This window comes from Paroedura picta, chromosome 6, assembly GCF_049243985.1.
Source record: "Paroedura picta isolate Pp20150507F chromosome 6, Ppicta_v3.0, whole genome shotgun sequence".
Lineage (NCBI taxonomy): Eukaryota > Metazoa > Chordata > Lepidosauria > Squamata > Gekkonidae > Paroedura > Paroedura picta.
Window position 1 is genome coordinate 123,142,364 of NC_135374.1, and position 259,743 is coordinate 123,402,106.

Sequence of the window (259,743 nt, forward strand, 5' to 3'; positions counted from 1 at the left end):
ACTCCCTGGCCCTGGGCGCTTGGCTCTGCTTGGTGAGTCAGCCTGCCTTCAGCTGAAACCCCAGAGGAGCCCCTGGGCTCAGGAAGGCCGGGGACCCCCCCCATCACGCTTTCCTTGCGTGCCGACATGGTCAGGGAGATGAACATACACTCTGGGACAGCGAGAAACCCCAGAAGAGACAGGATCCTGCAGAAAATGGTTGGGATGGGAAGCAGAGCTGTGGACACACCCACCCCAGGCTCCGCCTCTTCCCACCCCCTCCAGGCCCATCATTGGCCATTGGGGGGGAGGCAGGTTGACATGACCATATCTTTAACCGCTCCGCGGTAAAAAATAAAAGAGTAAGGGCTCCCTGGGAGGAGTCCGTCCGTGATGAGGAAGGGAGACGATTCACCTCCTGCCTCCGATTGTGCCCTCTGCTGGTTAGCCCACCTCCCGACGTTGCCTGCCTTCGCCTGCCGCACGCCATTTCAAGCCCGCCAGCCGCTGAGCCAGGTCGCCAGATGCCTGACCTACCCTCCCATATGGCCTGGGGACTGCCGCAGCTGCCGCGCACCTACTACACCACCCTTCACCTCCCCCACACTCCTTACCACCCCTCCCACACACACTCCCCCCACTGCCCTACCCAATCTGACCCTGCTTCCCCACCCCGCCTTCTCCCCTGTGTACTCTCTCCAGACCCTACCCCATCCCCGCTGCCCTCCACCACCCCTGCCCCAGCATGCCTTATCCATCCCCCCTCTTCTAACCCACCACCCATCCCCGCTTTCCTCTGCCGCCGCTTGCCCGCGTTCTACGCCACCCGCCGGTTTCCCACGTCCTCCCCATCCAGCCTCACCTTTGCCACCGCTTGCCCCCCTGGCCCACCCCCTGCTCGCTCTTCCGACCCCCACCCATCCCCGCTCACCTCTGCCACCCCGCACCGGCATCTCCACCCCCGCCCCCTATTCTAGGCCCCCAACATCCCCCTCTCACCTCGCCTGCTTCCCTCGGTCCGCTTTGCTCACTTTCCAGCCCGTCCCCTGCGGCCGCAGCCAACGCCGTGGGGAGAACGCATGGCAGTTTTCATGGCAGACTCAATACGGGGTGGATTGCCAGTGCCTTCCCCAAATGAGTTTTAATGAGTTCATTTAAGCAAACAAGTGCTTGTGCTAATTATTATTTACCAGCAAGGAATCCTATTGCAAGCAGGAATGCAATGAGCACTAGGACCCAGGGGATACCAGGAGGTGCAGATCACTTTCTGTGTTTGTGTGTGTGTTTCTCTCTCTCCTTCTCCCTCTTGCTGCATGTCTCTGTGTGCCTCACAGCAGGACGCAGAGCAGGTAATCAGGGCTGGTTTGTAGGAGGGAAGCAGGGCTGGCATGCAGTTTGGGGCAGCTCTCTGTCTCTCTGTCTCTCTCTCCCTCTGTCGCAGCAGAGGCAGCTCTCTCTGTGTCTCTGTCAGCAGCTTGGGGCAGCTCTCTCTGTGTCTCTCTCTGCCTCCCTTCTGCTGCAAGGCACACCTAGAGACACAGGGAGAGGGAGAGCGAGAGACACTGAGAGATCTGCACCTCCCGGTGTCCCCTGGGTCCTAGCGCCCATTTCGTTCCTGTTTGGGCTTTAGTTCTCTGACCCACATAGTGCTCCCCCATCTCAGAAACATTAGCTCATAGCTAGGGGAAAACCCAGAGTCGGGAGGGAGCTTGGCGGGGGTGCCATGTTCTTTTGTTCTGCCCCATTTATGGTGCTATTAGATGTAATTTTATACAGCCAATTTTGAACAACTGCCCAGAACTTCCTCAAAGGAGAAAATCAAGATAGTGCTTCAAGATGAAAACAGGCAAACAACTCTGCACAACTAAATTCTGCACTGCCGCCATGAAATTGCAGACTATGTATGAGGATCAGAAAGTGTCAGTTGGATTTAAGATGAGTTAAATACTATAAATAATTGTGATTGGTATTTTAAAGTATATTTTAAAGTTCTTGTGATATCAGACTTTTAAATTTCTTATATCACTACCATTGTTGTCTTTCTTTTTTGAATTGCTTCAGTCCCCAATTACAAGTGTATCTCAATTTTGATCAGAATAACAGTAAAATAAAGATTGATTGATACTCCAGGGGTGTTCCCTGCAGTAAATTGTCCTCACAGTGCTCACGCTGTGGGAATCACACAGGTGTGGCCTCAGAATTGGAAGGGGTAGCTGGGAGTCTTGGTCCTTCCAGCAGCTAGCCTTGTACAATGACCATGTGGGGGTGGCTGTTACCCTTTTGCAGCCTCCTGAAGTTGGCAACCAGCCAGAAAAGGAGATGAACAAGACTAAGGGCAGCTTGCGGAGTAAAGGTGGGCCTGTCCTGATATGCCGTTTTCTGCCGTGGAGAAGTGGAAATGCAGCAAATGTTACACCAGTTTTTAAAAATGACATCAAGGCAATTACTGGCCTGTGTCAGGCAAGTTAATACAAACTATTCTTAAAGAAAGTCATGCTGAGGAATAAGGCCTGCGTCAAGGAAATCAGCATGGCTCCTGCAAAGAGAAATTCTGCCCTTTGGAGTTTCTTGAGCCCCATAACAAGCATGTAAGATGAAGATAATCCAGCAGGTATCACGAACACAGGCGTCCAGAAGGTTTTCAATGAAAACTCCGGGGTAAATGTAGCCATTATGAAACAAGAGGTTACGCATTGGAGTTGCTGACGCCTGCCCCTGGTTGCCCTGGGTCTGGACCATCAACCCTCGGATAACATCTTGTCCAGTTGCCAGAGGGCTGAAGCACAGGGGGAGTTTTATCTTGTATTGTTTACTGCCATTTTAATGCTGGAGTTTTTTGCAGGTGTTCATATTGGGGTGTTTTTATGGGAGACCTGTTTTATGTTTGATATTATTTGTGAACTACCATGAACCAGCTTGCAGGGAGCAGTGGTCTATAAATCAAATAAATAAATAAGTTCTCCTGTGGATTAACAATGCATTAAATAGAAAAAACAGGAGTACAGAAGAAGAGAAAAGGCAGTTCTCCAGTGAAGGGAAGTGAATGAACAGGTCCCACAAGGATCAGTATTGGGACCAGTGCTATTAATTTGGGAATGGGGGGTGAGAAATATAGTGGCCAGGTGTGCGGATGGTATATAACTCTTTGGCCTGAAGAATAGTGAAGACCCCACAGCAGACGGTGAAGTGCCCCACAGGGATCTGCCCTGGGCTCTGTGTTGTTCAACATATATTCATAAATGATTTGGATGAAGGAATAGAGGAGGGGCTTATTAAATTTGCAGAGGACACTAAACTGGGAGGCGTAGCTATCAGAAACCCCCATGTATTTTTGCCATGAATCACTGCTGTGATTTAATGTGTCCATCTCACCTGATGTTGTCAGGATCAGTCCCCTGCTCTCTGCCACGTTTGATTCCACCGAACCCGAGAGACTCCATCTTTGTGTGCTGTGCTCTTGCTGCCTTTCCCATGTAACCAAAATGCTGATGGCTCTGTAGTATCTCTTTGATCCCTCTGCTTTCACACTGCAAGTTCTCCCGGCTGTGATACATTGTTGCCAGTGTCCCTGTAAACATCTTATCTGCAGCCTGGGGCACCGGGCTGACCAAGGCCGTGCTAACTTAGACACCTGGGTGGGTGGCACCTGGGTGGGTGATGACACCCTCCCCTTGGGAATGGGTCTGGTTTCGGTGGGAGAATTGTATTGATAACTTCTTGCCTCCCCGATATCGAACAGTCTTGACTTCAGATGTTTAAGTGTTCAGATCTACTTCCAATTAAAGCTTGCTTTCTATAGAAGCCTGATTGTGAGTTTTGTCTGCCTTTGAGAGATGTATGCCCTGATGTAACTCAGATGCTTTCGTTTGACATCCCAAGCTTGATTTCCTGTGGTTGTATTTTATGCATACCAACCTCCCCAAACATTCCTCACCTCCTCCCTTTTAGTGCCCTCTAGTTTTCCTACCCCATCCCTTGTTTCCCGGACTGTTATCTCCATCTTATGACTTCCTTTTAACTGTGCCTGGTTCAAGTTCCCAGGAAAGGGGGAACCCCCCCAATCCTCTATATTCCCTACCCTATGTTTTGTGAGTCAGTTCTGACTATGCCTTCAAAGTAGATGCTTGCATTTCTAATAAAGAAATTTTAATTCAAAGAGTTTACTTAATTAGAATCAAAGTCTCTCACAGTTAGTCAGAACTCACTTGGAGCGCTACTCATACCCATATGCAACATGCAGGTCAAGGAAAACGCTGTAGAAATCCAAATGGCCAAGGACACTATGGAGTGTGAGATGGTCGTCTCCACCAAGGAACCCGAGAAGGGTAAGAAGAGGAAAAAGGAGAAACATGCTGTGCCATGGTTGTCAGAGACAGTGAAGTTAATGGGTACACTATCCTGTGCCAATTCTGCACACAATGGTTACTGCACTTCGAATGCGCTTTAGAAAAGGAATTTCCTGTTCTACACTGGAAAATCCAGCTGCAAAACCACATTGAAAGTGCATTATCCTTAGGTGCAGAATGAGCCCTGGTGTGGCTCTAGGACGCCCCAGTATGTGATGGAGCATTGAGGAACGCGGTTACTGACCCAGTATGACAAGGACCGCGATCTCTGGTCATCTGCAGGAGTAAGGAGCCACCCGGACATGGAGGTGATGGTTGGTTGCTACATGCACATTCTGCGAGAGAAGCTGGATGCTGCCATGGACCTACTTGCTGCGATGTATTCAGGAAAAGGCAAGGGAATGAGAGGAGCTGCTCAGTGTTTCCTGACCGAATTGGGTAAAGCAGTGGTCCCCAACCTGCGGGCCGCGGCCCGGAAGGCCATGGCGCCGGGCCGCGGCTCCCTCTCCCCGCCCCCCCCCCCGCAGTAAAAAACTTCCCAGGCTGCAAGCTTGCGGCCCAGGAAGCTTCTTACTGCGGGAGGGCGGGGAGAGGGAATCAGGGCTGGCCTCGCCCGTGCGGGCGCGGCCCGATGTGCGGGCGCGGCCCGATGCGTGGGCGTGGCCCGCGGGCGTGGCCCGATGCAGAACTCTCAGCAGAAGTCTGCAAATGGAACGAGGCGACCAAAGGGCAATTTATCCAAGAGGTCTTCGCAAGGAATTGCTGTGACAGTGCCTGGAATCAAGAAGAGAGGAAAACCTGTCCCAAGGCTACTGCCAATATTTTCAAAATTTATACAGAATAAAGAAAAGTAAAGTAAAAAGTCTCTTCTTTTTATGTTGTTTTATTGTAGGATCCAACCAGAACGGTTTCTAGATGTGTCCCGTTTTCAAAGGATGATTTTCCTCAGTGGTTGTCCTCTCACTGGCAAGTAAAATGGTACTTCCACACCTCAATTAAATCTATTCAGTTGTTTGAAGTATACCCCTGCCATGGGCTCTGCACTGTAGGGTCATCCAACTGCTCTCCTGTTGGACTCGTTCCATCTAGCAGGGGAAGTCGAGGCTCGTCTGCGCATCCTAGAAATGGTGGAGGCCAGGGATGCTTGTGAGAAGGTGGCCCAACAGCCCAGCTTCCCACGGAAGAGCACCCCTGAGCTTACAACGCTGCCGAGAGAGCCCATCCCCAAGAAAAAGGTCTGTGCCTGGGATATGGAGGCGCCGGTCATTTCCCAGCCAAGTGTCCATCCCAAAAGGAGAAGCAACCAACAGTGCAGTTGCCCGCAACACCAAAAGCCCTGTCCTCGGGCAGCAAAGCCCCAAAGGAGACCCCCTTGCTTGAACACCTTGCCCAGATCCCCTCTGAAAAATCTGAGGAGGAAGTGGCGCCCCGCAAACCGATAGGAAATGAGGCCTACCTGCTGTAAGACAGCCACACCAGCAGGTCTGCTCTAGGGGCAGACAATTGGTAAATCCCATCCCCCTCCTGTTAATCCCAGTGACCTTATCTGACCCAAAGACTGGAGTGGGGGGAGGGTCCAGGGAGGGTCTGGAATCCTTACTGGTGACAATGGGCTCTGAATCGTTGGAGAAGAAGTTATGATTTACATGTTACCGACATCGTGATTGTATTATTGTGGGGATTACTGGGTATTATATTGTGATGATGTTGCTAGGAATTGGACTGTGTCATTTTACTACATTTTATTGTGAACCATCGCAAGCCAGCTTCCTGGAAGTGGTGGTATATAAATCCAATAAAAAAATACAAACAAATAAATAAAGTGAGTGGCTAAGGAATTGCATGCTTACTCTTTTAAAAATCTCTGTTTCGTCTATTGCCATGCTAAGAGTATGTATGTGGATATTTGAAGAAGAAGAAGAAGAAGAAGAAGAAGAAGAAGAAGAAGAAGAAGAAGAAGAAGAAAATATCCAAGCGTTCTTATATGCCACTTTTCTCTACCTGAAGGTGTCTCCAAGCAGCTTCCAATCACCTTCCCTTTTCTCTCCCCACCACAGACACCCTGTGAGGCTGAGAGAGCGCTGATATTACTGAAGAAGAGTTGTTTGTTATATGCCGCTTTTTTCTACCCGAAGGAGTCTCAAAGCGGATTACAGTCACAACAGTTTTATCAGTGCCGTGGCGAGCCCAAGGTCACCCAGCTGGCTGCATGTGGGGGAGTGCAGAATCGAATCCGGCTCGCCAGATTTGAAGTCCGCACTCCTACCCACTACACCAAATTTGCTTTCTAATAAATACTTTATAATGTTTAATGCTTCTGGTGGTTGTCTCTACCACATAGATCTTCACTCTTCAAACACACTACTTAATGCGGGCACTAGGAGAGTGGGCTCAGGCAATCAAGTGCTATAAGCTGTCCTAATGGTTACCAACCACTGTGTGGAGAGAGACAATGGTGTGAGGTGGAGCCTTAGCACAGCAATACAGGAAAGGGAAGCTGGGAGCCTTCCCGTGAATGCTCTTTCACAGGCCAGGTGATGGTGCATTAAAAGAGGGAGAGGAGAGGCCCTCTAACTGAGGGTTGGGCAAGCCAGGAGAGTGGTTCATGGGCTGCCTTCACCCACTGAGGGATGACACAGGAGTGAAGACATCTCTTCATCTCTGCAGGGCCCTCAGCCTTGAGTACCTGCCTAAATAAGAGGTAAGATTCAGGTATGATAACATTTCAAGTTTTTGGGAAATCTGAGTTTCTAGGGCTTCATGTCATCTGCATTCACTTCACTGGTGTGGGAATATAAAATATACACACACACACTGTTCTTTGTCACACATTAAGAAATTAACGCCTGTGCACTCTATTTAAATTCACAGAGACAAACTGCAGTTCCACTCACGCTGTTGACAGCTTTTCAGAGAAGGTCAGGTTCCTGAAGATAATTTCTCAAAGAATGGCAGAAATTCTAAAGAACTAGATGCACAGTCTGTTATAATGTTTTATTTGTCCACATTGTCCTAAGACCAGGAAGCAAAAAGAATTAACGTTAAGAACTTAATTCTTCACAGTCTTTTTCTGATTATGACTATCATGAGCACCTAAAACCATCCTGGGGATGGCCCTGATGCAATCTCTCTAATCATGGACACACACAGCATTTTACACATTTAATGCCAACGTTTTGATTCCCTGAGAAGTTCACTTTCTGATTCCCACTTCTCTGGAGCTTAATTTCAGCCACTGGCTCTCTCACTATCTCTGGGGCAAGCCTTCGTCTGTGAGCCTCGGTGTCAATCTGAAAAATGGAGATAACGGTGAAACCGGATGAGGGAGGTTAGAAATGTGAACATTTCCACATAAATTAATCATACTTCAAATGGGATGCACATCCTTGTTCAACAACAACTGTAGGAAAGTGCAATTATCAGCGATGTCTAAATGGAAGAGGTTTGACCCTAAGTATAGAAAACTTGATTTGCCTGCCAAGCAATTAGATTGGTTTTTTTTAACAATAAATCCTTCTGTCATCTGCTGGGAAAAGGTGAATTGCGGGAGGGGGCCACATCACTGGGTTTATTAGCAACTAGGCTTCAAAGCCTGTCCATAAGGATGGGCTTTGAAGTGGCCGGAGCAGCCCCCCCATCCCCCGTCCACGCTGAAGCCTCCCCCGCCCACCCCCCGCCCCCACGAGTCATGGGGCTCGGAGCAGGCCCTTGGCAGCCGCCTACCTGGTGCGTCCTGCAGGGAATGGCTGTGAAGCGCCTTCCGACTGACCCCTCCGCTTGTCAGGGGCCAATCGTTGGCCCCTGTAAGCTATCCCTGACTGAGCCCACCCCACCCCCCTTAGGCTTTTATTTATAAAGCGGAGCGGTATAAATATTATTAAAGGTAATGGACTATGATCTGTTACATAAATAATTTTTATGCTCGTGGTACTCAACCAGCATCTAAAAGTATCTTAGCAGTTTTAATGATTGAGTTTAGAAAAGCCTTTAGTTCGAATTCTGAAAGAAGTTTGCGGTAACTGGTCCCTGTTAAGAACATTTGGACCAGCCAGGCGAATGTATCTTCAGCATAATATCTTCTAGGTTCCCTTGGGATGAGGTGCATGCCATACATGATCCTCATGCCAGTTTTTACTATCAGAGGACAGGCACTCTGCCATGGGATCTTGTTGAGGAATCCACCCACAGGGCTGTTGTGTAGAGAGGATGTAGCAGGAGAGGAGAATGGTGTTAGCTGCCTTAGGTCACCACTCGTAAGAAAGATGAGGTGTTTGTGGAGAGAAAGGGGCATGCCTAACACGTTTACTTTTTGAAGTGGAAAACATCTTCTGGTGCGACCCCCTAGGATGGAAATGAGTATGGACATGACGTCCGTAGTCCTGCCCCTGGGAGAACACGAGATGTGGGGAGGCTGCGAGCAAAGACAGTTGAGGCTGTAGCCGAGGTGCCAGCAAAGCTGGCAGAGGCAGAGGTGGGACCCCTGAAGCCACTGGGGGCCATCCCACATTCCTGTGTGTGTCTGTGTGTGTGTGTCTATGAGGAAGGGGGAGGGACCAGGGAGGAGGTCGAGAAACCTAGAGGGAAGGAGGGAATGAGGAGGTGGAGATATTTTAATTGGAGGGCTCCAAGAGATATATTTGGATATTTTTCATTAGTGTGGGGGCCTCTCCATTCATGTGAGTAATCATCACCATAAGCATTTATACACAGACCTATATAAAAAAACAGTTAATAGATTGTTGTTGTATAACAATGCTTTTCACACTACATTTTTATCTATGACAGTCCCCAGATCACCAAGTTGTCCTTTCAAATATATGCAGATCACCCCCTTTAATCTCTGCTCTGTTATTTCCCCTGCAATAGAGGCCGGACTCATGGGCCTGTAACTTCCTGGGTCTTCTCTCCTCCCTTTTTTGAAGATTGCGTAACATTTGCTCTCCTCCAGCTTCTGGAAGCTTTCCAGTCCTCCAAGATGTTCCAAAGATGATGGACAAGGGTTCCGCAAGCTCTCCAGAAATTTCTTTTAATACTTTCAGTATTATTATACTGCTTATTATACTATACTATTATTATACTATCTGCTCTATTCTTCCAGGAAAAAGAGAGGCAAAATAGGTACTGAGGCTTTCTGCTTAATTGATTGACCAGGGGCAAGGCTATTACTGGCTGAGGGCCAATCAGGTAGCACGTTTTCGAAAATATATGGTTTACTGATGTAGATTTTTTTGAACCCAAGATGGGACAGACCAGAACCAATAGGATGAAATTAATTCAAAAGAAATTCCATCTAAACATCCGGAAGAAGTTCCTCAGTGGAACAGGTTTCCTTGGGAGGTGGTGGGTAATTACTATTATTTCCTATTCATATTATTATTATTATTGTCATTATTATTATTATTACTATTATTATTAATTAGATTTATTTCCCGCCACTCCCCGTAGGTTCATGGGGGGTCACAATAGTCTTATCCCCATTAAAATACCCATTAAAAGACTTTAAAAACAATCCCAACATGGCAGAAGCTCTCATTATTCCCACCCCTGCTATCAGAGCGGCAGGGAGGGTGGGGAGGAGGTCTAACTTACTAGGTCCGGGGGGGGGGGTGAATGCTGGCACTCATTCGCTGACCCCGGCCTCAACCAAAAACCTGGCGGAAGAGCTCTGTCTTGCAGGCCCTGCGGAAGGCTGGTAAATCCCGCAGGGCCCGCAGCTCACCAGGGAGCTCGTTCCACCAGGTAGGGGCCAGGACCGAAAAGGCCCTGGCCTTGGTCGAGGCCAGGCACGCTTCTCTAGGGCCAGGAATGACCAGGAGATTCTCCCCCGCCGAGCGTAGAGCCCTGTGGGGGATATAGGGCGACAGGCGGTCCCTCAGATATGTGGGTCCCAACCCGTGTATAGCCTTAAAGGTCAAAAACAGAACCTTGAACCTGATCCGGGCACCAATTGGCAACCAATGCAGCTGCCTCGGCACAGGCTGGATATGGGCCCTCCAAGGTGTACCAGTGAGGACCCAAGCAGCTGCATTTTGCACTAGCTGGAGTTTCCAGATCAAAGACAAGGGTAGGCCGGCGTAGAGCGAGTTACAGAAATCTATTCTGGAGGTGACTGTCACATGGATCACTGTAGTCAAGTGGTCAGGAGACAGGTAGGGCGCTAGTAGTCGGGCCTGGCGAAGATAGAAAAATGCCTCACCCGCTATTCTCTTGACCTGAGCCTCCATAGTCAGGGAGGCATCGATGGTCACCCCCAGATTCCTGGCCTGGGGCGCGATGGTGAGTTGCGCTCCTGCCAGGGAGGGTAAGCGCACTGCCTGGTCCTGCCCTCTGCCTCCCAGCCACAGGACCTTCGTCTTGGAGGGGTTGAGTTTCAGGCGACTCTGCTCGAACCATTCAGTCACTGCTTCCAAACATCTGGCGAATGGTACCAGGGGGGAGTCCGGGCAGCCGTCCATGAGGAGATAGAGCTGGGTGTCATCAGCGTACTGGTGGCAGACCAGCCCAAAACTCCGTACCAGTTGGGCCAGAGGGTGCATAAAGATGTTAAATAACATGGGGGAGAGGACTGCGCCCTGCAGTACCCCACAAGGGAGTCCGTAGGGATGCGAGAACTCTTCCCCCACCGCAACCCTCTGGGTCTGGTTCTGGAGAAAGGTGAATCAGAAGGTCATGATCCATGATGTCAAAGGCCGCCGATCAGTCCAAAAGGACCAGCACGGCCAACCCACCTCTGTCCAGCTGGCGACAGAGATCATCCAAAAGGGCGACCAACACCATCTCCACCCTGTGGCCAGGACGGAAGCCCAACTGATATGGATTGAGTGCCGAAGTTTCCTCCAAGAATGCCAAGAGCTGGTCAGCCGCAGCCCTCTCCACCACCTTGCCCAGAAACACCAGATGCGATACTGGGCGGTAGTTGACAGGGTCCTGTGGGTCTAGTGTTGATTTTTTTCGGAGAGGGTGGACCACTGCCTCCTTTAGCCACTCAGGAAACTCCCCCTTACTTTGGGAGGTGTTGATGATGGCTCTGAACTGGCCTCCTATCCCCTGGCCACCTCCCTTGAGGAGCCAGGAAGGGCAAGTGGTCAAGGGGGCAAGTGGTCACCCTGACCAATCCCAGCAACTTGTCCACTTCGGGAAGAGAGAGCCACCTGAAGCCATCAAACTTTACTACCAAAGGCGGCCAACAGGTCTCCAGTTGATTTACTGTATTAATTGTGACGGGAAGGTCGCGATGGAGTGACAAGACTTTATCTGCAAAATGGCTCGCAAATGCCTCGCAGCCGAGTGCCAATTGTCTAGTATTTTGGCACCCCTCAAGGGCGGTGAGTGATCTAACTACCCTAAATAATTGGGCCGGGCGAGAGCTTGCGGACGCGATTTCCGTGGCAAAAAACTCTCGTTTAGCCACTTTCACCACCACCTCATATGCCCTCATAAGCGTGCGATAAGATGTTCTTATAACCTCATCACTAGTCTTCTGCCACACTCACTCCAGTTGTCTCACTTCTCTTTTCTTCTCCCGCAGTCCCCCGGTGTACCAGGGGGCCCGTTTAAATTGAGGGCAGAGAGGACGTTTAGGGGCGATCTCATCTATAGTGGCTGTCAGGCAGGACTCTAGGCTAGTCCTCCACCAAGGCTGCTAGTGTGTCGCCTGGAGGCATCGGGTCCCGCAGAGCATTCCAGAATCCAATAGGATCCATAAGTCTCCGCGGGCAGGCAAAAATCCGTCCACTGCCCAACTGAGGAGGGGATGGTATCCTGAGCCGAGCCCGCAGGGCATAGTGGTATGACCACGGCACAGCCAAGGCTGCATCCAGAACCACCTCTATCCCAGCACCAAAAATCAGGTCAAGTGTGTGGCCAGCGTGACATACCCCACTCCCCCGATTTCCGGCCCCAGGAGAGCCCTGTAGGTGAAAGTCTCCCGGACCAGGATTGCCACCCACCCTCCCCTCTTGTGGGTCTGAGATTGGTGAAGGACCGAGTAGCCTGGGGGGGGGGGGCAGATCTCTCAAGGCCACCGACTCTCCCTCCCTCACCCAGGTCTCAGTCACGCACGCAAGGTCCGCCTTCGACTCCGCGAAGAAGTGCTGCAGAGTTGCAGCCTTGTTCTTAATCGACCTTCCGTTGCACAAGACCAATGTTGGACCCTTTTCTCCCCTGTAATCTGTTAACCAGCAGGTTCACCTCCCTTATCTTCATCTCCCCATTTGTTCCTCTTCCCCTGTTAGGCCTGATCGAAAAAAATATCACATTTCAGCTGCCTCCCAAGATGTTCACGGTCAGCTTTAATCTGTTCAGTTGTGTTCATAGAAATGTCATTTATTCCCCAGTGGACAATGGGGCAACCAGTGGGCAATGATCTGTGAGATGATCAGTTTTGACATAATATCTTTAATCTTTACTGCTGGCACTCAACACACCTCTCAGTCTAGGGGGTCAGGCCTCGCCCATGATGTCCCCTGCCCCTCTGCCGAGAGTCACTGATGACCAGCACTTTCCTTTTCCTTCTGTTGCCATTTCCTCCTATCCCCATTGCCCTCTACACCTTTTTTGGTAACACCGTCTGCACAAAAGCTGCCTCTGAGAGGTGCCTTCAGGGTTGTGAAGAGATCTTGGCCCACAGGACCACGCCTGCCATTCAGAAGAAGTCATTGTTTAGAAAAGCCATGCTTAAGCCATAGAGATGGATTTATATTGGTAGCCAGGTTGGTCTTGAAGTAGCCGAACAAAGTGCCATGGGGGGGGGCAGAGCACCATGGCTTGAGGCATTGCCTCCCACCATGAGAACAGGCAGCCTGTGGGTGAGATCTAGGAGGGAGGGGGAGCAAGCTCTGGCCTTAGCGCTGGGGGGGGCATGGCTGCTACAGGGAGGCAGAGGGAGGGGATGCCGTGCTGCAAGGCCTTGCTGTGGCCTGCCCATCTGCCTGCCCGTGACCCACACCCACCTGCAAGCCATGTGCTTGGGCGGCCGCGCAGGCTGACTGGGACCTTGTCTGCTGCCAGGAGGGTGGCCAGCTGGCAGTCAGGAGTTGGGAAGGAGCGGAACAAGCCCTGGCCTTGGCACCATTATTACTATTACTATTACTATTACTATTACTATTACTATTACTATTACTATTACTATTACTATTACTATTACTATTACTATTACTATTACTATTACTATTACTATTACTATTACTATTACTATTATTAACCGCCACTCCTGAGAGGCTTGTGGCGGTTTACAAAGTCTGACTAAAAACCCATTAAAACCCCAATTAAAATGGACACTCACAACATAAAAAAAACCCCCAGCAACAATGAACATGGCGGAACCCTCAACCCCCCCCCCCTTCTACGCGAGGGAGGAGAAAGAGAGACAACTCAGAGGTGGCATTAATTGTTGACATCAGGGGGATCCCAGTTGCTCTCAATGAGCTTTTCTGCTAGTCTAACCTGAAACGTTTTTGCATTTTCTACCACTTGACTTATTTAGATGTATAAATGCGACCGATCTGTGCAGATGCATAATGGGCCCACGATGCTGAACGGCCTCCTCACGGGAAAAACTGCCCCCTAACAAAAACTTTCCGGCTTCGGGGCTGCGCTGCTGCCCGTCTGAGTAGGCTATCCCAGCCTTGGTGGACTGTTGGTCTGGCTCAGCCGAAAGCAGCTTCCTGGACGTTCTTGGCCATGCGCTAAATGTAAAGGGCTGTCCAAGTTCAAGAGAGGTGTGGTGGTGGCTCAGTGGAGTTCACGTTCTTCTCCAAGAGGTCCTCCAGGGAAAAACTAGTCCCCAGTCAGGAGTGAGGCACAGGTGGCTCTGGAAAAGCGCACCATTATTGGAAGACCTCAGCTGTGGTGCAGCCAACTCACTTTGCAGGTGCTCAGGTATGCTCTCTGCCAGATGGGGTGTCAGTCAAGGCTTTGTGCCTCGTAATAAATACTCTACCTTGAGAAAGATGCAGCACTGCGGCAGTGGGAGAAAGCACTGGTCAGCGGCCATCCTTGCAGGATGCTTCTGCTAGTCCGCTCTGCGCATGGATGCACGCGCCAGGGGCTTCTTCACACCGTGTTGCTTCTTCAGAACATGATGGCACATCTCATTTCCCATTCATCCACTTTCATTGTCCCCTAAAAATCACCTGCAGCTTAGCCAGCAGAGAAGACTATTTCTCTCGCTTTGTAGAATAACAAGATAATCAGAGTCCAGCGGCATCTTTAAGACCAACAAAGATTCATTCAAGGCGTGAGCTTTCGAGTGCTTGCTGATTTTATGCTACTTCAGACCAACACAGCTACCCATCTGAATCTAGAATAGCAAGGAATGGCATAACATCAATGTTATTATGCACCTTCACATTATCTACTCTGTGGCCGCTTAGCTCACTTGGAGGCCGCCTGCCACAGGAGCCATTTGCCCCCCTCCCCCATTACTCTCCCAAAGAGAGTGGTCCCAGAGTGGGCAATGCCAAACACTTCCCCTCTAATGACTTCGCCTGCACTTAAAGGTGTTCTCGTGCACCAGCCAGTGTTCGGCCAGCAACATCACGTTCCAAAAGAGACAAACGTCTCCCGAGCATCCCGCTTTATGCTTCCACTAGGGGCAAAGCCCATTGTATCCAAGAATACAACGGGCGCTAGAGCTTGGCAGTGGGAAGAGGAAGGGGAGGAGCTGCCCAGTCTGTAAGGACATGGGGTTGAATGTGTGTCTTGTGTGGGAGGTTGTGGTGCGTGATGGCAAATGGGTGTGGAGATATGGGTGTCAAGAACCTGTGGTGTGGAATGTTTGTTGAGTGTGGGAGAGGACTGACCTTTGGGAATTGTGGCATAGTGGCTACAGATGAGCTTTCCAGAGCCATGTCCTCAGATATGTGAAGAGAAAATCAGACTGGAGACTCTTCTTGGGGGAAGATTACATGGCAACTAATTCCCCTAGTTCTGCGTCATTTCCCTTCTTGTGTGAATTAGGCCACATTCACTGAAATGCCCTTCTGCCCTAATACACATGGGGTAGTCACAGTACACAGGTGTCCACCCTGTTCCTTCTTCTCCATTTTTTCACTGTTGATAAAATGTTATGTGCCCACATGCTTCTTTCATGGTTGCTCCTTAGAAGAACGGATTTTTGTACCCTATTGCTTACTACCCAAAGGAGACTCAAAGCGGTTTACAAACACCTTTTCCATTTGTCTCTCCACAATAGTCAACCTGTGAGGTATGTGGGGTTGTGAGAGGTCTGAGAGAACTGGGAATGGGCCGCAGTGACCCAACAGGCCTCAGGTGTCTCAAAGCATTTTCTAAGCATCTTCCCTTCCTCTCCCTATTTACAGTTTCAGGCTGTAAGTATTTATTTAGATCTTCCTGCACTTTCCAGACTCACAGGACTGATGCTGGTCTGGCTGTCTGTGCCCCAGAATACAAACGGTTGCTGGTAAGGGCTGGCCATAACCCTTAGGCCAGGAGGGACACTCCTGCACCACTCCCTACCAACTGCAGGCAAAAATGGCTCCTTTGAAGGCTGGACTCTGAGGCACTGTACGATTTTGAAGTCCCACCTCCCAACCTCTAGGAATATTTCCAACCCAGGGGTAGCCAACCTCCAGGTGAGGCCTGGAGAGCTCCTGGAATGACAGCTCACCTGCAGAGTATAAAGATCAGCTCCCCAGGCAGAAAGGGCTACTTTGCAGAGGGTTGTGGTAGAGAAGAAACATTTAAGGCCTCCCACACATGTTGTTGTTGAATTGAGACCTACTGCACAGGGTTGTTGTGCAGATGAAACAGGAGACAAAAGAGCCAGTTTCATCTGCAGAATAACGCTGTGCAGTGGCCTCAAACCTGCAGAGAGTTGCAAAGAAGAAAGACACATGGCTTGGCTGTGTCTAACCCCCGGCCAGAGCAGTATTTTAAGTGAGAAGGGGCTTTTCTGTGGCCTCCCTGTCAGCCAACAGTTTGGCAGAAGGGGAAGTCCCCCCTCCTCAAAAGGAAGGCCCACCCCCATGCCCTGAAGCTCCCCTGTGTTGCTCTTAGAAACGCCTCCCTCCCCTCAGTCAGGGCCTGTCAGAGGCTCCTTCGCAGCAGGCCTGAAGGGAGGGAGGGGGAGGGGGAGCACTCTCCAGCCTCCTGCCAGCCCTGTCAGGGTTCTGAGGCAATTTGCAGTTGGACTTGACAGTTAGGACAGCCTTGGGGCGAAAAGGGCTGGTGCAGCCTCTGTTCTCATCCCCCTCAGCAGCCCTACTGACCTCCTCTCCCTTTGGTGGTCAGGAGCAGACTGGCAGCCATTTGTCCAGATTGCCTCTGGCTGGATGGAATTTTGGTCTGTCCTGGTGAGGGGCCAATCGGAACGTGCTTTGCGTCTTCCAATTGGCCCCAGGGCCATGGGACCAATTGTTGCCCTTCCTTATCATGGACTGAGCCTCCCCCAACACCCCTTACTGTTTTATTAAGAGGGAAAAGATGTATGTTTCTTCCGCTGCACGGCTCTACACAGAAATTTGGCATTAATATCAATAATAATCATTTAATATCAATAACAGATTGCTCCAACAGGATCACTGGAAGCTGCTAATGCCAGGAATAATTCTATGAGGGGGCCAATATGGACGTAAACCATTTGAGGGTGGCCGCTAGTCACACGATCCAGCCAAGAGAGCTGCCGCTGCATTCTGGTGGGCATCTGTCCAGGTCGCTTCTTCCCAGCTGGCAGCCACACCCCGGCAGAGAGGTGTACAGCTCCGTCCAGGCAGCACACCCTGAGCGGCATAGCCCAGACTAGCCAATCTCATCGGAGCTGGAAAACTGAAGAGGGTCAGCCCTGGTTAACTCATAGGTGTGAGAGGCCATGAAGGAAATCCACAGGTGCAAAGGCCAAACCACCTCTGCTCATCTTTACTCTTGAAGACTGCCATAAGTTGGTTGTAACTTGATAAAACTTAGTAATTGGACTGACCTAGATGGGATGGGCCCAGTTTCCTCACATCTTGGAAGCTAAGCAGGGCTGGCTCCAGGGCACAAGAAGTCCGGCTGTTATGTTTTATTTCTCCTCTTTTGACTGCTGGTGGAGAAGCCTAGTGCAGCACGAGGCTCTTTCTCTAATGAGGGGGGGGGGGGGACTGATCAGCCAGCCAGCAGCAGCAGCAGCCTCTCAGACAATGAGGCAAATCTCTGCTGATTTCACAAAGAGAAAAAATAAATCTTGGGATGAAAGTTTAACCACCAGGAAGCCTTTGAAGTGGCCAATCAGGGTGTTGGAGGCTCGGCAGCAAGATAGTTTGGGGAAAAGCAGAGAACTGCACACTTTCTCATGCCGATTTTTCAAATATCGAGGGTTATATCCACTCCAGGATATCATGGGCAAAAGGTAGGGTCACTCTGGATCAATCATGCCTGTTGCAGAGGGAAAATTTAAATTGCCCAAAATCCAAACGGAAATCGCATTATGTGTTGACGGCAGGGACTGAATCCACCTGGGATTGCAATAAAAGCTCTGTTCAGATTCAACCCAGGTTGCCTAAGGGGGGGTAAGAAGACAAACAGCCCCTCAGACAGGCAGGGCCCAAGCTGCAAATGGCCTTAAAGGTCAGTACCAAAAGTTTGAACCTGATCCAGGCCAGAACTGGCAGCCAATGCAGCCGCCTCAGCACCTGCTGGATGTGGGCCCTCCAAGATGTACCAGGGAGGACCCTAGCACTGTATTCTGCACCAGCTGGAGTTTCCAGGTCAAGGACGAGGGCAGGCCTGTATAGAGTGAGTTGCAGAAATCCATTCTGAAGGTGACTGTTGCATGGATCACTAGGGCCAAACAGTCTGGGGGCAGGTAGAATGTGATCCTCGACACTTCCCTTTCAGTGGGGGCACAGGTCACAAGAGTAACCTGCCTAGCATTTTTCCACCTTCGCCAGGCAAGGCTACAAGCACCCAACCCGTCCTTGGAATACCTAGATACTATGATCCATGCAATGGTCACCTCCAGAACGGACTTCTGTAACTTGTTCTATGTGGACCTTCTCTTGTCCTGGAAACTGCAGCTAGGCTTGTGTACTTCGGCCACCAAAGCGGGCATTCAAGCCAAAAGTGGCCAGTCCTCCTCCCCCCCCCCATGCCACGGGGCTGGCCGCTTTGAGCTTGAATGTCTGCTTCGGTGGCCAAAGCACACAACCCTAATTGCAGCTGGCACAAAATGCAGCTGCTAGGGTCCTCACTGGAACACCACCTCCAGCCAGTGCTGATGCAGCTGCACTGGCTGCCAGTTGCGGCCTGGATCAAGTTCAAGGTTTTGGTTTAAACCTTCAAGGCCCTTTGTGCCCTGGGAACCATATATCTGAAGGACTGCCCATCACCTTATGTCCCCCGCACGGCCTTGGGCTCTGTGGGTACTAATTCCCGGCCCAAGGGAGGTCCCTGGCCCATGGGAGCATCACCTGGCTTCGACCAGGGCCAGGGCCTTTTGTGTCCCAGCCCCAACCTGGGGGAGTGAGCTCCTAGCAGAGGTGAGCGCCTTGCAGGAACTTTTTAGCTTCTGCAGGGCCTGCAAGATGGAGCATTTCCACCAGGTCTTGAGCAGTTCAGAGCAAGGAAGATCTAGGGGCCTCTCCCTATTTAGCTACATCCACACAGCAGGTCCCTGGCCCCCTTAGGTGCTGGGTGGGAGGGTGGGGTGGGAGGTTCTTAGCTTGCGGCTGGTTATTGTGGGTTTTTATATTGTTTTACTTTTTGTGGGTTTCTTATGGCCGAAACCTGCCACAAGACAGCTTCTGATAGCAGCGGGAAACAAATCCAAATAATAGACAGACAGACAGATGTATTCCAATCAATATTCAATCTGTATTCACCTCTTTAACATATCCGGTTGAATGCTGTTCCACGTAATTTTTCAAATCTTATAATGCCTTTTAAACTTTATAATGGGGGATAAATGTGGCACAGCCTACCCCCATTAAATCTGGATTCTCTGGTTTGATTCCATGCTTTGTCAGTTTCTTCCTCGCTTCGATAAGCATTAATGGGGGGACAGTCGGTTGGACGGGATCATGAGGACTGATGCAGCCCACAGACATTGACTTACAGCTCAGAAACCAAGCAGGGCAGAAATGCCAGGGCCCTCAGAGGTGAGACAGGGCCCCTCCAGGTCAGAAAGAAACCCAGGCTGTTCTCAGTACAGACAACCCCCAAGGGTGAAAGCCAGACTTAAAGGAGAGTCACAGTAGGGTTGGCAGGAAGCAGGAGGAAAATGTCCTGTCCTGTCAACAGGGGTCCTTTGTTGAGATGGGCAGCTGAAGCGGTTTGTGGCACGGAGGGAAATGACCTCACATCAGCCCTCTGTTATAAGGGGATGGGACAGTTCTCTCCTGGCCGGCTCACAAGTTCATGGATCGCCCTTGGACAGGCAGGTGGCATTTCGTGGGCAAATGGGACAGGCTGTGACTTCAGGATAAGGAAGGCAAGCGTCTGGTGAGGAAGGTGTCAGTGCTCCTCCGTACTGAAAGCAACACCCCTGCAGGCTGACCGCCTGCTCTGCTGTGGCTGGCCCCGAAGAGGCTTCATGGGATGTTATCCCTCCGTGCTCTGGAAAGCAGCCCGACCTCCTGGGGGCTGGTCCAGGTGACCCTTCTCTTTGGAGCCACTGTTAGAGTATTGTGGAGATCTGTCAGGTGTGAGGCTGTTTGGCTGTTCCATGTAGGACCCCTGCAATGTTTTCGGGAGGGCGGGATAAAAATCGAATGAATGGATGGATGACTGTTGGGAAAGCCCGCTAGCCTGGAGGCCCAGAGAGCTTTGCGGACTCGCTCTTCCCAGCCGCGCGCACGTGGCTCTTGCAGCTCGGCCGCTGGATGCCTGGACGGCGGGGTCCTGCCCTGGGAAGCGTCGCTGGTCCCGGACCGCCTCTGGCTCTGCTCGCGCCTGGGCTTCAGCAGCCTGCGGGGCACCCAAACGGCGGCCCTCCAGAGGTGCATGCACTACAATTCCCATGAGCGTTTTCTGGCTTGGGCTCATGGGAATTGTAGTCCACGGACCGCTGGAGGGCTGCCGCTTGACTCCCGCTGAGCCGGCAAGGCCTCCAGGGCAAAGTCAGCCTGGGACGCAGACGGGGGGGGGGGCGAGGGGTCGTGCGGCGCCGTCCTTGCAAGCCCTCTTCAGCGGGGGGGGGGGGGGAGGGCGTGGCCTGCGGTGTGGGGGGAGGGCCCCGGGGCTGCCCCGCCCTCCCGCCCCCCGGTCCTTCCCGTCCGGTCGGTGCCTGCCCTGCTTGTGCCGTGCGCGGGCGCGTTTCCGGGGCGGCGTCTTGCTGCGCTGCGCTCCTGCCGGGGGGGCGATGCAGTGGCGGCTGGCGTGGCGGGGGGGCGTGGGCGGGGGGTCGGCGCCGGGGGGGCTGCGGCGGGTGCGGCTGCTGCTGGGCCAGGTGGCGGCGCGGGGGGCCGGCGCGGCGCCCGGGGGGGCAGGTAAGGTGGGGCGCGCAGAAGGGGGGCGGGAAGGGGCACCCGGGGGAGGGGAGGGAGGGGCGGGGGGCTCAGGGCTGGGTCGGGCACTGGGCGATGCCCCCCTGCGGCCAGCCCCGCCGCCTGCCCGAGCCCTGCCCTTCCGCCTCTCTGCTCTGCTCAGCTCTGCCCCCCTCGTCTTCCTGGATCCCGCGGGCTTTGCCCCCCTCTTGTCCCAAGGCCGCCTTCCCTGGGCACTGGCCTCTCCTGCCAGGAAGGGGGGAGCCGGGGCCTCCGAGAGCTCCCTGGGCCTCCTGGGCTGCCCCCCAGTCTTTCGGGCAGGCGGAATATCACCCCGCTGGACCCGACTTCCAGCCCCTGGACCGCCAGAAAGACCTCCCTGCAAGGCTCACCTCCCCTGCACAGACAGCCTGCTCTCCCTGGGCTTGTGGATATTTGGCATGCTGGGTTCTGGAGCTAGTGGGGACCTTAGGCCAGGGGTAGTCAACCTGTGGTCCTCCAGATGTTCATGGACTACAATTTCCATGAGCCCCTGCCAGCGATTGCTGGCAGGGGCTCATGGGAATTGTAGTCCAGGCATATCTGGACTACCCCTGCCTCAGGCCACTTCCTCTGGCAGAACCAGGTTGATCCAGAGATCTCCGCTGGATCGATTGGGTAGACAGCCCCCTGTGATCCGGGGACTTCTTCTCTATGAGCTCCGTAGGCAGCACCCCAGTTGGCCAAGGGTTCATGGGATCTAGCAGCGTGCTCTCTTTAAAGACTGGGCACAGACTTGCTGGATGGAAAACTCCCAAGCACGATGGCCGTGGTGTTTTAGTGACGGGCAATAGGCTTTGTGCCCTAACCTGAGCAGGGTCAGCTGCTTAGTATTTGGATGGGAGACCACTAGGGAAGTCCAGGGTGGCTACACAGGGGCAGGAGAGCACAGACCACCTCAGAGGGTCTCTTGCCTGGGAAACCCCACAAGGGGTGGCCATAAGTTGGCTGCAACTTGACAGCACTTTTCACCACCAATGGATTACGCATCGTTATTCAGTAAACGTCCCTCTGAATTCAGTGTGGCTCGTTCCCATAGTCCTGAGCCTAGCATTGTGCATGTGAAGTTTTTGCTTTATGGAGTTGGAACATTGCAAAGTATGTGGCGGTCAAAGACTGCAGTGGTTCTCAGGGATTTCCGTGGCCAGAGAGACTTTGACCAGGGACTGCTTGCCTCTTTTGTCACAAACATTTACTGTGACCTCGTGGCCTCTTAACACTGGTTCTAAAGTGGAAGATGGAGCTGTAGTTTATAGTTTGGAAGCCTGCCAAGGGGTGTTTGTGTGACCTGGTGGAGGTGCCACTGTGCATGCCCGCTTCCCCCCCCCCCCCCACTGAAACAGAGAGAGAGAGAGAGAGAGAGAGAGAGAGAGATTTCTTACAGAGCAGACCAAGTCTGTTCATAGATTCACGTGGGTAGCTGTGTTGGTCTGAAGCAGCACAACAAAACAAAATCAGAGTCCAGGGGCACCTTTAAGACCAACAAAGATTTATTCAAGGCGTGCTTGCACTCTTCCTCTGACTACCATCATGACAGTGGGAATATATAAGCAAAAATTAATCCTTTTAAATTGGTTAACTGTGTCACAGCATCCAAATACAGCCAAAGGATAATTCTACGCTAAAACAGCCAATCAGCCCCCTCAAATTCAGTAGTAGTTCACAAACACATAGGAGACATAAAACTCTATGTTAGTGGCTAATGGATAGTTTACTAATTTAACAGGATTAATTTTTGCTTATGTATTCCCACTGTCATGATGGTCAGTCTGAGGAAGGGTGCTTGCAGTCGAAAGCTCCCGCCCTGAATAAATCTTTGTTGGTCTTAAAGGTGCCCCTGCTGGACTCTGATTCTGTTTTGCAAGACTGTTCACATTAACTATGGGATTTTCTGCCATCAGATAAGATATAGTCTTATGGCCACTGAATGTAGGCAGCATATTCTAGCCCCTCCACACGACACCACCTGCACACAGAGTCTGGCCAGCAGCTGGCTCGCAATTTCCGCCATTTTAACCGGTGATGCCCTGAACCAACTGAGAAGGGTGGGCTATAAAGATAAAGTTGTTGTTGTTGTTATTATATAATATATATATATATATGCTGAAGATTTCAGAATGGTAGAAAAAATCATTCTTTTTCATCCTATACCTTCTGCCCATTGCATTTTTCAGTAAACTGATAAAGGGCCTGTTTTGTCCCAGGTTTGATCTTTATTTATTTATTTTTTAATTTTTGAATGTATATGCCACTCTTCTCCAAGGACTCAAGACAGTTTACAATATTTCAGTACAATAAAACAAGAGTTAAAGTAATTTAGACATTAAAATCAGATTTACATTAAAAACCAAAGGAAACTCATCTTTGTTGAAATCCCCAATTGCGGCCCATGTTGATAAAGCCCAACAGAAAAGAATGGGCTCCCTAAAATATAAAGACTTGCTGACTGTGAGGGGAAAATGAAACCCTCATGAGTCACTCAACAAGGAGGGGATAGATAGTCAGTAACCTTTGGGTTACAACGAGGTTTAAGGCGGAATTCCAAGAGCAGGTAGATACTGTTCCTGTTTTAACCGAGTTTGAAAATATTGTTTTTCATGCCAACCCTCATTTACAAGGGCAAATGTACAAGCTGTTGTTAAAATATGAAACTGATAAAGACAAGTCAAAAATTGGAAATGTCAGTTATTAAGGGAAGAAGATAGGTATGAGACGTTTTGCAGATAGAATCATAGAATCATAGAGTTGGAAGGGGCCATACAGGCCATCTAGTCCAACCCCCTGCTCAACGCAGGATCATCTCTACGCAGATGGTGTGTTACACCTGAACTAATTAGCAAAATGTCTAGAGAATGTGATAACAAATGTTGAGGATATAAGGACAAAGTCGGCTCCCTTTATCATATATGGTGGTCATATAAAATAATTACAAAGTTTTGGATAAAAATCATTATCTTAGAAACAATATTAACAAATATATTTCTCATGTTTCCTGATGATATGCTGTTAAGTGTAATGCCAGTCAATATTTCTTGAAAGGCTGAGGATGTTTTTTCTATGCAACTACAGCAGTATGAATAATCATAGCTAAGAACTGGAAATGGCAGAGCCTACCAGAAATAAACTAGGAAAACTCTCAAAAATGGCGAAGCTAACCAGTTTGGTCAATGGCAGACCAGAAGAAGAATTTAAAGACCTATGCCATTACTATACAGATTAGATACATAGATAGTTAACAAATGTATTAGCTGAATTAGGGCTAACCCTAATCCTATGGGAGGTTCAATATTTACGCATCTTATTTTCCTTTCTTTTTATTCAATGCTTTAAAACTAATACATGTTGGTATAAAAAAAGAGAGAACAGAATTCTGGACTTTCTGCTGTGGGGCTGGCTGGCCCTGTTGGCCAGAGCCAGTCAGGTGTGTCACTCCAGTATCTAGTGCAGGGGTAGTCAAACTGCGGCCCTCCAGATGTCCATGGACTACAATTCCCAGGAGCCCCCTGCCAGCGAATGCTGGCAGGGGCTCCTGGGAATTGTAGTCCATGGACATCTGGAGGACCGCAGTTTGACTACCCCTGCACTAGTGTCTGTGCAATCCCTTTTGGAGCTGTTAAATGAGTCTCATGTGGTTTTCTCTCAAAAGCCCCTTCTCCTTTTGGCAACCACATAAGCAGTTTTTATTTTGTCCTTTTTCTTAAATCTACTACTCTAGAATGGACTGCTCTGTGAAGCTCCTCAGGAAACCCCCCTTGTTTGTCTGCAGGGCTCACTCACATGTTTTATCATTCAAGCTTCAGTGAGATTAATAACCTGGCTGCAATTTTGCAGAAGTCGAATACATACATTTAGGCTTCACCGCTAAGCACATTTCCCTAGGGACATGGGTAGTCAAACTGCAGCCCTCCAGATGCCCATGGACTACAATTCCCATGAGACCCTGCCAGCATTCACTGGCAGGGGCTCTTGGGAATTGTAGTCCGTGGGCATCTGGAGAGCCACAGTTTGAGTACCCCTGTCCTAGGAAGTCAGGCCCACGGAACTCACTCGAATTACCATCTGAGTTTACGTGTTTAGGATTGCACTGCTAATGACCCCAGTCGTTGAGATTAATTATTATTAATTATTATTTATTAAATTTATATGACCGCCACTCTTGGAGAACTGGGTCGTGGCGTTTACAATATATTTCAAATATTTCAGTTACTCTGATGTATCAGATAATGCAAATCACAGCCGGAGTGGTGGGAGCCGAGTGCCGAAGGCTAATGGCGAATTTGAAATTGGATTTTCCTTTGTGGTAAAAATATAATAGGGGGGAAAGCTAATTCCTAAAAAGGGCAGTCCTTGGAAACAGTCCTGCTCTGATTGGTTCACTAGGGCATGCAGAATCAATTGACACATTCGGGGAAAGCTGCTGTAAAATGTATTTCCTAGCAAAGTCTCCCCTCTTATTGGCCTTTGGCGAAATGAAAGCTTTACTGGTTTGTGTGTGTATGGGGAATGGGTCATGATTTTGATGAATGAAATGTGTTTCAGGAAACGGTAGATAGAATTAGGCTGACTGAGACATCCGTCTCGTGTGTTTCATTTTCAGAAATAATAATGTCAATTTATTCTGCAAAGCAAACAAACCATGAACATTCTAGTTCATCCATCCGTTCTAAGATGTAGTGTCACAGCTCCGAAACAAAGATCAAGGGATATAAGGAAGTTATATGCTCAAACATTTTCTTGGATTATTTTTAAAAACAGGCAATAATAACTGAAAATTGTACATTTCAGGTGATAAAGTTACCATTGGAGATGTGTCATTCCAACTCAAAGCACCGAAGAATACAGAACTTGTCCCGAGAAACTACAGTAAGAAATAACATTTTTCTAAGTTGTGGCTTAAAAGAAGATTCCTGTTGAACCAATCAGTAAATGTCAGTGTCCTTCCTAGTGGAGAGAGGGTGGGATTGGACTGTCATTATATCTAACTAACCTTACTGGCTTGTTGTTGTGAGGATAAGATGTGGGGTGTGGGTGATGGGGGGAAAGGAGGAGGAGGAGGGGAGAGAGAGAGAGAGAGAGCCTGCTGGGTACTTGGCCCTGAATTCCTTAACAGCCAGATAAAAGTATAATAAACAGACCATGCTGACTGAGCTGTGTGAGAACATAGCTTCGCTCCTTTGGGGACATAAAGCTCTTGGACCTCATTTAGAGAGGTGTGTGGCCTGCTGCATGTCCTCCAGCAGGGCCTGTGGATGGCCTTCCATGGTCTGGACCTCCGTTTTCAGCAAAGCCTCAGATCTTCCTTATCTGATGGCAAATAGACACATGCAGATGGGGAGGGGGGGCATGTTCGCCAGCTCTATGAGATTTGGGGAATGGGAAGATTCTTGGTTCCAGGTAATTGTTAATCAGAATAAGCATCCTGCATGCACACCTGTTTGTAAGACAGGCCCAGTGTGTGTGTACTTTCTAAATAAAAAACTAAACGGGAACAAAAACCCACCCTGAGAAAACAAGTTAGAATCCTGAAGGCTGAGCAGCAAATAAAGTGCACATAAAGCAGATTAAAAACAACATTAAAATATATGAATCACAGTCTTTGCAGTAAGGCATGTACAGTCTCAGCGGTGGCTCATGGTAAGACCATAGACCAAATAGGTTCCCATCCAGAGGGTCTTCCTCAGTGGTCAAATAAACTATAAATAATACTGTCTAGTAAGAAGACCTGGTTGGTGGCATAAGAATTACATATAAAACACAGGAAACCTCATTGCAGCATTGTCTGCAAGGAAAACGTGCTGTCATTGTTAAGGGAGGCTCTTAATACTCTTGTATTTTTACACTCAGTTTTCTCCGGTGTTACTTTATGCCGTTGACATGGTACTAATTTCTATGTCCCGTATCATTCTGCTACGCTATCCTACGGGGCTTTCTTGACTATTGTAATAATAACTGTCTAGAAATTAATTCCAAGAAATCAAAAATAATGGTCTTTGCCAAAAGCCGTGTTGTGTATCCCTGGATTGTTGGTGGTAAATTTACTGAACAAGCAAATCAATTCAAATATCTTGGATTAAATCTTTATTATAACAACAAATGGGTTACTCATAGAAAGAAAATAATAAAATCCATCAAAGGGCCCCTGACTCTTCTGTCCAAGTTCTTCCACCAAAAAGGAAATAAAAATGTTCCAGCTGCCCTAAAACTATTTAGCCAGAAATTAATTTCTAAATTGCTTTATGGAGCCCCCGTCTGGATTGAGGCCTTTAATAACGAATTGGAGTCGGTGCATTCTTTCCTTTTAAGATCTCTACTGGAGGTTCGCAGAAGTGTCTCTAACGTCATCCCAATTGTTGAACTGGGTCAGCAGAAATTGGAGACTGAGGCTTGGTTGCAGTCCATTAAGTATTGGCTAAAAATCATTTTTTTAGCTTCTACAGGAAATTTACTGATACGCTCAGTGACTACAAGAAAGCTCTTGATAATGTGGATCAAAACAAATTGTGGGAAGGCCTGCAAAATTTGTAGGTGCCAGTGCATTTGGTCAAAACGATGCAGTCGATCTACACAAAACAAGAAGCTGTTGTATATACGCCATTTGGTGACACTGACTGGTTCAAAATAGAGAAAGGAGTGTGCCAAGGTCGTATTCTTTCCATCTTCCTGGTTAACTTGTATGATGGGATCATTACATGAGAGATTGAACTCAAAGGATCAGACACTTGAATTAAGATTGGAGGAAGGAATATAAATTATCTTCAGTAAGCTGTCGATGCTACCCTCCTGGGAGAAACTAAGGAAGGCCTAGAACAGTTGATCACAAAGGTCAATGAAGTAAGTAAGAAGTTTGGCCTTTTCTTAAATACTAAAAAGCCCCAAATAATGATCAGAGACGTCACAATAACTGTTGATGGTGAAGAGATTGAATGCGCTCAAGAATTCGTTCTTCTGGGATCACGAAGTGTTGTGAGTGCAATTGCAGTATGGAAATGAAATGTCAAATGGCTCTGGGTCACGCAGCAAGGAGGAGTGAACTGAACATGGAAAAGCAAGGGCTTAAGGCTGACTACCCAATGGAGGTCTGTCACAGCCAAGGGATGTATTATGGTGATGGGGCCAAGCAGGCTGCAAATGCAGGCTGGCCACAGACTTGTGGCAAGCAGACCAGAGATGCTAGCTGGGTGCTGGCAAGAACCCAAAAGCTGGGTTGTGTCCAGTGGCACCTTTTAAGCTTTATTCAAAATATATATGCTTTCACGTGCCCACACACTTCCTAAGACACAATGACTTGACAACTGTACCCACAAGTGAGGTCAGAACTGTACATTCAAAAATATTTGCCAAGTCATGTCTCTGCGTCCTTCCATGACCTCTTTGTTCCAAATCAAGACAATAGCAACGTGTTCTGCAAATTGAATTAAGCCTGAAAATCCCCAGAGCTAAAAATGCTGGGTGCTGCTAGAAGAGAAGTAGGAGGACTTCAGGGTAGTGGAGCGCACATGGATCCAGATGGGCAATATCCTCTCCCAAGGCTCTAGAGAATTCTTGTATGTTAGATAACATTTGTGATCTATTCTGCATGACAGATTGTTGTGCGTCCCTGAATTTTCTTTCTATTTTAGGCATCTCTAAAGCCTGACCCAGCTTCTTTTCTTCAAACCATAACTAAAAATAGAGTGGCAACTATTTATGTGAAATGTACCAGCAGTATTTAGTTATGTAATAAGACATCTTGCCTTGGGCTCCTAAGTCACAGCTTGCACCCTCCAATAAGGTCCGACGTTGCCTTGGGGCTTGAATCCGGCCAAGCTGGTCCATGCCATATGCTGGGGAAGCTGAAGGGACAAGACAAGGAGAGCAGCTACCACTGGATTGGGAGCCATTGCACCGCAGAGCCATTGGCCCTCCTCATTCTGATTCCGGGGTTCGAGACATTTCCCCATCATTCCCTTCTGTATGGTGTCCTTATCATTGAGTTCCAGAATTCTGGCAACAGAACCTGTGGCTTATGTTGGGATTCCATCTCAGCTGCACAGGGTCCAGGCTCTACTTGTCCATGTTGTGTTTCACAACAGCATTATAAGTTGACACAGCATCCAGTGGGGCCACGTGCAGCTGCCACCAGGTGGGTGGGTGAGTGGACTTGAGCGATTGGCATCTTTGGGAAAGGACCTGAGGGGGAAAGGTCACCGCTGTTTGAAATGCACGTTGTCATGGCTTTCAACTGTAAGCCACTGAGACACGAGGTAGAGATGTAATGCTTTTCTTTATTTCATGATCCAGTGACCCAGTGGTCTTGGACAGAACCACCAAACACTACCTTGTTTCCATCCTCAGATAGAAGACACTGCTGCCAAAAATATAGTCACAGCCAATGAAATACCAGGATCAGGGTCAGAGCAGGAAAGGCAGAGAAACACGGAAACCCTTGGAAACTACCCCCATCAGGATCCACGAATCTCTCGGAATGGCAATCCACACACAGTCACAGTAGAGACAGGATCGAGTTTCCATCGCCCCAGATGCATGTAGTCTATCCAAGTGCAGTGTCCCTTGGAAACTAGCTTCCACAACAGCAGTCGGGAAAGCATTTAGGGTGGCCAAAGAAGAGCCCCCTGTTACTTGGGGACAGTCAGTGGGTGCAGATGGGATGGAAGGAGGAGAGGGGCCGGAATACCAAAAATCAGCACAGACCATACTCTACAAGCCTTGCCGAGAGCCGACGGCCTCCTGCCTTCAGTGCTCTTATGTCAAGGCGGTCTAGCAGTCTGTGGAGGGATGAAGGAAACAGTCCTAAGGTAGTAATATATTCTGAAAAAACAGAAAGTGACATTAAGTTTTGGTTAAAGACTGTTAGTTTCTGATAAATGTTGAGAGGTGTCACTGAGAGCAGATGTCATTCCACGGTGGCGTTTGTTTGGTTCTTAGTGAGCTTTCTGTGATGTTGCTGGAAAGGTGCAGTAGCTGAAGCTCAGGCTCCAGCCATTGAGTGTAGGGCTCCCTGGCCCTCTGGCCCTCTCCTCCACCAGGCCTGCGGTCCCCACACTGCTCCCCCTCCCACTGCCTGTGGCTTCCCAGGGCCTATCTGGTCTCTACTATTGCTCCTTTCTGCATTGGCCATGGCCTGATGAGTTTGGGATGGGAGAGGTGATGGAATGCTCCCCTTTGGCTTGGAACGGGGCTGATCCGAGTCTGTGCTGAGTTTCTGCTTGCCTTGCAGAAGAGTTGGTTTGGCAGTTCTCCCCTTCCTCACCTGATAGTGCTTGCAGTACCTTTACTGTGTGAGCAGTGCGTTATCTTTATTTATTTAAGGTGTTTATTTACAGTCCATGTGCCTAGCTCAGACTCAAGGCAGATCACATGGTAAAGGTAAAGGTATCCCCTGTGCAAGCACCAAGTCATGTCTTGGGGTGATGCTCTCCAGCGTTTTCATGGCAGACTCAATACGGGGTGGTTTGCCAGGGCCTTCCCCAGTCATTACCGTTTACCCCCCTGCAAGCTGGGTACTCATTTTACCGACCTCAGAAGGAGGGAAGGCTGAGTCAACCTTGAGCTGGCTGCTGGGATTGAACTCCCAGCTTCATGGGCAGACAGCTTCAGACAGCATGTCTGCTGCCTTACCACTCTGCGCCACAAGAGGCTCTTGATCACATGGTAAAGCAGTGCAATTGGATGACGTAAAAAGAACAATTGTGAGAGGGTTTTGAGGGCAGAATGTTTGGAGTCACATATCTTTGGGCTATGCGCTTCTGTTCCTGTGGGCTATTTTGAGAGGCCCAGCGGCTTCTTGAACACACATGAAATTGCCTTGTACTGAGTCAGCCCATGCAATGTAAAGTAGGTTTTAAATTTTATTTATATTCTATGGAATTTTAAATACGTTATCACCCACTCTGAGTCACATCAGACAGGGCAGGATAAAAATGTAATAAGTGAACAAATTGTTGTTGTTGTTGTTGTTGTTATAGATTTATTTCCCACCACTCCTGAGCTGGCTCATGGCGGGTTACAAGTCATAAAAACCCAGTTAAAAAACCCCAATTAAAACATAATCCCCAACATGGGGCAAACCCCTCCCCACCCCCCACTATTACAGGGGAGGAATGAATGAATGAATGAATGAATAAATGAATGACAGTATGGGCTACTCATCCTGGCAGATGCTCTGCAGGGTCCCAAGGAATGGGCTTTCACATCACCTGCAACACAAGCCTTTAACTGGAGTCTGCTGCATGCCAAGCAGGGGCTCTGCCATCAAGACCAGGATGGTGGTGGTGCTGGTGGTGGTCTTCTTCATCATCATCATCATCATCATCATTAATTGCATTTAAAGTGCCCAAAGAACTCCCTGGAGAGCTTGTGGAACGTTTGTTCATCATCTTCAGGACCTCTTGGAGGACTGGAAAGATTCCAGAAGGCTGGAGGAGAGCAAATGTTATCCCAATCTTCAAAAAAGGGAGGAGAGATGACCTGGGAAACTACAGACCAGTTACTCTGGCCTCAATTGCAGGGAAGATAATGGAGCAGATTTTAAAGGGGGCAATCTATAATAATCTGGAGAACAATTTGGTGATCCAGGGAAGTCAGCACGGAATTGACTCCAGCTGGTCCTGCCAGACCAACCAGGTTTCCTTCTTTGACCGAGTGGGGAACTATAATGACCAGGCCTCGCCAGCTCCAGCAGGGCTAGCAGGGTATCTGGTGGTGTGTTGGGCATGAAGTATGCCACCCAGATGGCCAAGCTCTCAGTTGTGCTCCACCTGAGGCCAAGACATTCAATTCCTGGTATTGATGGCACAGGGAGTGCTTTTCTTTATTTTGTGATTCAGCGACCCAGTGATCTTGGACAGAAAGTCTTCCAAACACCACCTTCTGTTTCCATCCTCATCCTCCATCCTCAGATAGAAGACGCTGCTACCAAAAATTTAATCAAAGCCAATGTAATACCAGGATTACCACTCGGATAAGAATTGCCACCCCTTGTCCCTGTCCGTGACTGATGGAGGACGGAGAACCTGGCAGGGGCTAGTTCTGTAAAGGCAACTATTTTGCTTTCCCTGACCCAGGTTTTAGCTCCCATAACTCTGCAGTAATTCTAAGAGTGCAGCTCTCTGGGTCCTAATGGGAGTGCTGCCTTGTTGTCTTGATCCACGGGGGGGGGGGGGGGTGCCACTTGACATTGTTGTACTCTGTCTGGCACATGCAGCCCTGCCCGTCGGGTCTCATGCCTGCTTGTCCGTAGGCAGTGACTTAATTTTATCAAAAGGGTTTCAAACCACAAAAGGTGTAAAAATGCCTATATGGGGAGGGGCAGTATTGTAGGAAAGAATACCGCTGACACAATTTTGCAATAGCTTGCCTGTCGCATTTTGAACTAAATGTACTGTTCTGCATGGGGGGGAGGGGGATGTCCCAGTTCTTTCCAAGAAACATGCTCTTCCAAAGTCATAAAATGTGTTTGAGTGTTTTTTTTTTCTTATGCAAAATTAATCTTTCAGGTCTTGAATTATATTTGAGTTTAAAAGCAATTTTTGTGTTGTTGAAAAATGTTCCAGTATTACTATTTCTTTGCTCATCTAACAAGTGTGAGATACGGGAAAGTGTGAGCAGTTATTTTTGGATAGTTGCTAAGGGAAGAACAGGGTGGGGGAGTCCCCTGCTTCCACCAGCCAGAGGTACGGGTGGGTTATGCTGACTGGGATAGCCGTCTTTGCTTCAAGATGCCTTTTCCATTTAGTTTCAGATACTCCGGCTCAGTCTGTCACTCAGCACCTGCGATGGATTATGCAGAAGGACCTTTTGGGCCAAGATGTCTTCCTTATAGGACCCCCCGGGCCCCTGCGGCGGTCTGTAGCTATGCAATACCTGGTAAGGTTTTTGAAGAGATTGTGGGTTTCATGGGGCAATTCAAGGCAGTACTAACCATGTATGTGCTCAGCACAGCCAGCCCATGTCCTAAGGGAAAGTCTGTCTTGTGGGCAGAGTGCGTCTGGGGAACAAGCTCCGTTGGAGTCTAGGAACACTTGAGAGACCAACCAGATGTGGGGAGTACAAGGTTCCAGGAGCCAATAGATTTTTTAGAAGTTCTAGAGATTTTACAAATATTAGATGATCCACCAACTAAAAGGGCCTACCTTAGGGCAAGATTTAACATTTTTCTCTTGAATGTCATGAAAGGTCGATTTTTACAAAGATGGTGCTTTCGTGGAAGTAGAGTACCAGATACTCTGGCCCACATTCTATTTAACTGTGTAAAATTCTCAAAATATTGCCAGCCCCTCTCAGACTGTTTCAAGAAATGTAAATTGGGTGTAAATGAGAAACTTGCTGTAAGTGAGGTGTTGAATGAGGAGCTTCTCTTAGAAGTTTCTTGAGGAAGTTTTTTGTATATGAACCAAGTAGTGACCAAATAATTTAGAGATATAGTTGATGTAAAAGCTAGTACTCTGCATATTGTTATCTCTGTATGCACATTCCACTGTTTTACTATTGAATCTAGTAATTATGCCATTAAAGGTATTCTGAAGTGATCTGGCCTGATGGTCTTGGGCTAGTCACAGTTCTCTCAGAGCTCTCTCAGCCTCACCTACCTCACAGGGTGCCTGTGTGGGGAGAGCAAGGGAAGATGGAATCACAGAATCATAGAGTTGGAAGGGGCCATACAAGCCATCTAGTCCCATCCCCTGCTCAATGCAGGATCAGCCCTAACCATCCTAAAGCAGATGATTGTATGCCGCTTTGAGACTCCATCAGGTAGTGAAAAGCGGGGTACAAACCCCCCGCTCAAGCTGTGTTGTGAACTCCTTCAAGCAATGTTGGTTCTTGGGTGGGATTTCCTTCAGCCGTCTTGTGCTGCGTCCTGCAGGAGCTGACCAAGCGAGAGGTGGAGTACCTGGCCCTCTCCAGGGACACGACAGAAACTGACCTCAAGCAACGGAGAGAGATCCGAGCCGGCACGGCCTACTACGTGGACCAGGTGAGTCGCTGCAGGAGCACGTGCCTTCCTCGCCTGCCTTGATGGCAGCTGGATACTGAAGGATCTCAGGGAGTTCCTGTTCTCTGTCAGCATCGCAAGTCACAAGTATTTTGGGCTCTCTACAGATAACGTTGGTGTGCTTGCTGTGGCCGAGGGGGAGGGGCTTTTATAGTTGTGTTTCGTTCTTCTCCTTGTCAAAGTTTAGGTCTCTCATCGCCTTTCCTCATCTCTCCCCGTTGACTTTTCAGCTCCTTCTAGAGCTTCCCCTCTTGTTCCTCTCATGCTTCACTCACGGTTTACTGCACGTTAAATGGCCCCGGATGCACGTTACGACTGGGGCTGCCTTGATTCGATCCCGGATTCGCTTATCCTTCCCTCCTCTCTTCCTTGGCGGAGCTGGAAGATGTTGAGAGGCCTGTACATTTGGGTGCAGTGGGGATTTGGTGCAGGGGGGGGGGCATTTTTCTTGGACTTTGGGTGTTGGTTCTTTATTGCCTTTAGATAGGAATGTATGCATTTTTCTATGTTTGTTAACATTTTAAATAAATGATGATGATGATGATGATGATGATGAGAAGCTATGTGGACACGTTGGGACTAGACTTAGCACTTCACTTTGTAGTTGGCACAGATGTTGCCACAACTAATTCTGAGTTCTGGTTCGCAGTGCGCGGTCCGTGCAGCTACAGAAGGCAGAATCCTGGTTCTGGAAGGACTGGAGAAAGCGGAGCGGAATGTCCTGCCGGTGCTGAACAATTTGCTGGAGAACAGGGAAATGCAGCTCGAAGACGGCCGTTTCCTCGTGTCAGCAGAACGTTACGACAAACTGCTGAAGGTATTAGGGAAAAACTGATGTTCACGATTGTCTCACTCATGCCTCTCCTGCACTGGGCTGCCGCTGGGGGGGGGGGCGAAGGGACAGTTTGCTCCGCCTCTTCCCACGCCCTGGCGGAGGAGCAATTTCTCCATCGGACCTGGTCCGCTCCGGTTTAGTGTCTGGGGCGGAGAGGCTCTGCCATACTTTGCAGCTGCGTGGGGCATTTAAAATTTTTCAAGAAGGTGAGATGGTGTCACAACGCATTCCCACCTTCTTGAAAACGGACAGAATTCCCCAGTTGGCTTCATGGTTCTGTGCAACACCATGGAGCCAGTTGGGGCAGTTTGTGTCCTTTCCAGGATATCATAGTCAGAGGAGGAGCTCAGCCTGGATGGCCCAACTCTTTCCTGCCAGATGGGCCTGGCCCAATGCCTGCGGCAAGGAACGGATCGTGTTAGGATCTGGCCATCATCTGGAAGTGGGGATTAGCCCGGCAACCAGAGGAAGCGCTGGCCCAGGCCTTAGTCGTCGTGCAGAAAAGGTCTGACAGATAATTTGCTACTGGCACGATTGGAAACAAGATGCCAAAGCAGCCTTTGGTCTGCTCAAGGCTATGGTTCTTTTGTACAGCCCTTATTCTTCACAGTTTGATTACTACTTCGGTTCAGAGCAGTCCCCCTCCCCAATTTTGTCTCTCTCCAATTGCTAAGTACATTTGCCCAAATGCATATCCATCCATCATATCCATCCATCCATACAACATACATGACATTCTATGTTTATGTATGATGATAGGCTTCAGCAGAAGGTCTGTGATGCCCTTTCCAAAGCAGATAATGGCTTCGGGTCTGTCACAGTCAGCTGTGACTTCCTCCTCATAACTCTAAATCAAGAGTCCCCAATAGGGTTGTGCGCTTCATCACAATTCAGCCACTTTGGTGATCACTGGAGATAGAGGCAGCCAGCAGTGAGGGGAGGAGGGGCGGTGCTGGCACCAGCGCCTGTGTGCAGGCACCAGCTAGCACTCCAGCACCACCCCTCCTCTCCGTACCACAGCGCTGGCCGTGTCCGGCTGCAGGGATCATCGAAGTGGCCAAACCACGTCAGAGCACGCAACCCTAGTCCCCAACGTGGTGCCTGTGGACGCCAATTGTTTGGCGTCCCAGGTTTTCTGCCATGATTTTATTCTGTTTCATTTATTTGATTCTGTTGCCGGCTAAGGTGTTGCTTGGACCTGTCTTGCCCAGATGTAACACAGATGCTTTGGTTGACACCCCAAGGTTGTTTCCTGCTGCTATGTTTTGACTCCCTATCCTCCCTCCACATTTCTCCCACTCCCTTTTGTTAGTACCCCATAGTTCCCAAACCTGTTGTCCAGATGGCCAAATGGTTATCTATCTGTTTTGACTCCTTTGAACTGTGCCTGGCTCAGATTCCCAGGGGAGGGGGAGCGAACCCCTATATTGCTCCCTCTATGCTTTGTATCTCAGTCCTGACTGTGCCTTCTTTGTAGATGCTTTCATTTTCTTAAGTAAACTTTCATTTCTAAAAGGTATCTCCTGTGCAAGCACCGAGTCATGTCTGACCCTTGGGGTCAGACCCTCCATGTCTGACCCTCCAGCGTTTTCATGGCAGACTCAATACGGGGTGGTTTGCCAGTGCCTTCCCCAGTCATTACCGTTTACCCCCCAGCAAGCTGGGCAATCATTTTACCGACGTGGGAAAGATGGAAGGCTGAGTCAACCTTGAGCCGGCTGCTGGGATCGAATCATAGAATCATAGAATCATAGAATCATAGAGTTGGAAGGGGCCATACAGGCCATCTAGTCCAACCCCCTGCTCAACGCAGGATTAGCCCTAAGCATCCTAAAGCATCCAAGAAAAGTGTGTATCCAACCTTTGCTTGAAGACTTCCAGTGAAGAGGCGCTCACCACCTCCTTAGGCAGCCTAATCCACTGCTGAACTACTCTGACTGTGAAAAACTTTTTCCTAATATCTAGCCTATATCGTTGTACTTGAAGTTTAAACCCATTACTGCGTGTCCTCTCCTCTGCAGCCAGCTGAAACAGCATCCTGCCCTCCTCCAAGTGACAACCTTTCAAATACTTAAAGAGGGCTATCATGTCCCCTCTCAACCTCCTGTTCTCCAGGCTGAACATTCCCAAGTCCCTCAACCTATCTTCATAGGGCTTGGTCCCTTGGCCCCAGATCATCTTCGTCGCTCTCCTCTGTACCCTTTCAATTTTATCGACGTCCTTCTTGAAGTGAGGCCTCCAGAACTGCACACAGTACTCCAGGTGTGGTCTGACCAGTGCCGTATACAATGGGACTATGACATCTTGTGATTTTGATGTGATGCCTCTGTTGATACAGCCCAAAATGGCATTTGCCTTTTTTACCGCTGCATCACACTGCCTGCTCATGTTTAGTTTACAATCCACAAGTACCCCAAGGTCTCGTTCACACACAGTGCTACCTAGAAGCGTATCCCCCATCCAGTAGGCATGCTTTTCATTTTTCTGACCCAGATGCATAACTTTACACTTATCTTTATTAAATTGCATCTTGTTCTCATTTGCCCATTTTTCCATTATGTTCAGATCTCGTTGAACTCTGTCTCTATCTTCCGGAGTATTTGCCAGTCCTCCCAATTTGGTGTCATCTGCAAACTTGATGAGTAGTCCCTCCACCCCCTCATCTAGATCATTAATAAATATGTTAAAAAGTACCGGCCCGAGCACCGAACCCTGAGGTACCCCGCTACTCACCTCTCTCCAGTCTGATGAAACACCATTGACAACAACTCTTTGAGTGCGGTTCTCTAACCAATTCCCTATTCACCTAACGATCTGAAAATCCAGATTGCAGTCCTTCAACTTATCCATCAGAACATCATGGGGAACCTTGTCAAAAGCTTTACTAAAATCCAAGTAAATGACATCAACCAAATTTCCCCGATCCAGCAAACCTGTTACTTGGTCAAAAAAGGAAACTAGGTTGGTCTGGCAGGACCTGTTGGAGACAAATCCATGCTGACTTCCTTGGATCACCAAATTGTCCTCCAGATGTTTGCAGATCGCTCCCTTTAATATCTGCTCCATTATCTTCCCCACAACAGAGGTCAGACTCACTGGTCTGTAGTTTCCCGGGTCATCCTTCCTCCCTTTTTTGAAGATCGGAATAACGTTTGCTCTCTTCCAGTCCTCCGGGACATCTCCAGTCCTTAAAGAGGTTCCGAAGATGATGGACAAGGGCTGTGCAAGTTCTCTGGAAAGTTCTTTGAGTACTCTCGGGTGCATTTCATCCGGACCAGGGGATTTGAACTCATCCAGTGCAGCTAAATGCCTCTCGACAACCTCTCTATCCATGTTAACCTGCCACCCAGACACTATCCTTTGGCTACAGCCATCTCTAGATGTGCCTAAACACTTTGACCTGTGGGAAAAAACTGATGTAAAATAGGCACTAAGCCTTTCTGCTTTCTCTGCATCTTTCGTTAGAGTTTGTCCATCCGCACCCAACAGTGGGCCTATTGCCTCCTTTACTTTACGTTTGCTCCTCACATAACTGAAAAATATTTTCTTGTTACAATGGGCTTCCCTGGCCAATCTTAGCTCAGTCTCAGCTTTGGCCTTTCTGATGATTGATCTACAGTGCCTAGTAACCTGTAGGTACTCTTCTTTAGAGCTCTGTCCTTCCCTCCATTTCCTGAACATTTTCCTTTTCTTTCTTAGTTCCTCTTGAAGTTCTCTGTTCATCCAAATAGGCTTCTTAGAGCTCCTGCAGTGTTTTCGTATTTCTGGAATAGTCATTGATTGAGCATGCAATAGCTCTTGTTTGAGTAGCGCCCACCCTTCACATGCTCCCTTCCCTTCCAGCATTCTCGTCCATGGTATGACACTCATCATGTCTCTGAGTTTATTAAAGTTTGCCCTACGAAAATCCAACATCCACGTCTGGCTACAAGCTTCCTTGGCTCCCCATCTCAAAAGGAATTCTATGAGGACATGGTCACTTCCCCCTAGGGTCCCCACCTCCTTCACCTCATCCACCAACTCTTGCCTGTTGGTCAGTATTAAGTCCAGTATGGCTGAACCTCTTGTGGGTTCATCTACCATTTGATAAATGAAATTGTCAGCCAGGCAGGTCAGAAACTTGCATGACTGAGGACGCTTCGCAGAGTTAGTTTCCCAGCACACATCTGGGAAATTGAAGTCACCCATGATGACAAGGTCCTGCCGTTTGGATATTTTCTCAAGCTGCTCACAAAGTGCAGCATCCACATCCTCTCGGTGGTCAGGCGGTCGGTAGCAGACACCAACCACCACACTGTTTGTTTTCCCCTCGCTTATTTTCACCCAGATGCTTTCCACTGTAGATATGCTCTCCTTCACTAGCATTTCCTGACAGGTAAGCCCTTTCCTCACATACAGTGCCACTCCTCCACCTCTTCGATCTATTCTGTTTTTTCTGAACAGTTCATATCCATCCACCATTACATTCCAGTCATGAGAATCATTCCACCAAGTTTCTGTGATGCCTACTAGATCATACCTTTAGATCATACCATATCAGCATGAGAAGTTCCAGCTCTTCCTTTTTATTGCCCATGCTTCGGGCGTTAGTATAAAGACATCTGAATCCTTTTTCTTTTGGTTCCCTATGAGCTGGCCTTGCCGGTTGGGCTGCCTCCTATAGTTTTCCTTCCATACACTCCCTATGTTGATCGTCTCCTTCCCCTAGTGGCTTTAGTTTAAAGCTCTCCTGATGAATCTCCCCAGGTTCCTGCCAAACACATTCTTCCCCAGTTTCGATAAGTGCAGTCCATCAGGTGCTAGTAGGCCTTCCTCAAGAAAGCCTATCCCATGGTCCCAGAAACCAAATCTCTCCTACCGGCACCAACTACGCAACCAGTGATTCACCTCCATTATCTTCCTCTCCCGACGCATTCCTCTTCCCTTGACAGGCAAGATTGAAGAGAATACCACTTGTGCCCCCATTTGCTTGAGCTTCCTCCCCAGATCTTGATAGTCTTTTTTAATAGGAGCGATGGTATTCAGGGACATGTCATTCGTTCCCACATGGACCATCACAAATGGGTAGCGATCCGTAGATTTGAGGAGTTTGGGCAGCCTTTCTGAAACATCTTTAATTTTCGCCCCTGGCAAGCAACACACCTCTCGGGTTAGGGGGTCGGGCCCAGCCACCTGGCGATCCATTCCTCTTAGCAGGGAGTCTCCAATTACCAGTACTCTCCTCTTTTTTTTCTTCTCAACTCCATTTCCTTCTGTCCCCGTGGCCTCTTCACTTTGTCTTAGAGTTTGTTTTGGGACCTCTTCCCTTGTTGACCCTTGCACCTCCTCTGCAAGGGCCTGAAATCTATTCTGGAGCTCCAAAGGCCCCGAGAACTGTCTCGCCCTTCGCCGTTCAGTCTTTTTCCGAACTGCCTGCAGAGGCTCCCTATTGTGGTCAATCTCCTTGTCCTCTTCAGGACTGGGTGTATTCTCTTTATTCCATAAAGAGAACTCTCAGCCTCATGGGCAGAGCTTTCAGACAGCATTTCTGCCGCTTACCACTCTGTGCCACAAGAGGCTCTTCATTTCTATGAGGTTACTTATTTAGAAATCAAAGTTTCTCACAGTAGGTGGGGCCAGATAGGGCTTTTGTTCAGCAAGGTTTCTGAGTGGCCGTTGGAGATCGTATTGGCTTTGCAGATTCCTTCAGGTGTTGCATTGAAAGCAGCTGTCCCCATGGCACAAGGCTCTTCCCTGTGTGATTAAAGGCAAGCTACAGCATCTGTTTTGCACCTGGCTTTGCCTCCTGTGGCAGCCATTTTGTGTCAGACTTGAAAATGTCCCTGCAGGTCCAAAATGCTTGGGGGGAGGGGAGTGCTCAGAAAAGTCTGTGGGCTTGAATTGTCAGCCAGCTCACCTGCTTTCCAGCCAGAAGGCAGCCTGTGGGGCAGAAGTGGGGCTGGAGGTTCCTGGAGTGGACCTTCTTGTTGCCTCCGGAGAAACGCTTCTGTATGGCTAGCCCTGAGGCAGCACGATTTAAAACAACACATTTGTAACGATGCTCTTTTTTCATCTCTTACGTGTAATTGCAGTTTAAGCTCATCATCAGTCCTGTGGGATCTTGCACCAGCAAACTGTACATCAAAACAGTGAATTTAAAAGATATATATAATAGAGCATATCCAGAACCCATTCAGGGTGTGCAAATTAGAATGGCTTCTGATTGTTGACTTGTCCACACTTTTAACAGCATTTTCATTGTGGATCTTATAAAAATGCAATATAAAAAGAAGAAGAAATTCTTTCATCTGACGGCACCTGCAGGAAGGGTGACGAGGACTCTGTGTGGGGGAGACACGGGCTTGGTTAATGGGGGTGGGGCTGAAGGTTCCTCTCGTGTTCCTGGGTTTCACACTGAGAAAACACGGCAAACAAGAACTGACTACTCATCAAGTTTGCAGATGACACCAAATTGGGAGGACTGGCAAATACTCCAGAAGATAGAGACAGAGTTCAACGAGATCTGAACACAATGGAAAAATGGGCAAATGAGAACAAGATGCAATTTAATAAAGATAAGTGTAAAGTTCTGCATCTGGGTCAGAAAAATGAAAAGCATGCCTACTGGATGGGGCATACGCTTCTAGGTAACACTGTGTGTGAACGAGACCTTGGGGTACTTGTGGATTGTAAACTAAACATGAGCAGGCAGTGTGATGCAGCGGTAAAAAAGGCAAATGCCCTTTTGGGCTGTATCAACAGGGGCATCACATCAAAATCACAAGATGTCATAGTCCCATTGTATACAGCACTGGTCAGACCACAGCTGGAGTACTGTGTGCAGTTCTGGAGGCCTCACTTCAAGAAGGACATAGATAAAATTGAAAGGGTACAGAGGAGAGCGACAAAGATGATCTGGGGACAAGGGACCAAGCCCTATGAAGATAGGTTGAGGGACTTGGGAATGTTCAGCCTGGAGAAAAGGAGGTTGAGAGGGGACATGATGGCCCTCTTTAAGTATTTGAAAGGTTGTCACTTGGAGGAGGGCAGGATGCTGTTTCTGTTGGCTGCAGAGGAGAGGACACGCAGTAATGGGTTTAAACTTCAAGTAGATATCAGGAAAATAATTTTCACAATCAGAGTAGTTCAGCAGTGGAATAGGCTGCCTAAGGAGGTGGTGAGCTCCCCCTCACTGGCAGTCTTCAAGCAAAGGTTGGATACACACTTTTCTTGGATGCTTTAGGATGGTTAAGTCTGATCCTGCGTTGAACAGGGGGTTGGACTAGATGGCCTGTATGGCCCCTTCTAACTCTATGATTCTAGGATTCTATGATTCCATGTTTACCACTTCAAAAGTTGTGGTTTTTTTGTCCAGTCGAGGAACCTGATGTTTTTTTCCTGAAGATGCTGCTGGATTCTCCTTTTATTTAGGAACATAAAAAAGAAGAGCTGGACGCATGGAAACTTGTCAGAGTGAGTGAAGACTTCAGAGTGATCGCCCTGGGCCTTCCTGTACCCCGATATTTGGGTAACCCATTAGACCCACCTCTTCGGTCTCGATTTCAAGCTAGAGATATTTACTGCCTTCCCTTTAAGGTAAGTCATGTCACAAACCTTTTACATTTACATGTTATGTTTATACTTAATGTATTGGCTCAGGATTGGTTTCCACGTTGGACTTCTAAGGTGGTGGGCATTGCCACTAAATGGCTGTATCCCACCCACACCCAATCTCACAACAGGTGGGGAGTGTGGCCAATCACAGTGTGGCTTACAATGAGAGTTAAACCCAGATTCAGATTTATCAATTTACAGCTCCAAGCCAGCTACAAAACTCACACAACTTACAAAACCATAATCCAGCAAATCATGGCAGTGTACAAATGTCCAACAATAAAAATCAACATAAATCAAACGTTTAAGACATAAAACTATAAAAATAAGTTAAGATTACCTAAAGCAAATTTCCAATAGCACAGTGTTGTCATACTTTGCATCTTATGGCACAGTATTTGGCTATTTGTTCGGTGACCTCAGTATTTCCCCCGGAGAGGAAGCTCCTAATTTTTCCCTTCCTCAAAGTCACTGGGAATCGGATTTTATTTCTAATTCCCACATAAAGTGAGCATCTGCAGAGGACGTGCCCCATGGTCTCCGATTCCCCTCCGCCACACGGACAGATTTGCTCTGCGTTAGGAGTCTTTTATAGTAGTTAAAACCCAGAATAAAATAACTCTCCTCCTCTTCCCTGTTCAACTCCCCTATGTAGCCCTGGCCAACAGGCAGACCCTGTAGGCTCTCCTGAGGACCCCCCTTTGCTGCTTCAGGGAGCCCCATCCACAGAGTTGGAGCCATGATGGAAAGGCTGTGGTCTCTAACTGACACCAAAGAGCCCACCCGGAGCGATGGTGGGGTGGCCAACACATGGCTGCCTGATAACCGCAGTTGGTGCACAGGGACATGTGAAGGGAGACCGTCCTTCAGTGGGTGGCTTCCAGGTCATGAAGGGCTTTAAGGATCATAACCCGCGCCTTGAATTACATTTGGGAGAAGACTGGCAGCCAGTGTGGCATTTTCAAAATACGCTTGGGCACACCTGCCCAGGAGGAACTCACCATTTTGTGAGTGTGCTTGTTGCAAGGGAATGACCTTAAGCTCTTTGGATTTTATGCAAGGCTGTTGGATTTTTTGGGTGCCATGAAATGAACTGCTATGCGCAGTAGCACTCTGAAGACGCCACGCTGGGTCTACAGAATGATTTTAGGACAGTGTGGCTCTTAAATAGTAAAGCCGGGCCTGACATGTGTTGTTGTGTTCTGTTTTAGGATCATCTTGCGCTATTGTATTGTATCGGATCTAACGTTGCAACAGAAAGGTAACCCATTGAAATGATGCGTAGACGTTCTTAATTTTAATTTGCTGTTGGCCTACCTGCAGAGCCACCATGAGTGTCGTGGAGTATTGGACAAATATTGGGGAAATAAATAGAACGTGGTGTGGCAAGGGCAGAGATTCAAAAGGCTGATTCGGCAGTTAACTGAGTTTTGCTGCTCCTCTGCCTTGCAGGATGGTGGTAATACAAAGGCTATGCAAGAGGGTCTATGTTGGACCAAACCAAAAGTCTCCCTAGTCCAGCATCCCATTCCATAAAGTGGCTCGCCCCAAAGGTCTACAAGACGGGGCAGGGCAGAAAGGCAAGCTAAAAGTGAAGTACAGTAACATAATGGGCCATTCCGCACTCGTCCAAAATAGCACAATGGTTACAAATTGAAATCGCTACAGTTTTGCTGTTATGCACAACGTCGTTGACAATCTGCAACACTTCTGAAACCGATCTGCAAAAAGTGCTTCGTTGTAGCGCTTTCAGGGAAATCCCAAAAATGGATTCACCCTCCGGAAAGCGCTACACTCTTGCAACCAATCTGCAACACTAGCGGGAAAGTTCTGTGCGTTACCATTGTTGCGGTTTCTGCAAAGTCCCTCCCCCTGGCTCTCTCCTCTGATCTTCCGGCGAAGTGATCGCCGTTTTTTTTTCACGGAGCGAGCGGAGATCAACGCACCGGTGAGTCTTCGTTTACCCAGCTTCGTTTACCCCGAGGCTTCCCTGGCTGCAGTCCCTCCCCAGAGCTGTTTTAAGTCACCAAGCACCAAGCACCACACAGCCCCGTTTGCGGGTTTATTTTCCCTTTATTTTTCACTGTATTTTCGGCCGAAAATCGTGCCCGTGCCAGGGGGGGGGTGTTAATTTTTTTTTCACTTGGGGGGAGCGTGGCAACGATGAAATGGCAGCTCAAACACCACCTGCTACCTAGATGGGTCTCTCCGTTGCAACGAATCTATGCAGATTCGTTGCCATTTGTGTGTGTGTGTTTTTTTAAACTTCCTTAAAGGAAAGGGGCTTTTTGGCCGCCCATTGGCTGGTTGATGGCCAGGGGCAGGACGAGCTCGGCAATATCGCTTCCTGGCTAGCGATTTTTGCCGAGACCAGAAACCTTGGGAAACGATAGAAACGCAACTGGATTCCACTACAAAGCCAGGTATGCATAACGACGAATTCCGCTATTTAAAATGGTGTTTTTTCGTCCCGCAACCAATTTGCCACATAGATCCTGATGCGGAATGGCCCAATGATTGAGAGGAGGGTTGTGCGCTTCGGCCTGGAATGGCCATTTTAGCGGGCTAAGCACCCAACTCTAATTGAGAGTTGTAAGGGTGAATACCTGTAACAGCTGTAAAACATTTGTGTGTTTGGCAGAATAGTGCCTTCTGCACTGGAGAAGCCCAAATCATGGAAACATGAGTCGTTTGTCAGTGTGTCTGGTTTTGGTTGTGTCAACAAGTTGTGGCTAGTTCTGGACTAGGAAGCTGTCATTCTGGGCGTGTGGGTGGGGTGGAGGATTTCCGAAATCTTTGTGGCCATAAATCTGAATACAGCCTTAGTGCTTTAAATTTAAGGATAAAAATGGTTGGTTGTTTCCTTTGTAGAATGTCCCAGCTTTTGTCCTTTGCTACAACTCTTTGCACCCAAGAATCTTCTGCTCTGGGGCTTCCAGATTTCCCTTTAGACAGCTTATCATCCATCATAAAGATTCTGGTAGGTCTGCGCAAATATGCAGAAATATTTTCTTTATATATTTTAAGCGGTCTGTATAGTAAAGTGGTAACGTCAGACGAGGGTGAATAGTGGTAGGTTGGTGGTTGGGTGAAATCCCTGGCAAGATTGGGATGGGGAGGAATACCTGCAGCCACAGGACTGAAGCTAGAGGGACCCTGTTGAAATCAGGGGAAGTATTCCGCCTTTTCGATGGCACGTAAGTACCTCTTGAGACCCCTGCACAAGTTATATACGTGCACGTGTGTCTCTGCATGTACGATATATGAGCGGGGGGAAACGGGCTCGGGGAAGGTGAAGGAGTCCAGGCGCCACGTCGAACACGCAGCACCCGGCCTCCTTCACCTTCCTCGAAGCCTCCAAGGGGACTGGGAGGGGGGCGGCGGAAAGGCAACGAACAAGCTGAGTTCTCCCCCCTCTTCCCAAACTCCAGCCACCTCCTAGCGCCCATTCCATTTCTAAGTGCAATGGGCTATATTTCTAGTAGAATACTAGAGTTGGAAGGGACCTCATGGGTCATCTAGTCCAACCCCCTGCACTGTGCAGGACACTCACAACCCTCTCGCTCATCCACTGTCACCTGCCACCCCCTTAAATCTTCACAGAATCAGCCTCTCCGTCAGATGGCTGTCCAGCCTCTGTTTAAAAAGGTCCAAGATGGAGAACCCACCACCTCCTGAGGAAGCCTGTTCCACTGAGAAACCGCTCTAACTGTCGGGAACTTCTTCTGGATATTTAGATGGAATTTCTTTTTAATTAAATTCATCCCATTGGTTCTGGTCTCGCCTAAGAGCGAACAATTCTGCTCCCTCCTCTATATGACATCCTTTTAAATACTTGAAGATGGTTATCAGATCCCCTCTCAGTCGTCTCCTCCCTAGGCTAAACAGACCAAGCTCCCCCAACCTTTCCTCATATATCTTGGTCTCCAAACCCCTCACCATCTTTGTTGCCCTCCTTTGGACACGCTCCAGTTTGTCAACATCCCTCTTCAACTGGGGTGACCAAATCTCACACAGTACTCCAAATGAGGCCGAACCAGAGCAGAGTAAAGTAAAGATCCTCGCCCTGATTGGGACCAGTTTCACCTTTTGGGGGCCAGGGAGCCTGCACAAATTCTTCGCAGTAGATCTTAGTGGTCTTTTGGGGGGCATAGTGGAAGAGACAGGGTTTCAGACCACTTAGAACTTTAAAGGTTAACACCAGAATATTGAACCCGGTCTGGTTGAATATGTGTTCTCCTTCAGTGGGGATGAAGTCATCCATAGTGGTTAGGTCATGCCCCTGCTTGCTAAGGTAGGGCTATTGTAATGCAAATCTTTGCTTCCAGTCTGGATTGCCTTACTGCTTTTGAAGGAGATCCCGAGCCCTGCTCTTGATAGAACATTCACTCCAGGCAGAAATTCAACTAAAATACTCAGCTCACCTTCTTCTCACTGAGCTCACAGATTGATCAACGCAGCTACTCCATGGCTGCAGTCAATGCTAAGACCATTGCAATCGAGGCTGGTCACCTGGCTCTGGAACAACCAGGGAGGACTGGGCTCGAGGAGGCTGCCAAGGGCTCTGAGGAGAAGCCCAGAGCTCCCCTTTTGGTTTTTGGATCTACAGTCATACTTCACAAAATGAGCTACCAAAAATGGCCTAGTCCCAACTCACACATTGTATAAAGGAGTGATCGCCTTCCTGTATGAAGGCAGGTCACAGGGCCTTGGGGCAAACACGTTGAAGAGAAAAGTGGCAGCCCTGAACACCATTTGGCGACTGGACCAATCCAACTCCCTGATAGTAAACACCTATGTTTGGTGTTTTCTTAAAGTGCTTAAACAGCTGGACCTGCCAGTTCAACATAGGTTTTCAGCCTGGAGCCTACCCATAGTTCTTTGAGCTTTAACCAAACCTCCCTTTGAGCCCATCCATAGAGCAGAACTCAAGTTCCTGCCATGGAAGTTGTCATGCCTGGTGAAGATGTAGAATACCCAGCAGGCAACGTTTACGATCTGGGCCTCCATAGATAGGGCGGCAACCAGAATCACACCCAGGTTCTTGACAGTGGTCAGTTGGAACCAAGAATTGCACTACCACACCCTTGGCATGTTGACCCAGCCAGAGGGCCTCTGTCTTAGCTGGATTCATCTCCAGCCAACTTCGCTTGACCCAGTCCATCATGGTCTCCAGAGATGTGGCCAAAGAATCTGAGGGTGCAGAGGGCTGGCCATCCATCAACAGAAATAGCTGGATGTCATTGCATACTGATGACAACCCAGTAAGAAACTCGGATCATCAACTGGGTGAGGTGGTGTATGTAGATGTTAAATAACACTGGGGAGAGACATGCCAGGGTCTGCCACTGGGACGTTCTCTCCCCTGGTGTGACCCTCTGTCCCTGACCTTGGAGAAAACCTTGGCGCCATTTGAGGGCTTCACCTTCTATCCTCATGTCAGGTAGGCATTGGGTGAACAGCCCATGAATGACAATGTTGAACGTCGCTGGCAGATCTAGCAGAAACAGCAGCCCTGACCCGCCTAGATCCAGCTTGTCCATGAGAGCAATCAGAGCCATCAAGAGCCAATGCATCAGCCAGGAAATTCTGAAGTTCTGCAACTGCACACTCAACTCTACGCGAGCCTTCCCTTGTCTTTGACTCGGAAGGTACAGCTGGTCCAAAATGCGGCTGCCAGGGTCCTCACTAGAACACCTTTGAGGGCCCACATTCAGCTGGTGCTTCGTCATCTGCACTGGTTACCAGTCTGTTTCTGAATCAGATTCAAGGTATTGGTATTGACCTTTAAGGCTATACGCGGCCTGCGGGACCGCTTGGTTGCTTATGCCCCTCGCAGGGCACTCCGCTCTGTGGGTATGAATTTACTGGTTGTCCCGGGCCCACGGGATGTTCGCCTGGCCTCGACCCGGGCCAGGGCCTTTTCATTCCTGGCCTCAACCTGGTGGAATGAGCTCCCGGAAGAGCTAAGGGCCCTGCAGGATCTACCAGCTTTCCGCAGGGCCTGTAAGACAGAGCTCTTCCACCAGGCATATGGTTGAGGTCAGGGCAGCTCTCCCACTAATCCATCAGAGGATCCCCTCCAATATTGAGATCTCTAACATCGAGATCATGGTTAGATCTATCGTATTGGTGCCACCCTCTTCTGAACATTATTCTCTCCACCAGGCTGAACTAAGATCAGAATTGTGAACACCGCCGCTATATGTTATATGTAACTTTTAATTGGGGTTTTTATTGGGATTTTATTGTGTTTTAACTATTTATGTTGTAAACCGCCCTGAGACCTATTGGGAGAAGGGCGGTCTAAAAATTAAATAATAATAATAATAACTAGCTTACCTGGAAATGGCGAATGTAAAACCAGGCAGTTGTTGGCTGAGTCGGATGCATCCAGCTCTGATTTTTTCAAAAGTGCCCTAATCACAGCCTGCCTTAATCTCTCCAGGAAAGTCCCTGAAGATCAATAATCTCCCAGAGAGGGAACTAAATCTCCTCACTGGTACCTTTCACCAGCCATGAGGTACACATGTCGAGGATGCACGTGGTTGGACCATACAAACAGCTGTGAGAGTCCTGTCCACAGCAGCCAAGCACTGTAGAGTGAAACCATCTGAAATAGGACCTTGAGTCAGCCAAGGAGCCTCCAGTTCCCTAATTGTAGCAAAGTTGGCAGATAGCTTTTGGCAGAGTGTCAAAATTTCCTCTGCAAAAAAGCTTGCAAAAAGCCTCACAGCTAAATTTCAGATGATCCTTTGGTTAAGGATGTCAGAGATGGAATTGTTTTAATAATTGTGCCAGGCGTGAGCTAGCGGAGGCAAAGTGAGGCCGTGAAATAATCCCTTTTTGTGGCCTTTACTGCCATCTCTAAAGCATTTGTAAGTGTCTTATAAGATCCTCTTTTCTGCCAAACTGGCTCCAGCCGTCCCAGTTCTTGTTTCCTTTGTACCGTGCAGCTGGCTTAGGACGGGAGCAGGGAGGGCGTCAGGGAGCGATCTCATCAATGGCTTCGGAGAGATGACTGTGCCAGGCTTCCTTTAAACATCTCCAGAGCTGCTTTTCAGGTCTTGGCCTCCTTCACATGAACTGCAAAAAGGAGCTCTGGAGAGCAGGATGAGCCGTATCACTATTGAAATAGTGCTATAAGCCTACCTTGTTCTAGGAATACTGGCATTTATCGTGTTCCTGTTTAATACGTTAGTGATTGTGTGCTCACCTTTTCTGTATTCTCCCCCACCCCAAGAACTCCTTCCCTAGGATGTCCATCCAACGCCTCATCCACTGGCTCTATCCGTATGAGGTTCTGCTGGGCAAGGAAGGGAAGACAGCGGTGGAAGACGCGTTAAAAGTAAGTAGAAGTGCTTGTTGGTTGTGTCCATATGCAGCTTCTAGGGGGGCATGGGTTGAATTATGTGATTCTCTCCCTGACCAAACTCCCAAAATTCCATAGGGCCTGCAAAAGGGAGCTCCTCTACCAGGCATTCGACTGAGGTTAATCTAACTTAGAAACATCTGGCAGTCCCCCTCCATAACCTGAACGTTCTGACCTCCCTAGGGGTTCTGTTAAAGTTGTTCTATTGAAATGGTTCAACAAGTTAATTATGGTAACCTGTTAAAATTATATTCACCGTTAGAATTGTTATTGATATATTGTTGTGACTGTTATCAATGTATGACGTCCTATGTATTCCACAGTGTTCCCTGGGCCATATGGGAGGGGGTGGTATAGGAATTTAGATTGGATTCCGTGCAGGAAAGTCCACTTTAGATCATTGCATTATCCTGACCCATCTAGTTAATAAATACCGGGGGGGGGGATTTTCATATAATATCAGCTCTTTTGAGTGTGTACCTCTTAGCTTTGTTTGGCTTTATTTGGTGCTGAAGTTCCCTTTCCCCCTGGTTTTGTTTCTCGTTTTACGTGTAGCCAGTATTTGAGGCCAAGAGAGGATCACAGATAGCTGTCAGAATCCCCAGGTTTTCTGCCATTATTTTATTCTGTTTCATTTATTTGATTCTGTTGCCGGCTAAGGTGTTGCTTGGACCTGTCTTGCCCTGATGTAACACAGATGCTTTGGTTGACACCCCAAGCTTGTTTCCTGCTGCTATGTTTTGACTCCCTATCCTCCCTCCACATTCCTCCCCCTCCCTTTTGTTAGTACCCCATAGTTCCCAAACCTGTTGTACAAATGGTTCTCTCTTTATTTTGACTCCTTTGAACTGTGCCTGGTTCGAATCCCTAGGGGAGGGGGGAACAAACTCCTATATTGCTTGTTTTATGCTTTGTACCTCAGTCCTGACTATGCCTTCATTGTAGATGCTTGCATTTGTCTTAAACTTTCATTCTATGAGGTTGCTTATTTAGAAATCAAAGTTCCTCACAATAGTCTCTCAGTCCTGGTCAGTATTGAGGGGGGCTGACGTGCACCACCAGTTTCATGACCTCTTGGATGATGTCCCTGCAGAGCCTGCACTTCTGTGCCCCCTTCTTCACATCCTGGTTTGGGATACCCCGGCTATGTTTAATTCATGTGTAAAGACACACGAAATATCCTCCTTTCTTTCTTAGAGGTTTGACCTCCGGGATTCAACAAATCCTTCAGTTCCTACAAGAGTTACAAATGTCAGGAAGCGAGGAAATGACCAGGGCTTCCAGGCTGATGTGACAGTCCACATAGCTGGGAAGGAAGTGACCTTCCAGGTAATTAACTTAAACACAACTTTGCAAGAGGAAGAAGCCTTTCTTGTCCGCGTTGTTGTTCAAAGAGGCTTCAGGGGAATGAAGTGGTGGTTGAGAAGTTCTGCATCTAAACCATTTTGGGCTTTAAAGATCAGAAATAGCACCTTGAACTGGAAGGTAGCAAAAGAGGTTTTGGCTGGGCCCCAAGAGCAAGCTTCCGTGAGGTTTATTTGGTTTTTCAGGGATGCTTTTGTTGTTTGAGCAAGGAGGACTCTGTTTGCTGGCTTAGTGAGACAATTGAACTCTGAACTTCCGCAGGTTCCTGCTGGGACTCAGCCAGCCAGCCTGCATTCTGGGCCCAGGGGCTTCGTCAGGACTCCCAGCCATGATCAGCTGTTGGCTGAAATGATGCTGTCTCATATGGTCAAGGACATCTGTTTGGTTGGAGCAAAAGTGAGTATGACACAATAAAACAGTCCTTTGCTAAGTTAAAAGCAGTTTGATAATAATTCATTCCAGCAACTCCTCTTTGTCACACGGTGGCTTTCTCCAAAATGTTTATAGAACATAGAAGCATAGAGATAAAGGGGCCAGACAGGCCCTGCTCAATGCAGGACCAGCCTAAAGCATCCATTGTGGATTGCTCAGTTTGGATAGCTGTTTGCAAGGCTGCTGGTGGATACAGCGTCGGATTAATATCTCAGCTTTTCAACCTCTGGGAGATCTCCTGTAATTGCAGCTGATCTTCATACCACAGAGATCCATTCCTGCTTCGGAAAGTGGACCCTGTGCTGTCACGGCCCTGCTGAACTCTCCCAAAGATCCGGGAATTTCCCAACTCTGTAATGATCTAATCTAAACCTCTGGATCAAGGAGCAATCCTGGGTCTGAACTAGGGATATGCTCTTTGGGGCGGTGCAGCCGCCTTGGTGCTGGCCTCCTACACGCCGTCTTGGGCTTCGGTGATCACCAAGGCGGCCATGCCGAAGCGCACATCCCTAGTCTGAACTTTACTTGTCGCAGCTGTCAGCAGCACCGACCCACCTAGATCCAGCTGTCTTAGCAGATCATCCATGAGGGTGCCCAGAGCCAATTCCACCCCACGGCCAGGTCAGAAGCCAGACTGCAACAGATCCAGAGCTGATGCTTCATCCAGAAAGCTCTGCAGCTGTTCAGAAACTGCCCAGTCAACCATTTTACCCAGAATTCAGTTGGAAGCTCCACATACACACCTCCACACACAAGCTAGGTGGGCAGTCTGGGGACTTCCATACTGGTCTTCTTGGCTGCTGGAAGGATTTCCACAAGATGTTGTGTGTGAATCCCCTTGAATAAGTTGACCTGCTGTGTTCATTATTATTACTCATTTCCCCCTTCAGGGCTGTGGGAAAACGGTTGTTGCCAAGGAGTTTTCAGCTGCCTTAGGATACAACATAGAATCTTTCATGCTCTATCAGGTAAGCTTATTTGTATCCCTCAAATAGGTGGCGGGTGTGCTTCCCGGGCCGTGGGGAAGGCCTGGAGCCAGGGTGGGGGCAACCGAAGCTGAGGGTAGGGCCCACCTGGACATTGCATCTTCCTTCCTTCCTTCCTTCCTTCCTTCCTTCCTTCCTTCCTTCCTTCCTTCCTTCCTTCCTTCCTTCCTTCCATCCATCCATCCATCCATCCATCCATCCATCCATCCATCCATCCATCCATCCATTTGTAAGACAATATCGGAGACGTTTGTAGAGGGGTTTAAAAGAGCTGGTGGAAACTATTCTTCTCCAACACTCCCCTCTGGACTGTGGGGCTAGAAAATCAGGCTCATGAAACCAAATTGCAACTCTGTGTGTGCTGCTTGGTAGAGAAGCAGAGGGTAATTCTCATGGGGTCTTTAAGTTTGGCAGGGGGTACTCATTGCCCTTTCTGTAGGCAAAACTATCATACCTAAATAGGGGAAAGAGAGTGGCTCAGTTGTGGAGGATGTTTTTGGGACGTCGAAGGTCCCAGGTTCAATCCCTCTCAGAAGAGCCGCTGCCATTCTGAGCAGATGGCACTGACCTTGGGGGACCTGTAGAAGTGCCCAAGGCAGCCTTTTCTTGCCCCTGACTTCATGCATCAGCTGTGAGCAAAATGACCGCGCTGTAACCTTGAAGCTCCCATTCATTGCAGTTTTGCTGTTATTGCTCCTTGCAGGATATGACTGCCCGGGACTTGTTGCAGCAAAGGTACACCCTCCCAAACGGGGACACCTCTTGGAGACCTTCTCCTCTCATAACAGCCGCTCTGGAAGGGAAACTTGTCATTCTTGACGGCCTTCACAGGGTCAACCCGGGCACTCTGGCCGTCCTCCAGAGGTCAGTAGGAGAAGGGTAGCAACGTGAACAGAACATGCTGGTGTTGAGGCCGTGTCCTTTGCAGCGATGGGTTCGTGCTAGCTAGTTCCTCTGGGGCGTGAGTGCAGCCAGGCTTGGCTCACAGAGGGCCTCTGCCTCTGCCTCTGGGGGTGAGGGGGCATGGGTGGGACAACTGTCATGTCTCTTCCAAAAGCCGCCAGGATCGTACACACTGCAGCAGTTCTGGATGTTGTTCTTGCACGAAGGTGACAGCTCATAGAAATGGTGCTTCTGCAGGGTCCAGCTGTGCAGAGCCTCGTGTAGTGTCTCCTGGCCATAGGAAGGTGGCTCACTTGTGTATTTCATTTGCTTCATGCATTTCAAGCCTGCCTTTCCCACAGAGACTCAGGGTGCATTCAGTCAGTAAAGTCAGCAAAGAGGAACATTGGGGGGGAAATGCCACGAGGGTTAGGAGGGTAGAAGTCTGGGACCAGCCAGGAATCTAAAGGTTTGAAATTGAAGCACGGCAAAAGTATTTATATAAGCAATGCAAAAATTACCCAGCAGGACCTTCCTAGCAGTATGCTGTAGGGTTGCTGCTGCCACCACCGGCCCTCCTCTCCACGCCACTGGCTGCCTCTGGCTTCGGTGGTCACTGAGACGGCTGAACTGCACTGGAGAGCACAAACTGTCCAGGAGTGTAGGCCACAGGCCCTGATCATTGGTGCAAAAACTGTTTTAGACTGCAACCTATTTCGGATGCAGAAAAGGCCTCTTGAATAATTCTGTCCTACAAATTTTCAGAAAGTCAGGAGAGTGGGAGCCTTCCAGACATCCCCAGGGGGCTGTTTCGTGAGGTGGGGGCCACGAGGGAAACCGGTGTGTTTATGGGCCGTTAAGGATTTGGGCACTTGCAGAAGGCCCTGGGGGACCAAGGCCATGAAGGGCGTTGCATGAAACCGCAAGCACTTTAAACTGAACCCGGTCACAAATGGGCAGCCAGCAGAGTGTCTGCAGAACAGGGAGTCATATGGATGGTCTGTCTGCCACCCAGTAATAGCCAAGCTGCAATTTTCTGCACCAATTGGGAGTTTCAAGATTGATTTTGAGGGGAGACCCATGTGGAATTATAGAATCATGGAGTTGGTTCTAGTCCAACCCCCTGCTCAATGCAGGATCAGCCTAATGCTAATGTACTAAAACATACAGTGCACTGCAGTTGTCTAGTCTCAGTGGTACCATTGCATGGATCCAGGTGGCCAGATCAGCTGTATCAATGCACGGGGCCATCTTAATGGGCGGACCCCGGGATACAAGGGACAGCCCTTCAGTGGTTGATCCTTTTTTCCAGGGTAGCCGTTGTGGAGAACCAATCACCTTGCTGGCAACTCCCATGTGGGCTACCCCAAGGAGCAGTTAACATTTGTTTAACATTTGTATGCGCCCTCTCGCCCAGCTGATAAGGAGGTTCAGACTGGGATGCCATCAACACGCGGATGACACCCGGCTTTTCCTCATGATGGACAGCCCTCCTGACTCACCCCCAGACTCATTAGCCAGATGCCTGGAGGCAGTGATGGGATGGCAGAGTCCACTGAAGCTTGATTCCTTCCTGTGGTTTGGTAGGAAGGGGCCAACCGAGGAAGTGCGACTGCCCAGCCTGGATGGGGTGCGACTGTCAATTGCACACTCAGCCAGGAATCTGGGCATGATCTTTGACGGCTCCTTCTCCATGGAGGAACAGGCCACAAGAGTAGCTCGGCTGGCGCTGTTTCCACCTGCACCAAGCAAAGCTACTTGGCGCCAGAACACCTGGCCACAGTGATCCAGGCTACAGTCACCTCTAGGCTGGATTTCTGCAACTCACTCTATGTAGACCTACCCTTATTCCTGATCCAGAAACTATAACTGATGCAGAATGCAGCAGCCAGGGACACCTTGGTGGGCTCACATCTGGCCCTTACTCGAACAGCTGCACTGGCTACCAGCTGATTACCGAATTAGGCTTAAGGTTCTGGTAATTACCTTCAAGGCCATAAGCAGTCTGAGGCCAAGAGCACCTGAGAAACCCCTTCTCTACCTATGCTCCCTAGAGAGCACTACACTCTAACAACAAGCTAGTGTTTCCTGGCCCCAGGAAAGCTTGTCTGACCTTGACCAGGGCCCGGGCTTACTCTGTCCTGGTCTCCACCTAGTGGAACGAGCTCCCAGAGGAGATCAGGGCCCTTCCAGAGTTAAACCAATTCTGCAGGGCCTGCAGAAGGGAGTTCTTCCACCAGGCCTTTGGTCCAGCCAAAAGAACCAACCCCCAACCAGAGTAGAAGAAGAACTGAACCACAGTGCAGTTAAAACTATAATGTTCCATTGATGAATGTTCAGTTGTATACTCTTCTGTTTGGTACAGGTTCCTGTTGTTCAAAATGTTATATCAGGGGTAGTCAAACTGCGTCCCTCCAGATGTCCATGGACTACAATTCCCAGGAGCCCCTGCCAGCATTTGCTGGGAATTGTAGACCATGGACATCTGGAGGGACGCAGTTTGACTACCCCTGTGTTATATACTCAAATCATGATGCTTATTATTATTAAACTGCCCTGAGTTGCAAGGGAGGGCAGTATATGAACATAATAAAATAAAACAAAACAAAATAAAGTAAGTTGTGTTGGTTTATGGTTGAGGCCAAGGCTAACATCTATGCCCCCTCCCCCCCCCCCGGGACCGGGACCTGGAATTAGGATTGGGGATGGGACCATCAGTATCCCCTCTCCACCTGCTAGTAGGGGGAGGAAGAAGTGAGCCAATCTTGCCATGTTAGCTTGCTAATTATTAATTGGGGGATTGTAGTTATCGTTAATGGATTTTAATGGATTTTATGGGGTTTTAGCATGTTGTAACCCGCCACGAGCCTCAAGGGAGTGGCGGGTAATAAATCGCATAATAATAATAATAATAATAATAATAATAATAATAATAATAATAATAATAATAATAATAATAATAATAATAATAATAATAATAGAAAGCCTGTGGGGCTGAGCATGTGAGGGATTGTTCCAAGGTCACATTGCAAGATTCCATGGCCTGGAGGGGACTTGATCCCAGATCCCGCAGAACCTTGTTTCAGCACTTTAGCTTCTATACCTCACTAACATTTTAAAAGCTGACCAAGTTGAGCCCCCCCCCCCCCCATGATAAGTGACTTGTGATGGAATCCTAAGAGGAGTTATACCTTTCTTTGTCTGGCAGGGTCAGTGGGTTTATGAGGGAGTAGCTCTGCTTGAGATGGTTAGATTTTACGTGCATTGCTCACATGATATAATGTAAGGAGCAATTGGTCTTTCATGTGGCATGCACCCAGTTGCTCTTTCTGGCTCTCCTGGCCCCAGTTTTGATTATTCACAAGCATCTTTCCTATGAGAGCAGGGGTGGCCAGACTGTGGTTCTCGAGATGTCCATGGACTACAATTCCCATGAGCCCCTGCCAGCACATGGATTGTTTCTAAATTGTTTCTGTAGGGCTTCAAACAGATTTAGCACTGTGTGAAGATTTGCCACCAGATAACGTTTTCTGTACTTATTTTGCAGGTTAATTCACGATAGAGAGATCACCCTTTATGATGGTACCATCCTACTCAGGGAAGACAGATATGAAAAGTTGAAAGAAGAACTGCAGCTTTCAGATGAAGACATCGGGCAAAGGTAATGCTTTGGATCAAAACACTGATGCCTCAAAGGTCTTAAGGACCATCCAGTGTGCCATTATTTCTTTAGAATTCTGGATGTGTATTTATTTCTTATATTTATTTATACACTGCCCTCCCCTTGCTGCCCAGGGCAGTTTACAGAGAACGTGGAAATCATAACGTGGTTCAGGAATAGGGTCGGATAATGACAGCCAGAGCAAAAGTGAAAACAGCAGCATCGAGTGGTAACGATCTCTTTGCTAATTGGAACATGACACAAGAGCTGAAAGCCCATAGTTGGTCAGTCCAGGTGGCCCTTTGGTGTGCTTATTGGGCCTGTCTTTGTGGGAAGGGGGGTTCTGGGGGCCCAGTAGCTGGCGTTGATTCAGAGGTCCATCCTCACCTGGAGGAAGAGCCCCCTTTTGCAGGCCCGGCATAAATGGGATTGCTCCGACATCTTCTGGGAGCTCATTCCACCAGGAGGGGACCAGGACAGAGAAAGAGCTGGCCTCGGTTGAGGTCAAATGTGCTTCCTTGGGGGCAGGGATCTGCAGCCAGCTGGAATTTGTACAGCTAGTGTTCGGGGGTGGGGGGGGCAGAGGAGGCAGAGAGGCGGTCTGTGAGGTGCACAGGGCCCAGACTACGCATGGCTTTGAAGGTGATTAAGCGTGATCTGGGATTCTTCAGCCTGATCCTTAAGTCTGATCTCGGGTTCAGCTGGAAACCAGTGCAGCTGCTGAAGCACGAGCTGGCTGTGGGCCTTCCACGGTGTCCCTGTGAGGATCCTGGCCGCTGTATTCTGGACCAGCTGTAGTTTCCAGAGCAGGGATAAGGGTAGGCCTGCATAGAGTGAGTAGCAGAAGTCCGGTCTAGAGGTGACCGTTGCTTGGTGCCCAGGTGTGCCGGGGCCGAGTAGGGCACTAGTAGTTTGGCTGGGCACAGGTGATGGAACGCCAGCTGTGCTACTCTGGTGACCTGCACCTCCAGAGAGAGGGAGGCCTCGAGGATGCCACTGAGATTTCTGGTGGAGTGGGTCCCTGATAGTTGCATTCCACCTAGGTTGGGTAGGCGCACTTCCTCGCTTGGAGCCTTCCTGCCCAGCCACAGGACCTCCGTCTTTGAAGGGTTGAGCTTCAGGCGACTCTGCTTGAGCCACCTTGGCACTGCTTCCAGACAGTGGGCTAAAGATTCTGGGGGTGAATCAGGGCAACCAACCATCAGGAGCAAGAGCTGGGTGTCAGCTGCATATTGGTGCCATCCTAGCCCAGACCTCTGCACCAGCTGGGTGAGAGGGTATGAAAGATGTTAAATAAGACTGGAGAGAGTAATAGAACACCATTTGTGAGTCGGCAGCTGTTCGATGGTCTCTCTCCAATGGCTACCCTCTGTCTGGGACCCCAGAGGAAGGAGATCAGCCATTGGAGGGCTGTCCCCCATATCTTAGTGAGGTGGTGAGTTAGAAGCTAATGACTGACTGTGTTGAACACTGCTGAGAGGTCCAGTAACACAAGCAGTTCTGATCCACCTTGGTCCGGCTGGCGAGAAAGGTCGTCTCTCTGGGTGGTTGGCACTGTTTCAGCCCCATGGCTGGGCCAGAAGCCTGACTCGGATGGGTCTAGGACTGAAGCGTCATCTGGAATGCTGATATTTGGTTTGCTGCAGCATTTTCCACCGTTCTACTAGATGCGAAGTGGGTCAGTAGCTGGCATGCGATCTGGATCTAGTGTGACTGTAGGGGAAGGAATAGTATCGCAGACAAAACCAAGCACAATTGTGCAGCGTGATTGGTGATCTGTGATTTTGATGCATGGGCAGTTTTATTCTACTTCACCTGGTTATTTCAGGCACTTTTTTGTTTTATCCATCAAAGATTATCTTCAATACTTTCTGCTCCCAGGAAAGGAGGCCCCCCCCTAGGAGCTTTGATCTGGATGATCTCTCCCATGGGGTGGACCCCCTGGGCATGGTGCGTCAGGCCACCTGCTTGTTCAAGATGTTGTCCATTGTGCTGGTTTCCCCAGCTGGAGAACGGAGCAGTCTGGCTCTCCCTTTGTGGATTACGCCGTGGACAGAAATGCATAAGGATAAGCGTTCAGGCGGCATTCCTGTGTTTTTCCGGCATGCACAAGACAAGGCCTCTAAAGCTAATTATTCTCCTTCCAGGTCCGTTTTCCCCATCCACCCTTCCTTTAGAATAATGGCTTTAGCAGAGCCCCCGGTTGTCGGAAGCGCTACGCAGCAATGGCTGGTCCCAGAGCTCTTGACGCTTTTCCTTTTCCATTACATGAAGCCTCTGAGCAAGAGCGAAGAAAGGAGAGTTATTAATGAGAAGGTCAGTGTGTGTGTGTGTGTGTGTGTGTGCTCGCACAAAAATCTGGCTACCTGCTGGGCTCCTTCTAGATTCCCTTGTGGTTTGGTGGGAGCTGTGCTGGAAGGGCTTGAGCTCCCTTCTCCTCTTAGATTTTTGTGCAGGATGTAGAATTGGGCACTCAGGAAACATGTGAGCCTGTATGTATGCTAGTAAGATGTATCATTCTCTCTTTGGTGTGTCTGTCTGTTTTCTCCCCTTGTTAGGTCTCAACTGTGCCCAGTGCTGTGGTGGAGCAGCTGTTGAGGTTGACACACAAACTTCGCGAGACTCAGGACCCCCGAGTGAGAACGCTTCCCATGCTTGAGCCATCTGTGCCCCCTGGCTTGCTCTTTGTCCCCAATTCCTTCTGTTCCCGGAGTGGTCGGTGAAGTCTGCCTCTGTGGGGTTTCCTGCTAGCCACCCCTCGAGGCCACTGAAGCGTGTCCTCAGCTGGCCGTCCCCGTGGCTTCGGATGTGGCTGGCCACTCCGGGGTGGCTGCAGGCTCAGCTTGATTCTGAGCTGGCTGGACGAGGCACATGACACAGCCCTCGGTTTCCTAGCAAGACGATCATTAGAACAGCTGTAGCGGAACAGAGAGGATAACAGCGAGAGTTAAGAGGATCAAAGAATATTTTGCTTGATTATCTTCATTATAGGAATGCTTTATTTTAAGCAGAAATGATTACCCAGTATGCATCTTGACTGATGTTAATTTTGGAGAACAAAGACCTTTTACTCCTTTAATGCCTCAGCTCCGTCGGCTCATCTGGATCAACGTATGGGCAGCTTTGCGTAGGTGCAGTTTTCTGCCCCAATGGTCTGGTGATCCTTAATTGCTGGTAACGAGTGAGGGAAAACAGGCCCTCTGAGCAGGGCTGCCTTTTCAAAAACTGGAAAATGTCCAGCGGCCGGCAGCGTCTCTGTGAGTCACCGCGCAGGCCGAGGGGAAATTCCTCCAGATGAGCAGTGACAGGACATCTGCAGAAAGGCTATAAATAGGCTGTTTGTGCTCTGAGTTGAAATGTGTCCTGTTAGATATACAGTGAGAGGCAAGGGAGTGGGAGGAGGAGAAGCCCGTGAGTGGGGGGGGGGGCAGATGCCCATGGGGGCCTGACCCCCAGTCCTAATCTATTTTTATAGCCCTTAATTAATCTTGCTCCTACGGGTTATGCTTTGATGTTTTTGCCAGCTTTCTCCATTTTGCTTAAATGTTTTCTGGATTTGGAAGGTGACTGGTGCGGAGTCCCCCAGGGTGCTGCCTGTAGGTGGCATGGTGCCCACCCCCCCTTCCAGGCACCCACTGTTGGTTTCTAGAAAATGGAGGGGGCGGGGGGGGCTTGGGCCCAGCAAGACATCTGGTAGACCTTTGGAAACCTGTTTGGCTGTGCAGATTTTTACCAATGCTGCCTTGACAGCAGCTACCACCACAGCATAAGGATGTTCACTTTGTGACTGAAGGGAAGTTGAGGCAGCCTTTTCATGGCTGCACCCACCACTCCACATCAGAATGCCCAAAGTGCCTGCAGGCTCAAGAATGGATGTGCATGTAATGGGAGCGTGCACTGAGCAGTCCCAGAGATCCTGGCACCTCTGGAGAGAACGAACCCCCCTTGAGCTGCGGGCCCTTGGAGAGCTTCCTGTTTTCCATGGGGGCCTGCAAAAGGGAGCTCTTCCGCCAGGGTTATGGCCGGGGCCAGTGCGAGAGCAGGTGGTCTGGGTCCCCCTTGCGATTGGGGCCTGAACATCTTGGATTTCATTGTATGGATTTTCCTTTTGTGTGACCCACCGCAAGCTGTTATTTCAAGAGCGGCGGGCTATATATCCAATAAATAAATAAATACGTACGTACGTAGGTAGGTAGGTAGGTAGGTAGGTACATACCCGTGAAAGGTCTGAAGGCTGCAATTTCTTCACACGGAGCTTTGAAGAAGAGACCCCCTCTCCACAGTGGCAGAGGACAAGTTGAAGGAAAAGCCCCCCCCCCCCCTGGCCTTCATGCCGGAAGAGACAGGGAAGGCATTGCGTCTCCCGTACATTTCCTCCCTTCCTGAGCTGTCGACGGAGGACTCCTGAGTGAAACTGTTTCTCTCCTGCCTAGGCTCAGTCGTTAGCATCGTCCTTGTCCACACGGCAGCTCCTGAGAGTTTGTCGACGGCTCTCCCACTACCCAGACGAGAGCCTCGGCCATGCAATAAACAAAGCTTGTCTTTCTAGGTATGTGCTTGTAGTGTTGTCGCATTTAAAAGTTGACGAGGCCAGGAGACGGTTCTCTTGTGTGCCCAGAGGCTGCCTTGGGTAGGCCAGCAGGTGCCCTCCTTCTGGCCTCTTGCAAACAGAAGTTCCAGGCAGAGACTGGTCAGTCTCTGTAAAGTGCAAGCATCCAGCACGTGGGGAAGCCTTGGAGTTTCTCCCAGAAGACTGAATTTATGTATTTGGAAAACTGTGTGTGCCATTTCTTCAGAGAACCTGCTTGAGGTAGGTGACAACCCAAAACGTGATAGACCAGGGGTAGTCAAACTGCGGCCCTCCAGATGTCCATGGACTACAATTCCCAGGAGCCCCCTGCCAGTGTTCGCTGGCAGGGGGCTTCTGGGAATTGTAGTCCATGGACATCTGGAGGGCCGCAGTTTGACTACCCCTGTGATAGACTTCTAAAGCACGTTGAGTATCATTTTTTTTTAAATTAGCAGCCATTTGAAACCCAGTCTTAAGAAACAGGCTAAAACATTTAGCAGCCTGAAGTAAACACTCCTCAGTCTAGAAGTAGACTGGAAACACAATTTCAGAAGCTCAGGCCCTTAATTGCAAGTGGGACGGAGCATCACGTGACTGGGCAGTGGCTTTAAACTGCACAGGGTCACCCTGTAGACTTGCCTGGGAGAGGCTAGTCTCTCTTCTCTGGTGCTGTGCCCAGCTTGTTCAGGGGCTTGAGTCCTGCTCCCTGGGCCGTCACTCTCTGAAGTGTTTAGACCTGAATGAATACACCTGCGATCACATTTGACCAGAGAAGCCTTTCTGTGTGAGACTTACATCTGAGTAAACGTGCCCAGGACTGGCTCGTAAATTATTTGTGTTTTTTATTCTGGACATGTGCGGCTGGGAGTATTCGTAGCAGAAGTGCGGAGGCTGGTCGTATCAAGACGTTAAGAGCACAGTAGCCTGTAAGTCTGTGAAACAGTCTCTCTCTCTCTCTCTTTCTCACCCCCCACCCCCATCTCCATAGGTTTCTGCCCAACCTGGCAGCATCCGCTTTACATAAAAATCTGCTGGACTGCGGGATTCACACAAGCCCTGCGGAGGCCGAAACAGCAGACGAGGACAAAGCTTTGAGTTGTAAGTTGATAACCTTTCCCCCCTTCCCCTGTAGAAGTGAGCCCAATAAAAGTGAGGCCATTCCAGCAGCCAGAGTCCTGCAAGGTGAGTATTTATGACTGTTACGAGCACAGGGGGAAATGGGACTGAATTGTCCACAGTTCGTGGGTGGCCCAGAGGAAGGGCTGCCAAGGCCCAGCAGGAAGCAGGCTCAGATTTTTTATTCTCCTCTTGCTGTTAGATTCGAGTCCAGGAACACCTTGGAGACCAGCACGGAGTTTGGGGGATGCACCTTCAAGGGTCCTTCTGAAGGGAGCCTGGAACTCTTGTTGGCCTCTATTTTTATTTTTATTTTCACATTTCTATACCACCGCTTTCAAAAAGTCTCGTGGCGGTTTACAACAATCCAGTAAAACACAATGAAACCCCCTAAAAACACCCCTTAATACATTAGTCAGATGGCAGTCGATAAGAGTTCCAGTCTGAGAGGGTGCTTACAATTTGCTGATCTACTGCAGCCCAACATGGCTGAAACTGTGGTCTCTCTCAGGGACATGTCTCAAGCTCCTCTTTGCCTGTCGGCCATGTTGAAAAGGGTGAGGGGAGTGGGCCAGAGCAGCTCCCCACTCAACGCAGCCTGCTCTAAAATGGCCTCTTTCCTTTTGCCATTACCCAACACGTTTCTTATGACAACTGAGGCAGAAATGTTCCTGCTCGTGTCTTTTGGGGTTCCTGGTCATTCCACTTTTCCTGTTGAGAAACATTTCAAGCAGAGGAAGAGAAATGGGTGTGCCCGTGAAGTGGCTTCTAGTTTAGTCCCCTCCCCACAGTATCAACGTTTAACAAGGGTGGCATGGAATGTGAGGCCGGCTGCTTAGACCTTGTGGCCTCCGTCGGGCGCCATTTTGACCCTTCAGCTTCTAGTTCAAGTTATATTGAAGAAGAAGAGTTGGCTCTTAGATGCCGCTTTTCTCTACCCAAAAGAGTTTCAAAGTGGCTTACAATCCTCTTCCCACAACAGACACCCTGTGAGGTGGGTGAGGCTGAGAGAGCCCTGAGATTACTGAAGAAGAAGAAGAGTTGGTTCTTAGATGCCGCTTTTCTCTACCCGAAGGAGTCTCAAAGCGGCTTCTAGTCGCCTTCCCTTCCTCTCCCCACAGCAGACACCCTGTGAGGTGGGTGAGGCTGAGAGAGCCCTGAAATTACTGAAGAAGAAGTGTTGGTTCTTATATGCCGCTTTTCTCTACCAGAAGGAATCTTAAAACGGCTTACAGTTGCCTTCCCTTTCCTCTCCCCACAACAGACAGCCTGTGGGGTGGGTGAGGCTGAGAGAGCCCTGATATCACTGCCCAGTCAGAACAGCTTTATCAGAGCTGTGGCAAGCCCAAGGCCACCCAGCTGGCTGCATATGGGCGAGGAGTGGGAAATCAATCCCGGCTCACCAGATTAGAGGACACACCCCTACTCATTAAACCAAGCTTGCACTTGCACTTCACACTCTTACCTGTAACATGTGAAAAATGTTTTACTAGCATCATGTTGTGACCTGGATTTCAGCACTTACTCTCCAGCAATTTCCCTCTGCCTAGCAATGTCCAGGCTTAGCTGGCAGCTGCCCCCCAGACAAGGCCTTTCTCCCCCCCCCCCCTTTAGAAGAGATGCCAGCGACTGAGCTTGGGGCCTGCTGCAGATTTGGGATGTATTTTGACATGAAACATGTACGTGTTGTTTGTCTTGCCCTTTATTATGTTCCTTGCAGCTACAACTTTGACCTTTCCCATTACATATTTAACTACAATGTGCCTAACTGTCGGGAAATGAATAGTGCTTAATGTATCTGAAACATCCAGGTGACATCAGCTCGGGAGTCCTGAGGATCGGGGCTGCTACCATCCCAGTTCACAGCCCCAATGAAAGGATGAAGGTGCCTGACGTTCTCTTCTATGAAAACAAGCAAGTAGGTGTTTCTTCCTAAACAGTGCAGTCGGGTTTTCATAATAAAGGGCTGGCCACAAATAAAGCCAATTTTTTGGGTGAAAAATGCTAATTTTACCTGCTAATTTGTTCAGTCATTTCAGAGATCAAGTTTATGTTCCTGGTACAAGTCCAGATTCTAAAACTTTTACAATTCACTTTCTAGGAGGGGAACAAACTGCAGTTTGTTGTCAGTATCCCAATTCAGATATCACAGCAAACTGCGGTTTATTTCTAAAAATACAACCCTGCCATTGCCATGAATTCTTTTTTAAAAGTAAAGTATTCTCTAGTCTCAAAACGGCAGTAGTTACTCACAGTTAACCTGTGCCTGATGTCTGTGGATAAACTGGAAGGCATCTTACCACAGTTTGGTGTTATGGCCTCTAATCTGGAGAACTGGGTTTGATTCTCCACTCTTCTTCCACATTCAGCCAGCTGGGTGACCTTGAACCAGTCACAGTTCCCTCAGCCGAAACAATCTCTTCCTTGGGTCAGTCAGTCAGAGCAGGGGTTATTCCACTTGAGCCAATTCACACCTAGTACAGGCGGAAATTGGTACATCCAGACTACATTGAATACCAAGCTGTGTGCTGTTGGACTCGGATTGCCAGGGTCCAGGTCTTCCAATTTGACGGACCCAGATTCCAAGAGACATCCATCAATGGCCACAACCTGGGTATGTTGCACCTTTCCCCTGATGAGGATCTGGTTCTATTGCTGGAAAGAGCAGTCAGTATATGACTGGGTAGCTCCTGAGTCGACCAGAGCATGGGCCAGGAGCCAGTGCCCATCTGGGAGCTGGATCGGTCCCGGCAAGAGCAGATGGTGTAAATGTGAGATGGGACCCCCAGTTCCTCCCAGGCGACCGGACTCACAGTCAGCTGGGAGCGGGCTTTCCCCCCTGCATTTGGTTAGTCTTTTTCTCAGGGCACTGGCCTACATAGTAACCGGCCCCTCCGCAATAGAGGTACACGTTTTGCGGCCGATGGTGTTCTTTCTCGGTTGTGGTGAACCATGGTTAAGCTCTGCCCAATTGCATGGGCTCTCCAGGGCCTGGGGCTTCCCCAGGTGAGGATGCAGGTACCAGAGGCCGGGGATTTGGGGTTTGTGACTTGACTGGAGTGCAGGAGAGGTCCAGCCATTGTTCTTCCGTCCTGAAGCACATCTGCACCAGTTCAGTTAATACACAGGGCCGCCAGTCTGCCTGAGCCCGCTCGTCCAGGACCTTGTCCACCGCTCCCACCACATACTGATCTACCAACATGTTCTAATCGAGGTCCTGGGCCAATATCTGGAACTCAGCCGTGTAGTCATGGCCTGACCGAGCCCCCTGCTGCAGCTACTTGATACTCTGTGCTACCTGAGTAACTTTCTGGGCATCTCTAAAAACGGCATCCGTTGTGCTTCAAAGTTCCATCTATTTCCTGATGTTTCTAACATTTTCTATTATAACTTTAATCGAGTCTCTCAATATTCTTAGGCATGATACATTATCTAAAGATACTTTATAGCAGTTTTCTCTTAACATCTGACTTATTGTGAACTTAATGTTTCTCCCGTAGTTGTTCCCTTTGTGACAGATATTTGTTCTCTAAAATTTTGCATCCATTTAATTGTGTAATCATGTAAATGTATGCAATGTTCCATGTAAACCACCCAGAGCTGTAAAGAATGGGTGGTATAAAAAAACCCAAATAAATTTGGGATAATGCTCTCTTAATGTTTTAGTGGGATTTTATGGGTTATTCTGTTTTGTGGTTTTTTATTCAGTAGGCCACCTCGAGGCGACATTTGTCAAGAGAGGTGGGATACAAATTTAAAAATAAATAAAAATACATTTTTCACTTTTTCGTGTTTCAAATTTAAGTAGTAACTTATATATCCATCAGAGCGGATGGTCTTTTTGCTTAGTTATCATCGGTTCAAACTTTGTCTTTTCTCCTAAGGCTCTGAAATCCATATTTATTGCTTCCTTTAATTTAAATATGATTGCTAATTATTAGCCACTTAACTGACCCAGAGAGCTGTGATTAGAACAATTCCCTGTATTTCTAACCAGTTTTAATTTATATCTTAGCAGATCTATGGTCTAAGCAGTTTTATATATTGTTATTTTATGAGTAAATCCATGTTTTGGGCTATTTTTTTTTAACTGCAAAATTGCTAATTATGACTTTGCTGGTCTATGACGGTAATAAAGATACGCCTGTCTGTCTGTTAGCCACTGAACATTAGATCTTTCATTGTTAATATTTTGCCAGGTCTTGAGTTTCCCTTGGGTGTTTAACATATTGCCATTTTTGGCCCTGGTGGAACAAGCTGCCGCCTGACCCTGGGGTCCTGATGGGGCTGTTAGGCATCACTCTTCCACCAGGGCTGTGGCTGAGGCCAGAGCGACCTACTGAAAGGGACTCCCACTGATCCTTGCAGCTCTTCCCTGCTCCCCTCGTGTCCATGCTACTGAAGTATCTACACATTCAACAGCTGGGGAAAGAAAGAGATGGCAGTAGGAGGGGGGAAAGCTCGTTCGATAGTTAAAATTAGTTCAGATTATTGGAATTATATACCGCCACTCATGGCAATTGCCATCCTGTGGCAGTAAAACAGTAAAAAATCACAATAAAAGGTAAAGGTATCCCCTGTGAAAGCACCTGGTCATGTCTGACCCTTTGGGTGACGCCCTCCAGCGTTTTCATGGCAGACTCAATACGGGATGGTTTGCCAGTGCCTTCCCCAGTCATTACCGTTTATCCCCCCAGCAAGCTGGGTACTCATTTTACCGACCTCGGAAGGACGGAAGGCTGAGTCAACCTTGAGCTGGCTGCTGTGATCGAACTCCCAGCCTCATGGGCAGAGCTTTCAGACTGCATGTCTGCTGCCTTACCACTCTGTGCCACAAGAGGCTAAACCTCCATAATTCCCCAATAAAAATGACCAAACAATAAAGAGAACAATAAATGGTGGCATAAACTACACAAATAGGGTCTCTCAGTCCCAGCTCTGCTGTTCCAGCCTGGGGGACCAGGCATGCCCTAGATAATATAAGCCTGGGGGTTGATCTCAACGTATAACCAGGGGGGACTCACAGCTGACCACCCCAGTCATCCGCCCGGCCTCAACCAAACGCCTGGCGGAAGAGCTCCATCTGGCAGGCCCTGAGGAACCATCAGGGCCCTCAGCTCTTCCGGGAGCTCATTCACCAGGTTGGGGCCAGGGCTGAAAAAGCCCTGGCCCTGTTTGAGGCCAGGCGGATATCCCGGGGGCTGGGGACAGCCAGCAGAGAGCAGAGAGCGGGGAGCTTAAGCAGATAAGCAGTCCCTCAGATATGTAGGACCCAGGCCGCCTATAGCCTTAAAGGTCAAAACCAAAGACTTGAACTTGATCCAGAATTAGTTGCCAGGTAGATGATAAGGCCTGCCTCAAGCCCTAAGAGAGGGAGGGGATTTAGGAGTAGCATTATAATGATAATAATAATAAAAGCAAATGTTGCGCTTCACTGAAACGAGTGTGTGTATATTAGTAGCAATTGTACCTCAACTTCACTTTTCATGAATGACCTTTCCTTCTAGCATCTGATGGTGATGGAAGATATGCTGAAAGACTTCTTGCTCGGAGAGCACCTTCTCTTAGTCGGCAACCAGGTGAGAGCCATCAGCAGTTCAGTTGCTACTTATATGTATGTTTTTGATGTGATGCAGCATTTTTGTACCCAGGGGCACCTTTATGACCGGCACAATTTAATCCTGGGTCTAGAAGAAGAAGAAGAAGAGTTGGTTCTTATATGCCGCTTTCCCCTACTCGAAGGAGGCTCAAAGCGGCTTACAGTCGCCTTCCCTTTACTCTCCCCACAACAGACACCCTGTGAGGTGGGTGAGGCTGAGAGAGCCCTGATATTCCTGCTCAGTCAGAACAGTTTTATCAGTGCTGTGGCGAGCCCAAGGTCACCCAGCTGGCTGCATGTGGGGAAGTGCAGAATCAAACCCGGCATGCCAGATTAGAAGTCCGCACTCCTAACCACTACACCAAACTGGCTCTCATTGAGGTTTTTGTGTGCCGGCAGCTGATGCATCTGATGCGACTTGCATAGGTGGATGCAGGCTTTTGCAATGTGCTTCCTCTGGGAGCTGGTTCTGCCCTCGCTGGTTCACATAATGCTGCTTTGCCTCGGTTTTGTTTGAGGCAGATCTTATTTTGTCGGGAGTTTCCTTCACACTCATTTCCCAGTGGATTAGGAATAGAATCCAGAACAGATTGGCAAATGATGTTCAGTGCAGCCATCTATGAAACAGAAATGCACGTTTTTATTTCTGTTGGGCTGTCACCCTAAGCGATTTCTCCAACCTCAGAAAACTGGATAAACAACTGGATTTGAGTCTGGTACCCAGGCCACGTATAGCCTTAAAAGTTAAAACCAAACCTGGAACCTGATTTGGGCTGCAACTGGCAACCAACGCAGATGCCTCAGCACTGGCTGGATAAAGGTCCTCCAGGATGTACCAGAGAGGACCCTAGCTGTTGCATTTTGCATCAGCTGAAATTTCTGGGTCAAGAACAAGGGTAAGCCCACGTAGAGCAAGTGACAGAAGTCCGGCCTAGAGGTGACCATTGCACTAGGCAGTCCTGTGGCAGGTAGGGCGCTAGCAGCCTGGCTTGGCGCAGATGAAAAAACGCCATACAGGTTGCTTCCAGGACCTGGCCCTCCAATGGCAGAGGTATCCAAGGCCACACCTAGGTTCCTGGCCAAGGTTGAGATGTTAAGCTGCACTCTGGCCGGGGTTGGCAGGTATGCTTCCGGTCCCACCGTTTTCCTCCCCAACCACAGGACCTCTTTCTTAAAGAGGATGAATCTCAGGTGATTCTGCTCTAAGCATTCAGATATGGCTTCAAAACGACAGGTAAATGTATCGGGGTGGGGGGAGTCTGGCCAGCCGGCCATGAGGAGATAGAGCTGGGTGTCATCTGCTCATTGATGACAACCCAACCCATAGCTCTGGACCAGCTGGGCCAGAGGGCACATAAAGATGTAAAATAATGTAGGGGAGAGCACTGCCCCCTGTGGGACTCCACTGGGGAGTTGGCGGAGACGTTACAGCTCCTCCCCTTCAGCGACCCTCTGTGACCGGTTCCAGAGAAACTGACAGGCTGTCCCTCAAATCCCATCCTTGATGAAACAGCAGGCCAACCACACGTGGTCAAATGCACTGACAGATCATGAGGATGGCCAATCTGCCCCGATCCAGCTGACTCCCGAGATCTTGTGGGTCTTGGAGATACTCCTGGCCTTGAGTCTCTCTCTTCTCCTGCAGACCACCATGGCTGCGCTCTGGAATGATCTCCTGAATAACCACAGATTAAAGCTTCTTGGGTCAGCTCTGGTGGCTGAACAGTGCCTACCTCCACTCTGTTAATGACCCTTATAGAGGGTGTGTCCTTTGAGGCCAGAGCTCTCCCTTATGTATGGTCTGAGGGCCCTGTTTGGCAGTGGGCATATTTTAGCCTGCCCGTGGGGACTGATGGATCCTGCGGGTTTCCTAAATGCTCTGTGGGATTGCTCCCCGACGCCCTTTCCTCCCTCCCTCAGCCTAGCTCCCGGATATTCTGAGGACCTAAGGAGGAGGAAGGGGGAAGTGGGACGCCCAGAGTGAGTGTGGAGAAAGACTCGCCATGAGGGTGTATGAGGTGGCAGAGAAGGTGGCTAAGTGTGAGTTTTATCCATGGGCTCTTGCCCCACTCAGTCGTCTAGGGTAGCTCAGTCTCCTACCGCCCTCGGGACAGGGGGCACCAAAACGGTAGTCGATCGGATTAGAGCTGCAAGGCTTTAGCAGCCTATTTGGCAGATAAGATCTCGTTGCTCTGCTGCGACCTTCCTTCCCTGCTTGGTACACAAAGGAAGCCGGAGACCCCTTGGCTGTCTTGGGGGGGGGGGAGGGGATACGTTTGATGGCTTCACTTGGCTTTCTTTAACCAAAGTAAACAACCTTCTGAGATCAGTGCAGGTGGCCACCGGCCACTTTGATCCCCGCTCTTCCACTACAGCTTGGTGTCGTGGTTAGGAGTGCAGACTTCTAATCTGATGGGCCGGGTGTGATTCCCCGCTCCTCCTCCACAGGCCGCCAGCTGGGTGACCTTGGGCCAGTCACAGCCACAGGGGAGTGGAGATCACTGTGCCTCCTGTAGAGAGATGTGAGGTGCATGAAATTGGGGGGGGAGGGGGGAGGCGGAAGCCAGCAAACAAGAATGACCTTTGCCCTCATCAAAACCTGAAAAAAAGATCCAAAGCGTTCCATATGCTTACTGTGCCTTTTGCCCATGTGACTCATTAGTCTGGAAACAGCCTGGTTGCTCCTGATATACCAAGACTGAGCCAAAGAGCTGGCAAAATTGTAGTCTACCTCTTGGGCCCTCCTTGGTGTTGGTGAGCAGTGAGCAGAGTTCAGGGGGGTTGACGCGTGTCTTGTCATGGTGGCCATCCAGCTGCCAACTTGCCAACAAGGTGTGTAGAACTTGCTGGGATGGCTGAAGTGAAATCGTTTTGCACTTGAGGTGGGACAGGCAGGAAGTGTCCCAGGATCTTTGCTGGCCTGTCGTTGGAGCTGTACCAGCTTAAGCTCTTGGGTGCCTGGGCTGCTTAATATAAACCAGTTTGAAACTTTCTGTTAATGCAAAGGTGTAAGTGTAATCTTTTTCTTCACAGGGTGTGGGGAAAAACAAAATTGTTGACCGATTCCTTTACCTGTTGAACAGGCCGAGAGAATATTTGCAGCTGCATCGGTAAGAGATAGTTAATTCTTGGGCATTTATTTATTTGTTTGTTTTCTCCTCACATGCTTTGCTTTCTTCATGTCTGGCATCTTCTGTGGGGATCAAAAGTAGCCTGCCATGTTCTCTTTCTCCTGGGCTTTATCCTCACAAGAACCCCGGGAGGCGGCTTAGGCTGAGACACCATCCAGCCCACTTTCCAGGCCCAAAGAGAGGAGAGGTGGGTGGAGCCAGGTCCAGCCTCGTCCTCATCGGACAGCTCTAATCGCCACACCGTGCTAGTTCAAAATCTGCATCCATTATCAGTGGCTGATGCCAGTTTTCTTTGTTTTTACAAAACTCCATCTTGCCTTCCTCAGGCCTTCCACCTCAAAAACTTGTTTCACTAAGTGCAAGAAAAGATGAGTCAGCCTCCCTTTTCAGCTTACTCACCCAGGGAGTGGCAGTAAAAAAGAAAATGCAGTCTTGGGCTGTATCACCAGAGGCATCACATCAAAATCACAAGATGTCATAGTCCCACTACTTACTGTATTGGTCAGATCCCACCTGGAGTCCTGAGTGCAGTTCTGGAGGCCTCACTTCAAAAAGGATGTGGACAAAACTGAGAGGGTGCAGAGGAGAGCGACGAGGATGATCTGGGGCCAAGGGACCAAGCCCTATGAGGAGAGGTTGAGGGACTTGGGAATGTTCGGCCTGGAGAAGAGGAGGCTGAGGGGGGACAGGAGGACTCTCTTTAAGTATTTGAAAGGTGGTCACTTGGAGAAGAGCAGGGAGCGGTTTCTGTTGGCAGCAGAGGACAGGATCCGCAGTAATACCTTTGAACTATGTGTAGAACAGTACTGGCTGGATATCAGGAAAAAAATTCAAGGCCAGAGTAGTTCAGCAGTGGAATTGGCTGCCTAAAGAGGTGGGGAGCTCCCCCTCACTGGCAGTCTTCAGTCAGCAGCTGGACAGATCCTTCTCCTGGATGCTTGAAGCTGATCCTGCACTGAGCAGGGGGAGGGATTAGATGGCCTTCCTGGCCCCTTCCCACTCTAGGATTCCATGAGTCTAGTTCAGCAGTGGAAGGGGCTGCCTAAGGAGGTGGGGAGCTCCCCCTCACTGGCGGTCTTCAAGGAGCGGCTGGACAGATCCTTCTCCTGGATGCTTGAGGCTGATCCGGCCTTGAGCAGGGGCTTGGACAGGTTGGCCTGTCTCTATGATTCTACAGGAACCCAGTATATTGGCCCCCATCCCTGATGGAAAGCCTGATTATTGCTCGGGCTGGAGGCTGTAGCTTTATGTCGGCTGGAGGCAGAGCTCAGACCCCAGTCTGGCACCCCTGGATGCTGTGGCCTTGCTGAAACCATGAGCCAAACTAGACATGACATGTGGCCACCATGGAGAGTTTCAGCTATTGGTTCCTCATGGAAATTCAGTCTGAGTATTTTTCGGCAGCCCATCTTGGAACAAGAGAGCCATGTGGGGCTGGAGGAGGTGCTTTACGAACCCCTGTTACTGCCTTATACTGACCCTGTCCCTTAGTCTGTCCAGGTCACTCTGACAGTGCCTCTCCAGGTCTCTGTTTGAGGTCTTTGTCCTCTTAAACCGGAGAGGCTGTGGATTGAACTTGGGACCTTCCGTGTGCTCCTGTCCTATATCACAGCTGTTTCCCAGGGGTGGGGCATCACTTGGCTCCTCAGGAGGCTGCTCATGCCCTTGGCACTTGTAGCTGTGTGACCACAAGCCCCATGGCAGCCACTCAAGGGACCTAATGTGCAGCGTGGCTCCAAGTGGGCATGGGAACTGACCCGTGGTATGGCAGACCACTTGGAGTTTCTTGACAGAGTGTACCCGTAATAAATATTTCCCTGGGGTTAAACTAGTTAGTTAGTTAGTTAGTTAGTTAGTTAGTTAGTTAGTTAGTTAGTTAGTTAGTTAGTTAGTTTTTGTGTGTGTGTTTTTTGTTTTTTGTTTTTTTGCTTTTGTTTGTTTATAACATTAGCTGCATTTCTCCCTTGTGGAACTGAAGCTGGCTTACAATATAAATGAAGCATAAAAAACACAATAAAAACAACAGTTATAAAAACCCATGGAAAGTCATCATTTAAAAGCTCCAATTACGTCTGCTAGGAAATAAAAGCTCCATTAGTCAGATAAAGTCCTAAATAAAATTGTCTCCAGCTGCCTCCTGAAGGTCGGCTGTGAGTGTGTGTGTGGGGGGGGGGGGCAGGTGCTCCTTCATGGGGATATAAATTATCCGCCTTGATTAAGGAGAAAGGGAACTGTCTGTCATCCATCCACTCCATTTTTGAACAAATTGTGTCAGTCCTTTCATGTGCACTAGTAAAATTTTACAAGCTTGATGCAACACAATTCTTAAAAATTGACATGGAAGGAAATGGTTGCTCATGCGTTCCAACGTGTACTTTAGTCAAAGTGGATGAGATTTGTTTTTAAAAGAGCCTGTGGGGTCAAGCGGAAAACCTACTTTAGAGATGGAAAGAGCGTGGATGGAACAGTGCTTGTTAAAAATACACTGAGCCCCTCTGGGTAGAGACGGAGAGATTGTTGCCGTCTGGCTGATGAAGGTGAATGGTGAAAGCGGGACCTCAGAATCTCACATCATTAATGGTTCTCTGCTATTTACTTTGAAAGATTTTGGCTTCATTTAGACATTTAGGCATTAGGACAAACCTCTCTGGGTTGACATTGGGTGAAAACAAACCTGGTGCTGTGTTTGTACTTTCCGTTCTGCATGGAGTACAGAATACACCCACACAGATAATATAAATATAAATCTAGCTCACTGCCTCACCGACACCAAGATGTGGGGAACAGCCTTCCATGATCTCCTTCCTCTGGGGCTCACGGTTGGAGAGAACAATCGCTACCACTTGTGGAGTTCTGCAGGGAGCGGTCCCCTCTCCAGTCTTATTCAGCATCTTTATGTGCCCTCTTCCCCAGCTGCTGCGGAGGATCAGGCTAGGGTGCAATCAGTATGCAGATGACACCCAGCTCTTCCTCCTGATGGATGGCTGTCTGGCTTCACCCCCAGAATCTTTAGCCAAATGTCTGGAAAGGATGGCTCCAGCAGAGTCCTCTGAAGCTCAGTCCTTCCAAGAGGGTGGTCCTGTGGCTGGGAAGGGAGGGCCCATGTGAGGAAGTTCGATAGCCCAACCTGGACAGGGCGCAGCTATGCCAGGAAGCTGGATGTGATCCCTCTCTGGAGGCACCGGTCATGAGAGTAGCGCAGCTGGCGTTCCACCACCCACGCCAAGCCAAACTCCTAGCGCCCTACTTGTCCCTGGAGCACCATGCGACAGTCACCTCTAGACTGTAGTAGTTTGTTATTATGGTCACAGACTATCAAATGTCAAATTCAGATAAAAACAGTAAAAAAACCATCAGAATAATATAAAGTCACATGCCACAGTGGCTCATGTGCTGATCACCTCTAGAATGGATTTCTGCAACTCACTCTACACGGACCCTCCCTGATCCCTGATCTGGAAACTACAAGTGGTCTAGAATGCAGAGAACAGAGTTTTTACAGGGGCACCTTGAAGGGCCCACAGCCAGCCTGTGCTCCAAGAGCTGCACTGGTTACTAGTTGAATTCCGGATCATGTTTAGGTCTTGGTAATCACCTTTAAGGCCGTATGTGGTGGGGGCCCCGTGTACCTCTCTGCCCATGCCTCTCAAAGAACACTGTGCTCAGCCAACTCCAAGCGGCTGGTGATCCCTGGCCCCAAGGAAGCACATTTGGCCTCAGCCGGGGCCAGATCCGTCCTTTTTGACTGACCATCGTAGTTTGGAATACTGAGCTTTGCTCTCCCATTAAAACCAGTGGTGGACAGGATTTTGGGGTACTTAATGCTCTTCCTCCCAAGTTTGCTTTTGAATAAAGCCTGTATGTTCTTGTTTGGTCTTAGGGACACCACCGTCCAAAGCCTTACCCTGCAGCCTTCTGTTAAAGACGGTCTTGTGGTGTACGAGGATTCTCCACTTGTAAGTTGCCACTAAGGCTTTCGTTTTAATATAAGAGATTTTCCGTATAGTAAGTTGAAAGACACAGACCTTGATGTTTATGTATTGTGGCTGTCCATATGATACTCCAAGGATAAAAATCCTTAAGTGGTTTTCAGAGTAGGAATTGTAGCCATCTCTGGTACAGAGGAACTCAGGTTGAAAACGGAGGATGCATCGGATTTTTCCCCCAGCTCTCAGTCCATTTCAAATGCTGATGAAGCCACATATTATTGTGAAATACTCATATTTCTCATTTCTCTGCACATGATGTAACCCCTGAATGCAGACACTTTATTTATTATTTATTTATTGAATCCTAACCATGAATAATCCTTGAATCCTAACCATGACAAACCCAGCCCAGAGAATCTTGGTAGATTTTGGTGTAGTAGTTAAGAGTGCGGACTTCTAATCTGGCGAGCCGGGTTCGATTCTGCACTCCCCCACATGCAGCCAGCTGGGTGACCTTGGGCTCGCCACGGCACTGATAAAACTGTTCTGACCGAGCTCTCTCAGGGCTCTCTCAGCCTCACCCACCTCACAGGGTGTCTGTTGAGGGGAGAGGAAAGGGAAGGTGACTGTAAGCCGCTTTGAGCCTCCTTTGGGTAGAGAAATGTGGCATCTAAGAACCAACTCTTCTTCTTTTAATTCTAAAGCAGCTGTTCTCCTTCATAGCTGAGTGTCTCTTAGGATATCTTCTGCTGCTGAGCCTTGAGCATCCTATGTAGACACAAGTGTTTGGTAATTCAGTAGAGAGAGGTTTCTATACCTTGCTTTTCACTATTCAAAGTGGCTTATAATCTCTTACCCCACAGGGTGTCTGTTGTGGGGAGAGGAATGGGAAGGCGACTGTAAGCCGCTTTGAGCCTCCTTCGGGTAGGGAAAAGCGGCATATAAGAACCAACTCTTCTTCTTCTTCTTCTTCCCCTTCCTCTCCCCCTCTCAGATGCCATGTGAGTTAGGTGAGGCTGAGAGAGCTCTAAAGGCACTCTCTTCTCCAAGGGACCTGGGACTGCCCTAAGGTCACCCAGCTGGCTGCATGTGGAGGAGGAGTGGGGAATCAAACTCGGCACGACAGATTACAGGCTGCTGCCTTTGACCACGACACCACGCTGGTGTAGGCACATGAGGGTGATCTCCTAAGAGTCAGTGGTATCAATGTGTGTAATCCACTCTTCCTTTCCTGCTGCCCCCATATACGGATCCTGTTTTTACTTCCCTAAAGAAAAATTGGGTTATTCATCAGTATTCAGTGAAGCATTTGACATTATGTTCCCCCAAGAACCGAAAATGGGAGCTTTCTGAGGTATCTCTCCATCTCATCTTGCGGGGGGGGGGTGTCAGGTGTTGGGAAAGCATCAAGAACCATTTTTGTTTCTTCTCTTGTTTCTGCCCTTGTGCCGTTTTAGTTTGGTCCAGGAATGCCTGGGAAGGAAACGGCTATCATTGTGGAAGGGCTTGGGGGGGGAGGGATGATGCCGTTTCCGGTCTGTGTGATGCACCTGAATGCTTTTTCCAGGTGAAAGCAGTCAAGTCGGGTCACGTTTTAGTTATTGACGAGGCAGATAAGGCGCCAACGAATGTCACCTGCATTTTGAAAACTTTAGTGGAAAGTGGAGAAATGATCCTTTCCGATGGACGGCGTCTCGTGGCCAGTAAGTCGCTCCTAGCAGTTGTATTTATTGCAAGTAGTTTGTCAGATTAATAGACTGAAATAACTATGGGGCTTCTTTGTAAATGTACTTCTTTGTAAATGTATTTGTCTGTATAAGGAGTGCACAGAATTTCCCCAAGGTTGCCAAGGGCTTCTTAGAAATAAAATGCAGAATCAGATTCTTGTTAAAAGTGTGTTATTAAAAAGTGTTTTGTATACGACTCTTCTTTTGGGTCTGGCTTCTGTTACACAAACGGTAGCTTGCAAAATCATTCAGCCAAAATGGCAGCGAATTCAGAATGATCATGTAATAAGAATGGGCCGGATCCAGAGAACAGAGCTTTACTTCCTCACCTCTCCCCTGCTGGCCACCAAAGCACCCAGTGCATAAAGTTCAGGAGATCCTCGGGAACAGAGTGGGAGGCCTGGGGAAGGGGGGGGGGGCATCACTCTCGGTTGCATGGGCAGAAGAGGTCCGGATCCAACACACAACGTTAATGTTGTCGGTGGGCTGGATCAAAGGAGCAGGGGGAGCCCTGTTCGTGAACCTGCGTGAAACAGCCCTTGGCCCCTCAGGGTCAGTCTTGTGTACTCAGACAGGCAGCTGCTCTTCAGGTCTTCCACGTCACCTCTTACCTGACCCTTTCAACGGGAAAAGCCAGGGATTGGCCTTCTGCAAGCCAAGTGGATGCTCTAACAGTGGGCTATGAAATTGAACATCCCACCTCCCACTGTGAGCCCCTCCCCCAATGCCCTCTGAAACACTGTTCCTAGGCTGCAGCACCCCCCCCCCCCCGAAGTAACACCAGGAAAAATCTTGGGGGGAAATGGGGTCTGTGGTAAGAAATGGGGGTCAGCAAAGATCTCCCCTGCCTTCCTGTAGGTGCACCGCTGGGATGAGGGACCAGAATTCAGATTCATAGGGGACGGGCCAGTTTTTAATGCTTTTCCTCCAGGGGTGGTGAAAAGTGCTATCATGTGAGAGGCAGCTTATGGTGACCCCCCCCGGGGGGGGGTTCAGGGCAGACGACAAGCAGACACTAACCAGGTTGACAAAAACGGGCTTGTATGGGCTGTCCAGGTCTCTTCCATTATAAAGCTATTTGTTAAGCAGCTATTTCTCTCTTCCATCCCAACTCAAGTTGCCCCTTCTGAGCTTTGAAGGATGTAACTGTGCTTGGCGGAGCACTGCTCCATCCCCACGGGCCAACTCTACAAACTCCCCGTAGGCCGTCTGCCCTCGCAGTCACTGCTGCCGTGTCCTGGAGTGTCCTGGAGCTGCCCTCAGAAGCCAGGACTCCCTGCGAGCATCCGGCCCTCCTGAGCCCTGGGCTGCAGAGGAGTGCTGGCCAAGGGCACGATGGGGCAGTCCCCTGGTGGGCCTGGGTTCTACTCAGATGGTGCCTTGAAAAGCAGAATAGATGAACTGCAAATCTGTATCCTTCGCAGATCCTGCCAGTGTCAGTGGAAGGAAGAACGTGGTAGTCATTCATCCCGACTTCAGGATGATCGTGCTAGCCAACAGGCCTGGATTCCCTTTCTTGGGTAACGACTTTTTTGGAACCCTGGGTAAGTGGAACCCTTCCTAAAAAGTGGCCATTTCTTGGTGGAGCTCAGCACGGAGAATGTCAGCTTTGTTGCAGAAAGCTGTCTTGGCAGAAAGGACAAGAAGGAATCCATCTTGATTTTGTGGGTGTCTGATTCAGAATCGCAACACAGAGGCTCCCTTGGTTATAAGCCTCACTTGAAAATTACATATATCTTTTGTTTCAGCCAACGTGGAGTTCTGGGGAAACAGTTGCAAACAAAGAGTGTAGAAGTTAAGATAAAGGATTAAATATGCAAAATTATTTTGCTGATCAAGCATCAGAACTGGTGTTTTCAAGATATAGACAGGAGAAAATACATTTCAGGCCTTCCTGTAAAATGAGCTCAGAGTGAGAAGGCAAGATCTGAAAAACGCATGATGCTGATCTAGTCCATTCAGCTGACTGTCAGGAGCTACCTACGGCCTTGTCTGTATCTGTGGCCTGACAGGTTTATGAGTGGAGATGTTGGTCTGCCTGGGGCCGACTATATGCAAAGCATGGTCTTTGTTCAGCTGGCAGGTCTTTCCTGTGCTTAGTAGCATGGCTCTCCTGCATGCTGGGATCTCTGCCTTCTTTTCAGTGAAGGGGTCCTGGGGCTGGGAAGGAGGCACCTGTGGAAGATTTTTCTTGCTTACCTTGCTTATTCGGAGGGAAGGGAGGGCAAGTGCTATCCTTTCACACCTCCCGTGGAAAAATGGAGACGTGTTCCTTCAGTGCAGGAATGGGGGATGGATGACCTCAGGATTCCCAATTAGCCTGCAGGCTGAGAAACAGGCACATTTTTAAAAGCCTGCAAACAGGCAAGAGGCAGCTGTCTAAAGGTGGTTGATCCTAACTGATAAGGTTGATGTTTGATTTACTAATCTTTAGCTTGCTGCTGCTTTCATCTAACTCTCTTCATTCCCTTGTTATTTTAGGAGATATCTTCAGCTGCCATGCAGTGGATAACCCTAAACGAGATTCAGAGCTTGCGATGCTGCGTCAGTATGGACCGGGGGTTCCGGAGCCCGTCCTGCAGAAGCTGGTGGCTGCTTTTGGGGAGCTCCGAAGCTTGGCTGATCAAGGAGTAATAAACTATCCCTACTCAACTAGAGAAGTAGTGAACATAGTCAAGCACCTACAGGTACAGTGCATCGACTCCAGAGAGAGAGACTTCCTTTTCACATACGTCATTCCAAAGTGTTTTCCGTGCTCCTTCCGAGCGGTTGTGGACAGAGGAGAGCTGACACCAGAGCTGATGTCCTTCCACTCCACGGAGCAAAATGTGAGGCTTTCCTCCAGCCTGGGGAACTTCCCCAGAGAGCCATTGAAACTGGGGAAGTCTTCCCACGAGGGAGGAAAGGCTTCTGGAGCTGGGGGAACATCATCCAGCCGAATAAAGTAGGCGATTGCCCAGTGTACATGCTGAAGGCTCCCGCTGCCCCTCCCTGTGGTGTCTTCAACAGTGTCAGCAGAGGAAAGGTCTCTGCAGCCCCAGCTGAGTCTGTCAAAGCAGCAGAAGAGGGCCTGGCTGCAGCCCCCATTTCACTTTTAAAATTTACAGACATATGTCTTCAGTGCTCTGCGCAGTCTACGTTTTGTCTCTATCCCATATGCAGTTTTTCCCTGAACAGAGACAATATTTATGGACAAAAGCGTCCCAGTGGGAGGGGCTGGGGATCCACGGAAGAGCCTCTCGTTTATATGCAGAAGGTCCCTGGTTCAATCCCCAGCAGCATTGATTTTGATGGTCTGACTTAGTCATGAGGAAGCTTTGAGTATGTTTGTGTAAGAGAGTCTTATTCCCCCTGGGGGCAAAAGGGATGAGCAGAGGGGTCTGCTCTCTGGAGTGGCCTGATGGGGTACACTTGCACCCCTTGTCCCATGCTAGTGGGGAGAGGGGGATCTCTTAAATGCTGGAAAGGGGGAGGGGGTGGACCATACATGGGTGCCACGTGGGGAGCTATTAATTTATTTTTATTTATTTTATTTATATTTAGACTTCTATAAAGTCAAGGGATTCTACAGACTTAGAAATGGAAATATACCAAGCAATAATTAGCACCAAAGTATAAGTCGAAATTAGAAAAATGTCATGAATGTCATGAACAAAAGACATTTAATCAAAGTAATTCTAGAAAATTACTTTCGTAACAGAAAAGCTTAGGCAAAAAAGGTCTCCCTGACATGTAGAGGAGGTGTGCCTGCACACAAGAGCTCCCACCCTAAATGAATCTTTGTTGGTCTTAAAGATGCCCCTGCTGGACTCAATTTTTGTTGTACCTAATATGTATTATTCTTTAGCGGGGGTAGTCAAACTGCGGCCCTCCAGATGTCCACGGACTACAATTCCCATGAGCCCCTGCCAGCAAACGCTGGCAGGGGCTCATGGGAATTGTAGTCCATGGCCATTTGGAGGGCCGCAGTTTGACTACTACCCCTGATCTATAGTGTAATTATTTCAAGAGCCAATATCTGTAAAAACATAACTGCAAACAAAGTGACAACAAAATATCACATCCAACCTGGTTCTAATAGAGACTTAGAGTGGCTTAAGAGAACAGTTTATTTATTATTTATATTTATATTTTTATATAAAAAGTTTCACAGGCCGCTTCCCAAAGCTTGTAGGTGTTCCAGATGCCCTGGGCTATGCTGATAGGGTTGGGTGCTTCAGCATCTGAAGCAGCCGTTTGCGCCCAAAACATGACCTCCTAAATATTGGTAACAGCTCTATCCGAATAACCAATTGGACTTTCAGTGTTTCTTATAATTTTCCTTATCTCTGTTTTTGCTATGAGGGGTTGGGATTGTTGTTGTTAGGTGCGAAGTCGTGTCCGACCCATCGCGACCCCACAGACAATGATCCTCCAGGCCTTCCTGTCCTCTACCATTCCCCAGAGCCCATTTAAGTTTGCACCGACTGCTTCAGTGACTCCACCCAGCCACCTCATTCTCTGTCGTCCCCTTCTTCTTTTGCCCTCAGTCACCCCCAGCATTAGGCTCTTCTCCAGGGAGTCCTTCCTTCTCATGAGGTGGCCAAAGTATTTGAGTTTCATCTTCAGGATCTGGCCTTCTAAGGAGCAGGCAGGGCTGATCTCCTCTAGGACTGACCGGTTTGTTCGCCTTGCAGTCCAAGGGACTCACAAGAGTCTTCTCCAGCACCAGAGTTCAAAAGCCTCAATTCTTTGATGCTCGGCCTTCCTTATGGTCCAACTTTCGCAGCCATACATTGCAACTGGGAATACCATAGCCTTGACTAAACGCACTTTTGTTGGCAGGGTGATGTCTCTGCTTTTTAGGATGCTGTCTAGATTTGCCATAGCTTTCCTCCCCAGGAGCAAGTGTCTTTTAATTTCTTTGCTGCAGTCCCCATCTGCAGTGATCTTGGAGCCCAGGAAAATAAAATCTGTCACTATCTCCATTTCTTCCCCATCTATTTGCCAGGAATTGAGAGGGCCAGATGCCATGATCTTCATTTTCTTGATGTTGAGTTTCAAGCCAACTTTTGCACTCTCCTCCTTCACCCGCATCAACAGGCTCTTTAGTTCCTCTTCACTTTCTGCCATTAGAGTGGTATCATCTGCATATCTGAGGTTGTTGATATTTCTCTCTGCAATCTTGATCCCAATCTGTGACTCCTCTAATCCCGCCTTTCTCATGATGTGCTCCGCATACAAGTTAAATAGGCAAGGCGACAGTATACAGCCTTTAGAATCATAGAATCATAGAGTTGGAAGGGGCCATACAGGCCATCTAGTCCAACCCCCTGCTCAACGCAGGATTAGCCCTAAGCATCCTAAAGCATCCAAGAAAAATGTGTATCTAACCTTTGCTTGAAGACTGCCAGTGAGGGGGAGCTCACCATCTCCTTAGGCAGCCTATTCCACTGCTGAACTACTCTGACTGTGAAATTTTTTTTCCTGATATCTAGCCTATATCGTTGTACTTGAAGTTTAAACCCATTACTGCGTGTCCTCTCCTCTGCAGCCAACAGAAACAGCATCCTGCCCTCCTCCAAGTGACAACCTTTCAGATACTTAAAGAGGGCTATCATGTCCCCTCTCAACCTCCTTTTCTCCAGGCTGAACATTCCCAAGTCCCTCAGGTTGAAATGCATGTCTCCATCATAGTGTTAGGATAGTATTATGATGGAGAAGAGCTTCTAGTGAGCCTGGGGTCTCCATCGTAGTAGAATTACATGGACACCAGGCTCCCTAGATGCTCTTCTAGTTTGTCAGAATTTGCCCTCTCAGTTCATATAGAACTTGATAGCGGTTTCTGTTTGTGGCAGCTTATGTCTCTCCCTCCCCTTTTTTCTGTTTCTCTGCAGAAATTTCCAAGGGAAGGACTTTCGAGTGTTGTCAGAAACGTCTTTGACTTTGACTCCTACAATAATGAAATGTGTGAGATTTTAATGAGGATCTTGCACAAACATGGGATCCCCATTGGAGCAAAACCTTCCTCCGTACACCTGGCCAAGGAGTAAGGCTAACACAAGCTGCTTAGTTCTGCGAATTAAGATCACCCTGGAATGCGGGAGGGAAATTCTGTTGCCAAAGTTACTGATATTTTGTTATTTATTTATGCAGCCTCATGAATGTGCATTTACAGCATAGGACATTATTTTTAGATTGTGAATATTTTAATGATTACATTTAATAAAAGGAAATATTTGTTTTTTCTGGGTTCTCTTAATTATCTATCTTGTCTTACTGCAGTTAGCAGCTAACCCAAATAATTCTGTCTGTCAGGTGGGAACAGAAGCTGGCCCTTAATCCTGCACAAAATTGCCAGACTACATCTTGTGCAGACATTGTTCACTCCATACCGCCAGCACCAATACGTGGCTGGAGTCAGCATTTCCAGATGGACAAACATCCACACCTTTAAAGCTTTGACATATCCTGGCTAATTTCCTGAAAGAAGCTGCTTCATGCCTCTTCTTGTTGTTTTTAAAATATGAAATTCAAGCCAAGATATTTTGTTCACTCATGTTAAGGTGCAGCCTGTATGAGAGAAACAACAAATATTTCCCTTTTTCCTGGAAAAACACAACAGGATGCTGTTAGGCAGGCTGGTTTCTACAGAGTCACAATATTTTGACATCTGCAGAGGAGGGGAGGGCAGAGTTGTTTCCTGTGGCCTTGGTCCTTGGGCAGGGTCCTCTCTGGCAACTTCAAGGGACATTTTCAGAGGGGCAGTCCCATGGCTGTGCCTCAGGTTATCCTTCTCTCCACAGGCTTAGTTTATGCTTTAGTTACTTATTTTTGTATTAGTCATAGAATCATAGAGATAACCTCCACAGTAATCTAATCCAACACCCTGCAGAATGCAGGAAATTCACAACTACCTGCCCATCCCAGGGACCCCAATTCCAGGCCCAGATGATGCCTCTCCTAAAAAAACAGAACCAATGGCCAGTCTGGCCTGGAGGAAATTTGCCTCTTGACCCCCAAGCAGTGATTGGCACTTTCCTGGGCATGGAAGGAAGGGCCACAAGAGCCAAGCATGGACACAATCCCTTCTTCCTGGCCACTTACAGTCTGCCTAAATTGACAGAATCAGCATATCTATCAGATGATTATCTAACCCTTACTTTAAAACTTCCAAGGAAAGAGAATCCACCACCTCCCGAGGAAGCCGGTTCCACTGAGGAATCGCTCTGACTGTCAGGAACTTCTTCCGAATGTTTAACCGAAAATTCTTTTGAATTGATTTCATCCCATTGTTTTTTTGTCTGACCCTCTGGGGCAACAGAAAACAATTCTGCTCCATCATTTATCTGACAGTCCCTCAAGTACTTAGAATCATAGAATTGGAAGGGACCTCCTGGGTCATCTAGTCCAACCCCCTGCACTGTGCAGGACACTCACAACCCTCTCGCTCATCCACTGTCACCTGCCACCCCCTTAAGCCTTCACAGAATCAGCCTCTCCGGAGGAGACGACTGAAGATGGCGCCATAAAAAAGCTGGACTTCTGTTCAGCTCTTAAGCCATGCCGAGGGTCAGGAGCTTCTGCACCTGGCTGACCTGAGCAGATACGCAAATCTGCTCACCGGTCGCCCCAGGAACCGGGAACGGCATCCTGAGGGTCCTACAGATCCGTGGGGAGGTAGGGGGACCGAACTCCCCGGATTAATAGCGGCCTGTGCTCAAGGTCACGATGGCATCTTTGTCGCAAACAACTTTACAAGCTTGAAACGACCAGCTGACCTTACATTCTTCCCAGACCATCATTTACCAGATCGACAGGAGCAGAAGCTGACAGAAGCTGGAATCTGCAACAGTAAGAATTGAAAGCTTTCTGGCTTTTCTCTCTCTTCTCCCACAAGCTCTTCCCTCCCCCCCCCTCAACCAATTCACAAGCAAATTCCTTCTTTCGCCGAGTGAGAGACTCCCAGCTAATTATACCCATTAACCAAACAAAGAGAGTGCTTTGAAGATTTATTGGTGAAAGTTCAGTGGGGGAATTTGACTTGATACGGAGATCGACAAACTGATAATTTGGGATCGCTTGTGCTCCCGCGAGACCTCACGAGACTTTCTGTTTATAGTTTGTGACTGCCTAGAACTATGGAAGAATTAACTAAGGCACAGCTTTTCCATTTGTTATGCAAAGGAAACTCAAAGATACTGAAAGCAGTCAATAAGCTGGAAAAGGAAATTCGTGGGACTAAGGGGGAGCTTTTGGATGGAGCCCATGGTCCGGAGAGACCAGCTGATGACATAGCTCAGCTAACAATAAATCAAGTGAAACTTCAATGTCTGGAAGTTAATCAACTGGAGGGAGAGAGTGCCAGAGATGTAAAAACCCAAAGTACCTTTGAAGAACCTGGGAAAACAGATTCAAGGAAGGAAAGTACCGAAAACCTGGAAGTCTATTCAGAGCAGGAAATGATTTGGATCAGCAAAATAAAAAGAGTCTATTCAAAAGCGACAGCAACTAGGAAGCTATCAGGAGATATTCCTGTGCGACCAGAGGAAGAGATCCAGATTGACAAAGGATTCAGAGCCTCCTCAAAGGCGACTACAAGCAAGAATCAAGTAAGAGATCTCTTTGGCCCTGACAGAAGGACAATCAGAAACACTCTACTATGGAAAAAAACACAATTTCATTTTCTGCGACCACCTGAAAGATGAGCTGAACAATGGAGTATTCTCCTGGCTTCCTGTGGGAAAAATAGCAGCAGTAACTTTTAGGACAGGTCCAATATATGAATGGAACTGACTTTATATCATCTAAGACAATAATAGAATATATCCTTATAATAGATTATACCCTCCTATGTATCAACAACTACTTTGTTAAGAAAGATGGTAATAACTCCTAGATCAGGATTAATATGCGATGGGAATTGAATATGTATGTCAATATGTATGCTAAAAGAGGATGACAAACCATATTTCATAGGCATTAACAAGACGGCAGTAGTAATTTTTGGGTCAGGGCCAATTTATGAAGGAGACTGACCTAATATAATTTAAGATAATAACAGAATGTATTCTTATAACAGATCATACTCTCATATGTATTAAAAATCACTTGGCTAAGAAAAATGGTAAAAACTTCTAGATTAGGAATAATATGTGATGGGAACTAAATATCTATGTTAAAAGAGATGGCAAACCATATCAGCTGGTCGCTTTTTCTTCACAATTTCTCTGTAAATGCTTTATATAATAATAAACAATAAAATTATTTTTAAAAAAAAGAAAAAAAAAGAATCAGCCTCTCCATCAGATGGCTCTCCAGCCTCTGTTTTAAAATTTCCGAAGATGGAAAACCTACCACCTCCAAGGAGGTGAGAAACTGCTCCCAAGCATGTTGCTTAAACCATATGCATCATGTCAGTAATGGTGCCATTAATGTTTTCTTTTGTGAGGGAAATAATGCTCAGTGTGTCAAAAACATATCACAGCAGGATTACTGTGGGGACAGTCTATAAACATCTAGTTTCTTTAAATGAAACAAAGTCTTCTGGGCCAGATGAATTGCATCCAAGGGTACTAAAAGAACTTGCAGATGTAATCTTTCAACCTCTGTCCATTATTTTTGACACTTCTTGGAGAACAGGTGAGGTGCCAGAGGATTGGAGGCGGACAATTGTTGTCCCCATCTTCAAGAAAGGAAAAAAGGAGGATCCGGGTAACCACTGACCTGTCAGCTTGTCATCTGTAGCTGGCAAAATTTTGGAACAAATCATCAAACATTCGGTCCTTGAGCAGCTGGATTAGAGAGCTGTGATTTCTAAGACTCAGCACGGGTTTCATAAGATCAAGTCATGTCAGACTAAACATATCTCTTTTTTCGAGAAAGTGACTACCTTGCTGGATCATGGGAATTCTGTGGACATAGTGTATCTGGATTTCAGTAAAGCTTTTGATAAGGTTCCACGTTATATTCTTCTTGATAAGTTGGTAAAATGTGGTATGGATCCTAATTCTGCCAGGTGGATCAATAACTGGTTGAGAGATCGTACCCAGAGGCTACTTATTAATAGTTCAGCATCTCCTTGGAAAAGAGTGACAAGTGGAGTACCCCAAGGATCTGTCCAGGGGCCTGTGTTGTTCAACATATTTATAAATGATTTGGATGAGGGATTAGAGGAGATACTTATTAAATTTGCAGACGATACTAAACTGGGAGGGATAGCAAACACAACGGAAGACTGAATCAGAATACAGGATGATCTTGATAGGCTCGAGAACTGGGCTAAACTGAATAAAATGAAATTCAATAGGGACAAGTGTAAAGTTCTGCATTTAGGTAGGAACAACCAAATACACCAATATAGGATGGGGGAGATTTGTCTTGGCAGTAGTATGTGTGAAAATGATCTAGGAGTCTTAGTAGACCATACATTGAACACCAGTCAGCAGTGTGACTGGGTGGCTAAAGAGGCAAAATGGACTTTGGTCTGTATCAAATGGAGAGGAGGCAACTGAGAGGGGATCTGATAACCAAAGGCTACCATGTAGAGGATGGAGCAGAGTTGTTCTCTCTTGCCCCGGAGGGACGGACAAGAACCAATGGGATAAAATTAAATAAAAAGAAATTCCTAACAGAGCAGTTTCTCAGTGGAACAGGCTTCCTCTGGAGGTGGTGGGTTCTCCATCTTTGGAAAGTTTTAAACAGAGGCTGGAGAGCCATCTGACGGAGAGGCTGATTCTGTGAAAGTTCAAAGGGGTGGCAGGTTACAGTGGAGGAGCGACAGGGTTGTGAGTGTCCTGCATAGTACAGGGGGTTGGACTAGATGACCCATGAGGTACCTTCCAACTCTATTATTCTATGATTTTGCATTCTATAGAGCCAGTTTGGTGTCGTGGTTAAGAGCAGTGGCCTCTAATATGGAGAACCAGGTTTGATTCCCCACCCCACTCCAGGTTTGATTCTCCACTCCCAGATTTGATTCCCCACTCCATGCAGCCAGCTGGTTGACTTTGGGCTAGACACCATTCTTTTAGAACCATTCTCACAGAGCAGTCCTGTCAGAGCTCTCTTCACCCCATCTACCTCACAGAGTATTGTGGAGAGAGCATGGGAAAGGTGTAAGCCTCTTTCAGACTCCTTTGGGTTGTGAAAATCTGGATATAAAATACAACTTATCCAAATTGTTCACTGCACTTTTAGAAAACATGCAGTTACTTTGACAAGCTTCTGTTTACGATGGCAAAGTTTCATCTCTATATTGATTTAAATCTTTTTACATGTCATCTTTCAACAAAATTTTCAAAGTAGTTTTAGAAAACTGAACATTTTAAGTATGGAAAAAGCACTAACAACAATTTTTGAGGCATAAAATGTTCTGCTCACCTGCAAAAAATACACTCACCCTCCAAATGGAAGCACAAGATTTAGGACCAACCTGCCTATGGGCAGCATTTCAGAATTCCAGGTCTACCACAGAAAAGTTACAACCGAGTTTTCGTCTCTAGAAGTCAGGGGCGCCTTGATTGCTTGCCCAAGCCAAGGATCTGGTTCTATATGAGAAAGTCTCCCAATTCATGCTTATACCCCAAATTGAACTTTGTTGATCATGGAGATGCAATTGGATCCAAACTTTGTTCTCATATCTGTTGGTTAACTTTTGAATTTGTGTTCTAATTTGCTAATTTGCTGCGATTCACCAGTCTGAACAACTGCTTTATTCTACTCTCAGCTATATATTATAAACTCAAACTAGCCCTTCCTGGCAACTAAATCTCCCCCCCCCCACACACACACACCTAAGGCTTGATGAAAACTTTCAGTGAATCTGAAGACGTGTACTTGCACACTCAGAATTAAACTTTGTTGATGTGGAACACATCTTCTGAGGCACTCAGTGAAAGAAAGTAATTTCATAAGTCCCACCCACTTGAGTGGCAGTCGCCATGGAGGTCGCCAGAGCTGGTGGTGGAGGCTGGGGGTCAAGGCCACCGTGATGACAGAGAAGCCTGGCCCAGCTGGAGGCCGAGGAAGTGGTTGTGCTGCCCTCAGAGGCCGAGGCAGTATCTATGCCACTCCTGGAGGCGGAGGCAGTGGCTTTGCCACCCCAGGGGGCCCAGCCAGGGGCAACACTGCCCCCGGAGGCTGAGGCAGCAGCTGGGCCACCCCTGGGGGTCCAGCCAGATGCTGCGCCACCACCGGGGGCCCAGCCAACACCTGCCCCACCAGCAGGGCCCAATGCAGTGATGGAGCTGCTGTTCTTTTCTGCTGTTCTCTCTCTCTCTCTCTCTCTCTCTCTCTCTGTCTCTGTCTCTGTCTCTCTCTCTGTCTCTCTCTCTCTCTGTCTCTCTCTCTGTCTCTCTGTCTCTGTATGTGTGTTTGCAATGTGCCCTGGAGCAGCCATGTGTTCCACATACCCTCTTGAGAGTCAAATTGTCAGTAAAAACATTCTGTTCTTAACAGTGCCACTAGATTCAAACTTTGTACTGATCTTCAAACAGTTTGTGTTTGCTCGTATTTGCTGAAGTACTTTAAAAGCCATTTTGAGTCATCCTTTCCTAAATAAAGTGCTTGGAATATTTGTACCCAAAGTTGCCTTGAACAAAGAGAACAGTTATGTTTTAATAATAAATAAATAGTCAAAATCCATAGAATCCTGCTGTTTATCATTCAGTCTTATGGCTGGGCAAGCTTAGGAATTGAATGCCAGCCCTGCTTTAGTTGTATGCCTGGCTGTAGCTGTGTCTCTGGGGGAGTTGAACACTTTCATTGGGGTAGGTCAATTCCTCAAGGAAGAACACTTCGTCAGTGGAAATGCTCAGCACATAATTCCAAATGACTGAGTGGAACAAGGAGTCCGTGTGCATTTTGCGCCTAGTCCGTTCCTCTTAAGGGCTGGGAAAATGTATTTCAGAAGAGACAGAAAATGCATTTGCAAGGGATGCATTTCCTAGTTCCCCACGTCTTGAAGGGTTGCTGGATATGTTAGACCATGTCTTTGTTGTCATTTGGGTCCTCCTGAAATGGAATTTCCTCTTGTGCTAATAGCAGTTTTATGATTGTGGCAACAGAGAATACAGTGGTCCCTTTCAGGTCAGATAATTCTATTTAACGGTGATACCCTATACCAAAAAAAGCAAGTTGATAATAATTATGTTTTCTGGACAGGTTCCCATTGTCGGATCCAAAATTTATGGGCTACTGGAAAGTCAACCAGTTGGGCAACGCACAACAAAAACTTTTGTGCTCAACACGTCGCATAGAAGTAAAGGTTTGTGAAGTTTTTAAACATCATAATTTGGGTTACAAATCTGTACTTTTCTAGCGATGTAAGGCACTTTGGGTCTCCGCTGGGAAGAAAGGTGGGATGTAAATGAAGAAAATAAGATAACATAAGCATTGGGTAGCTGGCTGACCTCGTGACCCTGATGCCCCCCCAGTATTTGAGAGGAGAGTCCGCTTTGGAAATCTCTTCCTTGTCTGATTCATGGTGATCTTTACAAGGGAATAATATTCTGGAAGCTGGAGACGGAAGTTTCTTTGCGACAATCAGTTTCTTTACAGATGGGTGCTGGGAGTAGGCCTTACAGGGGCACGGAAACAAGCCCCCCTCCCCCTGCCCAAACCAGAAATCCAAATCCAGCCTCCATAAAGCTTTTGGCTGTCACTGAAACCTAAAGGAAGATCACCTTTGTAGGACATATTTATTTACTTATTTGTTTATATATTTCGTTTATAGGCTCTCCTCATGTTTTCGGGTCAGCTTACACAATGAATTAAAACCAATACAATATATTTAGGTTTTAAAATACTCACGTAGGCTCTACTGTGTGAAACTATCCACTCCCTTCAAAAGAGTGGCCTCTGGCATTTGCTTGTGTTTAATCTTCTGTGTGCTCCTTAGCCCTTCACAGTGGAATTGACGCAGTCTACCACGATAATCAGCTCACTAAGCTTGACAATGTTGTCAAAACAGAGAAGCTTGTTTCGGCTCAATTCTTCAGTGTAAATTGCTGCAATAAAAGTGGATACGTACAATGAAAAAACATATAAAAAGTGATACAAGCTCATTGGTGTTACGCATCTGTGAGGCCATATCACAGTAACAGCCTTTATAAATACACATCAGCAACGTCAGAGACTAATATCAGAACGAGATCATAATACTAACTCGGCTATGGACTTGCAGGAGTCAAAGGCACATTTCAAACTGCTTCCCATCTTAGTGGACCATCTAAAAGCCATAAGCTCAGTTCACTACACTAATGACATATTCGTGGTCTTGACGTAGCACTTTCATGTAGACCCTATTTACTCCAAAAAACCAGATAAATGCCACTCTGAATGTAACTATTTAGGTGACGTAGTCAGTAATCTATGCTTAAAGAAAGCTTCATGTTGTAGTAAACATTTTTGACACCCACGTTATTAAATCTATATGTGGATGGAACATTGGCAAAACAGAACTGAAAGGCATCGCCCGAGTGCCCCTCTTCCAAACTGAAATAAATGGTCCTGCCACCAACATCAATACCTCACTCCTTCAAGTAGAAAGCCAGAGTACAAATCTATACCCTAGAATAAGAGAAAATAAAGGAATAACAGCCTATGCAAATCCCAGAAGAGAGTCAGCCCCAAAAGACTTAAATATGGATGTCCTGGGATCAGGGATCCCGATAATAAGAGAAAGAGAAATGGATGATGGTGGGAGGAGGTACTATGAGAGAAGGGACAGGAGATATAGTCACGCTTGAACCCATTCTAATCTCTGTCCCATCCCTCAGGTAATTGGGGTGGAAACTAGGGTTAAAATGCTGCCTCCGACATTGATACCAGGTCTATCAAACCACAACTTTGCTTTACAGAGCACAGAGTAGACCTGGTGTGCATGATGGAAACCTGGGTCAGGGAGGGTAAAACAATCGCCCTTAAAGAACTAGCCCTGCCAAATTCTCCATCCTACATCAGTAATGGACTGCAGGGCGGGGAGGAGGGGTGGAACTCTTAATCTGGGAAGATTATTCCTTCAGGCCACTCCCTGTGCCATCAGTATCAGGAATACCCGCTTTACTCTGCTCTGGTTCAGCCTCACTTGGAGTCCTGTGTTCAGTTTTGGGCACCACAATTGAAGAAGGATGAAGACAAATTGGAACATGTCCAGAGGAGGGCAACAAAGATGGTGAGGGGTTTGGAGACCAAGACATATGAGAAAAGGTTGAGGGAGCTTGGTCTGTTCAGCCAGGAGAAAAGATGATTCAGAGGTGATATGGTAGCAATCTTCAAGTATTTGAAGGGCTGTCACATAGAGGATGGAGTGTGAGAAACTTCGAAGTTTCTTTATTTTTAGACATATGCAAGCATGTTCAACAAAGGCATAGTCAGAACTGAGGTACAAAGCATAAAACAAGCGATATAGAGGTTCGTCCCACTCCCCTGGAAACTCAAACCAGGCACAGTTCAAAGGAGTAAAAATATAAAGATAACCATTTGGCCATCAGGGAACACAAGGTCTGGGAGCTACAGAACACTAAAAAGAAGGGAGGGGAAGGAATGTGGAAGGAGGGTGAGGAAGCATAAAACATGATGGCAGAAAATCAACCTTGGGGTGCCAAACTACAGCATCTGTGTTACATCAGGAAAAGGAAGGCCATTCTAATTAGCAACAGAATCAAATAAGACCATGGCACAAAACCTGGGGACTCTGACATGGAGCAGAGTTGTTTTCTCTCGCCCCAGAGGTTAGGACCAGAACCAATGGGATGAAATTAATTCAAAAGAATTTTCGGCTAAACATCCGGAAGAAGTTCCTGACAGTTAGAGAGGCTCCTCAGTGGAACAGGCTTCCTTGGGAGTTGGTGGGTTCTCCATCCTTGGAAGTTTTTAAGCCGAGGCTAGATAGCCATCTGACAGAAATGCTGATTCTGTGAATTTAGGCAGATTGTAAGTGGGTGGGCAGAAGGGATTGTGTTGGTGCTTGGCTCTTGTGGCCATTTCTTGCATGCTGATTGTCATGTTTGGGTCAGGAGGTGAATTTTCTCCAGTCTGGACTGTCCATGGATTTCTTGTGTAGAGCCAGCTCAGTGTAGTGGTTAGGAGTGCGGACTTCTAATCTGGCATGCCAGGTTCGATTCTGCACTCCCCCACATGCAGCCAGCTGGGTGACCTTGGGCTTGCCATGGCACTGATAAAGCTGTTCTGACCGAGCAACCTCCCCTCCCTCACAGGGTGTCTGTTGTGGAGAGAGGAAAGGGAAGGGGATTGTAAACTGCTTTGAGCCTCCTTTGGGTGGAGAAAAGTGGCATATAAGAACCAACTCTTCTTCTTCTGGTTGTTTGGGGTGGGGCATCATCTGGACATGGAATTGGGGTCACTGTGGGTGGGCAGGTAGTTGTGAATTTCCTGCATTCTGCAGGGGGTTGGACTAGATGACCCTGGATGTCTCTTCCGACTCTATGATTCTATATAACGTCAAAACTCATAAACATGTAGAAACAGATCAAAAAGCATTATATGGCAAGATCATACAAACAAGGATTTTGACAACAACTCCACAATGTTTGACTTCTCTCATAGAGATTTCCTGCACCCTATGGGGGGGGGAATTGTATGCAGGTGTGCCCTTAACGATGCCAGTAGCAAAGATTGCTGAAGAACTTGAGCCTCAGGGTACTTCTCTTCACTTCCTTTTAGGGTCCCTTGTACTTCAGTGTGCATGCCTTTCCCGTGGAGAGGCATGAAGCCCGGTCCCTGAGTTTCACAGAAGAACGTGCTTTTTGGTCTCTGCCTTTGCATGAAGTCAATTTCGTGTGTGACGTTGCTGTGGCTCAAGGTAGAATGGAATCTTGCTTTTCCTGAGCTGATGATAAGACCATGTTGCATGGAGAGAGTTTCAGGAGGGCTGCCATGTTGGTCTGCAGTGGAAGGCCAAGACTGAGCCCAGGAGCACCTCAGAGAGCAAGATGATATTCAGGAAATAAGCTTTCCAGAGTCAGCACTCCTTTCCTCAGATGACCCCTGCATCAGAGGGTATTTTTTTAAAGGGACTTTGTCTCTTGAAAATCTTCTGGGTCTCTGAGGTGTTCCTTTAACTATCAAACTGCATGTGCACAACACATGACAATATAAAATTGTTTTGCTTGTTACATAAAAGCCATCTCCTTGCAAGAAGTCCACGTACGTGGTCTCATCTGCTGTTGTCCACTGCACACCATTGCAGAATAATTCTTCTACAGGCTTAGAGGCTCCACGTAGTGGCCTGCAGCGGCATCAGACCTTTGCAGGGGTGGCTGCTGATGGTGCCACCAGTTGGGCCCTTTTAAATTACTCCAGCGGAGCCCAGGCAGATCTAAAAGTTTGATTCTGTGTCCTTCAAATGATTCGTACTAATGACAGGGGTCAGATATTCTTTGAGTTGTGCTGGAATGTTTACCTTCTAATGCAGTCTATTCTGCTTCTACGTTTTGGTGGGTGGCCATCTTTGTAACAGTAGGAAAAACTGAGTCCGGTCTCGTGTTAAAGATATCAGGTTTTGTGAGTCAAGGCTCCTGTCTTTAAATAACAAGCAGGTAGCCAGCTGCATTCATGTTGAGTTTGCCCCTTTCATGCTCAAGGCAATAGTTGCAGAGGGTCGGCTCAGGGGCCTGCAGGCAAACAGCTGCACTCCAGCCCAGGCTGAGCTCCCTTTGCTGTTAAGAGGCTGAGCTCCCTCGGTCAGAATCACTCTGGAGAGCTGGGCTTGATTCCCCCCTCTTCCTCCACATGCGGCCAGCTGGACAACCTTGGGCTGGTCCCAGTTCTCTCTGAGCTCTCTCAGCCCCACCTCCCTCACAGGGTGTCTGTTGTGGGGAGAGGAAAGGGAAAGCGATTAGAAGCTGCTTTGAGACTCCTTTGGGTAGAGAAAAGTGGCATCTAAGAACCACCTCTTCTTCTTCTTCAGTGATCTCAGGGCTCTCTCAGCCTCAACCACCTCACAGGGTGTCTATTGTAGGGAGAGGAAAGGGAAGGCGACTGTAAGCCGCTTTGAGACTCCTTTGGGTAGAGAAAAGTGGCATCTAAGAACCAACTCTTCTTTTTCTACAATTTTCAAACTTAGTGATATCATGGCAAAATGTGTGTGCATTTCCACCTTGGTTTCAAAAGCACTGGATGTGTAATGGGTATGTCAGATTAAGTATATTTAAATGTAGAACAAAATTGGAGTCCAGGGGCCCCTTTAAGACCAGCAAAGCTTCATTCAAGGTGCAAGCTTTTGTGTGCATGCCCTCTTCCTTAGGTATCTGAAGAAGCAGGCTGGCACACGGCAGCTTATCCCTTGAATGAAACTTTGCTGTTCTTTAAAGGGGCCCCCGGAGGCAAACTTTGTTCTGCTGCTTCAGACCAGCATGGCTACCCACTGGAATCCATACTGAAATGTGTTCTTCTTGTAAAGTCGAAGTAACTGCCTTAGTCCCCAAGCAACCTTTTCAACACAGAGAAATCTTGAATTTCCATTGAATCTGTTTGTTGCTTGCCCCTCTTTAAAGCGAATGACACCGAAAACTCCCTTTATGTGGCGACATGCAACCCGGTGTCTTTATACTTTATGGAGATGTCCAGTGCAACCGGCTACTACGTGGACTTGTACGATATCTTCCCACGGACGGCGGGAGACATCTGGCAACCTCTTGTGACTGTGGCACCGCTGGGAGGTCCGCTCCGAGGACAAGTCGTTCTGCACGAAGAGCAGGTAGGAAAGACACTTCCTGTTCCCGGGCAGTCGATTCTCACCCGGAAATGAGCTCCCTCCGACGCTGCCCTTCTTCCTGCCCGCATTCGGCTGCATTAGGTGCTGTCTGTGGGGTGGACAGAGCACCCAGAGGTGTGAGCTCACCTTCCGGGCTTTGCAGGAGAGAGGAGTTGGGTGACTCCTGCTTTTGGTGGTGGGGGGGGAAGGCCTCACCCTATGTTTTGCGCCAGATGTTTGGATCCCATCTGGCTGCATTCCAAACATCTAGCACAAGGGTAGTCAAACTGTGGCCCTCCAGATGGCCATGGACTACAATTCCCAGGAGCCCCTGCCAGCGAATGCTGGCAGGGGCTCCTGGGAATTGTAGTCCATGGCCATCTGGAGGGCCGCAGTTTGACTACCCGTGATCTAGCACCTGAGCCAGCCCTTGGGCAATATGACTGGCTGTCTTTTGGTGTAGCCTCTTTCCTCGGCCCTGATTCCTTTGTGTTCCACTCGCGTTCCATCAAAGCCAGGATCACAGAAAAGACCAGTCGTAAAAATAAATCTGTCTGAGAAATGCAGCATAGCACAATAACCCTGTGAGTCGGCTATGCTGGGAGAGTGGCCACGAAAAGGAAAACTACGCGTGGGAAGCTTTATTGTAGGCAAAGAGAATGGTAAGCAGCAAAGAACTATGTCGAATGTCAATATTTAGCTTGTCCTTCTCGTTTGCAGAGGCACAGGTATTGGCTTCCCTTCCCCTGAATCACAGTTAAATACTTGCTTGAACACAGTTTATTTGAAGGCAGGAAAACCCTGGCAAAGGCACAGACTGTGGCAAGGAACGGGAAGTTTTGCAGGAGCTAAAAATAACAGCGCACCACTTCCAAATAATGTCTGTGACATCTGTTGAGTATTCAGAATCCAGGCACTGGAGAGGTCGGGTCACGCAGAGGTCTCTTGTCTCCCAGTAAAAAATAAACCTCACAGAAGCAAGAGACCCGCGCAGCCTCTCTCCCCAGCCCACTTGAAGGGCTGCCAGGGGGAGGATTCGCTGGTGACGCAGAATCCTGTGTTAACTCACCCAATGAATGCCTCTCCCCCCTCCCCTGGCCGCTTGGCGCATGTGGGAACCATTAGCGACTAGGATTGGGGAGAAAAGTGCCTTGCTGTTCGGCCGCTGACTCTGTGAACTTCACACTGGGGGAGAGGGCAGGATTGCTTTTATGCCTCGGGGAAACCTGGAGAATCTTAGCCTTTCCTTTGCTGTTCTTCTTGAAGTGCTTTTGCAGAATTAGGGTCTCTGGTGGGGTGATGGATTAGAAAAGATTTGGGAACAGCAGAAGATTCCATGCTAATGCGGGATAACAGAGTACCAGAACCCCACCCCCCAGCAGTTTTTACAGCAAAATGTATGGCAAGTCTGGCCTGGACTGGAGCTGCGGGGGCTGCCTGATTGGGGCCCTTTGAGATGAAGTCTGTTCATCCTTTCCTGACGTCTCAGGGGCTGGAATTAGAGCATCCATGGAAGAGTTTTAACAAAGGTTGCCCTTTCTGGGTTGGAGAATTCCAGGGGGGGGAGGGGGGTGGCCAGAGGAACAAATTTCTGTTGCTTGAAGATCAGACGTAATCCCATGGGATCTCCAGCTGCCACCCTCATTTTTAACCCAGTAACTTTTAAAGTTGGCATCTGCAGGAGGCATCTGCTTATTTCTTTGCTGTCGCCTTCAAGTTCATAGACTGTTTCCCCTGCTTTCTTACAATGGGGGCCTAACTTCATGCCAGGCGCTGGAGCATCTGAGAAAAGTGAACCGAGAAATGTGTTTGAGAGCCGCCTCCTTGTAGAGGTGTGGGAACCCCACTGGCCCTTCCCAAGAAAGTGGAATCCACTTAAGCTCTGCAAAGGACTCGGCTGCTGCCCGTTGCTGCACACCTTGGCATGTGCCACGAGGGAGCATAAAATAAGTTCCTTCTTTTTGCAGACTAACGCCGTTCTGCTGCTGGACACCAACACCCACACTATACGGCAACTTCTGCTGTCGCCAGAGACGCACCAGGCTCCTCGACGGTCTTCCTGGTGGGGCAGCAAAGAGGAGGTGGGAGGAGGATCCCAGCAGGACCAGGCTGGGTCAAAACGGGGGGTGGCAGGCGAAGGAGCCGAGGGGCTTCCTGGGGAGCAGTGATGTGTCACAGCGCCCTGTTTGCACCCACAAGCAGGGACACACAGGCCTCCTTATCCACACCCTCATGCATGTCCACACCTCTGGCATCGGAAGCAAGCTGCACTTGCTTTTTTGTTTGTTTGTTTTTTGAGCTCCTACCAAAACGGAAAATAGTGAGGGGCTTGGGGACCAAGTCATATGAGGAAAGATTAAGAGAGCTTGGTCTGTTTAGCCCAAAGAGAAGACGACTAAGAGGTGATCTGATAACCATCTTCAAATACTTGAGTGGCTGTCCTAGAGAAGATGGAGCAGAGTTGTTCTCTCTTGCCCCAGAGGGTCGGACCAGAACCAATGGGTTGAAATTAATTCAGAAGAATTTTTGCTAAACATCTGGAAGTTCCTGACAGTTAGAGCGCTTCCTCAGTGGAACAGGATTCCTCGGGAGGTGGTGGGTTCTCCTCCTTTGGAAGTTTTTAAGCAGAGGGTAGACAGCCATCTGACAGAAATGCTGATTGTAAACCTTAGGCAGATGGTGAGTGGGTGGGCAGGAAGGGATGTGCCAGGGTTTGTCTCTTGTGGCCCTTCCTTGCACACCCAGGGAATTGCTGATCACCACTGTGGGATGGGAGGTGAATTCCCTCCAGGCCAGGCTGGATTATGGAGATTTTTTTTTCTTGGGGGGGGGGTCATTTGGGCATCAAATTGTGGTCACTGTGGGTACGCAGGTAGCTGTGAGTGTCCTGCATAGTGCAGGGAGTTGGGCTAGATGACCCTGGGGGTTCCTTCCAACTCTATGATTCTAGGATTCTAGGTCCTGCCAGACCAACCTGGTTTCCTTCTTGGATGGGCTTACTAGAGAATGGAAACTCAGTGGATGTTGTTTACCAGGATTTCAGGAAGGCTTTTGACAAGGGTCCCTAGGATGTTCTGATGGGTAAACTGAAGGACTGTAGACTGGATTTTTGTATGGTTAGATGGATAAGGAGCTGCCTAGAAACCACACCCCAAGAGTGGTTGTCAATGTTATTTCATCAGAGTGGAGAGAGGTGAGCAGCCGGGGGCCACAGGGCTTGGTACTAGGCCTGGTATTTTTCAACATTTTTTCAATGATCTGGATCAGGGGGTGGAGGGAATCCTCATAAAATTTGCAGACCACACCAAATTGGGAGGAGTAGCAAACACCCTAGAAGATAGAGATAGAATTCAACGAGATCTGAACATGCTGGGAAAGGGGGCCAATGAAAGCAAGATGCCATTCAATAAGGAGAAGTGCAGAGATCTACATCTGGGTCACAAAAATGAGAAGCAGCATACTGGAGGGGAGAGACACTTCTGGGGAGCAATGTGTGTGAACGTGATTTTGGGGTACTTGTGGACTGGAAGCTAAATATGAGCACAACAAAAATTGAGTCCAATCGCACCTTTAAGGCCAACACAGATTTATTCAAGGTGTGAGGTTTTTTGGGCAGTCACTCAGAGAAAATGGAACAAGAATCGTGAGAGTATAGATATATAGAAAATGTAAATCAGTGGCCATAGTATAAGGTAAAGGTAAAGGTATCCCGTGTGCAAGCACCGAGTCATGTCTGACCCTTGGGGTGACGCCCTCCAGCGTTTTCATGGCAGACTCAGTACGGGGTGGTTTGCCAGTGCCTTCCCCAGTCATTACCGTTTACCCCCCAGCAAGCAAGCTGGGTACTCATTTTACCGACCTCGGAAGGATGGAAGGCTGAGTCAACCTTGAGCCGGCTGCTGGGATTGAACTCCCAGCCTCATGGGCAAAGCTTTCAGACTGCTGCCTTACCACTCTGCGCCACAAGAGGCTCTTGGCCATAGTATATGTTAATGTAAATGTAAACAGTGTCATAGTATATGTTAATTCTTTGCCAAAACAGCTAATCAGTCCTTTGAGTTCAGTTGTAGTTCACAAAAACATTGGAGAAATAAAACTGTCCCTGTTAGTAATTATTGGCAGATACTTCCCAGTTGTGCAAAGAAATAATTCAAAGAGACTGGTTGCTGGCCCCACCAGTACAGAGCATCCTACTGAGGACTGGTGTCATGTTCAGTGGCAGAGCCAACCCAGGGTGGTCATCCCGTGTCTGGTGGGGCTACCAGTTCCACCTGGCAGGGGGCTCAGTGCCATGATGGGTTCCTTCAGGCCAAGAGAATGGCAGCCAGAGGAGATGATTCGCTGTGAAGGCAGCTGCCTGACTTGCAGCGCCTTTTTTATACCGTGGCTAAGTGTTTGAGTATTTTTCCTTTCTGAGTATTTTTGTGGTTGCAGCCCACTTACGGTGTCCCTGTAGGGTGTTCAGGGCAAGAAACAAACACTCAGAGGTGTTTCTTCCCCATTGCCTGCCCTTGTGTGTGACTTCCTGGCCCGTCTCCCATCCAGTACTGAGCCTTTGCTTCTAGGCTGGGCTACCCAGGCCAGGACTTGGTATTTCTACCAAGGGACAAAACGATTACAATCTTGCAGTATTTTGAGATGGTTAACTTTGCCATTTGCTTTCTGCAGAAGAGACATAAGATGTGCAAAGAGCTTTCCCACAAAGATGTGCTTGTGTTCTACCAAGAAGAAGGGTGAGTCCAGGGGCTGCCCTCTCCCACGTCCTCCCCTCAGGGCTGAGAAATGCCCTTCTCTTGGTACCAGCCCGTGTCCAATCCTGGTTTTTTGACCTTTCTATTTTCTAGCTGCCACCTTGTTGTTCTCAATGTCCTGGAGGGCTGTGCTCACCGCATCTCGCTCCCAGTCAGCCTCAAGTCTGTCTTTTTGGTGGCCGAAGACCAGTGGCTCCTGGTGGAAAGCAAGACCAACCAGTAGGTCAAACAGAGTCCCCCCGTGCATCGTTTTGTGGTTGACCTATAAACATAAATGTTCTGGGATTGACAAGATGTTCTGTCATAACTGCTGTCTGGGGACAAGTTCATTTAGTCATTTTACCTTCATCTCTCTTGGCACAGTTGTTCCCACAATGGCTGATGTTTTAAGGTACTTTCCCATTCCCACGGCTTCTATGTACACTGCCCTGGGATGTCACAGTGAGGGTATAAAGGAAGGAAGGAAGGAAGGAAGGAAGGAAGGAAGGAAGGAAGGAAGGAAGGAAGGAAGGAAGGAAGGAAGGAAGGAAAAACAGATTCAGGGAGAAGGAAGGAAGGGAGGAAGGGAGGAAGGGAGGAAAGGGAGGAAGGAAGGAGGAAAGGGAGGAAGGGAGGAAGGAAGGGAGGAGGGGAGGGAGGAAGGGAGGAAGGAAGGAAGGAAGGAAGGAAGGAAAGAAGGAAGGAAGGAAGGAAGGAAGGAAGGAGGGGAGGGAGGAAGGAAGGAAGGAAGGAAGGAAGGAAGGAGGGGAGGGAGGGAGGGAGGGAGGAAGGAAGGAAGGAAGGAAGGAAGGAAGGAAGGAGGGGAGGGAGGAAAGGGAGGAAGGAAAGAAGGAAGGAAGGAGGGAAGGGAGGAAGGAAGGAAAGGAAGGGAGGGAGGGAGGGAGGGAGGGAGGGAGATTGCTCGTGGGGAGTTCATAGATGGGCCTTTGCCAAGATTAAAATAGCAAAGACACTCTTTGTTGAAAAGTGAAGGGGAGAGCCCACTACTTAGCCATTTTTAACCACACTTCATTCTGTACAAAAATAAAGGTTAATTGTGTTCATGGGAACTGAATCCTTTGTTAAGCTGCTGAATGTCTGCAGACGTTAACCTTGAGACTGCTGCTCTGTGAGTGTTCTGGCAAACAAGCTCCTCCATTCTTCTGGGCACAAATATATAGAAATATTTGTCAACCTTTTGTCAACCCCCCCCACGCTAAAAAAAAAGTTTGAGGCAGGATTCAGTGATGGATGAGCGATTCTAAAGCCGTAACAAATTCAGTGGGATATTTGCTTCCTTGCTTCTCCCTGGATCCAAGGGGATATCATGTTTGGGCTGGACTGTGTCCTTAATTTAGATTCAAAACTGGCTAAGTAACATAATAACGTAGTTCCTCTGCCTGTCACTTCCGTAACAAGTAAAACATGTTGAGATGAAACAGGCTCACCGCATCTGCGACTAGAGAGACGGAAGGTTGGAAGGCCCTGTAGGGTAGACCTGGGCCTCATTCTGACTCTGCTAGGGAGGGCAACACGGCTGAGTCTTCACTTCACCCCCACATTGTTTCTAGGGAAAAGGACAGCTGCAGTGTGTGGAAAAGCCATGTCCCCTCCAACACTGCTTGTGCACAGATGTTACTTGCTGTGGTGGTTCCAGTGAAGCTCTTGGGACAAAAGAAAATACTTCTGTATGCAGCACAACTAAAACGTGGAATTTGCTGCCAGAGGGATGCCCACAGACAGCTTAGAAAGGAGGTTAGAGAGATTTGCAGAGGATGGGACCCTCCGTGGCTATCTTCCATGGGGACTAAAGGGAACCTCCACATTCACAGGTAGCAAGCCTCTGGATAGTAGTGCCAGAAGGCAACATCAGGGGAGGGGCTCAGCCTCTCTGTCCAGAGGAACTGGCTGGCCCCTACATGTGACAGGATGCTGGACTGGATGGACCATTGGTCTGATCCAACAGGGTTCTCCTGATCTTCTTTTGAAGGTGCCAGCCTCTATGCCATGTTGTTGGCCGTCCAGAGGAACTGGATGTGAGGTATAATGCTGGACTAGATGGAACACTGGTCTGATCCAGCAGGGCTCTTCTGGACCCAGCCTTGGCCTCTCTGTCCTGCTATTGCTCTTCCAGAGGAGCAGGGTGGCTACTGTGTGACAGGATGCTGGGTTATATGGACCACTGGTAAGATCAACAGGATCCTTCGGATATTCTTATGGTTTGGAATGGAGCTGTAGACAATGGCATTCAGTAAATATCTGTCCATAATTGTGGGCAGGAGATTGTAGCATTTAGCAGTTTAACACCAGCTATGAATAATGATTTCCAGGAAATATCTTTTGGCGAAGCCTGTGCACATGGAATGCGAAGAGAGTCCTGTTTTCCATTTATATGCCGTGAGTGAGGAGCCGGCGGAGGCTGGATTTGGAGTAACCGCAGGTACGGGGAGGGGCTGCATGGCCTTGCTCTTTAGCACTCCAGGTCTCCCCTTGCTCAGATTTGCCTTGTTATGACTGTGAAAGAAGGATGCTTGAAAGAGACCCTGGCAGCCTCCCACTGTGAGTTGGAGAGCACAGCTTTGGGCCTGGTCTTGGGGGAGTTCAAGTCCCTGATCCACTGAGACTCCAGCTTGTGAAGAGGGTTTATTTTTCCAAGTTCTTAGTGCCATGTGAGTAAAAAGGACATGAGAGCCCAATTCAAGATGTCCTTCAAAACCCACGTGGCTTGGAACTGTTGGAAATATTAAGGGGAATAGTCCCATAATTAGCAGAGTGCAGAATGGCTAAAAGCTACGCAGAAGCCTTGTGTTCTTTGTGTGTGTACAGGTAAGAAAACAACAAGCAAAACTGAGACTTCTCTAACTACTTTATTGTAGAGAATACATTTCTAGATAGGCTCTTTCCCATATGACTTTCACACATTGCTAGAGATGCCAACCTTGGGAAAGTGTGGCAATCTCAAAGAAGGACAAACTGATCTCTGATGCTTCAGGAACAGAACAAGACCCGCACTCTGGGCTGGCTGTTTGCTCTTCTTCAGGGAAAAGGTGGCCGAAACCTGAGCAAGGGGTCTGGACCTCTCTGGGCAGGATAAGGTCCTCCCTCCACCCGAAGGGTGGAGCCCGGCCGCAGCTTCTTCCTCCTCACCTTCCTGCAGTGAAGAAGCCAGCCCAGGTCCTGACTGGGCTGCCAGCTAACCATAAGAACACGAGAGGGGCCATGATGGACCAATCCAGCGATTCCATGGACCAATCCAGACTGTGTCACACAGTCACCAAATCCCAGGATCATCAAGAGGTCCACCAGCCCTCCCACTGTTGCCCCCCAAGCACCAAGAATAAGACCATCAGTGCCCCATCCTTAGGAACAAAAAAGGTGCCATGTTGCATCAGGCCAATGGCCCATCCAGTCCAGCAGTTTGTGTCACACAGTGGCCAAATCTTGAAGGCCATCAAAAGCGAATGCTGGCAGAGGCTCATGGGAATTGTAGTCCGTGGACATCTGGAGGGCCGCAGTTTGACTACCCCTGCTCTAACCACTACAGCACACAGGTTCGGAGAACTTAAATACTTAAAATAGCCAATATAAAAACTTTACTTGTATGTCTCCTACAAGGAGGTTTCCTGAATGCACTCACAGCAGCATGAAATGGAGTGCAAAAATGATGCCTTGGAGGCACTGCCGGCTTCCTCAGACCACAGCCAGTGGCCAGAGGACAACTTCACAACTTTTGAAGGTTGTGGTCAGTTTCAAAGGAACTGCTCCTGTGTTTTGCACAGTATGACCAGCTGCTCCTGAACAAGAACAGCCCTTGTCAACCTGCCTACCTAGTTTCCTGCTTTCCTTCTTTGGGTGACATTAAACCACTTCTGTTTATTCACTTTATGTTTGCCCAGCTTCGGAAGTTGTGGAGCTGCAAGCCGTTGCTGGTGCCCCGCTCTCTTCAGAGAACCTCAGTGCAGCCATTGGGCAGAAGATCAGCTCGCCCAACAGACTGCTCTCTGATGAGCAGAATTACGCCACTCTTGTGGTAGGCTTTCCAGAACTCAGGGTAGGTGCTACATCCTCCATTTTTCTTTCATTTGGCAGTCCTTCACTTCCTTGGAATCCCTTGTAAGAGCAGAAAAGCAGGCTACACATTTTCCATTTAAATAAAATAAATAATAATATTGCTTAGGAACTGAAAGACAGAGGTTCTGAGCTTGTGTCCTGCAATTGGGCTGTTTCCATCCTTGTCTTTGGTCTGGTCAGACCCCTGCAACTAAACAGGGATTGATATGTCTGAGGAACCAAGCTCCTTGGTTCTTAACTAAAGGCCAAGAAGCATGGACAAATGGTCCAGTGGTGATCCTGAATAACCCCACTTTAAGACTTTGGAATGAGCCTCTTGTGGCGCAGAGTGGTAAGGCAGCCATCTGAAAGCTTTGCCCATGAGGCTGGGGGTTCAATCCCAGCAGCCGGCTCAAGGTTGACTCAGCCTTCCATCCTTCCGAGGTCGGTAAAATGAGTACCCAGCTTGCTGGGGGGTAAACGGTAATGACTGGGGAAGGCACTGGCAAACCACCCCGTATTGAGTCTGCCATGAAAACGCTGGAGGGCGTCACCCCAAGGGTCAGACATGACTCGGTGCTTGCACAGGGGGATACCTTTACCTTTACCTTTAAGACTTTGGAAGAGTGTCACTCTATTTCGGACTGCACTGTACCTGAACAACCATAAACATGACCCAGTCATAAATTGTAAATAAATAAACTTTATTTTTCAATCCCGCCCTTGCCATAATGCTCAGTGCTGGGAACATCAAATCATAAATACATTAAGATGTAATATTTAAGATCACAATTTACATTAAAACAATTCCAACTAACCTACCTGCTGTCCATAGACCGCAGCACTCTTTGGGGACATACTGGGAGAGAAAGACCTGCAGGTACTGCATTTGTGCACTTGGACTCCTCTGTTCTATATAAATATAAGATGGGGACACGGGAAACCTCAGAGAGAACCATTCCCTCAGTGACAGTTAACTAGTCTGACATGACTTGCTCTTGAGAAAGCCATGCTGACTCTTAGTAATTACAGCCATCCGCTCTAGCTGCTCAAGGACCAACTGTTTGATGGTTTGTTCTAAAATTCTGCTAGCTATAGATGTCAAGCTGATGGGTTGTTACCCAAATTCTCCTTTTCCACTTCTTGAAGATGGGGACAACATTTGCCCACTTCCAACCTTCTCCAGGAATTGTCATAAATAACAGTCAGTGGCTCAGAAATTACATCTGCAAGTTCTGCAAGTTCTTTTAGTACCCTTCGATGCTATTTATCTGGCCCTGAGGATTTAAAGAAACTGTATGGACAACCATTACAGTGATCCTGGGCCACAACTCCCACCCCTCATCACGTGAAATGATTTTGCCATGTTGAGCACAATTCCCCTCCCAAGAGAAGATTGAGAATTAGGAATTGAGCAGTTCAGCCCTCTCCTCATCACCTATTACAGTGTCACTTTCTGGTCCCCGCAATGGTCTTAACATGTCCTTATTCTTTTTCTTACTTTTAATATAACTAAAGAACAATTTTTGGTGGTTTTAGCATTTCTTGCTAGCCTAAGCTCATGCTGAGCTTTACCTTTTCTAACACTCTCCCTACATGCATTGGGTTTTTGTCTATCTTCCTCCTTGGTTTGCTATGTTTTGGAGGCTGGTAGTGTGGCCACTGTGAATTATTGCATCTGGGTTTGGTGCCCAAAAGTGCTCAGGGAAGGGGCCAGGTGGGCTTTTGGGAATAACCTTAAAGCCAGGTGAGCTTCGGTTAACTTTAGTTTCAGCAAGGAGTTTCATATACCTGTTTTGTTAACCCTCCCATAAAGAGATTTCTTCAACTAAGCGGCCGTTTATTGGGGAACTCGACTGGAATGTGATAGATTGCCAGATGATGGATGACTTCCTGGACCAGGTGCAGGACCTGATTTGCCAGATCTCCAGAAGCAAAGCAAGGTTGACCCTGGCTAGTAGTTGCATGGGAGACCTCCGGGGAATCCTAGTGGCATGACTCAGAGCCAGGCAATGGCAAACCACTTCTGAACGTCCCTTGCCTTGAAAATCCTCCAGCGTCACATAAATCATCTGTGCCTCGATGGCACTTACGACCACCACCACCACCACCACCAGGTGCTCTACTCTCTTTTGTTTCTCTCCTCATTTTCCGCAGTCCCCCAATGAAGTCTACAGCTGGAAGAGAGGCTCCACTCTGGGCAAGAGCCAGCCTTTGCCTCCTGGTCCGCTTTACTCTGTAAGGCCCAGTAAGGGCAGAACGACAGAACGAATCAACTGTGTGACTCTCACGGCTGCCAATCAGGTGGTCAGAGTTTTGGCTCCTGGAGATGTGCCTCTGAAAGACCTTTATAGCAAAGGTAACCCAGCAACCTCAAGTGTGTCTTGCACCAGCTATAAGTTGGGTTGCCAGCTCTGGGGAGGGCAGCTTTTGGGGAAGGGGGGGGGGGGTACCACAGCAGGGTGCAACGTCCTCCTCTCCAAAACAGCCATTTTCTCCAGGGGAACAGAACTCTTTCATCTGGAAATCAGTTTAGGGGAGTTTATTGAGGTGCTTAATTTAGGCCACAGACTTATGCATATTAGCTGGAAGAAAGCAGGAAAACTTCTGAATAAACTGGTATCAAATTGGGCTATAAGATTCCTAGCTGAGTGTGGAAGAGATTGGAAAGGAGGACAACTCTTTGTTAGAACACCTGCTAATGTTTTTCTCCTTTCCATCTTTTTTATTTTATTGTTTCTCTGGTGCTTTAACTGATTATTTATAGTGTTTCAAAAAATGTTGCTATTTTAGTGTTGGGATGTTTAGCAGAGGGATCAGTCTAGGTTTTTAACGATGTTATGATTTATGGCTTTTTCTAAGCTGCCTGAAGATGAATTGGTAGAAAGCTTAGGTAATTCTTTCAGCTATATAAGAAATATTGTGTTCCAGCTATGTTGTAATTCCGTGAGAGCTCGGAACGTAGAACTGACTGCAGAAGGAACCCTCGTAGGGATTCAGATTTCCTTTTTTATAAGAAAGTTTTCAGCTCTTACATATGTGAGGATATTTTTGGCTGACTATTTCCAGGGGCTTGCCGACAGACATCAGAAGCAGGCAGCTGTTACTGTTGCCCCTATTATATCAGGGCCGAGCAGATGCTTGGAGATTGGGTCAGGTCAAGAGGGGTAATGTCCATCCTGGCCGTCCTCTTCACACATTTGTAGGGTTGCCCAGTCTCCCCTGGGCACTTGGTGGGGGATGGGAGGGGGGAAGGTGGCCAGGTCCAGGGTGGGAAACTGCTGCATATCTGGGAATGGAGCTTGGTGAAGGCAGGGATTTGTCATCAATTCTGGGTCTTCCACTTGTAAATTGCCTTCTTTACCAGCCTAATTTTGTGATGTAAAACCATGCAGCTGACGGTGGGAGCTTTCCTGAGTCACTGCTCACTTCTTCAGGTATCTTCAGGGAGCAAGGAGGAAAATGTTAATGTGGATATTTCTGCTTCTCTTCCTGTGCCTTTCTCTTCTTGATCAGGGAATTCTGGAGGCTGCATTTGCAAGAGACAAAAAGCTAGTGTAACGTTAAGGGGGGAGGGGTTGTACTGACCTCTGAGTTCATATGCATTAACTTTACATGTTTGCTAAGCATGTCTGGATGCACTCTGTGCAGAGTTTATGACATCCTGCAAGGGTGCACCTGTGACTGTTGATTGTGCCTTGTGTCTCTAGCAGTTAATTGTTTTAGTGTAGAGCAGGGGTAATCAAACTGCGGCCCTCCAGATGTCCATGGACTACAATTCCCAGGAGCCCCTGCCAGCATTTGCTGGCAGGGGCTCCTGGGAATTGTAGTCCATGGACATCTGGAGGGCCGCAGTTTGACTACCCCTGGTGTAGAGGATCTTCACTCAATAACGGGGAAACACCAAGGGAGGCTGAGAGTTTGTCTGATCACCAGTCTTTAAAACCCAACTAGCTGGCCCAGAGGAAAACCAGTTTGTGTGCATGCACAGCTCTCTTTAGTGTCCCACCTCCCCAAATAAATATAATAGATCAATAAAGCCCTCCATTGTGAAATGCTCTTCAAATGTGCTTTCACCCAATAGTTCGTTAGATGACAAATGTAGATGGTGGCCAAGAGGCCTAATTAGCCTTCATTCATATTCTTTGTCAACATTGGTAACCTCTATAACATTGCTTTTCAATTTTTTCCTCTTGATATGACATTTGAAGAAGGTTCCTGGGAGACACCAATATTACTTCTTGAATGAATCCCCCGTTAACTGTGAAATATTACCCAACATTTCTTTCTGCAGATGTCACTCCTCCTCAGGCTGCTGGATATTTGGAGATAACAGACCTGACAGTAAAGAAACTTAAATATATACCTGTCCCCAGGTAACTGGATATTATCTTCTTGATTTTGGAAGCCACTGGACTATATTATATATCATGACGATAGGCTCTTCCTTTCAGATCTGAAACAATTCAGACGTGTTGTGTTTGTACTATGAAAGTTCATTCTGTATTTTGTAATGTTTCCACTTCCCTCTTTGGATTGCTTTCAGTATTGTTTACCAAGGAGAACATGGAGCCCTTTTCCAGATTTTCCATGTGGGCAGAAGGTAGCATCCAGTCAACACTGTGCTGTATTTATTTGAATACAGAACCTCCTTGAGACTGGAGCCAAAGCCCTCCTTCCTTCTAGAGATAGACAGGGGACAAAGACAGGCAGATGCATGTGACATAGCCCTGATCAAGCATTTGTTGTCTCCTGTGGGGAGGGGACAGCCGAAAGAGAGGCTCTTGTTGAATCACTAGAAGCATCCCCAGCTGCCTCTGCCTTGGGATCAATTCTCCCTGTGAATATTGCATTCTGTGAGTATTCTGAAGGAGCTCTAATAGAGCTGCTCCAGCTGCTGCCCCCTACCATTGACCAGCTGTCCAGTGGGGGGAGGCCAGCAATGTGGCCGCATCATCACATCATCAGCGACACAGGGTGCTCTGCTTTTTGGGCAAAAACTCTATGATACAAACAGCTTCTACCATAGAGCTTTTGCCCAAATACCAGAGAATCCCACAATGGCTGTCTTCCAAAGTCACTCTCATGCCAGGCTAGCCCCCCCCCCCCCCCCACTACCTGTAAGTCCTTCTGACTCCCTGTCGATTGCCACGGGTCATTTGGCAGCCCCAAGACCTAGTCTTCTCCAAGCAACCAGTTGCATCACGGTGAAGAGCTGTTCTGATTGGTTGCTATCACCTTGGGAAAGATTCAGAGCTCTGCGCTCTGCCACCTCCAACTGGAGGAGATCAGGGTCCTAACAGAACTAAAACAGATCCGCAGGTCCTGCAAAAGGGAGCTCCTCCACTAGGCATTCGGTTGAGGTTGACTGAAACTAGATAACATTGAACTGCCCTCTCTTGCACTGATGTTCACCGTTAGACCTCCTTCTCCACCCCTCTAGTTGTCGGGGTTGGGAGTGGATTTTCCGCCATGTTGGGTTCTTTTGATGTCTTTTAATGGGTGTTTTAATGGGGATTTTATAAGACGTTGTAATCCGGCAGGACCCGGCCAGGGAGGGGCGGGGAATAAATGGAATGATGATGATGATGATGATGATGTAGCAGACTGGACCAACCATGAGCCTCTTTACTATGTTGAATGTTATTTCCTCTGTTTATTGCGGTTATTCCTGTTACCTTTCATCATCATTCATTATAACCAGTGAGTTTGATGTATTGTTCTGTTCTGTTCTATGGGAACCGCCCTGAGCCTTCGGGGAGGGCAGTCTACACATGTAATGAAGAAGCATCGAGGGATTCATATTTCAGCGCTGAAGCTTACTTGGGTGAAATAATAGCGTGGGTCAAAGAAGGGTGAAGGGGGGTGAACCCACGGCTGCTCCGGGTCTTGCACTCTTTCAGATTCCCCGGTTAAGCGCCTCCCTTCTTTGTTCCTCAGATCCAAGTCCCTGACTCCCTACACTTCGTGGCTGTCCATGATTTCTGACACTGATGTCCTCTTGGCAAAGCTTGACGATTCTGGGGTGGTCACTGCAGACATGGGGGGCCATATCAGGCTCTGGGAAACCAGCTCCGAAAGCCTTAGGCGGTCCCTCCAGGAATGGAGAAGCATGATTGGACAGGAGGATGACAGACCGGTGCAGGTAAGAGGATGTCACAGCAGGGATTCCCAGGCTTGGCTTAAAAATGCAGGCTCGATGCTAGGAGGCACCCTGTAAATTCTGTCCATCACATTCATTCTTTGGTCTCCAGTCTGAGGCCTGCTGAGAGGGTTGTGTGCTTCAACGTCTGAAGCACACAACCCTACCTGCTGATGTCTGTGACTCCCAATCCTGGTTGTGGAAGCCAAGAAATGTGGCTGGAAGACATACTCTGGGCCTGAAGTCTACTGGGCCTAAAAGAGCAAAAGAGAACTAAGCATACAAAGAAAAAACATGGTTGATATGAACATCAGTTGCAGTGAAGAGTAGCTACTGAACCCAGGGGGCCACAATCCTTGCAGAAAGCCCATCGTGAAAATGCACGCGTGCAACAAACATGTCCTTATTGCAGCTGCTTTTTAGTCTTTGTCTTCTCCTTCACAGGAAGCGCATCCATAATTGCTCCTTGTTTGTCTTCTGCAGCCTGCCTGTAACAAATGGGGGCGGTCCTAGTCCCAGGATGCAGAAAGCCAAGTAGTTTTGGCTGGTTGTCTTTTCTGGACCATTTTGCCTTTCTGTTTACAAGATCTTCTGCAACAGCTGACATGCTTTTGCCAGTGGAGTTCATCCAAAACTTTTCATAGGTCGTGAGAAAAAAGCTTCCCAGTAAGCCCATTCACGGTGTTTATTACTCTGCTCCTGCCATCTGCTTTCCTTATCAGCAGAGAAGAAACAGCACCATCTGCTGGCCAATTATTGATCTGCGCTACCCAAACCAGACTTTGGGGGGTAGAAGATGCCATCAAGCCGCAGCTGACGAATGTTGGCCCCTCATAGGGTTTTCCAGGCAAGGAGTGTTCGGGGTTTCCCTTTACTTTCCTCTATGTATCAAATTCCTGTCAGGGTCTCAGTAAGCAGACCTGTTGTACGGGCTGCAAGGAAGATGCCCTTAAACAATAAAAAGACAAAGATCTTTAGAAAAAAGTCAAACATTTCTTCCTGGAGCATACTAGGAAATCCAGTCAAACAGCGTAGTTCATTTAAACGCCTGTGTATCTCATTTGGAAAATCCATTTGGCTTCTCTCAGGGCCTTCTCCCAGGGGCTGGGGTGCCACGGCTGTAAGGAAGGGGCGAGCAGGGGCGTTGTGGCGGCGGCGGGAACAGGCTGGCCGCGTCACAGAGGCGGCCAGGGTGTTCCCGGGGCGGGAGAACGGCGGCGAGCACTCACCGACTGTGGAAGGATGCGGGGCCTTCTCCGTGGCCTCAGATCAGACTTGGCACGGCAGCGAGGCGGTGAGGTGTTGACTGTTGGCGGCAGAAGGGCGGAGGCGAGGTGAGGAGGCGGCCAGGCGTGGCCGAGCGGCGGAGTTGCCACAGCATTTACGGGGCAGCAGCTGCGGGGGGCGGCGAAGGGCGATCTTCGGGCGTCAGGGGGAATGGCCAGCGAAGGATGGTGGCGGCGACGGCCGGGTAAGGCCAGCGGCGGCAGGCGAGCTACTGGCGGCGGTGGCAACGGGTGATGAAGGGCAGCGGCGCTGGGGGAGCTGCGGGTGGTAGAGGCCGGCGAAAAGGGGCGGTGATGGGCAAGCTCCGGTTGGCACCAGCGAGGGGCGGTGAAGGGCGACGGCAAAGTGCGGCGACGGCTTGACACGCCTGTTTGTGGGAGGGTAGTTGGGGGGTGGGCAGAAAGGAACAGGGAGGCCGCGGCGTCCCTGCTCCTTTCTCAACGGGGAAGAGAGTTCTGCGGGCGGACTCACCAACTCAGAGTTCTTGTGAGACTGAGTGGCAACTCCCCTGGCGGCCAAGGCCGGGCCGGGCCAAGCCAGAAACGGATCCTGGACGTGCTCCTCCCACAGTGGTTTTGCTGAAATATTAGAGTCACTAAGTGGTAAGGATATAGTACACTGTTTGGTTTTAAAGTTCCTTTTGTTTTCTCACATAACACTTACTTACTTAATGGAAGGGCATAGAATCGCGGATGTTAATTTATAATGGTGTTATCATCCATTCTCTAGGATCACGTCATATTTGTTCTGTGCCGAAATCTTATAAATGGGGCACAATGATTTATCTTCTTTCCCTTATTTGCTTCCACAGATAACCATTGAGCGAGACAGTGGCTTAGATGCCAGTTCCCCAAAGCATGGGAAGATCGATCCAGACAATACTCCTCATGTTGGTGGAAACACGTGGGCAGGTGGGACAGGTAAGTGATTGTGATCCACCAACACTTTGTTTATGGTAATTTCAACCAGTGCAGTCAATGCTGGGGTATCAAAACACAAGGCAAAATGTTGAATGCATTTACAATTAAGAACGATAAAACCACAATTTAAATAGCAATCTGTATAAAATTTATGAACATATGGCTATTATAAAAAATGCACAAAGATTTATTTCCCTATGAAATTCTTGCACATTTTAATGGCGGCAGCACAGAATTTAGCGGTACATAGGGTGGTTTTGGGGTTCTCATTGTTTAAAAGTTTCTTTACCTTTTCTACGGCTGCTAGGCCTGAGTAGCTCTCTAATATAATCTGGATTGTTTTGTTGCATAAGATATTGTATGTGGGGCAGTGGAAGAGAAGATTCCCCCTTGCTTTGACCTGGGCTGAATCTGCACGGAGCTTTCATTCCACTCGCAGGATGTGGATTCAGTCCCAGCCGTCTCCACTGAATGCGATTTCCATTTTGATTTTGTCCAGTTTAAATTTTCTCTCTGCAACAAGGATGATTGATCCGGAATGACCCTACCTTCCCCCCCCCCCCCCGGTGATATCCTGGAGTGGATACAAACCTCAATATTTGAAAAATCGGCATGAGAAAGTATGCAGATCTCTGCTTGCTACTGAGCTTCCATAGTAGGAAAGCCCTAATTGGCCAAGGCTTCAGTTCAAAGGCTTCCTCGTTCCCAGGCTGCAAGGTTTCCCTTAAAGGGGAAGCTCTAACTTTTTTCAGCAGAAGCTCCAGAAGCCCTAACTTCCCTCGATAGAGATTTGCCTCTTGGTTTTTTTCGCCCTCCTCTGCTGTCTCCAATCCTCTCCCTCCCCCCTCCCGCCTTCAAGAAAAAAAAGAAAGAGGCTCCTGCTGCATGTGGCTCCCCACCTTCTGAACTTCCCTAATCACATGTAGAACACTTTTCTGTTGCAATGGGGGGGGGGGGGTAGAGGAAGACCCGAGTTCAAATTGATCTGGATTCAGCAGGATCCGCAATGGAATAAACAAAGTAAGTGCAGATTCAGCCCTGATTTCTGAGGCAGGGGCCAAGTCTCAGGGGAGGGAATTTTTATGTTGGCCCTCTATTACTGCTGCAGGCAAGGCTGAGCATCTAGAAAGACTTTTACAGAGCCCTGTTCCCCCAGAAATGAAGTCCTATTTGCCAAGTGAGAAAGCCAGATTGCCACTTGGACTTCCCAGCTCAGGCCGGCAACAATTCTGCAGGTTGCACAACCGCAAGGCATTTTTCCAGCAAGTCTGCAGAGATGCCCCTTCCCCCTCCCTCCTGTTTCACTGTAGACCAGAGCAAAAGGCAGAAAGACCCCTAAAGGAGAGGGCTGAAAAAGGTATATTAGTAACTTGGTATCCCTATAAATATCTCTCCCCAGCAGCAGCTGTTCGGGTTATCTGAATAAACTCAAATAATTTCTGCAATAACAGTTCTCTTATTTGGCTTAAAAATACTTTAAAAATACCACTAAAGTGTTTTTTGGGGGGAGAGGGTTGGGTTTTTTCCCCCAGGTATTTTGAATTAAATGCACACCCCCAATAGCTACCAGAAGAACTTCCTGCAGAAGATTGACCTGGGGTAAAATAGCTGTCTGTGCCTCAGAAGCAGACACAAGAACAGTAAAAGAGTCTTTGGATCTGCCAGCCATTCCCACACAGATATTATGTTAGCTTTGGGGTGTCTTTGAGATCTGCAGAGATGTTTGCCTGGACGTCCTGCTGTCCTCTGGATATGCCTGATATCCATTCCAAAATCCATTGGCCCTATTCTGAAACTCAACTTTTTCTTCTTCCTGATTCGCTTCCAGGCGGGAGAGACACTGCTGGCCTGGGTGGCAAAGGGGGGCCATACCGGCTGGATGCTGGCCACAAGGTGTACCAAGTGTCCCAGGCAGAGAAAGACGCTGTGCCTGAAGAAGTGAAGAGAGCTGCCAGAGAGATGGGTGAAAAGGCCTTCAAGCAGAGGTCAGTAGTCATACTGGTGATTGCAGGATGGGAATAAGACATGGAATTGCTCAGGACCACTCAGCAATGACAAGCTTGAACTGAACATGGACAAGCGAGGACAGAAGCCTGACTACCAAGTGTAGATTAGTTAGATCTATTGTATTTCCAGTGGCCACTTATGGCTGTGAAAGTTGGGTGATGAAAAAATAGGACAAGAGAAGACTCTATTCGTTCGAACTCTGGTGCTGGAGAAGGCTTCCTGGGACAGCAAAAGTCACAAACGAGGAAGTGCTACATGCAGCATACAAAGTCTGATCTATCTCTGGTAGGCAAAATCACGACCCTCCGGCTCCCTTACTTTGGCCATATCATGCGATCCAACTCAAGGGAGAATGTAATTGTGCTAGGATTGGTCGGTGGGAAAAGGGAACCAGGCCGACAGGTGGCTAGATACAATAAAAATGGACACCGGCCAGAACATTGCACACCTGAGGGGGGCGGTGCGGGATCGAGGATCGTGGGGACAGCTAAGCCATGGAATCGGCAAGAGTCGGACACAACCGAACGGCTGACAACAACAACGCGTAGTTTGCCTGGTTTTACTAAGCATGTTGATGGGAGCCTTTAAACCTGCAGTAATGCCTCTTCTTTTTTCTCTTTCAGGCTAAAGGAGATCAAGATGAGTGAATATGATGCAGCTACATACGAGAAGTTCTATGGATCAGTTCGACGGCAAGTCCAGATGCTCAGAGTCATTTTGGACAGTTTGCAGGTAACGTTTGGCTTTCCTTCCCCTCGCAAAGCAGCTCACTCCCTGTAATGCGCCTGAAAAAATAAAGAGGACCGTAAAAATAATTCCCTCACTGTGTAACTGTAAGGTTTGAGCAGATTGCTTTCAGTGAGAAAATTTTAAGATAAAATACAAGAACAATGATGCTTCATCCCCAACAATCCTTGCTAAGACTAAAGTCAACTGACTTTTGCACTATTTTAATCTCTAGCCCCCCGCTAGTCTTTTTGGGTGTGGAGAGTTGTGATGGTGTTTTTCCACTAGGGCCAGCGATGATGTCATAGTGATCACACAGAACAGGGAGTCCCCATAACTAAATTTCTGCTGTGATTATTCACACCTAAGACTTCTAAGGGAATCAACTGCATAGACAGAGAACAGGACCAGGCTATAACAGACCCCCCCCCCACACACACACACACACATACCACAATGCCTCTTTTATTTCCTACTCTTTTATTTTTACCCAAAGACTCTCAGCCGAACTCCCATGCTCAGGCAAATGTATTTCCTCACAAGTATGTATATTCTTAACATATGGTGCTCCTCCTCCCCCCTTCTTTATTTGTCTGTCCCTTTTAAGGAAGTTGTACTCCTTTTTCCTAATATTCCAGTTGTGAGAGTTATCCCACCAGGTTTCAGATCATAGACCCCTTCATTTATTAGGACTTCTCGTTCTTCCTGCTTGTTTCCCATACTCTGTGCATGAATGTAGAGACATCATAATCCTTCATGCAAGTGCCCCAGGGGTTTAGTTTTTGAACTTTCCTGTACGTGAATGGTTCCCTGCATAAGTGCCATTCCCTTTAAATCTGCAGGGTTCCCATCTACAGCTATCTTCATTGAATTAGGCTTTGAATGCACATCTTGCTCCCCCACTGGACTTAGTTTAAAGCCCTGCTCAGCAGGTCTGCACAACGCTTTGCAAAGACATTTTTTTCCCACCCTCGTGAGGTGCAGAACATCTCCCGCTAGCAGAGCCTATTCACAGTAGCAAGATTCATGGTCCAAAACCCAAAACCTTTCCTGAGTTGGAGGCTGAGATGACATTAAGCTCCCTGTAGTCCATGCACAGTCTCAAGATGCCATCGTTCTTTTTCGAGAAAAGCATTGGTGTTGCCAGCCTGAGAAAGCCACAGGCCAGATTCTTGTCTAGGAACTTCTGCAAACCCCCCCCCCATCTGATTTTGGCCTTAGGCAGGGGCTTCCCCTGTTTAAGCTCAGTAGAACAGTCTGTCTTAGGGCAGGGGGGCAACTTATCACACCCCCTTTCCTCAAATACATTGCTGAGATCCCAGAAGACATTCAGCAGCATCTCCTCCTCCTCCTCCTCCTCCTCCCGTGCCAGTCCTGCCCTCGCTGTCCCACCTTGGGGCAGTGGCACCACCACGGTAAGGTGGAGTGGAGCACAGTTGAGAGCACACTGGGGCACCCAGCATGCGCACATACAGAACGTCATTACTCGCATCTCCCAGTCCACATTGTGGTTGTGCTGCTCAAACCAAGCAAAACCCAGTACAAATGGGCAGGCTGCCCGGGTACCACCATAGGTTGCAACGTATCCCATTGTCCCCCCCCCCTCCATGTCCCAACCCCCAGGCTCCATGCGATGAGTAGTGCTCCCCCCGATGACAGACTGCCATCCATCTGGGCAAAATTCATGGGCCGCTCCAGCTCCTCTAGCTCTAATGCCAGCCCCTGAGGGGAAGAGGGGCTTAGTGATGTTCCTGTGCAACTGCAGCCTAACACTCCACCCCCCTGCAAGCGCAGCCCCACCCAGGGATTCCTCAGTGTAACTGGAACGAGGACTGGGGGAAGAGCACTCATTGAAGCTCTCCTTTGTGCCCCATGGTGGGACCTGCTGGTGGGCTTGGTTCACAGCACGTTGCTCTTGGTTCCAGCTGGTGGGGGTACTTTGGCCTCCTCCTCCTCCTCCCCCGAGGATCTTCCTGAAAAGGAGGATTTCAACTCCAGCATTCGGACAGGAGCACTTTTGCTGGCCGCCCTCCCCCCAGTTTTATGTTGGGCTGAGTCCATCTGCCTGGCTTTGACTCCTTCTGCTGCCTCTGTGGAGGCCCCATGGCAGGGCTCTTGCTTGCACACTCCTCCTCCGGCGTGCCCTGACTGGTGCTGCCTGGCAGTCTTTGCATGCTGCCTCCAACGTCCTTTCTCCCCAGCTAGGCAGACGCAGCCCACCAGGGGACTTTCCCACTTGGCAGAGTCCTGCGCAGGAGAGCTGGGGTGGGACCCACAGCCCAGAAGAGAAGGAGGAGGCAGGCCGGGGGCAGCTTGGCATTGCAGCCCCACTGTGAGAGCAGGCGGAGCCCCCCCAGCCGACAACAAGTGTGTGCTTAGGGGCGAGGAGGGAATGGAGGAAAGAACTTTATCTTTTACCGTTTGTTTTGTCAAGTTCTTTTTCTTAGCCCTTGGAGAGTAGTGGTGAACTCGTAACACTAGACTTTCCCCAGTTTTACAAAAAAGAAAAGGAATGTATTGCCTAAACCGATGAACAGGGAGGACTACTGGACAGTAACCACAGGCAGAAGAATCTCCACCTACGATTTCAGAAAACACCTCCCCGCTAAAGTGACCAATAGGAAACGATTAACCACACTCCCACAAACACACACAAAAACGGTGTATCCGCATTTTCTCATTGGGGTGTGGAATACATACTTTGCTAATCCCAGCAGAAAAAAAAAAGGAAATAAAATTGAAATAAAAGGCATGCAGCAACAGAATTTGATTTAAATAGATACCAACTTGACTTCTTCAATCATTTCAAGTTCTTGAGGCCCTGCAGAGAAGTATTTACTTCCTGGTCTTTATCTGAAAGTATTGCTGAAATATGGCTTTTCAAAGAGAACCTGGACAACTGTCTTTCTAGAGTGAATGAAAAGCAAGCATATTGGAAACGGCATATTTTGTAAGATGTAAACTCCGAAAGAGAATTATTTGTATCATCTGTTACATTAGTTCCCCCTTGCTCAGAAGGCGTTCCTTTTGTTAGGCCAAGTATGTGAGGCCAAGCTTGTTCCAGGTTCTGCATAAGGATCCCTGTCAGTACTCTCAGAGGTTATTCCTTAAGGAGTTGAAAGCAGGGCATGTCCCTTAGTGAGGAGTGTTCATTTTCTTTTGAAGGCCAAAGGGAAGGAAAGGCAGTGGCTGAGACACCAGGCAGTCGGAGAACTGGACGATACCAAAATCATTGATAGCCTGACAGGTGAAAAAGCCATCTACAAGCGTCGGGGAGAACTTGACCCCCAAGTAAGTCACACTGTTTCTTTTCCTGCTCTCTGCCGTTTGTTTGGCATTTTTCCACTCTAACATATTGGGTGCAGCCTTGGCCCCATACTGCTCATTCTCTTTCCACATAATTCATGCTTTATAAGCTGGTGCTCATGATACATGGAGATGGTTGGAACCTGCTTGTAGCTCTTAACTGGGGTTGTCAACCTCCAGGTGACACCTGGAGCTCTCCCAAGATCAGTTCCCCTGGCTGCTTCGGTGGCTGGGTTCCAGGGCACCATACCCCCCCGGAGCTCCCCCGTCCCCTTCCCAGGCTCCACCCTCCAAATCTTCCTTACCCAGATCTAGCAGCTCCTGTATATACCTGTCCTGAGTCAGCCAGAAAGGGCAGGCTACAAAAATAAAGTGTTTATTAGGATTATCTATCATGACAAACGTCACGTGCCACTCTGGAGAATCTAAACAATAATGTACAAAGAAAACTGTCTGGCTGGATTCATTAATAAAGAAGCAGGACTTTTTGTTTGTAGCCCTTTTTTGTATTTAATTTGGTTGAAGTTGGCACAAAACGTTTAAGTGTGGCAACACCTGCCTCAGTTAGGTTTACCTGAAAGCAGCATCTATGTGCCATGGAAACCCCATAAATCACAAGCACATCGAGCATATCGAAGGGCTGCAGAAACCCTACAGGTAACAATTTTGCAGAGCGACGGTACTTCTGATTCCTCCACATGTTGCGTGAGAACAGGCGCTGTTTCCATTGCCCGTAGATGCTTTTGAGTGAACATAACCTGAGAACTCAGCGGCATGACCTCCATCCTCTCAAATGAAACAGAGCATCAGTAACAAGGGCAGAGATCTGCAAGGTGTGTCTCTTGCACTGGGAACATGGCAAAAAAGCTCAGACAATTATTCAGTGTAGAAAAAAATAGAAACCATTAAAATGATACAAAAATGTTTTAAATGTTTGTATCTGTTTGCCAAACTGTCCATGAGCAGTAGCTTAGTATTCATACTTGGGATTGTTTTATATGTCACTAAATACCTTTCCTAGCCCAGGGGCCATGCCTGGAATCCGGCTTCAGACCTCCACAGCCTTTGGTCTTAGCTGAGAACCTTTACGAGGCAGCGGGGCTCTCTTGTTCCCATGATGTGTGTTAGAGAATTTCCTTATTCCTTCTGGAATAAATTCCAAATCTGAGATCCATTTTATTGAAATAAGAAGAAGAAACGAACCCATAGAACCGTAGCTCCAGGTAGCCATGTGGGGAACGCTTCTCGGCTGCTGTATCCTGTTTGTCCCCTCAAGGGCTTGCAAAACATGCACTGGAGTGTGGCATTTCAGCATCAGAATGCCTTGATTAGAACTGGCTAAATGTCACACCTAGTTAGCTCCCATTTCGGTCATTGGCTTCTCAGTTTTGCCAAAAAAGAGAGGGGGAGGCATTGGGAGAGAGAGAGGGAAGGACACGCACAGCAGATGAACAGCTAACACTGCCTTATGCCCAATCAGACCCAATCGGCCCATCAAAGTCAATATTGTCTGCTCAAAGTGGCAGGGGCTCTCCAGAGAGAGATCTGTTTCATCACCTACAATCTGATCCCTATTAGGGATGCTGGGGATTGAACCAGGGACCTTCTGCACTGAGCTACAGCCCCTCCCCCAAAGAAAAAAGGGTGATGCAGATGCCCCATCCGCATGGGCTTGCTGTCATCAGATTCGGTGTGTATCTGTATATTTGGTCTAAGAAACTTGATTGTGCTATCTTTGTATTTTGTCTCATGCTAATGTTTCATTTTAAACATTTCTGTCACACGGAGTGGCCGATAACATGAGTTAAAACAGAAATCACAAGTCAGAAAGTGACATCCTGTTAACAAGCCATCATGCCCGCCCAAACATTACACTATCCGCCAGACTACTCAGGGGCACCACAGCAATGTAGAGATTGTCTGGCTCAGAGGGTGTGGCTCCGTCCCTCCTGCTCAAGAGCTCCTTTTCCCTCCATGAGCCTGACTTGCCGGTCTCCTCCTTGCAGCTTGGAAGCCCCCTGCAGAAGCCCAAACGCCTCCGCCTGGTCGTGGACGTCTCTGGCAGCATGTACCGCTTCAACGGCGTGGACGGGCGGCTGGAACGTTCCATGGAAGCGGCCTGCATGGTGATGGAAGCCTTTGAGAATTATGAGAACAAGTTTAAGGTGACTCCTACAATTGGCCCAGAATTTCGTGGCTATAAGTTCAGTGTGTAGGGCAGGGGTAGTCAAACTGCGGCCCTCCAGATGTCCATGGACTACAATTCCCAGGAGCCCCCTGCCAGCATTTGCTGGCAGGGGGCTCCTGGGAATTGTAGTCCATGGACATCTGGAGGGCCGCAGTTTGACTACCCCTGGTGTAGGGGAACAAAGCAGAAGAAAGCTTTGGAGGTGGAATCAGTCGACTTATGATGACCATGTAGGACAACCTTTCTCAGCTTTTTAACCCCAGGGAACCCCCTGAAACAGTCTTCAGGCTTTGAGAATAGGGCTGGGAAGCAGAGCTGTGGACACGCCCACCTAGGGCCCCTCCCCTTCTCACCCCCTCCAGGCCTGCCATTGGCCATTTGGGGAAGGAGAGGGGGGGGAATGCATGAACTTGACCATATATGGTCATATCACTTGATAAATGTTTAATAACTTTGAAAATATATAATGCTTACATAACTAATTAACTGGCTGAGAAGGCCTGCCATAGGATTTTCAAGACACGAGTTTCACAGAAGTGCCTTGCATAATGACCCTGGGTCCCTTCTCCATGTTCCCACAAGGGCTGATCCGTCTTAGCTTCCGGGATCTGATGGAGTCAGGCTAGCCTGGGCTGTCCAGGTCAGGAGGGGATGAGCAGTGGTGGCCGACCATCATCTTCCTCTGGACTTCCTTGGGGGTCACCCATCCAACTACTGACAAGGGCTGACCCTGTTTAGACTCTGTCCAGGTCAGGGCTGGAGGATTTCTGAGCTGAGTACAAACATATTTTCATGCATACTAAGAAACAGATTCTTCCGCATCCCCAAAATAATTTTTCACCAGTGGTTGGAAACACTGCACCATACATCCATACATCCAGGTAAAATCAAAACACTGGCCAGCCTGAAATCGTCATTATATATAACAAATATATATATAATGAAAATAAAGTTTTAAAAATACCTAAAATATATATTGTAAAATTATAATGGTATTAAAAACTTTGGGAGGGAATTATAGCAGAGCCCCTGAGACTGTATTGCAACACCTGTTTGCCATTTTGTCCGGCCTGAGCTGACCCCTTTGCCATGGAGGAGACCTGCAGCCCCTTCTCTCGGTGTCTGTGAGTCACTGTAGGAGACTGTGTGAGATTGCTGGAGAACCAATTGGTATAGTGGCTAAGAGCAGCAGCTTCTAATCTGATGCTGCTGGGTTTGATGCCCCACTCGTCCTCCAAATGCAACCAGCTGGGTGACCTTGGGCCCATTAGAGCTCTAATAAAGCTTTTCTGACCGGGCAGTGATATCAGGGCTCTCAGTCTCCCCTCTCTCACAGCATATAAGAGCCAACTCTTCTTCTTCTTCTTCAGTAGTATCAGGGCTTACTCAGCCTCCCCTCCCTCACAGGGTGTCTGTTGTGGGGAGAGGAAAGGGAAGGCAACTGGAAGCCGCTTTGAGACTCCGTTGGGTAGAGAAAAGCAGCATAAAAGAACCAACTTCTTCTTCTTTTTCAGCCTCCCCTCCCTTAAGTTATATCCTTAACTGAAGGTGAAACTGGGCTTCTTTGGGAAACAGCCAGAAACCTTCATTCTGCTTCCTTCCATCCTTGCCTGATTTCTGATCAAAAATGTGACCTCTCCAATTTTCCTGTGAGACACAACTGATTTCTAACATTGCAAATAATTTGTAGACACTGGGGGGGGGAGACAGTGAGTCGATCCTGGAGTAGCAAAACAGGGCCTTTCTCCTCCCTTCCCTTCCCCTGCTAGTCCTGAAGCGTCGGTGTCTCTTGGAACAAAATACGTGCTGGCTGTCATTGAAAGAACTAACCTCAGATGAGCTACCCAATATTTCTAAATGTCCAACTGCTTTTGAAAAAAGCCAGTTATGTCTAGGATGTATGTAGTTCAAATATTGCCTGTTTAGATGGGGTGCTTGGGACAGCAAAGTGGGCAGTGGGCAAACAGTCTCTCTCTCTGTCTCATGACAGCTGACCAAAACTCTTGGCATCAATCTTTTCCTTGCAGTATGACATCACTGGTCATTCTGGAGATGGCTTCAACATTGCTTTGGTCAACAGTGACAAAGTCCCGAAGAATAATAAAGAAAGATTAGAGGTTCTGAAGGTAAATGGATATATTTTGGTGGGGGCTTCTATTCCGTACAGTTAATCCAGCTAGAGAAGAGGTGCATGTGTGAAAACACAGTCTGATTTAAAGAAAGCAACTTTGGGCACTCTGCAGCCTGAGCCAAGACATGGTTTGCTTCCTCTTGGGCAGCCCCTTTAATGTCTCTCCCACTGCAGGCATTAACTGAGCCCCTCAGAGCCCGGAAAGGGTTAGGAAGGAGTAGGGTCAGAGCCAGGGCAAACCGACAGAACCACCAAGCCCTGAAGCTTTTCCTGCCTTGGTGTTAATCTGCCTTATCGTGGTTTGTTCTTAAAGCTGAGATTACAGCAGTAGTTCAGCACTCGTGTGGGAATGTTCGGGCCAAAGCAGCGTGTCCGTCCTGGTTCTTTGTCACGCTCCAGGCCACAAAATATGTTCTCTGAATGATCATTATCTTCGGTTCATAAGAGCAGCCCTGCTGGCATGGTCCACCTTGTCCAGCTCCTCTGTCTCGGGCCGAGGCCAAATAGGTGCCCCTGTTCCCCTGCCACAACTGAGAGGGCCGTGTCTCCTGGGATGTAACCATGGCTGCTCTTAATAAGGAGAAACTTCTGACCCCATTCTGTTTGCTTGATGCTAAATTACAAAAAAATCTGTGCCCCACTGTTGGACCTCCAGAGGAACTGGTTGGCCACTGTGTGAGAGAGGATGCTGGGATAGATGGACCCCTGGCCTGATCCAGCAAGGCTCTTCCAATGATCTTATCAGGGAATAGCAGCATAAAAAATCAATAATAAAACAACTATATCAAAGGCATCTATGCCCCATGGTTGGCTCTCCAGGGAACTGGTTGGCCACTGGGTGAGACAAGATGCTGGACTTGATGGACCCCTGCTCTGATCCAGCAGGGCTTTTAGGTTCTTATGACTCTTGAGTCCAGTGTTGGAAAACATTTGCTGTCTTGATTGTGCCACATTATTGTTACTTTTTTTTCAAAGTCAAACTTTATTGTACTAGGCCATAGGCCATTGCAAGATCAGACAATAACACAATTGTTCAAAAGTAACACAGATCTGTCACAGTTATTACCTAAAAAGGTAATGGTATCCCCTGTGCAAGCACCAGGTCAAGTCTGACCATTGGGGTGACGCCTTCTAGCATTTTCACAGCAGACTCAATACGGGGTGGTTTGCCAGTGCCTTCCCCAGTCATTACCGTTTTACCCCCCTCCCCAGCAAGGAAGCTGGGTACTCATTTTACCGACCTCGGAAGGATGGAAGGCCGAGTCAACCTTGAGCCGGCTGCTGGGATCGAACTCCCAGCCTCATGGGCAGAGCTTTCAGACTGCATGTCTGCTGCCTTACCACTCTGCGCCACAAGAGGCTCAAATTATCACCTAACCAGAATAAAAAACTGTACTTAACCCATACAATCTGCTCATTAGCTACTTAGAAAGCCCACAGTATTTGCCCCAAGGCCAGCTCGAATCTTTCTTATGGCCAGAGCAAAGGACACCCTTGGTGTCACAAGTGGATCCATATCGGAAAGCAAATACCTTAATTTATCGTGAGCTGAAGAAAATGCTCCTGGCATAATTTTATTTAGAAATAAGTAGAGAGTGTGGCAGATCTCCAACTGCTGGATTCCCACATACCCAGAGACGTCATAAAAGAGGAATCTGAGCATATCTCCCAGTCAGAACAGAAGAGGGCATTGACTGAAATCTCAGGGCTGAAAACGCGCCCCTTAGCTTGCTCACGTTTATATTACCCAGAATCAGGGCTCTGCTGTAATTTTTCTTAGGGGTCTTAAACCACAGAGCACACCTGGAGGAAAACTCTTAGGTCTTTATTATTTCCTAATTCTGCTAATAAATCATCTGGGACAGTGTAGTGTGAAATAATACCGTCTATGAAGGCAGAAAGTGGCCCTTTAACTTCTATGGCAGAGTTAAAGCACTGATGGCTAAAGGAGTCTGTAGTAGACAGTATATTCTTCTTCCACCATTTTAGCAGGGCTAGATGAACACGAGCTCTAAAAGAGGGAAGTCCAAGCTCTGCCCTCTTCAAGGCGACCGGGGGCCCTTTGGGAAGAGCTAAGACACCCTACAACACCTTCTAGAAGCAACGCCAAAAAATGATGTGCTTATCATCATGGAGGATTTGAATGCTAAAGTAGGAAGCCAAAAGATAACCGGGATGACAGGCAAGTTTGGCCTTGGAGTACAAAATGAAGCAGGGCACAGGCTGGTATATTTTGTCAAGAGGATACAATGGTCATAGCAAACACTCTTTTCCAACAACCCAAGAGACGACTCTACACATGGACATCACCAGACGGTCAACACAGAAATCAAATTGACTATGTGCTTTGCAGCCAAAGATGGAGAAGTTCTATACAGTCAGTAAAAACAAGACCAGGAGCTGATTGTGGTTCAGATCATCAGCTTCTTGTTGCAAAATTTAGGCTTAAATTGAAGAAAGTAGGGAAAAGCACTAGGCCACTCAGGTATGAACTAAATCATATCCCCGACGAATATACAGTAGAGGTGACAAACAGATTTAAGGAATTAGATCTAATAGACAGAGTGCTTGAAGAACTATGGACGGAGGTTCGCAACATTGTACAAGAGGTAGCAACTAAAATCATCCCAAAGAAAAAGAAATGCAAGAAATCAAAATGGCTGTCTGAGGAAGCTTTACAAATAGCTAAGGAGAGAAGGGAAGTGAAAGGCAAGGGAGAAAGAGAAAGATACACCCAACTGAATGCAGAATTCCAGAGAAAAGCTAGAAGATATAAGAATGCCTTCTTAAATGAACAGTGCAAACAAATAGAAGAAAACAACAGAATGGGGAGGACCAGAGATCTTTTCAAGAAAATTGGAGATATGAAGAGAACGTTTAATGCAAAGATGGGTATGATAAGGGACCAAAATGGTAGGGACCTCACAGAAGCAGAAGAGATTTTTAAAAGGTGGCAAAATTATACAGAAGAACTATACAAGAGCGAGCTTAACATCCCTGATAACCACAATGGGGTAGTGACTGACCTGGAGCTAGACATCCTGGAATGTGAAGTCAAATGGGCCTTAGGAAGCCTGAGCAACAATACAGCTAGTGGTGGTGACAGCATTCCAGTTGAACTATTCAAAATCTTAAAAGACAATGCCGTAAAAGTGCTACACTCAATATGCCAGCAAATTTGGAAAACTCAACAATGGCCACAGGATTGGAAAAGGTCAGTATACATTCCAATCCCAAAGAAGGGCAATGCCAAAGAATGTTCAAACTACCGCACCGTTGCACTCATTTCTCATGCTAGCAAAGTTATGCTCAAAATCCTACAAGCCAGGCTCCAGCAATACGTGGACCGAGAACTTCCAGAAGTACAGGCAGGATTTCGAAGAGGCAGAGGAACTAGAGATCAAATTGCCAATATACGCTGGATCATGGAGAAAGCTAGGGAGTTCTAGAAGAACATCTACTTCTGCTTCATTGACTATGCTAAAGCCTTTGATTGTGTGGAGCACAACAAATTGTGGCAAGTTCTTAAAGAGATGGGAATACCAGAGCATCTTATTTGTCTCTTGAGAAACTTATATGCAGGTCAAGAAGCAACAGTGAGAACTGAACATGGAATCACTGATTGGTTCAAAATTGAGAAAGGAGTCCGGCAAGGCTGTATACTGTCGCCTTGCCTATTTAACTTGTATGTGGAGCACATCATGAGAAAGGCGGGATTAGAGGAAGCAGTCGGAGCAAACTTAAATGGACTCCGGGGAATGGTAGAGGACAGGAAGGCCTGAAGGATCATTGTCCATGGGGTCGCAATGGGTCGGACACGACTTTGCAACTAACAACAACAACAAAGAAGCGTCTCATGAAGGTGTTCTGAATGGATTCTAAGCCACTGAGTGCTTGCTCCTTCCTGCCCCAAGTATTGTTATTTATTGAATTGACTTGTTAGCTGTTGGGGGAAATGGTGGGCTGAGCACCTGGGGTACAAATGCTTGAGACTGCAACAAGTGAACACCAGTATCAGTTCCGTGACTCTTTGCTGGTTTTCTCGTGTCATCCTCCTTCCCAGATTATGCATGCCCACGCCCAGTTCTGTATGAGTGGAGACCATACCCTAGAAGGCACAGAGCACGCAATCCGGGAGATAGCCAAGGAAGAAGCTGATGAGTACTTTGTCATAGTCTTAAGCGATGCCAACCTGGAGCGGTATGGAATCCCACCAGCCAGGTTTGCTGAGGCCTTGACCATCAATCCACAAGTGAATGCCTTCACTATATTCATTGGGTCCTTGGGGGACCAGGCCGGCAGGTGAGTAACTAATTCAATGGAGCAGGGAAAAGGCTGTCCACATGCTCATTTTCACCCTGTGGGGTAGAACACAATTTTAACATTTAGCACTAATATTTAAACCCAAGGCTTATAGCATAGCCTCAATAAAGTCAATGCCTACCTGCATACTGATCAGATGTATTTCAACATTGCCACCTTTATCTGGCATCAAATAAAAACAGCATGCACAAAATACAAAAATCACAAGAATTGTTACATTTAGTTATATCCTATACATAAAATTATATTATATACTCTGGACACTACAGAAAGGGGAATAAAAGGAAAGCTGTGTTACAATAGAATGATATAAATCAATGAGGGAAACGTTTTCAAAAAAACGTGTATGCTTCTTACTTACCAGTCAGTTCTGTGGACCAGAAGGCCAGATACATCTGAGGCCTCCAATGTTTCAAAAGCAGGCCCTTCTTTTCAGAGGTCCACAGTGCCCTGAATATATCATTTGATATCATACCATTTTACGTAAAGGAGCTAACTGGATATGGCAATTCTGGCATTGATTGTATTTTATGTATGCTGGTTATATTTGATGCCTGACCCCTTGATAAAGGCGGTAACACCAAAACACACCTGGTCAGTGGAGGGATTAATATGCAGGTAGGCATCGATTTTATTGAGGCTACACGAGAAGCCTTGGGATTTTAATTTCAATAAATATTAATCCTAAAATTTTCAAATTGTTTTCTACCCTACAGAGGCTTATGTTCATTTCCCTTGCTGTGAACAGCAGGACAATCAGTGATGCAATATCAAATTGATCACTAGAGGGAGTAAAACGAGTGTGGAACAGAATCTGCCTGGATTTCGAAGAGTCCTGTGTCTTCACACTCTCTGCATAACACTTTCCCTCTCACTGTTCTGCCTGATGTTGTAATATGCTGTGCAGAAATCTGCTTACCCAAGCAAGTATCTCTGGCAAGACAGAACCACTCATCTGAGTCCTTCATTAGTTGGGGGCAGCATCTGCTTAATAGGAAGCCCCCTGTGACATGAGCCCTGGGCTTCTTGCATAGTTATCCCTCCCTTTTTCCAAGAACTCAGGCCAGGCAATTGTGGCTCTTCCTCCCCTGCAGATCTCCTGGGCAAAAGAGGTGAGCAAGCAGATGACACTGCATCTACATGCTCTAAAGCTCACACCTTATTCTAAGACCTTGAGCACTCACAGGGGCCTTGGTGGAAAATGCTCTCAGCCTGACTCAACCCCATAGGGCAGGGGTGGGCAAACTGTGGCCCTCGAGATGTAGTCCATGGACATCTCGAGGGCCACAGTTTGCCCACCCCTGCCATACGGTTTTCAAGGCAAGAGATTTGCCATTGCCTCTCTGTGCATAAGAACCCTGCATATCCATGGTGGTCTCCCACCCAAGGACCGACCAGGGCTGACCCCGCTATGCTGTTGCGAATGTGGTGCTTGGGGCCATCCAAGTCAGGCTGTTGGAGGTGTGATTTGCAGTGTTCTGACCCTTTTCTCTCCCTGGCCTGTAGACTGCAGAGGACGCTGCCAGCAGGCCGGGCTTTTATTGCCATGGATACGAAGGAAATACCACAGATTCTGCAGCAGATTTTCACTTCCACCATGCTGTCCGGCACCTAGAAATAACTTGGAAACATGGGAAGCGGCTCAAAATAATCCCGAAGATGATCTAACAATTGGACAATTAATGTTATGACGTTTTATATAGAAATAAATATTGTACTTGAATGAACTTGTCCACAGACATTCTGCGACTCTCTGGCACAGAGTCTGGTTTTAAAAATATCTACAGTCAGCCCTTCTGAACTTAAAAGATTTCTAGTGAGGATTTGTTGTATGTCATAAAAGAGAGGCTAAAAAAGGATATTTGTCACGGTTGTCAGTTGGGATGAATCTGGATAATTTGAGGGCCAGAATATTCCTCATGTTTCCAAATGCACAGGACAAGATTTGAAGTAACTGGTACAGTAATAGTACTTTATTTGCGGCCTGCCCTTCCCTGGGGTTCAGGTAACAACATTAAAAAAAATCATTCAATAAAACATGATAGCTTTAAAATCCATAATAGATGCCTTAATTAATTCCATGCTGCCTTCATCTTACAGAGAGAGAAATGATACAGTCTGATGTAAATTTGGTGGGAGCTTTGAACAGGGAGGCCAGGATTTTGACGGCATTTGAGGCCTCACCTGTAGGCCTCTTGGCACAGGCTCCTTGCCCTTTTCTCAGTTGTGAGGTCTAAATGAGTCCTTAGGGTGATATGCAGGGTGACCAACTCCCAGGTGAGCAAGCTGATCTCCAGTCTACAGAGATCAGAGCCCCTGGAGGGAATGGCAGCTTTTGATGGCTGACTCCATGGTATACTATAGAATGCAGGACACGCAGAAGTCCTAGAGTGGCAACAGATAATGGATGCTCTATGGTGTGCCTATCTACAGTCAACCCTTCTATGGTATACCATGGAGACTAGGAGAAACTATGGGCCAGGAACCTTAACACTGAGAAAAATATGAAGATTTTGTGAGGCTACCTCTCCCCCTTCCCCCCCTCATATGGTTGATTGAAACGAAACTGGACAGCAGCTCGTTATACCAGGATAAATATTTAGGATCCACGGTTACTATGACATGTAGAGCACATGCATAAAGAAGCTTACAAGTGACAAAATATGGGAGGAAAAGTAGGGGGAGACAGATTTGAGAAGGGGATTTAAATTTTCGATTTATCTATGACGTCTGACTGCCCATTTTTTATCCATAATATGCCATTTATGGCATGACCCTAGGGGCGTGATGGGAACTGGGGAGTTGTTTTTGGTTTTTGTCTGCCGTCTGCCTTGCTTGGTTATTCATGGGGTTTGATTGCTATGTTTTAATTGGGGGGAAGGTTGTTTTTATTGTTGAGAGGGGTGGGGTATAAGAAAGAAAGAAAGAAAGAAAGAAAGAAAGAAAGAAAGAAAGAAAGAAAGAAAGAAAGAAAGAAAGAAAGAAAGAAAGAAAGAAAGAAAGAAAGAAAGAAAGAAAGAAAGAAAGAAAGAAAGAAAGAAAGAAAGAAAGAAAGAAAGAAAGAAAGAAACTCACAGAGAGACAAAGTGTCTTTGACCTGGACATGCTCTCATGGGGTGTGAAATCGCAGGGCACAAAATCCTTCCAGTCCCCCAAACCTTCTCTCCCAAAGCACTGCCTACAAATCTCCAGGTGTTTGCCAGATGCAGGTGGCTTCCCAGATGACAAGGCTGAGGGGAACAGGGACTAAGGTCCCTCTTGTCAAAACTATGATTTATGCTTTTGCCATGGGGCCTGGTTCCTCTCATTTGCATGCTTCTGCCAATTATGCCTGTGTCCTCAGCAACCTCTTTGATCCTTTAGGCTAGCCATCCTGTCTTAGATCTTAGGAATGAATGCACTGGGCCCATTCTTACACACAGAAACACACACACGCACACACAAGTGTTGTGCTTGGGGATCTCTATCTTCTCCGCGGCCTTGAGCGCCAGAGACTGTCCATTTCATCCACAAGGACTTTTTGTGCTTAAAGGGTGCTGGGAGGGGCTGGGAGCAAAGGACAGATAAGGAATTGTTGGGTTTGATTCCCCAGTCTTAGCAAAAACCCTGTCATGTTCTGAATATTATTTCTCCAATAAAGAGCTTTCTTTTCCTAAATGAAATCTGATTCTTGGGAATATTTGGAGATTCTCACACCTCTCAGATGTCAGCCACATGGAAAGTGACTGTGCTCGCGACCTAGGCTGGCATCAGCTGGCCAAGACCTTGTCAAGAGACTGCCAGGCATTTCCATCAGCACTGCAGGCCCTGGAAGGGATGGCTACATCTAAGCGGGGCAACAAAACACCTTGAAACAGCCCTTAGAAAAGGGACTTGCCTGGATCACACGTGTCCAAACCTTGGCTCACAGAAAACCACTGGCCTTGTCCAACTGCAGGATGAAGCAGTGGCCAAAGCTTCAGAGTCTGCCACCCCACCACGTAGGGCTGGATTAGCTGCCTCCCTACATACCAGAAAGCACCGAGGGACAGGGCTCAAAGTCCTGCTTTAAAGAGCAAAGAACTGAGCGTAGGGACAGGCCAGCCAATAAACAGAACGGGGGGGGGGGCATCTCATTTACCCTTGCAGATACTGTACCACCACTGGCAATCTCACAGCACCACATAACTTGAGACCAAGAGCCTGCTATATTAGAACAATTTGCCTCAAGAGTCCCCACTGGAAAGGTGAAGAGAATTTGTAAGAGATAATAGTGGGACTTAGAATCGTTGACAATATGGGTGAGAACAGACAGGCATGGAGGGAGGCCCAAGAGGAGCTACGGATCCCAGGGCTTTGGGGTCAGGGCCACAGCTGAAAGTGCAAATGCACATCAGTCCACGTTCCCACTGTTTTTTTCTTACAAGAGCTTGGATGTCACAGCTGCAGGCTGAGAGAGTAAGAAAAGGGAATTTCTGCATCTACTCATGATGCCTCTCTTTTTAGGATGCACTCTAAGTTGGGACACATTCATCATTCCTTCTTCTTCGCCTACAATGCTGGCCAGTCAGAGTTTTCTGGTCTCTCCCAGTTTAGTAACGTTGGCAAGCACTGAAATGCAGCTTTACCCAGCCATCTGCCATGGCCCGACTCATGCATGAACAATCAGAAGTTGTTTCCCCAATTCAGATGCTATAAAGAATAAATAAGGGTCTCTTTGTAGCTGAATAACGATGCTAAATAAAGATCTGACTCTAGCAAAAATGTAGTGGAAAAAGGTCTTTCAGTGCTAATTCCCCACGATGAAGCCAGAATATGGGGGCAGCCCTTCAATGGCTGATCGTGGATACAGGGTAGCAATAAGGAGAGATATCTTCAAGCCACCACCAACTCACATGTGGAGTCCTACAAGGAGTGGTCCTCTCTCCAATCCTGTTTAATATCTTCATTCACCACCTTGCCCAACTGGTATGAAAGCTAAGGCTGGGATGTCACCAATTCCATGCTCCCCCACATGCAATCAGCTGGGTAACCTTGGGCTTGTCACAGCACTGATAAAGCTGTTTTGACCGAGCAGGAATATCAGGGCTCTCTCAGCCTTGCCTACCTCCAAGGTTGTCTGTTGTGGGGAGAGGAAAGGGAAGGCATATAAGAACCAACTCTTCTTCTTCTACAATTCTTGGAGAACAGGAGAAGTGCCAGAAGATTGGAGGTGGGCAAATGTTGTCCCCATCTTCAAGAAGAAGAAAAAGGAGGATCCAGGTAATGACCAACCCAGCAGTTTGACGCCTACTAGGTGGCAAAATTTTAAAACAAATCATCAAACAAGTTGGTCCTTGAGCAGCTAGAGCAGGCGGCTGTAATTACTAAGATTCAGCATGGCTTTCTCAAGAATTAGTCATGTCAGACTATCTCTTTTTTTAGTAAGTTACTATCTTGCTAGATCACATTCATTTCAGTAAGGATTTTGATAAGGTTTCGCATGATATTCTTATTGGCAAGTTGGTAAAATGTGATATGGATCCTATTACTGTTAGATGGATCGACAGCTGGGTATAGCCTACACGGGCTTTTTACCCAATCCCAGTTTGAATGAATTCCTCCCGTCTACACTGAATTCAATTTGCATTTTGATTTTGAGCACTTTAAAGTGTCCCTCTGCAACATGCATGATTGATTCGTGATGACCCTACCTTTCCGCCACAATATCCTGGAGGATATAACCCTCGATATTTAAAAGACCGCCATGAGTAAATGTGTACATGGCTCCTTTTTGTGAATTAACTTACTGCTCCATGCTGGGAGCAAAGGAATCTTCCTGGTTCTCAGTTGCAAGGCTTGTCTTAAAGTGACCGTGCTCCAGAAGCCCTAACATCTCTCAGCAGAGATTTACCTCTTAATTCCCCCCCTCCTCTGCTGTCTCCAATCCAACCCACTCCCTTTCAAGAAAAAAAGAGGCTCCTGCTGCGCTTGGTTTCCCCCCTTCTGAGCTTCTCCAATCAAGTGCAGCACACTTTCTATTTCAATGGGGGGTATTAGAACCCGAATTCAAATCAATCTGAATTCAGCAGGATCCACAATGGCATAAACAAAATAAGTGCAGAATCTGCCCTGGTTGACAGATCACACCCACTGGGTGCCTGTAAATGGTTCGTCATCTTCCTGGAGAGGGGTGATGAGTGGAGTGCCTCGGGGATCTGTCCTGGGCCCTGTCCTGGGATTTGTCAACATACTCATAAATGATTTGGATGAAGAAATACAGGGGGTGCTTATTGAATTTGCAGATGACACTAAACTGGGAGGGGCGGCAAACACACCAGAAGACAGAATCAGGATACAGGGTGATCCTGACAGGCTAGAAAATTGGACTAAAATTGATAAAATGAATTCTAAATATAAAAAATGTTCTGCATTTATGTAGGAAAAATCAAATACATCACTATGGGATGGGCAGTAGCATGTGTGAAAAGGATCTGGGGATCTGAGTAGACCAGACACTGAACATGAGTCAGCAGGGTGACTCAGTAGCTAAAAAGGCAAAAAGGATTTGGGGCTGTATTAAAAGAAGTATAATATCCAGATCATGCGAGGTGATGTTACCACTTTACTTGGCTCTGGTAAGACTTCACTTTCTAACTTCACTTGGAGTCCTGTTTTGAGCACCACAACTGAAGATGTAGAGAAAATGAAGTGTGTCCAGAAGAAGGCTATAAAGATGGTGAGGGGTTGGGAGACCAAGTCATATGAGGAAAGTTATCTGACAGAAATGCTGATTTTATTAACTTAGGCAGATGGTGAGTGGGTGGGCAGGAAGGGATGTGCCAGGGTTTGTCTCTTGTGGCCCTTCCTTGCATACCCAGGGAATTGCTTGATTGCCACTGTGGGATGGGAGGTTAATCCCCTCCAGGTCAGACTGCATTCTGGAGATTTTTGGTGGGGGGAATCACTTGGGGATGAAACTGGGGTTACTGTGGATAGGCAGGTAGTTGTGATGTCCTGCATTGTGCAGGGGGTTGGACTGGATGACCCTGGAGGTACTTTCCAACTCTTGATTCTATGGTTCTATGACGCAGAGCTCTATTCCTCCAGAAAGAGAGAAATTTGTGATACATTCTGAAGGTGCCCACTTTCTATGAACCAGAGTGGTTCAGAATAATGCACCAAGATCAAAGTAAAATGAATGTGTTTTGAGATAAACACATTGCAATAAACCTCTCAGTTAAAAAGAATTCATACCATCTGAAGGAAAGTCTCTAAACAACTGAAAAGTCTGTAAGACCTAGAAGCTGTGAAAAACCCAGCCTGTTCAAGGAGAGATGATTCCTCCATTCCAACTACTTTTCCCTCTCTGTAAATAAAATATTTTGTTTGGGGAAAAAAGCCTCAGTGCCATTCTGACAAAGGGTTTGTTATCAATGCAAAAGTCAATTGGATATGCCTTCTTGTTACCTGTCCTGAGCCAACCAGGAAGGGCAGGCTATAAAAATAAAGTTGTTGTTTCTATTGTTGTTGTTGTTGTTGTTGTTGTTATAATAAAAGCAGTCTGTACAGCTCCCAGGGCTGAACAAGACCAGAGACGAGGTGACAGGGTGAGACGGGAGCTTCATTTTGGAGAGATAATTTACCTCAATGTGGGGAAAGGTGTAGAGAATGATCCGTAGTAACATCATCACATATTTTGTATATGCCAAGAGTGGGATAAAAGAGCCAAGGGCAGCCTGAATGACCACGTATTTCTGCAAAAACTGGGTTAACCAGTGCCGGAATGAAGAATACCCAAGTGAACTCCTAGGAGCATCTTAGAGAGAAGGATGAATTTGAAAACAGCATGTTTCCCAACCTTTAAGCATCTTTTTAAAAAATTCCAGTTCAGAGTTTAATTGGACATGAAAATATATTGTAAAAACAAAACAAGAATGTATTAAAGTCTGCTGTATAAAATTACAAATACATATATATTAATCTTGAACTACATATTATAGTACACCAGGAAATTTGTTATTTGTACCTGTGGGAAAAGACATAACAGTTATGAGTGCTTCCAAGGGCAGGAGGAAATGGCCGGCAACAAATGCAGGATGCAGACTTCTCTGACTTCCATCTGGGTGGTCAGCTCAGCCCCCAAAACAGCTTTTGCCAAAACAGCTTTTTCACATACCTGTAACAGATTGCCAGTCAAAATATTATTTTGTCATCAACCCGCAGCGTGATGTTGTGGTTAAGAGCAGCAGCCTCTAATCTGGAAAACTGGGCTTGATTCCCCACTCCTTCTCCACATGCAGCCATCTGGGTGACCTTGGGCCAGCCACAGTTCTCTCAGAGCTCCCTCAGTCTCACCTTCCTCACAGGGTTTCTGTTGAGGGGAGAGGAAGGGTAGACAATTGTAAGCCACTTTTAGACTTCTTTGGGTAGTGAAAACCAACTCTTCTTCATCTTACACTGTTTTAAGTTCTTAAGCATTTTAGTATTCTTCTCAACCATTTTTGTGAAAGATAGATTCAGGTGGGTAGCTGTATAGTCTTGAAGTAACAGAACAAAATTTGAGTCCAATGGCACCTTTAAAGCCATCAAAGTTCATAACTTGGATAAATCTTGACTGGTCTTAAAGGATGCCATTGGACTCTAATTTTATTCCTGCTGAATATCAGTTTAAGGATGGTGGCTTGAAAAAGAAGAGCCTCCTTTTTTGTACCCTCTTCTTATATACCTCTTTTCTCTACCTGAAGGAGTCTCAGTGCGGCTTACATTCGCCTTCCCTTTCCTCCCCCCACAATAGACACCCTGTGAGGGAGAAGAGGCTGAGAGAGCCCTAAGAAGAAGAAGAATTGGTCCTTATATACTGCTTTTCTCTACCCCAAGGAGTCTCAAAGTGGCTTCCAATCGCTTTCCCTTTCCTCTCTCCACAACAGACACCCTGTGAGGTAGGTGTGGCTGAGAGAGCCCTGAGATTCCTGCTCTGCCAGAAAACTGGGCTGTGGTGAGACCAAGGTCACCCAGCTGGTTGCATGTAGGGGAGCATGGAATCAAACCTGTTTTGCTAAATTAGAAGTCTGCACTCCTAATCATTACAACCCAGGAAGATGTCAGTAATTCTATGATTCTATGATTCTAATTCACACACTGCCCCCCCCCCGCCATGACTCTCAGGCCCCTGAAGAGCGGTCACTCAGCCCTGAGGGCTCAAATCCCTATGTTTGGGACAATGTGTGTTCCTTGTATGCACGGCCAATATCTGAGTGACATGGGGTTGGATCCAACAGTCTGTTTTCCTTACTGTGCTGTTTTCCTCTAATGCAGAAGTCCCAAACACAGTGCTTGCCAGGCATTTCTTGGTACCTACCAAATGATTTTAGAAAGTGGGTGTGGCCATGGGGGCTTTTAAAAGTCTCCCTTATTCAATGCTCCTTTTATTCTCTCTCACCTCTTTCCCAATGAATGTTTAATTGCCCCACTTCTCCGCAGCACTTGGGCCTGTGTATGTGACTCTGACTCCTCTGGCAGCCATGCTAGGGTTGCACCCACCCCCCTGAGTCAGAATTTCAGGGGTGTCCCACAGGGGACCCTGCTTTTAGTCCAGGCCCCTTCCCCTGGCACGCAGGACTTGTCCACTAGCAGAAGAGACTTCTGCTCCTCCAAGGCAAGACTCTTTTGTGCCTGAGGAAAGCACAGCCATTCAGAGGAGAGGATCTATCTAACAATCATAATGCAGCAACACTTCCCCAGCCACCTTCTTCACGGTAGGCTTCCCGTTATTTTTACTTACTTGCCAAGGTTCTATCAAGGTCAGCAATGAAGTCTTCTAGCTCTTTTGTGTCTCCAAGCTTTGCTGGAATAATGAAAAATGCACACCATCTTGAATTCACGGTACTTGTTGAATAAGACAAAAAAATAGAAGAATGTGCACATGGACACTTGAGTTTCTTGGGATTCATATTTGATCAGAGTTGATGGGCAAGAAAGGCTCCCGTCAATGTTCTATTCCATGCAGCCGCTTCTGGCCTCTCTTTTACGCCATCTGCGTCATCTCAAGGAAACAGCGCCTTCGTTTAAATGCTCCAAAAAGCACTGAAGAGAGCCCAACGACCCAAGGCAGGGTAGGAGGCCCTTGACTCTCCCTCGGTAGCCAGGTAGGAGGAGGAGGAGCCAGGTGAGAAGACGTGGCCCCAGAGAAGCTTAAGCCCTGCCTTCTGCTCATGCTGGTGGCTCTTTCAGCCAACAAATCCCTGATTATTATTATTATTTAATTTGATTTATTGCCTGCCACTCCCATAAAGGTAAAGGTAAAGGTATCCCCTGTGCAAGCACCGAGTCATGTCTGACCCTTGGGGTGACGCCCTCCAGCATTTTCATGGCAGACTCAATACGGAGTGGTTTGCCAGTGCCTTCCCCAGTCATGACCGTTTACCCCCCAGCAAGCTGGGTCCTCATTTTACCGACCTCGGAAGGATGGAAGGCTGAGTCAACCTTGAGCCGGCTGCTGGGATTGAACTCCCAGCCTTATGGGCAAAGCTTTCAGACAGCTGCCTTACCACTCTGCGCCACAAGAGGCTCTTGCCACTCCCATACAATCCCCATTAAAAGGACAGACTGATGCGATATAAAATACACAACAACAGGCAATAAATAAAACAAGCCCCACACCCAAGACTGATACCCACTATTGGGGAGGAGAGAGGGCATAGCTGGCAACGCCCAGGTGCTAACACCAACCCTGGGGGGGGGGGGGCATGATCTTCCAGTGATCTTCCTCACTGCCCTGGCCTCAGCCAAAGACCTGGTGGAACAGCTCCGTTTTGCAGGCCCTGCATAATGCGGAAAGCTCCCACAAGGCCCGCAGCTCACCCAGGAGCTCATTCCACCAGGTTGGGGCCAGGACTGAAAAGGCCCTGGCCCTGGCCAAGGTCAGGCGTGCCTGTCTTGGGCCGGGAATCACCAACAAATTAACGCCTGCAGAGCGTTTAAAGCCCTGCGGGGGGCATAGAGTGACAGGCAGTCCCTCAGATACCATCAGTACACCAGAAGGTCTAAAGGTGCTGATGCCAAGTTCCAGCTCAGTTCATAATAAAACACAGGCCCACCAAGGTTTAACACTCAATATGAGGCTGGCCTGAATCTAATCCTAGAAACCTAGAGTGGGAAGGGGCCATCCAGCCATCTAGTCCAGGGGTAATCAAACTGCGGCCCTTCAAATATCCATGGACTACAATTCCCATGAGCCCCTGCCAGCATTCGCTGGCAGGGGCTCATGGGAATTGTAGTCCATGGACACCTGGAGGGTCGCAGTTAGACTACCCCTAATCTAGTCCAACTCCCTGCTCAAGGCAGGATCAGCTTAAATCTCTCCCAGTTGTGCTCGCTGGGTTTATTTGTATACCAGCATTTTCTGAGGCTTGATGGGCAGCAAGTGGTTTGTCAAACAATGTGCCATGTGCTAGGTTTATGTACCTCGTCTCAGGGATACAGGACAGACCAGGGTTGCCCACAGCCTCACATTCCCCTCCTTTAAAACATCTATAAAATAGTCTCAATCCAAGTCGATATACAGTAAGAGCAACAAAATCTATAATACTTATTTAAATATTTCTATTTTGGCACACCAAGGACTCATTTGGAACAGCGCTTTTCTATCTTTTTTCTGTTTTGCAATGCATGAGTGGGCCTCTCTGGGTTTCTCGGCTACAGAAGTCCCAGCATGGTGAACGCTTACTCATTCATGTTTAATACAGAAACATAAATGCGGAGACTAAAATCAGGAACAGGCGTAAATGTGGGTTCCCCCCCCCAAAACCCATTACAGTTTTCTTTACATTCTGAAGGTAGTTTTGTGGGTTATTTATGTTAATGTTTCTTTACACATAAGGCCCAAATATCTGGGGGGAAATCCAGGTTTTTTATAATCAAATATCAGCCCCTAGAGCTCATTTTTCCATTCTCCTCTGTAAAGAACTCATTGGCCAGCGAAAGACTGGCTGAACCCCGAGAGATGGCATGTCGCAGTGTCCAGATCCGCAGAGAGACCTGTGCTTGCATAGAACAGGAAGAAGTCTCATGACAAAACATGCGCTTAGGAAGACAAGTGTGCAACTCAGAATTAAGAAACTGCCTCCTAAAATAAAAAGTTATGACGTTACCTTTGTGAGTAGCTACGACAGATGAGGCTGCAGTTGGAGCGGACAGGGCGGGAGAGTTCAACTGTTCGTCACGAAGGTCGGAGCTGTTTGCGTCGAGTAAATCTGCACCTGCGTAAGACAAGCCCAGCATTTAGAGCTTTCCAATCTCCATGAGCAACCGAGAAGGTTGGCGACACAGACATACCATTCTGACTGGGCTACAACGCTCAGTCAAGAGGGAGAACTACAGCCATTAAATACGGAGACCTAAACTGGTAAGTTCTGGGCTCCTTCAGGGCCTGCCACTGGCACGGAGGCCTCACAGGACAGCAGCAGCAGCAGAAGCAGGTCTGGTTTCATTCTCTGTCCTCTCTCTTTCCCGATATATTTTAACTTCCTCTCTTCTTCCCCTTGAGCTTGAGCTTGTGCACGTGGTTCTGCCTCCTGTGGCTGCCATTTTGCCATTTCCCCAGTGCTCTCCAGTATTGTGTTATCTCTCCTATTACTAAAAGGGCAGGAACATTACCTTGAGGAAAGGCGAGTGTCTCAGCACCGAGAGATGAACAGACACACGGGACGCTCAGATCTGCACCTATCGGGCCATCTAATCTAAACGTAAGCACAGCTCCTCCATCTTGTTATCTTTGTAAGCTTCCTTTGACAATGAAATAATCCCTACCGTGTTCTCCTCAATGTTTTAGTTACAGGAGGATATACATAAGGGGGGTTAGGGTAGAAACTCCTTCACCTTCAAGGAAATGGCACAGATAACTGAGAAAGTGAGTTTAAGGTAAGGGGAGGGCAGCTGCTGTTTGCTCCTGTTCTCTTTCCGGTCTCGGAATAAACGCCTGGCTTCTTTGTTGACTCTCATCAGGACCATCCTGTTAGGGACTTTCCACTTCCCCAGTGGATGAGAACACAGTCCAGGTGTGATGCCACAGTTCTGTTCCAAAGAGGGGTGGAAACATTCAGCAAAGGCAGCTGTTTATTGGGTGAAAATATTCTTATTAAGAAGAATCTTGACCCAAACAATGTACATTCTCCGTAGATTCAAATGAGTAGCCGTGTTGGTCTGAAGTAGCACAATAAAATCCAAGTCCAGTAGCACCAAAGCTCACGCCTTGAATAAATCTTGGTTGGTTTTAAAGGTGCTACTTGGACTCTGATTCTCTGTAGACCGGGGGTCGTCAACCCCCAGTTTGCGGCCCGCTACCAGGCCGTGAAGGCCTCAGTAACGGGCTGCCGCCAGCTACGCCTGCCTCTCCCCCCCCCTGCAGCGAGAAACTCGCCAGGCCGCGAGTGAAGCGGCCGCCAAAGCATCCACTTCGCTTGCGGCCCAGCTAGCTTCTTGCTGCGAGGGGGGCAGGCGCGGCCACCAGCACGTCAGCAGACACAAACATGCATGCGCGGAGCTTGTGCCACGCATGCGTGTTAGCGCCCCCTGGTGGTGAAAACGTGCATGCGCGGCACCCGGGCCGCTGGCTCTTCCCCACCTCCGGAGGCGGTCCTCAACCTTAAAAAGGTTGGGGACCGCTGCTGTAGACCATCTCAAGTGGGAACAAACAGCTCTTGTCCTCCCTAACCCCCTCCCCACAAACCACCAACACAGCCTGTGCACTTTCCCAGAGTAACAGAATCTTCATCCCAGAAAGGACCATTTGTTAAGGTTGCAAACCTCCAGCGGATCCTTCCTATGACCAAGGCCAGTTCCCCTGGAAAGAAAGGCTGTTTTGGAGGGTGGACTAGAGCATTAGACTGTGGTAAGATTCCTTCTCTCCTTGACCCCCACCCACCCTAGATTCCAGCCCTAAACCTCCAGGTATTTCCTAGCCCAGAGCTGGCAACCCATTTGCCCATCTCTGCAGCAAGAAAGGGACCTTGTAAAATCAAGCACCCCTCCTGCATGATCAAAGTTACTCAGATGACTCATCACTCATAGGTTGGCTTCACTATCCTATCACAAATTCTGCCCCAGAGTTTACACCAATGGGTAGCCTAATACATGGGTTCAAAACTTTGACAGTCACACATTGGAAGCAAAGGTATCAATAGCTACTTTCCCCAAAAGCACCCAAGTAAATTCAGGAGCACAAGACTTAGGCAGTTCTCCTGCTGTCTTCAGATTGCTGCAGAATACCAAGATATATAATCCCTCCCCTCCAAGACAAGGTGGGGTGTGGGTTTATTGTATTTTTCTATATTCACTTTTTGTCGTGGTTCGGTCCTTGGTGGCTTGGGAACCAGACCGAACCCCGCCATCAGAGGCGCCCGCGATCACGGAGGTAGGGCATGGTGATCACAGGCAAGCCGGCAGCTGGGCGCCCCACCCGATCGTTGAGGTGGCAATGGCCGCTAAAGAACCTCAATGTCCCCCTCCACCTTTTGACAAGGGCCCGGAGATGGCCCTTTGTTCCAGGAAAATGGGCCATCGGGAACCCCGGAAAACCTCGCATATGTGCATGAGTCATGATTGTATCAGCATGTTCCCTCCGGAAGTACTGGGTGGGGCAATACAGCCAAAGGAGGTGGGTTTTGTATAAAAGAGAGCTTCCACCTGGAGTTCGGTGGAAGCTCTTACTCCATACCAGCGGACTCCACGTTGCTGAAATAAAGCTTGTTCCTGTTGTATCGTCCACCCGGCCTGGCGTGACGTTTTCTTCAAGGGGCACCCTGTTTTTTCAGTTAGCAAGCGGGTTCCCGACATCGTAAGAGCTTCCCCCCGAACTCCAGGGTCGGCATCGCATCCGAGCGCTTATCGGGACGGATCCAGAGATGGCGTTTTCAAGCAACGAGGCGGTCTCGACCCCCACGAACCCCGGGAACATGGGTTTAATGTCCCCGGGAGATTTCCTCCGAAAATCGGGGGGCCAGGACCAGCTGTCCGGGACCCCGAGACCCTCGGCAGCGGCGGCCAAGGGAAGGCGCCGGGCCATGGGGTTCCCAAGCACGGCGGGGAGCGCGCCGAGGTCTGGGGGGTTGGCCCCAACCTGGGACACCCAGCTGAGGCAGGCGCTTCGCCCGGTAAGACCTGAGGAATCCCTAGAGGACCTGCGGCGGGCCATGGCGGACTTGGCCAGGCGCTTGCAGGCAGCTGAAGCCCGTGAGCAAGCTCGGGCCGGGCCCGGAGGGACTGGTAATACAACGGCGGAGGGGATCGCGTCGAGTGAGGACGCCTCCAGCGACGAGGACGAGCCCGGCACTGGTGAGCGGGCCCCGGACCCCGACCCGGAGCAGTTTTCAGTCCCGAGTAGGCGAGACGGCCAGCGGAGAGGCGAGACAGCAGAGGATCTCGGGGGAGCAGGTGAGCCGACGGGGCGGCGAGAGCCGGACCAACGCAGGAGCGACGTGCAAGGCAGGGAGCGGCACGGCGTCGTTGGGCAAGTTGGTAGCCGGTGGAGCGGAGCAGGACGAGACGGCGGACGCCGAGAATCCCGGATCCGGAGGGGGTCGGACTACTCTCCAAAACGTTCCCCCCCAGAGCTTAAGGCGCGTTTCGACGGGACGCCGGACGACCTCCCGCAGTTCCTCCTCCACGCGCTGACGCATGCCCGGAGATATGGAGACCGGTATGAGGACTCCGAGGACTTGGTCTGGGGGGTGGCCTCGTGTCTCCAGGGCAAGGCGGGTCAGTGGTACCTGGGGTTGGCCGAGCGCGGCGACCCGGCAACTCAGGACCTGCAGGACTTCGTGGTCGCGCTCCGCCGACGATTCCAGGACCCCCAGGCTGAGGACAAGGCAAAGAGTCGGATCAAGGGACTTCGACAGGGTACTAGGGGGGTTATGGACTATATAGACATTTTCCGGAGGGAAGCAGGCAAGGTGTTCTCCTGGAACGAGGAGACCCAAATCGAGTACTTCCGGGAGGGCCTTAACCCGAAGCTCAGGGAATGGGCCGTGATCAAGGGGACGGAAGAAGATCTGTCTACACTGGAGGGGTGGTGTTTCGTGGTCGCCAAGCTGGAAGCCAGCCTGGGTTGGGCCGCCGCACCCCCCCGGGAGGCCAAAGGCGGGTCAGCCGAGGCGCCAAGACCGGGCCCCGACAACTCTCGCCCCAAACGACCCCCGAACCCCGAGCGGGAAAGGAGACGCCGGGAAGGACTTCGCTTTGGGGGACCGGGAATGGGTCTGGGCAGCGGACGTCCTTGCGCCCCGACTCACTGAACGTTTCCACAAGCGGTATCCTGGCCGTCCCGGGGGGTTGGAGAATGGACCTTTGGGGGGGCAGAATGTCGTGGTTCGGTCCTTGGTGGCTTGGGAACCAGACCGAACCCCGCCATCAGAGGCGCCCGCGATCACGGAGGTAGGGCATGGTGATCACAGGCAAGCCGGCAGCTGGGCGCCCCACCCGATCGTTGAGGTGGCAATGGCCGCTAAAGAACCTCAATGTCCCCCTCCACCTTTTGACAAGGGCCCGGAGATGGCCCTTTGTTCCAGGAAAATGGGCCATCGGGAACCCCGGAAAACCTCGCATATGTGCATGAGTCATGATTGTATCAGCATGTTCCCTCCGGAAGTACTGGGTGGGGCAATACAGCCAAAGGAGGTGGGTTTTGTATAAAAGAGAGCTTCCACCTGGAGTTCGGTGGAAGCTCTTACTCCATACCAGCGGACTCCACGTTGCTGAAATAAAGCTTGTTCCTGTTGTATCGTCCACCCGGCCTGGCGTGACGTTTTCTTCAAGGGGCACCCTGTTTTTTCAGTTAGCAAGCGGGTTCCCGACACTTTTCAGACCATAAGCTGTAGTACATTGTCTTCCTTATATTTCAGACTCATTGGTTCAATTCTGAGAATCATGCATACATTTGGCTGGAATGGTTCCAACTGGACCTCAGTACTTGCACCGAAGCTATATATGAGGGGTGTTTTGACATGACAGGCCCAGCTCATGTGCTGGTTTGGGGAATAACTGCCTGTGCCAAGCAGTCAAAAAGTCTCTCAAAAAATTCTTGCTGACACCAACTCTTTGAATTAAAACTGGGTTCCTGAACCGATTCTGTGAAGGCTGAAGCAAAACTTAATTAGGAGTTTGGAGTCCAGAAGAATGTAGGTTTATTTTGGCAAGCAAAATAATTCATGGTTACTCTTCTCATTTCTATTCTAGGCCTCACAGCCAACCTCAAAAACATTCCCTAAATACAGGACCTCCTCCTACGAAACAGTGAATTCTTATAGAAGCGATCAAAATCACTTTTCCCTTTCACAACCATGATGCATTTCTTTACAAAGATCTGGGATCTGTTGGGCAGCCCCATTTACCCATCCTGCCCCAAAGAGCCTGCAAAGCAGCGGATCCTGCGGGGAGAAATCTCCCCACAGGCTCAGCAGTGGCTTTCTTGGACAGGACCTTTAAGCCAGACTGCCCAAAAGAACACGCAAAGCAGCAGATTCTGCAGGGACGTGCCTGCCAAGGGCCTGTGGTGGCAAAATATGGGCATAATCCTTCTGGAACTTTATTCTTTAAAACAATACAAAAACTTAATCAAAAAGAAAAATAGAGAGGCACTAATAAAAAGTTGCCACCATTCAATCAGGCTGCTAGACTTAAAGACTCCTCACTTCTCTGGAAAATTGTTTCTAGTGCATTTCAAACTGTTGACAATAGGCGACTTTATGTGGTATCTCCTAAAACATGGGAGACTTGTTTTACAACACGCTACGCTATAGAGACCCACCAGGAGTCTCCCCCTTTCGCTGTTCTTGGTGGGTCCCAGGCCTTGCTGCTCTCTTTACTTACATGGCTCAGACAGGAAAGATCCCCAAAGATTGGGCCTGCCTGTAATTATCCCTGTATATAAAAAAGGAGTGAAATTAGATCCTTCCGATTACTGCCCAAAGAGCCTGCGAAGTATGGTGGGGAGACACTTGTGCTGGAAGCTTTGGGGATGTCTTGACAGGGAGTTAAGCGGGCTTCACAACGGAACGTGGCACAATTGACCAATGCTTGTTCCTGAGCCATCTGGCAGAGCACTACACTGCCTAACCATGCAGAGCACTTTATGTCACCTTCGTAGATTAGAAAATGGCTTTTGATAGCATCTCATGAAATAGACTTCGGAAGAAACTAGAAGCATCTACTATAGACTACAGACTTATAACCATAGACCTCACAGGGTCATTTGTCTCAACTGATTTCAGCTGGAAGAGGAGTTAAACAAGGATGTGTCCCTGATCCTTGCTTTGAGACTCCCTCTGGTGGAGAAAAGTGGCACATAAGACCCAACTCTTCTTAAACTTTTATATCATCTCCATGAGGCAGTCTCTTGCGAATCAGTAGACAGTCTACTGATGTAACAGAATTGGTTTGTGCTATATATTCCCTGTCATGTAAGGAGATCACAGTCTGAGGAAGAGTGCTTGCACTCGAAAGCTTACGCCCTGAATAAATCTTTGTGGGTCTCAAAGGTGCCACTGGGCTCTGCTTTTATTGTCTTACAAACCCTGATTTCTGTGCGCCAAAGAGAGCAGGAAGAACAATCTCTACATTATTGTATGCTGATGAAACAGCTATACTTTCATATACCGAAGGAGGGCTCAGAAGAGGTCTTTGAGCTCTCATGGAATGTTATAATAAGGATTTAACAATTAATTTCATTAAGACCCAAATCCTTGTCTTCTCCAAAAGGTACACAGAGCACAGGTGGCAGATAGGCAATTATGAAACTGAACGAGTAAAAGCATTCCGATATTTAGGAGGAGTATTTCAAGCAACCCCATCGTGGACATCACAGCTGACTGGCCAGGCTCAAAGAACCTTTGCAGCAACTTTTTTTTCTTTTCTCTTTTACAGAAGTATTTCAAGGAAAGGTGATGCCCCAGATGATGCATGGTGCAAAGGTTTGCATGTATAATGATTATCAAAACTGGAAGCAATTCATTCTAAATTCCCCCATGGTCAGCGAGGCACCCATGATCACTCCCAGATGTCTGGCCTGGGATGTGAAGGTAAGTTGCGTCCTGGCTAGGGAGGGCAAGCGTGCTTCCTCATCTGCCCCTTCTCCCCCAGCCACAGGACCTCCGGCTCGGAGGGGTTGAGTTTCAGGCGACTCTGCTCAAGCCATCCAGCCGCGGCTTCCCAACATCTGGCAAATGGTTCCAGGGTGGGGGGGGGGGCTCTGGGTGGCCATCCATGAGTAGACAGAGCAGGGTGTCATCGGCACAGTGATAAGAACACAGCCCAAAACTCTGAACCAGCTGGGCCAGAGGGCGCATGAAGATGTTTAGAAGAGTGGGGGAGCGCACCCCCCCCCCCGTGGAACTCCACAAGGGAGCTCAACGGAGCTCATTCCCCACGGCCACCCTGGGTCCGGTTTTGGAGAACAGAGCATAGCCAACTAAGGGCTGTACCCCATATTCCCGTCCTGGCGAGGCAGCGGGCTCATAACTCCTGGTTAAGCACATCAAAGGCGGCCGACAGATCTAACATCACCAGAGTGGCCAATCCGCCCCCATCCAGTTGGTTTTTATACCCCACTTTTCTCTACCCAAAGAAGTCTCAAAGGGGCTCCCTCTCCCCACAACAGACACCCTGAGAGGCTGAGAGAGCCCTGAGATGACTGAAGAAGAAGAAGAAGAAGAAGAAGAAGAAGAAGAAGAAGAAGAAGAAGAAGAAGAAGAAGAAGAAGAAGAAGAAGAAGAAGAAGAAGAAGAAGAAGAGTTGGTTCTTATATGCCACTTTTCTCTACCCGAAGGAGGCTCAAAGCGGCTTACAGTTGCCTTCCCTTTCCTCTCCCTACAATAGACACCCTGTGAGGGAGGGGAGGCTGAGAGAGCCCTGAGATGACTGAAGAAGAAGAAGAGTTGGTTCTTAGCTGCCGCTTTTCTCTACCCGAAGGAGTCTCAAAGCTGCTTACATTCGCCTTCCCTTCCTCTCCCCACAACAGACCCCCTGTGAGGTGGGTGAGGCTGAGAGAGCCCTGAGATGACTGAAGAAGAAGAAGAAGAAGAAGAAGAAGAAGAAGAAGAAGAAGAAGAAGAAGAAGAAGAAGAAGAAGAAGAAGAAGAAGAAGAGTTGGTTCTTATATGCCACTTTTCTCTATCCGAAGGAGGCTCAAAGCGGCTTACAGTTGCCTTCCCTTTCCTCTCCCTACAATAGACACCCTGTGAGGGAGGGGAGGCTGAGAGAGCCCTGAGATGACTGAAGAAGAAGAAGAGTTGGTTCTTAGCTGCCGCTTTTCTCTACCCGAAGGAGTCTCAAAGCTGCTTACATTCGCCTTCCCTTCCTCTCCCCACAACAGACCCCCTGTGAGGTGGGTGAGGCTGAGAGAGCCCTGAGATGACTGAAGAAGAAGAAGAAGAAGAAGAAGAAGAAGAAGAGTTGGTTCTTATATGCCACTTTTCTCTATCCGAAGGAGGCTCAAAGCGGCTTACAGTTGCCTTCCCTTTCCTCTCCCTACAATAGACACCCTGTGAGGGAGGGGAGGCTGAGAGAGCCCTGAGATGACTGAAGAAGAAGAAGAGTTGGTTCTTAGCTGCCGCTTTTCTCTACCCGAAGGAGTCTCAAAGCTGCTTACATTCGCCTTCCTTCCTCTCCCCACAACAGACCCCCTGTGAGGTGGGTGAGGCTGAGAGAGCCCTGAGATGACTGAAGAAGAAGAAGAAGAAGAAGAAGAAGAAGAAGAAGAAGAAGAAGAAGAAGAAGAAGAGTTGGTTCTTATATGCCACTTTTCTCTACCCGAAGGAGGCTCAAAGCGGCTTACAGTTGCCTTCCCTTTCCTCTCCCTACAATAGACACCCTGCAAGGGAGGGGAGGCTGAGAGAGCCCTGAGATGACTGAAGAAGAAGAAGAGTTGGTTCTTAGCTGCCGCTTTTCTCTACCCGAAGGAGTCTCAAAGCTGCTTACATTTGCCTTCCCTTCCTCTCCCCACAACAGACCCCCTGTGAGGTGGGTGAGGCTGAGAGAGCCCTGAGATTACTGAAGAAGAAGAAGAAGAAGAAGAAGAAGAAGAAGAAGAAGAAGAAGAGTTGGTTCTTATATGCCACTTTTCTCTACCCGAAGGAGGCTCAAAGCGGCTTACAGTTGCCTTCCCTTTCCTCTCCCTACAATAGACACCCTGTGAGGGAGGGGAGGCTGAGAGAGCCCTGAGATGACTGAAGAAGAAGAAGAGTTGGTTCTTAGCTGCCGCTTTTCTCTACCCGAAGGAGTCTCAAAGCTGCTTACATTCGCCTTCCCTTCCTCTCCCCACAACAGACCCCCTGTGAGGTGGGTGAGGCTGAGAGAGCCCTGAGATTACTGAAGAAGAAGAAGAAGAAGAAGAAGAAGAAGAAGAAGAAGAAGAAGAAGAAGAAGAAGAAGAAGAAGAAGAAGAGTTGGTTCTTAGATGCCGCTTTTCTCTACCCAAAGGAGTCTCAAAGCGGCTTCCAATTGCTTTCCCTTTCGTCTCCCCATAACAGACACCCTGAGAGGGAGGGGAGGCTGGGAGAGCCCTGAGATTACTGAAGAAGAAGAAGAATTGGTTCTTCGATGCCGCTTTTCTCTACCCGAAGGAGTCTCAGAGCGGCTTCCGGTCGCCTTCCCTTCCTCTCCCCACAGCAGACGCCCCGGGAGGGAGGTGGCCGGAGCGAACTCTTCCAGGACTGCCCTGTGAGGAAAGCACCCTCGGGGCTGAGACCAACGCGGGGTCCCCTAGCCTAGGCTGATTCCGCACAGTTGGAAAAGGCCGGGGGGGGGGGTCTCCCGAGTGCGGCTGCTCCGTACAGGCCACCGGCGTCCCCGGCTTCGGGCGCTTCCCGGGCAGGCGGCCCTCTCTCCTCCCCTCCCCTCCCTTCCGTGTGGACCGACCGACCGACCCCCGAGGGCGGCTCCTCACTCGCGGCGCGCCGCTCGCCGTCCGGGCCGCTGCTGCGCCGCTGCTTTCGCCGCCGGACGATCTCTTCGCGCCGGCCGGGCCGCTCCTCGCCGCGCCCCGACAGCTCCTCGGCCACGGCGTCGAAGTGGGCCAGCGCCTCGGCCAGCCCGCCCGGGGCCCCTGCAGCGACGGAAAGCCCCGGTCAGCGGCGCCAGGAGCAGGAGGCGGAGGGGGAAGCCCCGGGGAGGGAGGGAGGAAGGACGCCCCCCCGCCCCCCCGCCCCCCCCCCGCCGCTCACCTGGGCCGCGCTCGGCGGCGCCCCGTCCCGCAAGAGGCTCCATGGCCAGAGGCGCCGTCGAGAGCGCAGCGCTGCCTCCTCCGCCTGGCCCGCGGCCTCCGAGGCACAGCAGCCAAGGGCGGCAGCGGGCAGGGCCAGAGTCCCCCCCGCCCCGCCCCGCCCCGCCCCACCCAAACCAGCCTTTCCTACCCCCCCCCCCCCGAGAAAATGCGGTGTCGAACTAGGAAGAAGTCCTCCCACCCCATGTAGAATCATAGACTAGGCAGGGGGCCGCCAGGGTCACGGTCATCCAGTCCAGCCCCCTGCACTTGGCAGGACACTCACAGCTCCCTGCCCACCCACAGTGACCCCACAGTTCCCTGGGGATGCCAAGAAGGGCCCCAAGAGACAAACGCCGGCACGCCCCCTCCTGACCCCCACTCACCACCGGCCTAGGGGAAGCAGCCTCACCCTGCAGGAATCAGAACAGGAACCTTTGCAGACTCGGCCACAGGGGCCATCGGCCGACTTCTTGTCGGGAGAACTTCTCTTGCTGCCCCTGCCACCCCCCCCCCCAGGCCTGGGAAGCAGCAGCCAGCCCCTGAAGGACCCACAGACTCCACTGCCTCCCCAGGCCCAGGGGAGGCCAATGGAGAAGGAAGAGAAATGCTCCCCATGTACCATGTTGCCCAGTGGCTGCAGCTGGATACGAGTCTGTTCTCCCTTCGACTGCTACAGAAGAGGCGTCTTCTGGGATCCCAGCCTGCAGTCATCTATGGATCATGGTGAGAACAGGCAGAGGAGCTGGCTCCGGGACACACTTCGATAGGTCTGCAGGCCTCCTCTAAACACTCCTGACTGTTTCCGCACTAAGGTTTGGGCTCCAATTTGCATTTGCATACGGTCAAGTTTTTCATCCATTTCCGCACTGAAATTTGCCTTTACCCCAAAACTGAGCACAGTACTCCAAGTGAGGTCTTATCAGAGTGGAGGTCTTACCAGAACACTCCACGTGATCTGGGCACTATACTTCTTTTAATACATCCCCAGATACTGGTTGCCTTTTTAGCCACCGAGATGCATATTATTTTTCCTAGCTAAATGAAGAATTTTACATTTATTGCTATTGAAATTAATTTTATTTGTTTTAGCCCCGTTTTCTAGCTAGTTTTTATTTTGCTTATTCTCACATGAAAGGGCTCACCAGAGCCCTGTACATGGCATTTATTGACCTATCCACATTTTTTGACTCCATTGACAGAGACAAAATCTGGATGAAGTTGATGAAAATTAATATCGACAAATGCCTTTTATTTTTGCTGCAGGAACTCCTATGCAAAAATCAGGATGGCCACCTCAGGCTCTCTAACCAATGAAATTCTGGTAAGAAAAGGGGTAAATCAGGGGTGTGTACTGGCCTCCTTGCTTTTCCACATTTACGTTAATGACATAGTCTATCTGGCTCAGAATTTATCCCTCCACCTGTCACATCAGCAAAAAGTTTCCATCCTACTGTATGCCAATGACATGGCCTTGATCTCCCTGAAAAGAATTGGACTGAAAAGGCTACTTAACCACCCAGATACTTGCCGTAAGGAAGAGTCCCTTACCATCAGCTACACAAAAGGCCACCCATCTGATTGCATGTGGGAGAACAAGGAATCAAACCCGGCTCACCAGATTATAAATCCATGCTTCTAACTACTATACCAAGCTGGCTCTGCATATAGCATTATATGCAGATAATCTCTGTAACCGCTCCGGGAGCGATAGGGATAAAGCCCTAAGGGCATTGTGGGCGGAGAAAGGGCGGAGCCTGTCCATGATAAAAACTCAAGGGGAGCCAATCGGGAGCTGCAGCAGCTCCCAATTGGCCCCTCCAAGTGTCAGTCCGTGGTGCCCACTGACTGCATTTTGAGGCAGCGCGAAGCGCCTCCCGACCCTTCCTCCCCCGGACCTCTCCTCCGTCGCTACTGTGAGAACAAAAACACACCTCATTTCATTGTGCACCTAACCATTCTGCTTCTGCCCTTTTGCCTTGAGACTGCCGACTGAGGCAAGGGCTGGGGGGGGGGGGGTGGAGCAGCTTCGCGCCACCTCATAACTTTAACTTTCACTCAGTGGTCACATGGCCCAATCAGGAGCCGCTGACCAGCAGACAGCTCTGTGACTCTTCCCCGCCCCCTTCCCAAGCCGCTTGCAAAATGCCCGCCTCCACTTGCCGTGCAAGAGCAACGCTGACACCACGCGCCTCCAGGAAACGAGCCCCCAGCCCCAGAACTCCATGCCTCGCCCCTCCCTCCCCCCCCGACAGACCGAGAGTGAGACAGCTCGAGGACACAGTTCTGGCTGGCAGACAGACAGGACATTAAGACCTATCTGGAAGGCTGGCTGGAGAGATCGCTGCATGGGGGCCAGAAAGGCAGAGACAGAAACACAAATGGAGCGATCCAGCCAGAGAGAAAAAGAAAGACCAGAGACATACACAGGAACGAGGCGCGGAAGGCAGGACAGAAAAACAGACGGTTACCGGCGACAGGGCTGGCTGGGAAACAGACAGGAGATCAGGGGAGCCTGGATAGATAGGTGCACAGATAGAAGGAGGGAGGACACAAAGACACACAGAGAGCGAGGGAGAGGGAGAGATGAAGGCACAGAGACACAGCCGGAGACATACAAGAGAGAGAGAACAAGGAAGGCAGCAAGGAAGGAAGGAGGGAAGCAAGGAAGAGGGGAAGACAGGCACGGACGAGAAAAGGGGAGATCACGGGATGGAGGAAAGAACTGAACAAATACCGGAAGTCCGACAGTTTGACGATAAACGGGGTGGATGGGAGAGATGCTGGAGAAACAGGGGGAACAAACATGCCACTCAGTTCATTGTGTGTCTAACCGTTCTGCTTTTGCCCTTTTGCCTTGAGACTGGCAGCTGAGCCAAGGGCTGGTGGGGTGGGGGGCTGCGTTGCACCACCTCACGGCTTTCACTTTCACTAATCCCTCCTTAACACAACACTGCTGCACATTCCCACCTACTATATCTTTACTTTCTTAAACTCTCCCATCCATTCTGCCCACGCACCACTAACACCCTGCCACCACAGGCACTCTCTAATCTCCCCTTCCTAGTGCCTGTTGTATTTAAACATACCATGGGCTTTAAATCTAGTTTCTTAATAATCCAGAACCGCCTTACCTGTAATTATACAGGAATTTGCTGATTTTAGTGCTGCCTCTGGATTTAAGATAAATGTTGACAAAACTGAAATTCTTGAAGTTTATCTTCCACAAATTTCAATATAACATGTAAAATCTCATTTTGCATTCAAATGGATTACTGAATTGTTAAACTATTTAAGAGTGTAAATTACAATTCAGTTATCAAAATTACTTAAGCATAATTTCATCCCCCGGATGAAAAATATTAATAAAAAATTAGAATCATAGAATCCTAGAGTTGGAAGGGACCTCCTGGGTCATCTAGTCCAACCCCATGATCTATGCAGGACACTCACAACCCTCTCGCTCATCCACTGTAACCTGCCATCCCTTTGCCTTCACAGAATAAGCCTCTTCCTCAGATGGCTCTCCAGCCTCTGTTTAAAAATCTCCAAAGATGGAGAACCCACCACCTCCTGAGAAAGCCTGTTCCACTGAGAAGCCTGACTGTCAGGAACTTCTTCCGGATGTTTAGATGGAATTTCTGTTGAATTGATTTCATCCCATTGGTTCTTGTCCATCCCTCTGGGTCAAGAGAGAACAACTCTGCTCCATCCTCCATATGGCACCCTTTTAAATACTTGAAGATGGTTATCAGATCCCCTCTCAGTCATCTCCTCTCCAGGCTAAACAGACCAAACTCCCCCAACCTTTCTTCATATGTCTTGGTCTCCAAACCTCTCACCAGCTTTGTTGCCTGTCTGTGCCTTTGCATGTATCTGCACTAGGAAGACATATCCTTTGAGATGCTGCAGATCTCTTGGAGCTCCACCAATAGCCAGGCAGGGGTGGAGAAGGGGGTGGGTCTCAGGCATAAAGTTAGAAGGCCAAGTGGCCTGGACTTCTGTCAAGGGTCCAGACAATTCAGAACGGACAGCAGAGTAGCCAGACAGCAGTGGAATGATACAGACATAATTGCAGGGATTATGTAGAGATAATTGCAGGGAATTATTTTACTATTTTTAGTAAAACTATCTTGCACTTGTTGAGTTATATTTAATAACGGTCAGTGGCAGCATTTCTCATTGAATAAAAATTTAATCAGCATTGTTTCCTTCTAATTAGGCAGGGTCAAAACATGTAACTTGGCTCCTCCCCCTTGCTTTCATGGCATTCATTCATCCATGCTTCCTCTAAGGAAAATGTCATAGAGGCCATTATGGGAGGGTGGTAGAGAAATATAAATACATTAATATAAAAATATCTTTACACCGCTGCATGGGAGCGGTATAAATAAAAGGCGCCTGTGTGGGAGGGGTTAGTCCGGGATGGGGGGAGCCAACGATTGGCCCCTTGCCCCCGAACTGATAAGTGGAGGGCCCAATTGGCTGGCACAAAGCACAAAATGCCAGCCTATTAGGCCCTCCGCTTGTCAGCCCGCCTCCTGAACCACCCCCCAACCTGGCCCGCCTTCAGCTCCCAGCCGCCATTTTGCGGCTGGCCGAGGACAAAGCAGGTAGGCAGCTGCCCGCCCTATCCGCCTATGCGGCCTTGGGAGGAGGGAGGCCTGGCCTGCCCACTGCAACCTTCACCTCCCCCCTTATCCCCCTGGCCCACACCTCCCCACCACACTTGCTCCTGCTTTCTGCCGCCGCACTCCCGCCCCACCTTCTCCCCCGCACTAACTTCAAAGCGGCCCCCCATCCCCACATGCAGCCAGCTGGGTGACCTTGGGCTCGCCACAGCACTGATAAAACTGTTCTGACCGAGCAGTGATATCAGGGCTCTCTCAGCCTCACCCACCCCACAGGGGGTCTGTTGTGGGGAGAGGAAAGGGAAGGTGAATGTAAGCTGCCTTGAGACTCCTTTGGATAGAGAAAAGCAGCATAGAAGAACCAACTCTTCTTCTTCAGTAATCTCAGGGCTCCCTCAGCCTTACCTCCCTCACAGGGTGTCTGTTGTGGGGAGAGGAATGGGGATTGGAAACTGCTTTGAGATTCCTTCGGGTAGAGAAAAGCAGCATATAAGAACCAACTCTTCTTCATATTTTATTTGGCTTCAGTAAGAAGGAGTTTAGTAAATGTTTCACTATTGTAGGATGGCAATTTATGTAAATGGAGATATACAATCTAGCTTGATTCTGCAATAAATTTGGAGAACGCCTTCTCTGCATTTTTGAATGCCTTCAAAGAATAGATATCAGTTTTCTATGCAAGTCCCCCAGCCATCCACAACACTATGAAAAGGGTTTTTCTATTATGATGAAAATGTGATGTCATTATTTATAAAGTGTAATGCAATGTAATACTAAAGGACTGACAAATTCAGCTTTGATTTTTGCAAGAAGCTTTTTCCTACCTTTGAATTTTCAACTATGTGTTTACTTTGGAGAAAAGATGTCAGGTTTCTACCAGTTGCCGTAATAAGAGGCCTTGTCTTGGTGCAAAGATCAAATTATTGTAAAAGTGTGAGTAGACATTATCGATACATTGCCAAAACGAAGGAACAATAGAATCAGGTTACTTATATCCCTTCCCACTGTCCATCCCCCCTGAGTCCCAGTGTGAGCGGAACGTCTATGGAGAATCTAAGGCACAACAACTCCATGCAAATAAAACTGCCAGGTAAAACTCAGTAGTCAAGGGAGATGAAACCAAGGACGCTGCACCCTGTCTGCACTCCCAGGACTTTACCCCAAGTATCCTCCCACCTCACTTGCCATGACAAATGGGGACAGGTACAGAGTTAGATCAGAAGTTAAACAAATGGCAAGGCTAGAGGCAAATCAAAGTAAAAGTCCCCAAAAATAGAGTGCATTAATATATGGCAGAATCACCAGATATCTATTTTAAACATGTAGGAATGAACTAAAGAACAGAATACAGGATACTTTTTTCAAGCTATAAATGCTGGTTCATTTTAATTCCGGTAGTGGCACCCAGTGCTGGAAGGAAAAAAATGTCACAGTTTATTTTGATTTGTGAAAAGCAATGTAATTTTAAAGGACTGACAAATTTTGCTCTAATTCGTGCAGGAAGCTTTTTCCTACCTTTGGATTTTAAGGAAGGTTAAATAGATAAGAGGTGTTGACTGTTTGCTTTCTTCGGAGTGAAGACTGGGAAGCAGCTGTCTATTTTTAAACCTGTGGTAATGAATTAAAGTTTATAATATGTGATACTTTTTTTGAGCTAGAGGCTGGTTCATTTTCATTGTGATGCAATAACACTCAGTGGTGAAAGGAAGAGATTGCTTTGACTTATTTTCATTTGGATAGATTTAAGTGTTGGTCTGAAGTAGCACAATAAAATCAGAGTCCAGAGGCACCTTTAAGACCAACAAAGATGTATTCAAGGAGTGAGCTTTCGAGTGCAAGCACTCTTCCTCAGACTACAGATGTCTGTCATGATGGAAGTTCATAGTCTGAGGAAAAGTGCTTGCACTGGAAAGCTCCCACCTAGAATCGATCTTTGTTGGTCTTAAAGGTGCCACTGGATGCTGGTTTTATTTTCATTTGTGATACAACAGCGGCAGCAAGTGGTGAAAAAAGAAATTGCAGCCATATTCAGTATTCTGGATTAGTTTTGCAAAATCCAAGCCATTTAAATGGAATATAAAGCGATATATTATTAAACTGAGATGGCTATAAGAAAATGTACCGGTTCTGTAAAAAACTCCAAAGAAACCTAATTCACTTCAGAAATTGATCAAATGGATAAAAACACTGGGCATGGCATTTTCTGGCATGAAAAAGACATTACTAGGCTTAGATTCCAGACTTCAGAAATCAGAACAAGAATTTAAAATATGGCAGAAATTGAAGAAGACATTAAAACTTTTGATACCTCTATCAAATAAATCTTAAGTGCAGTCTATCACTAACAAAGTCCAAATATTGGATTCTAGATTTTGAACACAGAATTGGAAAGAGGTTTGGATCAGTTGGCGCTTCTGGAACATAGTGAAAATGAACACTGCATAAGACTGACTAAGGGGTATTCCTGAAACTGCAGGTGGAGACATCAGAATGAGAGCTTTGAATAAAATATTATAAAGTGATGATTGTGTAGGTTGCTTCCTGCAGACCCGAACCAGAATCGTGACGGTGAAATCAGACTTCTTTATTAGGAAGCATTGAAGTAGCAACAAACACACTCTTGGCTTGAACGGAGGAGGAGCCTCAGCTCAGGCCCTAGATTGCTTGTAGATGGCCCACCCCCACTCCCCCACAAGGTACCGATTTGCCTTGAGTTGCAGATGGTCAGCAGGGCAACGGGTGGGGCTGGTCTGGGGGCTGGTCCTTTATCCAAAAGGGGGTAGGAGCAGCCCAGGAACCAGGCTGGCCCGAGGAGACATGAATTACAAAAGGGGTGGGATGCAAAGGGCCCAGCAACAGGGTGAGGTTACTGACCAGGAGATGTGAGCTGCCTGTGAGAGATTCCCAAGGCTAAATGGAGTGCCAGCTTACTCTAAGCAAAAGGGCCTGGAAAAATACAATGAGCAGTGCAACATGGCATCCATCGTAGAGGGGAGGAATCAAATCGAAATCATATCAAACAATCACATTCAAACATGGCAAATACAGCAGATCATACTCAAAGGGTATTTGTTAATGGTTCAGTATCCTCTTGGAGAAAAGTGACAAGTGGAGTACCCCAAGGATCTGTCCTGGGGCCTGTGTTGTTCAACATATTTATTAATTATTTGGATTGGATGAGGGTCTGTTTAGCCTGGAGAGGAGGTGACTGAGAGGGGATCTGATAACCATCTTCAAGTATTTAAAAGGCTGCAGTAGTCCCCAACCTTTTTATCACCGGGGACCACTCAACGCCGGGGACCACTCAACGCTTTTTACTGAGGCCTGGTGTGGGGGGGTAGTTTGCTCTCTACTCTCAACCACTGCCCTAACGCTCTCTGATCACTATGGTAATGTTTAAACATCCCTTCAAAATAAGATACAGACACGCCACAACAATGAAGTGTGTTGTAAAGGGCTGGGGGGGATGAAGTAAAGGGCCGGAGGGGGAGAAGGCGTCCTTCAGGGCCCACCTCCAATTAGTCGAAGGACCACATGTGGTCCGCGACCCACAGGTTGGGGATCGCTAATGTAGAGGATGGAGCACAATTGTTCTCTCTTGCCCCAGAACGAATGGGATGAAATTAATTCAAAAGAAATTCCATCTAAACAGCCGGAAGAAGCTCCTGACAGTCAGAGCGGTTTCTCAGTGGAACAGGCTTCCTTGGGAGGTGGTGGGTTCTCCATCTTCGGAAATTTTAAAACAGAGGCTGGAGAGCCATCTGAAGGCTTACAGGTGTGGCAAGTTACACTGTATGAGTGAGAAGATTGTGAGTGTCCTGCATAGTGCAGGGAGTTGTAATAGATGACCCAGGAAGTCCCTTCCAACTTTATGATTCTATGGTTCCCTTTTGGATCTTACTGTTTGGTTAAATCTCCACCGATCTTCCTTGCTGCCCAGCCTCAACCATAGACCTGGCGGAAGAGCTCCGTCTTGCAGGCCCTGTGGAATGTTGAAAGCTCCCGCAAGGCCCGCAGCTCCTCCGGGAGCTCATTCCACCAGGTCGAGGCCAGGACCGAGAAGGCCCTGGCCCTGGTCGAGGCCAAGTGAGCCTCCCTGGGCCGGGAATGACCAATAAATTAGTCCCCGCAGAGCGTAAGGCCCCCCAGGGGGCATAGGGCGAAAGGTGGTCCCTCAAATATGCTGGGCCCAGACCGTGTATGGCCTTAAAGGTCAAAACCAAAACCTTGAACCTGATCAGGAGAACTGGCAACCAATGCACCTGCCTCAGCACAAGCTGGATGTGGCCCCTCCACGATGTACCTGTGAGGGACCCTACATGAGGATCGCTGTATTTCAACTTTGATTTTGCACCACTGTATCCCCATGACAAAGTGCCTGTGTGATTGCTGTGATGCTGCTATAAAGAACCCCCTGAAATAATCTTAAAACTTCAAGGACCCCCAGAAGTGATGTCAGCTGGCCAACCTCCACCCACACATATCATGTCACCAGAAGTGACATCACCCAGACACTCCCACTGGATGTGACATCACCAAACCACTCCCTCAGGTGTTACCAGAGGTGTTACCAGACCTCTTCTTGTATCACCAGAGCTGACACATCCATTCTATGTCAGGAAGCAAAGGAGATCAGTTTGTACTTCTTTGATATTGCCAGCCCACCCCAGAGGTCAGCATCTCGAGCAATGTTTGAATTCTAATATGGGACTGACATAACTCAAGAGACTGTTACAAAGGGAGTGCGGTCACATCTTCTCCTTAGACTGCATTGTGCCGAGCGGATTGAACACTGCTTGGGATCTATCATGCTCCTTGTAGTTGGAGGTGTATGGCCCTTTAAGCACTGCTTGATTGATTGGACCAGGGATGCACCTGTAGCTCAGATCACATCGTTTTTATACTCGCATTCTTTGTCCTCTCCTTTGAGATCCTGCTTTATGGACGGGATTCTCCATTGAGGTTTTGAGCTGCTGTCCACACCGATATTTTAAGGTTTGTACCTTTGTGAAAAAAATTAGGTATGCTTTATACACTATTAAGATTGCTATAATGTTTTTATGTTTATTGGGACTTATTCTGTGAGTACAATGTTCATTATTTAGAAAAGCAGAATAACAGCGACTGAGGTATGTGGGAGCGAGCCTTTGAAAGGACAGTTTTTGATGTGTAGAGAACATATTGTATAATATTAATCATTTATGCATGTTCTGGGTGGTGGCTCTAGAATGAATAGCTGTGATTGAGATTTCTTGGACTAGAAAAACTTAATTGTACCTCTGTCTGGTCAAACCTGTTCTCCGTTTTCACCCTCTTGAAGGCTGGCACCCTTAGCAGAGTGTGAAATTCTAATGTGGGTGGGGGCGGGGTGAGTCTCATAGGCCTGCCAGTTCTTGTGACGCGGGCAGAAGCCCAGCAGCCCCACTTCCTGGGATGGGAATGCACCAGTGCACACAGCATCACTATCAAGGAAGACGCTAGTTTCACGTGGTGTGTGAGCAGCATGCTAAATAGCAAGACAAAGAAAGATTCGCATTTGCTGTCATGAAGCCCAGGGAAGTGGCTGGTGTGACTGGCAGGCCCTTTGGGAACTCTCTAGGCCCCATCTGGAGGGTGACAATCCTAGCAGGACCTGAGGGCCAAAAAAGGCTGCCAAGGCAGGGAGGAATGCTTGTGCAGGCTGGGCCCAGTCCTGGCATGAGACCCAGTGTTCTTGGCTGGGCATGCCAGCCTCCAGGCGGGAGGGGAGCCTCAGGCATTCCAGCTCCTCTCCATGCAACAGAGATCAGTCTCCCCAGAGACAAGGGTTGCTTTGGAGGGAAGACGCTTCAGCATCCCTGAACTCCCCAAACACCAGCCCCAAATCTCCAGGAGTTTCACATCTTGGATGCGGGTGCGGCACCCCCTCCGCCCACTCCCCCACCCCCACCCCACCCCCGCCAGAGGCCAGGTGAAAATGGGGAACCTGTGGGGGTGGGGTGGTTCAGGTGGGGAAATTCATGAGATGGGGGGGGGGTGGCCCTTGGGACCCCGGGGGGATGCAATGTCACCGAGAACCCCCCTCCCACCACAGGCCGGACCCACTCCCCCTCTTTTGCCAACCACCCCAGCCGAGCCCCTTCCCAGGGCCGGACCCCCAGGCCAGGACCCTCCTCTGCTTTGTTCTCCTGCAGGCAGCTCCCACAGGCGCGGGGCCTCAGCACCCCGGGGGTCTCCCCCCCCCACGGAAGGAGAGTTAGGGGGGCCCTTCCTTAGCCCCCCCCCGTGGGAACAGACCCTTGCACGCCCCTCCGCCCCCCCCCCCGCAAGCCTCGACGGGAAGGAGGCAAGAATCTCCAGGGCTTTCCCGAGCAGGAGCTGGCAACCCTCCCTGCCAGGCAGGCCCCAAGAGGGGCTCCCAGGGAGGGCGGGGCCGGGGGGGCCGGGCCAGCCGCTTCTCGGGGGGGGGGAGCCCCGTTGGAGCCCCTCCACCCCCAGCCCGGGCTCGCCTCCGTCGCCCTCGGCCCCCCTCCCTCCCTCCCTCCCCCCCTCCCCGGGGGCCCTTCGCCAGGGGGGCCAGCAGGCGGGGGGGGGCTGGGGCTGTCCCGGGAGAGAAAGGGGCTGCCGTGGCGGGGGGGGGGGTCGGGTCTCTCCCGGGCAGGACTGGCCAGAGGGGGGGGGGGCTGCGCAGCCGCCGCGGACTACACTTCCCAGGAGCCCCTGCCCGGAGCGCGCTCCATGGCGACCAGCCCCCCCCCCGCCCGTGACGCCATTCCCCGCCCCCTCCCCTCCCCGTGACGGCGGAAGGCCCCTCGCTGCCCCGGGGCGGACGGAGGGGAAAGCAGGCAGGCGGGGGAGGAGGGGGAGCGGCGTCGGTCCTTCCTTCGGTCCGTCCGTCCGTCCTCCCTTCCGGCGCCCCAGGCCGCCCGTCTCTGCAGGGCTGGCGTCGCGCCCTCGAGGCCCGCGGAGGATGCGGCGCTCCGGCCCCGCACAGCCCCCCAGGTGAGCGGCCGCAGCCCGGGGGCCCGGGAGGGGGGGGGCGGGGAGGATCCCGGGGCGGGCGGGAAAGGGCTTCTGGGGGGGGGCTGGGGGCAGGGTCCCCCGTGGGCAAGGGGCGCGTGGGGCACGGACGCCTGCCGCTCCCCCCCGGGCGGCCCCTGCTGCTTGGCCCGCCTTGGCTGGTCCGCTCTGGGGCCCGCAGCGTCCTCCACGCGTTTCCTTTGCGGCCCTCCCCCCCCCCCGCAGGCCCCTGGGGTCTTCGAGCCCCACCAAGAGGTGTTGGGAGGGGCCCCGCGTTTGAAGCGGTGGGAACGACTCGCGTTTCACGACCTCCACTGCCATCTCATAGGATTCACAATCATAGAGCCATAGAGTTGGAGGGGACCTCCTGGGTCATCTAGTCCAACCCCCTGCACCAGGCAGGACACTCCCAACCCTCTCGCTCATCTACTGTCACCTGCCACCCCCTGGAGCCTTCCCAGAATCAGCCTCTCCGTCAGATGGCTCTCCAGCCTCTGCTTAAAAATCCCCAAAGATGGAGAACCCACCCATCTATAGGATGTTCTCCCAGCTAATGGAAAGTTGCCTCACACAGAGACACCTTCATGCACAGAAGCCCAGGACTGGACTCTGAGCAGGTTGGTACACACAGAACCCAGCCTGGCAGAGACTGACTATGGAGTCAGTAGGGCCCCTCAAGAAACCTAGGAAGCCAGGCCAGGCCTCCATCTTGTTTGGGCTTCACTAGATCTCTTCCCTTGCCTGGAAAAGCCAGGCCAGATTTCCATCTGGTTTGAGCTGGACTAGACCCTATAAAGCTAGTGGTGGTGACAGCATTCCAGTTGAACTATTCAAAATCTTAAAGGACGATGCAGTAAAAGCACTACACTCAATATGCCAAAATTTGGAAAACTCAACAATGGCCACAGGATTGGAAAAGGTCATTCCAATCCAAAAGAAGGGCAATGCCAAAGAATGTTCAAACTACCACACCATTGCACTCGTTTCTCATGCTAGCAAAGTTATGCTCAAAATCCTACAAGCTAGGCTCCAGCAATATGTGGACCGAGAACTTCCAGAAGTACAGGCAGGATTTCGAAGAGGCAGAGGAACTAGAGATCAAATGGCCAACATACGCTGGATCATGGAGAAAGCTAGGGAGTTCCAGAAGAACTTCTACTTCTGCTTAATTGACTATGCTAAAGCCTTTGATTGTGTGGAGCACAACAAATTGTGGCAAGTTTTTAAAGAGATGAGAATACTAGAGCATCTTATTTGTCTCTTGGCAAGTTTTTAAAGAGATGAGAATACTAGAGCATCTTATTTGTCTCTTGAGAAACTTATATGCTGGTCAAGAAGCAACAGTGAGAACTGAACATGGAATCACTGATTGGTTCAAAATTGAGAAAGGAGTTCAGCAAGGCTGTATACTGTCGTCTTGCCTATTTAACTTGTATGCGGAGCACATCATGAGAAAGGCGGGATTAGAAGAGTCACAAATTGGGATCAAGATTGCAGGGAGAAATATCAAGAACCTCAGATATGCAGATGATACCACTCTAATGGCAGAAAGTGAAGAGGAACTAAAGAGCTTGTTGATGTGGGTGAAGGAGGAGAGTGCAAACGTTGGCTTGAAACTCAACATCAAGAAAACAAAGATCATGGCATCCGACCCTCTCAATTCCTGGCAAATAGATGGGGAAGAAATGGAGATAGTGACAGATTTTATTTTCCTGGGCTCCAAGATCGCTGCGGATGGGGACTGCAGCAAAGAAATTAAAAGACGCTTGCTCCTGGGAAGGAAAGCTATGGCAAATCTAGACAGCATCCTAAAAAGCGGAGACATCACCCTGCCAACAAAAGTGCGTTTAGTCAAGGCTATGGTCTTCCCAGTTGCAATGTATGGCTGAGAAAGTTGGACCATAAGGAAGGCCGAGCATCAAAGAATTGAGGCTTTTGAACTCTGGTGCTGGAGAAGACTCTTGCGAGTCCCTTGGACTGCAAGGCGAACAAACCGGTCAGTCCTAGAGGAGATCAGCCCTGCCTGCTCCTTAGAAGGCCAGATCCTGAAGATGAAACTCAAATACTTTGGCCACCTCATGAGAAGGAAGGACTCCCTGGAGAAGAGCCTAATGCTGGGAGCGATTGAAGGCAAAAGAAGAAGGGGACGACAGAGAATGAGGTGGCTGGATGGAGTCACTGAAGCAGTCGGTGCAAACTTAAATGGACTCCGGGGAATGGTAGAGGACAGGAAGGCCTGGAGGATCATTGTCTGTGGGGTCGCAATGGGTCGGACACGACTTCCCACCTAACAACAACAAGACCCTTCCTCCTTGCCCAACTGACTGAGCTAAATGTGCACATTATCGAAATCACACCTTCCCAGATAAGCCACCAGATTGCCTTTAGGGAAGTCTGAACTAATCCCATCTTCTTCTATCTCGGCCTCCTGTCATGCCCTGGTACCAACGATCCTGATTGTTCTTCCCTACTCCCATATCCACCGATCAATGGGAGCCATTATGCAAATCCCAGGTGAGAGCCTGATTGCATCTCCACCTGGAGTTTAGATAAAGACAATTATTATTATTATTATTATTATTATTATTATTATTATTATTATTATTATTATTATTATTATTATTATTATTATTATTAATATCCCGCCTCCCCCCAAAGGCTCGAGGCGGCTCACATAAAATCCCATCCCCTAAAATCCATAACAGTGACATAAAATTATAGTGAATAACAACCAATTGGTCAGCAATTGATGGCATCGTCCTAATCCTGGAGTCTCCGCAGCCTCAGCTGCAGGGAGGTGGAGGAGGCTGGCACTCACTCACCACCGCCAGATTTTGTGGGGGGGGGCCTGACCCTCCTCACCGCCGGCCTCACCGTAGGCCTGGCGGAAGAGCTCCGTTTTACAGGCCCTGCGGAATGCTAAATGCCAATCCCATCAGGAAGCCTCATCAGGGGGATTGTTCTCACAGGCCCCTGACACACTCCATACCCCCCCTCTAGTGACCTCACACTTCAAACCCACCTATCAGGTACTCAAAATCTCAGCAACCAATCAACGGTGACTTACCTCATACCTCACCTCCCAGTGGGCTGACCTGTGGGAGGCCCGGGGTTTTCAAACCCTATATATGTCCCAACACACAACCCCACTGTGTGCTGTGCTCTCTACACACCCAACGCGTTGCTTTGAGCTTAGGTGCTCGTCATCTGTCTCCCTTCCTTGCTCGCCTGGAAGCCATCCTTGCTTCAGGAACAGGTGCAGTATAATTTCCTTCCCCGCTTGCTAGCATTCCCCCCTTTAGAAGTTTGTGTGTCATATTGTATGTGTGCTTGTGATTTTAATAAGTAACTCTTATTCAGAGGATCAAGGTCTGGTTTAATTCAAGGTGTCTAAGGAGTTCCCATCTCCTGTATACAAACGGTGTGAAGATTCTGGTTGCTCCTCCTCTTGCAAGCTAAATTCCCCTTCTACATTTATAATTCCCCAGCAATTCCAGTAACATGTTATTGGTGGAGAATCTCGCGGGCAACCACTGTGCTTCTGAGGTTCAGAAGCACAGAACTAGGAGAGAAAAATTCCTTAATAGATCCTTGAAGTCAAACTTTGATTCAGACGTGTGCATGTGTTCTTGTGCTTAGTGGCAATCTTGTTGAAGGGTGGGTTTTCAGTCCCTACACTGTACATATAGGCTAGGACCCCGAAAGGCTGGCCTCATTCCAGATAGGAACTAGGACCCCAAAAGGCTAGATTCCAACCATGCTAGGACCCCGAAAGGCTGGCTTGGAGCAAAGCAGGGACTGTCTCAAAGAGATAGTCTCCTGAAATTTAAAGTGCTGCCCTGATCAAGCAGGCACTTCTCCTAGGCGTTGTCTCGAAAAGGCAGGCCATATTAAGTTCTAAGGTTCACATAGGTTACGCCCCGAAAGGCTAGCCAAATTCTCTAGTCCGTGTGTGTGTGTGTGTGTGTGTGCTCACTAAAAGTTCTCAGTGCTCATTAAGAAAAGCTCAGACCTGTTCGTTAAAGAAAAAGAGCTTTTCAGAATTCTCAAGTGTTTGTGTGGTACCTCAAGTTAAAAATGGAAAAGGTAGACCTCTCAAAGAAACTTAAGTCCAATGATCACCTGAACAAATTAACGAAATGGATTATTAAACAAGGGAAAAACCCATGGAAGCAGGATTCCTTTTTGGGTTCTGACCCATTGGCAATGCTAAAAGAAACGTTTACTGCTTTATGCAGTGCAAAGAAACTGGGGCATTAAAAAAATGTATATGCCAGTTGGGGTCTATTTGTAGCTCTGACTGAGGCTGCTGATCAATTAAATACAGCAATGTGGAAAATGCAGCCTTAGAAACTAAGATTGCCCAGTTCCAAGCCCAGATCATCCTGCTCCAAGGTGATAAAGAAGATCTCCGGGCTGACAAGGTTAGGCTTACATCAGAGCTCCAAAAAAAACGCAGGGAAAATTAGAAGCCGCCACTTACAGAGCTCATGTGGCAGAAGAAAAAGTTGGAGACCTAAGTCACCAGCTCACCCAAACCCAACATGCTGCCCAATATTTAAATTCCCAGGCTAGGATTCAGCATGCTCAAGTTAGCCACGAGGCATGCCACAAGGAAAGGAACGAGCTCAGGAGTAAGCTGGTTGCAGCCGTCTATCCTGATTCTCCAATCCCCCTGCCTGAAGAAGCAACCTCTAGCCCCTCTTCTAACCCTGAGTGGGAGGAAGCTGTTCCCTTATGGCCTATAATGACTACAGTAATTGCCAAGGGAAAGGGGAATGGGCAACTCCAAAGAGAAGAGGTTTTTGAATTAGCCCCCTGGAAACATAGTGAGGCTAAAGTCATAGCGGAACAACTAGGGTCTTTAAATAAGAGAGAAAAGCAACCGGGTCCCATCCCATTCAATTGTACATCTGGGAGTGGTCATCGATACCATACAGAAGAAGTTCTTTCTTCCAAAGAAGAAGGTTCTCAAAACACAAAAGGTCAAAAGGGAAGTACTATGAAAGAAGAACATGTCATTCTTACAGCTTGCCAATCGACAAGGCCGGTTAGTGGCGAATACAGTGGAGCAGATGGCACACGAGAGGTATTCAAAAATTCCTGAGACCTTCCCAGCTTCTGATTACAGCAGGCAAAGACTGCTCCGTCAAGTTAAACCTCCAGCTGAAACAGCCTTCATTGCTGGGGCAAAAGAGAAATGTCATGGAAACATGACCTTGTCCCTGAGGAAGTGAGCTCATGCCTCAAATCAACATTGGTTGGTCTTAAAGGTGCCCCTGGCCTCTAGATCTATACCAGAGGAATGTTTGGCAGGTAAAGTGGGTTGGGATATTCCCATAGTTTTGCCTCTGCTGTTCCTATAGTTGTTTGGCAGTTAGTATCAGGTCTTTATGATCCTAACTTTATTTTCTCATGGGGTATATGGGTTATGTCTTTCATAGAAGGACAGCTGCTTCCTTTTTAAATAATTAGATGGAGGGTAGGGGGGAGCATTCCTAATTTTTCATTCTTGACTAGCTTGCTAGAAATTGTTCTTTCAGGCCTATTACCTTTTTAAAAAATGATATTATGAAATAATAGAACTGGTTTGGCTTTGCTGGCTCCTTGAATGTTACACAATTTCCTGTAAATGAGTTCCACCATAATTTTTTCATCCTGGACCATTTTATTGCAGAGAATGGATGTGGCCTTAAGTTGAAAAGTCCCACCTCTTATGCAGACCTTGTTCTTCTTTGCAGCAGTGCTGAATGCGGATGACGGAGTATTTGTGTCCTGTCCCACACCCCGCATGAAGATGAAAAGAAGAAGTGGGCTTTTTATTTTAAAGTAAGTATCTTTGCCAAATATATCAAGTTGTGATGTGATGTGATTGTGGGCTGGGGAGTAAAAATCTAAATACTGGCTTTGCTACCAAATTCTGCCAAGTTGCAACAGTTGTAGGCAATCAGTTCTAAAGCTTTTATTAAATGGTGCTTTACATTATTGCAAAGCCAGTTTGGGTTAGTGGTTAGGAGTGCGGACTTCTAATCTGGCATGCCGGGTTCGATTCTGCGCTCCCCCACATGCAACCAGCTGGGTGACCTTGGGTTCGCCACTGCACTGATAAAAAACTGTTCTGACCGAGCAGTGATATGAGGGCTCTCTCAGCCTCACCCACCCCACAGGGTGTCTGTTGTGGGGAGAGGAAGGGAAGGCGACTGTAAGCTGCTTTGAGCCACTGGGTAGAGAAAAGCGGCATATAAGAACCAACTCTTCTTCTTCAGTAATCTCAGGGCTCTCAGCCTCACCCACCTCACAGGGTGTCTGTTGTGGGGAGAGGAAAGGGAAGGTGACTGTAAGCCTCTTTGAGCCTCCTTCGGGTAGGGAAAAGCGGCATATAAAAACCAACTCTTCTACTTATTATTGATCTGGCTTGTTTTAAAACTGGATTTTGTTTTAAGAATGTAATGTTTTATTCATCTGTAGTTTTTACTTTTTATTTTATTTTGGTTCTTTAAAAGGATAATTTCAGCTGTTTCTGAGACTAGAATGTGGTGTTAACCCCTTTCGTCAAAATATACTAATATTAACAAGTGGGGCATTGTATTATCAAGTGACTTTGGGTATGTTCTTTGCTAATATCAAGAGACAATATATTAATATTGGACCTGAGTGTGCAAGAGGGAAGCCAGTAGATGAGTTTGATAGGAAACCTAGCAATATAAACAAGAGAGGGTCCAGACCCTGGACAGAATGAGCCTGGGTGATGAGAAGGAGAAAAGAAACAGGAATTTAGTTCCACCTAGTAGATGAAAGGCCACCAAGCCCCAGGGACACTGCTGGCCAACAAGTGACTGATGTGGGCAGAGAAGGGGGCATCTAGATATCTAGATAGGCTAGATATCAGGAAAAAGTTTTTCACAGTCAGAGTAGTTCAGCAGTGGAATAGGCTGCCTAAGGAGGTGGTGAGCTCCCCCTCACTGGCAGTCTTCAAGCAAAGGCTGGATACACACTTTTCTTGGATGCTTTAGGATGCTTAGGGCTAATCCTGCGTTGAGCAGGGGGTTGGACTAGATGGCCTGTATGGCCCCTTCCAACTCTATGATTCTGTGATTCTATGATTCTTTCTGGTCCAACCTCACCTACTGCAGCAAAGTATGTCCTTTGCTGTTGCCAATCCAATGAAGAACATGCTGTTTTACTAGTTTTAATTTACCCCCCCCCATACACTCACACGCAGCTCATAATACAGGTAATACGTACATCATCTATAAAAACCATGATTAAACCGTTATTAAAACTTACAATGTTTCATTGCATCTGCTTAATTTGTCAATCTGCCTCTTGGTCCATCCTGTGGACCACACCTTCTTCCAGTCAGGCTCCAACTTGGTGGAGATGGAGGGAGGGAGGGAGGCCCATAGACTTCATTGGGTGCTCACTGGTTCTGGCCTCAACTGAAAGCCTGGTGGAAGAGGGCCATTTTGCAGGCCCTGTGGGACATAGGGAGTTCTGTCTGGGCACAGGTTTCAACTGGCAGCTCGTTCCACCAGGCTGGGATCTCAGCCAAGAAGGCCCTGGCCATGTTTGAGGCCAGAGGCACTTCCACTGGGCCAGGGACCTCCAACATGTTGGTATTAAAAGAACTTAAAAGTTCTTCAGGGGGGCATATAATATGTTCTAGCTATCTTTGTTCTGTACCTCCTGCTTTCAGAGCTCAGGACCCTATAATTGTTGAATAGAGACGCTATTGAATTAGTGTTTGGCTTACAGATTCCTCTGTGTTTTACTCAATACTTTTTGGCTGGCAAAAATGATGGGGGTAAGAAGACCATAGATCTAGGGGATCACTACGCATACATATTCCGTTTGGGGATTGGGAGTTTGCAGTGGTAAGGTGGAACTGCAGTTCAGGGGCGCTCGAGATATGTAGTGTGTCCGGAGGGAAGGCAGACGCATGCGCAGCTGAAGGGTAAGAGCGCCTCTTCCAGAAGCTTTGGCTTGGAAAGTTCTCCATGGCAGGCACAGTCCCAGTGCGTTTCTGCACACAAGACATCAAGGAACAACAGTGGCAGGTGATGCAAGTCACTCAGTTTGCCTAGTCACACTATTTGCCAAGTCACTCAGTTCTCATGTACCCAGAAACTAAACGTATCTGAGTGTTGTAATAACTGTTGTAATTCATCAGTCTCTCATTCTAGTTTGTTTCTGAAATTCCTTTGCAATAAAACAGCTAATCTGAGGTCTCCTCCTCAGTACCCCAGTACTCCTCCTCTTGCATTGTGCAGAGGGTTGGACTAGATGTCCCGGGAGGGGGGCGAGGGCCCTGCCTGGGGGAGAGGGCTGCTGCCGTTGCCACATCCACGTTGCTCGCTGTCCCGCTCCAGGCTGGGCTTCGGTGCGGGTCTTGCTCCTGTGGCTCGCCGCTTCCCTCCTTTCTTCCTTCTTTTAACCATGAGGGGGGGGGTCTCCACGGCAGCCCTACTGCACAGCACGCAGGGCTAACCGGCCGGAGTTGGGGGGGATGGGGCGACTGGACCTGCGGGGGGAGGGGGTCGCTTTCTTGCCAGCTTTAAAAGAGCATTTTGGTGCATTCCTTGGCAGGCGCCAATGCGACCCTCCAGGCAGGCTGGGCAGCTGCAGGAGCCAGTGGGGCGCTGGAAACGCCTGTGCTCGGGTGGTGTGTGCACTCATGCGCATAACTTTGCCATGGCTCCGCCGGCCGCCGCCTCCACCGGCCACCACCAGCCGCCACTTCCCACCACTGCAGCGGCAGGCAACCTGGCAACCCCAGGGAAGGGGCCAGGCGACCCCAAATGGGGTCCTGACCCCAAGGCTGAGAACCACTGCCTTAGGATTAGGAAAGCACTCTGAAGGATATTATTTCTACCAGGGTCTCAAATGGCTCCACAGTCCTTCAACCCAGGGCGTCTACTGTAGAGCAGTCCCTGGGCCTTGTTCCCAATATCTGGGCACCATTACAGACTGAGGCAGCGGCGTCAAGAGGTCGCATAATTGGAAGGCTGGGTCAGGTTCAGGATGGACTCTGTAGGAAAAGGAAGGGCTTACTGTTAGCGATATGCTTGCCCGTGGTTTAAGTGGTTTGCATAACCAGTCTTGGAGGACTTCCCGCACTGAAGGAGAACAAGGAGTTGGCTTACCTGAAGGCTTCTGCTCGTCAGTGGGGCGAAGTCCTCCGACATCCATTTCCCACAGCTTAATATTGTTCAAAGTGATGTGGCAGAGTTTATAACAACCAGTTTGTGTTCTTAAACGTTATTGCTGAGTATCAAAGGAGTGAGACATTTTAATGTCTGCATGTTTCTCCGGAGCTTTGAACTTTTGTATGCCTAGAGGGGTCAGCTTGCCAGAAAGCCTGGAGCCAGTGGAGTCGTGGCCTCACCCAAATAAACAGTAAGGGTGAAATTGGGCATTTGGGAAATTGGGTGAAACTGAATTCCAGTCTTTTCTGATAAAGATCCATTGATCTTAATCCTTGCATGCTCTTTTGTATATATCCTTTGAATCCACATTGTAGATGTTTCAAAACTTCTGTCATGAATTTCTGAAAAATATTATCAAAAGCTTTTGCAGCTTCTAAAAACATGAAAATAGTCCTTTCATGTTTTTTCTTTGAATGTTCAGTCACATTTTAAATGCATATGATGATGTCTTCCATCTATCTGCGTGGAACAAATCCTGTCTGATCTCCACATTCGGCATCTGAAATTCAACTTCTTAGCCTTTCAGCCGTTATGGTTGTGAAAATGTTGTAATCCACATTCAGAAGAGAAATTGGTCCGAATGCTTGTGATAATAGTGGATTGTGGCCTTCTTTATAACTCAAAGTAATATTTGTTTCTTGCCAAGTCTGTGGTAACTCTTGTATTTCATTCATTCATAACTATGTAAGGATGGGGTTAGAGATTCTTCAAAAGAGTTGGTCCCCCTGCCCTTTATCATCCTTTTCACTTTCCTCCATACTCTCTCCATTGTGTCCACATCCTTTTCGAAGTGAGGCTTCCAGAATTACACACAGCATCTTAGGTGCGGTCTGACCAGTATAGTATACAGATTGTGATGTGATTTTCTCCCACAATTCTCAGTGTTCTTTTACATAGTAATGTTGATAGGATCTCTTATGGCAGGATCTCTTATGTCCTTTTCTTCCTTTGTCTAATAGGACAAATTCAATAGGACAAGAATAAGATATTGGTTTTAAAGGAGCCACTGGACTCTTTTCTGCTGCTTCGTCTACCCACCTGACTTAACTAGTTCCACATAATCTTCATCCCTTGGTGACCTCACCAGCCATAGTTTGCTTTCCGGCTGCAAATCAGAAGGACTCTTTCTTACTTAGATCTTCTGTCTCAGTGCCAGGCAAATAGTCCACCACAATTTCCTTACTCGTGAATGTTGTCTTTGTCCTTCATTGAAAGATGATAGTCAGAGAACCGTTTATATGTTGGATGTTGTACTGCACCCTCTAGGAGAATCCGGTCTCCAGATATGAGTGGAATCTCTAGAGAGCAGTGTCTCTCTTCGAATCGTAGAGTTGGAAGGGACCTCCTGGTCCAACCCCCTGTACTATGCAAGACACTCCCAACCCTCTCGCTCATCCACTGTCACCTTCACAGAATCAGCCTCTCTGTCAGATGGCGATCCAGCCTCTGTTTAAAAATCTCCAAAGATGGAGAATCCACCACCTCCCCAGGAAGCCTGTTCCACTGAGAAACCGCTCTAACTGTCAGGAACTTCTTCCGGATGTTTAGATGGAATTTCTGTTGAATTAATTTCATCCCATTGGTTCTGGTTGCCCCTCTGGGGCAAGTTTTATTTATGGTCATAGACCATCCAATTTTTAAAAATGTCCAAAGTAAAAACAGTCAGTTATGAAATGGATGAGTATGTACATGGATAAGACAAATGTATATAAATACACAATAAGGGTTTAGTATAAGTCACAGTTAATATATAGGATTGGACCAGCTCTTCCTCATTTTTGTAGCTACCCAAGCATACTTAGCAATTGTTTTTGTTAGCTTCTTATTTGCCTCCGACAGTATTAATATGAGGCGTTGTTTCATCAGACCTCTGGGACCATCCAGATTAAAATAACATTGTAAGCTGCCAAAAGATTCAGAAAAACCACCGAGGCAGCATTCCACTGTTATGATAATCAGTGCGGGTATTTCTGTACCAAATCTGGAACTGATCTGCATAATCAGCCTTACCTGGAACTGCCTGAAGTTATAACCCCCCGTTTAAGCACTGTGCCCAAGAAGGGAAGATTTGTGATCATTTGGTAGCTAGAACAATCCTTGGCACCTCTGGGGGGTTTCTTGAGGATGGGAGAATTACACGGTTGGAGAAATAACCAAATAAATTCTAGTTTGTCTGTCATAATTAAACAGATTAGCAGAGGTGGGACATCAAAAATGAGCTAAAGAAACATATTAGTATTTGCTGAATTACGAATTTTACTGATTTTTAAGATCTTATTTTGTTATGTGAACATTATTTCTGTAGAGTTAAGAAATGCTCCCTTTTCTAATTTTAGGTATGCGACAATAGTTGTGGTTGGCATTTTCATCTTTTACATGGTCAAGTCAAGCTTTGATTCTGAAGAATGCGATTTGTCGAAAATTCAGTATGTGAACTTTGAGCATGCAAAGGTTGGTCATGTGCACAATTTTAGCAAATTCCATGACTCAGATGTACACTCATCTCTTTCACATTCCTTTATGAATTGTCATTAATTCTGAATTCTTGTGCAGTTGTGAAAGCTACACAAGTGACCAAGTCTGTGAACTAATTGAGAAATGTAATGCAGTAGTATGACGTTTATTGAAAGCAAAATTTGTTCTAGAGCCTGCCATGATACCGTTATCTGACAAACGTTGTTATATTCGCTGCTACTGCTCTTCTTAGACCTGTGGATCAGGTTGCCTACTCTGGAGCCGGAGTAGGTCTTGGTACACATAGATGGGAATTCTGTAATCCCATGTCCTTATTTTACTGACTGGCCTGAATTGTCCTATTCACCTGTATGGATAGAAATGAATTTGGCCATTATTGGTTCTGAGTTCCCTTGAGACATAAAACAGTTATTTTATTTAAAGACAGAAAAGCAAATCCCAAAAATTATGGAGGTTGATCTAACAATAAATGTTTCATCAATCAAAAATGTGTTAATGAAAAGGAGAACTAAGGGTTTCTCCTATGTTTGGAAATATGGTCTGATTTAGAATTTTGTTACTATTCTTTCATGTATTCATTTTTTAAAAACTTAAGCATAGTTTAAGGTGACCAGATTTTAACATTGGTAAAGCAGGACACCATTGACCGGGAGGGGGGGGGGTCTTGATTTAAAATTTGGTCTATATGGAGCAACAATTTTTTTCATAGAACGCATAGAACGCAAAAATAGTATTGTAATATATATTTTTCAATTTCAACATAAGTACAATTTGCCAGGTGCCCCCAGATGTCCCTCCAAAAGTGGGACAATCTGGTCACTTTGGTTCAGCTGAAATGAGTTGTTCTTGCAGCCATTTTAGTTGGGCTGATTATCATTTTCAACTAGGGGTAGTAAAGTTTGCATGCTGTACTTTTAGCAATGTTTTGGAGAACGTAATGTTTTTAAAATTTAAAATAGCAAATGATAACTCATTACTTCTGGGTGAGTGTCTAGGCTTGGGGAAATGTGTGGTTAGGGCAGTTCTTTTTCCATTTGAGGCAGAATATGGGTAAGTTTGTGTTCTTTCTTGGATCCTTATGTGATCCATTTTGTTTGGTTTGGTTGTTTTTGAGACCATACTTCCAAATGTTGACATCTTCCAAATATTAATAAGGCAAATTAAACAGAATCTAGAATTCAGGCAGTGTAGAATGAGACTTATTTTTGTGTTACTTGGTTCAGCAATTTCATTTTACTTGTCAAGAATCTGAAAACCAGCTCCTTTAAATGGAGTAAAATGAATCCTTAATATTGTTATTTTATAAACATTTAGAACAGGCTGGTCCACATCCCAGAATCTCAGTCTTCTGCCAGTATTGATTTGAATTTTGGAGTAGACCTAAGCATCTGTTCAGTTCATTTGGGTGCTCATACATTCTTGAGTTGTATGTTCTGCCCAGGGGCTATAGCTTGTTTGAACCTCAGCTCAAAAAGAACGAGGAAAGATTGAGAGGCAGCCCTGCTGCTTCTCGGGCAAGAGATGTGGGCAGGGCAGCCCTGGGGATCCAGAGGAGCCAACCGAGGTGGCTTCTTGCCTCAGGATATTATGGGTGTTGGTGCCTTCAGTGCAGGCAAGTATATCCCTCAATATATTCATTAGCCTAAGGACACTGAATAACATAGAACTTCATTTTGCCCTGTAAAGAACTTTTTCTAGAGTTTAAATACTTGACCCTGTTCACCATACATTCAAATATGTAATTTCTCGTAAACACCAACCTTTAATTTACTGTGTACTTTTTGGTAGACTCCATTATATTAATAATACTAGCTGCAAAGCCTGTTCATAAGAACGGGCTTTGAAAGGCACCCCCCCAGGCCCCCACGGGCTGCCAGTGCTGCGGCCGCCTCCCTGGGGCCTGCCAAGCGCTCTCCCCGCCTCTGTGACATGGCAAGAGCGCTTTTCAGGCCCTGGAGAAGGGAACCTTCCCCCCACCGTTGATGCGGCCGTATTCCTGGGCCCCAGCAAACGCTTTTGCCGCCTCGCGGTTGCCGGGCCCTAGGGAAGGGAACCTTCCCCCCCCCCCATTGCCACGGCCGCATCCCTGGGGCCCGGCAAGCACTTTTGCCGCCTGGCAATTGCTGGGTCCTAGGGAAGGGGAATCTTCTCCCCCTGCAGGTGGGCAAGGAGGGAGGATGGAAGGTGGAGAGGGAGAGCCAATCAGGGTAGCTGGCCAAACCCTGATTGGCCCTATTCCATCTCGGAGAGGGAGGACCGTCTCCATTCCCAGGCCTGTTTCACCATTATGTAAGAGGAATAATGGATAAGGATGAAAGCCAGTCCTAAGCATGCTTACTCAGAAGTAAGGCCAGGTAACATCTGTGGTATTGCAATGCTTGACTGATTTTGCCTGATTAGTTCAACCAACGATTGTGATTAATTTGGTAGAAGATTTTTTAAAATGTAAGAGTAGTTACAAAAGCAACTGATGTCAGGCACTATTGTAGAAGATACGTATTCTTTCTCACACATGGAAACAGTGCCTTCTCTGATAAGGGTGCAGCACTAGTAAAAAGTTTATGTTTTGTGGCAGCAGTACTTAGAAAATAAAATACAGAGCTCTGAAGGGTGAAAAATTCCTCTGGCTCTTCTATTTTGGAACAAGCTCCTAATGAGTGTGACTTTTTGTGCTTTGATCTTTCAGAGAGCACAAAAGTATGCTGAGCAAGTTTTGCAAGCTGAGTGCCGTCCTTCTTTTGTGGAGAAACAGATGAGCAGGCTATTTGCAGAGAAATATAGTCAACAGACATCTCCATTTCTCAGAAAAGGTTTAAATGCACAAACAGCAGCCTTCAAGTATGGACCACCTTTTGGATTTCACAAGTTGTCCCAGAAACTCCAGGAGGTGTTGGATCTCTTACCTGAGCATGATTTGCCAGAAGACGTGCAGCTGAAGCCCTGCAGGCGCTGTGTTGTTGTGGGGAATGGAGGAGTCCTTCGTGGTCTGGAACTGGGCTATGCACTGAATCAATTTGATGTTGTTATAAGGTATCTTTTGCTTTTGTATCTAAAGTCATTTATTAAGTATACTGTTCACTCTGGTGAGGAATCTCAAATTCTGTTCTAATGGGGATTGTCAAGTGAGAAACATGGGAGTGCTTTAAGTCAGGGGTGGTCAACCTGTATTCCTCCAGATGTTCATGGACTACAATTCCCAAATGCTGGCAGGAGCTCATGGGAATTGTAGTCCATGGACATCTGGAGGACCACAGGTTGACTACCCCTGCTTTAAGTAGTTAAGATGTGCACTGATTCCTGTTTTTGTTCACTTTATAGATTAAACAATGCACCTGTCCAAGGATATACAGATCAAGTTGGTAATAAAACCACCATAAGAATGACTTATCCGGAAGGTGCCCCCCTCTCTGAACATGAGTATTATCCAAATGGCTTATTTGTAGTGGTTTTATTTAAAAGCGTTGATTTGAGTTGGATTCAAGCAATGGTGAAAAATGAGTCACTGGTAAGTAATGATGCTTTATACTGATCCTGCCTTGAGCAGTGATTGGACTAGACGGCCTGTAGGGCCCCTTCCAAAAGATTCTATGATGATCTACAGTAGGGGTAGTCAAACTGCGGCCCTCCAGATGTCCATGGACTACAATTCCCACCAGCCCCTGCCAGCGAATGCATTGTAGTCCATGGACATCTGGAGGGCCACAGTTTGACTACCCCTGAATTTTACAGCAAGAACATCAGATTTGTGGTTTTCTATATAATAGCCCCCCTACCTTGTGCAACTTCTGCAACTCGCTCTATGCAGCCCTGCCCTTATCTTTGATCCGGAAACTGCAACTGGTGCAGAACGCCCCAGCCCGGATTCTCACAAATATATCATGGAGATCCCACATCTGGCCTGTACTCCTACAGCTCGGCTGGCTCCCAGTTGAATTCCGGATTAAGTTTAAGGTTTTGGTACCTTGAAGGCCATACGCGGTCTGGGCCCAGTATACCTGGGAGAGACCGTCTCCCTGCCAATGCCCCCAAAAGAGCCTTACGCTCTGCCACCTCCAGCTGCGGATCCCTGGCCCCAAAGAAGCACATCGGTCCTCAATAGGGTCCAGAGCTTTTTCCGTCCTGGCCCCCACCTGGTGGAACGAGCTCCCTTAAGAGATCAGGGCCCTGTCTAAACTCCCACAATTCCACAGGGCCTGCAAAAGGGAGCTCCTCCACCAGGCATTTGCTTGTGTCTGACTGGCCCAACAACATCCACTGCCCACCCCCAGACACCCCCTTCCATGACCAAACAATTCAACCTACCCAAGATCTTGTCAACGTTACTGTTCCTATAAAATATTGTTCTGGTTGACATGATACAATTGCTATATTTGTTATATTTGTTACTTTGTTCCATGTACAGTATTTGCTGGCGTATAAGACTACTTTCCCCCCCTGAAAAACATGCCTCCAAGTGGGGGGGTCGTCCTATATGCCGGGTGCACTTCAGCTGGGATAGACAGAGCTGCCCATAGTGGCCCATAGTACTGTAATGTAATGCAACAAACTCTATATTTTGAGTGGAAATGTTGGGGGGGGGGGTCGTCTTATACGCCCAGTCGTCTTATACGCCGGCAAATACGGTAATTACCTTGTGATGTTCAATGTAAAACGCCCAGAGCCATATGGAAGGGTGGTATAAAAATCTAAATAAATAAATTTTCAAATGGTTAAATTGTTAATAATGGTATTGTACATATACTTACACTGCAGTTATAAGCAGAGTGATCTGTACATCTTGTAAATCCATTAAAGTCATGGATTCTGCTCTGCTTAAGACTGTCCTTATAGTTGGAATTTGAAATGTGTATTCTCAAGATATCCAATTTTCAAATCTGGGTACTTAGTCCACAGATTGGAGTCATGAAAAGACAAGGTAGATCTTCCTACATACCTGAAAAATGCCTCAGATTTGCAGAAAAATCTGAAATCTTTTAAAAAACAAACCCCACTCCACACAATGAAAATACCTAACTTCCGGTTAGGACTTTACGCTGGGTGGACACTTTTGCTCTTATGGAAGAGCACCATGGTCTAGATTAGGGTTGGGCATTTCGGCCGCCCAAGCAGCCATTCCAGCCCAAAGCAGCCAGCAAGTGTGTGTGTGTGTGTGTGGGGGGTGACGCTGGTGCCAACACACCAGTTGGCACACGCACACAGGCCTCCCCCCACCACCGCAGCGCTGTCTGCTTCGGGCTCATAGGACATACCTGACAGATGTTGGATTGAACACATGCTTTCCAGATGTGGCTCCCTTGGTATGAACAGTGAAAGACAGAGGAGTTTCACTGTTTTGCCCAATACAGCCTGTCATTTCCCAATTACTTGGTGAACAATAGATGGATGGAGATTTTATCTTTGAGAGAAAACAAGACTCCTATGATGAGGAAGCCTTTATTCTTGAGATTATGTTTCTTTTTTCGCTGCATCTTGCCTTATGAGTAGTATATATGTTTATTGTTATTTATGGGTTTTATTGTATGGCTTTTATTGGGGGGTTTATATGTTGTGACTCGCCTCGAGGCGAGTAATAAATCTAAATAACAACAACAATAACAATAACAAAAAGATTTTAAGAACAAAGCTTGGGCTTTTAAAAAATGTGGGGAACTGTAATATTGATATAGATATAGATGATATAGATGTAGATATAGATATAGATATATTTGATTTATTACAAATTCAAACTCAAAAACATTTAATGGCATATAAAATAGCCTCTAAATAAAAATAATTGGTAATTAATCGCTAATAGTAATTACATAATCTAAGATAAAACAAATAAATGAAGTAATTTCGTAAAAGGCAATTAAGTAAAAGTAATACGCTCCTCCAGAATGCTCAGTAAACAATAATTTACACTAATTGTAGATGCTCATGGACTAGAATTATTTCTTGCTTATCGGATTATCCCTTCATATCCATTTGGCCACATTTATTACTCCAGACTAAACCATGGGACTGGAAAGGTCCAAAATAGAAGAGATAAACCAATGTCCATAACAAACTGACAGAAGATTGACTTTTCCCCTCCCAATTTTCAGTGGTTAGTGGTTACTGAAGAATCAAAACAGCATCATGTTTTATACAATGACCATCCTAGGACAAAGGGGTGGCAGGTGACAGTAGATGAGCGATAGGGATGTGAGTGTCCTGCATAGTGCAGGGGGTTGGACTAGATGACCCATGAGGTCCCTTCCAACTCTATGATTCTAGGTGGTGTTTCTTGTCTTTCTTAACATGTAATCATTATCATTGGGCATTTTTTTCCCCCTGTTCAGCCTCTCTGGGTGCGATTGTTTTTTTGGAAGAAGGTAGTTGAGAAAATTCCTGTATTGCCTAAACAGTTCCGCATCTTGAACCCTTTAATCATTAAAGAGACTGCTTTGGATATTCTGCAGTATCCTGAACCTCAACCAAAGTTCTGGGGGTGGGATCAGGTAGGTATTCCTCTTTGGTAATAAAAGGTGCTGTTGTCTTCTGGCTTCTGTGGGGCGACCAGGAAACATTATCTAGGTTTTTTTAGTTATTCTTAATCTTTAATAATAAACTTTATTTTTGTACCTTGTCCTTATTAGACAGCACAGGGCAGGTAACAACATGGCTTAAAGCAATCTGTCCAGCCGCTGCTTGAGGACCACCAGTGAGGGGGAGCCCATTCCACTGCTGACCCACTCAAACTGTGAATTTCTTTTCCTGATATCTAGCCAGTATCATTCTCCATGTAGTTTAAAGCCATTACTGTGGGTCCCATTCTTTCCGGCCAATGGGAACCTTTCCCTGCCCTCCTCCAAATGACAACCTTTCAAATACTTAAAGAGGGCTGACATGTCCCCTCTCAACCTCAACTTCTCCACACGGAACATTCCCAAGTCCCTCAAGCTTTCCTCATTATGCTTGGACCCCCAGCCCCAAATCATCCTCATCACTCTCCTCTGTACCCTTTCAATCTTATCTATGTCCTTCTTGAAGTGAGGCCTCCAAAACTGCACACAGGAGTCCAGGTGTGGTCTGACCAGTGCCATATACAATGGGACTATGACGTTTTTCAGTTATGTGAGGAGCAAACGTAAAGTAAAGGAGGCAATAGGCCCACTGTTGGGTGCGGATGGACAAACTCTAACGGAAGATGCAGAGAAAGCAGAAAGGCTTAGTGCCTATTTTACATCTGTTTTTTCCCACAGGTCAAAGGGTTTAGGCACATCTAGAGATGGCCGTAGCCAAAGGATAGTGTCTGGGTGGCAGGTTAACATGGATAGAGAGGTTGTCAAGAGGCATTTAGCTGCACTGGATGAGTTCAAATCCCCTGGTCCGGATGAAATGCACCTGAGAGTGTTCAAAGAACTTTCCAGAGAACTTGCACAGCCCTTGTCCATCATCTTCGGAACCTCTTTAAGGACTGGAGATGTCCCGGAGAACTGGAAGAGAGCAAACGTTATTCCGATCTTCAAAAAAGGAGGAAGGATGACCCGGGAAACTACAGACCAGTGAGCCTGACCTCTGTTGTGGGGAAGATAATGGAGCAGATATTAAAGGGAGCAATCTGCAAACATCTGGAGGACAATTTGGTGATCTAAGGAAGTCAGCATGGATTTGTCTCCAATAGGTCCTGCCAGACCAACCTGGTTTGCTCCTCACATATCTGAAGGAACTTTTCTTGTTATGGGCTTCCCTGACCAGTCATCTCACTTCCAGCTTTGGCCTTTGATGGCTGACCTACAGTGCTTTGTAACCTGCAATACCCTTCTTTATAGAATCATAGAATAATAGAGTTGGAAGGGGCCATACAGACCATACAGACCATCTAGTCCAACCCCCTGCTCAACGCAGGATCAGCCCTAAGCATCCTAAAACATCCAAGAAAAGTGTGTATCCAACCTTTGCTTGAAGACTGCCAGTGAGGGGGAGCTCACCACCTCCTTAGGCAGCCTATTCCACTGCTGAACTACTACTACTTGCATCTTGTTCTCATAGGTGTGTCCTTTCCTCCAATTTCCCGAATACTTTCTTAGCTCCTCCTGAAGTTCTCTGTTCATCCAAATAGGCTTCTTGGATCCCCTAACATATTTCTGCCTTGCTAGTTATGGCTGGAGCATGCAATAGCTCTTGTTTAAAGGGAAAAGGGATGGTGCATTGACCTTGAAATGGCACTGAGGGCTAGGAATGCCTTGTGCTGCTTAAGACCTTTAGAATGTCTGTGGCAAAAATATTGCACAGTTCCAGTATTTGCCTGCACAGGAGAACCCTCTGGGAAGATCAGTTAAAGGTAATTGCCACCCTGTTTTCTCTCCTACTCCCTCTTTCTTTCTATTATTCTGTTTGAGCATTGTCCCCCCTCATTTTGGATCTCTGATGGTAAGGTGCCAGCCCAGTATGCCTTGAACTTTAAAAAGTGTGATTCCAACCTTACTTGTTGCTATCTTTATTATCATCATATATTTGTGTTAATTAGGCCTTCTTCTTTGTTCCTCTTTTAGAACGTACCTACAATTGGCATCACTGCTGTCGTTCTGGCTACACATTTATGTGATGAAGTGAGTTTAGCTGGATTTGGATACGATCTCAACCAACCCAACATGCAGTTGCATTACTATGATAATCTTTGCATGTCTGCAATGAATGGACAGACAATGCACAATGTGACGACTGAAACAAAATTTCTTCAAAAGCTGATAAAAGAGGGAGTTGTGAAAGACCTTAGTGGAGGAATATACTGTGAATTTTGTCACAAAAGGAGCTGATACAGATTCTGCTGGTGTGTATTTCTGCAGGCACCTCCTCTCTGGAGATACTCTATCAGTATTTCCATCATGCAAGTTAACTGAAGAACTTGTCTTCTCTCTATTTAGCTGGTTTTTAATGTCCTACTTGGCTGATTTTTTATATGATGCTTCATTTTCCATAAGAAATGTGGGTAATGAAATTTCCCTTTTATGTATTTATATTAAATGATTTATGTGTGAGAAAATGTCTAGAATTCTTTTAATTTTATAGATCAGCCTTACACAGAAGTATACGTTGCTTGGTACAATGAAACGCTACCAGGTAGTACCATGTTCTAATACAGGACATTTTTAAAATAGCATGAAAAATAGTGAAAGTGATTGAGTTGTGGACCAAATTATGATTTGCATAACTTCTTAGATAATTAAAAGTGGTCTAATGGTTAAGAGCAGAGGCCTCTAATCAGAAGAACAAGATTTAATTCCCCACATACAGCCAGCTGGGTGACCAGTCACAGTTCTCTTAGGAATGTTCTAGCAGAGCCGTTCTGTCAGAGCTCTCTCAGGCCCACCTACCTCACATGGAGTCTTGTGGGGAGACGTCTTCAATTAGCTGCTTTGAGACGTCTTCAATTAGTGAACAGTAGGGTATTTATATTTGTTCATTTTTGAATTTATATCCCAGCGCTCTCAGTGATGTTGGCTTGTGGTGGGTTACAGATAAAACTCAAACACAGTCTCTAAATCCCACCCTCCCCTGAAGTCCCTGGCAGCTCGCAGCCTGTGTGTGTCGGGCTTCTCTGTCGGGCTACCGGAGCAGAGTTTGCCAAAGTCCAGAGGCCAGCCTGGGAGGTTGGGAGCCAAGGGAGTCAAAGTTCGTAGCAAGCGGGGCAGGGAGCGAAGTCAAGCCCAGCCGGGGTCAAGAGCCAGAGAAACAGTCAAATCCAAACTGTAGTCAGAAGCCAAGTCCTCGGTCTAGAGCTGGGAGCATAGCCAGGACCCAAAGCCACAGCTCTGCAGCCAGGAGCACCGTCAGGCTGAAGTAGGGAGCCAAGAGGAGTCAGTTAGGGAGAGCTTTGCCAAAGCCATTCTGGGAAGACAGGCAGGGAACGCACACATTGCACCCACGCAGGACCGTGCCTCAGGTTCCCTCCCAAGTACACCCATGCTGGTCCTAGTCCTCATCAGAATAAGGAGGTAGAGCTGAGCCCCATCTGCCCTGACAACGGGCTGCCAAGAGGAGATGGCCTCTGATGCTGCCATGTGGGACTCGCTGGGGTCTTTGGGACTGGCACATGCAGGCGCATCAGGAGGGGTGCCAGTCTGGCTCGGAACAGACTCACCCTTTGGAGCATCGTACTGGTCTTCACTGGCCAGATCTCCAGGAGGTGCCTGGAGATTGCTGGGCCCAGGCCGTGGATCAGAATCAGCTACAGCCACTGGAGTGCCCTTTGGAGAATCAGTGAGCAGTGCAGCAGGAGACATGTCATCACCCCCCCCTCCAGGACCCCTTCTGAAAGGTCAGGGCCACGTTTGTTGGGGTACCGGTGGTGGAAGTCAGTGGCCAGGTCTGGAGCATAGACATCGGCCACCAATTCCCAGGTATGATCTTCTGGACTGTACTCCTCCCTATCCACCAGATACTGGAGAGCACCATGTAGTAGAGTTTAAGATTCAGTGGTTGAGAAACTCATCCTCACCATCAGCGGAGATGGAGGCCAGGCCAGTGGGTCCGGCTCAGGGTGGTCTGGATCCACAGGAGGCAGCAGAGGACGGTGGAACACTGAATGTACTTGGAGGGTCTGCGGAAGTAGCAGGAGGTAAGCCACTGGATTCACCTGCTGCAGAACCTCGCAAGATCTGCTGTGCCACCCATCGAGCTTCTTGGTGGGTCAGTCCGAGCTGCCTATGAGGCCATCCTGCGATCCAATGGAGTTCAGCCTTCACTGTAACACTGCTTGGCTTCCCCTAGGATGTCCTGAAGCACCAGGTGCTGGGCTTGTAACTCTTGGAGGTAGAGGGCGGCGGATGGGACTGCCAGAGGGACCATAGTAGTGGGGAAGAACTGGGGGTGAAACCCATCGTTCGCATGGAATGGGGACACCTGAGTCAAGATGTGGGTTGAATTATGGGCACATTCTGCTGGAAGGAGTTTCACCCAATCATCTTGCTGGGAACATGCAGCGCCACAAATACTGTTCTACAGTGGCCTTGACACATTTGGTCTGGCCGTCAGTCTGAGTATGATGCGCTGTGGAGAAGCAGATCTGGGTGTCTAAGGCTGTGTGTTAGCTGCGCCAAAACTGGGACGTAAATTGTACTCGGTCATTGACGATATGTGTGGGGAGATCATGGGGCCTGAAGACATGGGCTAAGAACAGATGAGGGGTCTCCCGGGCATTGGGGAGGCCATGGCAAGTAATTAGGTGGGCCGCCTTGTTGAGTCCGTTCACCACCACCAAGATGCTAGTAAACCCTTTGGATCAGGGCAAGTCTTTGACAAAGCCCATGGAGATTTTCTGCCAAGGACCAGCAGGAGTCTGCAACAGGCTGCGGGAGGCTGACAGGTTTCCCTGGCATATATTTGGCACAATGGCATGTGAGGCAAGCGGCCACGTACCGGAAGACATCAGCCTTTGCCTGTGGCCACCAGAAATAGCGGGTTGCCAAAGATAGAGTCTTGAACTTTCCAAAGTGCCCAGCTGCAGGATTGTCATGAGAGACGTGAAGGGGTTGGTCCTGGAGCTTGGGGGCTGGGGGGACCATCCAGTCACAGTGGTATGGGATCCCTGGCTGTTTGTGGAATTCAGAGGAGCTGCCTGGCTGCTGGCTGACCTGGGGCACCTGTGTCTGGGTCCAGGGTCCTCTTGCTGCTTCTCCTTCACCTGTTGGATGAATGCGGGGTTGGCTGGTGCAGTGGCAAAGATGGCAGGACTGCAGGTGGATTAGCTGCAGTCTTGGAGTCACCCATATCCTGGGGCTGGAAGGATAAGGCATGTGCCTTACGGTTCTGGGTGCCAGGAATTTAGGTGATGCAGAAATCAAAGAGAAGAACAGTGCCCTGAAGATTTGCCGTCAACGTCTCCCCCATCTCTTTGGCTCTCCAGTGACTGAGGCTGCTTCTCCCCTTCCTTGCTTGGTCTCTCTAGGAAGCTGGGCTTTCGGGGATGCAAAAGAAGCCCCCTCCCACCCTCCCTCTCTCCTCATCAGGCACAGCATCCAGACCCAGATGGAGAGACCAGGGCTGAATCTGCACTTACTTTGTTTATTCCTGTTGAATTCAGATTGATTTGAGCTCAGGTGTTCTTCATTATTTTCCCGATTTGAAACAGAAAAGGCTCTTCACTTGATTGGGGGAAGGTGGAGAATTTCTCCTCCTTTTGACTGCTTGTGCAGAAGCAGCACGAGGCTCCGCGATGAGGATATGGGGGGGGGGGAGCTGGGGAGCCAGCAAGCAAGCAAGCAAGCAAGCAGCCTCTCAGAGAAGAGGCAAATCTCTATTGGTCCTGGAGCACAGATTCCAGAGGGAAACAAAGAGAAACAATAAATCTTGGGGGGAAAGTTTTGCAACCATTTGAATACAGTATATTAATGTGTGCTCTAAAAGTACTGTAAAAATATATTAATGTGATGTCCCTAAACATTCAGGATGTTGGTGATCTATATGCTGGAGCCTTTTGCTGTCCCATTCAAACATTCTGTCCTGCCGTAGTAAATGGTAAATTGAGTAATGTCTAGCAGGTTCCACCAGATGGGGCTATAATACACCATCTTACTACATCATGCTAAACACTGATTCTCTTCTGGGTTTTATTTTTAAAACTCTTTGTAACAATAAAGATTCTGCAGCCCAAGATATTTGAATAGTAATTATTGGTAGGACAAGCTTTGAGGACGTAGATCCATATTTCTCAGACACACTGGCTGTGACCCTAAACAGACGGGCATGAGGGGGTCGGGAAAGGGACGTGAAGCTCAACCCACACGCCAGGCATTGGGAGCAGCTGCACATTCCAAGAAGGTCCCATTGACTTTCTCCAACAAACAATAATGCTCCCTTTCTTTGTTTCAGACTCTCCTTGTTCACGCCTGGTTTTTTGTGGGGAAAGGATGTCACAAGTATTTGACATTTTGGTTCATTTGGCTTTATCCCATGCAAATCAGCGGTCTCAAAATCCTACTAGCCAGTCTTGTCTTCAAAGTGAGCTGACCAGAGTGTTTTCACGGAATGCCTGCTTCAGCAAGAGACATGGCTAAATTGGAAGCCCCAAACAACTTGCATAAAAAGTGACAAAAATATGCACAAAACGTGCCACAAGTTGTGTTCGCCTAGGACTAGAGGCATCAGCAGAACTCTGAGCCACCATGGGACAAGACGTAATGTGCCCTACAGTGGAAACCATTGGCTTTCTGAAATGTTTTTAAGTGCTCCGAGAGTCCTGCTGCACATTCCTCTCTCTCTACTTGCTCAAGGCCACGGCTGCTGTGTGAAGAAGAAGACCGGTGCTCTGGACTGCTAAGAGGCCCGTCTACTGACCTCTCTGTCTTTGTTTTTAAAGGCTTTAACTATGAGCATGCCACAGTAGTCTGCAAAGCAACATGCACTGGGGGGGGGGGCTTATCCCCTGGGCACCAGCATCCCTGCCATGGCCCCTCCCTGTAGCTTCCCAAGCATTTGATGGCTTCTGTGGGTGTTGACCCTACAAGATCCATCAGTTTCCCATGACTGCTCTGCTACATCTGTAATCTGCAAACACCATCTGTCCTATTTTGATGTCAGCAAATTGGAAATTCTGCCCAGAGATAAATTAAGATGGGCAGCTATGTGAATCGGTCTGTTAAAAAAAGAAAAACAGTACAAAAGTAGGACCTTAAAAGACTAGCAACATTTGTGGTCGGTGCCTTAAGGAGTGAGCAGCTACTCACAAAAGCTCATACTCTGCCAAGCAGGGAAACATCTCACCTCCACATGCATCCCCATCAAGCTGCCTTGAAAGAGGGCATCCCCCATACGTTGCACCAAGGGCTGAGTGATCGACCCCAGGTGCAAATCATTAGAAGAGTTGGGCTCCAGGAGCACCTGGTACCAGAGAAGGCAAAGCCAGAGCTGGCTTGCAGGCCACAGAGCCAGGCAAGCAGAGCCCAAAGGAGCCCAGCCGCTTGAGAGAGGAAACAAGCCATGTTTGAGGCGTCTCCCATCTCCGCCCAGTGCTTGAAGACAGCCAGTGAGGGGGGGCTCAGAAGGGGCCATGCAGGCCATCTAGTCCCACCCCCTGCTCAGTGCAGGATCAGCCTCAAGCATCCAGGAGAAGGATCTGTCCAGCCGCTGCTTGAAGACGGCCAGGGAGGGGGAGCTCCCCACCTCCTTAGGCAGCCCATTCCCCTGCTGAACTAGACTCCTAGAATCCTAGAGAGGGAAGGGGCCATGCAGGCCATCTAGTCCCACCCCCTGCTCAGGGCAGGATCAGCCTCCAGCATCCAGGAGAAGGATCTGTCCAGCCGCTGCTTGAAGACGGCCAGGGAGGGGGAGCTCCCCACCTCCTTAGGCAGCCCATTCCCCTGCTGAACTAGACTCCTAGAATCCTAGAGAGGGAAGGGGCCATGCAGGCCATCTAGTCCCACCCCCTGCTCAGGGCAGGATCAGCCTCCAGCATCCAGGAGAAGGATCTGTCCAGCCGCTGCTTGAAGACGGCCAGGGAGGGGGAGCTCCCCACCTCCTTAGGCAGCCTCTTCCACTGCTGAACTAGACTCCTAGAATCCTAGAGAGGGAAGGGGCCATGCAGGCCATCTAGTCCACCCCCTGCTCAGTGCAGGATCAGCCTCAAGCATCCAGGAGAAGGATCTGTCCAGCCACTGCTTGAAGATGGCCAGTGAGTGGGAGCTCCCCACCTCCTTAGGCAGCCCCTTCCACTGCTGAACTAGACTCCTAGAATCCTAGAGTGGGAAGGGGCCATGGAGGCCATCTAGTCCACCCCCTGCTCAGTGCAGGATCAGCCTCAAGCATCCAGGAGAAGGATCTGTCCAGCCACTGCTTGAAGATGGCCAGTGAGTGGGAGCTCCCCACCTCCTTAGGCAGCCCCTTCCACTGCTGAACTAGACTCCTAGAATCCTAGAGAGGGAAGGGGCCATGCAGGCCATCTAGTCCCACCCCCTGCTCAGTGCAGCATCAGCCTCAAGCATCCAGGAGAAGGATCTGTCCAGCCACTGCTTGAAGATGGCCAGTGAGGGGGATCTCCCCACCTCCTTAGGCAGCCCATTCCAAGGCTGAACTACTCTGTGAATTCCCCCCACCCCCGATATCTAGCCCGTCCCATTGTACATATAGTTTGAATCCATTACTCCTGGTCCCCTCCTCTGCTGCCCACAGGAACCACTCCCTGCCCTCCTCCAAGTCACAACCTTTGAACTACTTAGAGAGTAACCGTGTTCCCTCTCATCTATATTGTCTAAAAGGGGTTTTTATGATTTGTTAGCCACCACAAGCTAGTCAATGGGAAGGGCAGGACAGAAGCTGAATTTAAATGAATAAATAAACAAACCAGGCTGCACCAGGCCTCTCCTCCTAGGGCTTGGCCCCCAGGCCCTGGGTCCCCCTCCTCACTCTTCTCTGCATCCTCTCGACTTTGCCCATGTCCTTTTTGAAGTGAGGTTTCCAGAACTACACAAAGTACTTCAGGAGTACTATTAATAAATTAACAACTGCTGTATTTTTAGATTTTTAGAAAGGATGGATGTATTGATTTGCAATTTTTTTATCACATGTAATTTGAATTGTTCATTTTATCCTTGGAAGCAAACTCCCCCTTTGATCTGACTTGTTTTTATACACAATGGCTTGTGTTAATTAAATACAAGATTTTAAAGAGCCCGGGCATTTTCTTTTTTGTACGTGAGTTCATTTGTTTTTTTCAGCAATTAAGAGGGGGAGGGGGGGGAGCTATCTCACACTCTTTAAATAGGATAGAACTGTATCCATTACTGAGTTCTTAATTTTCATGTTCTTTTCTCCCTCCCGCAGACAGAAGTTGTATATGTAGGATTTTAATATTTCCTCTCCGGCTCCAGCTTCAATTTAAAAAGACTCTAAAACTTGACTTGATTCCAGCAGCGGGCCGTTCTGCCTGGCCTCTGCCGTGCAGGAGAGATGAAGCCGGCTGGCCAAGGAACAGACATGCTATAAATCTCCAAGAGTGTTTCCTTTCTTTGCAAAATCCATGCAACGGCTTTTATCATGGTCAGAGCAGAGTGCTGGCTTTCAAGCTGCTCAGAAGTCTTCATCAGGCCAGATGTTTCAAGGATTCTCAAACGAAGGCGGAGGAAAAAACAGATTTTTTTCCTGGTCACATTCTGCCTTTATCCCACTTTATTTCTTGAACATTAGTAGCATTCGGCCAGAGGAAGGATTCTGGTGGGATTCAAATGCTTGCAGTGTTTTGAAAAGGGGCAAGCGTAGTTTTTTAGGGACAACCGGGGTGGGGGGAGGATGGGACCGAGGCACCACTGAAGGTTGGGGGTCACCCTGCAGACAGTGGAGGGCCATAACTGCCTGTCTCCATTGGGCACCTGTGCAGGCTGTGCATGGAGAACGGCCTTCCCAGCGCCGTTTGGGGCGGCGGTAGATCCCCATGTAGATCCTGCCTCTTTGTGACAAGGAGGGGTTGACTCTTCTCTACAGGGTTTCTCACAGTGGCTTGCAAATGGAGAGAGTGATTCCCGCTGTGATCCTGCCTCCTCACTGTTTCTCTGCTTTTGTTCAATAGTCGCTAGGAGGGGCACCTGCACCATCTAGACCTGGCCTGCATCAGGCAAGGGAGGGAGGTTTGAAAAGGCCACAGTGCACTGCAACAGGTAGACTGAGGAAGACCTTGGGGATCTTGCTGGCGTAGGAGATCTAAGAACGGAGGGTTTGCACTGTTCATGTGCTGAACGTTTATTTTAAAATTTTATTTTGGGATTTCTAAACCACCCCTCTCCAAAAGTTGGTCCTGGGGTGGTGAACAATAAAAGAATACAAAATACAAGATACATCTAGCAAAACATTCCAAAACTCAATTAAAACCAGATTCCTAAATCCCATTAACTTGCTTCATTCTAGATGAACAATCCCATGGGCCAGCAAATCAACTGGGCTGTATTTCAGAGGAACCCAGCTTGAAGAGGGGGTACTCATCCAACAGTAGCACCCAAAATGGGGGCAGGCAGGGGGCACTGGTGGATAGTTGAGGTACAGCCAGGACCTCAACCAAATGCCTGGTGGAAGAGCGCTGTTTTGCACACCCTTTGGAAGTTCGAGAGCGCCATAAGGGCCCACATTTCTGTCAGTAGCTCATTCCAACAGGCTGGTTGAGACCAAGCACATCTCTTTAGATGTGGGGATTGTCAGCATTGCAACAGAACAGAAGCCCAGCAGTTTCAAGTCTACTGTCATTCCATCTCTTCTGTAAAGACATGTGTCCAGCACAACAGGTCCCCAATGTCAGGGCCACAGCTGCTGCTGCAGTTCAAAATAGGGGGACATATGGGAGGCAAAAACATGGTCATTGTTGCTCAACTTAGTTCCCTTTTAAAGCACATGCGTGCGCTCCTCTACATTCCTGGTTTCAGCCCACTCATGCATCCATTCCACAGGAGACTGGCTTCAGCGTTCTGTCATGCTGCCCAGGTGCCTTTGCACATTTCTCAGTTCCCCAGTCAGTGCCCACATAGGTCTGCGCTTCAGCACGCCTGCCATGAAGAGGAGCTAGCAAGCTTTTAAAATACTCTCTTCACTCCCTTCTAGAGAGCTGACTTTCCCACTTAAGTCACATGATGTGGGAAGGGTTAACACTTATCCCTCAGCTTTCACTTTACTGCTGCAACAGAGATATGTAAATACCAGTCCACAGTGGAGGAGGGAGGGATGTGTGACTGCACAGAAGTACATTCATTGAATAGCAGTTGCAACCCTGTTTTCATCTTGGTGGATTCTGTGCAGTCCCACATGGGAGAAAAGCAAGATTATACACCTAGGAGGTGGCTGTGGACTAACTAACGGAAGAGTATCTGCAAAATCATCTTCTTCACAGTCACTTGTCAGCAAGAATTGGTATCCATCACATAATGTTGAATGACGGTGGATGTCGCAGTTGTCAGCCATCAACATTCCAGATTCAAAGGCTGCTGAGGAGGCCTGGGCTCTCATAAAGTAGGCATTCACTAGTAGTCAGGATTAGCTATGTTGTATGCTATCCTGATTACTGCTACAATCCAGCTAGATATCATCTGAGCTGTGGTGGCCATGCCTCAGTGTGGAGAGCCAGTTTGGTGTAGTGGTTAGGCGTATGGACTTCTAATCTGGTACACCAGGTTCGAATCTGCGCTCCCCCACATGCAGCCAGCTGGGTGACCTTGGGCTCGCTGGGTGACTTTGGGCTCACCACGGCACTGATAAAACTGTTCTGACTGAGCAGGAATATCAGGGCTCTCTCAGCCTCACCCACCTCACAGGGTGTCTGTTGTGGGGAGAGGAATGGAAAGGCGACTGTAAGCCGCTTTGAGCCTCCTTCGGGTAGGGGAAAGCGGCATATAAGAACCAACTCTTCTTCTTCTTCTTCTTCTTCTTCTTCTTCTTCTTCTTCTTCTAACTCTGAAGCACACAAATAGGTATCCATCTTTCCTAAAATACTTTGTTCTATCCAAATTAAATAACACAGACATCTATGGTATGGTTTCTTTCTGCTTGGTAGGTAGAGTTGGGAAAGAATATGGGAAGTGTGACCTTCTGACCCCAGTGAAACTTGGAGACTTTGGATAGGAACCCAAGCTATCAACTTAACCTGGAAAACTTGCAGAAAAGGAAGGTCGCACAAAATGATTAACTCTCCTAGCTGATGTTATGGCCACCAGGAAATCTGTCTTATAAGACAGGGAAGTTTATCTGATAACAGCATAAGAATGAAGGACAGGCTCTATTGTGGGGTTGAGGTAGGTACAGGGGAAAACAAATTAATTAAGCCTTTCATAAACTGTTTAAGATCTTTATCTGCAAAAAGTGCGTGACCATCGATTGTGATATGCCAAAAACCCAGCCAAATAGACCTTGATTAATTCGCCAAACTTTTGTCCTTCAAAGATAACAGGTAAATTAATATGTTGTGAACCTTTCTCAAAACTGGGTTTATACCCCTGGCCTGGGCCCAATCGAGGAATGATGCCCATTTTGGACTGTCCGGTTAAGGGCTTACTCTCTGTTCAAATTACTGCAGTTACATTGTTGGACTCATCCCCAGGTCCTTTATCAGCCATGTAGTGAGGTGGAGGTGAGGGACATCTGGGTAGCCTTGGGACCATACCTGAAGGTCTGGCACAACCGGAAAATGGAGGAATTTCCCCTGGGATACCTGGAGGAAAAGTAATAACCAGACTTTCTGAGGCCAATAAGGGGGAATCAAAATACACTGTGACCTTTACGCTTGTAGTTTCTGGAGCGCCCTTTTGAGAAGCCCACAAGTGGGGAACAAAAAATGTGTCCCTTCTAGTGAAATTGAAAAACATCCACGTGGGAGTCTGGACTTATACCTGATCAGGAACGAAACTGTTCACATTGTGTGTTTTGTCAACGGTGGCAAAAATATATATTTGATGTATGCCCCACCCATATTTTGAAAACTGGCTGCAGGTAATTGTGAGTTAATCACTATTTGTGGTCCAAATTTGAGATGCAACTCAGGGTGTTGGCTAGAGTGTTTTGTTCTCCTGCTATGTGAATAGTTGTCACATCAACAGTGCTCTATTCCCCAGAGTCATAGGTCTGGGACCATTCTCAACAGTCTTAATGAACCTGTACCTCCCTGTTTGTTGATGTAGTACATAGCAGAGGTACTGTCTGTTTTTATCAGAACTTTGCAGCTGACAATGTGATCTCAAAAAGAAATAAGAGCCAGCTTCACCACCCTAAGGTCTATGCAACCCAGCCTCAAAAAGGGACCAGGAGCCAGGAGCAACTTGGAAATCATACTAAGCCCCCTATCCCAAGAGAGAGGCAACTGTAAAACAGACCTATTCCAGAAAGACGAAAACACTGCAGGAGCTCTAAGAAGCCTATTTGGATGAACAGAGAACTTCAAGAGGAACTAAGAAAGAAAAGGAAAATGTTCAGGAAATGGAGGGAACGACAGAGCTCTAAAGAAGAGTACCTACAGGTTACTAGGCACTGTAGATCAATCATCAGAAAGGCCAAAGCTGAGAGTGAGCTAAGATTGGCCAGGGAAGCCCATTCTAACAAGAAAAGATTTTTCAGTTACGTGAGGAGCAAACGTAAAGTAAAGGAGGCAATAGGCCCGCTGTTGGGTGCGGATGGACAAACTCTAACGAAAGATGCAGAGAAAGCAGAAAGGCTTAGTGCCTATTTTACGTCTGTTTTTTCCCACAGGTCTAAGTGTTTAGGCACATCTAGAGATGGCTGTAGCCAAAGGATAGTGTCTGGGTGGCAGGTTAACATGGATAGAGAGGTGGTCGAGAGGCATTTAGCTGCACTGGATGAGTTCAAATCCCCTGGTCCAGATGAAATGCACCCGAGAGTACTCAAAGAACTTTCCAGAGAACTTGCACAGCCCTTGTCCATCATCTTCGGAACCTCTTTAAGGACTGGAGATGTCCCGGAGGACTGGAAAAGAGCAAACGTTATTCCGATCTTCAAAAAAGGGAGGAAGGATGACCCGGGAAACTACAGACCAGTGAGTCTGACCTCTGTTGTGGGGAAGATAATGGAGCAGATATTAAAGGGAGCGATCTGCAAACATCTGGAGGACAATTTGGTGATCCAAGGAAGTCAGCATGGATTTGTCTCCAACAGGTCCTGCCAGACCAACCTAGTTTCCTTTTTTGACCAAGTAACAGGTTTGCTGGATCGGGGAAATTTGGTTGATGTCATTTACTTGGATTTTAGTAAAGCTTTTGACAAGGTTCCCCATGATGTTCTGATGGATAAGTTGAAGGACTGCAATCTGGATTTTCAGATCGTTAGGTGGATAGGGAATTGGTTAGAGAACCGCACTCAAAAAGTTGTTGTCAATGGTGTTTCATCAGACTGGAGAGAGGTGAGTAGCGGGGTACCTCAGGGTTCGGTGCTCGGCCCGGTACTTTTTAACATATTTATTAATGATCTAGATGAGGGGGTGGAGGGACTACTCATCAAGTTTGCAGATGACACCAAATTGGGAGGACTGGCAAATACTCCGGAAGATAGAGACAGAGTTCAACGAGATCTGAACACAATGGGAAAATGGGCAAATGAGAACAAGATGCAATTTAATAAAGATAAGTGTAAAGTTCTGCATCTGGGTCAGAAAAATGAAAAGCATGCCTACTGGATGGGGGATACGCTTCTAGGTAGCACTGTGTGTGAACGAGACCTTGGGGTACTTGTGGATTGTAAACTAAACATGAGCAGGCAGTGTGATGCAGCGGTAAAAAAGGCAAATGCCATTTTGGGCTGTATCAACAGAGGCATCACATCAAAATCACAAGATGTCATAGTCCCATTGTATACGGCACTGGTCAGACCACACCTGGAGTACTGTGTGCAGTTCTGGAGGCCTCACTTCAAGAAGGACATTGATAAAATTGAAAGGGTACAGAGGAGAGCGACGAAGATGATCTGGGGCCAAGGGACCAAGCCCTATGAAGATAGGTTGAGGGACTTGGGAATGTTCAGCCTGGAGAAAAGGAGGTTGAGAGGGGACATGATAGCCCTCTTTAAGTATTTGAAAGGTTGTCACTTGGAGGAGGGCAGGATGCTGTTTCTGCTGGCTGCAGAGGAAAGGACACGCAGTAATGGGTTTAAACTTCAAGTACAACGATATAGGCTAGATATCAGGAAAAAGTTTTTCTCAGTCAGAGTCGTTCAGCAGTGGAATAGGCTGCCTAAGGAGGTGGTGAGTGCCCCCTCACTGGAAGTCTTCAAGCAAAGGTTGGATACACACTTTTCTTGGATGCTTTAGGATGCTTAGGGCTAATCCTGCGTTGAGCAGGGGGTTGGACTAGATGGCCTGTATGGCCCCTTCCAACTCTATGATTCTACCTCGGGCATCCTGGCACCCAAGGGCGTGTCTACACATAGGTTCGTATAATCTATCCACCACTTAAGGAAAGATTGGACCTGTCTGGGACTGGAGAACCATTTCCATTTGGAATCCAGCTGGGATCAGACATGGCAGATGAACCAGCTTTGGAGCAGTCTCGTCAAAGGCTGGTCAAAGGGGACAACCAAAGTAGATGCTGATATATGACCAAGCAACCTCTGAATGTTCCATGCTGATTGATACGTGTTGTAGAGGAAGTGATGTATTAAGCCCCTAACTTTAGCCATTCAGCCCTCCAGGAGGGTTGCAAGGGCAATGCAGGAGTTTAAATGGCCCCCTGTAAACTCAACATAGAATCATAGAATGATAGAGTTGTAAGGGGCCATACAGGCCATCTAGTCCAACCCCGTGCTCAACGCAGGATCAGCCCTAAGCATCCTAAAGCATCCAAGAAAAGTGTGTATCCAACCTTTGCTTGAAGACTGCCAGTGAGGGGGAGCTCCCCACCTCCTTAGGCAGCCTATTCCACTGCTGAACTACTCTGACTGTGAAAGAATTTTTCCTGATATCTAGCCTATATCGTTGTACTTGTAGTTTAAACCCATTACGGCGTGTCCTTTCCTCTGCAGCCAATGGGAACAGCATCCTGCCCTCCTCCAAATGACAACCTTTCAAATACTTAAAGAGGGCTATCATGTCCCCCTCTCAACCTCCTTTTCTCCAGGCTGAACATTCCCAAGTCCCTCAACCTATCTTCATAGGGCCTGGTCCCTTGGCCCCAGATCATCTTCATCGCTCTCCTCTGTACCCTTTCAGTTTTATCTATGTCCTTCTTGAAGTGAGGCCTCCAGAACTGCACACAGTATTCCAGGTGTGGTCTGACCAGTGCCGTATACAATGGGAGTTATCTGTAGCTGGGGTTAGAACAGACTTGTCCAAAACCCCAATCTATCTAGCAAACCAAGCATGAATTGCTCAGCTGAGTGTAAGGCAGCACTGAAATCCCCCACAAACAGCCAGTCATCTACAAGAGGGCCTTGTATCCTGAGATGGGAAACCAGGGCATTGACAAATTTAGTCAATACCCTGGGGGTGGATGCGAACCCAAATGGCAATACTATATAGTCGTAATGCATCCCAGCACGGGCAAACCTTAAGTATCTTATACAGTCTGGGTGGATGCTAACATGGAAATATGCATCCTTTAACTTTAGATTTGCAAGCCAGAGGCCCTCGCACAGCACTGGGAGTAGCTCATGCAGGGATAGCATACAATTTTTCCTATAAGGAAGGCATTTAGAGCCTGAGAACTAAAATAGGGTGTTTCCCCCGACTTCTTTGCAATAGTATCTCAAATAGAACCCGGGCTGAATATGGATCGGGCCTGAGGACTGTGCCCCTTCTTTACTCAGGATGTCCTGCAATTCTAAGTCCAAAATCAGGTCGGGGAGTTCCTGGCCCATGGTGGGGCATTAAGGGGAGGGGTAATCAATGAAAGTATAATAGCCAATGTTTATTATAGAAAGGACCCAGGAACTTGGTGCAACAGACTTCCAACCATCAATAAACATAATCTATAATGAAACACCAACTGGGCAGATAGTCATTGGGAGGAGGCAGAGCATCCCTGCGGATCCCTAGCAGTGGTCATGGCTGACCTATTGCGGTTACCTCCTCTTCTATGATGAGAAGAGTAAGATTGTCTATGACGTGGGGAGTATGCCTGAAACCTGAGTTCAGGATATTTGCAAGGCCTTGCACCTTGCTTCCAGGAAGGGCCCTTCTGAGCATACCCCTGGTGCGATGAACCATAGGATCCAACTGTGATGCCAAGACTCTTAGCTGTTAGGCAATATTTTGGCATTCAGTCCAATGTAGGATCTAGCTCTGCACGAAATAAATCATTTCCTTCAAAGGGGAGATCTTCAAGTTTCACTCTTGTGTCAGCAGGGAGTGTGCAGGAACAAAACCATGAAAAACAGCGCATTAGTACAGCAGTTGCCATGGACCTGCTGTGGCAGCCCGCTCCATGTTGGGCAGCAATAATCTGCCACTTGCTGGGTCATTGCCCTTCCATTATTAAGGTCTTTGCTAGACCCTGTCTATCTGGTGGAAGGTGTGCAATGAAAGGGGTCAGCTTATCCCAAAGGGAGACCGTGTAGCAACTCATTAATAGTTTTGAAATTGGATACATGAACACTCATCACACCTGACAAATACGCCTTATGGCCAAAGGTGTCAATGCATGTGCCGTCCCAATCTAGGAGGGATAACTGTAATTCAGATCTACCCTTTGCAGGCAATACTGCAGAAAAGATGGAGGTGGCCTTGGGATGCTTGAATAAAGACTGGCAACCTTCCTCTTTCACTTCCTACAAGGATTCAAACCTTCTTGATGAGGGAGCAGTAGAGACTGGAGACTCCCACACTTTAAAAACCAACTCACTCCTTAAGGGAGCGCTACTATCCCCACGTCAGGGGAATACAACACATCCATGAATGAGTCCTGAGATTTAACAGCCGTGGGCACATAATCCAGATTAAGGTCTTTTACCATCCTGATTTGCTCCAAATAGAACTTAACATTCTTGGAGAGGAAGACAGTCGACTGATATCCCACAATGTCACCCGGAGGTGGCAGAGAGGCTATCTCAGAGCTGACTATGGAAGCTCTGTCCCATGATTCCTCCCTATTGGAACCGGGTCTGGTGTCAATGAGAGAAGAATCCCGATACTCCAAGCGGCCAGTGAACAATGACATTGAAGAAAGACGGTCAGATGAACAGCTTTAACCGCCCAAATTGTTCCACCTTTGCAGAATTGTCGTTAGAATGGAGACCCAGCCTTGGAACTGTTGGAAAAAATTGGGAATTCTCAGCATTGACGCTTCAACACCAGCTGCCGGATATCATCATAGCTCTGCTGAGAACTGGGAGTGTTGGTTCCGGAGCAGATGCAATGGGACCTAATTGTTGACTGGGCTCAATGAAGCTCATCGATGCTGAGTCCCTGCAAAGCCAGTTCTCTCTGCACTGATGGCTGGTCGATACCAAACGCTCCACCACCCACACCCTTTGGGGAACGGGATTCCCAACATTGGGAGCGGGAACACAGTCGAACTGAAGTCTCAGCCAATTTTGTGGCCTTCTTAGCCAGTGGCGATGAGGCTGCCCTCCCAGAGGTCCAACAGTAGTTGAGCAAGTGACCAAAAGGGCTATAGGTGACTTTCCCCTGTATAGGCTCTTCTCAGTCCCTGGAGCAGAGGCTTTTAAAGCCCGTCCCCAAAGAGAGACCGTCAACTGATTAGCTCCCCCATCCCTGGCCTTCGGAGTGAGTTGAGGACAGGCCTTATAGGAAGAGGTCGTGTGGTCCTCACCCAGGCACAAAAGACGGGCCTCATGCCGATCTGCTCGGGCCATCTTAGCTCCACAAACAGAGCATTTCTTCAAAAGTGCCATTTTTCTTTTCATATTGTGTCTTTTCTCCTCAGAGAGTCTACCTGAAGCACACGGACACGCAGCTTGTGGTTATGTCCTCTCAAAGCGGCAGCAGAGAGAGACCTGAGGGAGGAGAGCTAACCAGGGTTGGACACTTTGGGGCCCAAGGAGGCCGTTCGCTCCCGTGCCCAAAGTGGCCGTTCGCTGCAGCGTGGCACAGGCTGCATCGGGAGCGAACGGCCACTTTGGGCACTGAAGCGCCCAACCCTAGTGCTAACCCCTCCCATTGTCATGTGACTTTTGGGTGGAAAAGTCCGCTCCTCTAGAAGGGAGGGGTTGCCCCCCTGGGAGCGAAGAGAGTCTTAATGAAGCTTGCTAGCTCCTCTTCGTGGCAGCTCTGCTGGAGCACAGACCCAGGTGGGTCCACACAGAATCCACAAATACGAATTTCAGAATTTTGCAACCCGAACCACACACCCCTGACCAGCAACTTGCCTGAGCAAGACATGACACCCAACTGAATGCAAGGTGAGACAGCTGCATGGCTGCTATTGTGTACAGCATGTCCCCACGCGCATTTCACTCCTGCACTGGAAATGGTGGGCCTTTGCAAGAGAGCCATGGAAAGGATGATGGATTTCTGGGTGCATTCAAGAGGCACTGGAGCAATTCCAAAAGGAGACAGCATCTAATTAGAAAAGGCAGTAGGTTTGAACTGAGGAGGTCATGCCCTTCGTTTGATGGAACTGTGGACCAGCACTGAATGGGGGGCAGGAGTTGGACTCCTGAGGACTCTCTGTAAAGCTCCATCTTGCACATGCAGAGGGCCTTTTTTAACTTCTAAATCCCAGCAGACAAAACTTTCAGCAGCAAAAATGCCAGCTTTGGTACAATTGCTTTCCTTTTATCGCTGTGGTCCAATGCAGTGTTTGTGCAGAGGAGAGAATCCTTATGGTAGGGCCTAGCAGGGGGGAATCACAGAGAGGGAGAGCCAAGCAAAGCTGTATTAGTGCCAAACAAAAGGTGAATTTTTAGTCTATTCAACTATGGTAGATGTGAAGAGGGAATGGAACACGTGAACTTCTCCCATCTCTGCCCAGCGTCCTCTGCTGAATGTCCTGGCCTCAGCTGCAGTGGGAAGTGGAATGTGCCCCATTTAACCAGCAGCAGCAGCAGCGGCAGAGGGGTCAGCTGCCCTTCTGGACACACTGAGAGGATGGGAAGCAAGGCAGGTGTGCCGAAGGGATGTGCTGGCATCTCTCCTCCTTTGAAAGGGTTCTCTGAGACCATATACGCATGCCTGCTTACTGCACTGTGCCATCCCAGTCCCGGCCGTTCAATGCCTCTTTTCTTCACTTGGCTTTTGTGTGTTTATCCTAACGGTCTAGGACTTGTTCATTAGCCCTTCTAAGTCCTCTTGCTGCTGGTTTCAGCCGAAGAGCCCAAGCACCAAAACCGGCTGCCGTAGGGATGTCAGGACAGACCCAGCCTTGCCTTCAGGAGGCAGGGAGAGAGAAGCAGCTAAGGGAAAATACAAAGTTGCTCCCTGGTTCCTTTCTCTAGCTCTAGTGAGGAAACATTTGAGAGCTTCTAGTTACTTCATCGTGTGTCCCATCTACATAGATAGGGGGTGCCAAGAGCCACACTTCTTCACAGTTCTGGCCAGGGGCACCCCACTGGATTTCTTTACACTTGGGGGCCGGCAGCTGAACGTATGAATGAGCCCCATTGACAAATGCGAGGAAGGGTGAGAGGAAGGCGTCATCTGTGCTGTGGGCTGTACCGTCCATCATTACCTCGTGACGGAATAAAAAACGGACCAAGAATGTGTGTGGAGCAGTCATCAGTGTACGGAAAGCCACACCATGTGCAGACAGCAAGCGGCCTCAAGTCCAAGGGACTGTGAAAAGCCCACTTCAGAACAGCCAATGGAGTAGAGGCCGGTCCAACTCAAGGCCATGCAAGTAAACACAGCCTGGAAAGTCTTGAATACTTGGCAAAACGCTCTGTGCTCCTACACAGAAATACATATGGATTTCTTCTCTTCCTGAAAACATGGGCCGGATTTCTTGGAGACGGTCTGGTTGACGACCAGCCATGCTGATGGAATCCCAAAAGTTCATATTAGCTTGGAAGCCCAGGCTGATTTCGACCAGTTCTTTAGGAAGGATAGTCCGTTCCCAGCTCACCATTCCTATGCACCTTGGAAAGAAAAGCTGTTCTTTAATACCCCACTTTTCACTACTGGAAGGAGCCCCAAAGCAGCTTACAGGCACCTTCACCTTCACCTCCCCACAGCAGACACCCTGTGAGGCAGGTGGGGCGGAGAGAACTCTGCAAGAATTGTGGCTAGCCCAAGGTATGCATGTGGAAAAGGAGTGGGGAATCAAACCCACTTCTCCCAATTAGATTCCTGTGCACTTTAAACTCTACACCACGGTGGCTCTCCAGGGTGGGGAGGAGGAAGTGGAGGTAGGGGAAGAGACCTTCCTCACAGACAAAGCAATGATGACAAATGCAGAGTCCCGATGAGGCTGACTGATGAGGAGGATCCCTTCTGCTGACCCAAGAGACATGGTAACCATTGATAGCAGGTAGGAGGCAGAAAGGAACAGGCCTGCTGTAGGCCCAAGTACACCTTTCTGGACATAAGACCCATTGAGTAAAATGGACTTTACTTCTGAGGATCTGCATAGGATTGCCCCCTGTCTCCCACCTTGATTGGGCACAACGGGCTGGATTCAAACCCAGGATGCTTCTATGAATCGGCCATGACTAGAACTAATTTTTACTGAAATGATAAGGATCTAAATTTAAATTTAATGAGAATACAACATCCCCTTATCTCCACCGTTAGCACACAGGACATGCATCCTTCCTAGTCTTCTTACTCCAAGTGAGTTTCTCTGCACTTTCTGAACTTCAATTTGAAGTGGAAATATAATGTAAAATCCAAATGATTTTGCATTACATGGCTTAATATTTCTGAATTCCAAAACGTGACTTCACAAACAACTTCGGAAGAGCTCTACTACTTTATGTTCTGCCTGTTTTATACACACACACATTTGGGTTAAATGGAACTTAAAATATTCTGCAAAAATCTCCCCCCCCCCAAAAAAACTGATGTTCTCATCTTTTTGTGTGTGAAAGGTCGGCTCCTGCTGCATAAGCAATGTGTTCATTGAAAGAAAAGACATTCGCCCTGTATGACGATAAAGGTCTTCTGATTCTGACATTAGCAGCTTTGGTACATCTGAGTCAGTTTTGGAACATCTGGGCTGTTTCTCACTGCATTTATGGATTTCAGAATTTGTTCTGTGACCAACAGATGTCCCAATCAAAACCAGGCTCCTGCATACATGCCGGTTCCCATTAGTATAAACTCGATGTGCGTCTTACAAAAGTAATTTATCCACCCTGTATTTCTTTCAATTCCTGTTCATATACAAGTGTGCATATTCCATGAAAAATAAAAGGCAACTTGTATGTTAGGCTGTAGATAAACATGCAAATCTAATGTCTGCTGTGAGTCCCTGAAATACATGACAGCCGGTTTCCACTAGTGGATCATGTCCTCTGGATTAGGACGAATGCAGAGAAGCTCCCCTGGATCTTTGGCATCAATAGTGATATTTCAGCACACTATAAACTGCAGGTAATATTTCCTAGGGAAGCAAAGGGGGGGGGGAAGTGCTCTATACACGGCACAAGCTAAAGTGTAGGTGACATTAAAAGGAAACGGTGTACGAAGATAGTATCTCAGAGTGCTGCCCCCGTTTGGTTTCCATTGTCAGTCTCCGTATCGATGAAAAAACCTCTTTCAGCTGGTCAGTGGGCTGCTGGCACTGCAGGGACCAAGGCTTCTGTCCAGTTTGGCTTCTGAAGGTATCACTCCTGGAAACAAATAATATCAGAACAACATTAGGAGTCAATACGAATCCAGAGCCTCACTAAGCAACAAATCTACTCCATCTGTTTAGAGCATTTATTAGCTGCCATTCTACCTGATAAGAACTCAAGGTGAGTTGCATTGTCAACAGCAGTAAAATGCAACTCCCCACACTAATGGTAAAACTAGTCATTTAAAACTGCCAGGGGGCATAAGAACGAATCAGCTTCCTTCCTTCCTTCCTTCCTTCCTTCCTTCCTTCCTTCCTTCCTTCCTTCCTTCCTTCCTTCCTTCCTTCCTTCCTTCCTTCCTTCCTTCCTTCCTTCCTTCCTTCCATTTATTACCCGCCACCCCCGAGTGGGTTCATGGCAGGTTAAAGGTAAAGGTATCCCCTGTGCAAGCACTGAGTCATGTCTGACCCTTGGGGTGACGCCCTCTGACTGGCAGGTTACAGACGTCCAATAAAAAACCCCAGTAAAAGGGACAGCAAAAATACAGTAAAACCCAAACGACATGGCAGTAAAAAGTCCAGAAAACCCCTCCATTCCCCCCTTACCTCCATCCATGGAGGGCTGGAAAGAACGTAGCTGCCCTCAGCGGCCTCCTGAAGATCAAGAGAGCGGAGGCCAGGCATAGTTCTCAGGGGAGACTGTTCCATCATCATGGGGGAGCCAATGAAAATGACTTCTCTTGTGTACCCACCCGCAAGCTTCCTGGACTGGTGGGACTGGTGGGAAATATCACTCTTGATCGTAATTCCCAGGCAGTGGGAGGTGGGGAGAAGACAGTCTTTTAGACACACTGGCCCATGTAGGGTTTTAAAGTTCAAAGCCAACACCTTGAACCGGGCCCAGGTGTCGATCAGAAACCAGTGCAACTGCTGCAATATTGGGGGACGTGCTCCAGGAACTGGTTCTGACCAGCAGTCAGCTGCATGCAGCATTCTGCACAAGCTGCAGCTTTTGGACAAGTGTAGCTCCAAGCAGAGCACACAGCAGCTGTCCATCTGAGATGTAACTGAGGCACGGGATGAGGCCAAGCCAGTGCATCCTTGGGAGCATGTTGGCTTGTGCATCCGATCCACATCCAGATTTCTTTTGGAAACTATGTCCTCATTGACAGTGTTGCTGTTGCCTTGAATGGTGCTGCGAACCCAGAATTCCATGGTCCTTCTGGTCAGAATTCCAACAAACCAAGCGCCTGAAGGGACAGCTGATCTTAATCAGACTGATTACGGGGGCTTCTTCAACTCCATCCTAGCTGCTCCAGGGCAGGTATCATTTCTGCAATTCTTGTCAGTTTTGGGTTTTATGTTTTAAAAAACCTGCTATAGAGATTAACATACTGTTTTCTTTCAGCCCATGCAGGATTATCTACAACATGGGGAAAATTCAAAATGTGAGACAGCCTAATTTTTTTTCTTTTGAAAAAGGCCCAGATACACAGGTCAGATGTTCCAAATCTGTGGCTTCTTAAAAGCTTTTCATTATCATTTTTGAGAGGTGGTGTCCTGAGCAGTATGTGGTCTTGGAAATCTGACTGCGTGAGCCATGGGCAAAAGGGGCTCCAGCATACTGAGTTTTATTCACAGTCACTTTCCTGAGGATTCCAAGCATGGAATTGCACCTGGAGCTCATGCTGTCAGTGCTCACTCGGCCACAACCCCTGAATCTTTGTCTTGGTCTGTCACACCCAAAGGAGGGAGGCCCCATCAGTGTATATATGAAAGTCTGTTTTTTTTTTACTCTGCTGAGGCTTGATTATTCAACAAGCACAGGGTCATACAATGTAGTGTAGGAAGAATCCACCTGAAATCAAGTCATGAATCATGCTCCACAGCACTGGGAGAGTAAGAAAAAGCCACATACAGGTCCCGGGAGAACTATGCAGCTTCCTGCCCAAGGCCCTGTCATAGAACAATAGAATCAAGGAGTGGGAAGAGGCCATCCAGGCCCTCTGGTCCCACCCTGTCCTCAGGGCAAGATCAGCCTCAAGCATCCAGGAGAAGGATCTGTCCAGATGCTGCTTGAAGACGGCCAGTGAGGGGGAGCTCCCCACCTCCTTAGGCAGCCCCTTCCACTGCTGAACTAGACTCCTAGACTCCTAGAGTGGGAAGGGGCCATGCAGGCCTCCAGTCCCACCCCCTGGTCAGTTCAAGATCAGCCAAAAGCATCCAGGAGAAGGATCTGTCCAGCCGCTGCTTGAAGACGGCCAGTGAGGGGGAGCTCCCCACCTCCTCAGGCAGCCCCTTCCACTGCTGAACTAGACACCGAGAATCCTAGAGTGGGAAGGGGCCATGCAGGCCATCTAGTCCCTCCCCCTGCTCAGTGCAGGATCAGCCTCCAGCATCCAAGAGAAGGATCTGTCCAGCCGCTGCTTGAAGACGGCCAGTGAGGGGGAGCTCCCCACCTCCTTAGACAGCCCCTTCCACTGCTGAACTAGACTCCTAGACTCCTAGAGTGGGAAGGGGCCATGCAGGCCTCCAGTCCCACCCCCTGGTCAGTTCAAGATCAGCCAAAAGCATCCAGGAGAAGGATCTGTCCAGCCGCTGCTTGAAGACAGCCAGTGAGGGGGAGCTCCCCACCTCCTTAGGCAGCCCCTTCCACTGCTGAACTAGACTCCTAGAATCCTAGAGGGGGAAGGGGCCATGCAGGCCATCTAGTCCCTCCCCCTGCTCAGTGCAGGATCAGCCAAAAGCATCCAGGAGAAGGATCTGTCCAGCCGCTCCTTGAAGACGGCCAGTGAGGGGGAGCTCCCCACCTCCTTAGGCAGCCCCTTCCACTGCTGAACTAGACTCCTAGAATCCTAGAGTGGGAAGGGGCCATGGAGGCCATCCAGTCCCTCCCCCTGCTCAGTGCAGGATCAGCCTCCAGCATCCAGGAGAAGGATCTGTCCAGCCGCTCCTTGAAGACGGCCAGTGAGGGGGAGCTCCCCACCTCCTTAGACAGCCCCTTCCACTGCTGAACTAGACTCCTAGACTCCTAGAGTGGGAAGGGGCCATGCAGGCCTCCAGTCCCACCCCCTGGTCAGTTCAAGATCAGCCAAAAGCATCCAGGAGAAGGATCTGTCCAGCCGCTGCTTGAAGACCACGAGTGAGGGGGAGCTCCCCACCCCCTTAGGCAGCCCCTTCCACTGCTGAACTAGACACCGAGAATCCTAGAGTGGGAAGGGGCCATGCAGGCCATCTAGTCCCTCCCCCTGCTCAGTGCAGGATCAGCCTCAAGCATCCAGGAGAAGGATCTGTCCAGCCGCTGCTTGAAGACCACGAGTGAGGGGGAGCTCCCCACCCCCTTAGGCAGCCCCTTCCACTGCTGAACTAGACACCGAGAATCCTAGAGTGGGAAGGGGCCATGCAGGCCATCCAGTCCCACCCCCTGCTCAGTGCAGGATCAGCCTCAAGCATCCAGGAGAAGGATCTGTCCAGACGCTGCTTGAAGACGGCCAGTGAGGGGGAGCTCCCCACCTCCTTAGGCAGCTCACTACTTCCTTAGGCACTATTGAACTACTCTGAATTTTTTTTTTACCTGATATCGAGCCAATATCGTTCTACAACCAATTACTGTGGGTCTTATACACTGCTAACACAAGCCATTCCCTGCCCTCCTCTAAGTGACAACCTTTCAAATACAAACAGAGCAATTATGTCCCCTTTCAGCCTTCTCCCTCTCCTCGTCCCTCAACCTTTCCCCATAAGTCTTGGTCCCTTGGCCCCAGATCATCCTCATTGCTCTCCTCAGAACCCTAACAATTTTATCCATGTCATTTTTGAAGTGAGGCCTCCAGAACTGCACTCAGGACTCCAGGTGGAGTCTGACCAATGTGGTATATCGTGGGACTAGGACATCTTGTGATTTGTATGTGTTGATACAGCCCAAGACTGCATTAGCCTTGTTTACTGCCATACCACACTGTCTGCTCATATTTAGCTTCCAGTCCACAAGTGCCCCAAGATCTCGTTCAGCCACCCTGCTCCCCAGAAGTGTCTCTCCCCTCCAGTATGCTGCTTCTCATTTGTCTGACCCAGATGTAGATCTCTGCACTTCTCCTTATTGAATGGCATCTTGTTCTCATGGGCCCCCTTTCCCAGTATGTTCAGATATCGTTGAACTTTATCTTCTGGCGTGTTTGCTACTCCTCCCAATTTGGTGTCATCTGCAAATTTATTGAGTAGTCCTGTGACTCCATGAGGTCATCCCAAGCCCCAAAGACCAGTTGCCTGTGAGACATTTTGCAAACATTCCAGAATACTTGATTAAGTTTCGAAATCATACCAAACCAGCAGACCCAGCGTTCAAGCTTCCTTTTTGAGTCCATCAGAAAAGAGACAACAATCTCCATCTACAGGCAATAGTGATAATTTTGGACCACCACCAACCACTCTAGTGGGCATGAACTGCAAGGCAAACAGGCCCTGATCATCGGCCACACCAGAACTGCTCCCACTGTCACAATGACAACTCTTTGGGAACAGTCAATGTACCGCTTCCGATTCTTCCTCCGGCACTCCTCCCTCTCCGCTCTGCTGCTCTCTTTGCTCCTCCAAACTTCAGTGTTGCAGCCGCAGCCCCAGTATTCCCCCTCTCAGGCTCCTCCGAGGCTGCTCTGCTGGCCTGCCTTTGTTTAAGGGAGCTTCAGTGTGGCTTAAGGGGACTGCCGTTTCCTTTTCTTGCCCTGGCAGAAGAGGAGCAGGTGGCCATTTTGCCCCCACAAGTGCCTGTGCCTGGTCAAAGGTTTTGCCAGCTGCTTTGGGGCCTCACTAAGGAGCTAAGTGGGAGTTCTCTCTCACAGTAAAAATTGAATATCCATTTTGCCCACAAAGAGAAGGGCGGGGAAGCGCTGCATCCACGGCACAGGCCACACCCACACAGAGGGGCTTCATCCCCTTCTCACCCCGCCCACCAGTCAAAGCCTGCCACAGGAGCACATCTGCTGCTCATCCCTTCCTGTCAGCCCCTCTGTGTGGAGGCAGCCCACCAATGGGGGGAGTGTCTTTATTGAGAACTCAATCCCAATTAGCTCCTCAGTAGGGACAAGGAAGGCCGAGCATCAAAGAATTGAGGCTTTTGAACTCTGGTGCTGCAGAAGACTCTTGCGAGTCCCTTGGACTGCAAGGCAAACAAACCAGTCAGTCCTAGAGGAGATCAGCCCTGACTGCTCCTTAGAAGGCCAGATCCTGAAGATGAAACTCAAATACTTTGGCCACCTCATGAGAAGGAAGGACTCCCTGGAGAAGAGCCTAATGCTGGGAACGATCGAGGGCAAAAGAAGAAGGGGACGACAGAGAATGAGGTGGCTGGATGGAGTCACTGAAGCAATAGGTGCAAACTTAAATGGACTCCGGGGAATGGGAGAGGACAGGAGGGCCTGGAGGATCATTGTTCATGGGGTCATGATGGGTCAGACTCGACTTCACACCTAACACCAACAGGGACACAAAGCAGCTCTCTGGCCGTTTTATTTCTACAAGGTGGCAGGTAATGCCGAGTGACAGGGACTAGAACATTAACATTTGAACACTGCTGAGCAACTGAAGAAACTGATTTTTTTTAAAGCCCCCCAGCAGCCTGGTAGGGACTGAGGGAAGAAAAAGGGCACCACATGGGCAGGGCCTTTGGAACTGCGCAGCTTCCACACCAAGCACATTCTCTCCAGGAAGACTGTGCAGGGTTTGAGAAAGGACAAAGTCCTTGAGCAGCTGGAGCTGTGATTTCTAAGATTCAGCACGGGTTTCGCAAGAACAAGTCATGTCAGACCAACCTTATCTCTTTTTTCGAGAAAGTGACTACCTTGCTGGATCAGGGGAATGCTGTGGACATAGTTTATCTGGATTTCAGTAAAGCTTTTGATATTCTTGTTCACGTTGGAAAAATGCGGTATGGATACTAATTCTGACAGGTGGATTGATAACTGGTTGACAGATCGTAACCAAAGGATATTTGTTAATGGTTCAGCATCTTCTTGGAAAAGAGTGACAAGTGGAGTACCCCAAGGATCTGTCCTGGGGCCTGTGCTTTTCAACATATTTATAATGATTTGGATGAGAGATTAGAGGGGATACTTATTAAATTTGCAGATGATACTAAACTGGGAGGGGTAACAAACACAACTGAAGACAGCAACACCCCAGTTGAAGAGGGATGTTGACAAAATGGAACATGTCCAGAGGAGGGCAACAAAGATGGTGAGGGGTTTAGAGGCCAAGACGTATGAGGAAAGGTTGGGGGAGTTTGGTCTGTTTAGCCTAGAGAGGAGACGACTGAGAGGGGATCTGATAACCATCTTCAAGTATTTAAAAGGGTGCTATATGGAGGATGGAGCAGAATTGTTCTCTCTTGCCCCAGAGGGACAGACCAGAAACAATGGGATGAAATTAATTCAACAGAAATTCCATCTAAACATCCGGAAGAAGTTCCTGACAGTTAGAGCGGTTTCTCAGTGGAACAAGCTTCCTCGGGAGGTAGTAGCTTCTCCTTCTTTGGAAATTATTAAGCAGAGGCTAGGGAGTTATCAGACAGAAATGCTGATTGTATGAACTTAGGCAGATGGTGAGTGGGTGGGCAGGAAGGGATGTGCCAGGGTTTGTCTCTTGGGGCCCTTCCTTGCACACCCAGGGAATTGCTGATCGCCACTGTGGGAAGGTAGGTGAATTCCCTCCAGGCCAGGCTGGATTCTGAAGATTTTTGGTGTGTGTGGGGGGGATCATTTGAGCATGGAATTCGGGTCACTGTGGGTGGGCAGGTAGTTGTGAGTTCCTGCACTGTGCAGGGGGTTGGACTAGATGACTCTGGAGTTCCGTGCCAACTCTATAATTCTATAGAGGTTATCATATCATCTCTTTTATTTATCTTCTCTCTAGGCTAAAAAGACGAAGCTCTCTCAACCTTTCCTCTTATGTCTTGGTCTCTAAACCCCTCACTAAGACTAATTAAAATACAATGCTATAGGTGTTTACAGTCAAGGGCTTTCATTGATTTTTTTCTTTAAAAAAAGTGCTATCAAACAAAATTTACTGAAAATGCTTATCATTATAGGAGAAAAACGGGGCAAAAATGCCACTTTCTGCTTGTTTCTGCTGTGGAACCCTCTAAAATAATAATATAGGCCAGCAAACTTTCGGTTTGGTTAGCAAAGCAAGCTGAGGGTAACCCCTAGTTTAATTTGAGCAAGCTGTATAATGAAGTATGCTGGATTGTATAAAAGGCATACAAAACCACACCCTGTCTATCAGGCCAGTTCCCTAATAGTCCATTAATTTCCAGACTGACCAGGATTCCAAGGGCCTGGAGTGGGGGGGGGGGGGGTAGGGGACTCAGCTGACCCCTGGTGCAAACAGGACCACTGAGAGACAAGGTGGTTCTGCACATGATTCTATGCGATTAATGCCCAGGCACACAGACAAATAAGACGCTGTGGGTTTTTTAAAGGGGCCCCCACATATGTGATTGAGCCTCTTCTCTGCTGCCCAAGACATGGGGAATGTGGTGAGCAGCTCTACATCATGTGAATTAAAAAACAGGGCAAAGGGAACGCTGGCTTTCTCTAGTTCAGGGGTAGTTAAACTGCGGCCCTCCAGATGTCCATGGACTACAATTCCCATGAGCCCCTGCCAGCGAACGCTCATGGGAATTGTCGTCCATGGACATCTGGTGGGCCGCAGTTTGACTACTCCTGCTCTAGTTCCTAAAATCTTGCACTATCCCTAAATTCCAGAGGTGTTTCTGTGTTAGTCTGTTGTAGCAAAACAAAAGCAATTTTTCCTTCTCCTTCAAAACTTTATTAGAACAAGGTAAATTATTTCCTTTTGTTCCCATTTTTTTCTTTTTCATTTTTTCATAATGTTAAATCTTAATGTTTTGCATCCCTAGGGGGGGAAAAAGATTCCAGGAATCAGTGACCAAGACAATTAACAAAGAATATTTTTTTCTCTTTGGATCTGGTATTTGAGCAGTATATACACCAAAGCTGAACAGCAACAGTGATTTTATATTAGAACCCTTTCTGTTTTTAATTTGCCAGAAATACATAAATAGGACCACATTTGGTTAATTTACTGGCAGTTGTAAACTGTGATTTTGAATTTTGTTTCCCCCCCCATGCCCTTTATGTATTGCATTTTATTGTGTATTTTGTATGTAAGTCTCCTGGAGCTCCATGTGGAAGAAAGGTGGCTAATAAATGTATTAAGTAAATAGAATTAAAAACAGAGGGAGAGAGAGGGAGAGAGAGGGAGAGCAAACTACATTAAGCTGCAAATTGCTCAGCCGCGACATTTCTAAGCCAGCTTCCTCTCTCACAAAGAGACCTTTTGCCCAGTCTCCCCCCTCCCCCCCCCCCGCCTCCCATAACAGCTGCTCTGAATGTTGTTATCCCAAGTGAGGAGGCGGCGGCATCTCTGGGAGTTTGTTGTTTTGGAACAGATGGCCAGGAGAGAGCTGGGGAATGTGCCAAAATCCGCAGTGACTGAGTGCTTTGGGCTCCAGCTCGCGTGCCTTTCCTTGCCCTCTGCCCTGAGTGGCGCCATCAGGACTTCCCAACTAGCGCTCTGAACATCTGGAGTCTGCGGCTGCCAGGAGAGCCGAAGAAGCAAGGGAGGAAAACCCTCTCCTTGCCGCCATCCCCTCAACAATGCTCCTCACTCACTCACTCACTCACTCACTCACAGAGCTAATCAAAACCAAAAAGGAACACTCGCTTGCTCGCATGCAGACACACACACACGCACAAGACACACACACACACACACACACACAAATTAAAAACCTTGCCAGCTAACCAGTTGCGGGTTAACAACAGCCTCTCCATGACTGCTCGTCATTGTTATGTTCCGAAAGCTCTGAAGCCAGGGGGATTCTCTTTCAGGCCCCGGAGTCAGAGTGGCTCCGTGCATTTCCTTGGCCGACGACGGGGGATACTTTCTGAGCACCACGGTGCGCTCCAAGGGAAGCACGGCCAACGCAGCTCTGATTATGCCTCCACACAGACACAAGGCAAGAACCTAAAAAGGCCCGAATAAGGGACGTCAACTGAAGCCTCTGTAGGGCAGAACACCGTTTTTAAAATATGGTAATAGTATTTAAGTTAAAATCCCAAGGCTTCTCGCATTGCCTCGATAAAATCAATGCCTACCTGCATACTAATCCCTCCCCTGACCGGATGCGTTTCGGTGTTCCTGCCTTTATGAAGGGTCAGGCATCAAATAAAACCAGCATATATAAAATACCATCAATACAAGAATTGCTATATAAAGTTAGCTCCTTTACTTAAAATGATATGATATAAAATGATATACCCAGGACACTATGGACTTTCGTCTTTAATAAATGTTAGGACTATATTTTAAAAATTGTGCTCTGCCCTACAGAGGCTTAAGATATTTCCCCTTATTTTTACCTTTTTAGGTTCTTCACGGTTGTTTGGGTCAGAATTTTGTCAACATGGACACAAACCATGCATGTCCCGGTTAAAAACTGCCCTGAATTGTGGCAGAAAGGCGAAGTGAAATTATTGAAATCATCTTCTACAATAGTAGCAGCGTGCATGAACCTCTCTGTCCGAGGCAGCATAAGTCGTCAGAAAATAAAGCGAGCAGTTTCTAAGCCAGCCACCGGTTTCAGGAGGAGCATGGAAAGGGCCGTGCTGAAAAGGAAGGGAATCCGAATATCCTGGCCAAGATTATCTGCCCCTGCTATTTGCAATGGAAGAAACTGTTGACGCGCTCAAAGCCAGGAAGCTGGAGGCAGCACAGCCTGGGAGGGGACCAGGAGGCTGCCTCTGCTACAAACAGAGGCAGATGACCTCTCTGAGTGTGGCTTCAACATCTACTGCTTTCTCTGGGGCTGGACTTTCTTCACTGGAGATTATTCTGGCAGCCACTGAAACTCTTCCCAGTTTCTGGTTTTATGGACTTTTGCTGAGATTAAAGTCTTTCTCCAAGCTCAAGGGAAGCCTCGGCCCCAGGTACGTGGGCCAGGCTGTGTGAATGGTTTGTAAAGGAAACAAACCTGACATGCCTGAAGTACAGACATGTTTGTGCTGCTGAAACTGCTAATAAATATGTCAACTGCTTGCCCACCAACTCGCAGCATTAGTAGAACAGTGAAGGCTATGATGTTACAAACCCAAAGACTCAACAGAACGGGATGAGGGAGGACCTTGGCTCAAGGACGGAGCACTGGCTTGGCATGCAGAAGGTCCCAAGGTCGATCCCAGCATCTCAAAGTGAGGTGATCTGAAAGGCCTGCAACCTGGAAGAGCCACTGTCAGTCTGAGTAGACAAGACTGACCTTGATGGGCCAGGCATCTCATCCGGCTGGGGAAGGAGTCGTTGCTGTATTCAGTGACAAATTCTGCTGTTCTACAAGGAGCGAAAACGGATGAATTGTGGGTCTGCCCCAAATCATCCCGTACTTGGAGTAATGTCCAGAGATGCTGCTTGAGAACAAATATAGGGGTACACTTTCCTGGTTTCTTAATGAAACGTATTAAAATAGGAATGCGTTATCTTTTTGCACTCAGTACTTCTAGCTAATTTCTTTTAAAGAAATTCATGGGGTTGACAGTGGCGAGACCATTTGCACACATGGGGAAAAAGCCAGGCTAGTACTCAGATGGCAGCAGGGCTAATCGCCACTTCCACATGACTTTGGCACCGTCTCAGCCTACTTTAAGCCCTCTCCTGCCCCTGGCAAGGTAATGTGGATACTTCCGTGTTTTTTGTGGCGGGCGCCAACAAGGCCTATCCTAGGGCAAGGGGAACTCGTGCCTTCGAGGCTTGGCTCCTCCCCCTCCTACAGTGTCCCAGAAGGGCCAAAAAAAAAATGCCCCGTTCAACTGTGCAGGGCTTTGCAGCGGTGCAGAACTGACTGGGGCATTTAACAATTTTTCACGCCACCTTCGTGAAAATAACCACCACACCCCCTGCCACCACAAAGCACAGCAGAACCTCTCCATCCCGGCTGCCTCATGTGGAGGTAGTAATTCAGGGCAAACCAGGTCTGGCGGGGGAAAGCTTCCGTGTCGGTGCTCCCTGCCTTCTTGCACTTTCTAGCACTGAGGAAGAGCCGCTCATATTTTTAACTATTTAAAAAGGGGATGGCCAAGTCCCTTGCCTCGAGAGACCCTTTCTGGGGTTACAATAAGTTGACTGCAACTTGAGAGCACATACGTAAGCACTCTGCACATTACTCCAGCACTGGTTCAAAATTAGATATATGAGACACAGAGAAAGAACCTGCTAAATGCTTGAGGCACCTCCAATATTTCCCAGGGGACATGTGTGAGGTAGGGTCATGCATCATTAAGCAAATACGAAGATGATGAGGGGTGTGGAGGCCAAGTCATATGAGGAAAGGGTGAGGGAGCTTCATCTGTTAAGCCTGGAGAGAAGATGACTAACAGCTGATATGATCACCATCCTCAATTACTTGAAGGGTTGCCAGAGAGAAGATGTAGCAGAGTTGTTTTCTATTGCCCCAGAAGGGTGGACCAGAACCAATGGGTTGAAATTAATTCAAAAGAATTTTCGTCTAAACATTTGGAAGAAGTTCCTCAGTGGAAAAGACTTCAGGAGGTCATAGAATCACAGAGCTGGAAGGGACCTCCAGGGTCATCTAGTCCAATCCATTATACAAGGCAGGAACTCACAACTTACCTGCCTACCCACAGTGACCACAATTTCTTGCTCATACCCCCCCCCCAAAAAAATCTCCCGATTTTTTTGGCCCGGAAAAAATTCACCTCCCATCCCACAGTGGTGATCAGCAATTCCCTGGGTATGCAAGGAAGAGCCACAAGAGACAAACCCTGGAACATCCCTTCTGCCCACCCACTCACCATCTGCCTAAGTTCATAAAATCGGCATTTTTGTCACATGACTCTCTAGCCTTTGCTTAAAATCTTCCAAAGGAGGAGAACCCACCACCTCCCGAGGAAGCCTGTTCCACTAAGGAACACTCTGTCAGGAACTTCTTCTGGATGTTTAAACTGAACATTCCTCCTTCCCCTCCATGGGTCAATGACCAAGATCTCAGCTCAAGCATGATAGCCCAGCGATTAATTACAGCAACTCCAAATCAGGTGTTTAAAATCGGAAGCTTCCTCCTGTCCTCCTGCCAGAGTCACAGCTCCGGCCTCCTCTTCTTCCTGCCAGCCTCTACTGATTGTACCAGCCTCGGCCAGATTCTCAAATCACTGCCACTATATAAGAGCCACTGAATCTATCTACTCACAAAGGTTGCCATCTGTTGCCACTCTGCATGAATCAGTGCTCTGGATGTGCCACCTCCTCCTGATTAGGAGCTACACCACGAATACCTTCTCAAGGAGGAATTCTCTTCTGAGAAATGTTATTCTTACTCATTCAAACCTTCAAGGGCATAAGGGTGAAGTATGCTTCTATTTTCAGCTCCTTAAAAAGTATGCCTTGGTTATCAAAAGTGTCAATTTAATCGTTTCTTCATCATCATTATGGATTAGCAGTCATTCTCAACCAGGGTAATACCAGGGCATCCCCAGGGGGGCTACTCCAGTTGCAGAGCGGATTCCTTTCTTCTTAGGTTTCCCCATTTCAAACCTTGGGAAAATATACTGCCAACCTCCTGGTGCTGCCTGGAGATCTCCCAAAATTACAAGTGCTCTCCGAATCACACAGATCATTTCCCCTGAGAAGAATTCCCCCTTCGTATGGTTGGCTTTGTCAGCTGAGATGAACGCTTCCTCGTTTTGCTCAGGCAAGGTACTGCTCACACAAAAAGAAAACAAGCACTGTATCGTATTAGGGATGCCATGCACACTGTGAACATGTGACTCTTGGCGGTGTGGCAGGGAGGCGCGGACATCTGGCATCACTTCCAGGCTTTCTTGAAGGCTGAAGAATATTTCAGGGGTTGCTCCACAGTCAAAAATTTGAAAAGGGCTGGGTTATTAGAAGAAGGCAGCAGGCCCATTGTTTTTCTCTTCATGGGCCAAACATGGTCACCCTGCAGATTTCCACAGCTTAAGTGGAGCTTCAGGCCTGGCTCTCATTTGATGCCCTTGACACAAAAAGAAGTCAGCAGCAAACAGCATTGCTTGGGACACAATTTCTGCAGGGCCTAAAGCGCCTCCCAACACCCACAGTCCTGGGAGCTGACCAGCTGGATGACAGACAGCAGGCCCACAGACAACCCACCAATTTCTAGCCTCAGACCCTGCAGAGGAATGCCAGATGCACTGCCAAGTTTCCTGCAGCTGGTGGCCCACTGGACGTTGCAGTTCTCAATGTCCCCCTTCAGTGTTCACGCGGAGAAATCCAGCTCCTCGCAAAACCTGGACCTGGTAGCAGCCATGGCAAAGCTAGGATACTCTCAGTTTGTAACTGTTTCCACACAACAAGCAGGCCCTACCATGGACTTAATGTTAGGGACAGGGAGGCAAATGGGCCTGGTGCCACTTGGACCACTTTGCCCTAAAGGCTCGAATCAGCACCCTGCTTCCTCCCTAGATAGGCCGAGAGGGGATTTATGCTCGCCCAAAGAAACGACTGGATCCTACAGGAAAACAGAATGCTCTGCAGGATCCAATGCCCTCTCTGCTCCCGACACCTTGGCATACGCAGTAACTAGGTGAACAGAAATGGGAGCCAAATCACTGGCGTGTCAAAACCCTGTGGGAATTGCCACAGTTAATATGATCCTATTTGATTTGCTTGCTCGCCTCTACAATGGTACCGTGCTGCAGTGTTTATTGCATCATCCAAATCCCTTTTGTTTAGAGTCAGCCCATTCAGTCCTGGGGTTCTTACATGTAGCTCACATCTCCTGGTCCGCTACCTGCCCCCACACCCTGCTGGCTTCCTTGCCTTTCACACCCTTTGTAATCCCTGTCCCCTCAGGTCAGCCTGGCCCCTGGGCGGTTCCTACTATTTTATTTATGATCTCCTCTGACAGTAACCAGGCCCCACCACTACTATGCTGACCATCTGCAACTCAAGGCGAAGCAGTGCCTTCTGGGGGGGAATGAGGGTGGTACCCCAAAAGCAATATAGGTGCTTATGAGATGGCAGTGAAGGACACAAAAAGGGAATGCTTTGCTGCCTCTGCTAACTCTTGTCCAGCTCAATTTTCCAAAACAATCCAGTCTTCGACATCCTAAGATAGAAGATCATCAGAAATTCCATGATTTGTCATTAGCTATGAGGCATTTATGAGTTTTGTGGAGAAAATCTTGTTGCTCCACCTGGACTTTCCACTCCAACAATTGGAGGATCTCAAGCATCTGGTCGGGACCCTGGTCCAGCACATGCCAGAGCAGCCCTCAGGCCAGTTGCCTAGTAGGGGCCTGGGAGGAAAAGTACATTGCAAGCTGGGGAGCAAGTCCTACTGGCCCCGGCTGAGTCAGAGACTACCCCCTCCACAAAAGAGTCCCTGGACGAGGACGTGACAGAGGCTATGTGTTCGGGAAACAGTTGCATCCTGCTCTAAGAGACACCCAACAGCAGGTCCCAAAATGGGCCACAGGCAATGAGTGTTCCCATCCCCCTAGTGTTAGTCCTGGTAATGTTGGGGAAACCGCTCCAGGGCCCCGAGCTAAAGCTGAATGGGATATCGGTCTTGAGCTGCATGCAAACTTTGATAAACCCAGCGGTAGCCCAGGGCCTAGAGCTGCAACTCAAGCAGCGAGGGAGGCCATTAACTTTTGCCCAAATGGCTGGCCGGCCAGCTGGGGGGGGGGGCTGCCACCCACAGAACAGAGGCTTTAGCTGTAGGAGTGGGTGAGCATTGGGAGCAATTACAACCTGTAGTGGTGGTACTCCAGGCAGAGTACCCACTCATCACAGGACTAGACTGGTTGTGGAAACACAACCCCATTTTAGATTGTCTCGCCCAGTCAATCACATTTCGGGGGGAAATGTTCCAGGAACACTGATGTGATAGGCAAACGGGACAGGACATGGTGCCCCAACTATTCACAATGACGCCACTCAGTGATCCCCAAGCCTGTCTGGCCAGGGTGGAACTAGACACCCTCACTAAAGAGTACAGGGGTTTGCATGATGTGCTTGAGAGGGAGTGCAATCAGCTACCTCCCACCACAAAGCAGATTGTGCCATCGTCTTAAAATAGGGGGAGGCCTTACCCAAGGTGCATCTATACTCCATGAGCCCACAGGAGATGGCCAAGCTCTGAAAGTTCATAGACAAAAATCTGGCCAGAGGTTTCATTTGCCCAACTACTTCCAGTTCCGGCCCTGCTTGCTAAAAAGGATGGGACACTCCTGTTATGTACCACTTACCAAGGGCTGAACACTATTTCCACACAAATGTTTACCTCCTGTTCCTCATCAAGGACTTCTTAGGGCGCTTGGGAGTAGGGCGGGTGTTTATAAAACTGGACATGAGGGAAGCATATTACCGCATCCATGTAAAATGGGGAGACCAATGGAAGACCAACTTTAATACCAATTTGAGTACTTGGTCATGCTATTTGCCCTCAGCAGTGCACCAGGGGTATTTATGGACTTGCTCAACAAGGTCTTATAAGACCTCCTCTTCAAAGGGGTGTTGGTTTATTTAGCTGATGTTCTCGTTTATTATGAGTCATTGGGGGATCATGTCAGGTTGGTGTGGGAGGTCCTGAAGTCCCTGTGAGAGAACCACCTTTTTGCCAAGCTGTCCAAATGGGAGTTCCCTAGGGATCACCTGGACATCCTGGGTTATCTCACTTCCCCTCAGGAGCCGGAGATCAACCTAGTGAAATGTTGGGGTGGACTCCTCCCAAGATAAGGAGACAGTTGCAAAGCTTCCTTGGATTCCCAAACGTTTACAGGGATTTTCTAGCCAACTTTGCTCAAGTGGCACTCTACATACTGACCTGTTGAATACTAAATAAGGCAGGGATGGCGTTTGGAAGCCTGGGACTGCAATGGACTGCAGAGTGTCAGTGAGTGTTCAATGAACTCAAGACACAATTACATCTGAACCCATTCTCAGACCCGCAAGCCCAGCTGAGCAATTTGTGGTAAGTCAATTCAAGTAACGTGACTATGGGGGTAGTATTGTTGCAAAGGTGCCCTGAGGGCTGGCTGCACCCGTACGCCTATCTGTCAAGGAAACTGAATGACACTGAGAAGAATTGGGCAATTTGGGAGAAGGAAGCTGACAACCTGGTGGCACTGGCTGGAAGGGGGGACTGTCCCATTTGTGGTGTGGGCTGACCATACACATTTCCAAGAAACAGCTGCACAAATTGACCAAAACCGAGCTGGTAGAAAGCGTTCTTTTCCCACTTTACTTTTATGTTGAAACATCTGCCAGATAAACAGAACTTCCTGGCTGATACACTGTCCCACCTCCCACAATTTGACAGCCAGGCTGATCCAGTAGTGAATACAGTATTTTCTCCCTACCAGCCAGCACTGGCTGTGGTCACATGCAGCCACGCCCAGCAGGTGGGCAAATGGATACTCCTGACCAGCCTCAACAAGACTTGGAGTCAGATGCAGAGTTTCTGCAGCTGCGCACCCACCTGACAGAAATCGAGGGGAAGTTCAACAGGGGGGGGCTGGTTATATGTCCCTGCGGTCGCTAGGCAGCAAGTACTGCGGCTAAGCCAGGACAGCTGCATGGAAGGCCCTTTGATTCTGTAAAAACTCTACATCTGTTTCACCAGCAGTACTGGTGGCCAACTATGAAAAAGGACATAGAAGCTTTCGTGTGTTACGATCAAGCAGACAGTGGGCAAATCCTGGGGACTGTTACAGCTGCTAGAGACCCCCTACACTCCCTGGCTGATGATCTCCATGAACTTATCACCAACTTCCCACCCAGCCATAGAAAGACCATTTGGGTATTAGTTAAGCTTTTTTTCAAAGCAGGCACAACTGTGTTCCCCCCCCCCCCGCACACACAAACACACACACACACACACAACTCAACATCTCACCAGCCTATTCATCTAGACCAGGGGTAGTCAAACTGCAGCCCTACATTTGGCTTGGCCAAACATTACTGCCATTCTCGAGGCAGCCAAAATGAGTACAAACTTCAAAGAGGTAAGAAACTGCTCCCAGAGCCACCGTGGAAGGTGGGAAGCTGAGCCTAACTGTTCACGAAGCACCTGCACTTTCAGCAGCTCTCCTGCAAATTCAGTTTGAAATTTGTGGGGCCATTCACAATCACCCACTGGATCAATGACATCACAGTCGAACTGTCTCTTCCAAAGACTTACAAAAATGTTCACCTTGTTTTCCATTGCAGCATGCTTCACCACATCCCTGATCTCGAAAAATGACATGCTGCACCTGACACTCCAGTACCTGTCTACGTGGATGAACACACCCACTACGAAGTAAACAAGATCTTGGGCTCTCAAGTACACCGGAGAAAGTTGCAGTACCTGGTAGATTGGAAAGAGTTCCCGGTGGGAGATAGGGAGTGGGTGGAAGCTGCCCATGTTTGGATGCTCAGTCTGGCCTGAGACTATCACTGTTCCTATCCCCATAAGTCTTTCCCCGAAACCATGGCAGCTGGGGGTTGATTTTGGAGAGGCAGAATGTCAGAAGTGCCAGGGTTCTGCCATAAATTTTAGCGACAGTTAAATGTGTAGATGTTAGGAATCCATGCCTATGTTAATGCCCCCTAGGGCCTATTCTGTTTCCTTTTGCTTTCATACCTTCTCCCCCCCCCCCCATTGGCTCCATGAATGTGGATGACCGGCCTTGGATTGCATTGGTATCAGGACTGTTTGGGCTTTTGAAGATTTCCAGTGTTTCTCTTCGGGATGGGGGCTGACTGTGGGGTTAGATGCTGAATCTGCTTTGCTGTCTCTCAGTTCCAACAAAGAATTGTTTAGGTTAACTTGCTTGCTTTCAATAAACTTGCTCTTTTGCACCAAGTCAAGGATTGGTGTATTGGGCAATCTGCAGAAACCTGACACGTTCCACCTAGTTATGACATTATAGCACTTTGTTCACTTTGGGGTGAAGGCAGAGGATTCCTGGTTTTAGTGTAAAACTGGTTTATGATGTTTTAACCCTTGTTTGTTTTAACAGTTGTGAGCTGCCTGAGGCCTTGGGGAAGGACAGCAACTTAGGGTGCCCTGTTGTCTCAGACTATCCCTGCAGGGTGTCTAACCAAATGGACTCCGTGCTAAGTTCATGCTCCATCAGCATCCCCACTTGCAGGTGAGAGGCTTCCTGATGACACGCCAGCCCACTGATAGCCATCCTGGGTTTTAAGTCAGCCCCTCTAGGAACTTGATCCCCACCAAGTACTTCTAAGTTCCTCACTTCTAAGTTTGCTGGATTAAGGGCACAGCCAAGTGGCACCAAAACACGTGGGTATTTTCCTGACTGATGCAGAGCACTGGTTTGGCAGCTCTCATCCATGAATGCCATTTATGATTGGTCAGCAACACCTTCACCATCTGTACACCTCAAAAAGAAATCCAATTGGCCTCAACCAGAGACAGGGCCTTTTCGGCCTGGCCTGGCAGAATGCTCTCCCGGGTAAAATCAGGGCCCCGTGGGACCTTAAGCAGTTCCACAGGGCCAGTAAAATGTAGTTTTCCACCAGGCCCATAGTTGAGATACATCTGAGTTTCAGCTGGGCCCATTCTGCACATGTTAGTTAATGCACTTCCAGTACACTTTAGAAGTAGATTTTCCTGTTCCACACAGGAAAATACAGTAGCAAACTGAGAGTGCATTACCCAAAGTGTGCAGAATGGGCCAGACCTCCCTATCCACATCCACCTTATTAACCATCACCAGAGGAATGATATTCTATCACATTGTCTCCCTACTTTTTTCCTGGATAGATATGGTCTCCAACAAAGCAGTTTTTGTATTTTTAATTGTATTTTTATTTCCATTTTAAAGTTAAGATTCTATATTTAAACTAGGTAAAAAGCCCACTACATGCTTCGATGCAGCAGGTGCTAGCGGGGGATTGATTGGAAGGGGGGGTGGCGGGAGGCACGGCCGGGAAGGCAAAGCACGGAGCAGGCTCCCGTGCCCTCCCTTCCCTTCCCTCCAGAATGCGGCGTGGGGTGGCAGCCCCGGGGCTGGCGGTCCTCAAGCGGGCTGCTAGCAGCCTTGCAACCACTGCGTAGGTGGTGGCAGGGTGCAGGTGGTGGCAGCAGTGCGGAGCCATGGCTGCTGAATCAGGGCCACAGAAGCCGGCTGCTCCCCGGGACTGGCACCGCCCCTTAGGGGCTGCCGGCTCCTTTCAGCATCCACCCCGGCCTCAGGCTGCCTCCTTCACCTAGCGGCTGCCGCCAGCTTGTTCTTGCGGACCACCCCTAGTGCTGCTTCTGAAATATATAGAGGCACTATATGGTTACAGATGTTTGCAAAATTTAAGATTGTGTGATTTTATTTGCTGTAAAGAGCAGGTAAATAAATACATTTCTTGAGAGAGTCCATCAGAGTTTCACCCCTCCATCCATCTGTGGAGTGGTCCATGCCACAGGTACAGCTACATGAAAGACTCCCAAGCACCTCCTCGTACCAGAAGAGTTCTGGCTGCCATACATGAAAGCAAGACCAAATGTCGACAAAACAAAGTGTGACTGGAGCCACCCATTCATGTCTCAAGGGCTGCCACCCCCCCCTGCCCCGCCCTTCATCTGGAACATACCTTTCTCTTTTTAGACCTGCCTTCGGCTTGCAGAGTCCTTGTGCACTGCTCCACACATTCTGAGAAGCTCAGGTTACTGTGGTCGGAACTGTAATCCAGGTCAGCCAGTCTGGCCAAGGAGAGGATATAGTTGCACGCTATCCTGAGGATGGCCAGCTTGGACAGCTTCTGCCCGTAAGAATAGCAGGGAACCTAGAAATGGTGAGAACAAGAAATTAGGCTCTGCGCTTCGGAGGGGGGAAGGGAACTAAACAGCAAGTTCAATAGTTAGTTGGCTTCTGCCATGTGGAACAAGAAATGTCACGAGATGCTTTTCCATTCTGTTCCCGGGACTAATGGAATTTCAGATGAGCTCCATTTGCTGCTCAGCAGGACAATATTTGCACTTTAAAACAACGGTAGCAGAAGAACCTCAAAGAAGCCCTGTTGGATCAGGCCAGAGGCCCTGCCAGTCCAACTCTGTGCCACACAGTGGCGAAACCCAGGTGTGATCAGGAGGTCCACTAGCGAGGCTAGAACTCCAGAAACCCTCCCACTGATGCCCCCCAACCACTACTAGCGTTGTGCCCTTTGGCTGCCGAAACAGCCGTTCCAGCCCGAAGCAGCCAGCACCACGGCGCAGGAGGGAGGGGTGGCGCCGGGGCACCAATTGGCGCACACATGCAAGCCCAGAGCTCTGCGCCTGCATGGAGGCGCCCAGCTGTGCCCCGCCACTGGCGCTGCCCCTTTCTCCTGTGCCGCTGGCTGCTTCAGGCTGGTACACCAAGGCCAAGACCACGGATGGCCTTGAAGGTAAGTACCAAAACCTTAAGTCTGATCCAGAATTTGACTGGTATTCAGTGCAGTTGTCGGAGAATGGGCCATATGTGGGACCTCCATGGTGTTGCTGTGAGAATCCTGGCCACTGCATTTAGAATCACAGAGCCATAGTTGGAAGGGACCTCCAGTGTCATCTAGTCCAACCCCTACACAATGTTCCCCAATTTAATGCTATTCACTATTCCTTGTCATCTGCTCTTTCTTTTGAAATTCAGAGTGTCACTGGCTCCAGGGTCAGGCTCGTAGTCACAGGGGTGTATAAAGGGGCGTGGCCCCCCATCAGCAATAGGGGTTGTCACGAGGCTTCTGCCAATGAGAGAAGGCGTTTCCTTCCCAGACGTCTGTCAGAGACTGTCTCTTTCCCTCCTCCATCACAAGAGTTCACTTTGACCCAGGTGTGCTCAGGGCAGCCAGCAACCAACCAACAATCACATAAATTAAACATTTAAAACGTTAAAAAATCATCTCCTGCTGATAATCTGGCCAGAACTTGGAGGGGTTCCTGTTGGCGGATGGGTGGGCAGGCAGGAAGAGGCCAGCATCTAGCTTGTTCTTTCTTGACCGCAGCCATGGCCCGGTGGAGAGAGCAGCTCTGCCTTGCAGGCCCTCCGAATGGCTTCTGGTCCCAGAGGACCCTGACCTCCTCAAATGGGAGCCAAGGCCAAGGTCATTTTTCTCTCTTTGGGGACCCTGAGCAGATATTGACTGCTCAGCCTTAAAACTATTTGGGGGGCAGGGGGAACAAAGAGCTCCAAGACCATTTAGGGGTTTAAAAGTGGGAGTCAAGACCTTGAACCTGATCCAGTCCCCAATCTGGAGCCAGTGCAGTTGGGAGAGCACAGGTGTAATACATGCTCTCCACTGGATCCTTGTAGGACCCCAACAGCTGCCTTCTGGACCCTCTGGAGCTTCCAGAGCAGCTTCAGGGGCAGGCCCATGTAGAAGGAGCTACAGAAGTCAAGTCCAGAGGTGACTACTGCATGGATCCCAGTGGCTGGGTGTTGATCTTTGTAAATGGGTGCAGGGCATCTACAAAGCTATTCTGCTAGGCCTATGGCTGAAGTCAGGAATATAACACCCCTAACCCCAAACTGGCTGGCCCCCCTGGGGAAGCACCTACTCAAAACGTCAAGAGAAAAACTGACCCTTCTCAGCAAGCCAGTCAATTGGCAATACATCAGAGATGGTGGGGAATATGTTAACCATTTAGACCAGAGGTAGTCAAACTGCGGCCCTCCAGATGTCCATGGTCTACAGGGGCTCATGGGAATTGTAGTCCATGGACATCTGGAGGGCCACAGTTTGACTACCCCTAATTTAGGCAGTTAATTTAATGCCATACAAGACTGTATTTTATGGACCTCATGTTACCTGCCCTGATCTCATGGGAAGGGAGGGTTATAAACATAAATATTTATTTAATTAATTTTATAATAAATTGGTGCCGGCAACAAGTTTACCTTCTTTTTAAACTGGGCTCAGCTGTGGGGAGGGGGGCAGTCAATCCCTGTTTCTGTAAGGGGAACCTCCCCAGCCAGGCCAAGGGAAGATGGGTGTGCACGTGCGCTCCGTGGTGGCAAACTCCCCGTTCCAAATTCCCAGAGATTTGGGGAATGAAGCCAGGAGAAGAGATGTCAATCAGGGACCACAGAAATGAGGGTGCATTTTCACCCTTCCCAGCCAGCCGGTGCCCCCTCCCACGCTGTGTGAAGAACCAGGCTCCAATGCCAGGCTCCAGTTCTCCACTTCCCAGGTGGGGGGGGGGGGCAAGGCTGCTCCAGGGACTCTGAGGGCCCTCAGCAGCCTTGGGGCGTTCCTCCGTCTGCCCCCACAAATGGGGGGAAGGGGAGAGTCTCCCTTCCTTTCTTCCTTCTCCCCTCCCTCTCTCCCTGCCTTCGTTTTGGACTGTTTTGTTCTTCCTGTCATTTGCCCATTCATTTTTTTCTCTTTCTGTCTGCCTTCCTTCCACCCTCCTTTACTCCCCTCCCCCTCCCCTCCCTGGGGGTCCTAGCCTAAGGTGACCAGATTGTCCCACTTTTGGAGGGTCATCTGGGGGCACCTGGCAAATTGTACTTGTTGAAATTGATATATATATATATTACAATACTATTTTTGCGTTCTATGTGTTCTATGAAACTTTTTGTTGCTCCATATAGACCAAATTTTTAATCAAGAACCCCCCCCCCTCCCCGGTCAATGATGTCCCGCTTTACCAAAGTTAACATCTGACCACCTTATCGTGGCACCCCTTGTATCTTGGGGTACGATGGGCTTTGCCCCTAGGCGAGCCAGCCAGCCCCCCCTCTCCCCCGGCGGGGCGTACCTGCTTGCGGAGCGCCTCGAAGGCGGCGCTGATGGTGTGCACGCGGGTCCGCTCGCGGGCGTTGGCCAGGAGGCGGCGGGTCTGCTGCAGGGCTCGCACCTCCGCCGCCCCCGCCGCCCCGCCGCTCGCCTCGGGCAGGCGCTTCCGCGGGGCCGGGCACATATCGGGGCCGGGCGGCGGGGCTCGCGGCGGGCAGGGGCGGCCCTCGGGGGCGCCGGGCGGGCGGGCCGGCTCCAGCGCCAGCTCCAGCGCCACCTCCGCGCCCGCCCGCCGCGGCCCCGCCGGGCACCCCCGACGCCGCCCGCCCCAGCCCAGCGGGCGCCCCTTCCCCGCGCCGCGCACGCCCGCCACGCACAGCCGCCGCCACACGCCCCCCGACGCCCCCCCCTCGCCCCGCGCCGGAGGGCTCTTCATGGCCCCGCCGAGCACGAGGTCATCTGGCCGCCCCGCCGCCCCGCCAAGCCGCGCGCCCCATCCGCCCGCCCGCCCGCCCGGCGCACCAAGGCCGGCCCCGCTCGCTCGCCCGTCCCCGCCAGTCCCCGCCTCCCCGCCGCCAGCCTCGCCGCAGCCACCCGCGAGGGGGAGGGGGAGGGGGAGGGGGCCGGCGCCTCCCCCGCCCGCCCGCCCTCCCCCCCCCTCCGTGGCCCCCCGCAGGCGACCGTCTCCCGCGGCTGGCTCGCCACGACCCCTGGCTCACCTGGCGGACCGAGGGCGAGGGCGCGGGCGGGGGGCCGTGGGCCGGAGCGTCGCGCTTGCCCGGGCAGGCGTCTGGGCGCCTCAGAGGGCTCGAAGGGGAGGCCGCGCGGCGGGGGCTGCAGGCGGGTGTCCCAGGCGGCGGGCTCTCTTCTGCGCAGAGAGACGGGGGCCCCCAGTCCCGCTCCGCCAAGCGCCAGCCAGGGGGAAGGGGCGGCTGCCTCCTTGGGGCTTGCCGGGGCCACCGGGCCGATGACCAACGCAGGACCACGACAATAACGGCTGAAAGGGATGTTTCTCCCCGCCTCCTGCTGGGGGTGTCCCGGGGGCCATGACAGGCGGGGGGGGGGAGCCAAAGGGCAACGGGGGCTCCAGGGAAGACAAGACTGGGAGGCCCCCCTCCCACACCCCTGACAACTGAAGGAGGGGCAGGGAGGAGGGCAAGGGGCTGCTGCCACCTGAATCCCGTCCAGGCCAGGCCAGACCTTTAAAGAGGGCCAGGGGGGGGGGAACCAAGCAGCCCTGGCTGAAGAGTCTTTGGCTGGAACCCATGCCACTCTTTGGCATGGTGGGTGGGGATAACAGTGGTGGGCAGGGCCTGGGGAAGTCCTGCCTCCAGGGGATCATTTAAAATAGCGGTCCCCAACCTTTTTAAGGTTGAGGACCACCTCCGGGAGTGGTGAAGAGCCGGCAGCCCCGGCACCGCGCATGCGCGTTAGCGCCCCTGGTCCTCCACCAGGCATTCGCTTGAGGCCGACCGACTCAGAACATCTGCTGGGCCCCCCCTCCCCTGGGCCCCCCTCCCCTCAGACACCCCACCATGACTGAACAATTTGATCTCCCCAGTGTTGTTGTTATTCATGTTGTGTTGTGATTGTTACCTGGTAGAGGTTATGATGTTCTATTGAAATTTGTATACTTGTATAGATTGTTATAGAGCCTCTTGTGGCGCAGAGTGGTAAGGCAGCCGTCTGAAAGCTTTGCCCATGAGGCTGGGAGTTCGATCCCAGCAGCCGGCTCAAGGTTGACTCAGCCTTCCATCCTTCTGAGGTCGGTAAAATGAGTACCCAGCTTGCTGGGGGGTAAAACGGTCATGACTGGGGAAGGCACTGGCAAACCACCCCGTATTGAGTCTGCCAAGAAAACGCTAGAGGGCGTCACCCCAAGGGTCAGACATGACTCGGTGCTTGCACAGGGGATACCTTTACCTTTACCTTTATAGATTGTTATAACGTTCCATGTAAAGTTAAGCAGTATTCCACGTAAACCGCCCAGAATGGGTGGTATAAAAATCCCAATAACTAAATAATCAGCGGCCCTCCTCTGGTAGGCTCTTGGTTTCCCATATTTCCCGCCCTCTTAGTGTTTACAGTCCTGTTGTTCCTGGGGAGCAGGGTTCAATGGATTCAGACATATTAAATGGAGTTTTAAACATTCTGTTTTGACAGTAAAAGCCCTCAGCCTGTATGTATCTCCAGAATACCTGAAGTCTATTTAACGGACGCCCAACCCTTTCCCCACCAGACTCCAACGCCCTCGATGGTTAAACCACAACTGCCCTTGCCAACATTCCAGTCGGCCGATAGACACAAAGTGCCTGAGGATTCTGGAAGTGGAATTCAAAACCATCCGTCCCCAGGAGAGACTGGCATGGGGGTTCCCATAGCAGAACTGCCCCACCTCCTCAACACGCCCCCAGCCCAGATGGCCCCGCCCACTGTGTGGCTACTGAGAAGGACCCTGATGGCCCCTTCTGCAAGCTGTTTCCCTAGGCTCACTATCAAACCCCTGGGAAGGCCAGATGGGCCCCATTGGCTGCCCTGCCAAGCAGCAAGGCAAAAAGGGAACAAAAACTCAACCAGAGAAAGCAAGTCAGGAGGCTCCGAAGGCTGAACAAAAATATTTACATTAGAACACAAATATTTATTATCTAGTATACACTAAGATGAAATCAAACGCCAAATAACACTGGGCCAGAACGCAATTATAAGCATGAACCGAATATGGTTATAAAGTTTTTAGCCTTAATACAAAATGCTGGCTAGTCAATGCCATTGTCTTCCCCATAGCAAGCTATGGATGCGAAAGATGGACCCTAAAGAAAGGAGACAGGAGGAAAACAGAAAGAAGACAGGAGGAAAACAGGAGACAAATGATGTGAATACCATGGACAGCCAAAGTTACTAACAAGAGAGGAGCAAACCAACCATGTCATTAGAAGGCAAGATATTACAGCTAAAGCTCACTTACTTTGGACACATCATGCGATCAAACTCACTAGAGAAATCATTAATGCTCGTCATGGTCAACGGCAAAAGGAAACGTGGTTGCCAAAGGATCTGACACGATCAAAGCCGACACACAACTGAAGACAGCAACAGAATACAGGATGATCTTGATATGCTCAAGAAGTAGGCTAAACTGAATAAAATGAAGTTCAATAGGGACAAATGTAAAGTTCTGCATTTAGGTAGGAAAAACCAAATACACCAATATAGGATGGGTAGACTTGTCTTGGCAGTAGCATGTGAGAAAAGGATCTAGGAGTCTTAGTAGACTGTACATTGAACATGAGTCAGCAGTGTGACTCAGTGGCTAAAAAGGCAAATGGGATTTTGGGCTGTATCAAACAGAGGATCGTGTCCAGATCACTGAAGGTGATGGTACCGCTTTACTCTGCTCTGGTTCGGCCTCACTTTGAGCAGTTTTGGGCACCCCAGTTGTAGACAAACTGGAGCATGTCCAGAGGAGGGCAACAAAGATGGTGAGGAGTTTGGAGACCAAGACATATGAAGAAAGGTTGGGGGAGCTTGCTCTGTTTAGCCTGTAGAGGAGATGACAGAGGGGATTTGATAACCATCTTCAAATATTTAAAAGGATGCCATATTGAGGATGGAGCAGAGTTGTTCTCTCTTGCCTTGGAGGAATGGACCAGAACGAATGGGATGAAATTAATTCAAAACAAATTCCGTCTCAATATCCGGAAGAAGTTCCTGACAGTTAGAGCAGTTTCTCAGTGGAACAGGCTTCCTTGGGAGGTGGTAGGTTCTCCATCTTTTGAAATTATTAAACAGCAGCTGGATAGATATCTGACGGAGAGGCTGATTCTGTGAAGGCTTAAGGGGGTGGCTTAAGTTTACAGTGGATGAGCACTCGGGTTGTGGGTGTCCTGCATGAAGCAGGGGGGTTGGACTAGATGACCCATGAGGTCCCTTCCAACTCTAGTATTCTATGATTCTAGGGATGACCATGAAACAACTAAAAGAAGCGGTCATTGACAGAGACGCATGGCAGAAGCTTTTCTATAGAATCGCCGAAGGTCGGACACGACTGGATGACATCATCATCAAGATGATACTAAATTGGGAGGGCTAACAAACAACAGAAGACAGAATCAGGATACAGGATGATCTTGACAAGCTGGAAAACTGGGCTAAAATCAATAAAATGAATTTCAATAGTAGTGGCACGTAGGGGGTGGTGGCAGGTAGGGTACCCTCACCACCTGGTGTCCTGCCCCACTAACTTTCCCTTTCAGATTGGAGGGGGGGAATCAGCGTCACCATTGGTGATCTCGTCTCCTCTGTCATCAGTGAGTGGGGAGTTGCTGGGCACTACCATCTCTTCCTGCTTCTTCCCCCTCCCCTCTTCTTGGCTTTTCCTTTCTTTCTGATCTAGTCTTCCCCTCCCCTTCCTCCTTCTCCACTAGTCTCCTCTCATGGTTCTCCTTTGCCTTTCCTTCCTTTTTCTTCTGTCCCCTTTCTCCTCTTGTTCCTCCTCCTCCAGGATCGTCCGTGCACCTCTTCTCCTTGATTCTGACCCTGGCAGGCCGTCCATACCCGCTTTTTATTCCTGCACCCTCTTAGAGTCCTGTAGGCTGGCCCCGCCCTGAGGCTTCACGTGCCATGCCCCTGTAGCTCAGCATCTTCCCGGCCTGCCTTGGGCGGGGCTCTAAGGCCCACATTGTTGCACCCGAGGTCATACGGCTCAAGCTGCGGGCTACAGGTGTGGAGATGGCAATCTGAAGTGCTCCTTAAGCTGTGGCATGGTCCATGGCAACAGAAATGCCCCCCCCCTCTGGCAATGGTCAGGTTTGCGGCTGGGGCCGTGGGGCTGCAGGTGGTGGCAGCAGTTTCCCACTGTTCCCTGGGGGGTCCCGGAGTGACACCAGCATCGGCAGCAGGGGTCGCGGCTGGCTCTAGAGCGGCTGCGGCAGTGGTGGGTGACTCCCGGGGTCTCCACAGCAGTGGGGCAAGGGGGAGCAAAGTCCAAGCTCCCCCTCCCAGCCAGGAGCCCCAGGAGCTCCGGACAAACCCCTCCTCTGGATTTGGGCTCAGCTTTGGTGCCAAATACCTCTCTGCCCTGGATTTGACAAAGGGATATTGGCAGGTACCCTTAGCACCAGAAGGCAGAGAGAAGATGGGCCTCACCCATTTAACAGTTCATCGGATCCAGACAGCCACTGGGGTCATGGTACGCACACCGTGGTAGCCCATTCCGTGCAAGCAATGGGATGTGGCATGCTGCTCCCAGCGACATGCTTGCCCTTGATGTCATTGAGCCCGCGGATAGTGAGCGGCGTATTCCCATTGTACTCGTCCCCAAGTTGGATGGCAGCATCTGGTTCTGAGTGGATTACTGGGAGGTCACCTGGGTTGCCAAGTTCGATGCCCATCCCATGACGTGGGCCAGCATTCTCAGGGGGCTCACATGCAGCTGCTTCCTCTTCCGGCATCCCCTGCTGCATTGTACCTCATAGGCCTGTGGCCCGATGGGATGGTGAAGGGGCCTTGCCATGGATTCCTCTTTTGTGTCCCTAAGGCCTACTGGTGCACCAAGACTTCATCCCCTGGCTGGAATTCTCTTGGTTCCCCTGATTGTAGTGGAGTTTCTGGGCATGCTGAGCCCTGGCCAGATTATTGCGACCATCCTCCTGGATGCCCTCCAACGGGGCTGTCAACTGCTGCATGTACTCCCCTGGGTTCTAGATGGGCCGGTCAATCTCAAGGGCCCATAGGTCCTCTACCACCCCAAGGATGTACTAGTGCTTGCACCCAAACGGGCATTTAAAGGGCGTAAACTCTTTGAGGTCTGTGGTATTTCCCACAAAGAAAATAGGATAGGATCCACATACAGATCCCAATCATTGGGATGATGGGAGGCTGTTTTTTGCAACATGGCTTTCAAGGTCTGGTTGGTATATTCGACCAGTCCATCAGTTTGTGGGTGGTAGATGGATATGAACAATTGATTGATGCCTGGGACCCAACATCCCTCCTTCAACTGGGTGGCTGTGAAGGGGGACCCCCTATCCGTGACAAGCTCTTGGGGCAGCCCAACATGGGGAAAAAATCTCATCAGGCCCCACTCCTGTCCCATGCTCTTCATACTGGGTAGGGGTACAGTCTCCGGGTCCATGAAGACCATCAAGTATCAGGTGCCCTGCCACATCCTTGGCAGCGGCCCCACAAAGGCCACGGCCACCCGGTCGAAGGGGTGGGCCACTATGGTCAATGGTTGGAGCGGGGCTCGTAAGGCATGTTTCTTGGTCAATTTTTGGCATAGGTCACACGACTGGCAATAGTCCCGTGTGTCTTTGTCAACTGACAGCCAGAAGAAATGGGCTAATGTTTGCTATGGGGTGTTCTTCCCCTTTATGGGGGAATGATGGAGTCCCCAGAGTGGTATGGTGAGAGGGAAGCAAAGTCTGAGTTCAGTTTCCAGAGATACATAGGAAAAGGTAGACCGGGATCCCCATACTGGAACAAGCCGTGGGTTAAGTTATATTGATACCATTTAGAAATGTTCTGTTACTTAGAGATATACACAGGGAATTGTTGAATTGTTGAAAAACATATGAGGACTTGCTACTGAGAAAGGATTATATACTGAAAACAGGTATTATCTGGAACCATTTTGGCAGAAGTCCTACTGAATAAAAACAACATAAAGGACACTCTTTTGTGAAATATTCTTTATTTTGGATTGCCATTAGTATAGGTCTATTTCTTCTCTTGCTGCTAACATAGACTATCCTAGTTTGTTCTTGTAGTGACCTCAAAAGTATGGAAAGATCTAGGGGTTTCATATTCTTTGAAGTGGAGCATTTGGTTCATAGACCAGAAAAAGTATATGTATACTATTTCAAACTTTGTTGTTGTTAGGTGCGAAGTCGTGTCAGACCCATTGCGACCCCACGGACAATGATCCTCCAGGCCTTCCTGTCCTCTATCATTCCCTGGAGTCCATTTAAGTTCACACCCACTGGAATACAACCTTGGGATCTCCCCATCCGGTTATTGAGACTGTTTGAAGTCTTCCTGCTTTCCTCGGGTTCCCACAGGGGTGTGTGTGTGTGTGTGTGTGTGTGTGTGTGTGTGTGTGTGTGTGTGTGTAGAGTCCAGAGTTATATGTTGTATCCCATGTATTTTGCTTCTGTATCGACAATGCCTGGCTGAGTGTGGTTCCTTATTCAATAAAATAAATGTTTTGCTTCAAGTCAAGGGTTTGTTTTTCTAGATAACTGAAGATCCTCACAGCTGGATAGCATAAATAGTGAGTTAGGAAACCAATGTCCCTGTTGAGTCCTGGGGATAACATTGTTCTGAGTGTAATAATAACTAGCATTTCAGCAGTCTCCCTATCCATTCTGTTCTTAAAGTTCTTTTGTAATAAAATACCTACTTTGAGGTTATCTATTATGCTGTATGTTAATTTGTCCTCTCACTCCATCTATAAGTCTGAGCTGCACATACACTCAGTGGTTACACATGGTGTGACCATAGACCAAATGCGTTTCGATCGAAAGGGTCTTCATCAGTGATCAAATAAATTATAATATACTAGCTTCAAAGCCTGTTCCTAAGAACGAGCCCTGAAAAGGCCCCCTCCCCTGGCCAGGCAGCTTAAGGTGACTTTGGGCCGCAGCTCACAGCCGGATCAAGTGGGGCAGGCAGGGGCTGGGCAGCTCATTATTAGGGCCAGGACAAAGCTCTTTAGCAGGCAGTCAGCAAGCCGGGAAGCCCTCGTCAGCAGGCCAGCCTAGCAGGCCAAGAGGCCCTCATTAGGAAGGCCAGCCTAGCAGCCCAAGAGGCCATCGTTAGCAAGCCCTCCACCATGACCTTTTGCCCAGGGCCCTCTCCCTTTACCTGCTGCTTGCTCCAGGCACTGAGGCGTCTGAGAGCAAAGAGGCTAAAGTCCAGGGATGGAGGGCAGGAGCCACAGGGGCAGGACCAATCAGGACAAAGCTAGCTGCATCCTGATTGGCCCTACTCCAACTTGGACAGCTGGACATGTTCCACCCCCCAGGCTGTTTCATAAATATATAGAGGAACAACAATGGATAAGGATGTATACGTGTCTCCACTTGCCCAATATGGCACCTCCTGACCTTCAAGCTGAACTTTGTCATGATAGTCAGCATGGGCCAGAATGCATATACTGGTTATAATTCAGCTGAGCAATGACACAAAACAGTGTCCTTAATATCCTTATTAACTATGGATCTAACAGGAAATAACCCCACAATTGCTTCAAGACTGGCTTTCCTCCAATATCTTCTCTCAAGCCTCTCAGCTCTTCAAAGGAAAGGAAGGGCCATCCCTCCAGCAGAAGTCTGTGGCCGAGCTACAACCACAATGGGGGTGGGGGTAGGGAGGGGTGGAGATCTCCTTTCACAGAATGTAAAAAACCAGAACTCTCAGGCATGTCTTCTGAAGAAGTGACCCAGACACTTCCTAAACAGAAAGGAAAAAGATTATCAGTTGTTAAAATATGGGCCCATCCATGCCTTTCAGAAACATTTCCCTTCTTTATCCTCTTAGTAAGTAAGAAACTTGGCAATCGCACCCCCCCTCCCAAAAAAACCCAGAGGCCGTCAGTTGCTTCCCGGCCTTCTGCCAGTGACTGAGCGACCTGTTTCTTCCCTTCAGTCCTGCATTCCACTGGTACGTCCCTTGCCCGAACTGACGCCAGCCCCCCAGCTCACCCCCCTTCAAAGCAAACATTCCAAATTGGCACCATTGCCTTGTTTCAAGTCTAAGGAATCCATTCATGACTCCCTAAAAAGTTCACCTCTGTTAGTTTGGCAGTGGAGGAGGTAGAACTGTGAGTGGGAACAGCAGGGGATGCCGTCTCCCGTGTGAGATCCCTCCCTTTCTTGCCCTAAAAGATAAGTTCATAAATGGCTCGGGATGGCAAAGAGAGATTCTGTTCTTCACTCAGAAATGACTGTCCCTCCCTCATTAATGCACTGGGTATAAAGAAGTTAGATTTCAAGCAGTCGTGAGAACATATGACATCCAGTGAACTAGAGCTGGGGTAGTCAACCTGTGGTCCTGCAGATGTTCATGGACTACAATTCCCATGAGCCCCTGCCAGCATTCACTGGCAGGGGCTCATGGGAACTGTAGTCCATGAACATCTGCAGGACCACAGGTTGACTACCCCTGCACTAGAGTGTTTTAAGCTGCTCCTTCTAGCAAGCTGATTTCCCCCCACTATTTAACATTTATATTATTTAGATTTTTAAAGAGCCTCTTGTGGCGCAGAGTGGTAAGGCAGCAGACATGCAGTCTGAAAGCTCTGCCCATGAGGCTGGGAGTTCGATCCCAGCAGCCGGCTCAAGGTTGACTCAGCCTTCCATCCTTCCGAGGTTGGTAAAATGAGTACCCAGCTTGCTTGCTGGGGGGTAAGTGGTAATGACTGGGGAAGGCCCTGGCAAACCACCCCGTATTGAGTCTGCCATGAAAGTGCTAAAGGGCGTCACCCCAAGGGTCAGACATGACCCAGTGCTTGCACAGGAGATTATCTTTACCTTTACCTATTACTTGGATTTAACTCCTGCGATGACTTGTTTTGTTTGAGGAGTATACATTTCTGCTTCTTCTACACCACGGAGAGGAAGTCTTTGGAGGACACGGAGTTCTGGCTGGGCAGGGAGTCAAACACCACCCGTGGCTCTGTGTGGTCTCACGAATCGAATGAAGCCTGGAAGAGAGCCGCCTCGAGCAGGCCAAAGACAGCTACGGTGGAATGTCACAGCGGGAGGAGTGGCTTGTTTTTAATGGGCTTGTAGATTTGCATTGTCTCTGTTCTGAGCTGCCTGAAGAAGATCTCTGGAGAGGCAGCAGCATAGACAATTTTCTCACACAAGCAAATAACTGAAAATGCAATGTCTTCAAGATCAGAGGTGAGAGCCCTTCTCCAGAGGCCTCCTGCCAGTGCTGATGCTGCTTGGCCAGGGCCTCTGCCTTCTGTTTTGGAGGACTTTGCATCCTGTGGCCCCGTGGTTTGGTGCCACGCCTCAGTTGCTCAGCCCTGCACCACCCTGGCCCCTGGTTTCTCAGTCCTTGTCTTACAGTTCTGTGGACATCTAGATGTCTTGCTCCTGCAAAGTCACTTCAGCTTGGGGACCTTTGGCTTTCAGGGACCTCAGTTCTGGGGGATTTCTGCAATGGTTGCTTCCAGGGGTCTCCTGGCCTTTCGGCCCCCTGAGCACTTTCGCCTGGCAGCTTTGTGTCCCCCTGGCCTCCCAGATCTGTTTTTGGACCCTTGAGGACCACCAGCTCTGTGGACCTGGCTCCTTGGACCTGCCAGCTCTGCACTATCACTTTGGGCCTGGGATGCGGGGTAGGGAGGCTGTTTCCAAGATCTCTGCCCCAGTGACCTTGGAGCTCTTTTGCCTGGGAGAAGAGGGGCTTGTGGTGGTGGCAGAGGCCTATCTCCGGCAGAACTGTCTGGCCAAGGCTGGGACTAGAGGGGACAGGTGTTTGTGGTTAACCTTGGGCCCCATGGAGCTGCCTGATGCAATCACAGCCTGTGGCTGCTGGGCCCCATGGGACCACTTGCTTTTATTATTATTATATATGAAGAAGCGTTGGTTCTTATATGCCGCTTTATTCTTCCCAAAGGAGTCTCAAAGTGGCTTACATTTGCCTCACCCACACTGATCTCATCAACTTGTCAACTTTGGTTAAAGAATGCTGTCTGAAGCCATCAAACATTCTCCCAAGCCCTTTAACTACCAGAACCTGGTCTCTACTCAGTGTGTGTGTGTGTGTGTGTGTGTAGATCTCTCCACACCCAGCATTGCTTTCCATACCCAATGTCATCAACCCCCATCTCTTTGCCTCCAGTTGCAGTATATGTTCTGTTTCCTTATTATCTAACCTTTTCCCTCTGTAGAACTTTCTCTGTGTGTTTCTTAATAAGATACAAAATCCTTTTTGGAACCCAATTAGGCCTGCTTATTTCAGGGCTTCTCCCAGGGAAATTATCTCATAAAAATTGATAGAAAGATTTTACGTTACCCAGCCACTTGCAATACTCATAATTCCTCATGATTCCTTTTGAGCGATCCATTTTGGGTAACAGTGCCCTACAATTCCTAACCCCACGGTATAGATGGCTGACCTTACTAAAAATTGTTTCAAACTCTTTGTCACAATGAAGATATTGTAATAAGCTTGGAATAATCTGAAAAACAGGTTGTAATAAAACAGGCTGCTGTTACATGCTTTTGCTATTTCCCTTTCTTTTTATTTTATTTATTTAGATTTTTATACTCCATATGTCTCTGGGCGGTTTAAATAAAATCATGAAGTAATTACATGGAACATCATAACAAAGAAAGCAGTCATAACATAGCATAACACATATCAACTAGGATATTTCAACAGAACATTGTTCAACAAAGATAGCAACCTTAGGTAGGTCATAAGTCAGGGGTAGTCAAAGTGCGGCCCTCCAGATGTCCATGGACCACAATTCCCAGAAGCCCCTGCCAGCGAATGCTGGCAGGGGCTTCTGGGAATTGTGGTCCATGGACATCTGGAGGGCCGCACTTTGACTACCCCTGTCATAAGTAGTCGTGTAAGGGGGGTGTCAGGGGGGACCAATGGATGTTGGTGGGTCGGTCAGCCTCAAGCAAATGCCTGGTGGAGGAGCTCCCTTGTGCAGGCCCTGTGGAATTGTGGGAGTTCGGGCAGGGCCCTGATCTCCTCAGGGAGCTCGTTCCACCAGGACTGAAAAAGCTCTGGCCCTCGTTGAGGTCTGTGCTTCTCTGGGGCCAGGGATCCGCAGCCAGTTGGAGGTGGTAGAGCATAAGGCTCCTAAGGGGATCTAGGCAGGGAGGAGGTCTCTCAGGTACCCTGGGCCCAGACCGCGTATGGCCTTGAAGGTGATTACCATAACCATAAGCTTAATCCAGAATTCAACTGGGAGCCAGCCAAATTGTTGGAGTACAGGCCAGATGTGGGATGTCCACGGTGTATTAGTGAGAATCCTGGCCGCAGTGTTCTGGGCCAGTTGCAGATCAAGGTCAAGGGCAGGCCTGCGTAGAGCGAGTTGTAGAAGTCTAGTCTAGAGGTGACTGTTACATCGATCACTGTGGCTACGTGTTCTGGAGCCAGGTAGGTTGCTAGTAGCTTGGCCTGGCAGGGGTGGTAAAATGCCAGCCGCACTACCTTTGTGACCTGGGTTTCCATTGTAAGGGAAGCCTCCAGGATCATTGGACCTGCACTGAGTGGACTTTGGATGCTCTTCCCTGGCATGCTTCTGGCACCACCTATTTTTGGGGATGGCCTTGTGGCAGGTTTAGCAGCACATTCACCGGATAACATATCTCAGTATTATGCTGTGAGCAGTTGCCATCCTAAGCCATTTTTGGAATGGTCATAGAACTGCACCCAGAACTCACTGAGTAATATGGCGAGCTTCTATTAGAGCAATGCATTCCCCTTGGCATGGTCCAGAAATTTAAATATCCAGTCTCCGATATGGCTTCCCGGAATGTTACTCAGCATGAGAAAAGACAGGGACTGGAAAACTAGTGCAGGAAAATCCCAGTGTTGGATTTGAATTGGCTCTTTTTAAAAGCGACTATTCTCTCTATTATCTGGAGTACTCATTTCACGAGGACAGTGTCGGTCAGCTAGCTGTTGAGAAGGCTGGCTGTTTTAAGGGTGATGTCATGATCTCATCCAGTCTTGTTCAAAGCTTTCAACACTTTCCATCTGAACATTAAGACTGGGACTGGGGTCATGTATCAAAGAGCCAGAAGGCAAGAAGGATTACTTGGTGGCTTCTGTTGGCTGGGCAGCATGGACTCATTCAGTTCCTGTTTCCCCCCAGATTATGTTTTACTGCGTGAGTACAGATTATATGCACTCCATCCCAGGTCTTTAGGGCCTGGCTGTAGAAGCAGAGGCGTGTCCTTCCCCACTTAGGGTGTTTCTGCTAGAAAGCTTTAGCCTTGGAACAGAAATTTCTTCCTCCTTGCAGTTCTTTTTCACCACACAGTTCCTATTCATTTCTTTATTATTTTCTCCTTGGAGTCTCCAGTGTTTTTAAGCCAAACCTTGTGTATTTAAATAGACACATGAGCTCATTAATTCAGAATCAAATCCCTACTACGTCAAGGGTCTGTTGGCTTTTTCTCTGAGGTCTCCAGGTCTCTATGGGATTTAAGCTCTATGGACCCACACTCCCATTACAGTGCAATGCACACAACTGCGCACTCCTACCTGAGCAAACCTTCTGCGTCTTGTCCCGTGACATTCTGATCAGCAGATTCGTATGCGAACGGATCAGACCAGTTTGGAAATCCCGTGCCCAGGGGATTCTGGGAGTAACAGAGTCTGGAAAGGCGATTTTAGCCAAAGCTTAGACAGGTTAGCATCGCTGGATCTTCCATAAAGAGATATTCTTCAATAAACTCTCAAATAGAGGTGCTTGGCCCAAGCAGCCCACACCACAGCCCATAATAGGAGAGTACTGGTGCTATGGTATGCAAAAGGGCTGCCCCCCAAAACCATCTCCCCTTTGGGATCTTCCCCTGAACAAGCTCCCATAATAATAAAAGGGGGGAGCACGCTCCCCCCCACATACCCCTCCTTTAGTATATCTATGGCAGCAGCTCCTGTGCTTCCTCCAAGGGTGCCCTACCCAGGCATCAACATGCTGCATGGCCTACCAGATGCCAATAACCCTGTGGGAGAGGGTAGGACCTAGAGAATCCCCCCCCCTTTCCTGATAAGTCACCCTTCTTGGACCACTCACCAGCTCATTGCCTGGGCTGGTGACCCATAGCAGCCAGCAGACTGTTCATGGGGGGGGGGGGGCTCTCAGAAATACTCCAGTATAGCTGGCACATATGCTGCTGGTGTACCAGCCAGTCAGCTCCCTGTGCACTTCCAGCAATATTCCCCCCCCCGCCCAAATATGTGGGGAAGTAATCAATGTTGGTTCTTTTATAAAAGAAGAACTGTTTTTTTTGTTCCTCATTTCTGTACTACCCAAAAGTGAAGCAGCTACAATCTCCTACCCTTCCTCTCCCTACAATAGACACCCTGTGAGGTAGGTGAGGCTGATGTCAGGCCCTCATGTCAGGCCCTCACATCAGTTAAGCAATCAGTTCCAAAGAAAACCCCAGAGAGGCAGTCATGTTGGTCTATAGTAGGAAAAACAAAATAGACACTAAATTGACAAAGTCCTGTGCCACTTTGAAGACTGACAGATTTCCTTGCAGAGTGAGCTTCAGGGCTACCACCTACACCATTAGATGCATTAAGCGAATCTTTCAGTCAGTGGATATTACTACACAGGGGGGAACAAAGCAGTGGCGAAGAAAGGCTCCAAAAGGCAGCAGAGATCGTGGCATTTCTAGGCAAAACTCAGGCCTGCAATATCAGCCCAGTCCTTGAGGAGTCTTTGTTAGTAAGAAAGGACAGCGACAGTAACACCCATCTAAACACATTTTGCCATGGAGACTGGATACCTTGCCAGCGTGGAGTGGGGGCTAAGAGAGGCAGCTTCTAATCTGGAGAGCCGGGTTTGATTCCCCACTCCCCCACATGCACCCAACTGGGTGACCTTGGGCTAGGCACAGTCCTGTTAGAACTGTTCTCACAGAGCAGTTCTTTCAGAGCTCTCTCAGCCTCACCCACCTCAATGGGTGTCTGTTGTGGGAAGAGGAAAGGAAGGTAATTGGAAGCCACTTTGAGACTACTTTGGGTAGTGAAAATGAGGTATAAAAAACAACTCTTCTTCTGTGAATTAATGAACATTGTATATTTAATGTCAAAGGAATTGAAAGCCAAAGAAAATTATATCTCAGAAAAAAGAAAGTTGTGTACCTTTGAATCATATTGTTCCTCTTTGGAAATAAAGAGAAGTGTGGCATAATTATTTCTTATTTAGAATGACAGAATTCCTTGACTGATGGTGTAGTTCAGGTTTCAGATTGGGATCATAATTTAGAGGTTTTATGCATTTTTTAAAGAAAAGCAAACCCAACTACTGCATAAGGCAGATCAGTTCTAGCAGTCCCACTTTTTTACGTTATAAGGCAGCTTGCCGTGTAAATAACAACAAAATACAATAAAACACGTGCTGTGAAGCAGAGCAGTAAGGAGGACTGCAAAATCAGAGGACAATGAAATGGTATTTCAGGAACATCTGGCTTTTATTTTCATTCAGCTATCAAAATGGAAAACTTACTACAGTCTCAGTGTAACAGAAGAGGTTTAGCTGAGGTGTGCATTAAAAAGCATTCTCTAGTGCCATCTAGTGATCCAAGACCGGCTCTTGATGCTCCAGATCCTGTTTGGGTTCCAGTGCGAAGGGGTGGAAGCAATCCAACGATTCTGTGGGTGCACCAGGTGGAGATCACGGAAGAGGAGGTGGATGGCAACGTCTGTGACATGCAGTGGTGGCTGCAGGAGCAAGTCGAGCAGCAGGACGTCCGTGGCAGGAACAGGAACAATTAAAGCTTATATTTTTCTGTTAGCTTTGTATTTAATCCTTTTATGGGTATTTAAATTTCCTCATTAAACATGGGTAACCACCACAGTATTACTATTTTACTGAAAGAATTTTCTTTTTTTCTTTTTTTGATTGCACTGACTACCTCTGTGTCCTCTTGTTGCTTATTACTGCCCAGAAGTTGGCATCCCTGTTTACCCATTTGCATTTGGCCCCTGTTAGAATTACTTTGGATAGGAGGAGCCAGTTTGTTGCCAAGTTTGGAAGGAGTTTCTTAAGCTGCTGGGAGCTGAACCCCTAGAGGATCCCCAGAGTAAAATAAATGTACAGGGTTCCCAAATTGATTTCTTGATGGGCACAGAAGCCAGCTGTCCTGTAATCCCTAAACAATGTACCTCGTTTACTGAAAAGATGTTCCAGTAGTGGGGGCAACTGCAGGGTATAGGGTGTCCTGGAAAAGGGTCCAGGTTAAGATCTGCAAGGTTCACCATCGGGGATTTGTCATCTCCCAGGGGCAGAGAGAGCTATTACCTGAAAGAAAAGAAGCAATTTGCCAGGTACCTGAGTCTACTAAGTGAAAGGAACTTGATGAATTCTTCAAAATGTGCAGTCCTCCTGCCTGTGCAGTCCACCATGAAAGTAAGGTAAAGGTAAAGGTATCCCCTGTGCAAGCACTGGGTCATGTCTGACCCTTGGGGTGACGCCTTCCAGCGTTTTCATGGCAGACTCAATACGGGGTGGTTTGCCAGTGCCTTCCTCCCTACCATGAAAGTAGGCCGGAGAAAACTACAGACTCGGTTTTTACCTTGCAGCAGGTGGAGCTGCTTGCAGAGACCTGCAGCCAGGCTAAGAAAAGTGGTCTAGAGCAGGGGTAGTCAACCTGTGGTCCTCCAGATGTTCATGGATTACAATTCCCATGAGCCCCTGCCAGCATTTGTAGTAGTCCATGAACATCTGGAGGACCATAGGTTGACTACCTCTGGCCTAGAGCCCCAAGTACCGTCCCCCACCATGAGAACTTCCAGTGGATTAAAACTGCTCTGGAAATAGATCCGGATCTAGAGACTTTACAGGGAGTGTTACAAGAACCAGGTTGCTGTGCCTCCCCCTGCTGCACACAGGGAACCCAGAGCCTCAGTGGGGAAATTTACTGCATCTCTCCCCCAGCAGGAGAGCACTGAGAGAGGAACAACAAAGAAACCTAGCAGGCATCCCACTGGGTCAAGCAAGGGCCTGAAAAGCAATGAAGACAATCTATTTTTTTTAATGTAACAAACAAACAAATACTAGCACTAAGAATGGCAAAAGCACACCAAACAGGATCTCAACATTCCGCCGCCTAAGACAACCTTCTACCCCCGACCACAACCAGGCGTGGGCTCATCTGGATAGCCTTGATGGAACCGCGCCACTAATGAGGGAGTGTTCACGTGGGCATTGTCCATCCCTCCAGTCCAAGTTTATTCACAGTCACAGACCAAAGGAACACAAAAATAAATATGTGGACTAAATAAGGTTAAAAGTGTAAAAGGCACACCAAAGAAAGCTGGTAACTAGAGTAGAAAGGTTAGTAGTGAACAGTCAACATTAACCAATCATAGAGCGACTCTGTGGGCCATTTCGCACGGCTTCAAAGTAGCAGAATGGTTGCTATTTGGAAACGCTACTAATTTGCCATAACCCACGACGTCGTAGACAATCTGCAACAATCCTGAAACCAATCAGCAAAAAGCGCTTCGTTGTGGCGCTTTCAGGGGAATCCAGAAAAGTGGATTCACCCTCCGGATAGCGATACACTCCTGCAACCAATCTGCAACAGTAGCGCTAAAGACCTGTGCGTTACCATTGTTGCTGGTTCTTCAAAGTCCCTCCCCCTGGCTCTCTCCTCCAAACTTCCGGCGAAGCGATCGCCATTTTTTTTTCTCCGAGCGAGCGGGGATAAACGCACCGGCGAGCCTCTTTCTGTTTAGAGGCTTCCCTGGCTTCAGTCCTTCACCTTTAGTCACTAAGCACAAACCACTGAAAAGCCCGTTTGCTGAAATAAAGTCCCTTTATTTTTTACAAATAAATTCAGCCGAAAATCGTGCCCGTGAGAGGGGGGGGGATTTTTTTTTTATCACTCGAGGCAGCGTGCAAACGATCATACAATCAAACGACAGCTCACATTAGGCAGCTGGATGGGTCTCTCCGTAGCAACGAATCTACCTAGATTCGTTGCTATGGGTCGTTTTTTTTTTTTTTTAAACCTTTCTTAAAGGGAAAGGGGCTGTTTGGGAGCATGCTAACGGCTGCCCATTGGCTGCTTGACGGCCAGGGGCGGGACGAGCTTGGCAATAGTGCTTCCTTTCTAGCGATTTCTGCCGAGACCGGAAGCCTGTGGGAAACGCTAAAAAACGCAACTGATTCCACTACAAAGGCAGGTATGCATAACGACGAATTCCACTATTTTAAATGGCGATTTTTCATTCCGCAAACAATTTGCAACAAAGATCCCTGTGCGAAAAGGCCCTGTGTTAACAACCCGGTTCTTTCTGATTCTAGCAGCCAGCCAAGCAGATCCGGCCACTTTATTTGCTAAATAAAGTTTATTTGCTAAATAAATTTATTTGGGATTCACGGTTTGAATCCCATAACAAGAGTTGGAGGTGTTGGCTTCTCAGGCCATGGGGGCAATCCATAAGCAATGGTACTAATCCTCCTGTAGGTATGAGATGATATAATCTGCTCTCCAATAAGACGTGCTCAGTGGTCTCAATCTGATCCTCATTGCAGATGCAGCGATGAGTGAGACTTGGTTAAATTTCCCACTCAGATATGCAGAGGGGAGGGTGCTATAATGAAGGAGGGGGAAAGATCTTCTGTGTTTGGAATCTGCAACATTAATTTGGTATGGCATCAATGTGTTCCTGATTAATAGATCTTTCCTAAAGAGAGGATCCTGGATTTTACTGAAGTCCTGTACCTCTCTACTTCCATCACCCTTGTCTTGAGAAGACTTATAGCCTTGTCTTAGCCCTTGGCCAAAATCAGTTGGTGGGAGAGACCAGAGTAGCACAACTGTTTGGGAGTGCCATTTGCCAGGGTGTGACAAAAGAGTCCATCAGAATTAGAGGTGAAAGGCCAAGTTGTCAGAAAAACAATTTTAACAAAACATAAAGGTACGTCTAAAGGTAGAACATGAGCCTCTTGTGGCGCAGAGTGGTAAGGCAGCAGACATGCAGTCTGGAAGCTCTGCCCATGAGGCCAGGAGTTCAACCCCAGCAGCCGGCTCAAGGTTGACTCAGCCTTCCATCCTTCCGAGGTTGGTAAAATGAGTACCCAGCTTGCTTGCTGGGGGGTAAACGGTAATGACTGGGGAAGGCACTGGCAAACCACCCCGTATTGAGTCTGCCATGAAAACGCTAGAGGGCGTCACCCCAAGGGTCAGACATGACTCAGTGCTTGCACAGGGGATACCTTTACCTTTTTAAAGGTAGAACGTTTACCAATCCCATCTCGATCCTATCTGCTGCGTTTGAAACATAGCTTGGTACCTGCAAAACTGACCTCAGAAATTTAGATTGGACCTTCTCTAGACTATCTAAATCAGGGGTAGTCAAACTGTGGCCATCCAGATGTCCATAGACTACAATTCCCATGAGCCCCTGCCAGCCTCTTCAGTATCCTTTGACTGAGGCGTGTTCCTCTCCAGAGCAGAGTACAACATCTTAAGGTGGTCTTCCCATATTTCAGCTGGGATTGTTGAGGCCAGACAAGGTTTCTTGGGGGGGCCATCTGCTACCATCTTCCAAAACTGAGGGGAATCCCTGAGGAGCGCTGCTTGTCTGATATTCTTCCCAGGCTTCCTTTGTGGCCTTTTTTAAAAAAAATAGAAATTGTGTTTTTAAACTTCTGTTCTAATTGTTTGATCTCATTAATCAGAGTTCTGGTAGGGTTAACCCTATAACGACCTTGCATACCTCTCCGAGTCTTTTTAAGGGATCTGGAATAGGTTTTGGAATTGCCATTTGAAAGTTTACTTGATTCTAACCCTATGCTTCTTATAGTATCCTCAAAGCTCTCTACAAGAGCATCATAAGCGCAGGTGGACATAATATCTTTAGTGCCCTTAATAGGACCCCTCTGTTTTGTTTGTGAAAGGAAGAGAGTTGAAAGGTTGTTAATAGTTGTTGTCCTCAGAGTCCATTTAACCCAGGGGTAGTCAAACTGCGGCCCTCCAGATGTCCATGGACTACAATTCCCAGGAGCCCCTGCCAGCGAATGCTGGCAGGGGCTCCTGGGAACTGTAGTCCATGGACATCTGGAGGGCCGCAGTTTGACTACCCCTGATTTAACCCTTGGAAGACAGTTTTCTTTAATCCACATACCTTCACATTGCTGTAATAAGTGGGATTGTTTACAGTAAGAGGGAAATGGTCACGATCATAGAAATTCTATAAAATTCCGGAACACATTTTTGGACACTATGATATAGTCAACGGGACTCATTCTGCCCCCTCCTGGATAGTCTGCTGCTACTGAACCGTTCAATAACATTAGGGCCAGACTGCAACATGGTGCCTCGTGTCTTTGAAAGTTCTTGTGTGAAGTGGCTCAGGTGGTCTACTGAGTCGAAGGTGATAAGATCTAATGGTCCCTCAGTGTCCTTGCAGCTGTTCTTTATAGGTAATAAGGCCTTATTAATTTGCACCAGGTGCTGTTTCTGCTGCAAGGCTTCCCATGGTCAGAGTTCCCTTAAGAAACAGTGAACTTTTCATGTTGGAGGGAGGGGTGACTCAGGGGTAGAGTTCACTGGGCCATTCCGCACCGGGTTCCATGTTGCAAATTGGTTGCGGAACGAAAAATCGCCATTTTAAATAGTGGAATTTGTCATTATGCATACCTGCCTTTGTAGTGGAATCCAGTTGCGTTTCTATCGTTTCCCACAGGGTTCCGGTCTCGGCAAAAATTGCTAGAAAGGAAGCGCTATTGCTGAGCTGTGTCCCGCCCCTGGCCGTCAAGTAGCCAATGGGCGGCCGTTATCATGCTCCCAAACAGCCCCTTTCCCTTTAAAGAAGGTTTAAAAAAAAAAAAACATCAGTTGCAACGAATATGTGTTGATCCGTTGCAATGGAGAGACCCAGCCAGTTAGCAGGTGATGTTTGAGCTGCCGTTTCATCGTTGCCACGCTCCCCCCCGAGTGAAAAAAAAAATCCCCCCCCTCACGGGCGCGATTTTCAGCCGAAAACAATGTGAAAAATAAAGGGAAAATAAACAAGCAAACGGGCCTCTGCGAATCTTGTGCTTGGTGACTTTAAACAGAGGGACTGCAGCCAGGGAAGCCTCGCTGGGTAAACGAAGACTTGCCGGTGCGTTGATCTCCGCTCGCTCGGTGAAAAAAAAATGCCGATCGCTTCGCCGGAAGATCAGAGGAGAGAGCCAGGGGGAGGGACTTTGCAGAAACCGCAACAATGGTAACGCACAGAACTTTTCCGCTAGTGTTGCAGATTGGTTGCAGGAGTGTAGCGCTTTCTGGAGGGTGAATCCACTTTTTGGGATTTCCCCGAAAGCGCTACAACGAAGCACTTTTTGCGGATCAGTTTCAGGAGTGTTGCAGATTGTCAACGACATTGTGCATAATGGCAAAACTGTAGCGATTTCAATTTGTAACCATTGTGCTATTTTGGATCAGTGCGGAATGGCCCACTGATTTTCCTGATGCAGCCCTTCAATCAGCAGGGATTTTCCTTTGGAATTTTCATGCCTAAAGGGTTTCTCAGGGGTAGAGTCTATGTCTTATGCTGGCACTCCAGTTATATTACCACTTCCCATAGGATGGGTGTGAGTCACCTCTGTGTTAATTCATCCACTGTAACATCCAGGAGTTTCTCTAGCATGCTGTGATTGCATCCTGTTCTATCTTAGGGAGTTTCCCAAATGACTGTAAGAGGTCATCTTCTATTGAGTTGTCCAAATACTATGTTCTCCCTTTGGCAACCTCTAAGTGGCTTTTATAACTAGGCTATTTGCTTGTGGCCTGCGTACACCTCTTCCACTGCTGTGTTTTTTATTTAATTAGGGGGGTTAATACCTGCATTTTTAAATACTCTGCTTGGAAAAATCCCCAGCTGTTCCAGTCTTTCCCTCTGTGCCAAAATTAGTTTGGGAATTGCTGAAGTCCTAAAGGTTAGTAAAACTTTCTTGGTTTGGTTTAAGCAGTTTAAAAACTCTGTTGAGTTCAAATCAATAGAGTTTACCGGTCTTTTGGAAACAGTCCTCAAGTGTTTCATAACTCTCCAAGTGGGCCCCTACGATGGCAAATACCTCCTCTAAGGGCAGACTGCCAGACCAATGCTTCTTTTTTGAAGAGTAAGATTTTGAAACAGGGTGGGTCCATGCAGTAGCTCGGATCTCAGCTGTTTGGTGTTTACAGCTGATGGTTGTGAGGGTTTGATTGTGTGCTTAAGTGCAGGGGTAGTCAACCTGTGATCCTCCAGAGGTTCATGGCATTTGCTGGCAGCGGCTCATGGGAACTGTAGTCCATGAACCTCTGGAGGACCACAGGTGGACCTCGCACCCAATCCTTGTCTTGCACCAGCTGTTTCTCCTCAATCAAAGGATCCACTCTTGAGGAAAGAACCCTCATAACTTTGTGAACCGCCCTGAGCCTTAGTGGAGGATGGTATACAAATATTTCAAAAATATTTCAAAAATATTTGTTACTGTGATAACTGTCAGGTCTGCAAAATTTGCCATCAGGTTATCTTTACTTTCATTTAGTCTGCTCTCTTCATAGATTAGGTCACTTTCTTAGAATCATAGAAAGTTGGAAGGGACCTCCTAGGTCATCTAGTCCAACCCCCCTGCACTGTGCAGGACACTCACATCCCAATTGCTCATCTACTGTCACCTGCCACTGTCATCTCCCAACTCTTGCTGGCTGTTGTTTTCCTGACTTTCTGGCAGAACCGCCTAATGGTTTGATATTGGTACTTTATATAGGAGACAGTTTTATTTTGAAAAGAATCCTCTATCCTCTTTGATTTACCACGTGCAAAAGAACGCTGTTCGAATGGGATTGTCCAAGCTAAAAAATCTGACCAGTTGGCTATCAAAAAGATATAATCTATTTTTGTTTATAATTGTTCCAATCTATTGAAATAAATGAATAATTTCAATAATTAATATTCAGTAGATATTATCTTCATGTCTGTGTGTATTATCTTCATAGTTTTGGTTTACTGGCAGGCGGAGTCTTACCCTCCTTAGAGTCACCACATCTTTTTCCTTTACCTCCACCCGGCCTTATCGTATTAACAACAACTCTACAATCTCCCCTCCCAGCCTTGGCCCGACCAAGTCATAAACTCGGTGGATACTACCAGCTTCAAGTCCCGCCAAGACAAACAGGTTCAAGGCTTGTAGATAAAGTCCTTGAGCGTAAATGATTCCCAAATAAAGGAAACCAGGATGCCGAAGGCTTTTTACAGCACAGCTTAAGGCTGGAGGCGTCAAGGCTCCTCTTGACAAATTGGGGCAAATAAAGATAAAAAGTCCTATCAGGAACTGCAATGTTGACGCTTGAAACTTCGGAAGCAGGTCAAACAGCTTCAAAGGGAAAAGCTGTGCAAAAAACAGAGCAGAGTCAGTAAACCACGTTGCCTCTCCGCGGCCACCTTGAATCCCCTCCTGTCTTGTCACTCCTTGGTTTGAAGGCCCACGCCTGGTGCACATCCATTCATCTTCTTGTGCTGAGAAATGCTTCCTGGATGCGCTTTTGGGGGAGTCTGGAGTCAAGGAGCCCAGAAACTTTGCCATGTCTATTCTTGCCGACTATGGCAGGAGGCAGGTTCATCAGGGACGGAATCATAGAATCATAGAATCACAGAGTTGGAAGGGGCCATACAGGCCATCTAGTCCAACCCTCTGCTCAACGCAGGATTAGCCCTAAGCATCCTAAAGCAATGCCCTTGGTCAGGGAGGAGAGTGCATTTTAGTGGGCTGGTGATGTGTCAAACGCTTAGGAGAGACATATGCCCACGTCCAAAGCCACGTTCTGGCCTCTCTGTTTGCCATCCCTTTATTGCTGAGACCTTTTCCGGCCACTGGGAAAGAAGGGAGGACTCAGGCTGCATTTAGACCCCGCCTCTCTCACACGGTGCTCCTGCTCCTGCTGGGGACTTACCCAGACGCCATTGCTGGCCTTTGCTGGTCCCTTCCGTTGGTGCATTGCAGCTCCTGCAGTTGTTGCCGCCTCAGTTCTGGCCCTGCTGGAGTTTGGAGGGCTTATGGCCACAGCTTTTGCTGCTGTGCTCCTCCTCCTGTGGCTGGCATTTCTCCCTAGGCCAATGCAGCGGTTGCTGCTGATGACTGTGCCATATGCTGTTGGAGGGCACTCCTGGAGTGCTTTGACTTGCTGGTCATTTAATCCTTTGTGACATCAGGCTCCAGACTTGCAGCGGCTGTTCTCTCGGTTCCAGGCCTGCCGCAGTGCTGTTCTGCAGGCTCGTAGGCTGTCTGTAGCTGCTCCCGTTGGTGTTGGGCCCTTTCACACCCTTGGGGCTTCTTCAGCCACTATAGACCTGGACTTGTCCAGAGACTGCAGCTGCTTCTCCAACAAAATGAGACCTTGTCTTATACTCCCTCTGGTGGCTGATGGCAATATTACACCTTTGGCTTTTCAGGTGCTGTGCTGGTTATATTACATTTTCAGTTGTGTGCAGAGACACCTTACTGGCCGTGACTATGACTTTTCCAGCTTTTCAGCTGTGGTTGGTTCATCTGGAGATGGCAGCTGTTTGTACACCAAGCTGGGAGCTCTTGGCATCAGAGGCCTATTTCAGAATATAAACCCTCAACATCAGAAGTCTATTTTACATGTTTCATTTACTTCAACATTAGCAACGACCAGTATGAACTGTGTTATGATGATTATATCCAAACTTCAGATGAACTACTCTTGGGATTTGGTTGGGATTGTGGCCATCTGGCTGTTGTATCACCCACCCACTGCACTGGCAAATACCATGTCAGCCGCCTGGGTGTTCCAGTGCCCGAGACGCCAGCTTGGTGGGGAGAGCCAGCTTGGTCTAGTGGGTAGGAATGTGGACTTCTAATCTGGTGAGTCCGGATTGATTCCCCGCTCCTCCTCCACATGCAGCCAGCTGGGTGGCCTTGGGCTCTCCACAGCACTGACAAAGCTGGTCTGACCGGGCAGGAATATCAGGGCTCTCTCAGCCTCCCCTCCCTCACAGGGTGTTTGTTCTGGGGAGAGGAAAGGGAAGGCAAATGTAAGATGCTTTGAGATTCCTTCAGGTAGAGAAAAATGGCATATAAGAACCAACTCTTCTTCTTCAGTAATCTCTGGGCTTTCTCATCTTCACCCACCTCACAGGGTTTCTGTTGTGGGGAGAGGAAAGGGAAGGTGACTGGAAACTGCTTTGAGACTCCTGTGGGAAGAGAAAAGTGGCATATAAGAACCAACTCTTCTTCAGTGGAGCGAGTTGCAGAAATCTAGCCTAGAGGTGGCCGTCACATGGATCACTGTGGCTAGGTGTTCTGGTGCCAAGTAAGGTGTGACAAAATGCCTCCCTTGCTATTTCAAGAGGACAGGTTTTTCCCTCTGGGCTGGGGAGAGAGGGGAGGGGCTGCTGGGCCCCTGTTCACCTTCCCTTTCATATGTTACTTGACCTGGCCAGGAAGCAGGTACCTGGAATGGGGGGAGGGAGAGCTGCTTCTTCCCAGGATTCCTAGGGGAGGGGACAGGAGGGGGTATCTGGTCCTGAGCACAGGAAGGAAGGGTCTTGGGGGCTTTGGGTTGGTGGTCTTCACCTGCTGATCATCAGGGAAGGAGCCTCCTCTTGGGAGAAGGGGTGAGCAGCCATCTTGGACATGTGAGCAAGGCAAGGAGACTTCGGAAGCTCTTTAAGCAAAGGGGCCTGCCCTGTACTGAACACCTGGTAGGGTATGTTTAGCAGAGGGACAGAAGGACTGCATTTCATCCCGTTTCTTTTGGTCTCTTTTGCTTATCTCTGTGCTAAAGATCTCCTTTTAAAACCTTGTTCTCTTAATAAATCTTTTATAAACTGGAAATGGGCCATGGTTCTGTGATCCACACCGTGCTTCCCCACCTCGGAAACGCTAGCGGAAGTGCAAAGTGCAGTCATCCTCCACAGTGCTCAGGAGCTGGGTCTGTGGGAGACCACGGGGGCGAGGCCTCAGGAGAGGAAGGGGCGGATGGGGGTCCTGGCTCTCTCAGCTGTGGCCCCGTACTTTAGCCAGGTGGTGGCAGCCGTTCCCCAGAGAGTTCCTTTTGCCACCTGCCTGGAGTTGGCAACCAGCTGGATCAGGGGGTGGGCAAGGACGGAACTGGGCCTGCAGGGCGGAAGTGGGCTGGTTCCGCCACACTAATAAGGCACTAAGAGTTTGGCTTGGCACAAGTGGTGGTGGAATGCCAGCTGCGCTATTCTTGTGATCTGTGTCTCCATAGAGGGGGAGGCGTCCAGGATCTTGCCCAAGTTCTTGGCAGAGTCAGTTACTGATATTTGCACTCGTTCCAGGTTGGGCAATTGTGTTTCCTCACTTGGTCCCTTTTTATCTAGCCATTGGGAGGGCCAGATAAGACTAAGACTTCAGAGGCCTGGGTTCAAATCCCTACTCAGTCACCAAGTTCATTGAATCGCATTTGGTTGGCCACATTTTCAGCTGGGATGTTGCAAGGGTTGAATGTTGGAGAGGAAGAGGACCATTGACACCGTTCTTAAAGACAGAAAAGATGAAACTGCAAGACCTTCCAGTGACTTTTCAGGTTTGGTCCTTACGCTGCAGTTCTGGGAGTATGATTTGTCAGACATAGGGAAATTTACTCCTATGCCATCTCTGTGGAATATCCTGGCAATTAAATACCATTTACTGACTATACATAGGTGATCTCTCTCTATCTCTCTTTTGGTTTTTTAGATCTCCTTTTTTTCAAACCAAAATGCATCAGATCAAGGTTGTTGTTTTTTTTTAAGGTTGACCTTTCTCACCAAGAGCTAAGTCTTGGAGACCAGCAAGTGGCAGCTATCTGAGTCCAAGATGCACATGCTGAGAAGTTAAACATGAGACTGATGGCTGAGGTCTTTTGGACCACCAATGGACACTTGGAACAAATTTCCTGGACTTTGGTACACAACAGATGGGAGCCTCTTCCACATTTCAGCTTTCACATTCCACGCTGAACACCTGTCGAGTCTTCTGATATTTTGAAGGTCACTTTGTCATAAAGTTAACCGGAATTAATCTTGATTTGAATGTAGGGGTGAGGGACAGAGACACACCACTAGCACGCATTTTGCAAACCCCGCTGAATGATCAATTGAGCTCTTATCTTAATAGGCAGCCACAATTTACTGATCTCAAATGATTGTTAGATAATAACTGATGCTTATTACACAGTAACTATTGTCATGTTGGAGACAGCTGAACACACAAAAATGCTTGCTTCCAAACAGGCCCAGGTGGCAAATGCTGTCAAGACAAACACATCGCTTTGTAGGATAGAGATGAAAGAACTCTTTGCCTTCAATTTTATCCTCTCACTTGCCTAATACGGAGGGCACAGCCGGCAACATTTTAACAGAAATGACTTGAACAGTTTATTGAAAGAGAGAATACCGAAAGAAGCAGGGGAAGAAGTTAGCAAAGGAACAGGAATACAGGATTTCAGTTGGATTGGATATACAGTTCCGTTTTTGCCTTCATAAGCACCCTTCTGCCTATTCTACGTTGAGGCTTACCAAGTGTAGCCTCTGGGCTTGAGCCCAGCCCACCCAGCCCAGACACCTCTCTGCTTGGCCAGACTTACACAACCCCCTTTCCCCTTCTTTCTCTTGACATGTGTGCTGTGGGGAGGTAGGCAACATGTTTTGTTTGGTTTTAGTAAGGGGTTTAAGGAGGAGTGAGGGAAGATCCTTGCAAGGAAGGGGCCATGGGGTAAGGAAGGCAATGTGCAAGAATACTTGGAGTGTGGGCCAAAGGAAGGACTTTGCCCCAGGCAGTGGGGAGGGTGGAAGAGCTGCTATTGGAAAGTTGGGGAAGTCATACATTTCTTTTTAGTAACCCCCTCCCCCCATTATTTACAGATAAAGCTTCCTCCAGGGTGTCCCAAGGGAAATGCTGGTTTGATCATGGCTGTAGGCTTTTTAGGCAAACCTTGTGCCTAAACAAAAAGGAAGTAAAATTAACAAATCCGCTCACTTGATTCAAATGCTCCTTCAGTTTCTTTATTTATACAAATCCTTTCTGAGAAGGAAGAAACTTCTTAAAATATCGTGGGGAAAGTTGAGTCTTACTATTTCTCAAAAAGAAAGAAAGAGATTCTGGGAATTGGTTACCACTTTATTTCTGACATCTCAATCAATACCTGATTCAACATTTTTTTCTATACTCTATAATAAAACTTCCTTGGATCCATCCTTGGATTTCAGGGCCATGTACTTTGACTCCCTCCCTCCTTGGGATCCAGTAACAACTTCTGATCAACTCTGGGTCCTGTGATAAAGCTCCCATGGGAAGATAGGATCCCTCTAGAGTTTTTCAGATCCGGTGCCCAGTGCCCGAGGAAACTTCAGGGCCATTCCGCACGAGTTCAAAGTAGCAGGAGTGTGGCAAATTGTAATTGCTACTAATTTGCAGTTATGCACATGTTGCACACAATCTGCCACACTCCTGCAAACGATCAGCTAAAAGCGTTTCATTGTAGCGCTTAAAGGGAAATCCCAAAAAGTGGATTCACCCTCCAAAAAGTGCTACACTCTTGCAACCAATCTGCAACACTAGCAAAAAAGTTCTGTGCATTACCATTGTTGCAGTTTCAGCAAAGTCCCTCCCCCTGGCTCTCTCCTCTGATCTTCCGGCGAAGCGATCTCCATTTTTTTTTCTCAGAACGAGCGGAGAGCAACGAACCAGCGAGCCTTCATTCACCCAGCGAGGCTTTTCTGGCTACAGTCCCTCCACAGAGTTGCTTTAAAGCTCGCCTCAAGTCACCAAGCACAACACAGCCCCGTTTGGTAGTTCCCTTTAATTTCGGCCGAAAATCGCGCCCGTACACGGGGTGGGGATTTTTTTTTCCACTCAGGGGAGCGTGGCAATGATGAATCGCCAGCTCAGACACCACCTGCCAGCTAGATGGGTCTCTCCGTTGCAACGAATCAATGCAGATTCGTTGCAACGTGTTTTGTTTTGTTTTTTTAACCTGTTCTTAAAGGCAAAAGGGCTTTTTCGGAGCATGGTAACAACCAGCCATTGGCTGCTCGTTTGATTGACGGCCAGGGGTGGGACAAAGCATGGGAAAAATTGCTTCCTTTCTAGCGATTTTTGCTGAGACCAGAAACCTGTGGGAAACGCAACGGGATTCCACTACAAAGGCAGGTATGGATAATGACGAATTCCACTATTTAAAATAGCGTTTTTTCTTTCAGTAATCAATTTGCCACATTGATCCTAGTGTGGAATGGGCTCAGTGTCTCCGAGGAAACTTCAGTGTCTCTCCTTTGCCCTTGACTGGCATCTGTGGCAACCAGTAGGTTTCCTCCAATTCATTCCTATGGGAGTTGCTTGCTATAGATGTCCTGAGCCTTCATGTGCCTTCACATGGTGTTCTTCGCTCTGGCATGGGGTGGGAGGGAGGATACAAGTGGGGGAGGATCTTTGAATCCTTGTCCTCTGCCTCTTAAATGGCTCTGGCTGCCCATGACGAGGGGAGTGCTGAGGGGAAGAGACAGGTGTCCAACTAGGGAAATGCTTCCCTGATCCCCTACTGGGGCAGGTGGTCAGGTGGCACATCTGTAGGCTGACTTTGTTCTCTCCCCCTCCCTTTGGGCATCAGACGTGCTCTGCTCATCTCCATCAAATGGTATTTTTTGTTTTACTGTAAACTCAAAGCAGGACAGGCATGCCCAGTCACCAAATGCACTCCTCTGTCCAAAACAAGGTCATCCAGGAATCTCTTATTTTAGTAGTTAAGGCAATCTCCCCCCCCCCCTGTGGTTCCCTGCCCTGTTTTTAGAACAAGAAGAGCCACATCCCTGATCCTGGTTCCAGTCACTGGTATGGGGAATGTCCTCTGCCCCACTTCTTCTGGGAGTCAAGTACTTGCAGTTCTTCCAAGGAAGAACTGTCCTGTTCAATGCAAAATCAGCCTCAAGCCTCCAGGAGAAGGATCTCTCCAGCCGCTGCTTGAAGACGGCCAGTGAGGGGGAGCTCCTCACCTCCTTAGGCAGCCCCTTCCACGGCTGAACTAGACTCCTAGAATCCTAGAGTGGGAAGGGGCCATGCAGGCCATCTAGTCCCACCCCCTGCTCATTGCAGGATCAGCCTCAAGCATCCAGGAGAAGGATCTGTCCAGCCTTTGCTTGAAGACCGCCAGTGAGGGGGAGCTCCCCAACTCCTTAGGCAGCCCCTTCCACTGCTGAACTCTGATTGACACCCCCCCCCCCAATTTCTAGCCAATACCAATCTTTAACTGCTCCTGCGGTTAAATAAAAGGGTAAGGCCACCTGGAGAGGAGTTAGGGCGGACCCTGTCCAGGATAAAAACTCAAAGGGCCCAGTCAGGAGCCACGAAGCGGCTCCTGATTGGGTCCTCCGAGTGTCCATCCAGGGCCAAGCAGCCAATGGGGAGGCACACGAAGCACCTTCCTATTGGCCCCTCACCAGGACAGACCAAAATTCCATTCACCCAGCCCAGTCTGGTTGCCAGTCTGCTCCTGACCACCAAAGGGAGAGGAGGTCAACAGGGCTGCCAAAGGGGATGAGAACAGAAGCTTGGACAGGCTGCGCCAGCCCTTTTCGCCCCAAGGCTGTCCTAACTGTCATGTCCAACAGCAAATTGCCTCAGAACCCTGACAGAGCTGGCAGAAGGCTGCAGAGTGCTCCCCCCCTCCCTTCAGGCCTGCTGCGAAGGAGCCTCTGTCAGCCTCTGACTGAGGGAGGGAGGCCTTTCCAAGAGCAACGCAGGGGAGACTGAGAGCCTTCCTTTTGAGGGGGGGGGGAGACTTCCCCTTCTGCCAAACAGTTGCCTGACAAGGAGGCCACAAAAAAAACCCTTCTCACTTAAAATACTGCTCTGGTCGGAGGTTAGACACAGCCAAGCCATGTGTCTTTCTTCTTTGCAACTCTCTGCAGATTTGAGGCCACTGCACAGCGTTATTCTGCAGAGGAAACTGGCTCTTTTGTCTCCTGTTTCATCTGCACAACAACCCTGTGCAGTAGGCCTCAAGTCTTTCAATTCAACAACAACCTGTGTGGGAAGCCTTAATTGTTTCTTCTCTACCACAACCCTGTCCAAAGTAGCCCTTTCTGCCTGGGGAGCTGATCTTTATACTCTGCAGGTGAGCTGTAATTCCAGGAGCTCTCCAGGCCACACCTGTAGGTTGGCTACCCCTGGGTTGGAAATATTCCTGGAGGTTTGGAGGTGGGACTTCAAAATCATACAATGCCTCAGAGTCCAGCCTTCAAATGAGCCATTTTTGCCTGCAGTTGGTAGGGAGTGGTGCAGGGGTGTCCCTCCTGGCCTATGGGTTATGGCCAGCCCTTACGAGCAACTGCTTGTATTCTGGGGTGCAGACAGGCAGACCAGCATCAGTCCTGTGAGTCTGGAAAGTGCAGGAAGATCTAGATAAATATTTACAGCCTGAAACTGTAAATAGAGAACAAGTAAATGTCTGGAGACATATAGTATCTGAAATGACTTATTGGCTTGGCAAATAACCTTGGCCTAGCAAATAAAGAAAAACAATATAAAAAGCCTTACTAAGGTCAAGACTGCTGTGCATAGAGAGTCTTTCTCTTTGGGTTGCCAGCTTCCCTGTGAGGCTCGCTACCCCACCTCCCTCATGGGGAGTCTGCTATGGGGAGAGAAGGGGAAGACGATTGGAAAATGCTTTGAGACACCTGAGGCCTGCTGGGTCACTGCGGCCCATTCCCAGTTCTCTCAGATCTCTCACAAACCCACATACCTCACAGGTTGACTATTGTGGAGAGACAAATGGAAAAGGTGTTTGTAAACCGCTTTGAGATTCCTTTGGGTAGTAAACAACAGGGTACAAAAATCCGTTCTTTTAAGGAGCAACCATGAAAGAAGCATGTGGGCACATAACATTTTCTACAGTGAAAAAATGGAAAAGAAGGAACAGGGTGGACACCTGTGTACTGTGACTACCCCATGTGTATTAGGGCAGAGGGGCATTTTGGTGAATGTGGCCTAATTCACACAAGAAGGGAAATGACGCAGAACTGGGAGGAATTGGTTGCCACGTAATCTTCCTCTAAGAAGAGTCTCCAGTCTGATTTTCCCTTCACATATCTGAGGACATGGCTCTGGAAAGCTCATCTGTAACCACTATGCCACAATTCCCAAAGGTCAGTCCTCTCCCACACTCAACGAACATTCCACACCACAGGTTCTTGACACCCATATCTCCACACCCATGGCCTCATTTGCCACCATGCCACCACAACCTCCCACACAACGCACATGACAACCCCATGCCCTTACAGACTGGACAACTCCTCCCCTTCCTCTTCCCACTGCCAAGCTCTAGCGCTCGTTGTATTCTTGGAGACAACGGGCTTTGCCCCTAGTCTTTAACTGCTCCTGCGGAGCGGATTAAATAATACAGTAAGGGTCCTGACGGCTCCAAACCGCCAATCAGCAGCAATGCAGTGCGCGGCTGCTGATTGGCTGTTTGGCCCGGCAAACACCAACCAGGAGGCGCAAAGCGCCTCCCAACCCGCCCCCAACGAGGGCGAACCTTCCCCGCATGGTGGCCATTGCTCTGCTGGCCGCCAAGAGGGAAGGTAGGCCTGCGGCTCCCTGTGCCTTCCACCGACTGGGGGGAGGGGAGAGAAAGGCTTCTGCGGGCCCGGAAAGGGGAGAGAAAGGCTTCTGCGGGCCATCGGGGGGGGGGGCAAAAAAGGTTTCTGCCACCCTGGCCAGCCACCAAGCGCCGTCCCCAGGGATGGCAATTAGCGCCCATTTTATTCTAACATAAAATGGGCTTTAACTCTAGTATACAATAATACACTTAAAATAATAAAAACAATTGAAATGTTCAGCAAACCAGTATTAATGACCATAACTGTGAGTCCGTTCTTATTGGTTTGGTAGGTCTCCGGCGGATCATTCATGGGGATTGGCACCTCCCTGAGCTCCTTTTCCACCAGCATATCACATCCTCAGTTGCCTCCGCGAGAAGCCCGACAGAACTGATGGCTCGCCGCCTGTCATCTCTACTAGACCAGCTCAATTTAGACCTCACTACAACTCACCCACCCGGCCAGGAGACACCTTGATCCTTTTCAAGTGGGTCCCCTATCTACATCCAGAACTATGCTGCCAGGCCCTGCTGGATGCCAGCACAGGTACTTCACAGCAGGGGTAGTCAACCTGTGGTCCTCCAGATGTCCATGGACTACAATTCCCATGGAGGACCACAGGTTGACTGCCCCTGCTTCATAGCACAGAGCCGGTGTTGTACACGGTGCAAATTCCCAGCAGCAACATGCTGCGCCACCATGTGGACCAAGTGTGAGAGCGTCTTCCCAGCGTCCCAGAAGACGTCCCACAACCTGCTGGCTTGCCCCTGAGGACTCCAGTGACCACAGTCTGGATCAGAGGCCAGCAAGGCCGAACCAGCAGCTGCTGTATCCTCCCCACTGGCACTCATCCCACTACCAGTCGGGACTACCACACCGTCTCCAGCCACGGCAGCAGCAGCCCCAGAACTCAGACCCAGAACTGCAGGCACCCAAATGCACCCAAGTACTTCGTTTGTAGCCTGGTGGGGGCCTATCATACGGGGGAGGGGGTTATGTATGTGGACATTCTGCATATGTGCAAATGATGGCTTGAAGGCCAACTGAACTCCATCTAGCTAGGCCTTGATATTGGGCCAATCCAGGTTCCCTGTTAAGGGCCAATCAGGCTCCTCCATTAAGGGCCAATCAGAGCTCTCGGCAGGCTGCCTGAAACGTGTATAAGTTGCGCCTGGTTTCTCTGTTTGGTGTTGGAGTTGGTGTTGATTGAATAAAGAGCTGCTGTTTTTCAAAGCGTCTGTGGAGTCCGTGTCTTGCCAAACCCACAGACTTATTCCTGGGGTCTCTGCGACCTATCTTGGGAAAGCCCACTGGTTCAACAAACCCGTTTTGGCAGTTTTATTTGGGACATTATTCCGCCCTTCAGCCACTAGGGGGCAACAAACATTCTCAAACTGAGTTTAGAACTGCAGCTCTCTCACGGGATGGCGACAGAGCTACGAATCAGATTTGGCCACAGAAATTCCCTCAAACGCTTCTGTTTTATTATGTATGTCCTCTTACCTATAATTGTCTTATTTGAGGAGATTTGAATGAGAGGATTCCTTTTCCAAGTCATGTTCTAATCTGGTTTCAATGCAGGGGGTTAAGAAGAAGAGTTGGTTCTCATTAGCCGCTTTTGTCTACCCGAAGGAGTCTCAAATCTGCTTCCAGTCGCCTTCCCTTTCCTCTCCCCACAACAGACACCCTGTGAGGCAGTTGAGGCTGAGAGAGCCCTGGTATTACTGAAGAAGAAGAAGAGTTGGTTCTTAGATGCTGCTTTTCTCTACCCGATGGAGGCTCAAAGTGGCTTATATTCACCTTCCCTTTCCTCTCCCCACAACAGACACCCTGTGAGGGAGGTGAGGCTGAGAGAGCCCTGATATTACTGAAGAAGAAGAAGAGTTGGTTCTTATATGCTGCTTTTCTCTACCCGATGGAGGCTCAAAGTGGCTTATATTCACCTTCCCTTTCCTCTCCCCACAACAGACACCCTGTGAGGGGGGAGAGGCTGAGAGAGCCCTGATATTACTAAAGAAGAAGAAGAGTTGGTTCTTATATGCTGCTTTTCTCTACCCGATGGAGGCTCAAAGTGGCTTATATTCACCTTCCCTTTCCTCTCCCCACAACAGACACCCTGTGAGGGGGGAGAGGCTGAGAGAGCCCTGATATTACTAAAGAAGAAGAAGAGTTGGTTCTTATATGCTGCTTTTCTCTACCCGATGGAGGCTCAAAGTGGCTTATATTCACCTTCCCTTTCCTCTCCCCACAACAGACACCCTGTGAGGGGGGAGAGGCTGAGAGAGCCCTGAGATTACTGAAGAAGAAGAAGAGTTGGTTCTTAGATGCTGCTTTTCTCTACCCGATGGAGGCTCAAAGTGGCTTATATTCACCTTCCCTTTCCTCTCCCCACAACAGACACCCTGTGAGGGGGGAGAGGCTGAGAGAGCCCTGAGATCACTGAAGAAGAAGAAGAGTTGGTTCTTATACGCCGCTTGTCTCTACCCAAAGGAGTCACAAAGCGGCTTCCAGTTGCCTTCCCTTTCCTCTCCCCACAAC

The 259,743-nt window shown here is 48.4% G+C and overlaps 4 protein-coding genes across 8 annotated transcripts; 2 read left to right on the forward strand and 2 right to left on the reverse strand.

The window, feature by feature from the left end:
- The first annotated feature begins 20,669 nt into the window (after positions 1 to 20,669).
- VWA8 (von Willebrand factor A domain containing 8) lies at positions 20,670 to 129,208 on the forward strand. Its single transcript, XM_077344080.1, has 45 exons — positions 20,670 to 20,749; positions 25,571 to 25,648; positions 32,520 to 32,650; positions 33,648 to 33,758; positions 34,426 to 34,593; positions 42,022 to 42,186; positions 43,416 to 43,465; positions 45,076 to 45,184; positions 49,448 to 49,552; positions 50,774 to 50,905; positions 51,203 to 51,337; positions 52,264 to 52,341; positions 53,063 to 53,223; positions 56,789 to 56,902; positions 59,050 to 59,218; positions 59,461 to 59,538; positions 61,336 to 61,451; positions 62,461 to 62,570; positions 64,400 to 64,506; positions 68,096 to 68,167; positions 71,221 to 71,297; positions 75,199 to 75,274; positions 76,815 to 76,950; positions 78,399 to 78,518; positions 79,456 to 79,661; positions 82,851 to 83,002; positions 90,118 to 90,220; positions 93,640 to 93,778; positions 95,472 to 95,674; positions 97,639 to 97,752; positions 100,340 to 100,404; positions 100,516 to 100,641; positions 102,732 to 102,841; positions 104,298 to 104,452; positions 106,609 to 106,810; positions 108,746 to 108,827; positions 110,392 to 110,596; positions 112,692 to 112,800; positions 114,629 to 114,785; positions 115,431 to 115,539; positions 118,699 to 118,824; positions 120,846 to 121,004; positions 123,055 to 123,153; positions 127,222 to 127,460; positions 128,988 to 129,208. Exons 3-45 carry the CDS (start codon positions 32,567 to 32,569, stop codon positions 129,094 to 129,096), a joined length of 5,442 nt encoding a protein of 1,813 aa, XP_077200195.1. The 5' UTR covers positions 20,670 to 20,749; positions 25,571 to 25,648; positions 32,520 to 32,566; the 3' UTR covers positions 129,097 to 129,208.
- Positions 127,399 to 149,813, reverse strand: RGCC (regulator of cell cycle). The gene is made up of 6 exons (XM_077344081.1): positions 149,654 to 149,813; positions 149,377 to 149,535; positions 139,592 to 139,699; positions 137,224 to 137,286; positions 135,619 to 135,813; positions 127,399 to 127,516 (listed from the first exon to the last, which is right to left on the reverse strand). Exons 1-5 carry the CDS (start codon positions 149,694 to 149,696, stop codon positions 135,803 to 135,805), a joined length of 384 nt encoding a protein of 127 aa, XP_077200196.1. The 5' UTR covers positions 149,697 to 149,813; the 3' UTR covers positions 127,399 to 127,516; positions 135,619 to 135,802.
- A 9,443-nt stretch (positions 149,814 to 159,256) lies between these two features.
- Positions 159,257 to 182,009, forward strand: ST3GAL5 (ST3 beta-galactoside alpha-2,3-sialyltransferase 5). 5 transcript variants are annotated; one of them, XM_077344085.1, is made up of 7 exons: positions 159,257 to 159,317; positions 167,063 to 167,150; positions 172,864 to 172,978; positions 175,689 to 176,032; positions 176,321 to 176,507; positions 179,323 to 179,481; positions 181,519 to 182,009. In XM_077344085.1, the coding sequence occupies exons 2-7, from the start codon at positions 167,113 to 167,115 to the stop codon at positions 181,780 to 181,782; spliced, it is 1,107 nt and encodes a 368-aa protein (XP_077200200.1). In that variant the 5' UTR covers positions 159,257 to 159,317; positions 167,063 to 167,112; the 3' UTR covers positions 181,783 to 182,009. The 5 variants fall into 5 exon arrangements, with proteins under 5 accessions (XP_077200200.1, XP_077200201.1, XP_077200203.1 ...); XM_077344086.1 differs by having other exon boundaries at positions 159,287 to 159,317; positions 167,066 to 167,150; XM_077344088.1 differs by lacking the exon at positions 159,257 to 159,317 and adding an exon at positions 161,072 to 161,303.
- A 19,053-nt stretch (positions 182,010 to 201,062) lies between these two features.
- Positions 201,063 to 225,364, reverse strand: ATOH8 (atonal bHLH transcription factor 8). Its single transcript, XM_077344082.1, has 3 exons — positions 224,912 to 225,364; positions 221,770 to 221,961; positions 201,063 to 202,159 (listed from the first exon to the last, which is right to left on the reverse strand). The coding sequence occupies exons 1-3, from the start codon at positions 225,323 to 225,325 to the stop codon at positions 202,154 to 202,156; spliced, it is 612 nt and encodes a 203-aa protein (XP_077200197.1). The 5' UTR covers positions 225,326 to 225,364; the 3' UTR covers positions 201,063 to 202,153.
- Positions 225,365 to 259,743: the final 34,379 nt, after the last annotated feature.

What these genes read in the sequence shown, in the direction of transcription:
- VWA8 (XM_077344080.1), top strand. Translation starts at nt 32,567, where the DNA reads ATGCAGAAGGACCTTTTGGGCCAAGATGTCTTCCTTATAGGACCCCCC. An exon ending in GATGAAGACATCGGGCAAAG is followed by an intron (nt 56,903 to 59,049) that starts GTAATGCTTTGG and finishes TTCTCCTTCCAG; the next exon opens with GTCCGTTTTCCCCATCCACC. An exon ending in CGACTTTTTTGGAACCCTGG is followed by an intron (nt 78,519 to 79,455) that starts GTAAGTGGAACC and finishes TTGTTATTTTAG; the next exon opens with GAGATATCTTCAGCTGCCAT.
- RGCC (XM_077344081.1), bottom strand. Translation starts at nt 149,696, where the DNA reads ATGGAGCCTCTTGCGGGACGGGGCGCCGCCGAGCGCGGCCCAG. An exon ending in CGCCGCCGAGCGCGGCCCAG is followed by an intron (nt 149,536 to 149,653) that starts GTGAGCGGCGGG and finishes CCGTCGCTGCAG; the next exon opens with GGGCCCCGGGCGGGCTGGCC. An exon ending in TGTCGTAGCTACTCACAAAG is followed by an intron (nt 137,287 to 139,591) that starts GTAACGTCATAA and finishes TCATTATTCCAG; the next exon opens with CAAAGCTTGGAGACACAAAA.
- ST3GAL5 (XM_077344085.1), top strand. Translation starts at nt 167,113, where the DNA reads ATGAAGATGAAAAGAAGAAGTGGGCTTTTTATTTTAAA. An exon ending in AGTGGGCTTTTTATTTTAAA is followed by an intron (nt 167,151 to 172,863) that starts GTAAGTATCTTT and finishes TTCTAATTTTAG; the next exon opens with GTATGCGACAATAGTTGTGG. An exon ending in TGGTGAAAAATGAGTCACTG is followed by an intron (nt 176,508 to 179,322) that starts GTAAGTAATGAT and finishes CCCCCTGTTCAG; the next exon opens with CCTCTCTGGGTGCGATTGTT.
- ATOH8 (XM_077344082.1), bottom strand. Translation starts at nt 225,325, where the DNA reads ATGAAGAGCCCTCCGGCGCGGGGCGAGGGGGGGGCGTCGGGGGGCGTG. An exon ending in TCGAGGCGCTCCGCAAGCAG is followed by an intron (nt 221,962 to 224,911) that starts GTACGCCCCGCC and finishes CACCATTTCTAG; the next exon opens with GTTCCCTGCTATTCTTACGG.